Below are 218,658 nucleotides of genomic sequence, written 5' to 3' on the forward strand. Positions count from 1 at the left end.
TTAAATTAATGCTAAATTAAATATATAGTTATATATTTATTCAGTATATTAATTTGATTCTAGTATCATGAGTATGCCTTGGTTATAGTTTTACCGTACTTCAATATTCTCCATTATTCATACAGTTAACTTTAAAAGGCTTAAATATTTAAAATGCAACCAATTCTTTACAAACGTTAAACATACCATGACAAAATAAATTGTTTCTGGTTACACATGTTTACATTATTTGAATATGCCGCTTCATCTGCCATCTAGTGACGGGAAAAAATATTAAATTTTATTTTATTATTGACCAATCAGAACTTACCTTTATATTCAGTGCGTATAAACCGGAAGTCAGGCAGTCTAGCGAAATTCTTAGGCACTTGGAGGTGTAAAAACATCTTTTTCTTCGAAGGAACGGCATTGGAGCGGAACGAAACAGTACATACATTCAAAGTAAGTTATTAGTGAACGATTAATCGCGCCAAGTCTTCTGAGAAAGGCCTAAAATACCCCAAACCCGAATTTGCCTCAAAAAGAGTGTCCTACCCTTCTTTTTTTATACATACACATACTATATATTTACATTAACTTCCAGTGCCCGTGATATACCCCGACACTTACGCTGCTTGCGCACCACAAGCGTTCCCGTAAGTGACTCCGTCAACACCACACACCGGTGTATAGTCGGCCGTACACACCACGGGACGTGGACACTCACCTCTACTTGCGACTCGAACACCTCTGAAAAACAATAGAGCTGTCTGCATACATATATAAACAACCGCACATATATCTCATCTATCGGTGGTCTGCCTTGGTTTAAATAAAATATCGTATCCAGAGCATGCTCTTGAATATCGAATTACTTGTAAGATGATATCATCATATGCAGGCGATAGCGAAATATTATTACTTATAGTCTGTCCCACCAAGTTACTGTAAGCACTTTTCGCATAAAATCTCAAAATATATAAATACCTTGGCTTTCAACCCAGTTCCGATCAATAGATCATTTTTTTTCCAACCTTCCACCGTTTATCCGAACCCTCGAGGTCAACCAGTGTATACACACGGCGGCAAATTCAAAGTCTACGGAGATTTAACATTGTCAAAATGGCCACCACTTCGGAAGGGGATCATCCATTGTTCGTAATTTTCCGTACGTCGTCGTCAGTAAGGAAATGACGTCACACACGTTCGGGAGTGCTCTATGGTTATCGACGTCCGAAAAACCTATAACGCCCGAGACTTCCAAGTATATATTATACTACAAGAAATATTACTTTTTCAACAAACTTTCATACCCAGACTGAGACCCAAGGGACCAAAGATTCATAAAAGGGTTAGTCACTGCATAAAGGCAAAGAGGTATGACTCAATTCACACATAACATTTCGATAGAATAATCGAGGCTAGGCTACTGCAAATTTAGCTCAAGTAAAATTGGTTTTATAATTTATAGCCAACACGTAACATTAGAGATCAATCAAAGTAACATCACTAGGATTGAGATTTTTAAAAATTATAATTGCTGCCTTACCTTAACGTTTCACCTTAGCTTTCCTTATAAATCCAACTCCTTTACGTTTGTTAAAAAAATGTAACACACGGTCAAAATAAGTCATATTATCGTTTTTATGTCACAGTATGTGAACAAGTGATGTCCTCACATGCACATGCCACAGTATTTCTTGACTTTGTTATACTTCCAACTCTTTGAACACATAAATCCTTCGTTGATATTTTATTTTTAATCTCGGTGCAAAACAACGTTTGTTGTCTGCATCAATTAAACTACGTCACCAATGAATTTTGACCTTGCCCTTCCAAACCTTCCTGTAAATTGTAATGTATCGGTGTTAGGTAAATTCAGACCCAGGATATACATTTTTGTTTACCTTAAATATAACAGAATACCAAAATTTAAAATATTCCTATACACATAAAATTAAAATACATAACGCAAGTGTGAAGGATTATGATTTTTTAAAATATATTATAATTTTTTTCCTTTCTCTATTTCAATAAAACAATTTAACAGAAAGCCTTTTAATTTTTATGAGTTTTCAGAACAAAAATTTTCATTGCAGGAATCTGAATAGCTGCCTGGTGCAACTACAAGATAGAAAACACAAACATGTACATTATACATATTAAGCCATAAGTACCTGCAGATACATATATATTGAAGGTATGAAATAATGCAGGTTTCTTGAGTTTGATTTTTGAGTCCCAGCATTTTTTTTTTCCTTTTGTATTTGTAAATTTTCAAAGTAAGTTTATTCATTGACAGTTCCCTAGTACGCAAACATGCATATATGCCTATATCATATACCTAGTAGTGTATCAGCTCTGATACAGATGTTTTGGACTAGGTGAGACAGTGCCTTGTAAGGCCAAAAAAATAATTATCTTGTTTCCTGCTACCAGCATGAAAAAAAATTGGGTAGGTAGGCAGGAAAATTATTTTATTTTTTAATTTCTTTTTATTTTCGATATGAACTAATACAAAACCAAATTAAACATGCCATAGACCAATATATTCATTACAAATTAAAATTTGTCTTTTGATGCATGACTCAAGTGGTATGTTATGAAAGTCTATATTTAAAACATATACATGTAGTATCATAAAATATCACTTGAATATACATTATTTTTTCCAGTTTTGGGACATGAAATTACAGAAATTCCAGATTTTTTCCGAAACCTAAAAAACTTTAGGGTCAGGTGCAAGGTAACAGGAAACAAGACTATTATTTTTTTGGGCCTAAGTAGAGCTGTCTCGCCCTCGAGGCTGAGATATCTCTGTGTTCTTTTATAATCATAGAAACACCCCTTAACATTTTTCACACATGGGCTTACATACAGACCGTTACAAAACACTAACGGTAAACCATTGAGCACTAACAACAAGAGAGACTAATGTCAGCAATATCACGCGTTTTGAAATATATATATATTCTTAGCATTTGTAGACACTTCTTTCTTGTGTGTATATAAGCTAGTAAAACAACAACAGCTGCAAAAAAAAAACCCCATAGAATAAATAAACAACTTACGTTTAAAACACTGGGCCTGGCGAGCTTGCATCATCATGTCAACAGCCATTATCCACAAGTTGTACTTCGTTAGATTCGGATTATTTTCTCGTAGTTTATAATTAAATTTGTTAAATGCTGTTAAAATTTATTTTAATTCAAAGTAAATGTTAAATTATCAATAAAAGCAATTTATATTAATTCCTTTAATTTTTAACGATTTTTTGGAAATTTACTTTGCAAAGAACGACCGCTCCCTTCGAAAACTGGTTCCCGGCCCCGTAATCTAGACGCTAATGGACGAGTTTACCATGTTAAATCCCCGTAGACTTTGAATTTGCCGCCGTGTGTTTACACTGGTTGACCTCGAGGGTTCGGATAAATGGAGGAAGGTTGGAAAAAAAATGATCTATCAATCGGAACTGGGTTGAAGGCCAAGGTATTTATATATTTTGAGATACTATGCGAAAAGTGCTTACAGTAACTTGGTGGGACAGACTATAAATAAGGATAGTTGACGATAGACACTCTGATCATAATTTGTTACACAATTTAGTTCTTAGCTGGTCATTTCCTCTGAGGACAACAAAACATTTTTTTAATTATTAAACAGAAATGTTTAAAAGTTATGCCCAATTTCCATACATTTGGAAGGAATATGCTTTAAGATTAATGAATCTATAGTGGTGTGAATGTCACATCAACCCAATGTACTAGACACTGAGTTCCTTTATGAACTTTGCACGAAAAACAATTTAATATGAATTTAGTATACTAGATATTGTCTTATATGAATCTTCACTGAGGTCCATGGTTACTCTTTTTGGTAGAAACTTTCTAAGATTTTTAAACTTTTCTCCATTGTATTTAATAATCATATATAACTTATATTGTAAAAGCATCACCTCAAAGATTTGAATTTTTTGCAAATCGAACTAGATCATAAATGTAAGACTTACTTGCAAAAGGCCATACATTTGTTTCCATAAGACTTGCCATCAACGCCACAGACAGGGTTGTAGTTTTTCTTACATTTACAGCAGGAATCCGAATCAGCGGCAGCCTGGGCACCTCTGTAAGATATAGTCGATATATACCGGTATATATATTACACAAAGATATATATATTGTATATGCATGAAATCTACTGCATGGTTTGTTTTAATATTTTTTTTTCATTCATAAACATTTATATTAAAAGTAATTATTGCAATTGGCTTGTTTTGTTTTTAGATTTATTCATGAAAAAAACGATATTTTCACAAAAAAATGTTCCATGTGCGTAAAATATTTGAGCAGATTATTGCAACTATTTTATACTCTGGTGTACTGTATATATTTCCCCTAAATCCATTCAAGAATTGAAATGATCAAAAGGCATTTTAAGTTTTTAACAAGTCTGCTCCGCTATTTATATTACATATGTATTTAAAATACCTTCTTTTTTTTTTTACACTTTCAAGAGTTCTAGCACTCTCAAAACCCTCTTTCTAAAATATATTTTCAAAATTCTTTTCCTGAAATATAGTCTAATAATAGAATTATACTTACTCGCATTTCATTAAACAATCATTAGCATAGATGAAGCCATCATCACCACACACTGGGTTTAAAATCTTTGGACAGGGACAGCTAGGGGGACTCCTGGCCAGGGAGGCTACTAATACAGACGAACACACCAACAAACCAGACAGAAACATTTTCCAGGACTGAAAAAGATTATGGAGGAGAAAAAAAAATTATAGTTTAGTACACTGTCTTGATTTATTAAGAAAGACGATATGTTTCTCCTAAAGCACAGATGATTTTTTTCCCCTTCAAATTTCAAATGCCTCTCTCATTAAAGAAATGATTTTTACATCTTTAAATATATATATTGTTTGCGATGGATTTTTTTTGTTTCTAAATCGTCGATTTATCTCAAATAAAGAATAAGTACCCGAATTAGGTACTTATGTAGAATATTATCTACATTTTTCTAAATCTTCATATCTAATATTATCTACATCTACTTTTTAAAAAATAACTTTTAATATATAACATCTGCATTTTCCTAAAGCTTAATATAAATAATTAATATTAATATCATCTTATGTACAATTGTATATAAAACATATTTTATTTTTTATCATAGAGAATTTTGAAACACTACTGGGGGAGGCGGAGAAATCCACGTGAACGCTCCATTTTAGCGAGGTAAAAACCATACTCACTTTGATGTTGATAATCCTCGTCCAACGTAACTTTTTCAATATGTGAGGAAAGTTGCTATATTCAGATTTATATTGCGTTCCGATGTAAATTTATTTGTAATTGATAACCATCTAATACAACATGTGTTAATTTTAATGATCATTAGTGTATCATCCGCAATTTGACCCCAGGTAGCCAGGGGACAAACAAACAGCTGTCGTCAAGTATCTGTTTGTAAATTCTGGAACAAATATGACAAATGGATAGAATAATATTAGCAACCTTGATATATTCATTTAGTTTCAGGACTTTTAAAAAGAATAGGCTTTAACCATTTTAACTTCTAGTATAAGAAAAATTTACACTTTTTAAATTTTTTTCCCTTGCATAGAATAAACAGTAGAAATAAAATGGATAAGAATAATTCGTATTCAAGTAACATTGAAAGGATGAGCAAAACGTTTCATATTTAAAAAATAAAGATAGATTTAAAATTATTTTTGAATTGAATTTCAGTGAATATATAAAAGTAAAGATAAAAGGGAATGAAAAATAAAACCCGTAAATTGTGAAATTTCGTAATAAGTATGAATTCTAGCATTACTTAAAACCATGCATATACATGTATATGGACAAATTTCTACTACATTTTTTTTTTAGCTTTTTTTTTGTAACCCATGTCCATTTGTTCATTAGATTTACTTGCAAATTAAAGCTACATTCATCGTGTTTTAAAAAAAAGTTTTGTTCTGGTATTTATTTATCCATTGACAATTAAAAAAATATTCCTTTTTTGTCATGAAGTGTACGTTAATTTGTTTATTCTATTCGATTATTTACGTGAACCTCTGTCAAAATTTATCATTATAATGGTTCATAATTTTTTCTTCTGTTTCATGCCTGCCTGATTTTGAATTCATTTTACATCTTAAACTTCATAAATAAAAAGCGTGAAAAATTTTTTCAAGAATAATATTAATTTCTTAATAATCTTGTGTTTGGAGGGTTATTCACCGATTGAGCAGAAGTTCAAGTTCCTCAAGGTTTTATAATGAAAATGTAAATGTTCCCCCTCAAGTCAAAATTCCATAAAATATAAAAATGGTTTGAATTAACAGCTGCATTTATATTCAATTTTGTTCTTACTCTCAAATATCCAAAAAGAACTTTCCATAAAATTCATACCCTTTTCCTTTCTATAGTTTCAATAGGGTATGTTCTAGAAATAAAACGGTATTTGGTAAATTGGAGTGCCTAGACCTACAAAAATTCAATAAACTTTTTATAAATGCTAAAAATTTCCAACTTTCATTATACTTTGATTAAATAAAATTTTCTCAAGTAGGCATTATTGTTTTTAAACAAATAAGCTTATGTTTTTAAGAATATGATCCATAAACTCAAAAAAAAATTCTTTTTATGTTTTTAAGTTAACTTTATTTAAAAGTTAAAAAAAAAAAATAAAATTTATACCTTTAAATCAATGAAAATAAATATGCTTGATCCTCCTCAAGATTTTTTTTTTAAGATTTAAGAAGGTAGAGGTGTACGAAATGCGTACATTCAGGTACAAACTGTGTGCTTGCAGAAACAAATACGGAAAATTAACAACTGTTCTTGGTGAGTGTACATTTAAAGAGAAATATAAAAATTGTAGCAATTATTCATATAAAAGGATTTTTTTTAAAAAGTTCCTCCGATTACCCAGATTATCTAAAATAAATTTTTGAACACTATTCCAAGCTTTGAAGATTCGGATCTTTCGAAAAATAAAACTTTAAAAAGTATATGTCTGAATATGTTTTATTTTTCAGGAACACACTGGTATTTTGTCAGTGGAAAAGCTGCCAATACGATGCATAATATGATTCCGATGTGATTCCGACTTCAAATATAGAAAGTCGAGCGCTTATTCGTCGGATTGCTTTTTAGCCAGTCTGAATCAGAAACAAGCGCCCAGCACTCTGATACACTAGTCATTGGAATAAGTAGCTGGATTGAAAACAGACATCCACACAACAATGTTTATCAACATTTTCCAATTTTGACCACATAAATTTCACTGAAATAAAAAAAGTCATAATCTGAACTGAGTAATAGTATTTGTTTAGGCAATAATAATTTTTGTAAAATTCTTGAAAACAAAAGAACTCGATCTGAAGTGGTGTTTAAAATTTACATTCATATCACATAGAAATGCTATGGAAATGCTATATATTAAAGGTAATTTATCTTGTTTACCAAATATTGTACTTTCATTTAGAATTAAAGACTTTTTTTCATTTCTATTCAAATAAGGAAATTAAACTACGATGTTTGTCAACAATGATTAACAAGAAGTGTCGACAAGAAATCTTGAAAAATGACAGATACTCACTTCACACAGTCAGCAAGACAGAGATTCTGATAGGTTCTTCCATCACTTCCGCAGACTGGTCTGTAGTCATGAGGAGAACAAAAACATTGTCTTGGGCACTCCCCATCAGAAGCAATCCGAACATCCCTATACAAACACAATAAAATTTCGTATTAAAATGTATTTTATGAATGTATTCTTGATTAAATTTAGGTAAAACGGTTATTTTGAAAAACAATTTGAAAAAATAAATCTCATAAATTGAAACTTCGAATACTGTGAAATCACGAAATTCCAAGGGGTTTAATTTTCGTTGTTTTCGAGGCATGCATGTAAAATTTCATATATGCATCACTACTTAACATTTTCCGACCACGAAATAAAATCTCCCAAAACCAATATTTTTTCCCAAACCTCGAGAATTTGAACCAACCAAAATTTGTTATATTACAGTATTGAAATATTTCAGAAAATAAAGACGAGAAAAGTAAAAATTCTCTTACCCTGCTTTACAAAGGTTTCCATAGGTCATCCCGTCCACTCCACAAACAGGTTCGTAGACGTCTGAACATGGCGACGGAGTGGGGACACGTGGGCATTCTCCCTTCCTTACAATCCGAATACCTCTGTAAAGATATCAAATTGATTTATCTTTTATTATGATAATAAAATTCCAATTTAAGAAAATGTTATAACTTAAATGTTGAAAACCTCTTTTTTTATTTTGATAACATTTTGTTTTCAGAAATTGAAGAGAAATGACCAAATCAAAATAATACCCTTTACAAGATATTAAATCGATTGTGTTATTTTGAATTTTTTATATGTGTTAAAAGCACATATGAAAAATTGGATCAAAAATAAAAATTAACATTTTCTCCTAAATTCTTTCGGTACATCTATCGTTTTTACAATCTTGGTAAAGAAAAATATTGTTGAAAGATGAAAACGCCTATCATGAAAATGTTAAACTTACTGAATACGCGTTTGTGTCGCAAATAATCTTGTTTGAATTACATTGATACTTTGATTGGTAAGCAGTGTTATATATAAACGTCTATCTTTTTGATAATTTGTTTTTAATTTTGACTATCATTCATTAACTTTACCTGCATGTCGCCATGCATTCATTTCCATACGATCTACCATTAATACCACATACAGGATTATAATTCAAATCACATGAGCAGCAGGACAATGGATTATCTGCAGCCGTTACACCCCTGGAATATTCAACAGTTAAAATTTCAAACCTCACGAAAGCAAGAGTAGCTCATCTTACAATTTAACTTTTACTCATGTTCTTTGAAATTTTGAATTTTTTGAACGACTAAAACATTGAAATTCTTTGAAGAAAGGAAATGTAAGGGTTTCATTATTTTTGACTGGATTGAGTTACTCACGCGCATTCCATGATGCATGAATTGTTGTATGTGACGCCGTCCTCTCCACATATTGGTTCCACAGTCTCTGTACAAATGCAGGGAACATTTCTAGCCAGGATAACGGACACAACTGACGAACAAACCATCAAAAGTGTGACATCCATCATATCTGAGAACATTAAAAGAAAATACATTTTAAATATGTTTTTCCCTCTATTAGTGTAATTTGCAAAACGATTTCCGCTTCAATAGATAAGTATTTTTTAAATTCAATTTCATCTTTCGTTTCTGAGTTCTCTTAACTCTTCCACACAAATTTCTGATTTTAATGACATTTATTAGTTTACGAATGGGTTGACGTTTAATATATGTCCGTTAAAGAATGAATAGTTAAACTCACAGTTTACAAACAAACTGTAACTGAAAATTGATTTACAAAATACTTCTCCACATCACAAAAGAATTTTGTAATTTTTTTTGGATGCTCTGCTTTTATTATCTTCATGAAAAAAAATTCAGGAAAAGAGGTACACTGTACTCTAAATTGATAAATGATATTTTACTTACGGTTGCAGAAAATCTTTGACTTTCCTCCGACGTAAACCTCTTATTTTTCGTTTATATGAAGCTCAAAGAAATAACACGTAATTTATAACCGTAAAACAATTTGTCCCTCAAAAAGAAGAAATATGCATGGCACTTATTAAGTAATTCAAATTCGGTTGATGACCCCAAGAACACTACAAAAACAATCATAAAACATCGATGGAACTTCTAAATAAACTTGTTTTGGTTGCAATATACAAATTTCACATTGTTTGTGTTTCATTGCTGACAATTGTTTGCCAAAATATCAAATAAATTTAAATGAAGAATTACGCGCCTTGTTATATTAGTATTAATGTACTTATGTCTTTAAAGATGTTAGAATGCCCCTTTGGTATTTGATTGAAATAACAACATATTTCTTGTTTAGCAAACAGAAAAAAGTTAATAATGATATCATAATTAATTTAAACAATACCTCTGAATAAATTCGTTGCTAAACTACATTGCACAGAGAGTGCCAGCTGCTTCCATTCGAGGTCTTAAAACGTCATTAAACGTGCGGTATCCTTATCTTATCTGTTGTATGTACAATACACCAAATTGATATGTTTATCTGATGGAATAAATATCTATAATTTCATCATTCAAATTAAAGATGAATCATGCATAAATGTTTTCTGCCTTTGATTATAATTGTCAATGTGAATTATATGGAGGTAACGAACAGTATTCAAGCTCAAAGGACCAACAATACAAAATAGGAGCAGAGCAAACACGGACCTCCGACACATCAGAGGTGGGATTAGGTGTCATGGAGAAGTGAGCACCCCCTGCCGACCGGTCACACCCGCCGTGTGCTGCTTGTCATATGATCGAGAGAAAAAACCCGGGAAAATCCGTCGACAATTCAGTGTGTAAATAATAGTCTAACAATTATTTTTGAAATTGTTATTCGGCATTTGACTTATTGATAAATTGTATTTGCTGACAAAGTCATTCATATCGACCATAAAACGTACGAAATGATTACTTTAAACGATACTGCTGATATTCTTTTTTCATCAATTTGTTAAAAATTTACCTCATTTTAGAAATTGAACGCATATATACGCAGAGCATGCTCTTGTGTATCGAATCAACTGAGAGATATAAACCCAGTATGCAGGTGATAAAGGTTTATTGTTGCATAAGTAATGAAGATAACGGTTGAAAATTGAAAGTCATCACATTTATCATAATGCTTAGTTGTGAGATTATCATTGATTTTTTTTTTCAATTTAAATATCCAAATATGAAACAGAAGTGACAGACTCTGTGGTATCTTTTATTTCAACCTCACCGCGGAATATATCGTATCGAAATAAGAATGGAAATATAATTATTTTAACTGAAAAAAAACGTCGTCAATATAATTTTATCTAAATGTCGAGTTGAACCAAAGCAAGTGTTTTCTTCTTTTGGCTTATAAGATTTTGGACAAATTCTGCTTTATATGAATACAAAAATAGGTCTGTTAATAACTGCGCAGTTAGTGCCCTTGGGATTACAATAGATTGTTGGAAGACATGGTCTCCAAAAACCACATAAATATTGTCAATCAGAAACTCAAGCATCTTTTTAATGTCAACTTTCTAGTACTTGTGTGTACAATCAGAATGTTTTTTTTAAAAATAATTTTGCAAATGACCAATGACAAGATAAGTAAATATACGTTCCACTTTTATTGAAAAAGCAGCTAATAATGATATCAAAAGCCTGGACTTTAATTTATCGCGGGGAATGGTTGTGTATAAAGTTGAAAAGTCAAAAATTTTAAGCTATTAATTTTGGTAGAATCTTGTGATATCAAAATTTCCAGAAGTTCTTGGAATTCTTAAGTATCCATATCTGATTTACACCACTTCTCCAATAAATTGTTGCACAGAACTCTTGAAGTTTCTCCTTCACTACTGTAATATCTTACTGGGGAGTAAAAAAAAGACTTGGTTGAACATTTACTGGAATCCGCTATGTATCTTGCTTGTAGGATTTTTATGAAGTTTCGAAATTCAATATAGACATGGTCAATAAAATCAATAAAATTCTTTTTGGTAGTTTGGAATATTAAAAATATTCAAAACTGACATATGATTTTGAAGGATTTCTACCTTAGAAAGGGAACAATAAGTATAAGATGGACTTCCTTTTGTAGTATTAAATCCAAGTTTCACCAAAATACATTTTATATAATAAGCCTTACAAACAAAGACAATGTTGTTACCTGCTTTGTCAGAATACAGAAGGATGGATGATTTTCATATTGATTTTCGTATTGCCCCTCAATCTTTAATTCAGCGATTGTTGACATACATATGATACATTTGATTCATTCTAATAAAGTGTCAACGTCTTCTTTTCCATATCTGGCCCATCGAATGGTGTAATCTCCTACAGAATCCATAATATTCTCTATATTTTGACCTTTTAAAATTAGTGATCTAAGGTCCTGATTATTAAGTATATTTACATGTACTTAACCAGTAATAATTTGTCCAGCAGGACTGTTTGGTAGATTTTTGTTTGTCTTATTATGGTGTCTTAATATGGTGAAGATCTCTTCACGCAATCGTTTTGGTATAAACCAATGACAAGTAAATTTCCCACTTCCATTTTTATTAAATAAAGCAGCCGTCCATGTTATCAATAGGCACATCAAAGGTCATACGTCCATGCAGTCGTTACTCTGCGCCAAAAACAGAAAATACTTCATTTTGGTGTACTTCTCAAATATTTTAGTATTTTCATCTTCTTTACTCATGTTACTTGCAAGCCCCTCCTTTGAAAGTTGTAAAACTGAACTTCAACATTATCCTTTTGTCATGTGTTCATCTTTTTTTTACATATACATTAATCTTAATGTTCTTTCTATATGTTTCTGATGGAAATGATGTACTATGTTTAGAGCAACATTTTTAAGCCATCCACGCTTTACATCGATCTGTTTTACAATCACGGTACGCATTTTCTTTGAAAAAGAAAACAAATTAATTTAACTTAAACAAATTAGTAAAGATTAATAGTATGCTAGAACAAACTGATATTGTTATTGTATACACTTCTTATCTGTGGAAAAAAATTCAAATCAGTTTCTCTTTACAACAGAAATAGATGTGTAACAGGCTTTCTCATAAGGGTAAAAAATAATTCCTGCAGTTCAGGTTCTCATAGTTATAACAGTATCTGATGTTGAATGTAAATGTTTTAACAAAGTCCTGTTAATATCAACAAACAAAGGATAAATATTTAGAAAACAAACATATTCCATTTATCATATTATTAATGAATTTACCTACGATTTACTTTATAATTAGAATATATGATAAATATACATATATCACACATTATACTGAGTATCCAATTAACACATGAAAAAGCAAGCGTTATTTCCCTTAGGTCAACTTATTGAAAACGAGAATTTACAGGGGGAAACTACATCAAACAGAACTAAAAATGATATAATTAATCAAAAATCTGTTTACAATGAAACATATACAGAGAATTAAATACATATATATGGATGGAGATAACAAAGAATATTCAAGCTCAAAAGTCCTTAAAACAATACCAACAAGATTTGCTTGTGAAAAACTGATGCCCACGTATGGCAACATAGCGAAGGTTAAGCTTTCTCAAATGCAGATCAAATATATTGGTACCAAAAATAAGGTCTTTTCAAATGAAATACAACTGTGAAATATAAAACGCTATCTACACATGTTTAAGATTTATGACCAAGGTAAACAATTCATAAGATAGGACAAACTCTGGGTCAAGGTCAAAGGGTCAAGGTTGTTGGTTTCTAAAGAAAGGCCTTGTCGCAAAGATTACGTATGGGAAGTATGAAAGAGCTGGCCCTTACAGTTCAAAAGTTAAGGCCAAGGTTAAAGTTTGTAAAAAGTAGGTCAAACTCTAAGGTCAATGTCAAAAGGTCAAGATTCTTGATATCAAATGAATTGTCTTGTCACAAGGATTACACCACCTGTGAAATATGAAAGCTCGAGCCCCTACTGTTCAAAAGTTATGGCCAAGGTTAAAGTTTGTAAAAAGTAGGCCAATCTCCAAGGTCAAGGTCAAAATGTCAAGGTTCTTGATACCCAGATAAAGGTCTCGGCATAAGAAATACACATGTGAAATATGAATGTAATAGCTCCACTAAATCAAAAGTTATAGGCAAGGTTAAAGTTTTTGCGGACAAACAGAGAGACAGACGGACAGACAGGCGGACGGACACGACAAAAATAAAAATAGGAGCAGAGCAAACACGGACCTCCAAAACATCAGAGATGGGATCAGGATCAGAGTTAATAGAAAATGCTATAGTAGATAGCAGAAATACTTGATTGTGGATCAGGGCTCAAACAAGAGACAACCCGATCATAATAACGGATCTTTATATATAAACATAATACGACATAAAAACAATAATTATTGTGCTATAAAAATTCTGCAAAATTGTTATTTTAATAGCATACTAAAAACATAGGTAATCAAAGATTACGAAGCTCACCTCGACGAATGTTATCAGTTTAAGTAATGCAAATCCTACATCATATTTTCTTAATATTAAGTATTCATCCCAACAACAATATTCTTGCAAGTTGTGCTGAACCCTTTACATGGTATATACACATTTCTATGCGTGTAGTGTGAAAAACATGTATTGTGTAAACAAATATTCATAACTGTTAAAACTGCAGATATCAAAGACTTCAAGTTCATTCGGATTGATCTGTTCCCAAAACTTTAACCTGGTCTCTTGTATGGAAAATATAGGTCGGATCCATCATCCCAGATACATCATCTATGCAAGTTCGGTCCAAATAGGGCTCATAGTTACTTGGGAATGAAAATGTAGGTCAGATCCAGCATCCGAAGCAAGTCTGGTAGTGTCCGTCCCTAGATACATCATCCATGCAAGTTTGCTTCAGGTAGGGCTTATAGTTACTTGGGAATGAAAATGTAGGTCTGATCCAGCATCCGAAGCAAGTCTGGAAGTGTCCATCCCTAGATACATCATCCATGCAAGTTTGGTCCAAATAGAGTTCATAGTTCCTTGGGAATGAAAAATGTAGGTCAGATCCAGCATCCGAAGCAAGTCTGGTAGTGTCCATCCCTAGATACATCATCCATGCAAGTTTGCTTCAGGTAGGGCTTATAGTTACTTGGGAATGAAAATGTAGGTCAGATCCAGCATCCGAAGCAAGTCTGGTAGTGTCCATCCCTAGATGCATCATCCATGCAAGTTTGGTTCAGGTAGGGCTTATAGTTACTTGGAAATGAAAATGTAGGTCTGATCCAGCATCCGAAGCAAGTCTGGAAGTGTCCATCCCTAGATGCATCATCCATGCAAGTTTGGTTCAGGTAGGGCTTATAGTTACTTGGGAATGAAAATGTAGGTCAGATCCAGCATCCGAAGTAAGTCTGGTAGTGTCCATCCCTAGATGCATCATCCATGCAAGTTTGGTTCAGGTAGGGCTTATAGTTACTTGGGAATGAAAATGTAGGTCTGATCCAGCATCCGAAGCAAGTCTGGTAGTGTCCATCCCAAGATGCATCATCCAAGCAAGTTTGCTTCAGGTAGGGCTTATAGCTACTTGGGAATGAAAATGTAGGTCTGATCCAGCATCCGAAGCAAGTCTGGTAGTGTCCATCCCTAGATAAATCATCCATGCAAGTTTGATCCAAATAGAGCTCATAGTTCCTTGGGAATGAAAATGTAGGTCAGATCCAGCATCTGAAACTAGTCTGGTAGTGTACATCCCTAGATACATCATTCATGCAAGTTTGCTTCAGGTAGGGCTTATAGTTACTTGGGAATGAAAATGTAGGTCAGATCCAGCATCCGAAGCAAGTCTGGTAGTGTCCATCCCTAGATGCATCATCCATGCAAGTTTGGTCCACATAGGGCTTATAGTTCCTGTGGAATGGACCTGCTCCAAAAACTTTAACCTGGTCACTCATCTAGACAATGTAGGTCAGATTCAGCATCCGAAGCAAGTCTGGTATTGTACATCCCTAGATGCATCATCCATGCAAGTTTGGTTCAGGTAGGGCTTATAGTTCCTTGGGAATAGACCTGCTCCAAAAACTTTAACCTGGTCACTCATCTGGAAAATGTAGGTCAGATCCAGCATCCGAAGCAAGTCTGGTAGTGTACATTCCTAGATGCATCATCCATGCAAGTTTGGTCTGGGTAGGACTTATAATTCCTTGGGAATGGACCTGCTCCAACAACTTTAACCTGCTCCAAAAACTTTAACCTGGTCACTCATCTGGAAAATGTAGGTCAGATCCAGCATCCGAAGCAAGTCTGGTAGTGTACACCCCTAGATGCAACATCCATGCAAGTTTGGTTCAGATAGGGCTTATAGTTACTTGGGAATGGACTTGCTCCTAAAACTTTAACCTGGGACGCCGACGCTAACGCCGACGCCGACGCCAACGCCGGGGGTATAGCATAAGCTCATCTCGACTTCGTCGAGGTGAGCTAAAAATTGTACTTCAAGCTTTATTTAACAGTGATAAAGTTAATCTTTCTCATAGACAACTAGCAACAAAATTGATATTTGATATATACTGAAAGGAAAAAGAAACGCAGGGTAAACTTTTGAGTTGATTTAAATTTATTTTTCTTTCAATTTTTTTCAGTATTCCTACCTAACTTTTAAAATCATCTTTCAAAAAGATATTACAAAAATTTCATTTGATTTTGTCTAATAATTCTTGAGCTATTGAGGCTCATATGACGATACCCCCCAAAAGTGAAAATCGAAAACACTCATTATCTTTAATGTCTCTCCTGCGCATCGGTCATGGGCGTTATTTCTCATTTGCATGGAACTCATCCGAGCGATTATCTTTTAAACCCTGGCTGCATGGGGCATCTGTAACCACACCAAAAAGTTAGTCATGCAACGCGCGCATGCGCGAGTGAAAGGAACAAACAGTAAGTTGACTTGCTCAAAAAACCAAATTGCAGAATTGTTTTCTTTTATTTTTTGTGTGAATGTAATGACTGGAAGAGTCAACTGTATAAAAGTCGGTTTTTATGGTAGTAGGATTGCGAATTAAGAGGTGGCAGGACGAATAACCCGCTCGTAACATGGTTCTGTTTCGCGTTTACGTCATCGTCACGGTTGATTGAAAACCATTCCAGGCCCTCTCTGACAACGCGTAACAAGTTTTATGGGGGAGAATTTACAAGAAACTGCTTAGTTACCCATTATTGTCTTTTTCAAAAATTAGGCAATTCGAAAATCAGACCCCACTGAACTTCCGTAAACTGTGCCAAGATTGCAAGGAATTCATATCGTCTTTAAATATTGAAAAACAATGTGTATACCTCAGGTGCATCAAATGGTGCGACAAGATTTGTTTACAAACTCGTAGATATCAAATTGCACGTGTTTTGGGCTTTTTACCGTTTTCCCTTCATGACGTCATACATTTTACGGTTGAGTAATTCTGAACACTGATTTTGGTGAATAGTTACTAAATTTCTCACCTGACCAATTTTCGTAATTTTCGGTCATGCGGTCAAAAAGTTTTCAAATATTATGCTACCCTGCGTTTCTTTTTCCTTTCAGTATATGTTTCTGATATCAAGTAGTACAAAGAGAATGGCTAATCATTGCTTGCCTCGTTTTAGAACTTGTTTATACGCACAGCATGCTCAACCGAGAAATTTAACTAGAGGTACTGTGAGCAATGAGCTCACTAAATTATACCCCACCTCCCATATGAATATAATGGCAGTGTCCATGTTTTACCTTGGGAAACAAAAATATGTGTCGGATCAAAAAGTAAAATAGGACGTGCACAACGCCATATGTAATAAAGATTCTATAAAAGTTTCATCAAATTTCATTCAGTGGTATGAGAGGGGTTGCGGATAAGAGATGGGTACCCCAAAGCGTAACAGACGGACGAACGGACGGACAGGCGGACGTACAGACGGGCGGACGGACATACCGATTACTATATACCCTCCCTCTTTTCAAGCGGGAGTATAATGATACTTTCACATATTACCATTTTGCACCTCCCATTCTACTTTTTGATCGGACACATATTTTGGGGTTTTCAGAGCAAAACATTGACACTGCCATTTTTCCTATAATATTGAAGGGTACCCATCTCTTATCCGCAAATGTATAAAATCTAATGATACTTTCACAGATTCTTTATTACATAATGCCATTGTTCATCTCCTATTTTACTTTTTGATTTGACACTTATTCCGGGTCTCTAAGAGCAAAACAGAAACTTTGTCATTATAATCATATGGGAGACGGGGGTATCATTCAGTGCGATCAGTGCTCACAGAACCTCTAGTTTTTATCATTATTATAAATTATGCCGAAGTAATTTTTATATGTTTTTTTGTAAAATGATGTGTGTGCTTGTGAGAACCTTTGTTCAAACAGTAGTTTGATAAGTCATGAACTTTTTGTCAATGAACTTTACTACATATGTTTTTATATACTACATATTCAAGTTAAAATCTACATGTTGTTTTGAGTTAAATAGGTTAGTAAAGATGAATGTGATCAATTTTTCATTTTATTTACATGTTATTAATACGTACCTAAAAACTTTAAAAGTCAGACATTAAGAAGCCACTGAAGGCTTTTGCTGATTTCTGTTCGTTGTCTCTATATTTTTCATTTCACTGTTTCACGTGTTAACTGTATTACAATATAATAATCCAAATACATATTTTTTAAAGAAAAATATACATATTTTTTTTTTTTACATTAGTGAATGGGATTGGACAACAAGCGTAAAATATGATAGCCGTCTTCCTTAAACCAGGTAATTGTGAATGAAGACTAAATAAATAATATTTATTGAACTAACGTTCTAGGAAAAGAAGTAAGCTAAAATGGAGAACGCTTCAAACGCAGCAAAGTAACGGCTTGGAGAAACTGAAAAAAGGATCATAAGTGACTTATGTGAGATATTGGACTCTGTTACTGTAATAACAGCTGGCACTTCAGAATACGATTTCAGAAAAGCTTTGGTAAATGTATACATGTATACTGAAGCAAATAAAATACATGAATTAAAATGACCATAAAAAAACTGCATAATACGGAGGTAATTATATATTTCTCCTATTATGCATGTTCTTTTGTCATTTTGAGAGATAAACCTAATGGCGTTATGTAATCAGCAAAACACAAGAGAACTGTATTGATTCCAGTGTAATGAAATAAGCCTCGAGGAGAACAACAGAATTCTGAAGAAATGTTTTTTTTTACGCTAAAAGCGGGGAAAACCGTTAGGCAAAACCTGTTCAATCTTGGGAAACGAATGATCGAGAAAAACGACACTGCCTGAATGAGGAAGGAATTCTTTTTTATCTTAAACAGTCGGAAGCAGACTCTTTCAGGCTTTACAGCATTGACAGGTTGTGATACTTATTTATATGTTCGGTTAAATTCAGTTGAAAAGATGTGCAAATGAAATCCAAAATTCCTGTGACCTAACGTTAGAATTGCATGTTAGGATATTTGAATAACTCTCCCTGACATTTTCGCTAAAACTTACCGTGGAAAATATACCCATTGGGATAACACAACAGGTAAGTTTTTTTGTGTTAAAGAACTATAAATTATTTCAGAGAATGTTGGCAATGACACGATAATATTTGAGAACGTTTCTTCGTTTGAGCCCTTTTGAATTTCAGCAACGTTAACGTTGTTGTGATGAATTCGTGCGCAATGTTTTTGATGCGTAAAATTAATAGAAAAGTGAAAGAAAGTTTCATTTTATTAATTTAAAATCAAAAATTAAATGATAAGAAATGAATGTAAAATTTTTTTTTCCTTTGATCGATGTATATGAAAAATTTCATTCCAATAGCTTTTTCATCAATGCGCTACGCGCATTGATGAAGTTTTCCGTCCAAATTTTTCTTTGACACATCGATCAAAGGAAAAAATATTACATTTATTTCTTAAATCAAAAAAGTCCAACTTTAAAAAAAATATAATTGATAATTTATCATGGTTTTTTCAAGAAGTTCTGAATCATGGGAAAGTCACATTCAATATGTTTGGAAACAACATTTTGTACCTCCAAAAAAACCTGACAAGCAAAAAAAAAAAAAAAAAAAAAAAAATAAAAAAATTGCCAAAAGTCGAAAAAACTTTTTAGGGGGGGGGGGGGGGGGGGGACAAAAAGGATCATCCAGTACCAAAAATTTTCTTCCAAAGACCACTTTCCCCATTTTTAACCTATACTAAGACGTATCTGTGGAAAGTGGGGGGAGGAAAACTTACGAAGATATGTTCAATGTCTATACTAAGTATATATTTGGACCAAAAAAAAGTGGGGGGGCATAATAGCCCCCCCGGTTTACGCCTATGTATCTACTTCATAATCGGTTAGGTCATTTAACATTTTATGAATAAAAGGTTAAAAAATGTTTTTTTCTAAAGAAAATCATCCTAAGTATAATATTATTGGGAAAAGGGTACCTGTAAAGTGCGAAACGAAATAGCAAAACGAAACTTGGGAAACGAAATGAACTGAGAAAAACGAAATCTGAATGAGGAAGGAAACGAAATCTAAACACGGAAACAAACCTACCGAGGCGAAACGAAATCAAGACAGGTTGTGATACGAAATCAAAACGAAACCTTCCGAAACGAAACGAAACAAAACTTATATAAATATACATGTAGTTACATGCTGTTTATATAATGTGTAACTGGTGTATTTTTACTTCATATGAAATTTATTTAGTTCAAGCACTACAGGCAATTGTTTGGAAAATATACATAGGCGTAACGGAAGGAAATTTTTTTGTTTACCAAAAAAAGGTCAACCCCAATTTTCAATGCCTATATAATTAACATCTTTGCAAAGTGTGTGTGTGGGGGGGGGGGGAACGTTACCCTTCCCCCCCCTTTTGAATTTCAGCAACGTTAACGTTGTTATATTTTGTCGCATATGTTTTTAATTTACCTACTTAAAAATGAAAAGTTCGCTTCGAGTTTCTTTTATTAATTTAAAATCTGTTAAATCGTTTTAGAATTCTATTTTTTTCTTTATTGCAAATCACTCATTTCTTTCTCGAAAATTACCCGACAAAAACATGACGGTATGTATGTAGAAAGGATACACAAAATTCCGGTTGGAGTTACATGTATAATTGAACTATAAAACCAGACACCTCGGAATGGGATACTAAATACTGAAAGTTTCTGGTTTATCCTAGGTTTTAAGACATTCGCAATACAATTAACAGTACAATGACTTTATTTCAAGAAGTTCTGAATACATAAACGTCAGCCTTTACATGTAACAAACATTAATTTTGATAGATATATGTTGTATCTAGATAAATTAAGGATTGAAAATAAGTGTAAAATAAAAATTAGAAAAAATGCACATATTGAAATTATAATGCATAGTACGAAATCGTGCATACTTGCAGCTGGCAAACATGTAAATACATCATTAGACTGAGAAGGGAACATAATTTATCAGTAATCAAACTCCATGTTAACAAGTGCTAGAACTATATAAATTTTATTTGAAGTAAAAAAAGTCCACATGCAGTTACACATATATAATTAATTATATACATGTACCTTAATTTGAGGAAAAAAAACATTTTGATAGTTTTGTTTAAGTATATTTTGGAAAAAAAAGGTTTCGTTTTGATCCCCCCGTTTCGTTTCGGTAGGTTTGTTTCGTTTCATAGATTTCGTTTAGGTAAATTTCATTTTATGAATAAAAGGTTAAAAAATTTTTTTTCGTTTCAGAAAATCGTTTCGTTTCGTTTCGTTTCTATTTCGTTTCGCACTTTACAGGTACCCTTGGGAAAATGGTGTATTTCTTACTCTGAAAGTATATTCATAATAATATAATGAATACATATTCATAATAATAAGACGTATTCCAGTACAATAGCACTAAACACAATCTTAAGAAAAAAAATACATGAATTATAGATTAATTCGATTCAAAAAATAATTTGCAACAATGTTTTCTTGCCTGACTAAATACTCGTTACACATAATATTAAACATGACAAAACAGTCCACATGTGGCGAGATCAACTTCCGAACCTGAATTAATACTCACATAGAAGATAACACATGGAACTCGAAAAATAGCACTCATTTGATTTAGAATTTCGCAACTGACCTAAGAGATGGGTACCTCAAAACGTAACAGATGGACGGGTGTACATCCCGACCTCTATATACCCTCCCACTTTTCAAGCGGGGTATAACGAAGGTACATGACGGGTTAAAGTAAATGATCTATTAATCTTCTCTATTTTGTCTTCACTATAATATTAACAATATCGAAGGAGAAACTTCAGGTGTACTGTGAAACAATATATTCGAGAATTAGTGTAAATCCGATGAGAATACATAAAAATTCCAAGGAATTTTTCAAAAAATTTAAAATACAAATTTTACCAAAAGCAACAACATAAAATTTTACAACTTTTCAACCTTATAAACAGTCATTCCCCGCAATAAATTAAAGTCTAGGCTTTTTGACATCATTAACATCAACTTTTTCAATAAAAATGGAACTAACCTTAATTAACTTACCTTGTCATTGGTCATTTGCAAGTAATCTGAAGTTGATATAAGTTATTAAAAAAATGATTTCAAGATTGACATTATGTATGTGTATTTTGGGAGAACAACTCTTCCAACAATATATTGGAATTGACATGAGTACCAACTGCGCCCAAATATTAGCAGACTTATCTTTGTATTCATATGAAGCAGAATTAGTTCAAAAATATACGCAAAAGGAAGAAAACCATAGCTATGGCCTTTAACTCGACATTTAGATGAATCGACGACGAATTGTCAATGAACAACGTATGTTTGTTTCTCATATCGATACAATGACCTTGTCAGCAAATACAATCTTTAATTAAATCAATGCTGACTGACGTTATCAAACTAATTGTTAGGTCATTTTACACACTTAAAATTGACGACGGATTTTCCCGTTATTTATCGATCATGAAAAGGATCACACGACCGGTGTCACTCCTCCATGGGACCTGCTCCCACTAACGAAGTCTGAATGTTAGCTCCGCTCAAAAAGTTGTATTTTTAATGGACTTTTGAGCTTGAATACTGTTTGATATCTACATATATATCATCCATATATCGATATATCCAAGGGAACTCACATTTGTTTCATATTTGGATATCTAACTTACTACAGAATGCATTGTATAAGCGTTAACAACTTGTAACAACTGTATAACAAAAGAGATAGCTTCAGCTTTACCGTCCATAATTTTTCTTATTTATGTAGAAGTAATACGCTATCAATTGTATTTGGGATGCTTAATCCTCCTAAGCATCTGACCCCGCCACTGAAATTTCTAGGGCCCGTGTTTATGCCCGCTTCAAAGATCTATAATTTTTAGATTTTCGAGATCGGTCATCATAGTTCGTTATTTTCACCTTTTTCATTTACTAAATTCGAATAGTATTTTTTTCATTGCACACATATTTTACTGATCTTTTTTATATTGCACTATGAATTATATGAAATGTAAAATTTCTACGACCATTTTTTTTTCAACTATTCAGATATTTTATGAGTTGATGATATCTCCTTTTTGAACATTCGATTTTCTTCTGCGATAAATTATCTACACAATCATATATGGCATATAATTTTTTCTTTTATCTCCGGAAACAGCGTAAAAACTCCTTTCCAATTGGAAATGTCTACTTAACCCAGGAAACTGTATGTGCTACTCTCGGGCAAAGAATTTGATTGGCTAAAAATCTGTTTCGAAAATTACATCGGAAAAATGTCTAAGTGTTTTTATGGAAAATGAGACAAAATCAAAGGACAAGGTAGGGTAACGGCCAAACATCATCCCTTATTTGATGTAAAAATCAGAACACTGGTAAAATTAAGATTTTTAGTTAAGAACTCAAAATGATGCTTGCTTTAAAGCCAGCACCAATTTGGATTTAAAGCTTACATGGAAGTCACTAGAGGGTGCAGAAGTAGGACATTTTCCCAAATTTCCTCATTTCTGGTAAAATTTAATCATATTTTCAGTACTTTTCTCTTCGGAAAACATAGAGCACAAGTTTGCCTATGTGAGATTTTTACACATAATTTGCCTCTGATACTTGTTTATAAAAATTTGGTAGATAGGCGCAGGCTTGTGCTCTATGTGCTCGAAACAAAATGTGCTGTAAAATTAATGAAAAATTGAATAAAAATGAAGAAAATGACCTCTCTGTGACCTATGTGAATTTCAAAACTTAGAACCATTACTCTTTTTGTGGCAGGGATGACAATGGGTTTTTATGGATAAACAAATGCACCATTCTGAAAGACACCCAAAATCAGGGACCAAAAAGTGGTCTTACCCTATCTTATCCTTTATTTATCCAATACAATTTTTCCATTAAAAACTGGAAATGAATTTTTAAACCCTTTAATTTTTTTTCTTACCTTTTCCAAAACAAGTGCCTGTGCCTTGGACGGCAAAAATTGGCCGTTTTAAAAACTCAATCCTTGGGGATGATTAAGTTCCTAGTTTCTCTTTCCAACAAAGAATAATTCTGCATATTTATTGGGAAAGATTTAACCATATTGCGACAAAAAAGTGTATGGGGGATTCACTGAAAAGTTCCATCCTTAATTTTACTTTATATCATCCTCTATGCCATTCATTATCGCGCATTAGATAGTCATAGTTCTTTAGAAAAACTTTGAATAACTGGGAATTACTAGGCGGTTTTGAGGACCCGAAACTGTCTTAATTGTTTGTCGATAGCCTATCATGGTTTCAAAGATCTCGGAATTTGACTACAATTTCCGAAAGTAATACGATTTCACGCAGTTTATTTATAGCGCTTGAGATGAAAAATTGTAAGTTTATATCTTATTAACTAATTAGTTACTCTATTTTATCAAAGTCACTGAAGTTTTTAGTTAAAATTCTTTTTTTGAAAAATGCTGATAACATATCAAATTAATATTTTGTATAAATTTTCCTCTTTGTCATTGCTACATTAAGCGGCCTCTTCTCTTCAATTTTATGATTTCCGTGTCGAATTGACTCGCACTAGCCTCGATCTAGCCAAACTAATGAAAAAATTAATTAAAAAAAAGAAATTGCTCGATAGACAAGGAAACTTATCTGAATGAGATAAATCTATAAAATTGAAAAGTCTAATGCCCTATTCCTTGTACCAAAAAGAGAGTTAAGATAATGAATATCGCATTCTGAAATAGTTGTTTTATATCACACCATGAATGATATAATACATATACAACGCAGGCACGTAGCATCGATTTTGAGAGTGGGGGGGGGGGACAGCCACAGAATTTTTTTTTTCTACTTACCTGAAAAAGTTGACAAGCAAAAAAAAAAAAAAAAGGGAAACTGCCGAAAGTCGAAAATCCTATTTCGGGGGGGGGGGGGGGGGGGGGGGGGTGTAGAGGCAAACTTTTTTCACTACCAATTCCTTCCAATATCCATTTTTTAAGCTTACAATACTATATTTCCTTCATAATACTTTACTTTAGTATAAAGTGGGGGGCCAATCAGCCTTTCAATGAACATTTTCAATAGTAAAAGTATTGTTGGCAAAAAAAGTGGGAGGGGCCAGGCCCCCCCCTGGCCCCCCTGTTGCTACGTCCCTGCAACGATAAGAGAAGTAAATAGAAAAACAAAGTTATCAAAGCAATTTCATTTTAAATTATTACCCATTGTGTGTCACCATTAATTATTTTCAAGTTAATGCCATCTGAGGGATAACATATGAAAACGAAATTGAGCTTTAAAGTGGAAATATCAACTGGGTAGAGGGGCGCCATAAATATATCTGTCAGGTAGTTCATTAAAAAACTGAGTGGAAGTCAATTATCAGAATTTGTGTTTGTGTTCGGTTGTGGAGAGGGAGGAGTGGGTTAAACTGGCACTATAAAGCATATACCGGTACTTGTAAGGGTACCTGAAAGCAATTTTTTTTAAACGTCTACAGGGTTTTATCATTCGTGTTGATAATAAAGTCTTTTTTATTTCAGAAGAAGGGGGGGGGGGTTAATTGTTGTATACCATGTAATGGTATAAGAAGGATATGGAGATAACGAACAGTATTCAATATAAAAGTCCATAAAACAATACAAATTAGGAGCAGAGCAAACACGGACCTTCAAAACCTCAAAGGTGGGATCAGATGCAATGGAGAAGTGAGCATCCCCTGCTGACCGGTCACACCCGCCGTGTGCTCATTGTCATGATCGTGAAATAACGGAAAAATCCGTCGTCAATTCAGTGTATAAATAATGGACTAACAATTGCCCCCTTTTTATGTTGAATCAGAACACTGTTCAAATTGTGGTAGTTTGTAGTGAAGAACTGAAAATAATGCTTGTTTTAAAACCAGCACTAATTTTGATTCAACGCTTACACAGAGGTCAGAATTCTTGTGGAATTTCGTCATATTTGATATACTTTTCTTTTCAGGAATCAGACAGCACAGTCTTGCCTATCTGAGATTTTTATGCCCCCTTAATCGAAGATTAGAGGGTATATAGTTTTTGTCGTGTCCGTCCGTCTGTCTGTTTAGCTGTCTGTCTCTTTACCTGTCTGTCTGTCTGTGTGTCCACAAAACTTTAATCTTGCTTAACTTTTGATTTAGTGGAGCTATGAAATTCATATTTCACAAGTTTATTCTTTGTGACAAGACCTTTCTTTGGGTACCACCGAATTTGACCTTTTGACCTATACCTTGGAGTTTGACCATCTTTTACACAAAAATTCCATACTTTTTCTTTGGCCATAACTTTTGAACGGTAGATACTAGGACTTGCGTACTTCATATATGTATTTTTTGTAGCAAGACCTTTCAATGGATACCAAAAACTTTGACCTTTTGACCTTGATCTTGGAGATTTCGTACTTATGAAAAAACAACCTAGGCTATAACTTTTGAACGGTAAGGACTAAGGCTTTCATACTTCACATAATTATGTTATTCTTGTGAGAAGACCCTTAAAAGGATACCAAAAACTTTGAACCTTTTACCTTGACCTAAAAGTTTGATCTACTTTTCAAAACAAACCGTGAATTTTTTTGAAGATTTTGGTCTAGAGCTTTCATACTTCAAATATTTAATCCTTGTGACAAGACCTTTTATTTGATATCAAGAACTTTTGCCCTTTCACCTTGACTTTTGGAATATGACCTTCTTTTTTAAAAACTTTAACCTTGGCCATATCTTTTGAACCGTTAGGGCCAGGGCTTTCATATTTCACATATGTAATCCTTGTGACACTAGACCTTTCTTAAGAAGCCAATAACTTTGACCCTTTGACCTTCGAGTTTGACCTTACTTTCAAAAACTTAAATTTTGAACAGGTGGTGCTATGGCTTTCATATTTCACAATAGTATTTCTTGTTAGAAGAACCTACTTTGGGTACTGGTCAATATATTTAATTTGCATTTAAGAAAAGTTTAATCTTCGCTATGTTTCCATACGGGGCTATCAGTTTTTCACAAACACATCTTGTTTTATCTAGTTTATGTCCTTGCAATATTGAAATTTATAGATTACCTCAATGCTGCAAGTAAATTTGATAAAATTATGTAATTCCGACACCACCTGACAAATTTAAGAAAAAAATCTAATCGATTTTTGTTTGATATCAGTAGAGTCCTAAAAAAAATATTTTTTTTATCTGGAAAATTCGCCAAAATTTCTATTTGGCAAATTAATTTTGACTGCACAGTTTTAAGGGTAAGAAGTACCTTCAATATGCATATTTTTACTGGGGAGTTTTATTGGTAACATGGTCACATTACGCACACAATAGAAATTGTCTTTTGTAACAATCTCTTCAAGCGTAAAACTAACGAGTTAACAAAATTTAAAAAACATGCAATTTTCCGAAATCTTCCGTGTTTTAAATGCATTGTGTGAACAGATCAAAATTGCGCAGTTTCGATGCAACATTATTTATTAAACGAGACCTTCGATTTTGTGCCGTGTGCAAAAGTTGCATCCCCCACGATGCAATTTTTCGTCTATTGCAAACAGTCTTTTTTTTATATTGCAAACCCTTCAAAATTATCATCTATAAAAATTATCAAAGGGAAACATCTGAATCACTATCTGTGTATTTTAAAAAGTGCTAGGTCTTCCTACCTAGCTTGATGTACCATATTCATATCAAGGTATAATCAGGTCTAATAAAAGCATAGTACTTTCTTGAATACTACTTTTTCTGCACTTAACTATGCCTCCTTGAGACATGTTAAATTTATATTTTAATTTAAAAAGATGATATTAGTTATAGAGCCATCTGAAAGGTCTAGATATTAAAAGAAGTAATTCTATTTTTAAAGAAATGTTTTAAAATTGCAAAATTCATACAAATAAACTATGTTATGTTGTTTCAGCAGGCATGTTGTTTCATTGCACTGACTTTTACAGTTAAAGATTAAACCTGTGTCATGTACGGAGGTAAAAATTGATAATAGATAAGAAAACCTTTCTAGTGGTCATAGGTATGATGTTAATGACATTCATATGTGAAGGTCGGAAGTTGAGGGTGGCTGTCATTTTCTTCAAGGACAACTAATTTGTGCCTTGAAATAACCCGTTATCTTCTTTGAATTAAATATTAAGCTAAATATTAATACTGAGTATCGTCAAAGAGTTTCCGTCCATTGTTTCAATGTAAAAGTAAGCCGTTAACTGTTAAAGTCAGTGTTTCTCACAAACGTCCGGAACTAACTGTTTAAAAAGTTAAGTGAGTCAAACTCATAAGATCAAGGTCAAAAGCTCAAAAATATTTATGTCAGTTGAAAGATCTTTTCACAATGAATGCACATGTGAAGTATGAAAGAACTAGCACAAACTGTTCAAAAGTTATGACCATTGTTAAAGTTTTTTTTTTTTTCTGTTTTGTTTTTGTAAAATGGTAGGCCAAACTCCAAGGTCAAGAGGTCAAATACTGCGGTACCCAAAGAAAGGTCTTATGACAAGGAATACACCCTGTAAAATATGAAAGCCATATCCCCATCCAGTCAAAGGTTTTGGGCAAGGTTCAGGTTTTTGAGGACAAACAGATAAACAGAAAGACAGCCAAGGCAAAATCTATATACTCCCAAATCTTGGATTACTGTAGCATAAAACTAAAGTTTCTATTGAGGCTTCTAAAATTATCGCCTCCTCTCTAGTCTTGAAAGCTCTCTTTCAGTTCTGCAATTCTTAATCAAGTCTCCACTCAAAATTGTTCTTGATACAGAAATGATGCACCCCTTATTAGCAATTTGCCAGAAACAAAACTCAATACGACAATTGACGCTTTCCTTACCTTAATTCCAAAATAACAGCATTAACGAATAATACTTTCTTACAGTTTAAATTTTTGGAAGACAGTTTCCGTAGACAACATATACATGTATGTTGTCAATTTAGAATTTTGGTATTCTTATGATATCAACTTTTTTATTTTTATTTTCTCTCAACCAAATTAAAGGCTTCTTTGAGTAACTAGATCTCTACATTAAAGGCTTTGCTTGTACATGTAGTTGCATTTTAATTACTGCGCACAACGGGCATTTGAGGTTGATATCATGTTTCCTATAGTTACATGCCGTGTGCAAAAATGGATTGCTATTAGTGAATATTGCTTGCTGTTATTATAACGAATGCAAGTTTGTTTAAAAAATGATAATATCCCAAAACCTTGCAGATTAATGAACAAGATACAAAGAAATATTTATAAAATATGTGGAATTTAAGAAGTGTTATCTATTAAAAACCACCGGATTCCTTCAGCTGTGATCGAAGTTATCATAAGGTAGGAAAAAAGCATTGATTTGCTTAAGGAAAAGCAAAATTTGACAACATGTATATTTGCAATGAATGGAATAAAATGCATTATATCTGAAACTTGAAACTTGCAATTTAGAGACTATTAATTCAAATCATAGATAATTGTAAATGAATTTTCTTTTAAAATAAAGTATACTATTTTTAAATTTAGTTATGTACAGGATAAAAAAAATAATGAAAAAATCTGGCAGACATAGTGAATATATAAGTAAGATATAATCTTACTAAACTGGTTTGCAATTGCATTCCTTGTATTTGATCAGCAGCATATTGCTTTTGGGTAAAATTGGCCAACAATAAATCCTCATCTACAATTTCAATTTGATTACCATAATCTTACATATTCACTCAGTATGACATTTTGCATAACAAATGAAATATATGGAGGTAACAAACAGTATTAAAGCTCAGAAGTCCAATAAGCAATACAACATTGGTGCAGAGCAACCACGGACCTCCAAAAATCGTGGGTCGGATTAGGGGCCTTCGAAGAGTGAGCAAGTTCTTTCCTTCATTCACGTATAAGATTTTGAACAGATTCTGCTTTAATTGAATAAAAAATAGATTGCTTATAACAGAGCGCAAATGGTACCTATGGGACTTCCAATAGATTGTTGGTAGACCTGGTCTCCAAAAACCACATGTTATCAATCTGAAATTCAAGCATCTTTTTTAATTTATCAACTCAGAGTTCCCTTTCTAAGGAGGAAATTCTTCAAAATTATAATATTATGTCAGTTTTGAATATTTTTAATATTCCAATGAACCAAAATGAATTTGAACTGCCATATATAGATTGGATTCCAAAACTTCATAAGAATCCTTACAAAAAATTACATAGCGGGTTCCAGTGAATGTTCAACCAAGCCTCTTTCTTTACTCCTCTCTTAGATATTAACAGCAGTGAAGGAGAAGTTTCAAGAGTACTGTGCAACAAAATATTCAAGAAGTGATGTAAATCAGATGTGGATTATTAAAAATCGTAGTAAATTTACGAGTTCCATTTTTTTAAAGCAGTTGTCAATAATATAAAAAAAAAGCTTGGACTTTAATTTATCGTGAGGAATGGTAGTATACAAAGTTGAAAAGTCGTAAGTTTTTATGCTGTTGATTTTGGTAATTTTTTGTGATTTCAAATTTTCCAAATATTCCTAAGAATTCTAAAGAATGCACATCTGATTTACACCAATTTTCGAATATATTGTTGCACAGAACTTTTTTTGTTTCTTCTTCACTACTGTTAGTATCTTAATGAGGAGTAAAGAAAGAGGAACATTTGCTGGAACCTGCTATGTATCTATGTTTATAAGGATTTTAGTGAAGTTTTGGAATCCAATATAGGTGTGATTTTGCGGAATATTAAAAATATTCAAAACTGACTTATGATTTTGAAGAATTTCCTCCTTAGTTCAGTTCAATATATATACTAAGGAGTAAGCCTTATAAACAAAGACAATGTGGTTATCTGCTTTTTTCAGCAGGGACCAGTATATCTAAAATATTGTTATGGATTATTTTCTTCATATAAAACCCACTTACATTTGATTACTTTCAGATGGTACAAAACGTTTTAGTAAGACGTTATTTGGGTTACATAAATGATTATAAAAATTTGTTCCTACTACTTGTCCAGTATAATAATCGAAATCATATTCGATTGTCTACGGATTTTCCGTTTTTCCCCAGATGTCTGTGTTTGCTATGCTTCTGATTTGTTTTATAAGAAGAGCCTATGAACTTGAATTCTGTATGTTATCTCCATATTTCATCAATGAGAACCTTTTACAAGGAAAAAGGCAAATAATTTTGATTGATTGTTACGGATTCAGCAGAAAAATCCATTTTTATCTAAATATTTCTATAAAGCAGTGTGTTAGATTTGTTGTTTTTTTTTTGTTTGTTTGTTTGTTTGTTTGTTTGTATTTTTCTATTTTTGATACGTAATTTCTAAAAGTATTGAATGCTTAAAAAATGTATATAGTATTTATAGCATAATATAATTCTATGATTTATCTTTTTTTACAGATTCATGCATTGTTTTTCTCTAAGAATGGTTTTAAAATATCGGAAATGTGTCGGAAGCTGTGTATTTATTGCTGTCATTTTTGCAATGTATCGATGTATAGAATTTCGAATGATCGACACACCATGCAAACAAATAAGAAGACCCCACCATACCATTTCCATGCCCTCGACGCCATTCCCTTTAAGGTTAGACCTTAAGAAAGTGGTCCATGACTTTGATTGTCGACGGGTAATTGAAGGGGACGAAGAGTACATATCAGTAGTCAATGATACGATGTCAAAAAGAACATATACATTTTTAAAAGATAATCAAATAGGAAGTTTGGCTCAAAACTGTGAACATTTCTTTCAGGAACATAGTTATGACAATTTCCTCGTATCCCAAGATGAACTTGAGTTTCCGATTGCTTACACAATATTAACTCACAAGGATGCCACACAAACAGAAAAATTGCTTCGAACTATTTATCGACCACAGAATATTTATTGTATACACGTGGACAAGAGTTCAAATTCTTCTTTATTACATGCCTTGGAGGCCATTTCAAATTGTCTTCCCAATGTTTTCATTGCTTCAAAATTAGAGGAAGTTGTGTATGCTGGAATTTCCCGACTAAAAGCGGACTTGAATTGTATGTCTGACTTACTAAATCAAACTGATGTTAAATGGAAATATGTCATCAATTTACCATCCCAAGTTTATCCCTTGAAAACAAACGCAGAAATTGTTAAGATTTTGAAAATTTATAATGGAATGAGCAGCATCGAGAGTGTTTACGATGAGAAATCGTATTATCGATGCAACGTATCTTACACTGTACAGAAAGGGAAAATGGAGTCAACAGGGAAGAAAAAAGATCCGCCACCTTCTAATATCACTGTTGGAAAAGGGAGTGCATATGGTGTGTTTAGTTGGAGCTTTGTGAATTATTCAATAAATGATGTGAAAGCTCAGGTTATTTTAAATTGGTTAAATGACACTTATAGTCCCGACGAATTCTTTTGGGCGACACTGGCTAGCAATAAACACCTAAATGTCCCCGGTGTACTAGGTATGTTGCAGGAATATACATAACAAACATTTAAAGATGAAGAATTTGTGCAATAGAAATTTTATCATAAAATGTAGTAAAGATAATCTTTGGGAATCAGTTGAAAATATTTTTTATCTGTTTCACATTGTACCAGTTTTTTTAAAAAATAATTTTTTTTTGCTTATTTTTTTTTTATTTGAAGAATTTAAGAAAAAAAATGAAAAATATTAATTAATATTTTGTCAGTGTTTAACCATCCTAGCCCTAACTGGAATCCGAAATCATGATAAAGATGATATAGAAAACTAGAGGACACTTTGTTTGTTTAGAAATGCAGAAAAAAAATTGTATAAATAAGCATAATATATAAAATATACATAAATAAACTACGTATTTCATTTCTGCTAATACCTCTAGCGGTCCGTTTTGAAGAAAATAACGAACCATGAAAATTAAGATATTTTGCTTTTCTTTACCGTAATGCTTAATTTGATCAAGATTATTTAAAATTTTTAAAAATTTTAATTGTTATTCTTTTGCCAAGAACTTTTACTAGATACCAACAACTTTGACCCTTTGACCATGACTTTGAGTTTGACCTATTTTTTAAAAAAAACTTTAGCCTTGTTCATAACTTTCGAACGGTTAGGGCTTTCATACTTCACATATGTAATCCTTGTGACAAGATCTTTCAACTTTGACCTATGGACCTTGACCCAGGCGTTTGACCTACCTTTTAAAAACTTAACCCTTGGCTATAACTTTTGAACAAATGATGCTTGAGCTTACATAATTCACAAAAGTATTCCTTGTGAGAATGTTTTAGGTACCAACATATTTGATTTGTATTGGAGAAAGTTTAATCGTTGCTATGTTGCCATACAGGGGCATCAGTTTTTCACAAACTTTTCTTTTGGGGATTGCTACATTTTCCTGTATTCTAATTAAGTCGCTTCATGTTAGCAATAAGTTAAGCCCTTTGTCTCCATAAACTGTTTTTAAATATCTCCGTTTCGACTCTTTTATATGAATCAATCGAAAAAGATAAATTTAAGACTGTTTATATAGACAAAAGGTTCACATTATCGATAACTTGATATAACTTAACGAAAAATTAGAATTCCCAACTATGAAGGAAAAAACTGCGCCGATCCCTGATTTCAAAGAAAAATGAAAGGAGGTGGAGTCCATAGAGTCCATAAATGTCTGTGGCTAAGTCTTGATCTAAGTTTAAGTGAAAGAAGTTGAAAATATATATAAAAATGCTTATGGTGTTTTAAGTTGGATCTTTGTGAATTAGTCAAAAAATGATGTCAAAACAAGCTCAGGTTGATTTAAATTGGTTAAATGTCGCTTATAGTCCCGACGAATTCTTTTGGGCGACACTGGCTAGCAATAAACACCTAAATGTCCCCCATGTACTAGGTATGTTGCAGGAATATACATAATAATTGTATAATTGTTAGGGGAACAGCCAACATATTAAGATGAAGAATTTTTGGAATAAAACAATTTGATCATAAAATGTAGAAAAGATAATCATGGGAATCAGTTAAAAATCCTTTTTCATATGTCTCACATTGTACCAGGTTTTTTAATTGATTTTTTTGTTTTGATTTCTTTATGAAATTAAAATATTTTGCCCCTCTCTGTGCCATGTGCTTAATTTTATTTAGATCCAAAAAAAAATTGGGATAAAGACCCCCTTATCACACTTTTTCTTTACGAGATTGCCACATTTTCCCCTGTATTATAATAAATGTAAATATGTTAATAATTTAAATGCATACCCAAAGAAATATATTTTGTGGATCAAAGCCTTTCAATAGAATTTCAAATTGAGTATTTTCTTAATTAAACAATTACATGTATTCGATTTTGTACTTCTGATGTAAAAGTTTTGATCTGTTACACAATTCAAACAAATTTACAAAGAAACAGTTATTGTAGAACTTTCAACGTCAAAATTTGAAGAAAGATAAGGCACACATTTGATAAAAATATCATATTCATTTCCTTTGTAAGTATTCTTTAAAAAAAATGTAACGAAGGTGAAATGTTACGTGTCTAAGATATGTCTTTCAGTATAAATCTTCTATTCTCAGATATCCTGTTGCACACAGCATAATGTTTTGGTGTCCCTACAGATTTTAATTGACCAGTTAGACCATTGTTCTTGCTTTTAATTTTTTGAATCCATCTGAAACTATACATCGTTAAAAACTACTTTTTCAAATATAAAAAAAATCATTCATAAAGTGAACTCTTCAACGATGAATGGAAAAAAGCTGAATTTTTACATTTATGAGATACTCATTCACTAGCTCCACATCCATTGTTCACACTTCTTACCGAGTGAAAAATAATACAATTTGTCACATTCCCATCCAACACCTTAAACATTTACTTATCTTTTCCAAATTATGAAATAAACATATCACTAAGTTTTCTCTGTCAAGAAGCATTTTAATAGTGCTTTTCAACTGTGAAAAAATTAAATCAAATACTTGAACTTTTATTATGAAATACTGTATGTTTCATCATTTATAATGAATGACTCTCGTACGTATAAGATGTGTGTTACATGTAATTGATAACTTGTATATTATGTATAATAACAAGCTATCAAAGGAATAATAACAGTAATAAAATCAGGAGTCTACTGAATAAATACTCATTGTGTGCTCTCTAGTCACATCAGATGTGGATGGGATACGATAGAGGAGAAAGTATCCCATGCCGACCGGTCATACCCGTCGTGAGATCTTTACCATGATTGAATAGAAGAAAAGTGCATAGTCAATTCATATTGTTTTTGAAAACTATCAGACAATATTCACTTAAGTAGTATTAGAGAACAAGTGCAAGATTGAAACCACTATATAGAATTTCGTGAAACTTAATAGTTAATAAGGACATAATGTGAAAATATGCATATTTGGAGAAAACGATTCAATTCTATTTCTGGAGATATGTTCATTTTGAACTTAAAACTTTGACTAAGATTAATTACTCTGCCACAACAATTTGAAAGCGCAAATTCTTAAGAAACTTCTTGACGGAATTTTGTGAAATATTGTTGTTAAAACTATACATGTAGATGTGCATATTCACACGGAAACTGATATGATTTTGGGATTAAAGGGGTTGGGGAGTGGTTATTATTTGTTGTATTTAATGCTAAGCTAACCTTCTCGTTAGTTATGTGTAGCTAGCATTGTCACACAATTTGGGAGCTATTGGTATTTGAGCTTGCTAATTTTTTTCCATTATAATAGTTTAATTCTTCGCTATGTCTCCCAGGCAATCAGTTTCTCGTATCTACCCCCAATTAATTATGCATGCATTTATTAACTTATATCCATGTAATCATTGATCAGACGTTCTTAATCTTTACTGTTAAGTTGATCTTTTAAAATCTATGACTTTCTAAATAAAACGGAATATGGCAGTTTTAGACGTTACAAGCATATACATGTATACTCACTAAACTTTGTTTCCTTCTGTGTACTCTTGTTTTCTGTATTCATCAGCTGGAAAGTCATAAAATCATTACTTAAACTGAATATGTAGATTTAAACAATGTTCATGTTGGCTCAAATATATTATATAGACACTAAAACAAAACTTTATGTAAAACACTGATGGCTCTAATTCATACTTTTACAACAAAGTAAGTACTTTATCCTTAATAGTATTCTAAATATTGAAACTCTAACAAAAACCATTATAACTTTACCACTCCATATGCATTAGAAATAGTACTTCATAGTAAAATATATTGAATTAACTTAGTTGGAAAAATGGAAACTTTACTTTAGATATACATTTTACTTTAGTAAAACCTTTCAATGTTTTACTTTACTACAGAGAGTGTTATGCATGCGTGTAAATGCCATGTTAATTGATTTCTTAATAGAAAGTGCACATTTTGTAGGATTTCCAGACCGAACATTGTGGATAGCAGTTAGTGTAACTTGGCAGGGATCCGAGGATTGCCATGGAAAATACGTAAGGGACGTCTGCGTGTTTGGAATCGGTGATCTAAATAAACTTGTATCCGAAAAAGAACTATTTGCCAATAAGTTTTATCACGACTATCAGCCCCTTGCATTGCAGTGCATGGAGGAGTGGTATCTCAATAAATCCTTTAGTCCAGTGAGTCTAGAAACATACCGCTATAGGAAAATTATTAATTCGATAAAAAATATTTAATTTTGTATTCTTCACAGAGGACAGAACATTGTAATGATTTCTATGTTGTTTTAGCACATCTGAATGTATTAATGTAGGATACCAATATATATGTTTGCCATGAACCTAATGCAGTTATGCTTAAATCAATTGTAATTTTTGTATTCTTCAATTTTCATTTCAGTATTCTTACAATTTTTTGGAAATACAGGCGATATATTTTCGAAAAAGTACGATTTATAATAAAATGACTCATAAGGTATAGGTTTATAAACTTTGAGACTGAAAATAGTTCAAAATAACGTAATTTAATCGGTTGAAATATTCATTGCAAATTACATAAGAGCTATGAATAATGCATGAATCTTTTGAAGCTGAAAAATGATCCTTATCGATTTCATCTACGTTTTGAAAAAAAGAGTCTGCGTGTGGGTGATTATCTCAAAGAAATATATCGCCTCTTGATTACGTCTGGTGTAAAGACGAATAATGACCCCCATCGAATAATGACCGAGGGTTATTTTTCGACAGCGAAAATTGACCCCCGGTCAATATTCTACGGCGAAAAATGACCCCCGGTCATTATTCGACGTAGAAAAATGACTCTTTTGCCCGTAGAAAAAGTGTCACCACCCTAAAAATTTGCAGAACCCACGTGAAGAAAAATGACCCCCGTAGAAAAATGACTCCCTGTGGATTAATAAAGCTGAAATTTTTAGGGGGCAAAAAAAATTAGATAAAGAAGCATGTTGGCCAAAATGCTCATCTGAGCTTATTTGGAATAAATTGATGATATGTTGATCTCATAACATACGATTATAGTTATATTTTAAGGCCAATGCGATGATTCAGAATCTAAAGTAGTAAAGATTTCGATGGTGGAAATCATCGTACTGACAGAAAAAATCAGCACTATCATATACATGTATTATTATATCCTCCGCTTGAAAAGCGGGAGGGTAAATAGTGATCGGGATGTTCGTCCGTCCGTCTGTTACGCTTTGGTGTATCCATCTGTTATCTGCAACTCCTCTTATATATAAAAAGATGTGTTTATGAAACAGCTATGCCCCTGTATGGCAACATAGCGAAGATTAAACTTTTTAAAAATGCAATATAAATATAATGGTACCCAAAGTAGGGTCTTCTCACAAGAAATACAATTGCAAAATAGGAAAGCCCTAGCACCACTTGTTTAAAATTAATGGCTAAGGATAAGTGTTTGAAAGGTAGGTCAAACTCAAAGGTCAAAGGATCAAAGTTGATGGTTTCTTAAGAAAGGTTTAATGTAACAAGGATTACATTTGTGAAGTATGAGAGTACTAGTATCTACCGTTTAAAAGTTATAACTAAAGTAAATTAAAAATTTGGCATTTTTGTGTAAAATGGGACAAACCCCAAGGTAAAGGTCAAAAGGTCAAATTTGGTGATACCCAAAGTAAGGTCTTGTCACAAGGAATATACATATATTGAATATGAAAGGCATAGCTACAATAATTGAAAAGTTATGGTCAAGGTTAGAGTTTTTGCGGAGAAACAGACCGCCAGATAGACAGGCAGACATACAGACGGACACGATAAAACGAAAACCCGAATCTTCGATTACGGTGATATAAAAAGAAATGGTCTTCAATTAACTTTTCATATTATGATACAGTATAAAGAAGACGTTACAAAAATGAAAATGTTTGTTCTGTTTTTCATATACTCAGAACTGGGTAAAAGTGTGCCTGTGGAGTAAAACAAGAATTAAGAAATGTAATGAATACTGTGTGCTAAATTAAAAGGTTATGTCTACTTGTATAGTTTTTGCATTAGAATGTGTATTTTACACTAGCCCATAACTTTACAGAGCATATTTTTACGTATTATACCCACCCCACCCCCTTACTTATTTAGGAGGAAGTCGATTATCAACAAAAGTAACAAAAAAACTACCCTACCTTTATTTTTCTATAAGGAGGGACTAAAAATAAGCTTAAAATAACCTACTATTCTACTAATTTTCAACTGTTACTTTGCCACAAGTGATACTTTCAAGTATACCACCACCAACATTTAAAGTATGCTTTAATCATGGCAAAGTAAATTATGATATGATAGAACTTGTGTGAAGGCTTAATTTCATTTCAATATTTTATCTAGAGCCTCTTTGTATTATTGAAAGATATAGAGTTTTATTGATATTTTTGCTTTTCATTTTTTTTTTTTTGATTAAACGTATTTTGGGGGGGGGGGTTAAAAATTTCCTCCTCTTTGATTGTCAAATAGGATTTGCAAAATGTATACAAACTAAACGTTGAAATGAAGGAAAAATTAATTTTTATATTAAAGAGTATTAGAACCTGATTGTTGCATGGTTTGATTTCTAAAAACAAGTATAATATCATTCTTTAAGCAAACACTATAAGGAGGAATATCAAAAAGAAATTTTATTTACTTGACAATTAAAGAATCTCTTTTCACTTTAAAGGGGGTCATTTTTCAATGGGGGTCAATTTTTTATAGGACTAACATATAAAATAATGACCCCTAGGACACTTTTTCTACAAAAAATGAATTTTTTCTACGGGTAGGGGGTCATTTTTTGTCGTTGAAAATGACCCCCGGTCTTTATTCGATGGGGGTCATTATTCGTCTTTACACCGGCTTAGCTGTAAGGGTTCGATTGAATAGAGAGGTGGTGGAACATTGTTGTAGAACAATCTTAAAGGTGTTTGATATCTTAAGTAAAAATATCATAGATGATTTCTTGCCTCTGAATTTCAATCTTTATAATCTTGTAAAAATGTACACTACTTTTTTACCATTGCCTATTAACTGAGCTATTTTCGACATGTGATTATTAAAAGTTATGTCATGTGACTAGTCAGCATGTTTAACTAGTCAACTTGTCATATACTTTATATTCTGTGTAAAGCCCAGTCAATTAATTGTTACATGAGTCTATGTAGCTTTAGTCATTTGATAGTTTCAATAAATGTTTTTCACTAAATAGTACTTGGTATTTTTTATACAAGACGTTAAGCAGAAACAAACTGCGAATAGCAAGAATTGCCTTCTCTCATTACAAGAAAACATTTATGTATATAAATCAATATAAAACTTGCGATTTTTTTTTCATTTTGAGAGGTACAATACTAATGGTTTCTAATACTTTTTTCAAAATGTTTTTTTTTTCCTAATATACGACGGCTGTTCAATGAATAATGTCCTGAACTGTATGACATACAATACAGGTATCATATGACATTAAGCATGACTTTGTCTCATTATTGAATCTTTCATGAATTTATAACAGTTTATGTGACCACTTTTCCTCACATAGTTTCATTGTGAGAAGCTGGAAAACAAGGGCTATTCGAGACACTGCATTATAAATGAATAGCACAGAATCAGTAAACTAGAATGAAAATAAAAGCTTCATTAAAGTTGCTGTAAAACTTGTTAAAAATCCCAAAGAAATATTCACTGAAATATGTGAAATTTACAGCAACCAATGTCTGTTTTATAGACACAGGTGGATTTCAATGAACAAAACTTATATCATGGGCATCAAAAATGGGTACCGTCCTTGGCAACAAAAAATTATAACAACTTACATATATGTACTGTTTGCCAAATTTCAACAAATAATATTTGATGATGTATGACTGACTTTAAGACACATAGCAAATTTTATTGACATCATTTCAGGAGTAGTTTTGTTTTAAGAAACGTTTGACAGTAAAAAGCTTAATACTCAAAAGTCACCCTATATTTTGAAAATGAGTGAAAACAGCAGTATGTACGAATGTCTTAACAATTATTTTAGAATATCAGTAATTGTAGTTATCCACGTTTGTTTGATATTCAAACAGATAATGAAACTTAAATCTATTGCTTAAAATCCTCAAAACAAAATTTACTATAAGATGTACTAGATAAAAACAGCGAAGGTCTGAACAAGAGCAAAGAATTGCAAGAGCACAAAGACCAATTTATATGCAATTTTCTTAAATATTAGTGTTATTGTTGTTCAAATTCGTATTTGGAGAGACAGTTTAATTTCTGGAGGAGTCTAGAAAGCAATTTTTTTGCAAAATAATCGAGAGGTTTATTAGAGGAAGGACCTAGAACCAGGAATCCACTGCATCAAATTTCTTCATGACAGCGTCCAAACTTGCACGCCCTGAAGAGTAAAGGGGTTTTCGGGATAAACAGAAAGTTAATGTTTTTTCACATTAACAATATTCGCTAGATCTTTGACCTTTTGACTTGTTTCTATTTCCAAAATTGAAAAAAAAACACCTTTCAGAAGGAAGAAAAAAGCCCAGGAAATCATAGGATCTGCCATTTTCTAGTATACTAAGGGTCATACCCAAAAATGAGTTCTAAAAACAATCAGAAAATGTTACGGACATGTGTTTTAATTAAAAGAGAATAATAAGTTAAATCATAAAGACTAAATCATTGAAAAGCGTCTTTTGCGTCTTTCCGAGCACCGAGGACATTATTCATTGAACAGCACTTGTACTTATACCATAGAGGGATAGATGATCAAAATCAGAATCATTTTTTTGAAAATAATAAATCATTTAGATGGTGACCATCTGACTTCAAGAAGATTTTCTGAATCATTTCGTTGTTAGACAACATGTATTACACAGGAGTGCCAGCTGCTTCCATGTCTATGGCGAGATCTTCAGCGTCAATAAACTAGCTAGGACGCTACGTCCTAGCCAATCCCATCTGTTTAATACATGTACCTTATGATACTTATTTCAGTGCATAAAATTGATATCTTTTTATTTAAGTGCATAAAATTGATATCTTTAATTGATTAAATAAATAATTATTAGTTCAGCATTTAAATTATGAACGAATCATGCTAATATTCAACTATAACTGCATTAACGTTACAGTTTAATTGGCAAATAATGTTTCATTCGTATAGATATTATTTTTTTACACAAACGTGCATTTTTTCATTTATATTCATCTACATATATTTTAATTTTATTAACCTAATTGATTCTTGAACAACATATGTATTTTTATATACTTAAGACTTAAGATTTTTTGTCAAATCACTTTTGTAGCAATTAAATTCTTGATCAGTAATCAAGAAAAGCAAATCAAATCATACTGATTCTTTCTGATCAATATATGAGGTAATCTCAAATGTTGTGGTTTTTCTCTTGATATGAGTAAATTAAAAAAAAAACTGTTAAGAAAAAAAATGTTCAACACAATTCTAATTGGAATTTTAGTCCACACCTTGCATTATTTATATTTGAAATATATGGAGATAATGATAAGTTTTCAAGCTCAAAAATCCATTAAAACAATAAAAATCAGGAGCAGAGCTCACAAGGACCTCTAAAACATCGAAAAGTGAGATCAGCCGGCATGGAGGAGTAAGTATCCCCTGACGACCGGTCACACCCGCCATGCACTCCTTGTATTGATCGGGGTATAACGGAAAAATCCGTCGATAATTCAGTGTGTTGATTAATAATGGCCTCACAAATGTCAACTATTTGACTAATTGAAAGATTGAATTTTCCGACAAGGTCATTCTATTGAACAAAGAAGTCAGTGATTACATTAAAGGAAACTTTTGTTATTATACATTTATTAACTTGGTTTGACGACAACATGCGTTTTGTCGGTCCCAGGAATCAAACTGTTTGCATGAGGCAAATGCAGAATTCATTTTGCCCGAAAACACATACTATCAATGTTTTGTTATACTTTTTATTTTAATTTTTTGACAAGCATGTACCTTGTGCTGGCTTTTGTGATGTTAACTGATGTGAAACTCAGTCTATTCGGATACTGTCGAACACCAACGAATGCAAATAAGATTAAGCTGATTCCGCCCTCTGTGCTAGCTAAGCAGTCCAATATCTCGTCGAGAGTATATATATATATATATATATATATATATATATATATATATATATATATATATATATATATATATATATATATATATATATATATATATATATATATTATATATATATATATATATATCAATTTTCTTTATATATATATATATATATATATATATATATATATATATATATATTATATATATAGTATAGATTTATATAGGAAGAATATTTTGAAGGTATAACAATCTTGTTTCATCAACCTTTAGGTCAATAACTTACCTTGTTTTAGAATTTGTTCATACGTAGAGTATGCTCTATCGTTTCGAATCAAAAGAGAGATATAAGCTACGTATGCAGGTGATAAGGGTATTTTCGTTGTATAAGTAAGGATAGCAGACGATTAAAAATTAAAAGTCATCAGGTTTATCATAAAGCGAATCGAATTTAAACACTTTGCTGAAAGACCTGCTTTAAAAAAAACATAGATATTTTCGATCAAATCTCAAACATCTTTTGAATATCCATTTCAGCATCTTTAAACTATCAACTTCAGAGTACTAGTGTTTACAATCAGAATGTTTTTTTTAAAAAATAATTTTGCAAATGACCAATAACAAAGTTACAAGTTGGTAAATTACAATTTTTCCATTCCAATTTTCATTGATAAAGAAACAACACCCTTTACAGAATAAGGATGTTCAATGATGTAATAAAATCATTAGTTTTGCAAATATAACACCAATATTTCGACAATCCAAATCACGATGTACCAGAGTTTATTAGCTATTTTGTTCACAAGAGAACATATATCAGTTTCAGAGCTAATTATAGAATGTCAGAGACACAAACTTTTTGAGTGACCTCAGACTGTCCTCTGTAGGTACCTACTAACAGTAGGTAACACATGTATTGAGTTTTAATGCTATTAGAGATAATAGAATTAACATATCTATATTGTTTCGGGTGGACGTATGTTAATGTAGGGGTTGGGTTAAATTACGTTTAAAATTTCATTAAATACCCCTAAATACATTGTGCATTAAAAATTTGGGATATTGCTTGAACGATTTGATTATCAAAAATGTATGTAATTGCTCTAAATTGCTCTAGTTTTAGACAAAAGTCCAGTCCTGGAAAATTCCAACTTTTATTATGGGAGTTTGATATGCAGACCCCTCCCAAGGAAATCGACATAAATTTGATCTCAATTACAGCAACTGAAGCACCAAGATATTATTCAATTTACTGACATCTCAATAACTTCCGATAATTTACGCTATATTACCATTTTATAGCTTTTTCTTTAAATATTCTATTCTATGATTCTCTCACATTTAGTCTATTTTCTCTGAACAGAAAACCTATAAATTTCAAACAAGTTGATGGGAGAACAATAGCTAATGTTGGTTCGACAAATAATGTGAAATGAAATATGTGAAGGTAACGGACAGTATTCGATCTAAAAAGTCCAATAAACAATACAAAACAGGAGCGAAGCAAAACACGGACCTCCAAAACATCAGAGATGGGATCTGGCCTGCAGACCATAAACTGAAAACAGACTTGAGTCAAAATTTTGATTTTGAATAGCTTGTTATGTTAAATACCATGTTATCCAAAATTTGTAGGTTTGTATAATCTTTCAGTATAAACATATGGTAACAATTTTGTTTTGTTGCTAAAATTATTTCAAAAGTGATATTGATTTGAAATTTTGAAGTCTTTTCTCAGTCTATGGTCTCCAGGCCAGGTGCCATGAAAGAGTGAACATACCCTGTCGACCGGTTACACCCGCCGTGCACCCCATGTCATGGTCGGTAAACAACGGAAAAAATCCGTTGACAACTCAGTGTGTAAATAAAGGCCTAACAATCCATATATGAAAAAAGTCAGTCAACATTTGACTTTATGATAAATTGTACTTGCTGAAAAGGTCATTGTATAGCCCATAGAACTTACGAAATGATGACTTTAAACAAGACTGCTGATATTCTTGTTTTATCAACTTGTTTGTCAATAAATTACCTCGTTTTAGAAAATACTCATACGTAGAACATGCTCCTCCGTATCGAATCAACTAAGAAATATAAATCATGTATGCAGGTGACACTGGTATATTGCTGCATAAGCAAAAGAAGTTGACGATTGAAAAGTTTAAGCCATCACGTTTATCATAAAGCTTTATTGTTAGATAACAATTAACGTCTTTTTATAGTAAAAATATCCAAAAATGAAACATATGCATCAGGCTCTGTGATTTCTTTCATTTCAAACTCACTGGGATATATCGTGTCGACATAAGAATGGAAATTTAACAATTGTTAATTGACAATACATCGTCAATATAGCTAATTGTCGAGTTGAAGGTCACAGCAAGTGTGTTCTTTTCACGTAAAAAATTTGACAAAACTCTGCTGCAACTGAATATAAAAGTAGGTCTGCTAATAACGGGGCGAAATTACTTCCCATGGGAAAGCCAATAAATTGTTGGAAGATCTGCAGGCATGTTCACGAAGTTATCTTAGAACTACGGTGTGGCCTAAGAATGCCTAAGGAAATGTCCTAGTCTTATGTCAGTTTCTCCAAAGACCACATAGATATTGTCAATCAGAAATTCGAGCATCCTTTTAATATCAACTTCAGTGCACTGTGTGAACAATCAGAATATTTTTAACAAAGTTATTTTGCTTATGACCAATGACAGGGACAATGACAATTTTTTAATCTGTATTTTCTTTGTCATGTCAGTTTATGCATTACTATTTTGATTAAAGTATCCAAATTTTTCAATAATATATTGAACTAACGAAAAGTAATTAAATTCAAAACTTAATTGTAAAAATACAAATTTAAACTGAGCTATCACTGACCTCTACAACATCAGAAATGGGATCAGAAGCAAATTGGGATCAGTCGATCGAAAACACTTATTCTTGTCATAATCGGGTCGCCTGCGTGGTGCATTGATGATAGTGTCTGCTTCAAAGTCGCGATCGTGCAGTAAGAATCCGACCTTTACGTCGCGGGCTCGAATGTGGGAAATAAAGACCAGTCCTTCAGATGAAATCGTATAAATCGAAGTCCGGTAAGTTTTGGCAGGAAAGTATAGGTATAATATTAGCAGCCCTCCACCGGCAAGTGATGGCGTCTCCATACGAGTGAAAAATTCTCGAGAGGGACGTTAAACAAACCAACCAAAAAAACGAATAGCTGACTCGAAACGAAGTTGATAATCCTGTAGCGTCAACACATTTGTGCGTAGCTTTCCTCGGCTTAAAAAATATTAGTACTACGAGCATGCTCCTGAGTATCGAATTAATTCGGAGACATAAATACCATATGCAGGTAATAGCGGAATATTTCTACATAAATACTGAAAGTTGATGACGAAAGAGTTGAAGTCATCCCCTCTGTTATACAATATAGTCGTTACAAGTTCTTGACCCTTATCTTCTGTAGTCAGTATGGTTTCTTTTATTTCAAATTCACTGGAATATATCGAGTCGACTATTGAATGAAAAACTATACAGTTAATTGATAATATTCTGTTGGTATTATAACTAAATATTTAGTTGAAGGCAACGAAAGTATTTTCTTCTTTCTAACTAAAAGTTTGTTCAATAAATTCTTCTTCATGGAAATATACATTTAAAAGGTCAGCTAATGAAGGGGCACAATAAGTACCCGTCAGTTTGTCGTTGGACTTAGTCTCTGAAGACTTTATAAATGTCGTCAATGAAGAACCTCCGTATCCCTTATATATACGTAGGTATTTTATTTATGACCAATCACAAGATATGTAAATTTTCGAGTTCTTTTTTAAATTCAGATTGTCTAGTATTTCTTAATTTCTCGAGAGGAATTGTTATATAAGTGTGAAACGTAAGCGAGAGCAAGAGAAATTAACTCCGAAACCGTACATTTTAAATTATTTTTAAGTTTACACAAAATTAGATTGAGAAAAATTACTGAAAAATTATTGATTTAGGGAATTATTTTGGAGGTTTTAAAATTCGTTATGCAAAATTTGTTTAATTGACTCATACTGAGATGTAAAGAAACACAATTTTTCCTTCTCATTCTTGTTCAGCATGATATAAAAATGATGTTTTGGCAGGGAAAATTAGCATCCCTGCTAATTTAGCATTAGCACTAAACTTTGGAAATTCATGTATATATTTGTATTGGAGTATTAGAGTTATGGCTCTTATATTATCCACTCAATCTGTGTGTAGTCAACCTGCAGTTTGCAAGTAAAATGAGGCTTTAACTATCGATGGCATCAATTTTCAATTTCTGCATTTTAACGCTTCTGTTGTTTAAGTTAATATCGAAAAATAATATATTTCTTTTACTCTAAGACAAGATTTAATCCATCTTCACATAGGGGCCGTGTTATTTAAGCCTTTGTAGCCCTGTATTTTCTATGACGAGATTAACAGGAATCATATTAAATGTTCTTGTGTTTACCGAGGAATTTTTATCTTAAATACTTCCTCGAGGCTCATTTCATTGGTACAGTATTCTCTTGTGTTTTGATAACGTAACGCCATGAGGCTTATGTCTCAAAATGGCAATAGAACATGGATAATATGAGGAATACACTACTGTTTATTACTTTTTGTTCGCAAGAACTTTATTTTCGCGTAATCACGCGAGACAATAAGCTCGTAAAAATATCACTATCGCGTATATTAGTATTCCTAAAGATTATAAAAAGCAGTCACCTTAATGCGTGTAAATTTTGTCACACTTATAAAGTATTGAAAAATTAACAAAGATTGATGACAGATACTTTTTACATGAAAATGAACTTGAAAACTTAAAAGCACTTCGTCGACATGTAACGTTCCCAAGATGACGATATCATGCAGACCAAAGCTGTTCTGAAATTCTGTTATAAAGTACTAGATATTATAACCGTAAAAGGGTTAAATATCTAGCATTTGCTTGTTATTTTACTCAAATAATTAATCATTAATTTAGGTAAGAGTTTCCTCCTTTTCACGCACAAGATTTTGGACAAATTCTTCTTCATGTGAATACAAAAATAGAGTATGTCTGCTAATACCGGGGCGCAATTGGTACCCAAGGGAATTCCAATAGATTTTTGGAAGACCTGGTCTTCAAAAAACACATATATATTGTCAATCAGAAACTCAAGCATCTTTTTGAAGTCATCCTCAGAGTACTTGTGCTTAAAATCAGAATGCTTTTTTTTACAAAAGAATTTTACAAATGACGAATGACAAGGTTAAAAATTAAAAAAAAAACACCTAAACTTGAATTTATTGTGACGAATGTTTGTGTATTGTTTGTGTATAAAGTCAAATTTTTTAAGCTGTTGATTTTTGTTAAAATCTTGTAATTTCAAATTTTCTAAAAGTTTCTTGAAATTTTAAATTCCACATCTGATTTACACTTTTTCTCGAATATGTTGTTGCACCGTAGTCGTGACCTTACTCTTGAAGTTTCTCCTTCACTACTGTTAATATCTTAGTGATGAGTAAAGAAAGAGGCTTGGTTGAACATTGACTGGAACCCGTTATGTATTGTTGTATGTAAGTATTTCTATGAAGTTTCGGAATCCGATAAAGATATAGTAATTCAAATTCATTTTGCATTTTGGTTGTTTGGTGTATTAAAAATATTTAAGTCTGACTTAATTTTGAAGAATTTCTTCCTTAGAGAGGGAACTATGAGTAGGGGTTGGATTACCACTTGTAGAATTAAATCCACGTTATTCTAAAATACAATTTATGTAATGAGCCTTTCAAACAAAGACAATGTTGTTACCTGCTTTGTCAGCAGGCAGTACGTACTGAGGATGTTCTCTTTTCACTGCTGGATTATAGAATACATAAAGATAGGTGGTTTTCATATTGCCCCTCAACCTTTTAATATGCGATTGTAACATAGATCTGATACATTTAATCCATTCTGACGAAGAGTCAACGTCTTCTATTTCATATCTGTCCCATCACCTGACGTAATCTTACGGAAGCCCATTTAGGACCTATCAAAAAATATTTTTGAATTCGTTATAACGAATTTAATTTGTTATAACAGATTCATTGAATTCGTTATAACGAATTTAATTTGTTATAACAGATTCATTGAATTCGTTATAACGAATTTAATTTGTTATTACAGATTTATTGAATTCGTTATAAGAAGGATATGGAGATAACGAACAGTATTCAATCTCAACGTCCATCAAACAATATACAAAATAAGAGCAGAGCAAACACGGACCTCCGAAACATCAGAGGTGGGATCAGGTGCCATGGAGGAGTGAGCATCCCCTGCCAACCGGTCACACCCGCCGTGTGCTCCTTGTCATGATCAGGAAATAACGGGAAAAATCCGTCGTCAATTCAGTGTATAAATAATGGACTAACAATTGGTATGAAAAACGTCAGTCAGCATTTGACTCAATGATAAATTGTATTTGCTGACAAGGTCATTGTATCGACCATAGAATTTACGAAATGATGACTTTAAACAAGACTGTTGATATTCTTGTTTCATCAACTTGCTTGTCAATAATTTACCTCGTTTAAGAAATTTGGCTATAACGAATTCAACAAATCTGTAATAACAGATTAAATTCGTTATAACGAATTCAACAAATCTGTAATAACAGATTAAATTCGTTATAACGAATTCAACAAATCTGTAATAACAGATTAAATTCGTTATAACGAATTCAATAAATCTGTTATAACAAATTAAATTCGTTATAACGAATTCAATGAATCTGTTATAACAAAATAAATTCGTTATAACGAATTCAATAATTTGTTATAATAAATTAAATTCGTTATAACGAATTCTAAAAATCGTTATAACGAATTCAAAAATATTTTTTGATAGGTCCTAAATGGGCTTCCGTATAATCTTCTACAGAATCCATAATATTCATGAAATTCCAATGCCACTTGAAGGATCAAGGTTCCGTATATATATTAATGTCACCTGTCATAACATGTCCAGCAGGACTATAGTTATAGGGGGGAGAAGAACATGTACACGATGTGGGATTATGTTTCAGATATTCGATATCCAGGCCCCTTAAAGTTTTCTTGTAATCTAAAAGTTTGAAAGCAATAGTCGATGTATATTTTAGGAAATACAAGGTGTAGTCTTTAACTTGAAATATGGTGGAATACCAGACTGGGGGGTTAAAAACCCTATGAATGTGATGGCACTTTTTAATAATACACAGAGATGTAAGCGTAATTATGGGCGCCCGTCTTACAATGATTAAAAACTATTATAAACGATGTCTTAATTCTATTTACAAAAATTGTTCATTGATGTATTCCACCACATTTTAGATGAGGTTTACAATTTTGTATATCTTCCAAACATACGTCGGCTATTGCGTTAAAAAACTTTTGCCTAGATATCGATCATCTGGAACATATTCCTTTAAAGTCTTAATCTTTCTCTTAATCATCCTTCAACTAAAGCCTTGCTGAACATGTCATATTTGGTAACGTAAATATAATTCAATTTGTGGATCTTGTGTCTATATTGTTGGGAGGTTCCCAGCCCTTTTCAAAGTACAAAGAATCACTAGATGCAATTAAAGTTAAGTGGGTCACAACCCGAGCTGCGTGTAGTTGAAATTTCTCTTAATTTTTTTTTCAAGTTGAGGACGAATAAAATAAAGTATAGCTGCATACATCAGTGAAAGATTGTTTCAATTTATATTGAATTTGTTTTTATATACCCATTTTCGTATGCATTATACAATAAAATTTCGAAGTGAGATAACCAACTTATGAAAAGAGTTCATCCTCCATATATATTTAGAAGTTTGCACATATTCTAATTGGTTATCTCGGAAAAGGAGTTTGGGGGTTCTATGTTTTTTTCTTGTGCTGAAAAATACAACCTTCGTTTTTGAAAGTTTTCGGGGGATTAAATGTTATCAAAAATTTCTTTGACCACTATTCAAGAGACATTAGATCCTTATTGAGATTACTTTCTATAGATTGATCACATTTAGATACATACTGCATCAGTTGTCATCATCAAATAATCGACAAAATCATGATATTTTGCCAGCCTTAACGAAAAGATGAAATGTGACGTCGACATTATGTAGATACCTCAGCCACTTTAAAAGACATGTTATTGCATGTTACACCGCGAGGTTTTCTTTTTTTCACTTTTATAATTACCTTTCTCATTAGCATATTTATTACTGTTTGAATAAATTAAATGTAATAAATCTAAGGCACGTGGTCTTGACAGTTCTAGCTCATGAGGTTACACTGATGCTAATCTCACACGAATGTCCATTTTTCTTCACTCAGCTTCTTGTTTCTAAGACGGCAGCTAAAATGAAAGGTATGTGCATGTTCCAATGTTGACTTGTTCGGGTATTATCTTAATTTTAAATTTATGCACATGTTTTCATTTTTCCCATATAAAAAATAACAGTTCTTATCATTTTAAAGTTAAGATATAAAAGGAATAACTACTTATCTCGTATAATATCATAACAAATAGATGCTTGTATTTATTTTATGTTCTTTTATTATTATAATTAATGTGAGTTAATTTAAGGTTGTTTCTCAATAATATACTAACACAGAATATTTTTTAACAGTAATAGAGATTTGAAAAAAAAATAATTAACCAATCATTTAGGAACATTTATGCATATATTTCAGTTGTCGGCAAAAATTATCAATTTATTTAGATTATGTCTAAAAATAATTGTATGAACATGTCTGAAAGAGAGATTTTTACACTGTGTCAATCATCTTTTATAGAGCACTGTACAGCAATATATTCGAGGAGTAATTAAATCAGTTGTTGATATTAGAAAATTCTAAGACTATTGGAACATTTGAAATCACAAAATTTTACGAATACATGTATCAACAACACAAAAACTGAAGACTTTTTAACTTAATATGCAACTATTCCCCATGATAGATTTAAGTCCAGGCTTTCTGACTTCATTGTCAGCTGCTCTTTCAATAAAAAAATGGTACTCGTAAATTTACTAACCTAGCTTGTCATTGGTCATTTGGAAGATTAATCTGTAAAAAAAAAAAAAAAACAATTTGTACACACAAGTACTCTGAAGTTGATATTAAAAAGAGTTTCTCATTGACAATATCTGATGTTGTTTTTTGAGACCAGGTCTGCCCAACAATCTACTGGAGTTCCCATGGGTACTTATTGCGTCCGTTATTAACAGACCTATTTTTTATTCATATGAAGCAGAATTTGTCCAAAATCTTACACGCGGTTGTTGTGTTCTTCAAAGGCAACTTATTTATGCTTTGAATAGCCCGTTATTTTCATTTAATTAAATGTTGAGCTAAATATTTATATCGTAAAAGAGCTTCCATACACTTCCCTGGTGTAAAAGTAAGCCGTAAACTGTAAAAAAAAAAAAAAAAAAAAAAAAAAAGGGCCGTTTGTCGTTGCTTGACTGCAAATTTAGACCTGTACACAGGGCTTATGACTTTCAGTAGCGTTTGTATTTTTTGGTTGTAACTTGCTGGTGGCGGTTTCCAAATTTAGCCTTGCGATCGGCACTTATCACTCTAGATTAAATAAAGGACTGAAAAGATCATTTAAAGTCTATTTCTGCAACGAATTTCTCGTTTAAGAAATGAATATAACTACTTTTCTATTTAAGAAATTCTTTAATTATAACTTAATTTAAATGAAAGCTTGTAATTACCTTTTCTTTAATATAATTTAATGGATGAGGTTTATCATTATATCTTTAATAAAACATAATGAAGTAATAATCTTACAAATCATAAGTTAATGTAAAAATCTTGGCATGGTATATCAAAAATAGACATTTAGAGCAATGGAAATAATGAATCACAGATAAATATACTTTTACTGAAACCAAACTCTCTTTATTCTAATGATAACTATGTATTAAAAGAAAAATGAAACTCACAGTTGACGGACAAGACATATGGTTTTGCAGATTTGCATGCATTGTTATACACGGTCTTGTAATAACTATCATCATTGTCACTTTAGGAGTCATTTCTCCTCTTTAATCATTTTATTTATTTCTTAAGTCTTGTCAAATTAATAATGAAAGTAGATCATATAATTCAAACTGTATTCCTGTAGGAGCTATAGATGGATTACAAATCTGTTTGGTATACTACCTAATTTGGTATAATAAATCTTTGACAAGATAATGTTACAAAATAGATATGAAGTTTTAAATAGAAAATTAGAATTTAAATGTATTAAAATCAGTTAAGACATTTGCCTTTTTCACATTTGTCTTTTTCACATTTGTCCTTTTTATTAATATTTGCTTTTTTAGAGGTTTCCTTTATTTCACCAATTTAAAAGGCCTCTGACAAATGTGCGAAAAATTTCAGAAAGGATTATTCATGTCGTTAATGAAATTCCAGTCTTATTTAAAATTATTAATTGACCTGTTATTATTATCAATTCACCAATTCATAATGTGCTGCTGCATGAGTGCATCGTAATTGTGATAAAAAATATATTGAATGTACATGTATATCATTTAATTCCTTTTTTCTTTTTTCAGGTATTACTTTATGTCTGCTATGTCTCCTGTGCTCAGTGATAAGTGTTATGTCTTTCATGAAATCAGGGACTTCGCCCTCCTCGCCAAATGATGCTCTAAGAAACTGCATGAAGAACGTTGGTTATTACAGTAGAACTCCAAATCGTTACCGCAACAAATTCTCCAACTCTGTTTGGAAATGGTGCTCGTAAGTCTTTCACAAAATACCTACTAGAATATTACCCGTATAAATGCCTGGTAATTTGAAAACTGTAGGATTTATTTATAAGAGAATGAATAAGCTATGATCAAATTTCGAATTCTAAGAATTCTATTATTTTAATTAAAAAATATATATACAATGATAGGAATTTGCACTTTCATCCTGACGCGTTTAAGGGTCATGTGTCAAATATAAATTAAGATATATAGGTACTTTGTTAGGATCATGATATTTTCATTTGCCCTTGAACATTCGAAAGAATGCATGTCATTCTTGCGTCAATAAATGTGAATTCATTTCAGACATAATCGTAGAATACTTTGTCTTTTGGATATGTTTAAGGACAGATGATACAAACAAATTTTATCTTTGGAGGAGACTTAATATCATGTCACAAGTTTAGAAAAGTGGATAATTCTTAGAATTTTTTCTCCTAAGAATTGGAAAATGAAATATAGACTTGGAAAATATTAGTAATATTTCAATAGAATTCTAAAAATGGATAAAACACACTCAATAAGGGTTTACAGATGAAGATAAATTTCAAAATATGTTACCTTGGTGCTAAAAGTGTAATATAAACTTTAGAAAAATATACCAAGCCTGGTGAATTTTATGAGGAAAAGCAAAATGGTAAAAATCAGCCCATATGATATAGGATGATTTATACAATTATGCTTTTCCTAATAAAATTCACCTGGCTTGGTATACTTTTCTATAGTTTATATTATATTTTTAGTACCAAGGTAACATATTCTGAAATTTGTTTTCACCTATAAACTTTTACCGAGTGTGATTTGTCAATATTTGTTTTTTTTTTTTTTTTTTTGAAATATTAGTAATATTTTACAAGTGTATTTCATTTTCCAGTTCTTAGGAGAAAAATTCTAAGAATTATCCACTTTTCTAAACTTGTGACATGATATTTAATCTCCTCCAAAGAAAAAAAATTGTTTGTATCATCTGTCCTTAAACTTTAAAATAACAGTGTAAGAAGAAAAAACGACCTGTTAAACAAATAGCAATTAACAAATTACATATACATTAATTTACATGGTAATTTCACTTTTGTAACGTTATACACGAAAACGAAATGGAACGAATTATCATTCTAAAGGGTGTAAAATAATAAACTACATATATATAAAAAGAAAACATTTTGGTTCTGTTGATATGTACACATAAATTAACTAGGTAAACAGTTTATTGAGTCAGTCACACCAATGCATAGAAAATGTTATACAAAGTTCAACAGTTCAGAATGAAGGAATTGGAAAATGACACAATAAAACGACTAGTTTTAAACAAACCAAAAGCATATTCTCAGACAAGAAGTGGCGCAGCTGATCTGAAAATAATTTTGTAATCTGAGTGCAAAACTTCTTGATAACAGTTGACTTCAACTTTTCTTTCCTCACCTTCCCTTTTATATGTCGTAAGGTACTTTATCACCTGCATGAAATATGGGAATAACTAACAGTAACAAAGCTCGAAAGTACATTCAAACTAAACATATTAGGAGCAGAGCAAATAAATATCAAGGAGTGAGCAACTGAGCATCCCTTGCCGACCGTTCCTACGCGCCGTGTGCTCCTTGTTATGATCGCTTTAAGAAATATCCGTAGAATGTTCAGTGTGTAAATAATGGCCTAACAATTAGTACGGAAAACGTCAGTCGGCTTTTCTCTTAATGAAAGACTGTATCTGCTGATAAGGTCATTGTATCGACCAAAAACTTGACCTTAAACGAGACTGTTGATATCCTTATTTCATCAACTTGTTGATTAATAGCTTGCCTCGTTTAAAAAAAATATCGTAGGTAGAGCATGCTCTTGTGTAACGAATCAGATAGGAGACGTAAACCCTATTTGCAGTGATTAGGGTATCTTGCTACCTAAGTAAGAAAGGTTGCCGATGGAGAAGTTGGTTATCAGGTTTCTCATATTTTGTCGTTAGGTTGTCCTTAACGGCATGGAAACGTAATTCGAAGCAGATCAAACATGGACCTTAAAGCAGCAGAGGTGGGACCAGGTGTCATGATGGAGTAAGCATCTTATGGCAACCAGTCACAACTGTCGTGTGTTCCTTGTCTTAATCAGACAAACAGAAAAATGTTTTTCAAATGAAGTTTATATCTTCAGCAAGTGATTCAATACACAATATTTCACAAGTTCTGTGGTCGATACAATGACCTTGACAGCAAATACCATCTATCATTGAGACAATGCCAACTGACGTATTTTCCATGGTTATTATTAGGCCATTTTGTACACATTGGATTATCTACGGATTTTCCGTTTGCCCCATTGGGTGGTTGTGACCTCTTTACATGGGATGCTAACTCCTCCGTGACATCTGGTCCAACCTCTGATGTTTAAGAGGTTCGTGTTTGATCTTCTACTGAACTATTAGTGTTTCATTACACTTTTGGGCTAGGTTGCTGTTTTTATGATAACCGTTGTCCTTTCACATCCCTACATTTTACATGTTTATTTATGTTTTGGGTAATACTAATAAAATTTATAGGAATTTCAATCGATAAACGTGAAGAAAATGATAAGTACAAAATACACTACTTTTCCAAAGATTAATTAAAAAGGAAATAATCTGGTACTAAGTCAACGAACCTCTCCTTGAACAGTCGAAAAAATGCATGTCATTCATGCGTCAGTAAATGTCTATTCATTTCAGATGTAATGGAAATACAAAATTGCATTTGGACAATGTTTCAAATAACAGTGTTAATAAAAATGACATGTTAAACAATCAGCTTTTAACAAATTACATTAATTTACATGCTAAATTCATTTTTGTCACACTATAAATGAAAACGAAATGGAACGAATTATCAATGTAAAGGGTGCAAAATGATAAGCCAACACTAAATAAAACAATGCAATTTGGTTCTGTTGATATACAGTATATGCTTAAATTTACAAGATCAACAATTATTAGAGTTAGTTACAACAATACATACTAGAAAATCTTATACAAAGTCCAAAAGTTCGAATGTCTGAAGTTTACGCAAATCAAAAGCACCTGTGTTCTCGGACATGGAGCACGACAGCTGGTCTGAAAATGATTTTGTAACCTTACAGTAGTTTACAAATTTATGATGAACGGTGATTTCAACTTTTATATCGTTAACTTTCCATAAGAAGCAATAGACCCGTATCAATTGCATGAAATGAGTTTTTAAAAGAAAATAATACAGTGAAACCTGTCTAAACCGACATGCACGGGGGGGGGCAAATTTTGTGTCGGAATAGACAGTGTACTGGATTGCAAAGTGTAAAAATAACATTAAAATTAGTCAAATGGGAAAGAAATTTTAGGTCGGAATTTACAGTGTGATGGGTTACACAAGTGTCAGATTAGACAGTTTTCACTGTATATACAAAATGCGCTACTTTTCAATAGATTAGTATAAAAAAGGATAGGATCTGGTATAAAGTTGACGAATTTGTTAGTTACAGTGTATAAAATATTCAATTTGGGAGAATGTATTTATTGATAACATTACATCTTAATTCTAGGGTACATAGAAAAGTGTTGCCATGCGTAGAGAGGTCTTTAGAAAGTAACAGTCTGCGGAGTCCATCGGATTGGTTCTTTTCCATGACGTTTGATTCAACAATGGCGAGAAGAACATCAGTTGCCATGTGCAACAAACTAAAAAGTAATATATTTTAAAGTAGGAACTTGGTCCAAAAAATTGAAGTCGTTCTGTGTTCATTTCTGATGATCTTGCTCTTCAATGTATCATTGTTATCTTTGAAATATTCTATCAAATTACTGTTTTTTTTCTAATTGTAATTTCAATAGAATTTGGGAAGAAGTTAAAATGCATCAAGTCATCTAGCTTAAAGCGCGCCAAAAGATGTGTTAAATCTTTGACCATGCCACTCAGGCAAACATTGACGGAAATGTACTTACAAAACACGACGAATGGTCATGATGCTCGGAGGTTGGCCTGCATGTAAGTGTTAACTTTCTTTGGAAACTTTTAAAATTGTTGTTAAAGTTACTATGTTCCTCACATATTCTAGTAAATATCAACTGCCATTCGCACATTTACGATTTTACTTTCTGATTTGCAATACATGTATTTTGACATCTTATATACATGTACTAGTAGATGCATGTTATAGAAGATATTAGGTTTTAAATTAAAAGTTTTGTACCCGCTGTCATAATTTTTTTTTTTTTAAGTAACAACTTTTTAAAATTTAAACAAAATTCTAATGTCAAATTTAAAAATGCACCCACATCAATTAGTAACGTTTAGTAAACTCAAAATTGGTAAAAAAGCAACTCAGCTTCATATAAATCCCATGAACTGCAATGCACCACGAAAGAGGATTTTTTTGTTAATGAACAGTCATACTGGAACTGTGAATAAAGATGCATGTAGATACGATAGCTTAAATTTTTTGAAGTGTTTTTATTACTTCAAACCATGGAATAAGTCAAACACTCTTGTTGTTTTTATTTATTTGTATACTTTAAAAGACTTTGCTGATAATCCATTTATTGTAAATCGCACATTTTGGAGCTGGTTGATAAAATTTTTACCTTTCTTGTAGAGAAAAATATTCAGGACCACCAAAAAGTAAAAAATGTTCTGTTTTTTTTTTCTTTTAGAATATCAGCTGCAACAGCGACATGTTATAAGGAAAAGATACGTTCATGCAGGGGTTACCTCCGGGATTACATAGGTGCCTATCACGTGATTCTAGGCGGGAAATGTTTATCTGTTCTAAAGACTTCTGACGAATTTGTAGATGATTCAATCATTATGCCAAGACAAGCAGACCGAAATTGGGTGTCTATAGTCCAATCCATTCTCAAAGATGTGGGAATTGATCATTTTCCCAAAAGTCTGTTATCTGAAATCCAAACAACAAGGCATGTGTCATCACAAGAAATCCAATCAACGACAACACTATCACAAGAAATCCCGTCAATAATGACGTCATCACAAGAGATCCAATCAGCAACGTCAACACAGGAGATCCAATCAACGACAAGCACTTCATCACAAGACAGCCAACCAATGACAACTTCATCTTCAAAAGAGTCTCAACCAATGATCACATTTCCTCAAAAGATCCAATCACAGGCAACCATAATATCATCAGACATCCAATCAACATTCACCGCGTCATCAGAAGAGTTTCAATCAAATGCAAATTCTACCTCATTGCCATCTACAAACTCTTTTGAAGATGACGACATGGACTTAAGCAATAATTCAAGAGCAGATGAACAAACACCAACATATTTTAAAGAAAAAGAAAACACACAAACTACTACTGTTGCTGCAAACGGAAACAATTCTGCAGATTCAGAGCAGAAAAGTAATGCCACGGAAAGTACTACATCTAGTGATGAAATTTATGCAGACAATAGTGAGGAAAAAATTATAGTCAATGAATCTCCAAATAACACATTATCTACAGATTCCGGTGTTAATGCAGTGAATATTTCATTGACTCAAGCATCTTCATCGCTGAGATCATCGTCACCGACACTATTTCTCTCCAGTCTGTTAACAGGATCATTATTTTTGTCTGTGTTGTTTTTGTCCAGTGATTGAACTTATACCATTATTTTGTCTTTTATCCATAGATCTCATCATAATGTAAATGATGTATACATTGTCAATAAAAGTTGTGAAATAGTAATTTAAGATAGTTTGTACATATCCTAATTACACTGTATTTCTATTTTGCTTTTAGGCTTTTAGGCATTGAACTTTGCTATACACATAAATACATGTAGTATATCAAATGTACCTTGATCTGTTGCGGGAATAAAGTGGGATTTATAAAGCATAAATTTGATTATTTTTGAAATAAGAAATTTATTAAATGATACTGAACTTTGCATGAGACAAATGCAGGTGTTGCCTTTATTGTCCATCATTAAACACAATTTTAAGTTTCCTCATCAACGTCCTCCTTCATCTAGTGGTAATGTATTAAGCTGACAAGTTGAACAAGAGCAGGAATAGTGTGCAATTATAGCAGATGCATTGTTTTGTTAATTTGTATGCTGAAACTTTAAAAAGCAGATTTATAATTCCGTTAAAAATCCTGAACAGTGTCAACCATTTGTCACAATTAATGTCGGATGTTTTCTCTTTTTTTCTTTTTTTTTCCGTTAACAATATGAATTCGACAATATCTCCTTCAACACGAGCGAGATAAAGATGACAATGCTAATGAAATAACCACAGAATTTGTATTACAAATTCTTTGACACTTTACAAATTACATGTTGAAAGCTAATTAAACTTTTAAATTCGTCGCAAGTAGACCATGCCATGGCGAATTAAAATTTGTTCTCGTTTGAAATTAAATATTTGTATTATGATTGTACACATGTATGCGTTTCGATTATATTCCTAATAAGTAACTTCCGTTTTGTTATTCATTCCTTTCAATTGTTAAACAAACACCTCAAATGCGTAAGTAAAGGGCAGTGGAAGTGGTATAAAAACCTAACTATCATCTTTTTTATGAATTTGAACTACAATATATAAACTGGATTCAGAATCCGTACAAACAAAGGTACTTAACGGGTTCCAGTAAATCTTCAAACCCCAACGATAAAATAAAATCAAAACTTTTTGATATGATTGACAACTGCTTTTTCAATAAAAATGGAATTCGTAAATTAAATTACCTTGTCAATGGTCATTTGCAAAATCATTTTGTTAAAAAAAAAACATTCTGATTGTACACATAAGCACAGGCTGTTGACATCGTTCTTTAAATAAATAAAAATGCCCCCTATACTGTAACAGAGACATACTATAGATTATTATATGTAATAACAAGTTATCATTATAGTATAGGGGATGTCTTTATTTATGAAAAGAAAGATTAAAAACGTCAAGCGCCTGTGGACATAAGTACTCTGAAGTTGACATAAAAAAATTGCTTGAGTTTCTGATTGACAATATCTGTGTTATTTTTGGACAACAGTCTATTGAAATTCCCATGGGTACCAATTGAAAAGAAGAAAACACTTGCAGTGGCCTTCAACTCGACATTTAGACATCTCGACGACGTATTGTCTATTAACAATGGTAATATCCATTCTTATGTCGATACGACATATCCCGGTGAGCTTGAGATGAAAGAAACCACAGAGTCTGACACATCTGTTTCATATTTCGACATTTTACTTGAAAAAGACGTTAATGGTAATCTAACAACCAAGCTCTATGATAATCGTGATGACTTTAACTTTTCTATCGTCAACTTCCTTTACTTATGCAGCAATCTTCCTTCATCACTTGCATACGGAGTTCATTTATCTCAGTTGATTCGACAGGCAAGAGCATGCTCTACGTATGAACAATTTCTAAAACGAGGTAAATTATTGGCAAACAAATTGATGAAACAAGAATATCAGCAGTCTTGTTTAAGGTCATCATTTCGTAAGTTCTATGGTCGATACAATGACCTTGTCAGCAAATACAATTCATCATTGAGTCAAATGCTGACTGACGTTTTTCAAACTTATTGTTCATTATTTACACATTGAATTGACGACGGATTTTCCCGTTATTTCCCAATCATAACAAGGAGCACAAGGAGCGGATGTGACCGGTAAGCAGGGGATGCTCACCCCTCCATGGCACCTGATCCCACCTCTAATGTTTTGGAGTTCCGTGTTTGCATGCTCTGCTCCTATTTTGTATTGTTTTATGGACTTTTTAGCTTGAATACTTTTGTTATCTCCATATATTTCATCAGTCAGTTGTTCACGTTTCATAAAGTGAATGATTGTTGTTCTTTTTTTCATCGGCGATCCTTCATTTTGCAACGGAGTCTATCGATTCTGCAATTCAGTCTATTGAACTTATTTTAACCTGTTTGTTTTACATTTCTCTTCGGACTGTTTTTTTGCAAAATATACTTTCGTTTTGAATTAACGTTTTTATGCCCTTGCTGTCGCCCATAATAAGTTTTTCATGGCTTCAAAGATAATTCAGAACAGACAAAAAATGAAACAAGTTAATTTCATTACATATATACATTAATTTATTGCTAATAGAAACAATCCTTCTTGATGCAGATTCACCCCAAAACTAAAATTGGCCATTTCTCCTTATAAGGACAAAGGGGTGTTTCGTCTATAACTGTTTTAGTGCCCATGATGGTAACGATTCAAATTTATTTACAGTTACCGAACCGTTTGCATGAAACAATGAGCAGTTTTGTGTCTCAGGATTCAGCGTTTCTTTGCATGACCTCTTTTACACCATTCACAATCGTCACTCATCTTGGCGACTTCAGTGCTACACCAGCTCCACCTAGCGTACATTCCAAACACTCGTAGTCTCTTTTCTTCATTTCTAATTTTATCGCCTCGACAGCATCCTCAGAAACACCTAAATAAAAGATATTTAAAGGTAAAGAAGATTGTTTAATATTAATTTAACAATATTTAATACTGCAAAACGAGAAACATACACGTACAGTAAACACGTTTGCTGTTGGTGATATTTCAACTGGACTTTCGATGAACACTTTATATAGTAAATGTTATGTCTTGGAAAAATCCTTTTTCGTTTGTGTGTGTGTGTTGGGGGGGGGGGGGGGGACAAAACAACAAAAGGTGGGGGCCGGACTTTCGATGAACATTTTATATAGCCCCCAACCCCCACCCCTCCGGATGCTTCGTGCCTGTAGTAGCCTTTTTCTATGATCTAAAGGTACTAGTATTTACGTATACGTCATCTCCTTTTATGTCAGCTATAGTTGGTATTGCTCTACATTTTATTGCTACGTCATTTATGTTTTTATTTCCAGTACACAGACCGAATTCTTATATGTTAATGAATTCATTACTATTACAATTAACATGAGTACTTTAAAATTAAAACTGGAATGTTTTTTGTATACGTAAATATTTCTCAGATCTTATGATCTCGGCGTGAATTGACCAAATATTTATAAACATGTAAACTTTTAGGTTCGGTACTTCCTAACAACCGGCACAAGGTCAGGCATAAATTAACGTAAATCCAAAGTTAATAAATTTCATACATATTTGATAAACCTCGTGATTTCAGAATGAATCTAATGATTTGTTTTAATAGTCTAAAGAAACATCACGGTATCTACATGTATCAGCTATGTGGCACAAGGTCAAGGAATAATTGATAATTATAATATTCAATTTTATCGAGGCATATCAAATTTTTAATTTTTATGTTCAAAACAAACAGTAAATTATAGATTAATTTATTTCTGTATATAAAACCTTAATTTTACACGCTCATTTTTGCAATTTGCATGCACATAAATCATAGAAGAATGATAAGGGTTAACATCAAGGAAAAGTGTGAATTTAAATACCAGGATGTATGATTTCATAAAGAATAAATGTTAATGAAAATCCTTGGTGGAATTTTGACAGTTTGTTCAAAACATCAACACTTTTTTCTCATGTTTTGGTCTTATTTAATGCCGTTTCAAAGAAGTTAAGGTTATATTTATTCTGCCAAGAAATACTTTTTTTCATTTTCCTCATTATGGTATTGAAAATGAAGAGGTTTGAATAGATAAATTTTTAGCTCTATGAAGTAATACATTCATTAATTTCCTTTCAATAAAATTACCTGACCTGATGACACATTAAGTTAATTAACTAGCCAAACGAAGTATCAGTCACATTATCCAGCGATGGGATATACGACGAGAAACCGATGCGTTTTTTTTTTTTTAAAAATGGCGTGGTTGCCGACCGGACACCTATAGTTATCGGACGGTGACTGAGGCCATTTGGCGAATCAGTTTGGGGTAATCGGTAGAAAATAAGTTGTAGGCTAGTTAAAAATCAGCGATGTCTCCATCAATGCCCCACATCGCTCCTCACTGGCAACCCATCATTAACACATCTTTCAAGGATTGGCCTATGTATGGCCGAGGATCGTCAAGTGTCCGTTGATTCTACGGTCATCCGGGGGTTGAGTGGTGGGCAACAGACATCGGCCGATGATCGGTCGATGTTCGACCAAACATTGGCCCATACTGGGCCATAGTCGACCGACGTACGATGTTCACCAATCTATGAGCGATGTTATATACATCGGCCGATTACCCTGGAACATCGATTTATGATAAGCAATGCATCGCTGGGCCTTTGTAAGTCCCGTCAGCAACCACGCCATTTTTATCAAAAAACGCATTGGTTGCCCATCGTATACCCAATCGCTGAATGATGTGACTGAAACTTAAAACAGAAAGTTATTAACCTGGTCTGAAAATGCAGTTATTTACCTGGCCTGATAACACAGTAAGTTATTTACCTGGCTTGCAATTGATAACACAGTAACTTAGTTACCTGGCCTGATGACACTGTAAGTTATTTACCTGGCCTGATCACACAGTAAGTCATTTACCTGGCCTGATAAGACAGTAAGTTATTTACCTGGCCTGATAACCCAGTAAGTTAATTACCTGATCTAATAGCACAGTACGTTATTTACCTGACCTGATTACACAGTACGTTATTTAATTGGCCTGATAAAACAGTAAGTTTAAAAAAAATATTTTTACCTGGCCTGATCACACAGTAAGTTATTTACCTGGCCTGATAACACAGTAAGTTATTTACCTGGCCTGATAACACAGTAAGTTATTTACCTGGCCTGATAACCCAGTAAGTTATTTACCTGGCCTATTTACACAGTAAGTTATTTACCTGGCCTGATCACAAAGTAAGTTATTTACCTTATTTACCTTAATCCTTAATTCTGTATCTCATCATAGAGGAAATTAAAGATGAATGAATGAATGAACTAGAAAACTGACCAGTTAGCAAGGGCCCCACTATGGGTAGAATTATAAGGGTGCAGCTTATGGAATGATTCAAAAATATATGACAAATAAGAAACAGCAATTGTATTTACATAAGGCAGTAAAGAACAACTCAACACTGAATGTATATCTAAACAATAATGAAGCCTGTGTTACATAAAATGCCAGCCTTCAATGAAACAAACAGCAGTTGCAGACTAAGGTTTTCATTAATCTTAAAGAGACAGATAAAGATAAGCCTTCTAAATTTTCTGCAGCAGACTAGATAATTAATCCCAAGGGATTAATTCTCTCTTATCATTTTCTTCTGAATTTATAATAAGAACTTTTTCAGTAATGATAGAATGATGTTTTTATCCTACTACCTTAAAAATTAATAATATTCTTGAATTTACATGAAGCAAGAAAAAAAATAAATAAATAAAATATATTTTTTCTTTAATCTATTTCTTGTTTTAAGAATTCAATGAAATCAGAACACATTGTGTAGGGTATTTCAACAAAAAAACAGTAAAAACATTAATACTTCAATCCACTTAAATGGACTTAACTTCAAAACAAACTTCATTTGCAGACAGAGGTGGTAATTAATCTCAATGTGACAGATAAAGACAGATAAAGATAATGCTTTGGATTTTCTTCAGGAGGAAAGCTAATTAAACCCAAGGGACTCATTCATTGCAGTATTCAGTTTACAATGGGAACACTTTCAGAAGTTATCTCTCTTTACCAATTCATTCTTATAACATAAAGTTAAGGAATCTATGACCCACCACCCCAGCTCCAAACCAGAGGACATAGCCTGAAACAAATTTAGCATCAAAATATGTTTTTTTGCCTGATCACACAGAGTTACTACCATACCAAATCTGAACTTAATTGGGCTACCATAAAAAAGTTATTAGGAAAAAACAGAAAATTTGTGGACGGAAGAATGACAGACCACACAGAGGGACAGACATAACAACAGAGTGATTACTATAGGGCACCCGCAAATCCTTGCGGGGCCCTAATTAAGTTAATTACCCTGGCTGATAAAACAGTAAGTTATTTACCTGACCTGGTAACACAGTAAGTTATTTACCTGGCTTGATAACTCATTTAGTTATTTACCTGGCCTGTTAAAATGGTAAGATAATTACCTGGCCTGATAACACAGATAGTTATTTACCTGGCCTGATTACACAGTACATTATTTAATTGGCCTGATAAAACAGTAAGTAATTTACCTGGCTTGATAAGAGAGAGTTATTTACCTGGCCTGATGAAACAGTTATTTATTTACCTGGCCTGATAACACAGTAAGTTAATTAATTGATCTGATAACACAGTAAGTTATTTACCTGGCCTGATAACACAGTAACCTATTTATCTGGCCTGATAACATAGTAAGTTATTTACCTGGCCTGATAACATAGTAAGTTATTTACATGACCTGATAACACAGTAAGTTATTTACCAGGCCTGATAACTCATTTAGTTATTTACCTCACCTTTTAAAATGGTAAGTTAATTACTTGGCCTGATAACACAGTAAGTTATTTACCTTGCTTGATAACACAGAGAGTTAATTACCTGGCCTGATAACATAGTAACCTATTTATCTGGCCTGATGACACTGTAATTTATTTACCTGGCCTGATTACACAGTAAGTTATTTACCTGATCTGATGACACAGTAAGTTATTTACCTGGCCTGATCACACAGTAAGTAATTTACCTGGCTTGATTACTCAGTAAGGTATTTACCCGGCCTGATGACACAGTTATTTATTTACCTGGCCTGATAACACACTAAGTTATTTACATGGCTGGATGACACACTAAGTTACATGTATTTACATGGCTGGATGACACAGTAAATTAATGACCTGGCCTGATAACACAATAACTTATCTGGCCTGATAACACAGTTATTTATTCACCTGGCCTGGTAATACAGTAAGTTATTTTCCTGGCCTGATCACACAGTAAGTTATTTACCTGGTCTGATAACTCATTAAGTTAATTACCCTGGCTGATAACACAGTAAGTTATTTACCTGACCAGATAACACAGTAAGTTATTTACCTGGCCTGATAACACAGTTAGTTATTTACCTGACCAGATAACACAGTAAGTTATTTACCTGGCCTTATAACAAAGTAAGTTATTTACCTGACCAGATAACACAGTAAGTTATTTACCTGGCCTGATAACACAGTAAGCACACCCTCCTCCACCAGCCCCCGTCAGCTTGGCATGGAACCCTGACCTAAGGCAGGTCAGACAAATGTCATCTAGGGCAGGATGACTGACCCCCAGGGCCTGTAGGAGGTGCTGGTTAACATCTACAAGGCCCTACAAAAAACATGGCAACAAGATTTAAATTACTGTATACTGCTTTGTGCAGTTCTGTGTGACAGAATACCATATAAGTAGAATTTTTAGCGAGGATTTAATTTTGGCATTATTAGCGAAGGTGCCTAGATCGCTAATATTGAATATCGCTAAAAATTAATTGCAATTTATTTGTTATGACTTCTTTAACATTCATTTCAAAATCGCTTAAATAACATCTCGCTAAAAATAAATTACCAGTTTTTCAGGGCAAATCGCTAAATTTGTGTCTCGCTAAAATTTCCACTTATACGGTAATCGAAGATTTAAATAATCACATTGCTCAACCTTATTGTGCATGACTCCTTCTTCAGCTAGACAATTATATCTTTGTCAGAATGTGCTAGTATTACCTCTAAATCAGAATAAGGTAATGAGTTGAGGTTGTCCTTGCTGTTAGAAATTTCACCATAAGTCTTGATCACTGCATTTGTCAGTTCATCCATGGACTGTAGAATTGGCTCAAAGATCTCAGGATTCTGAAAAAATATAATAATGTTGTGACATTATAGCTTAAAGGAGAAAGAAGATGGTCACATGGATACTATCAAGTTTTAAACTCTATACTCATGTTTGTAACTTTCCTTACCAAATAAAAATTTCTATTAATTGAACTCACTTTTTCTTTTCTTTCTCTGACCAATCCAACTAATTTTTTTGTAGACCGAGAAATTTTTGTATTGATCAAAAGAATTCTCATATGTGGAATGCTGTAGAAACAAATTGTTGAGGAAATAAATTATCTAACCAATGCATAATATCTCTATTACACTAAAAAGTGTTTTGTGACTGCAGAATTAAAATCATGCACTGTTTAAAATTCAAATAATATTGCTAAATTTTGTACACAAAAAACAAAAATTTATGTATACTTACGACTGTAAAGGTGTAATGGTTCCTTTTTGAAAATGAATAGCCCCACCTTCAAAGAGACAACATTATGTAGTCTTGACAAATTTCTATTCAAAAGGCGATAAATGTTAATCTGTATGTAACTCACCAAATGTTGCCACAGAGTTATCTACTCCTGATGGAGTCCCATGTATAATTCTCTCTCCAAAGTAAGCCCATTTATTGATTAATTCTAAATCTTGTTTTGACCAGAATCCCATAGGTCCATTTCCTACAATTTCTGGTTTCTGTACAAATCCAAAAAGAGTTAAAAATCCAGCTGACAAACAAGCTGAAAAGCTGGCAGAAGATCCTAATCCTGCTCCAATTGGAAGATCCGAATGACCAACAATATGTACTCCAGTCTGTTTCCTGTACAGAAAATATTTCGTAATAGCGAGGTAAAAATGAAGCTGCATTTTTTCTTATATCTAATACATATAAGGAATTTGTAAGTTTCTTATACCAGTACATTATTTCCAATCTTTTTGTGTGATACATGTGTTAATATACCGGTAATTACATGTTTATAATAAAAATTTGTTAAAATTCAGATCAAACTAGTATTGGAATTGTTAAATTTCATTCATTCATCAAAATAAAGTTATCAAATTTACTTTTTAAACACAAAATTACCCCGAGATTTTCCTCAAGGAGCAAAACAAAGAAATTGTGGTAAATATTGTGAGTTGTTTCAAAGATGACTCCAATGTATCATCATTCAGCTGTAGGCATTTCAATGAACTCTTTACATCTTCAGGTGGTATTGTTGGTTCATCAACTTGTTGACCTGAATTAAACAAAAAGACAAGTACACCATAGCTTGTAACTTATCAAAAAAGATTCAATTAATCTTACTTCAAAAGAGTATGTTTGTATATAACATGTTTCTACAAAAATTATGAATCTTTTCTTTTTATCTTGGACTAGAACAACAATCTGTCATTAGAAAATGGATGTCACATGCCTCCATTTAACATTTCACTGGACAGCATGTTAGTAAACTTTGACAGTTACTAATGGCAGATGAAACAATGTAATTTCATCCATATCTACAGAAAAAATTAAGCTCACATTATTTTCACTTCAACAAAAACTTTCTACTTTGGCAATCCTACAAACAAAATTTAGAGCATTGCCCCTTTTCAGTAATTTAAGGTGAATAGTATACATCAAAATGACAAGTGAAGGAGACAAGACACAGACGATGAAATCATCTACATCCCAACAGATATTTCAACTTTATTTGTCCTTGAGAATTAAAACATATCACTTTTTAAGGTACTGTAAAAGCACAAATATTAAATTTCATTTATTTCGTTGTTAACAATTATCAACGAAATTAAATCCAACACGAAATTTTATATGACTATATATTGAATAGGGTTACTTTCAAAACAACGAAATTAAATGCCCACAAAACTATTTTTTATGACAAATCAACGAAATTTTATCCCCATGAAAATTTGTGCTTTTACAGTATGTTCCTGAATGCCTATTAAAATTTGCATAGGTGTAAAGTCTCAAGAAAGCTTAGAGCACTTTGCCAATCATCTCAAGTCACGGTCTATCTAGAGTCCGCATATAGCTCTCTCTTATCCGTGGCTGCTTGATCACAAAAAGTGTCATAATCTCAAATGTTTATGACTCTATATTGTGACATCATGTTAAGCCATTTTAAGCATATTAAGCATATTTTAATGAGCTACAAAAATTCTCTTCTCATTCAACAATGGCCAGAATGGGAGAGGATCGTACATTTTGGCTTTGGTTTACAATGATAAGCTTTGTTTCTCCTGCTATGGACTAGAATAACCCTGTACTTTATCTGGACAGTCAGTAACAAACCTAGTAAGTAATGGTGAATGAAGAAATACTTAAAGTATTGCATTGTAACTAAAAATACAAACCTGTCAAAGAGCTCTCCAATTTGTTGAGATCTGAAGAATCAATCTTCTCTTTAATGTCCAAATTAGAAAAAGCTAGAGTGACTTCATTGACATCTGAAGCTCTGAATTCGACAGTGGTACAAAGGCTTAAACTACCAGCTATGGCTTTCTAGGGAGATGGTGAAAGTACACGGTTAAAATGATTCTCTTTTTCACGGTTTGAAAGAGTCAAAGCAAGTTTCATGTTCATATACAGTATTTTATTAAAATGATTTCAAATTTCTGTAGATTTATAAATGTTCAAATCGTAAAGTAAAGCTTACACTTGAATAATAATATAGTGGCATATCTAATGAAACAGAAAACATCATAAACTTCCCGAAAAATCTAGGACTGCCTTCTGTTGTTAAATTTTGTACAATAAGGAAAATACTGAGGGAAAAAGTTACTCCACGGAACTTTGGTGTCTAAAAATAACTTGAAACAACATATATGAAATTCACCTTTCCATAAACAACAGAGTGTTCGCCGTGTAAAATAACTTTACCAGGCGCAGTGACAATCAACTCCATGCTGGATGGTGGGCGTCCACTTTTTTACCTCTTGAACGGAAGAGTTCGTTTTCTACTTTCATTTTCTATTTGACCGTTCTGCAAAAAATACAAACAACAAAGTACAATGTTTCAAGCTAAAATATTGTTGAAACTATCCGAACAATACTGCTGTCCTTCTGTTAGAATGATGAGGTAATTCTTTTTACTAACCTTATTGCTAATGCAATTTATAATATCACCTCATTGCATATGTTTATGTGACAACCAGGTCTGGTAAAATCTGACACTAGATTTAGCTACGTAGATTAAATTACCTACATAGCTTTATTCACCTACCCCTCTTGCTTTTTTTAATAAAAAAAAGAAATTTTGGTAACAAATATAAAATTTTCGAAGGGTGGCCTTTTACACGTAAATATTTATTATTTATATAAAAATACACAGGTGAAAGATGTAAACTATATCTTAGATTTCAAGGTAATAACAGTGTTACGTTCAAGGCAATTGATTTTTTTTATTTGTACGTTAAAAGGGAAAGTGATATGACATTCTAAAGGAGGAAATGAGCTGCTTTTCTGTTTTGCCTTATCTGATTGGTCAAATAATACAGATTCTAACCAATCAGATAAAATCCTTTGCAGTTCAAAGTCTTTTCCAAAGAAAATTTTTACACAAAAACTGCATATCAAACGCTAATAAAGGTAAATAAATGCCTTTTGCAAAATTATGATAGGTAACATATTACCTATGGAAAAATTACAATTTTTGTTTCCCTTGTGTATTTTTATATACCGTAGTTCTTTAAACGTGAGAAAAAGTAAAAATAACGACATATAATATTGGAGGGGGAAATTTTATATTTGAAGTATTTACACTCTTACATTTTTTTTCATTGCCAGGTACATCTTCAGGTGCCTACACAGGAGAGATAAATTACCTACATAGCTTTATTCACCTACCAGTAGTTGCTTTATTTAGCTAACAAATCAGAAATTTTGGTAACTAGGCTGTTTGACGAAGGGTGGCCTACACGTAAATATTTATTATTTTTAGACACAGGACTGAGAGATGTGCTATATCCAGGTTCCTGGGCCATGGAACATAGCCAGCTCTCTTTTTTTTTAATCAAAAAAAATTGAGATGGTCTCAAATATAAAATTTTAATCTCAGATATGTGTTATATGGCTACATTTTATGGCCCGGTATATAAAAATACACAAGGTAAGAAACAAAAATTTTAATTTTAGGTAATAACAGTGTTACCTATTTAATTTCAATTGAAATTCAACTTGGCTGGATATTTGGATTGCGTAATCGAACGATTATTAACTGTAACAAATCATGCAGTTCCAGAGCTGCTTTTCTGTTTTGCCTTATCTGATTGGTTAATTGTAATACAGTTTAAATATCTAACCAATCAGATTGGAAACAGAAAAGCAATCAAAACCTCCTTTATGTTTTCCTTCGATAATAATCCTCTCATCACAAAGGTTTAGGTTTAAGAGGTAAAAGAACATCTCCCAGAAGTGTTTGCAAAATTAAATAACATGTTATAATTTAAAGACAATTTAAAGTATTCATTGTAAATTTTTGAAAATAAGTGTATTTGTATATACATGGGATGTGTAACGGGAGAAAAAGAAATCTGCTTGCATATAACGACATATAGATGTATTGGAGGGGGAAATTTTATATTTGCGAAGTATTATACACTCTTACATTTTTTTTCATTGAAACTCCGGTCAGGTGCTATATCTTAGTTTCAACAACGTTCAAGGCAATTGATTTTTTTTATTTGTATGTTAAAAGGGAAAGTGATATGACATTCTAGGGAAATGAATTTGAATCAAATAATGATTCTTCATTTAAATCCTTTGCAGTTCAAAGTCTTTTCCAAAGATTTACACAAAAACTGGAGATAAAGGTAAATAAATGCCTTTTGCTTTATTCACATATTCTATGAAAAATTAACCCTGTAGAGTAGTTTTTGCAGAAAAGTAAAAATTTAATAAGTTTAAGTTTTCATTAGAGTTTTTTTTTTGCCAGGTGCATCTTCAACCTACACAGGAGAGAGAAGATCAAAAGATGATGTCATATTTGAAGCTTTAGGATCCACCGATGAACTAAGTTCTGCTATTGGGTAAGATTGACACTTAATGTGCTCATCCAGGTTTCTGAGCCATGGAACATAGCCAGCTCACTTTTGAGATCAAAATTAATTGAGATGGTCTCAGATTTTAATCTCAGAAGTGATCTGGCTACATTTTATGGCCCCTAAACCAGATCTAAGGGAATTTTAATTTTAGCTGAACAGGATTTATTTCAATTGAAATTCAACTTGGCTGGATATTTGGATTGCTGTCGACAACTGTAACATCATGCAGGAGAAGAGAAAATGCAGCGGAACAGAAATCCCTCTATGTTTTCCTTCATATTCCTCTCATCACAAAGGTTTAAGGGGGCAGAATTTGGTTTAAATACATGTATAATTTAAAGACAATTTAAAGTATTCATTGTAATATCTTACTGGAAAATAAGTGTGTAAGACAGATGTATAAAACAAACCATAGAAGAACCGTGACCTATCTATAGCATTATTTTCCAATTACATGTAATAGGAAACATGCTTAATGTAACTGCATATCTACAGTGAAAAGTGATAAGGTTTATCATGTTTATAGCATTCTGTATATATATATACAGTGAAAAGTGCTTGGCAAACACTTATTTTTTATGCCTGTCTAAAATGGGACGGTGAATGGGACATATTAGGTTATAGGCATTCATGTCCAGATTCTTTTTTTTTAAGGGTAGCAGCAGAATTTTGTAAGGATGAAGGTCTCATCAGTCAACTAGAACAGGTAAAAAAACTTATTTGTTTATTAGACAATATATAACATTATTTATCATGATTTATGCAGGCAAAACAAGATATGTGACTGAAAATAAAATGAACTTATCCACTGAAAAAGCCCCCCCCCCCTGCATTTCTGTTACATTGGGTGTTCCTATCTTGAGTCGTATTTACTCTTAATTTAATGTATTTACGAACTCTCTGTCAATTCTGCATTCTGTATCCACTGATTTGTCTTGATAAATTAAGCCTTACAGTTAGGAACTGGACAGTTTTTACATGTTTCTTACTGTATTAAATTTCCTTGTCTTCTGTTGCTCTTTCCTAAACTCTGATTTCTAATACAGTGTAATGAAATTGTATGAAGAAGAAAAGAAGCATTTAATTTGTCTTTTGTACATATAGGTCCAGTGTGTCCTCCAGGATATTGGGTCCTGTGTAGCCACTCCACAGTCTTCTGCAAGGGAGGTTCACTTAAGTAAGACTCCTCTCTCTCTCTCTCTCTCATATGGAACTGCATTTAATGAATGACTGTATAACCTGGACTGAGGCAGTTCATGTTCTAAAAACCATGAATCATGTTTCACCCCCACCCCCTCCCTATGTTATACAAGTATAACTTAGGTAGCTTTTTAATTAATTATTTATAATTAAATGTTCTATCATAAACTGTAAAATTAAAGATGATTTCCCTTCAAAAATGCCTTTAAATTGTACATGTGTACATCAAGGATATATTTGAAGTTAGTCATAACGAAATAAGTTACTCTGATTATATGAGATATAAAATGCTAATTTTTTTCCAATCAAATATACTGTGTTTCAGCCAAAATTAAATAATTGTTACATATTATTAATCTCTTAAAAGTTTATTTCATAATCAAATTATTCTTGCTTTCAGAAAATACACAATTTAATGCTACATTCACAACAGAATTAGAAAAATGGATTGATCAATACACAGAGGAGTTACCTCTCTTGAAGAATTTTATCTTGCCAGTGAGTATGTGAAACATATTTGCTTATCCTGTAAATAGATGCTTTGCTTGCACCTTGCAACCCACTTCTATTATACAATAGAGTGTGGGATGCAATGTAATAGGAAGAAATTATTTATGATTAGGATAACAGTTTACAAAGTACTGATTTATAATGATGAGTTGTTATTTAATTTAAGGAATGGACTTGTGTCTCCGGCATAGTTTTCTCACAATTCAGTAAATGAAGGCAGCATGATGAATTCACAGAAACTTTTGGGAAAAGGGGGTTAAAATTCATTTGAATTGAACAGTAAATTTAATTAATTGGAAAAATCATGCAGACTGCCCCCCCCCCCTCCTTTAAAGAAGACATTTCCTTGAGGATGACAAGTTGTTTATTGTTGTTTTTATTTGAATTATAAGTTGTTTTTTCTCCTTTTGTAGTCAGGAGGTCTTTGCTCAGCACACCTTCATGTTGCTAGATCAGTTTGCAGAAAGGCAGAGAGAAGGTAAAATACGAGGGGTGATCAAAAAGTTCGCGAACAAATTGAATAACTCCATAAAACAAAAAAAATTAGGTTTCAGTGTTCAATATTTTTTTTAAGTAGCCCTTTCTGGCTTTAATGCATATCTGCCTTTGTTCTGCCCATGCACGAATCATGTGATCCAGGTGGTCACGTGACATGTTCTGAAGCATTCTGTTCATAGACACAAATGTTTTCCTGAGTCTTATATTTCTTACCATGCAAGTAATTTTTCATAACGAGAACAGTCCATTTGTCAGAAATGACCAAATCTCAGGAATAGGATGGTTAGATAAGGACAACATTTCCCAGAAAGAGCATGGTGACCATTACAACCCGAGTCCTCTGTCTTAGGAACATCGTTTATCCAATATGGATATATAGTAAAGGGGCTTTCTTTTTATCATATTTACATGTAATTTCTTTAAAATCCAAAGTAAACAGTGTTTTAGGGACTTAATAATACAAATATCATTGTAAAAATATTCAACTACTTTTCTAGCTGTAACTTCACGATCTTTCCTAACAAATTGCCCAACAAAGGACACATCTCTTCCCCTAGCTTGCCCTTGCTGAGCTACAAAACAAACGTCATTTTTAATCATCTCCCTCACTTCACTTTAACAGTCAATTCAATTTATGATTGAGCATCTAGGAAGCCTAGTGTCTTTGTAAACGTTGTACAAATTATTATAAGATACTTCAAAGGAATTTCGAAGTTATATGTTAAACTTTCCAGGCTTCGTTGCTCGAGTAAAACTGACAATCATTTTTCGACACGAGTCACCTACGTATAGACGTCATTTTCACATTATGACGTCATAATGATGGAGAAAATCATTACAGTTCATATGCTATTTATAGAACATGTGCATGACTATAGGTGTGCCAAATTTCATTCTGATCTGAATCGTAGTTTTGTAAATATAGAGATAGTTCACAAACTTTTTGATCATCCCTCATATATATTTTTTGAGCAGGTAATAAATTAGAAATGTGTATCATTTTCATTTATATGTGCAGATAGCAGTATTCCAGCAAGAATGTTTCAAGACAATAATATTGATACCATAAATATACAGTGTACCATTCCATTATGCAACTTATTTATTTTACAGGGTTGTTCCAATGGTGAAAGCAAATGAAGTTTCCCAAGAACCCTTGAAATATTTAAATAGGTTAGTGCTGCTGGATTGTTTCTCATTTATTGAGAGGAGAAAAAAAAATCTGTTATTTAGAACAGCCTACTAAGCAAAAAATGAGACATTCAATTTTTAGAACACTCTTCACATACAAATCAAAACAACATTTTTTAGAGAATTGTTGCATAGCATTCTCTTTGCAAAAAAAAAAAATCAAAAATGCCTTTTTAAAAAAAAACCAAAAAAAAAACTCATTTTGTTCTTCTTTTAGACTAAGTGATTTCTTGTTTACTGCTGCAAGATTTACAGCCATGAAGGAAGGGAAGAAAGAAAAGATATACCACAGACCCATACACCAGAATGATGACAAGGATTCTACTAAATAATTCTGCATATTGTGATATATTTTTATGGCATGTTTTTTTAAGTTTATAAACTATAAATTACATTCTTTTCTTCTTTTTTCACTAAAAGTCAGAAACAGGGGGAAAGCTATATCATACATAATTAAATGATTATGAATTTCAAGTTAGTTCCCCTCAAATGAAGTTCCATGAGGTTTATTCAGGTTTTTCCCTCTAGACCAACCATAGATTTGCTTACATTTTTATCAACCATTTAAATTGAATGTTTTGAACAGAGTTGGATTCATGTTTTAATCCAGGGGCCATGAAATTCACAATTCTGAAATGTGTGCCTATGCTCATCAAAACTATACACTTCATTTGTTTACTTTATACCCAGAAGTAAAGCAGAGGATTGTCAGAAAAATAATGCATTTTCACTGTAAAATAAGTAGAGACCCTACCCTGCAGGAACCACTGACCCAGCTAGGGGCCACACATTTCTCAATTTCGGAAGAGGCACCCTTGCTCACCACAACTATGCATTTAGTTTGATTCTTTAATACAATGGACCATTAAGAATTGCGTAAAATTGTAATGCATGTTATAGCCATCATACAGTTTTTACTTTTTTTCTGTTAATGTCCGTCATTTGATTTCCTATTTTGACTCTATACTAATATCATGAAGTCAATAAATTGAATTAATTATATCAAGGTGATACTCAAAACCATAATTGAAAATCATGAGCCCAGCACATACATGTAGCATAGGGCTCACATACATAGGTCACAACTTTGGACAATGTACCATTGTTCATAACCACGAACTTTGTTATCAGCTTAATACCCCGGAGCAGAGGCAAATTTTCAAAGAATTAATGCATTTTCACTATGTGATCTATATAGCCATTTACAAGTTTGGAAGAGGCATCCTTGCTCATCATTATAACTATGCATTTAATTTGTTTGCTTAATGCCAATGATCACAATGATCATCAGAGATTTTTAAAGAAATAATGCAGTTTCACAATATATTCAACAGAGTCCTGCCCCACCATCAGAACCCCAGTCCTAGTGGCCATGAATTTCATAATTTTGGTGCAGGGTTCAATGCTTATTACAATCATACCAACAGTTTGACTTCTTCATGTGCAATAGGAAAGGTGAAGAATTTAAAAGATTCCATTGATCTTTTGGGGTGTAAGGATTAAGAAATACATGATTTTTGTTTCCCTTCAATCATCGATTCAAGCCAAAATGCCAAAATTCATTGAAATTGTTTGAGTGGTTCTATAGAAAAACAAAAAATTTTAATGCACAATTGATGAAAACAGAAAGCAATAGCTCACCCAAGTGACTCAGTTGACCTAAAAATCCAAAGAAGACTTGCTGGTACAACTGCAGAACAATATATTACTCAATTTTGAAGAAATTTATTTTTAAATTTAGACAAAATTGTCAATTTTTGCAATTTAAATTAATATTTCCACGATTTAATGATTTAATGTCTTTAACACAAATCCATAAATGCTATTTTTAAAAGTCAGATCCCGATTATAGCACTAATTAGTAAGTTCTCTGTGAATAATTCTGACGCTGATTTCTTCTGTCCTGCCAATTTTGAGAACGGTTTTGCTGGTAATTACTCTGGAAACGATCTTGTCTGTCTTGTGCTGAAAAACAAATAATGAATGTATTACTTTTATTCAAACACAATTTAATATGATACAGTGTTGCTTTGAAGTGTTCCTCAAAAATATTCAATTACAATCTGCCATCACCACACATTTACCATCAGCCGAGCCTTATTCAAACACATGGCATACATATACATTTTCTTTCATTCAGAATCAAACATATTTTGATAAACTTCCTGAAAATAAAATTTTTCATGCACAATATCTAAAATTTGTTGAAATTACAATTGGTAGGCACAATTTATTTACAGCACCTGTTTTTTAACAAAACTATCCTGTTGATAAGAATAAATTCAATGTTTCTAATTCATATACCAATAATGCACTTCTTTTTTTTTTTAAATAAATGTCTTAGTGGGAAAAAGTTTTTGGCCAACAGAAAAATATTTAAAGTCCATGAAATATAATCAGAGAGTATACTACACAAATTACAAAATTTCCAGATAATCTTAACTAAATTTAAATTTAATTTAAATAATAATTTTGAAAGTATAAAAAAAATACATATCTCTATATGGAAGCTTTTTCCATATGTAACTGAATCACAATATACCCGGTACATATTTTTAGGACAATAATCACTTTGTCTGTGATAATTGCTGCTTTATGCCTAGCAAAAAATTTCCTCTTTTCCTTTCAATAGCTGTTCAAAAAACAATTTGAAATTGATATTCATTAAATGTCTGTCTAAAACTGTGTCTGAGAAATTTTATAATCTCCTCTTTAATTGAGTAAGAAGTTTGTTATTCAGCATATAGTCAAATGCCTATCAACAAGGTTGTTTTCAAGATAAAATAGAACAGGGTATAGGCCTCAAACTTTTTTTTCCTAGAAAAAGTTCCTCATGATCAGTTTATTTTCCATGATATATTAAAAAAAAAATATCAATGTAAAAGAAAAAAAAAATCAAAACCAAAACAGAGAGAAGAATGTTCTTTGGAAAAAGAAGCCCACCTAACCTTTCATGCCAGAAAGAGTTTACTTGAAACATATTCCTTTACATTTCATTCCTTAAAATGTAAAATTTGGACAAAATATGAAGAAATCACTTTTTTATCACTATCTGTGATATAAGACATAGTACATGTATAGACAGTATAAAACAAAGTAACAGAAAAACAGGTAAATGTAAGCTATTTGGACATTTGGTATCCCAGCATGCACCACTCACCAAATGTTAACAATGTTAATGCACTCACCCATTTATATACCATGGTGTTAAATCATAGAGAGTAAGTCTACAATATTATCAGATTAATCACTACTTTTCTGTAACATGCCAGCATTTCAAAAAGCTAAAAAGGGCCTAGACTTCACTATACATGGCTGATTTACACTGACTGGTGTTTAAATTTCAATGCTTTATAAATAAGCAAATGTGAAGATGCAAACAAACATGTGTGCAAGACACTGCAAGTGTTAAAAATTCATCATCTTTTATTATCAGCTAAATCTACACATTTGAACATATAAAGCAAAAACCAAAAAAGTAGTTTTCAAGGATTTGCCACTGATACTCTGAGCATAAATATCTTGCCCTCCCTCTTCCTTCGACAATTATATCTTTATGAAAACACCCTAAGTATGCTTTGAAATTGAAAAAGCAAGTAAATTTAGTAAATCAATATCCAGTGCACATAAATCTTGATGCTAATCAGACTTACTTCCCCCTGACTTCTGGTAGAAGAGATTGCCCTGCTTGAGCTCCATGATCCTCTCGTTATTGTCTACAAGGGAGGACACCTTCTCGGAGAGCTGGAGGGCCAGGGACTGGAGGCGAGTGGGCTCGGTACGGTGCATGATGACCGTCTGAGTGGGCTCATCCAGAGAGGCCTGCAAGGGGAGTATGTAATGTAAGGTTATCTGTTTTACTCTATAAAATTAACAATGCTGGATTAATAAAATTTGCAATGAGTGATATAATAATGTTATCAAACTATAATATACAAATTTTTGGCAAAACAGTAACACTTATAACCTCAAATTACAGTATAAATAAAAAACAAATGAAATACTTATGAATTTTTTACATTGTTTGCAAAAAAATGCATCTATGATGTATAATTTACCATGAGTTCTTCATTGATGATCATTTTACTCATGATGGAGTGCACGATTCCTTTGTCCAATTCAAACATGTCTGAGAGTGTGTGTAGACAGAGGGAGTCGTACACACTGCTGTAGGTAAACAGGTACGTCCTCAGACTCTCCTCCTGTATCTTACCAGTCACCATCTCCTGTACTGTCTCACTCTTATAGAAGAGCTCCCAAACCTACAGGACGCCACACTCAAGTTAGGGGTGCAAATTTTTTAAAAAGTTTTTAAATATACCGGTAATTCATTATATTTGTAAGTTAACAAGCTAATTCAGAGAATTCGTGTCCCCCGCATAGGGAAAAAGTCGGCTCCCCCTGACTGAATTTGTAGAATCATTAAATGTATACATGTATACTGAAGCAAATAAAATACATGTATGTCAATATGCATATAAAGATTTGATTGCTTATTCTTCATTATGTGTATAGAAGATTTCTTTGTAGGGAATTTTTATCACACTGTAATGATGATTTTATAACCTCATAATTTTTCAATTTCACATGCTGAATACTATCATTTAGTTAAAAAAAAAAGTATTTAAAAAGAAAAAAAAAAAAAAAGGTTCGACCGAGATTCGATCCCGGGACCTCTCACACTGGAAGCGAGAGACATATCCACTTGACCACGGAATCGCTTGACATGTTGCGAAGTATATGCAGAAGTGAAGTCACATACATGTATATATTCATGTTTTCACAAAATTTTACACAATCCATGGTGTTTGATTTATTTAGCCTTTGTTAAACCATAAAGTCCGCCAGAACCTGTTTTATACGCAATAACTCTCCTCATGCCCCTGCGCTAAAAATCACTTGTAATACTATAAATACTAATAAAACAAAGTGTAGGGAGTTTTGCATTGCATAAGCTTTCTTGAAATATTAATAGTATTTACAGAATGTATAAATACGACCTTGAACTTTGACCTTTTGACCTCAAAATCAATAGGGGTCTTCATTAGGCCACAGGGAGTTGTTATATAAAATTTCATTGCATTAGCTCAAATGGTTCTAGAGATATCGTGTGGAAACGAAAGTGTTTTAACAGACAGAATTTGCTTATTTATGACCTTGACCTTTGACCTTTTGATCTCAAAATCAATAGGGGTCTTCTTTAGTCCACAAGGAGTTGCTATGCTAAATTTCATTGCAAAAGCTCAAAGGGTTCTCGAGATATCGTGTGGAAACGAAAGCGTTACAGACAGACAGAAAGACGGACGGACGGACGGACGGCTAGACAGACGGACGGACAAACCCAAATTAATATCCCCCACTTTTCAAGCGGGGGACAAAAATATATGCTACAGGGAATGAAAATTACTTTGCCCTAAGCATGAATTCATCATGTGTGTGTTTTGCAGTAACTACTTTAATTACATTGCAGTCCAAATAAAATAACTAGAGATTCTAAATTCTGGAAGATATATAGTTACTTTAGCATTCATTTTCTCGTTGAGGATGAAGTTCTTGCAGGCCTTCCAGTCCCCAGTCTTCATGGCTTTGGAGGCGGCCACTACATGCTCCCTCATACTCTCTGGGGGGCCGGTCAGAGCCTGGCGCTCACTCATCCTCATCACGTGGTGGAAGTTCTTACTGATCATCCTTCTTCTGGCATCCATTTCATGGGCTGAAGTTCAGAAAATTGGCATGAAATTATAAATAGTAATTGGATGACCTTAAGTCCCCCCCCCCATCCAGGCTTGCTTTCAGGCAAGTTTAGTTGATGATCTTGTCAAAATGATTAGAGCTCACACCACAGTGACCATACACACTGACTGAGACTAACATACAAAAGATAACCTTATAAACCATATAAAGCAGAAAGCAAGGATGTAATAACTGACCTGCCATGTAGGGTACTTCAATCAACATGGCTGACACAAGGTAGACACATTCCAGTAATTCCAAGTTGATGTGCATGTGGTATGGCAGGAGACGGCGTTTCTCTATCTTCTCCTGTTCTGGAGTTCTCTCGTGTTGACGTTGGAGCAAGAGACCCTACAAAAATATGTCAGTGTCTTTAAAACAAACAATAATTTAACGTAATTCTTTATATCTTCTAAGTTTATAATGAGACTTCAAAAACAATATTTATAAAAGAATATCTTTATTTCCTAACTTCTGGTTTTTTCAAGCTTTGAATTCTAGTTCATTGTGGATTTCCTCCATAAAAAAAGATTACCTGAACAACTTCCTGACTCAATCCCCCCCCCCCATCTGAAGAAATATATTTACCTGTGCTAACAGCTCCTTGGCTCGACCACCACTCTGAATGTCCACTAAAGCATTGTGAGCATCTCTGATCATTCCTTTCCTAAAAGCACACAGTCCTAATTGCACCATTGTTCTGTTGTATAGAATCTGTAAAACAAAATTCAATCAGCATTACTGAAATTAACAAAAATATCTTCTGAATTAAGCTGTAATTAAATGAAATATTCATTAATTCCACAAAACTTGTTAAATGTAAAACAATTAGGGCAATGTAAATATTTTATCAAAGAGTGGAACCATTTTTCATCATTTTTAACAATCTTTATGACTTTTATCCCACCTGAGTGGGGACATCTGAGTGTTGGATCGTGTCCTGTAGATGTGACATCAGCATTAGGTCTCGGGCCTCGTACCATCGATCGTGGAGAGCTTGGTGGTAAATCTGACACAGCATGGAACGTGTGCGGAGTCGGTCCGTCAGATCCTTAGCATAAATAAACTTACACATCTCCTCCATTTCCTGAAACGTTTTATTCTCAGCCTACAAATAAGCAAGATGTTATGTAAAAGAGAGAGGCCCTACGTTCCAAGAGGAACCAAAAAAAAAACCATGATAATGATGATGTAAAAGAGTGGTTTTCTTTGTAGTGTGAAATTTTGATGCCGTACACTAAATACTTTGGTGCAACATTTAATATCAAGATACCTACCTGTGGATTATCATATGCTTCAGGATCAAACTAAAAATAAATAAAACATCTGTTTAGTGGATGTATTAAGTTCAAGTATTACATTATAGAGAACTAGTCATACAAGAATTTTCACTGTAAATCTTTGGCAACTTGTCTAGATTAAATAACTTTATTTCCTCTATTTTGTACTCAGTGCATTTGGATAAATGAGAAGTTTGAAATAATCTGTTAAATATTTGATTTCCAGTTAAAACCTATTCACACTTAGCTACCGGGTAGTATTTTCCACTGATTTAAAACTGATGAACAAAGCTTGTTGATATGACCTCAATTCTTCTCTAAAGCCTTTTTTAAATTCTTTCTATTTGGGCACGATTCTTTAGAGGATTATTTTGTACATGTAACAGTGTTTACCTTGTAATACATGTGTTCTATTCTTCTGAGATAAACCCGACAAATTTCCTCTGTGGTACCTCTAGGTACAGTGTAGGCTTGCAGGCGATCTAGTATGTCACATACTGCTTTTTCATCTTTTAACCTGCAAATATTTTTGAAGAAACATCACATTCCACAGTCTCTGAGGAATAAAGGAGTCAATTAAAACTCCCTCAGTAAGAGATAGGATAACTGGTCAGATATTTACCTATCCACATATTCTGTGCTGTGTGCATCACAGGCTTGTAACATTTTGGTGAATTCTTCATCCATTCTCTCCACCACTGTTAAAACACAGCCCCGGATTCTGTATGGGGGAGTCTAAAAAACAAATTTTCAAAATCAATATATAAATCCTTTTACATGTATCTTTTGTATTAATATGCTGAAGACTTCTAAACACTTACTGTGACATTTTCACTTTCTTCCAGCACATTTTCTCCAATGACAATATCAGAGTTAGCTTCCACCATGTCTAGCAACTGGCTAACAGTGTTCAAACATCTGAAAAGAGCAAATCTCAGGCATAAGTAACAAATAATACACTTCTTCTTTATTTTCAGAATTTAAAGAGAACAACTGTAATACATATTTAAAGTAGATTGTACAACACAGTATTTTTGGGAAAAAATTAAACTCCTGGCTATATGGTATGGTACTCTGAATATGAAAGTACATGTATTCTAAAAGAAAATTGACCAGAAACTAATGAATCAAATTTAATTCTTGGATAGGAAATTTCATTTAACTTACTTTTCCCACATCTCAGTTCTCATACAGGTGGCAATGTTAGGGTTGTAATCATAAATGGCTGAGATAATGTGGAACATAATTTTCATTGAAATGGCTGGGCCAAGATTATTAGCATCAGCAATGCTTTGCAGTTCTTGTAACAGTGCAATCTGTTCATTTCTATCTGTCCCCTTCTTTCCTCTGGCAGAAATAATCTCATTCAATTTCTTCATGACAGCTTCATGGTTTACTTCTGTGTCCTTTGCAAACATTTTGGGTGCTTCCTGAAATCAAAATTCTAATTCTAAATGAGTATTCATGATTTTTTTTCTGAGAAATCATATAAGTGTATGATAATGTTCTATGATCAAACTAAGGTACTGTACACCTCCCTGACAATTTCTGACCTTGATCATAGGTGCCCCCTTGGTGACCTCTTCCCATTCCCCTTCTTCATCTTCCTCTTTCCTCCTCTTGACTTTCTTCTCTTTCTTTTCTTTTTTCTCTTTTTTATCCTCTCCTGGTTGCCTAGAAAATATACCAATAATCTAAATGAAAGAAATCACCAATTTCATCAAGCAACAGTGTATGTCTGAATCAACTTTTGTGTTCGGGAGAGGAATGAAACTGCTCAAACCATTTCCTCAATATGAATCTTAGATAAAAGGGTCACTGTTAAATATACTTATCAAACATACTGTATCATAACATAGGTTGTTTTAAATCAACATCTTTCTGACTTACTTCTTTAAGAACATGGCGGCTGTGTAGACAGTTGTACCTGGTCCCTCCCCACCGTCACTCTCAGAGCTGGAGCTGTCAGAACTCATGTCCCACTCACTGTCATCATCATCATCGTCGTCATCATACGCCACCTGGATCAGTGAAACATAAAAACAGAAAGGTCAATAAGTAAAGCTGGAACTGTCAGAACTCATATCCCTCTCACTGTCATAATCATCATTGTATGCCTCCTAAATCAGTAAAATGTTATAAAGATAATCGAATTCCCAAAACAAAGCTGAGTTTGCCAAGTTGATTTTCTAAATACTTGTACTGTAAAAGAGAAAACTGACAATGTGGAAATGTTGACAAAACTGTTGAATTTAGTGAAACTTGCAAAAATTTGTCCTAGTCAGTATCTTGTAGATTTGCCCCTCTTCTTCCTACCTTTTTAGCAGCCTTGGTGTCCTCTTTGGTCCTCGATTTACTGAAGTCCTCCTGGACCTCCACCTCTAAGTCCTCATCCTCAGAATCTACAATTCATGGATAAGACAATAATTATTTAAAGACGGGTAAATAAAAAAAAAAACACATTAGCCCTGAAGAGCTATTTTCTGACTTCAGGATAAACATCTCTTCAACATGAACCTTATTTTGCAAAAACAATTACAATTTGTATTTAGTGATTTTTTAGCAAGAAGAATTCAGTACATGTATCTGATAAATAAATGTAAAATTGGCACAATCAAAAAAGACGAAAGGTACTGTGTCTCACCTCCTGCTTCCTCCTCTTCTCCTTCATCTGGGTTCTGTTAAAATACATAAAACAAAACTTATTACCTTCTTCCCTTATATTAATTATATAATAAAGATTTTAATATTGTAAATCACTTTTTATTCATGAGAAATTTATTTTCATGTAATTATCTAGGACAATATGCTCGTAAAAATATCATTCTCACCTATGAAAGTATTTCTAAAGATTATATAAAGCAATAACCCCAATTCGTGAACATTTTGCCAATAAAGACTAAAAGAGTGAGTGTCTGTCTTGTGAAAATAAGGTACGTGAACATTCATTGGTCTATAGTTAATGTTGCAGGAGAAAGTCTGCGATCATCACCTCTCTGTAGGACGTAATATCAGATTCGAAGTCTCGGTTGTACTTCTTCAATTTCTGTCGGAGGGTAGTCAGACCTTTGGCGTTGTTTTTACTCATCTGTTTCCTCCCCTCCCTGTCCTCCCAACACTGGAATGAAACAACAAGAAAATTATACTAAAAACAGAGTACTACTAAAGTCAAAATATTTTATGGTAATTTTTTTAATCCTCCTAGAACATGTAGAAAACTAAGAAAATTAAAACATAGGCAGACATACCTCTGCAACAAAGTCCTCTAGTTCCACCAGACACCTCAAGAAGAAGCGTGGAATCTGGTTTTCTTTCTCTATGACTTTCTTTGCTTTCTCATATGCCTTTCCTAATTCCTCAAAGTCTTTTTTTTTTTTTACAAAAGAAATAAAATATTTTATATATGTATGAAATAGCTTTCGCTGTCAAGGAAAAATATATCTGGATGGTCTATGAGAAATAAACCTAAAACTAACCTCTTATCAGAGTTTAAAGGATTTTTATTTAATGGTTTGACCTGTGTATAAAATCTGGATGCTAATTCATCGACTTCTTTTTTCTCTGATCAAATATGGTTGTTTTACACTTTGTTTTATGTGTAACGATAGAACAAAATGATCAAACTAAAACTTTTAATTGCAATACCAGCCCAAGCTAGTCAGAAATAAACTTCTCAGATGACTTCTTTGAAACAATGCATCATCAACATTTCCTTTAAGTATGTACAATCTCAATCCTACCTGTTAGCACACTAGCCATATCTTTGATCTTCTTATGATTTCCCATTTTCTTGATTATTTCTCTTAATTCATCAAATCTGTTAAAAAAAAAACCAACACAGGTTCAGCATCTATTTGCATAGAACAATTATGTATGCATCAACCAGATCGATCTAACATCAATTCTTATTTCGTTTATGTCAGCTATGACATTTAGTCCAAAATATATTTTACCTTTTGTCTTTTGCACTCCGTACAATACGTTTAGGTTCATCTTCCTCATCGCTGAATGCATAAGCACTGTAATTTAAAATTTAAAAAACTTAGAAAATCAAAAGACAGTGTCATTAAAAATAATTAATATCTAACAAGTCAAGTGAAAGAAAATGCACAAGTTTAAATAAACCTAATTTAAATATTTCACATAACTCTGTTTAGACTTAGAACTATTTTTGAAGGATTTCAGTTGACATTATTAAGTTAAAACAGCCATTTTGGCAATACATACACAGGTCTTGCTGCAGTGGTTCCTGCACGGGGGATATTAATTTCATCCTCTGACGATGAACTCTCAGACTCAGAGTCAGAACCTTTAAAGAATCGGGACATCTTCCTCTGTGTATCTGAAAATTAATACATAGTGCAGTAAACCTAAAACTGTTTTTTCTACCTTACTCTGTCTTCCATAATTTCTTTGTCAGAGGAAGAAAAAAATTCCATTAAACAATATAAAACTTAAATAACAAGAGGAAACATAGAAATTTTGAACAGAAAAGATCAATGAAATTTATATAGAGCGCAGCGAGCGTCGCGAAGCGACGCTCGCGAAGCGAGCTCAATAGACTAACGTGTAAGAACAGAGGAAATTCGGATTGAAATCTGCATGCACATAGTGAGCCAAATTTCTCTGTGCAACAGCCAGAATTCCTGCACTACCCAATGTCCTTTATATTGCCGAATAAATAAATAAATAATAACGTAAAGCATATATCAGACTTTCAGTTTGTAGAAATCTTTCAAAGAAACAAGAAATAACTTGCTATGTTTTTACAAAAATTGATCTAGTTCATAGTTTCAAACAGATTGCTTATGTGTATAGTTGCTCCGACTAGCTTTGTGACGTCGTATGACGTCACAGCTAGTGAGAAAATGTTTTCGTATTTTTTGACGTTCGAAGTGCCTGATCTCAAGTGTTTTTGATGGTACAACTGCGCTCGCCCCAACGGTCACGCCGTAAAACATATTATAGAAGTAATAGAACCAGAATCAAAAAGTAATCTTATCCAGGGCAGATTACCTTTGCCAGATTACACCAGGGTTTGTATGACTCTGCATGCACATATGCTGCAGGCAGCCTGGCATGCATACAATATGGTTATACACTCGACTGAATAACAGAATTTACTACATACGCCTTTAATTCGCAAAATAATGCCAATTAATACATATCGATTTATTATATGCTTTATAAAGCATTGATATATGTGCACGTTTTCTTGATTGCTTATGTGTATAGTTGATCGACTGAGGAAATTCTGTCCACAATTCACCATACTGCGTGAGAAAATGTTTTCATATTTTTTGACACTTGAAATTTACTATTTGAATTCAGGTTAAGCAGATCAAACACATCTATTCCAACATGTTTACTAACGTATATAAAAGTAATCTTACCTATAAATAAGACTAAATTCAGTTAAACATGAGGAAAAAGAACCGACAATGTGGGCAGCGTGACGTCACTCCCTTACGATAAACTCAGAGGTGTGCCGATGGTATATACATTTAGATGAGTTCCGAATGCAAAAAGGCATGAAAGATGGAAAATTCAGTTGCTTCCAAAGATTCCAATGACGACAAAGAGAAATCATCGAATGTTAAAGTTGTAATTGCGAATAAAAACAAGAAAGTGTTTACAGGTAATCTTTACATTTTGAAAAACTGCTCTGAAATATCAATATCTAACGTTCATGTAATACTATTAAATCACTGTTACAATAAATTTCATGTGGAATGTAACACATTACCCTCTGCCAATATATGATGTCACTTTCCCTTTTGAGAACGTTAAATCATCAATTCACATTAAAAATTAATGGTGGCATACCCCCCCCTTTGTGAGTCAATATATTTATAGATATCAAAGTTTTTTTTCTCAGCTCCGTGAGGTTGAGATATCAAGGTTTAACTGTATTAAGAGGTGGGCCAATAACTCAAAATGTCAAGTTCTTTTCAGGCATAAAAGGTAAATTTTCACTATTTTTATGAAAGTTTAATGATAACAACACACTGATGGCCCCTATGTGTTAATTTATCAGAGTTGTACAGCAAGTTAAGTTTCCATCTACATATAAATGTCTAGTAAAAGTACATGTGATTGACTTGTTTAAGAATAAAATCATAATGATTCAATGAAATGATTATTTATATAAATCAAGAATTCTTTTACATTGCAGGAACAAAGAGAGCTGCTCATCAGATTCCTGAAGAAATTCTCAATAATCCTAAACTTCAGCATGCAGTAAAACAGGTGGCTATTTCAATTTAAAACTCAGCATGCTCAGTGAACATAATAAAATACATGTTTACATTCAGTTGCATACACTTAATTCAGGCAGTTAATATGTTTGGTCAGTGTTTTTGTTTATACTTTTAGCTTCCTGATAATTATAATTTTGAGATATACAAGACAGTATGGAAGATACAATCAACGGGTGCCAAAAGAGGTAACAGACTTGTAAACATGTCTCATTAATATTGTATTCTGTATTAGCCTTTAAATATTTTTTAAGGTCTTAAGTGACAATGACAATTACTTAATTCTCATGAAATTTATTACAGGTAGAGAATAGAGAATAATCCTGTATTTTTTTTCCACAGTTGCACTGCAGTTTCCAGAGGGATTGTTAATGTTTGCCTGCACAATAGCCGATATAATAGAAGAGTAAGTTTACTGAATGGGCATACACAGTTGAACTCTGTTATCTTGAACTTGCGTATCTCAAATACCTCGAATTGTTGAAGTTAGAAATCTCAATCCACTTTTTTTATGTATATTATATGATATTTCAAATTGCACTGGATATCTCTCGCTCTTTTGTTTTAATAGTTTTTTTTCCAGATCCAATCAAGGTTGAGAAAACAGGGTTTGACCATATGTCTTGATTTATACCATTCATTTGTGTAAACAGAATCTGCCAAATTCTTGAGATCTGTCCTTTTGGTGTATTTTAGATTTACAGAGGCCGACACAGTCATCATGGGAGATGTGACTTACGGAGCTTGTTGTGTAGACGACTTCACAGCGAGGGCTCTTGGTGCTGACTTAATGGTTCACTATGGACACAGCTGTCTTGGTATGAATTTTCATGCAAGATATTTTTATGTACAGTCAAACATTGAAGTCTCTGATAGCATGGTATACTGAAATGAGTTAGACTATCTAACCACGCTGTCAATGTGTCTTAATACCTTGAACCATCCGGTATCTCGAAGTTTGTATTCTCAGTCACATTGATTTAAAAAAAATAAAATTTGACTTCATATTACAAGATTGGCAGAACAAAAAAGATTGTTTACATGGTTTTAAATACAAATGCTTATATAAGCTTTGCTCCAATTTTTAAACACGACTCAGAAGTTGATGAGCTGGTTTGAACTACAGGTACATTTCGAGTGCAAAATTTCATGTAGTCTACAGTAATCAAGTAATTAGCAGCACAACAGTGACTTATAATGTATTAAACACTATATACCAGTACATGTATATGCAAACACTACATATAAATCTTGTGTATTTGATAGTTCCCATAGACCAAACGGGAGGAATCCTGATGTTGTATGTGTTTGTGGACATTAAGATTGATACAATGCATTTTCTGGACACAATCCGACACAACTTCCCTGCTGGCTCTTCCTTTGCATTAGTGTGTACCATACAATTTGTGGCTGCTCTTCAGGTACATATAGTTCAAAATATTTGTTCACTAATGCAAATACATTTTAGGACATGTACTTTTTCTTTCTCTCCCCCCCCCCCCCCCAGGTGTATTATTTAATAAAGGGGAATTACTTCTTTGAAATGTACTTTGTCTTTATAAAAGGGGGATAACTCAAATTAAATATTTAATGAATGTACCCTTATACCCTTGTATATGTTTTTGAAAGTTCAGTAGTGTAGAATGGTTTTATTTCTCTGTTTATCTACAGAGATTATTATTTCTGTACTTATTCAGGCTGCCAGTCGAGAACTGAAGAACCAGTATGAAGTCATTATCCCCCAGTGTAAACCCCTGTCTCCTGGTGAAATACTGGGTTGTACCTCTCCCAAACTCAAACAGGGAACCCAGGCTATCATGTGAGTATCAGAATCTGACCATAAAGTGGTTAAACTATCTTATCATAACCAAAACATTTCTTTTTTGGAAAAATTATCTCCCATTTAATGATTTCCCAATTGTTTTGAGATGGATATTAAATGTGTCTACTAGGACTACAAAATAGGGTATGTTAATGCTTAAACATGGAAAACTATTGATATAAATAAATTCACCCATGTAAAGTAAAACTCAATAACTGTATACAGGGTTATTTCTGCCCCTTGTTATTTTCGGCCTTTTGCACTTGCTAACAATTTTGCCGCATTTTAAATTTGCTCAGTCAAAGTTCTGTTTAAGAAATTATATTGTAAGTGTTCTTTGAATTTGCCCATTTTAAATTCACCCACTTGTAACAAGGGCGAAAGGGGCATAAATAAAAGGGGGGCAAAAATTTCCCTGTATACAGTAAATTGAATCATCAGATACAAATGAAATTTCTTCTTTAAATCCATAATTTGTAAGATGTGTATATAAACATATGCTATCAATTTTACTACAGATATCTTGGAGATGGAAGATTTCATCTTGAGTCAATCATGATAAGTAATCCCAGCGTGCAAGCTTATAGGTAAGATTCATTAGGCACCAATAATAAGTACATGTATATATATATCCTGGATTCTATAAAAAGAATAGTACTTTGAAACAGCAGCTTTATAATCCTTTCATCTTTAAAAAAATACTTTGCAGAATTTCGAATTTATTTAAAGCACATACTCTCTCAGACTTCTGAACAAATATTATTACAGTAAAACTCGGTTATAACGAAGTCGCTGGGACCTATGAAATTACTTCGCTATATCCGTAATTCGTTATAACCGTATAAGAAATTCATTAAATTTATATAGCTGGGGATCCAAGATGACTTCGCTATATCCGTGAATTCGCAATATCCGTGTTCGTACTAACCGAGTTTTACTGTATTTTAATCTCGGGTTTAAGTAGAAGGTCAAACGATGAAAACAGGATAACAAAAATCTAATTTCATTTCTTTCTGTTAGGTATGACCCTTACAGTAAAGTCTTTTCCAAAGAATATTATGACTTTGACAAGATGCATTCCATAAGAAGGAGTGCCATAGCAACAGCTGCCGAAGGTCAGAAGTACGGAGTGGTGCTAGGAACTCTGGGAAGACAGGGGTCAACTAAGGTTTTACAGGTAATTCATCTTAATTTTACCTCTTCTCCATCAAATGAAGCTTAATATATGTGAGTTATGGTATGTAAAACATACATGTGTGTAATTAAGTATCCGTAACTTAAAAATGTTTATCATTTCACAGATTTTCCTTTAACAGTCACTTGTATTAACAAGCATGAACTACTCTATACATGTACAGATTTTCAGCTGTATTTTGATAATTCATTTATAGGTACTAGTATTTAATCTAACTTTTTCAATTCAATTTAACAGGAATTGCTGGAGAAAATCAAAGAGTGTGGTAAAAGTAGTACATTGGTCTTATTGTCAGAAATTTTCCCAGACAAGCTAAAGTTATATCCAGATATTGATGCGTAAGTAAACATATAACAATTAGGCTTTGAAATTCATTATTTGTTTACAATAAAATTTAGGAATTTATGACATGAATGGTATATTAAAGGAATCACTGTCTAGTTTGTTGGGTATGCCAGGACATCAACAATTGTTGGAAATGTGGGATAATTTGCTTAACAGGAAGCCCATCTTGTATAAATTAATTTCCATTTCATTGTGAAATGAAATTATAAATTTAGCTTTAAAAGATGTTGTCTAATAAATTTAAATTACACTAGGTCTCCCATTTTGATTTCAATAGTCCACGCCCATTGACATCAGACACAAAGACAGGGGCACAAGATCTACCTGCATAGTAGGCCTCCTTAGCTCCTGACCTTTTACTTGACAAAATGTACACTCCAGTTGAATTATCAAGAAATCAACTCACCCAACTCTCAAAGAGTTATCTTAGAGAGAACAAGTAGAAATGGAAATATTTCTTGGTATTTTAACATACTTTGGGAACACACTTTTGTTACCATTATTTGCTGTATAGTTTCTAATTTGTTTATTTTTAGATGGGTACAGATAGCTTGCCCGAGGTTATCTATAGACTGGGGCATGGCTTTTGAGAAACCCTTGTTATCTCCTTATGAGGTAAGGACATTTTGTTGCAATTTGGAGGATTCTTGGGGTATTTACATGTGCATTTTTACAATTGTCTCAGAATTGATATGATCATTAGGTCTTATGGAGGATGTTTTCTTTCACTAGATTTATACATGCATGTATAAATTTTGTATTTATTAAAAAAATGATTGAACTTTTTGGAAGATCTTATAACATTTTTGAAAATGAAAATATTTTCTTTTCTGGGTATAATTGTGTGTTTAAGCAATACATGTATACATTTTATTTCCTTTTTTGTGTGTCAAAACTATCTATTGATATAGTAGATACATGTACTTCTATTTACTTAAAATGCAGTGGATCATTTGCTTTTCTTTGCAGATGTCAGTTGCCCTGAATATTGCCCAGTGGCAAGATGTGTATCCTATGGACTTTTATGCAAATGACAGTTTAGGTCCATGGACTGTGAATAACACTAAATACCAGCCCCCAAGAAAGAAACCACAGAGAAAAACTGTTCCTATCAAAGATGAACCCCTGACTGGTGGTTCTTGTTCAACTGATTGTGCATCATGTTCATGTTCACAAAAATCAAATATGAATAGTTCAGAATTAAAACATAAAACTTAAACATGTTTGTTTTACTATTATTTTTTTTGGGGGGGGGGGGGGGGGGTGGGGGGGGATTTTTTATTTTGTCTATGTAAATGAAAGGAAGGTCCCACACTTGGATCACTTTTTATCCATGCTCAGTCTTAAAGTGCTGTAGTCTATTAAAGTTCAAATGTAAATGAGATAACTTCAGCTTTTTCACTGTCAACAAGTTGACTTAGTATGGAAAGTTCCATCTACCTGATCAGTACATGGCTCATGGCGGGTAGAACCTGTCAACAGGGATGTTCACTCCTCCTTGGCACCTGATCCCGCCTCTGGAGTTTCCAGGGGTCTTTGTTTTATGTCCTTTTTTGTATTTGGTATTGTTTATAGATTTTTTGAGATTGATCACTGTTCATTATCTTCAGCTTCTACATTCTAATGAATTGGACCCAATGGTTCTGATCTTCTTTAATTAGATCAAAATAATTACAGCTGTATCTGGTACCACTTTAACCTGTGTTGACTTTGAAACACAAAAAATAAGAGGTCTGTATTTTTATGTACACAATTTAATGAGATGACAAAACTGATGAATTAAGCAATATTATGGTTTTGCTTTCATTATGAGATTTTGTAATGAAACTGGTATCCAGTTCAGATTTTCAAACACAAATACAACATTTCTGTCCAGGTAAATTTGAACTTTTCCAAAACGATACACTTGTTTAGCTTCTTGGGTTTTTCCAGCCACGGGCATGAATAAAAGACCATTTTCTTCAGCCTGTAAAAAAAAAATACTCATTGAACAAAAAGCAGGAAATCATTGATCTGTGAAATTTTACAATTTTCTGCCAGTGAGCAAGCACTTGTCTGAACGACCTTTTGTCAAGGTATGGCACATCCTCAGGTCACGATGTACCAAATATGAGCTTCTAATGGTTCTCCATTACAAAGTTAAACCCCTGACAAGAATTTCATACTTTTTTGCAATTGACCTTAAATGTTATAATAACCTTTGGTCCAAATCAAGATACACTCTCATTTCATATTCAATCTTTGTATCACAGTGCTGGCTCTGACTAGAATTTCATATTTTTTTCTGCCAGTGACCTTGATCTTGGTTGAAAAACCTTGTCAGTGTCAAGATCACACCCTTGGGACATAAATAATTGTTGTACCTAGTATGAACATTCAATGATCTACATTTCAAAGCTATAACCAGATTTATGAGCAGACAGACAACGTGATATCTACATTCTCCCATAAATTTTATTTGGACTGGTAAAATAATTAGGATATATTGAAACAGAATAGTTGACAAAAAGAATTGAGATTTGATATTGTTATACATCAAGACTATTTTTTCTTTCTTCATATTCAGTACATGTGACTTCAGTATTCCATGTCTTGTGTGTGAGATGTAAAAGTGAAAACTTTAACTACATGTACATGTATGTAATAATAAAGTTATTGCACATATGATGTTTTTTAAGTTAATAGAACACATATACTAAAACTTACCGCTTTCTCAATAATGTCTTTAAAGGTTGGCTGATAGTTAGAACCCACTGTAATACTCCGGGTATACTGAAACCACAAAAACAACTGTTAAAACAGATTTTAATACCAAGGTCAAGAGTGTAAGAACTAATACTGAATAAGCAGAATTTTTTGTGAGGATTTCATTTTGGCATTATTAGCAAGGGTGATGAGATCGCTAAAATTTAATATTGCTAAAAATTGTGTTTTATTTGTAATAGATTCTTAAGAGAGCATTTTAAAATTGCTAAAATTACAACTCACTAAAAATAAAATTCCAGTTTTTAAGGACAAATTGCTAAATTTGCATCTCGCTAAAATTTCCACTTATATGGTATTAGATACATGTAATTAAAATTTCAATAAAGACACTCAGTTTGAAAAGACTGCCAGTATAAAGGAAACTCACAGCTGGTTCTGGTCCAGTGGTCTGTCGGGGTGGGGATCGAGAAGTTGAGGGGATGGAGGAATCTGCCATCTGCCTACGCTCCATGTTCGCAAAATAGGCCATGTTTTCCTTGACTCCTGGCTGAATGTGACTTGAAACTGCACGGTTCATAATTTCCAAAGCTTTGCTGAAGTTATCTGTGAAGACAAATAAAAAAAAAGAATACAGGAAAATTATTCTCCAGAACATAAATACAGGAATATTAACCTGGTTATCATAAATTATAGGTGTGAATTTTAAGTTTTAAAAGGAAAATACTGTCTTAAATTCAAGAAACTCAGAAAATTTGAGGATATCTTTTATAGCTTAGAACTTGAGTATAATAACTTGGTGTACCATACCTCTGATAGAGGGCTGAGAAAGATATTCCTCTGAGAACAGTGACTTCCAGCCTAGATACCACTTGGTGATCTCGTCATAGTTTGGCATGTTACTGAGCCATGTACACAGCACGGTCCTCCACTTAGGGAAGAATGTCTTCTCAAGCATGTCCACCATGTACTTAGCAGGAATAATGTCTGACCACGACATAACCCAGTGCCAGGGGTCTGTAGAGGAAACACAGTGATCACAAATTAATACATAACCCAATGCCAGGGTTCTCTAATAAAAATATTGTATTAAGATATTAATACATAACCCAATGATCTATCGTAGAAATGTTGTATTACTGTAACATATTGTGATAATATTTTCTATAACTACTTGAAGTTTCTTGAAAAGTATCTTGAATAAGAAAGAGACTGCAGCTTCAGCAATGTGCAAAACTTGATCAGTATAAAGGCAGAATTATAGGATGAAACTAATTCTAGTATAACTAACCTAAAATCTGTTGGTGTGGATTGATGACAAACTCTTGCATACACATGGCAAGCTTGGGTAGAATATTCTTCACCAGGAAAGCCTCTAAGTGTCCAGGCTTAAATACCTTGACCCAGGGCTGGAGGATAACTTTAGCAGAGGCATCCGAAGGGTGCCAGTTTATGAGAGCATTGGCTATTTTGTGTCTTATAGGAGCATACAAAGGTTCTAATTTGTCTTTCATCAGAGGCAGCCAAGGATGAAGCCAAGCATGAATGGGCATGGTGTCTGTCAGAGGGTTCCAGTTTTCCACTTCCTGTAGTAACCGTGGTAACACCAACTGATCCTGGATGTTTTCCATGATCCAGGGAGGGAGAACTGGCAGCCATGTTTCCAGAACTTCTATCAGAGGATTACAAGCCCTTACATTCCACTTTCTACAAAGAATTAATTTGAAAAATGAATAAGAGGCAACTGTTAAGTATTTGTACATGTATAATGATAAAATGGTTTAACCAAAGTTAGTCCTTTGCACTGTACCAATTAATGTTTGTTGTGCACTAGTTTAACTTTGGGATTGTTTCAAAGCTGAAAGTTAGGGGGGAAAATACTTTGATCTAACCTTTCTGAAAACCAAGGTATTTACTCAATTTGATAGCAAAAAGTTATGAAATTGATATCTGTAACCATTTTTCTATAAATTAAATAAAACAAGAAATATTAACATAATATTCATTTTGATAGAAATTTGTTGAAAAATTACGAGCATTAGGTTAGTACATGTATATCAATGATTTGTCAGTATGATTTATTTTTGGACAGAAAACTTGACTACACTCACAGTATGGTGGTTCTGAGATAAGGTAGCCACACATCCCATAGGAGCCTCTGGAAGACATCCATATCACTGAAGTTCCCGGCATACTGATTATTGTAATCCTCTAGCAGGTCCTTCCACTGTTGAATCGTGTTCAGTCCAAATCCAGGGTCCTTTAAAGGGTCCCATGTTGAGAAATGTTTTCTCATCTAAAATTTATCTAAAAATTTTGAAGATTTTTTCATTTACTCACTTTAAATATAAATAACTCCATCTGTGTTTAACGAATTGCCATCTGATGTCAGGGAATGAAAATAAGGAGGGGCAAAAACTTCACTGCATAAAGAACATGTTATTGAATAGACAAATATAAAATGAGAACAGACCAAAGGGAAGACGAGAGCCACAGCCAGTGAGGATAGGTCATACATCTTGTACTCCTCATAGAAATCTCTCTGCAGGGACTGAAAAATGGCAGCACACTCATCTAACTCCATAGGATTGTCACATCCAGGCTGGGTTCTCTCTTCACACCTGCAAATCAAGAATATAAAGAAAGGATATAAAAACCTAGTCTTTTTAGCCAAACTCTCAAAATTTAACATGGAGGAGCTAAAAACTTTTCTATAAATTGCTTACAAAGAAGAATATGATTTATAATGAAACTACTAAATAACAGATAAATGTATATTTAAGATGTGTCTGTTGATGTTTTTGGTGGATACAATGTAAATGAAGCCATGATACTAACATTCTGACGATATCCAGGACTTTTTTCAGTTTCTGTATCTGAGCTTCCTCTTGTTCACAGATTGTATCCAGTCGTTCTTGTTCATGCTTCATGTTCACAATGTGATCCTTCTCATACCGTAACCTTTAATACAATACATTTGTAATCAGTCAATCAATAAATAAAATTCACACAATTGATATGAACTGCTTCACACATGATCTCAGTAAAATGGCAGTTCAACATTGAAACTTTTTTATGACTAGTTTTGCTCTAAATACTGTCTTTCGAACATTGAACCAGATCAGTCCTCAAACAATGTTACATGTACTTTCAGCTTGACATAATGAAATACATATTTCTGTTGAGATAAATTTTTCCTAAAAGGTAGAAGGTCTTACTTCCTATCATTGGTAATGATGTCTTCTTCTGCCATGTCCACCAGAATGTTCAGATTATGCATCAACTCTGGCATCTCAAACGCCTTTTTCTGCCCCGGCTCTGCTTCCATTAGCTCCTCTTCTTCATCAGGCCGGTTGTGTCTGGTTGCTATTGCATGATATCCTACAAGGACACATTTACTGGCATTGATTTCTGACATGGTATGTCATATAAAATTGTTTTAATCAAACAGAAATGAGGATATGACTATAGAAAGTCAATGGATTCCAATTATTTACCAGTGCATGAACTAATATAAGCAGGGGCAACTCTGATTAAATAGTGTTATTTCCTAAGTATTTAAATGGGAAGTACTTTATAAAATTAACGTGAATTTGATTTTACATTGTTTTTTATAGAATATCCATGTGTGCTCATCATACCTGACAGGACCCTCTTTTCTTTTCCAGTCATATCAATGACCTTGACTTTTGATGATTTGGAAGGGGCACTTTTCTTTTTCCCTACCCCAGACTCAATAATTTCTTGTGCTGTTTTGTAGACATACTTTGGTTTCTTCTTGCCAACCTGATAAATTAACATCAATTTGATTAGTAAAAGTCCTGATGAACAGGATTAATAAAAAAAATTTGAAGTCTTAAAACTGGACAGACTTTATCAACATTACCGTAGTATTTGTAAATCAGACTATGGAATCATTAGAAGATATGTGCTTAAAGCGTTGTATCTGCCCTTACCTCTGGTTTCTTTTTCCACTGAGAAAGTTCCTCCCTAAACTTTTTCTCTTGCTCCTCGTCAGGATCGTGTACGGGAAAATCGACCAATGACCTTTCTGACCTCTCTGTTCCATGGGCACCAATGGCTCCTTTACCTTTCCGCTTCACTGCCTCCACTGGTGTAGTGATACCTTGACCATGCTTTCCCAGCCCTTCTCCAGGTTTAAAACCCATCTACATGTACAACAACAAAATCAAATATCTTCAAATACATGTACAGTAGAGGTAAATTTTTAGAGAACCCTCAATGTAGACAAACTATGTGTACTTAGCATTTACCTTTTCGAGTAACTTCTTCCCAAAACCTTTAGTGTGCCTTTCCCATTCTCCAAATCCTCTGCAAAACAAACATTTTTAGATTCAAAATACAATGCTCATGAACACTTACACACATGTATCTGTAACTCTGAGAGAACTATCCACAAGATGAAACACACAATACATGAATTTCAAAATAAAATGATGGATCTTTAACATTTGACTACACTATCTCTGTATCATTCTGTAAATCACCATAACAAATATATGAGAGATTGAAATTTTCACAAGTAAACTGTTTTGCACTAGTATAAGAAAATAAAGTTCTCACAAGTTTAATAAAAGTGATATACTGTACTTACACTTCTCCTTTCCCAAAACCTGCAAACTGTTTCCCCTGCCTGCCTTGAGGACGGTTTGATCTGGTAGAAGATTGCTGGACTGGCATTTGTACTACTTGAATTTCTTTATCAGAGTCCTATAAAAAAAATCATCAGCTAAAGCAATCTTCTTATTCATTTATCAGACATAAAATCAGGTTAATAGATACATGTATAAATATCCTTACTGAAGAATCATCTTCTTCTCCCTCTTTCTTGATCTTTGACCCCTGCTTGATTCCTCCACTGACAAAACCTATGGGCATCGTGTAATCCTTCTTCTTCCTCCTCCCACTCCGAAATCCAGGGGCTTCTTCCTCATCATCACTGGTGGCCCACATTCCTTAGAAATTAAAAAGTGAAGATAACAAATATTGATTGATCTCAAAAAAAATATATATTTCATTTCCAAATGATCATGAATAGATATATTGAAATTCTTAAAAATATTATAGTATTACATGTGTATTTTCAAATCAATCAAAAATGTCGTTTCACATTGGAGGCATTTCAGTAAGCTCAATAAATTATATCCAATTGCCATCTTTAAAAGTATCTATAAATTTAAAGATTTTCTAAGTGAGACGAATGTCACACATCCAGAAAATGTTGGTTAGATCCAACATCTTAAGTAAGTCCGACAGTGTGCATACCCAGATATTATTATGGCATGAATTCCCACAAGATTTTATTTCAGGAATAGGGCTGGGCAATAATATCGATATTTCAATATATTGAAATACAATGACAAAAAATATCGTATCGCAATACGATTTTGTAATATCGATATATTGGCAATATTTTTAGATTAAGGAGTTTTGTCATCAAATAAAAAAATGGACTTATGAAAGTTTGTAATTAAGCCAAACACTAAGTTGTTTTGTGGGAACATTTCAGAGCATAACTTAAATGAAATTAACAAGATTTTTGTTTTTCGTCTTGGTTACTTATCATAGTTATGTACATTCTGCATGTAAATTAAAGTGAATATAGTAAGAAAATGCCATTTTTATTTTATTTCAGGAAACAACAATATACTACGAAATCTAGCCCTTTGGAAACAACACTAATATATGTACTGGTACCCTTCTTACCATAGATGGCCTGATTTTTTGTTTGTCTCCTGCCACCTCTAGGATAAAATTCATTGGCGAGGTCATCTTCTGTTATCTCAAACTTCTCCACTTCTGGGGAGGACATTCTATTAATTTGTTTTCTTCCTTTCCATTCAAATTCGATAAAATAGAAATATACATTGTACAATACTGTAAAATAAATAACACTCGTCTCATAATTTTAAGTTGCTTCTTTGACTTGACGTGTAGTGTCTCCAAATAACTTTTACACCTTGTAAAATTTTATCAAAATTAACTACTATTGCTAAATAAACTTAATTAAACATAGAGGTCCCCAAGGTTTAAAAAATAACCTCTATGATATTCAAAGCAACCCTGGTCGTTCTTCCTTTTGACCACCACTGTAAAACTAAAAGCAACTGTATTTTATGGTGTTGGGGTGATCAAAATAAATAAGGTTGTTTTAAACTTAAAAAAAGAAGACAACTAATTGATCATCACAATGTCATGTGGCAAAGCGTAGAGGGATTTACAATACTAAATATAGCTCTATTACCATATACTGAAAAGTTAATTTTGATTTCATTACCTATCTATCTGCTTGATTCATTGAATTTCATTGCGGCTTGAACGTCGAGTTTTGTAGATTCTTCGTTGAAATATATCTTCCACTGCATGTTATGAAATCTTTAAACTTAAACGTTTAAGAGACGTTAACTGTAATATTGGGTTCACACTAATATGAGAAATGAAGCTTTCAGAACTTGCTTGTTTTTGTTTTATTTTTTCTTCGATACTAATCTTTTTTATTTCTTAAATCAAAGATTTTAAAACTAAAGATCAGTGAGTTTTATGTTTAACAAGTTGATCAATGCCTCATACAATTTGACAAATAAAACCCATCAATAAAGCAACTGCGTATGAGTTAATTTTCGAACTTTCGGTTTCATTATCAGAAAAAAAAATTGGGAAAGGCATGGGATTGCGTGATGTATGATGCTTTTTTATCAAAAGAGCGTAAGAAGCACTTGTTTAATATCAAACGCTAATATATTCCCTATTCAGAGACATTAACTTCATACAGGTAAGAAACGAAGACTAAATTTGCTTTCAGTTTCAGTCTGTGTCCTTCAGTTGTTATTATTAGTTATGCAAGGATGTTTTTAATTTTCTTGTGTGTTTTTAAATTGTGGTAAAAAAGAATGCAGATTTTTTTTTGTATTTCTCACCATTGAGTATATTTATCTTCATTGATAAATCTATATCGAATCAGAAATGTGGAATATGACAGCTAAAATTATTTCGAATTTCCTCAAATTGTGAACTTAATGATTTGAAGACATCCTGTGGAGTTCCTCAACTTACAAATATATATTTGCATTATCATGATTACCAATCTTTCATTTTGAAAAAAAACAATAAAAATTGTGTTTAAATTTTCAGAAATGCATTAAAGTACCATGTCAGGAAAATTAGATAAAACATATTCAATGGATGAAACACAGAGGGGACAGGGGGACAGGAAGGACCACAGGAGTCTGGGAAATGGCAAACACGCAAGGTCCCAGTCACCGCTGAAATTTTTTGCTGAGGCCAAGAAAAGCATCAATGATGTGTTCCAAGACATTGCAGATTATGTCAGGGAATCACAAGTGTTTCTTAAAGGTATGGTCTGACGTCACATGCTGTTGTGATTTCTTCAGAGTTGATAAAAAAAAATGTTTTGTCCCACTCTTTAAAAAGTATATATACATTTGTACATGTATTGTGATACTTGTATTAAGTAAATTCATTTTGAAATGCTAGACTATTTTACTTGATGTATTTTGACATTTAATTGTACTCAAAATTCAAGCAAAGACAACTCTATACTTGTATAGGCAATGGTTTATATCAGATTATGAACGCATAACAAAAAGATGTAGAACAATTTTTTTCATTTTTTTGGCAGAGTTGCCTGAGAAATGCCAGTGTGAAAGTGCAAAACAAGTTAATGAGTTTGGAAACATGATTAACGGAATAATTGAAGTACTTACCAGGAACCACATGAAAGTGGTGTTTTTTGGAAGGTATGACATTTCAAGATACTCATAAGAAATGATCTAACTTTGATTGCTTTGTCACTTTCCGGGTTTACTAATATGAATCTGTTTTTGAAATCGTGTTTGTTAGGAATTATAATTACTAGTTATCATATTCATGCCCAGTATATACTATCTGCTTTATTTATATATGTGATAGTATTTAAAACTCTGTAATCTAATCTTTAGAACCTCCAATGGAAAGAGTACGACAATCAATGCTATGTTGAGAAACAAGATAATGCCGAGTGGGATAGGGCACACCACTCATTGTTTTATCCAGGTGGAGGGCTGCGAGTCCTCAGAGGGATTCCTGTTAACGGAGGACTCCGACCAACAAAAGAGCATCCATGTAATCATTTCATACATTTCAGATGTAGAAAAATTATTTTTGGTAAAAAGATTATTTATAAAATATGCCGTAAAGATAAGGGATTTATTGTGTTGTGCTCTTTGGATATTTTTCAGTCTTCATTATTAACAGTGTCACAGAAGATCAAAAATAAGGGGTGTGAATTGTTTCACAAATATGATTTTATTTTTAAAAACATCATGTCTTTTACAGGATATAAAACAGTTGGCCTCAGCTTTGAGTAAAGTTAAGCTGAAAGAAAACTCTTTAATTAGAATCTTGTGGCCAAAGGACAAGTGTAAATTTCTAAGAGAGGACGTTGTCTTTTTAGACAGGTAAACACAATATATTCATATATGGTTCAATGCGTAAGGTTTTCACAAAAGAATGCTTACAACAGTTAATCTTAAAATGCTGTCTTTGATCTTGACAGCCCAGGAATTGATGTGACACCTGATTTAGATGACTGGATTGATAACCATTGTTTAGATGCTGATGTGTTTGTCTTAGTGGCCAATGCTGAATCAACACTAATGCAAACAGTAAGTATTAAAATGGTCATTTGATATGAAAAATGTTTGCTTTTGTCAGACCTACCTGTACATAAGAAGTCACCAAATAAGCTTAGTCATCAAATAGATGAGTCAGAAGGCAGAAAGATTCTAGAGTATTTCTAGTTGTGTTTTTCCCCTTGTTTTATTGACTTCATTACATCAAAATCAAATATCAGTACAGTTTTGTTATAAAATTCTTGTAAAGAGTGCCATATGTATATAAACTTCAACTTTTTCCTGGTTTAATGATTACATTTTTTTCCCAACAGGAAAAGAATTTTTTCCATAAAGTGAGTTCAAGGTTGTCCAAACCCAACATATTTATTCTACAGAACAGATGGGATATTTCTGTTGGAGAAGACGATCCAGAGGAGATTGAACAGGTAAAACATAGACCTAGATTTGAAATGTCTTAAAATGCTCTAAATAGATTTTCTAAAATTCCATGTTTTTCATAATTTAGATATACTAGTGTCTATGTAAAACTCTTGTAAGATTATAAAGGGTAGCCAAATTACAATCGTTTAGTTTTTCTAAATTTAATAAATTCATTTATTTTTTATTTAAATCCCATTGAAGCAAAATTCTTCCCATACATTTCATCTTTCAATCAATGCCTTGATAATGTGTATACATGCATGTAGTAATGCTTCAGCTGAATTGAATAGGTCAAAGAGCAACATTATCAGAGAAATGTGGAGTTTCTGGCTGATCAGTTGAAGGTGGTCGACAGACAGGAAGCCAAGAACAGGATCTTCTTTGTCTCAGCAAAAGAGACGCTGATTTCTCGTCTACACGAAGACAACAAAACTCCTACACCACGTGAGTATGACTTACTCAAATTTGTGAATTTCTTGCTTCTTTGTTTTACCATTTTATTTTTTAGTTGATGATAGTTCATCTTGTTTGGAAAAACCTAAAATATAAATCTTTTTTATTTCTATTGGCAGATGGAGTACTTCAAAGAAATTACCAAGAAAGAGCATTTGCATTTGCAAATTTTGAGACTGCATTTGAGGTAAGACCAATACTTTAGTACTGAGAATTGATATATGAAATGTGTAATTTATCAAGATTATACGTGGATGTTAAAGAGGTTTAATTCTTCTTACTCATACATAGACTTATGTTTTTTTTGAAAATGTATGGTTGATATCTAATGTTTATGTTCATAGATCTGTATATCCAAGTCAGCTGTTAAGACAAAGTTTGAGCAACACTCTCAAAGAGGTAAAAACATAACATCTAGTCTGAAAAGCATCATGGAGGAAACCTACCAAAGGAGTCAACAGCAAGGGTAAAGTGTTCTCAGTACACTTACATGTAAAGACTTTGTAAGGTGCTGATGTTAAGGATTTCATATAATATAGTACTGGATAATGTTAGCTGCTGCTGCTTGTTTATTTAACTAAAAATTAAAAGTAAATAAAAAAAAAAATTGCTGAAAATTAAATATTTTTAGGTCACCTGAGTAAACTCAGGTGACCTATTGCTATCCGTTTTCGTCCGTCGTCGTGCGTCGTGCGGGTGTGCGTCGTGCGTTAACATTTGAACATTTTCAGCTTCTTCTCTGAAACCACGGAACCAATTTCAACCAAATTTTGCATAAAGTATCTATGGGTGAAGGGGAACAAAAATTGTGAATTTCATGATCCTTGCCCCCCTGGGGCCTGTGGGGTGGGGCCAAAACCACTAAAATTAGTGCAATCTTTAAAAATCTTCTTCTTTACTCCTGGACATCAAGCAGTCAAACTGTTTGCATGATTGTAGTCAGCAATGAGTCCTCTACCAAAATTGTGAAATTCATGGCCCTGGGGTCGGGGTTCTAGTGCTAGGGTGGGGCTAAATAAGTAGGTAGTGAAAATGCATGAATTTCTTTGAAAATCTTCTTCTCTGCTCCTGGATATTAAATAACCATCTAAGTACATAGTTAAGATGAGCAAGAGTGCCTCTACCAAAATTATGAATTTTATGGCCCCAGGGTCAGGGGTTCTGGTGTTAGGGTGGGGCTCTATTGATTATATAGCAAAAATACATGAATTCTTTGAAAATCTTCTTCTCTGCTCCTGGGTATTAAATAAACTTACTAAGTGCATAGTTATGATGAGCAAGAGTGCCTCTACCAAAATTGTGAATTTTATAGCCCCAGGGTCAGGGGTTCTGGTGTTAGGGCGGGGCTCTATTGATTATATAGTGAAAATACATGAATTCTTTGAAAATCTTCTTCTCTGCTCCTGGGTATTAAATAAACTAACTAAGTACATAGTTATGATGGGCAAGAGTGCCTCTACCAAAATTGTGAATTTTATAGCCCCAGGGACAGGGGTTCTGGTGTTAGGGTGGGGCTCTATTGATTACATAGTGAAAATACATGAATTCTCTGAAAATCGTCTTCTCTGCTCCTAGGTATTAAATAAACTAACTAAGTGCATAGTTATGATGAGCAAGAGTGCCTCTACCAAAATTGTGAATTTTATAGCCCCAAGGTCAGGGGTTCTGCTGTGAGGGCAGGGCTCTATTGATTATATAGTGAAAATACATGAATTCTTTGAAAATCATCTTTTCTGCTCCTGGGCATTAAATAAACTAACTAAGTGCATAGTTTTGATGGGCAAGAGTGCTTCTACCAAAATAATGAATTTTATGGCCCCAGGGTCAGGGGTTCTGGTGTTAGGGTGGGACTGTATTGATTATATAGTGAAAATACCTGAATTCTTTGAAAATCTTCTTCTCTGCTCCTAGGAAATTAATAAACTAACTAAGTATATAGTTATGATGAGCAAGAGTGCCTCTTCCATAATTGTGAATATTATAGCCCCAGGGTCAGGGGTTCTGGTGTTAGGGCGGGGCTCTATTGATTACATAGTGAAAATACATTAAATCTTTGAAAATTTTCTTCTCTGCTCCAGGGTATTAAGCAGATGAACTACCAATATAGTTATGATGGACAAGGGCCCATATCTTCCACAATTGTGAATTTCAAGGCCCCAGGGTTAGGGTACCATAGAGGGGGAGTGTACTTATATACTGAAAATGAATGGTTTGAAATCTCTCCTTGGTATTAATCAAATATCAAGGCCTAAGGGTCAGGGGTTCATGTATAATAGGGGCACTACTGATTATTGCTGAATATTACTGATTAGTTGAAATGCATTTTGTGTTCCCTTACCCTACATTTGGGATTAAGTAAACAAAGCAACTGCTAAGTGTATTGTTATGATGATCAATGGTGCCTCTTTCAAAATTGAGAATGCCATAGCATCTGGCTTAAAACATGAATCAAATTCAATCACTGGAAAGTTGTTGCATAATGCTCAGGTGACCTATAAGGCCCATGGGCCTCTTGTTTAGAAGTATGTGTAAAGACCCAGAATTTCTGTGCTATTTCTCATTAAATTAGCATATTGTGTGAGCAGTATTTGATATACCGGTAGAATCATCTAACTTCTTCCAAATTTCCATGTACATTTTGTACATGCACTATTTTCCATAAGTATGTGTTTTTCATCTATTTTAAATAGGGATAAATTACAAGAGGTTAAGGGAGAGAGATCAAGTGAGCTGGATTTTCTGGAGAAACAGACACTGATACTGACATCTGAGATGAAGGATAAAATCAAAGCAATGGTGGAAGAAGTAGAGAGAAAGGTCAGGAAAAAGTCATATTGTCTGTATTAACAAATCTCAAGGTCACAGCAGTGCTTTCTGCAAAACTGTACATGCAAACAGTGTTAGCTTATTGTAATGTGATAGATAATTTTATTATAAAAACATTCATTTTTCAAAAATATATTTAATTATACTTTCACAGGGTTTAAAATTAACGCTCGCCCACTCGCAAATTGCGAATTAAATTTGGTGTGGGCTCATAAAATTTATAACTTGCTCGCCCACATGGCGAATGAAAATTCTGCAGGGGACGAATTAATTCAACCAGTCCCCTTACTGAAAAACAGACATTTCCACAGTTTTTTTTATTCAGAACTCCCAACCAATGAAATAAATCACAGCAGCATGGTCCTATTGTTCATGAATATCCTTAATCTTTTCCATTTAACAGTACTACATGATTTGTGAAAGCCCTAAAACGATCGTTTTTTCCTAATCCGAATTTCCTCCATTCTTCTGTACATGGTTAATACGTGAAAGATATACAATTTTAATAACTCCAAATTACCTAATCATATAAATTATAAGTATTTTTACTTATTAATATTTCAGATATGTAACAGTTAAAATATTTAACATTGAAAATCTTATTTATGTACCATTGTCACTTCATCAGTTCAACTTGAAGAAGGAAATACATGTATACGTATTCCACCATGTAAAAAAAGGATAGCAAAATTGATGCTTGAATTCAATTTTATTTCCTTTGATTAAATATTCATATGACATTTGTAAACAAATGTATTTATACACAATCATATTTTATTTGAATCTACAATTTTTTTTAAATCACAGAAACTGACTGTGAGCTAACAAATTTAGCTGTGGGCTCCTAAATTTGAAATGTTAGGAGCCCACATGGCTAGTGGAAATTTCAGTTAATTTTAAACCCTGCTTTCAGGTTTCTTATGCCATGAACATGGAAATCAACCGCCTCTCTGTTTTAGTGGAGGAATTTGACAGACCATTCCATCCAGACGAAATGGTTCTAAGAGTTTATAAAAAGGTCAGATTAAGGAGAAGTTGATTTAATTAATTGAATTCTGCAAATTAGAAATTGTATAACATTTTCTGTGAAGATTTGCATTATAAAAGACAACAATTTTGATGTTCAATGCTGACAAGTCATCTTTCTAATGTGAAATATCAGAAGTTATTTTGACATATTCCACTAATGGATGCAAAGGTTATTGGAGATGAAGGGTAAAATAAAACTATGTATTTGAGTTTGCATCTTGATAAAGGTGAGAAAGTTGTATAACTTAATGAATATAGAGTGACATTTACATTTGTTTACTTGTTGCTAAGGAACTCCATGCCCATGTGGAGGAGGGCATCAAAATAAACTTGACTGGGAGGTGCACAGCAAATCTAGTTAGGGCTGTGCAAACTGTACAAATGCACATGCTTGGTAAGGGTCAACACTGACAGTTTGTAAGGGAATTATGGGATCTGATTTCAGAAAATCTCTGACCTGTACCATATTAAGTCGAAATAATTTATATGCAAAAAAGCCTGAACAAGTTTCTAGCAATGGTTTCTAATTCATTTTTAGGGGAAATTCAAATTTTCATTTTTATCAGCAACTTAATAAAAACAAAGAAATTATAAAAATGAAAAAGAAAAAAATCAGATTCCTGTTTTCCTTTACAAATAAACAAAGCTAGCATGTGCTGTATTTACTACCTTTGGTTTCTTGAATGGTTTGCATACTGTATTGTATTTATATCACATTTGGAAGTGATGGGCACAGAATAAACATGGCACTGAAAGCAGATTGCAGAGTAAAAAATTATCATTTGCACATGGATTTTACAATTCTTTACTAAGCTGCTGATCTGCTTGAGTTTTATTCTCTGCCTCTTACGTCTTGCCTTTTTTTATGGTATGAATCTTTCAAAGTCAGTAGCAATAAAGACCCTTCTAACTTTTATTGCTTTTTTGCTTTAGATTAATTGTCTCAACTTCAAAAATAATTCTTTATTGGTGAGTTGTTCTAAGTCTTATTTACCTTTTCTCAAACATGTGTGAAAGATTCATACCACAAGTTCTATCTTTAGGATTACCAGTTACATTTGTATTCTCTCTTTCAATTTGTGAGTTTCTTTTCATTTGACTCATTATCTCCCCTTGGTAGGAGTTACATGCCTTTGTAGAGGACACAATAGGTAAAAACTTACAGAATCGGTGCTCATATTTGCTGCAATCCACTTTAGAGAAAACCCAGCGCCAGATGGCAGGTAACATTTGTCAGTCAAAAATTGTTTTGAAAAATATCTCTTAAGGGAGGACAGTGATACTTATCATGTAGAAATGGTTCTATTGTGCATGATTTGTTTAGTTTTCTGCTTAGTACAGATATGGTTAGAGGGGGGGGGGGGGAAAGCAATGAATATCCCCAAAAATGTTTGAATTAAGTCGTGTACATCAACAATGTTTGCATATGAACTATTATATAATACAACTGTACATAAATTATTACTAGGTTTATACAGATATATACATGTATATACATATTATATGCATCTTTAACTATCAAATACAGATAATTATATAAAAATTATATACTTGCGTGAAGAGAGGCATCAACCTGCAAACTTGTAACTTAGTTTTCTGAAGATTAGCTCTAACAGACTAACTTTAACCTGACTTTTTAGCTCACCTGAGCCGAAGGCTCAAATGAGCTTTTCTGATCAAAATTTGTCTGTTGTCTGTCATCGTCGTCGGCGTCATAGTCGTCGTTGTTGTCGTCATAAACTTTTCGCATTTTCATCTTCTTCTCAAGAACCACTGAACCAATTTCAACCAAACTTGCCACAAAGTATCCTTAGGTGAAGGGGATTCAAATTTGTTCATATGAAGGGCCAAGCCCTCTTCTAAGGGGAGATAATTATGAATTAGTGAAAAATTAATGGCATCATTTAAAAATCTTCTCCTCAAAAACCACTGGGTCAGGAAAGATGAAACTCATGTGGAAGCATCCCCAGGTAGAGTAGATTTAATTTTGTTCAAATCATGACCCCCGGGGCTAGGGTAGGGCCAAAATGGCCGACCCAAGTTTTACATAGGAATATATAGGAAAAATCTGTAAAAATCTTCTCAAGAACCACTGGACCAGAAAAGATGAAACTCATGCGGAATCATCCTCAAGTAGTGTAGATTCTAGTTTGTTCAAATCATGAACCCCTGGGGGTTAAAATTCAAGCCCCTCCCCCACCTCAGTAAACTTTCAGTTCTGATCTATGTGCTTTTTCCTAGCCGATGTACTCAGGTGAGCGCTGTGGCCCCTGGACCTCTTGTTAACAATCTTATTGATTTAGAGGGAATGCAGTTTTTTTTATTAAGGAAATAAGAAGTTAATGTTTTCTATGTATGTAGCTTCAATTCAGTTTTTGAAATTTTGCTTGAATGCTTTTAATATTTTTTGTTTTGACATTTTTTCTTCCGTTTTGAAAGAAAATTCTTGATGATTTATTGAATCAATTAAGTTATATGGAATGAATTAAAATGATTTTCATTTAATTGAACACTAATAAAAATTTTGAAATGAATTCTTCATTTTAAGTGTATCAGACAATAAATGAGGATATGGTAATATATTTGATGTTTTTTGGTCAGATCGCCTCTCGGCCTTACTACCTGATGAGAACAGACAGAACCTCGACAATGTTCTGCCAAAGAACCAGTTTGAGATTGCCTATCGCCTGGACTGCAGAAACCTCTGTGCCGATTTCCAGGAGGACATCCAGTTCCGATTTTCCTTTGGAATCACAGCCATGATGGAGAGATTCCTGGGTCCCAAGGGAATGAGAACAGTCTTGACTGGACAGGGCAATACTGTAAGTGTCTGTTTTATAATTTGATTCGATTCCATAGTTTTCATTAGAGAATTCTCTTTGATATGGCCATTGATGAGAATTCTATTGATGATAAAATCTGGAAAATGGGGTGATGATCCATTGCCTGCTTTTGACAGATCCCCAGACCAATTCCTGGACAGTCACAGAATAACCAGCTGCTAGTGGGTGTAATTACCACAGTCGCCTCCGTTTCGTCAAGAACAACAATGGGTGCTCTTATAATAGGAGGAGTGGTGAGAATTTCTCTTTATATTTCCATTGATTTACTTTTCTTTTCAAGAAATTACCTGTTCAGGAGCCTGCCCAGAATTTATAAGTGTTACTTTAATGCTTACCAGCAGTTCTCCATTCATGCAGAACAAATAATGTGTTTATTTTTTTATATGTATGTACATGTACCAAATCTTTCTGTCAGCTATGTCATGACATTGTCTAGCTCAAAACTTACATGTAAATATAATGAGGCCTTTAATAATTAAACTTCATCAGCTGATACATCTTAGGAAAGAAGGTGTGTTAGAAATAGGTTACTTTAATGTGTCAAACCTGAAATAAAGTCAATGCTTTTAATTTTGTGGTAGGTTGCCAAGGTAGCGGGCTGGCGTATTATTGCTGTAGTGGGGGCCCTGTATGGGGTTCTTTACCTTTACGAGAGAATGACCTGGACCAACAAAGCCAAGGAGAGGGCCTTCAAAAAGCAGTACGTGGACTACGTCGCCAGTAAACTGAAGCTGATTGTAGATCTGACCAGTGCCAACTGTAGCCACCAAGTACAACAGTAAGGAATCTATCATCACTTTGTTCCCTTAGTGCTAATTAAATAAAAACTTTACCGAGTTAATTCTTAGAGAAGTGCTTACATTATACATAGGTACATATTTTCATGCCTTATCATCTGCATATATTATTTTGAAAAGCATTGAAAGTACATGTACTGATTTTGGATTGATAAAATTATTTGAAGGATTAGATTGTTGAGGGGGAAAAGGATATTGATGTGTACATGTAATCCAAATATGTTTTTGTGAGTCGTGTGTACGTGTAGAGTTATTTTGAAAGATCATTTTGAAAGTTATTAAATATTAAAATTTCCCACAGAGAGCTGACCAGTACTTTTGCCAGACTTTGTAACCAAGTGGACATATCCAAACAAGGCTTAGAGGAGGAAATAAACGACCTGGACAGGGAGATTTCACATCTACGGGATATCAGTTCTAAAGGCAAAACACTCAGGTAAACATTCAGTTACTAAAAATCAAATAATGGACGTTTTGTTAGTGAATGTTCTGACCAATTTATTTTTTTTCATTTTGTCTGCTGAGCATACTAACAATCTTTTGATGAGAAAAGCTTTTGCTTTTGAACTTTTGAAATAGCAAATTGTGTATATATATTTTTTTTCAAAAATTTTTTCAAGTCACATTGCAAATTTATATTTGTGGCACCTGTAAAATTAGATCCATTGTAAAATGATTTTCCATTGTACAGAAATAAAGCAGACTACTTGGATAAGAACTTGGACAGTTTTATTCAGAGATATCTGGGACCTATTGAATGAAAGACAAAGTTAGATATGCCATTCCATGGACAAATTGCAGCAATAATCACAACTACAGACAGAAATTCAGAGCCAGGAATAAAATCGCTTGTTATTGGTCATTTTCAGAACAGTGAAAGATATGTCATCCTAATCTTTATAAATTAAATTCTGGTGTTGATTATGTGTAAAGTATGTGTCATGAATTTTCTCAATCTGATAAGAAAAATTACATGTGTATGTGAACATATTAAATTCTTACAATTGTTTTGTAATAAGAAAAGGGAAATGTTTAGCAAATACATTTAGAGCAACAAGTATTCTGTATTTTTTATTTACTGGGAAAGTTTTTATTTATGTATTCTGTAAAATTTTCGGTAGTTCATCACTTACTTTCAGATCAACGTTTTTCCAATATCAATTTTATTTCAATTTCACTGTTAACTGAATAATTTTCAGATCAACGTTTTTCCAATATCAATTTTATTTCAATTTCACTGTTAACTGAATAATTTGCAAGTGTAGCAATCTGACCAAAGCCAGACCTTTATGATTTCGCATAGAGGATCAGATCCGCTATGTGATAGTGTAAATAGAGGTCTGGCTTTAGTCAGACTGCAAATATAGGAACCTGTAATGGAGAAGTCGAGACATTTTATAACGAATAATGTTGCTGAAATTAAAAACTATTATGTTGTACTTATTTATTTAATCATTTTGTTTTGTTATATCACATTATTTATGAAGGTAATTAAATTTAAGTCCATCTATGATGGGTTATATATAATTTGAAATATTTGTTTTCATTTACTTGATGGATTTTTCTTATTTCATTACATATTTATGAAATTATTGGAATATTTTTGCTAGCATATTTTATTTTGTTAGATTTTTTTTACTGTATCAAATTTTTAGGTCATTTCTGATTTGTTTCTCACTTAATAAGATAAAATAAAATACACATACATTATTTTATATAATCATGGTCAAGTGATTGCCTTATCAAATGTTTATTGATATAATATGATTCCGTTAATTTTGACTATGGTTAAAAACTTTGTGTATTATATATGCATGTTTTTTGAGAAAGAAATTGATATGACGGCATGTAAATTTTTCTGAATTATTAAACTCAGAATTATTGTTTGGAAGTTAATTAACATATTAGGATACAGTCTGATTACTTATTAGTATCTCAGTTTCAAAGTGCATGTTACAACAGTATGTACATGTATCTTTAACTTAATTTTGTCAAATGAAAATTTTCATATTTTGGCAAAGAGAAATATAGCTATTGTCAACAATTTATAGGCGCATAAACTAGCAGTGTTCAAAACACTCTAGTCCATATAAATATTTTAACCAAACAACATTGTGTAAGGTACATGGATTAGTAATGCATGTACATGTATACAATGAAATCTTTGATGTACATGTGTTTGAAAAAAATTTCATTTTAGCATTTCAAAATGTTACATTGATTAACAGTGTTCTTGCCTTTCTGTTATCTAATGTTGTACTATAGTCGATATCATTGTATGGTAGTTTTTTTAGCTCTACTGGTCAGAGACCATAAGAGCTTATGCAATAGTAAGGTGCCCATTGTCTGTCCGTCTGTAAACAATTTTTCAAAACGCTACTCCTCCTAGAGTTTTGGTCTGATTTTAATATAACTTGGCACACATGTAGACTATACTAAGATACATAAAATAGTGCATCGGTTTTTGATTTCGATGAACGATTGTTGCCATGGTTACTAAAATTGAATTTTCTGTGAAATTCCTTTAAAATGCTACTACTCCTACAGTTTTGATCTGATTTCAATATTGCTTGGCACACAAGTAGACACAAAGATACATAAAATAGTACATCGGTTTTTGATTTCAATGAACAGTGTCGCCATTGTTACTAAAATTAGAAATGTCTGTGAAATTCCTTTAAAACGCTACTCCTTCTACAGTATCGGTCTGATGGCAATGGTTTCTTTTCTCATCCTTTTTTAGCTCTACTGGTCAGAGACCAGAAGAGCTTATGCGATAGTAATGCGTCTGGCGTCCGTCCGTCTGTCCGTCTGTCTGTCTGTCTGTCCGTCTGTCTGTAAACAATTTTTCAAAATGCTACTCCTCCTACAGTTTTGGTCTAATTTCAATATAACTTGGCACACAAGTAGACTACACTAAGATACATAATTCTGTGTATCGGTTTTTGATTTCGATGAACGGTGTTGCCGTGGTTACTAAAAATAGAAATTTCTGTGAAATTCTTTCAAAATGCTTCTCCTCCTACAGTTTTAGTTTGATTTCAGTATAATTTGGCACACAAGTAGACTACACTAAGATACATAAATCTATGTATCGGTTTTTGATTTCGATGAACAGTGTTGCCGTGGTTACTAAAAATAGAAATTTCTGTGAAATTCTTTCAAAATGCTACTCCTCCTACAGTTTTGGTCTGATTTCAGTATAACTTGGCACACAAGTAGAATACACTAAGATACATAATTCTGTTTATCGGTTTTTGATTTCGATGTACGGTGTTGCCGTGGTTACTAAAAATAGAAATTTCTGTGAAATTCTTTCAAAATGCTACTCCTCCTACAGTTTTGGTCTGATTTCAGTATAACTTGGCACACAAGTAGAATACACTAAGATACATAATTCTGTGTATCGGTTTTTGATTTCGATGAACGGTGTTGCCGTGGTTACTAAAAATAGAAATTTCTGTGGAATTCTTTCAAAATGCTACTCCTCCTACAGTTTTGGTCTGATTTCAGTATAATTTGGCACACAAGTAGAATACACTAAGATACATAAATCTGTATATCGGTTTTTGATTTAGATGAACGGTGTTGCCTTGGTTACTAAAAATAGAAATATCTGTAAAATTGTTTCAAAATGCTACTCCTCCTACAGTTTTGGTCTGATTTCAGTATAACTTGGCACACAAGTAGAATACTATTAGTTACACAGTCAGTTAGTGACCTAATACGGAGTCATACAGGATGTGAAATGGAAATCCGTATTGGGCGAGGCGAAGCCGAGTCCCAATACGGATTTCCATTTCACACCCTGTATGACTCCGTATTAGGTCACTAACTGACTATGTAACGAATTTATCCCGCTGAAGACCTTTTTCAATAAAAAAGAAATATTTGTGCATATTATGAAAATATTAAGTTTTAATCCAATAATAATCAACATAAAATATCGTTACGGTAACAAGAAATTTAACTAAACTACCTACGTAAATTGTTTCTTAGCCGCCATTTTTATTTACATTAACAACGCTTCGAACGGAATCGCGTGCCCGATTTTAATATTACTCCTTGGACGGAGACGTAATATGGAAAATTTCAGGGCGTCACGTGATCAGCTTTTATCCAATCAGCAATCTACAAATTTGTCTGAAGCGGGATAAACTAAGATACATAATTCTGTGTATCAAATTTTAATTTTGATGAACTGTGTTGCCATGGTTACTAAAAATTGAAATGTCTGTAAAATTGTTTCAAAATGCTACTCCTCCTACAGTTTTGGTCTGATTTCAATATAACTTGGCACACAAGTAGACTACACTAAGAACATAAAGAGACTTTATCAACGATCATTATTCTATATATTGCTGTTGTAAAGTTTCAAATCCCAGCTGCTTAAGTACTCTTCTCTTCCTTCGCTATAAGTTCAAACCAGTAGAGCTTCAGTCTCGACAGAGACTTCTGGTTATTAGTACAAACCAGTAGAGCTACAGTCTCAACAGAGACTTCTGGTTTTATGTTCAGAGTTTTGACTTTTGTTTTTGCAGCAATGTATGTGCATATCTTTCATGCCAAGAATTAAGACAATAAGATGATACAGAGTAGGACACTACAATTGAAATTTTTCATCCTAAATCATTAAACGTATTTTCAACCAGGTTCTGCTGCCATCAAACTTAGATGCGCAGACTTTTGATCTCAGTCTCACTTTAACATACTATATATAAATATAGAAAATAAAGGTATATTTAAAAATAGGAAATAAAGGTATACAATGTATGTAAAGGAAAAGTGAGACTGAAATCAAAAGTGGCCTTGTTAAGTTTCATGGCCCTGAGCCAGGATCTAAAGGTACATTACATTAGTATTCAAATCAACTCTCATGTAATCATTTTATTTTACTGCGCATTGATTTAGTGTTCTCCTAAATCTTTTAATTATCATGAATTATTTCATGCTTGATAGATGGCTATTTAATTTTTTTTACTCTCTTGTCTACAATTAATCTTAATTATAACTGGCTACATACTGTAATTGTTTAGAAATATGTATGAAGACATTTTGACTGATTAGGTTTAAAATTGTGAATCAAGTCCAGTCGGGTAATACTAAAGGTTAATTCCACAATATGGCCTACCATTAAAATTTGCAAACATTAAGAGCAGTCAGCACATTATGCCATTGATGTATTTTGCTTAAAATTTCTGTTCTGCATAATAAACTTTATGTTGTAGGTAACAATATGTTTGTTTATTCTGTGTTTTATTCCAAAGTGTGATTATGCATGTATATATTGTATGTATTTTGTTTTGGTCTTAAAAGCTTTGAGCCTTTTGTGAAGTACATGTGACAATCTACACTCTGATGGAAATTTTTTTAACTGAACTAATAAATGACAAGTGTGTTAAAATTCTACCTAGACAAGATTGAATTTGTCTGAAGAATAAAATAATGGAATTTTTAATGTACTTTTCATCTATATATTTTATTGAAAGGGTGAAGGGTGCATCTATGTTTATTTTATTGTATCAGTAATTAATTTGGGGCTTACATTTTTAGCTCCTCTGAGCTGAAAGCTGTGTCCAGCATCTGCCTTTCATGTGATCTTTCATCTAAAATTTTCTACTTCTTTTCAAGAACCAATGGGCCATTTTAAACAAAACAATCTCAAAACATTCTTGGGTAAAGGGGAATTAAAGTTTTAGCAAAAGAAAAACTACAGTGCAGCCCTCCTATTTATGATGGTTGAAAACAAAATTGAAAGCATGCTTTGTTGCAGGAACTAATCAGTAAATAACACTCTACTCTTGTAAAAGAATCAATGTTTAAGTGTATAACTCGTAAGCTAGCAAATTCTTAGCAAAATAGTGTTGCTTAAAAAGGGCATTTATGTCAAAGTTTAAACTTGCTTGATGTTGCAATTAGTCATTTATAAAAATGACCATTCATTTTAAATTGATTGGAATTACAATAGAATTTCCTGCATTCAGTAGATGCCATATACAATGTATATTGAAAGGTCTTTACGCCCCTGTAAATAAAGATTTGGAGGTATATAGTTTTTGCCCTGTCCATCCATCTGTGTCTACTAAAACTTTAACCTCGCTCATACCTTTTGATTGGTCGGAGATATGGCTTTCATAATTTACAAGCTAAGTGTATTCCTTGTGACAAGACCTTTTCTTATGTACCAACATATTTGACCTATTGACCTTGGAGTAATTTTGTAAAAAAAAAAAAAAAAAAATAAAAAAAAAAATTCTATGTTTTACCGTCTGCACTTTTGAATGTTTTCATATTTCGCATTTATATTCATTTTGGCAATAAGGCTTTTCCATAGGTTTACTAGTAAATGTTAATGACCTTGACCCATTTTTAGGTCACCTGAGTCAATCAGGTGACCTATTGCTATCCGTTTTCGTCCGTCATGTATCGTGTGTTGTGTGTAAATATTTGAACATTTTCAGCTTCTTCTCTGAAACTACGAACCAATTTCAACCAAATTTGGTATACAGCACCTATGGGTGCAGGGGAACAAATTGTGAATTTCATGGTCCCCGCCCCCCTTGGGCCTGAGGGGTGGGGCCAAATCCACTAAAATTAATGAAATCTTTAAATATCTTCTTCTTTACTCCTGGACATCAAGCAGGCAAACTAGTAGCATAAATATAATGAGCATTGAGTCCTCTACCAAAATTGTGAAATTCATGGCCCCAGGGTCAGGGGTTCTAGTGCTAGGCCAGGGCTATATAGATTAAATAGTGAAAATGGATCATTTCTTTGATAATCTTCTCCTCTGCTCCTGGGTATTAAGTAAACTAACTAAGTACATAGTATGATAAGCAAGAGTGCCTCTTCCAAAATTATGAATTTCATGGCCCCAGGGTCAGGGGTTCTGGTGTTAGGGCGGGACTCTATTGATTATACATGTATAATGAAAATGCATAAATTCTTCTCTGCTCCTGGGTACTGTAAACCAACTTTTATTCGCGTGCGAGAAATTTTTGCGAAGTTCGCGAGAGCCTCGTCATCGCGAATATTTCTCGCCGCAAACCGGTCCTTATAGTATATTTGTCTATTAAAAACAAATGCAATATGGCTTTGATCACGAAAATTAATCGTCGCAAACTGGTTTATCCCTGGTAAATCGCAAAAGAAAGTCGTCGCGAATAAAAGTTGGTTTACAGTATTAAATAAACTAACTAAGTACATAGTATGATAAGCAAGAGTGCCTCTTCCAAAATTATTAATTTTATGGCCCTAGGGTCAGGGGTTCTGGTGTTAGGGAGGGGCTCTATTGATTACCGGGTATATAGTGAAAATACATGAATTCTTTGAAAATCTTCTTCTCTGCTACTGGGTATTAAATAAACTAATTTAGTACATAGTTATGATGAGCAAGAGTGCCTCTACCAAAATTATGAATTTTATGGCCCCAGGGTCAGAGGTTCTGGTGTTAGGGCGAGGCTCTATTGATTATATAGTGAAAATGCATAAATTCTTCAAAAATCTTCTCCTCTGTACCTGGGTATTAAATAAACTAAGTAAGTACATAGTAGGATGAGCAAGAGTGCATCTTCCAAAATTGTGAATTTCATGGCCCCAGGGTCAATGTTTCTGGTTTTAGGGTGGGGCTCTATTGATTACATAGTGAAAATGCATTAATTCTTCAAAAATCTTCTCCTCTGCTCCTGGGTTTTATGCCAAGAATCCAAGTATATATATTTATGATGAAGAACTGTGCATCTAGCAAAATGGTTAATTTCCTGCCTCCTGGGTCAGGAGAATAGAGGGGGGGGGGGGTTTACATAGTTTGAAAATAAATTAATGCTTTGAAATCTGCTCTTTGGTATTAATCAGCCATTTATGATGAAATAAAATTTATGATTAAATTTCCAAAATTTTAAAATATGTGGCTCCAGAGTCTGTGGTTCCTTTGGGATGGGGTGCACAACTGGTTATAAAGTGGAAGCGCATTTTCTCTTTGTTACTCTGATCTATCTCTGAGTATTAAGTAAACAGAGTAAGCATGCTAAGTTTATAATTATGATAAGCAATGGTGCCTCTTTCAAAATTGTGAATTTCATGGCCTCTGGTTTAAAAAACGAACCAAATTCAATTGTTGAAAAGTTGTTACATGATACTCATGCGACCTATAAGGCCCGTGGGCCTCTTGTTTAAAACAAGAGGCCCATGGGCCACATCACTCACCTGAGCACTGTGGCTAGGAAAAAGTAGAAATTGGTTTATTATTAAAAAGTTTAAATCTTAAAGTAGTCCCATGACCAATCATGGCTTTGCTATTCTTGAGAAGAAGATTTTTAAAGAATTTTCCTATATATTTCTATGTAAAACTTTGGTTGGCCGTTTTGCCCCCCCACCCCCCTACCCCGGGACATGATTTCAACAAACTTGAATCTTCACTATCTGAGGATGCTTCCATATAAATATGATCAATTATAGCTTTTTATTTTGGAAAAGAAGATTTTTTGAAGAATTCTATCTATGTAAAACTTTAGTCGTCCACTGTGGCCCCGCCCTACCCCCGGGGGTCATGATTTGAAGAAACATGAATCTAAACAACCCGAGGATGCTTCCATATAAATATGAACAATTATGGCTTGGCTATTCTTGAGAAGAAGATTTTTAAAGTATTTTCCTATACGTGTATATTTTTATGTAAAACTTTGGTTGGCCATTGTGGCCCCGCCCTACCCCCGGGGGTCATGATTTGAACAAACTTGAATCTACACTACCTGAGAATGCTTCCATATAAGTTTCATCTTTCCTGGCACAGTGGTTCTTGAGAAGAAGATTTTTGAAGAATTTTCCTATGTATTTCTATGTAAAACTTTGGTCGGCCATTGTGGCCCCGCCCTATCCCGGGGGTCATGATTTGAATAAACTTGAATCTACACTACCTGAGGATGCTTCCATATAAGTTTCATCTTTCCTGGCACAGTGGTTCTTGAGAAGAAGGTTTTTAAAGAATTTTCCTATATATTTCTATGTAAAACTTTGGTCGGCCATTCTGGCCCCGCCCTACCCCTGGGGGTCATGATTTGAACAAACTTGAATCTACACTACCTGAGGATGCTTCCATATAAGTTTCATCTTTCCTGGCACAGTGGTTCTTGAGAAGAAAAAACATGCCACCAAATTTTTATTAATTCCCAATTATCTCCCCTTGAATGAGGACGTGGCCCTTCATTTGAACAATCTTGAATCCCCTTCACCCAGGGATGCTTTGTGGCAAGTTTGGTTGAAATTGGCCCAGCGGTTCTTGAGAAGAAGTCGAAAATGTGAAAAGTTTACAGACAGACAGACGGACGGACAGCTAGACAGACGGACTACAGACAAAATGTGATCAGAAAAGCTCACTTGAGCCTTCGGCTCAGGTGAGCTAAAAATGTTTACCATGGCCTTTTCTATTGAACTTTTAGTATTAGGGCTTATATAATTCACAGTTGCAAGGCCTTCCTTTGGATACCAACAATATTGACCTTTAATGTTTAACCTGCTTCTGACAAACTTTAACCTTTGCCATAATTTTTGTACAGTTGGTTTGTTTCACGAATGAATTTCTTTTGACAAGGAGTTTCCCTTGATACCATTAATGTTGACCTTGACCTAGCAGTTTGACCCACTTTTTAAAAACTTTCAACTTGGGTGAAACTTTTGAATAGGTGGAGCTTGGACTTTTGTATTTCACAAGTACATTCATTGACAGAAGTCCTCTCTTTGGGTTACAACGTTTCATCTTAATTTGACCTTGGAGTTTGCCATGCATTTTATAATCATTTACCTTTGCCATAAGCTGCTATATAGAGGCACCAGTGTTTCACAATCACATTTTATTTTACACTTTAAAAAGGTCCATTTCAATCTTTCTATGAACCTCCATCTTAAAGAGGTTTTTTTTTCTCTCTTTGTTAAAATATAACTGATAAATTTTATATGATAGCTTTTTATTTACAAAAATGATTAACACTACATGCCATATTCACTGTGTGGCCAAATTGTCAAAATTTTCCAACATTTACGCTTAAAAGAAATTCCTCAATAAAGACAAGTTTGTGTCTAGTTTTCCTTTGGATTTATGCAGTTTAAAAAAGGCTCAAATAGCAAATGATGATAAACCTATGTATAATAGTACATACAGTATAAATCAAAGGAACATGGTGGCAGCAAAGTTCATGCCATTAAAAGAAATTTGAAAAGCAGATATAATAAGTCTAAAATGCCCATAATCATAAACTTACATCTAAAGTGCAATTTAAAATACTGTATTATGCAAAAAATTACATATTTTATTGCTGAAAACTTTTAAATTAACTACATGTAGTCTGTTCATGGAATGAAGATATCTCTTACTACTGTATATACATCTGATAAAATTAATTGTCAATGAATGTCTGTGTGGAATGAAATGATTAAAAACAGTAAAAATTATGGAATGGACAAAATTCTTTTAAAATATTTAAATATTCTGATTTCACGATTACATCCAAGAATTACGTAAAAAAAACAAAAAAAAAAAAAACTTTTCATTTACTGGACACTGGTATAGAATATCATTAAACATAAACATGTATCATTCAACAATCTCAGTGTTGGTTGTACATACATGTACATGTATATATATGCAATTTAAAAAAACTTTCCTATAAGGATGTCTCAACAGTGTTACACATTAGGGGATTAGGTGTGTTTTTGAGAATAAGTCTGTATTGATATGAGAAATATGTTGAGATTGCTTAGCTACAGACACAAAAATCACATACATTGATAATCACAACACATAATGTAAGCCCTGAAATATCATAATTCCTCTAAAAAGTAAATACTGAGCCCATGATTTTAGAAAACAAACAGATGAAAAGTGTAAACATGTACATCATTTTAACTGACTAAATAAATGGAATGTTATAAAAAGTGCTTTTAAAATAAATCAAAATTTAAAAAAATAATTATAATAAAGATTATACAACCTTTGCTAAAATATTCACATCAACGTTTACATTACATTTATTAATTCTATATATACAAATATCAGATTCACAACACGTGAATGATAAAGATAGATTTCTTTTAAAAAATGGAAAGGTAAAACTTGATAAGAATTCTTGGGGAATAAACTGAATGCAAAAAAAAAGAGGAAGTAAATATAATAATTATGTAGTACGTATGTGTACCTTTGACTGTCAGAAGTAAATGTCATCCACAAAACTTCACCTGCAGTTTTAAAATTAAACCCTTGAAAAAAAAATACTCTTCGAGTAACAGCACCATACATAATAAAACAAACACAACATAATGACAGAATGTGGACATTAAAGCATCATGATCACCATGGCAACCCTACAGAACGTGAATGTCATTGATATGATATTCTTAGGTACAAGTCTTAACAATAACAGCTCAATCAACAATTGTACTTGCTTGTATGAATAAGTTGTGCACAATTGTGCTGTGATTTTTGAAAAAGAAATGTATGTATAATAAAACTTCAAATATTAAACATTTCTCACTTTGACATACTCCTTCTTACTAATTTTTCAAGTAAGTAATAGAAAAAAAAATCACAAATCTTAACTCGGTGGGATTTACACCAAATGTAAGTTTTTAAAAAGTTGAAATCAAAAAATTTATTCGAAATTCTTTGCACTGAAGTGTTTGATTTCTATTTTTCCTCACAGTTCATTGTCCCATTCTAACTCTTTTTTGGGGACGGTTTCCTCGTCTGAGGAATCCTCCTCATCCTCATGATAACTACTGCAGTCATCCTCAGAGTCACTGTCGTCCCTCATAGACTTCCCCACACCCTCATCATAATCAAACACCTACAACACAGGGAGAAAGTTATGTTTAACATTGCCCTATCCAAAGTCCCATTTCCTTTTTACAGTTACCGGTAATTCTACAAAATTTTTCATGGCAACAACTGTCTGATATTTCAGTTTTAGAGGAAAATTATTTCAAATATATATGCTCTAAAATGAACACCACAAAACTGAATCAAATGAAGAGATAAGTCTAAACATAAATTCTGCACAGTCATTAATGACATCTTTATCTAGCGTCATTCATTCGTTATAAGGCTTTATAAAGGTATGATGTGAAAACTTACATGGAGTGGGTGTGTCTCCTCATCCATGGGATTGACAATGAGGTTCATTTCGTTGTCCCACTCCATCTCTGGCTCCACCTGCACCACCTGGGTCCTTCTGTGGGCCGCCCGGATTCTGATGACCCCAAGAATAATCATAAATAGGAGGAAGCCCACACAAACCACAATAATGGCCACCATACCCACATCTGATCAAGGAAAAGACAAAGCTAGTTTTACACACAGTAAAAGATAAAAAAAGAACATGTAACTTTAACTTGCTTTTTGCAAGATTATATACATGTATGGTTATATAAGTATATTCAACAACACAATTTTGCTTTCACCTGAGGCCTGTTCAACAAAGCAAGCACTCCTGGACATTTCTGTTGGAGGTATAGGGAATTTTAGTGAGTGCTCGCGAACGTTCACTCTGTTGAACAGACGTATGATCCTATGGCATACTTACTGGGAGAGGCTGCCCCGACAGCCATATTGCCTGTACCACTAACAGAAGGAAGCTGGATGTGCTGAACAGCCTGCTGGGCTCTCAACGGCAGGATCACATTGTTTTCTTCTTGAACCTTCATTATCTAGAATAAAAGAATAATGGCTTGTACTACATGTACTGTAAATGTTATTTTATTCCATGAGGTCTAATTCTGTGCAATAATTTCTGTCCAATCCATGAGTAGAAAGCTATGCAGACATCTTGGATTGTCATTATCAAGATGTCATTACCATATTCAAATAACAATTTGTAACCGACCAGTTTTTGTTTCTCTATGTATAATGTGCATGTAAGTCTTGCTTATATATAGTGAAATAATACCTTGATGTCCATGGTATTGCTGATAAAGCGACCATTCTGTGAAGAACATGACAAATGGAAGCTACGTCCTGTAAAGGGTTTATCTTTTTCATGGACGTAAAGAATTCCTCTCAGCACCAAGATATAATCCTCGATGTTATCTGCATCTAAAATAATGTCAACCTCATAATGAATGCTTTGAAGTATAACCAATTTGCTGCAAGATTGGATCTAATTTCAGTATCAAAACAGACACATGTATCATAGGAAAAGCTGAACTGTCTAAAGTGTATGCGTAAAAGGTGAAGGAAAAAATCCACTTACTCGAAATGACCAGGCCCTCACTAGTTTGTGTGCCCTCAATTTTCATGTTGAACTCATTCATAATGGATGTGGGCAGTTCAAGCCTTTCATGGTAAAGATCTAGAGGGGGATCTGCCTTAACAGTGCACATATCTAGCAGGATCAACTGGGCATCTGAAACCTTGCTAGTGGTGTCTTCTGTTGACAAAATAATAATCATTTCATTGAATTGCATGAAAACATAACTACCATTACTTTATGTATTTAAAAAATGAGCACATTAGGACTTGTCTTTGTGCCTTTTTGTAAAACAATGTACATGCATAATTTAACAACACTCTTTATACCATCATAATATAATGAAATATAATTTATTTTTTTAATCTTTTATATCTGTAAAGGCTTCAAGGTACACTAAAACTCGTTTAGTACTAACACAGATATTGCAAATTCAAAGACATAGTGAAGTTATCTTGGATCCCCAATTATATTAATTTAACGAATTTAGTATATGGATATAATGAATTACGGATATAGCTAAGTAATTCCATAGGTCCCAGTGACTTCATTATAACCGAGTTTTACTGTAATAAGTTTATACTTACGTTTTGCCTTCTTCCTCTCCAATTTGAGCTGTAATTTCTCCTCCTTGCCCAGTTCTATGTCAGAATTACCATCTCTAACTTCATCTTTTCCCAGAATGTGGTTCACTTTTCCTCCAGTTCTCTCCACAGCAAAATCTACAGATATATTGATGTCCTCAAATATCCTCAGCCCGGCCTTGAGTCTGTCCTCGTTGGCACTGAGGGAGGGGTGACCTCGCAGGGTGATGGAGGGGGTGGCTGCTGGTCTGACCAGGATATAGCTGTCTACTTTAGGGAGGAAGGTTTCCACTGACCCACAACTGAAAATAATTAGTACAGTTTTGTTTATAATAAACACATCCTCATCAAATATCAAACCAATGCTTGATATCTAGTTTGTAAAATGAATAATTTGAAAGTACAAAAAATGCCACCTACACAATTAGTCTATCTTTACCTATGTCCAATGTAATTGTGACCATTCAGAATTAAAAACTAGAACTGTCCAAACGGGACAAAATACCCCCCGCTGGGTTTTTCAGAAGTAAGTTTTTCCATAAGAAAGAAATGGACCAGACACGAATTATGATATTTTTTTTCCAGTGACCTTGAACTTCCACAAATGACCTTGGGTCAAGGTCATGACACACCCTTGGGTCATGGGCAATCTTTGTGTGAAATGACAACCTACCAAGTTTATCCATAGGAAAGATATGGACTGGACACGAATTATGAATTTTTTCTTCCAGTGACCTTGAACTTCCCCAAATGACCTTGGGTAAAGGTCATGACACACCCTTGGGTCATGGGTAATCTTTGTGTGAAATGAAACTTACCAAGTTTGTCCATAAGAAAGATATGGACCGGACACAAATTATGAATTTTACTTCCAATGACCTTGAACTTCCCAAAATGACCTTGGGTCAAGGTGATGACACACCCTTGGGTCATGGGCAATCTTTGTGTGAAATGAGAACCTACCAAGTTTATTCATAAGAAAGATATGGACCGGACACGAATTATGAAATTTTTCTTCCAGTGACCTTGAACTTCCCCAAATGACCTTGGGTCAAGGTCATGACACACCCTTAGGTCATGGGCAATCTTTGTGTGGAGTAGTAGATTCTAATGTCCCTCTGTAAGAAAGATATGGACCGGACACGATTGCACAGACAGACGGACAGCTAGACAGACAGACGGACAAGGTGATTCCTATATACCCCCCCAAACTTCGTTTGCGGGGGGTATAACAAGTGCCAATACTGTTGTCATAATTTATGAAAATGCATCTTTATTTAGGCACCCTATATGAAATAGTTCATCAAGAACTTACTGAATAGCTGTGGACACTGTGAGGTTTCGCCTGCCTGGAGTGGGGAATTTCCTGCTGTTGATGTAGTGGACTTCTCTCAATAAAGCCTGTACTTCAGATATATTCTTACTCTGAATTCTAAAGTCTGTCATCTCCCTATTAAAGCTCACAGTCTGCAAAAACAGGAAAATAATATATGCTGTGATCTTTTCTATACACATGTACATACTACTTCTCTAACTGATTTTGATTATGCTTGCAAAAATGAGCATTAAGGTTACAACTCTAAGGGTACAATAAACGAAAGATCAGAAATTCTCTCACAAAACCCACAGACAAGATAACATAATACAGATTCTTACTGTTCCACTGTGCATGGCACTGAGAGCACTAAAGTCCAAGTTTTCCTGGCAGTTGTTCAGACATCGAATGACCCTCTCACTTTCTGTCTTGCCCTTTAAGATTGACAAACCAGCCAAATAACCACGGAAATAGTGGTTAAATTTATGATGACCACCTGAAAATACAATGTATTTTACTGGTCAATGTTTTAGAGTCCTGCTACATTGTGTATTGCTACATTTTTTAAACTCTGAATAAAATGAACCCAAAACAACTGAAAAAAGTGGAGGTTACACTTGTCCTACTGTATATGCTCTCCAAGGGCAACATCTTCTTAATATAGAAGCTGTTCAAAAAGTCAGAAACCTTGTATTAGAATATACCTTCCCAGCATGCTCCAACAATGAGTTTGGTGTCATGAACTTTGTTTGACTTGTGAAGTGGCCAATCATCAACCACTTCTGAATTGTCATCACTGGGTATTACCAGGTTCCCATCAACAAACAACTGAACCTAGAGGCAGGAAAAATATATGTCAAAATTAGAAGAACTCGGACAAAAAAATAACCGAATTGTATAATAAAAATTTAAATTTTATGAAATATTTAATCAAAAAGATCCCAAAATACCCTGGTACTTCATGACAACATAAACCTCATATACAGGACAACATTTAGACAAATTTTGAGATCATAATAGCCTTTCATTCATGTAGTATTTAAAACACTGTACTTACATGAGGGAAATTCATGCTGATGGCATAGTGGTGCCACTCATCTCTTTGGTTGATCTCTGAAATTTTCCACCGCCATTCTGCGGGTCTAAAGACCTCCATGTCGGAGGCATCAGATGCCTCTCTACGGACTAGGAGAACCAGTTTATCTCCATGTACAAACAAGGAGTAGTGGTGACGATTCATATCTAAAACAAACAAGCATTTCTTAAGTTTAAACTGCTTCCCAAAATGTTTGACATTCAATATTTTTTTATGAATTCTAAATGTTTTCTGAATACTGATTTCTGTTTATGAAAAAGTTTAAAACTTACTATCCCCGTCAGACATGCAGAGGATGTGCTCCTTGGGGTACTTTTTATCCTTGATTTCAGAATGTTCATGCTTCATCCACATCATAATGGAGAAGTGCTTATGCAGGGTGTGGTTGAAGACATTTTCTGGCACCTCCACGGCATTGTTTTCACCATCAAAGTAAAACACCTGGTCACTCTCCTTCCCGTCATCAGTGGGCAGGAAGCGTGTCCAGGAAGACGTCAGGCTAGGGGATGGCAGCAAGTCTATACCGTGATCATTAGCACCTAAAAAATTAATTCAGTGTAAGTTTCAAAGAAATCAAGCATATCTTCTAGCAACATCACATTCAAATATCTAAGTATGCCAGTTTTAAACATAAGACGGAGTAATGAAAACAGGGAACCTTATATATTATTAAAGAATTTCCAAGAAAAAAATATCTTTTCTCCATTAATTACATTGTGGACATCAATGTGTGTTCACCTTTCCGGTTCCATCCTCGACTTCTTTATTAACAAATGACAACAGATGATCAATGTCCGGGCGGTCAAGAAGCCATTCATTTAGCGTATTGATTTTGTTCGTCTAACTTACCACACAATTTTCTCTGTGAGGAGATGGAGTATGTGTCGCGGTCGCAGCCCTTGCCGATGTGACTGGTTGCCAGCTTCATTTGGAGGGTCACCTGGTCTGGGGTGCAGGTGTCATCACACCATCTCAGGATGGCTTTGGGGGCCACCCTCTGTTTTCCACTGCCAGCCAGGTACTGGAGGTGGTCTGGGAAATCTAGTGAGAGAAATATTAGATTAAGAATGAGGATCATATAGATCAAATGATGCTTATTTTAAAATGATTCTTCTATCTAAATCATAACAATAATGAAATCATGTTTAGAACTTATCTGGAGATGACTGAAAATTGATAAAATATTCAACAAAGAATAATAAAAAGATTTAAATAATGGTATTTTTTCAATTCCAAAGTTCTACAATAGAATTAAAATTTTGATTTAATGCCAATGTCTTGACCTTCTAGTCAATATCTTATTTTAACTTCATGTTTTTACAAAATACCTGAAAAAGTGCTAAAGTTATCAAAATAATCTACAGGGAAATTCCTTATCTGTAAAAAAAACTACTCAACAGATTATCTTGTCAGAACTTAATCAACATATTAACAGCTGGTGAATCCTGTCTGAACAAACACAGCATGTTTGCATTGCAACAGATTTATAGAAAAGCTTCCTATGATACAAAGTTATCTGTGATATCCCCTTACTTGTCCATTGTGGCTTGCATTTTTCCCGGACTATGACGTTGATAAATACCGCCTTAGACTGCCTTCCTCCACAGTCTCTGGCGATGATTTTCAAAATAAAGTTATGTCTATCTTGGTAGTAGACTTTCTGTGTGTTACGAATGTTTCCTGAAACAAAGATGAAATATAGTTGTAAACTAAAATAGTTTGTTTCTTTTTATAATGAAAACAAAGATCTTATGCAATACCGGTATATTGTCAACTTTTGGGATCTATAATCATCAAATGCAATAAGATGCCACATAGAGTATCATTTCTTCATTACCCTTCTTCAATCAAAATTTTTAAAAACATTTTTATGAAATATTCATGATCATATTTTTAAATATTTTTATTCCTATGAAATGATTAAGCAACCGAAGCACAGACAAAGAATACAAGTATTCAGTAAAAAAATACAAAATTTTATATCAGTTTGCCCAGATTTTTTCTGGCTTAAACACATAATTATCCACATCACATACAGAGATTTTACTTGCCCTGCATGATTAGACACGACTGGAAAACTATAATTGTTGATCTCTGTAAAAATGCATACTAGACATATGCTTTATGACAACTCACCATTCCTATCTACAGAGAATGGAACATTCGGGGTTTCCAGTTCATATTCACAGATCTGTTTGAACTCTTTTGTCCTGTCTTTGTCGTGGGCGTGTAGCGTGAACAAGGGGTCATATAACCTGTCCTCCTCCAGATCCACCACATAGTCAGGCTTATCAAAAGTGGGGGCAAAACGGTCCACATCCTCCACCCGAACGAAAATTACAGCTCTGGAAACAAAGGTCATTTTATCATAAAATTATTTCAAATAAAGACATTATCATTGATATGAACTACCAATATAATTAATTATCAAAAAAAAAAGTAACGGGTATATCATATACGTAACTGGTACTGTGTATTTAGATATAAAGTATTTTATTATTCTGATCTGGAGAGGGGGGAGGGGGAAATAATAATCAACTTGTTACTCCTACACTGAGTTTGAGGAAAATGAGAGATATTTGCAGATGATTTGACCAGTTATGCCATATCGTTTAATAAGGAACTGTTTGTAAAAACAATAACTTAAGTCTATGGCATTCTTTTCTGTTTTAAATTTATTTGATTTTTTTTTCCAGGTATTAAAATTTCAACAATATACAAATTTTCTATAACTTCAATTGATAGTTACCACAAAAAAATTTCTTTTTTTTTTTTTTTGCCTAGATATTCTATTAACACATCAAACGAATTCTGGACATTCCTGGCTATTTATCTGTTGACGAGGAACTTGACGCTTCTAACTCATTTTCACCTAATTTAATCTCTCATCACCCTATAATACTGTCTGTCTATCGTCCCCTTCTCATTTTCTCCTGTCTAAAGTGTAACTGACTCTATTGACTGGGGGTCTATCTCCAACAAATTTTACTGGGCTTCTATCTTCCTGTCAGAAAAATCAATAGAAGACCAATAGCAGACACTTATTTCACACCAAGAATATGCAACAAATTATAATTTGTGAGAAAACTAACTGTACTACTTAGGTTGTTAAACGTTTCTTCCAATAACCATGATAACTGGGTAATAATGTTACTCTTTGTTAAATGTGTATTTTGACATGAATACATCCTCAATTTCATCAAATTCTGCTTCAGATGTTATTTACCAAGGAAATAAACTTTATCAGTTCATGGTATTACAAACACCAGTCTACATGTATTATCCAGTTTTTAGTCATATTCTGAACCACAAAAAATGGCTGCTGTAGAGAAAGCTATTTTCAACATGTTCAATAGGGCAATTAAAATTTCTATTAGTTGTAAAAAATCAATTTTTCTTACATTCAGAATGTGATTTCCTGACTAAAAAGCTATTAAAAATTCATCTTAGTCAAATAGATCGTTAATAGTTTCTCTGCTCATTTGAACATAACTCAGCATTTCCATCAATCAAATGATATGTGTATATTATATTATTTTTCAACAGAGGAAATTTACCCAACAAGTATCTCTTGTACCTAGTCCCCATCAAGGCAACTCAGTGGTATTCACCAAGCTCCAAAATATTAATAACAAGATTTAATCGAGTCTGAAATTAAATGAAGCTGCAGGAAATTTAGGCCCCCTTTTCTCCCCCATTGGTACCTTCATTCTGAGTGGTTAGCTATTACTTAAGATTATAATTATTAAAATAATCTCTAAAAGGTTAAAAATCAATTGCTCCCTTGGAGTATTAAATGATTTTAAGCAGAAAAACTCCACGCTACCACTACTTGAATAAAACTGTATTTCTTTTCTATGTCTTTATACAAAGCATTTTGCGGACGTCTAACTCTAAATTGTTGAAGGCATACATGTCTGTCAATTACTGAATTAGTATAAGTTTTGTTCCCATGCAAAAATGTCTCCGCAGATAATGCAATTTACCTAAACAATTTTTTTAATTAAAAGGTCTTCTGTCAAACTTTTTTTTGTTAATACATAGATTCTTCAAATTCAAAAGGCTGGATGGCTGATAGTCATGTTTGAAAAGGGTTATTTACATTATGCATATTCATTCTAAAAACAGACAAAATGAATCAAGTTAATTTGATCAATGAGAGGAAATCTGACTTGAAAAGGGCAGAATTGTACAATTGTTCACTTAATTACACATAGGGAGCCCAGCAAAACTCAATCAATGGGATCTATACAGTACCACTGCCTAGTTGGTCATTCAATGTCTCCAATGGAAATTGACCCTGATTAAATATTTATCTACCAAACAAATTGTTTTCAAAACATCTGAGATGTGGTCTCCTACCATGCAGATATAAATTAATGTGCATTCATGTGCAAATACTGAATATGTTGAAAATTTAGGTTAATGCACTACTTGTACCTCAGCTTTTCTTGCTAACTTAATGCATATTTTACATAAACTGCAAATTTTTTTTAAATTTTGTTCATTTTTTTTTTGCATGCATGCTTATACACATAATTCACATTAACTGCTTGCTACCTGAAATTTTATTAAGTTTGTCAGGCACCAGATGGTTCCCTGCACAGAATAAGAAATTTATCTTGGAGTGGTCTAATGTACATTGTCAAGCTTTCTCTTTTTTTTTCAACGTTTTAAATTACCTGTTTGATTCACGTGCTGGTTGCCCACAATCATAAGCTATCACGGAGAACTTGTACCGTTTCCGCTTTTCAAATGAGACCTTTCGGCCATCAGCTACTTTCAATTGGGCTTCTCCTGTGGTTCTGTCCAATAGTTCCACAGTAAAGGGAATGTTCTTACGAGGGGAGATAAGTCTATATCCACATATAAACCCTGAAAGTGGAAAACAGTTAGATGTATTAACTATCACATGAAATCATTTAATAATATGGAATATTGTGAAAAATAATTATACAGCTTTTTAAAGTTATGTCTTTTAAATCTCAAAAATTCATAAATGGAAACCTTTTAATTAACTATGTACAGGTAGTATTTGAGCACTGAGTGGTGCAGGTAGTTAATTAATAAATAGAAATCTCATAAGTTTCCTGACTTCTGACAAAATTATGCTATGAGCTGCCAATACTCATTAAATAGAAATAATACGTAACCTAATTTAAATGCAGCGACACAGATTTTGATTTAGAGGAATTCTGAGAATCTTAATTTAAGGTCGTAACATCAATCTGACATGCTTATAATTGCACTGAACTAATTCAACTCTTAGTATATCTCATTTATCTTATCATTCAGGTTGTGAGTACAAATTACATATTAACCAGACAGTCTCATTGTCTAGTGTCCAATAGGCAATGTTCTCTAAGTTCTAGACCACTTCAAAGAATTTTAAGCAGCATTATTCAAGAGAATAAATTATAAGCAATTATATGGAATTTAATCAATACACTGTTGCTATTAGAAATTTTTGTTTCTACAATGAATAACTTTAGCTTTCAAATATGTAGTTCTTTCAATCCGATATCATGGCTTTTTCATAAAACATAGGTATAAAGGTTTATAAACACAAGATTTTATAAATAATATTATCATTATATATGTACATATTTCAGTTCTTCTGCCAAAATTGATTCAGAAAATCAAGTTAGACAATATCAGATATATATCTAAATTGACCTAGCATTATGATAAAGCTGCCAAAATCTGGTAGGTCTACATGATAAGTACAATTTTTGTTTCGTAAAACGTTAAATCAATACTGCTTTATTGGACTATTCTCCTGGTACATTCATGTAGAAACAAATTCAGTTTTGCTCACAAAATTGGGATCATTAGTTTACACTGCATAAAAGCCCCAGTGACATTTACTGATGAGAGTACAAGTATTTGTCTGAAGTTAAATCATGCTGCAATAAGTGAATGTTCACAGGCAATAAACATGGTTGAAATACCATTGAAATTCAAACAAAAACAACAACAAACAGAGTGTTTTACACTAGAGAACTTTTTTTTTTATTTTTAACATTCATTGAAAACATGTACGGAGCCAAGGGTATTTTTCTAATTTTGAACATCTAATACATCTACTAATAATCTGTAAAGGAAAAGGTCGAGGTGTCTGTCACTTACTTGCCCCGCCCACAGTGTCCTCATCTGTGGCTTTGAGTGGCTGATCAAGCTGAACTACCCGACTTCCTTCTGTAATGTTCCCATGAAAAACGGGAAATCCCCTACCATTTTTGAACTTTGAGTTTATTACTGGATCATGTGCATTGGTCTCTGAAAGGAAAAAAATATTGAACTTTATGAATACATAGAAAATTTCCTAATCTGAAAATTTAAGACAAAAAAAGATATTTTTGGATCAATCTGAATGAATAAAAAATAAAATATTAAAGATTTCCTGATTATAATTTGTTTTTCTTGTCAGTAAAGGAAAAGAACACAGGTTAATTATAGATCAAAATTTATCAAACAATTCCCTCCCATTCAAATTTCTAGCATCAACTAAAATATATTATCTATATTATAGTAACCTTCACTAGATCTAATTACAGTTAGTTAGACCCCTATGTTTGAAGTTATCTAATAAGCTGATTATCAAGAAATTCAATTCCAATCCAAAGAACACGCAAAGCTGAAATTTCAGTTTTTAAATAAAAAAGTTATACATCAAATATCCTCAGCTTTTCATATAAATTGTGACTCAAAAAAAATTACAGGACATTAGGAAGCTTTAAGGCATATGAAAAAGACATTACAGCATTAAAGAGAATTCAATACTCTTGAATCATGCAGCGGCTATGCCATTTTTTAAAAAAGCTTTAGGATTATTTAAATTTTATCTCTTGATTTTTTAAAGTGAGGCTACAGAAAAGAAATGATAAATTTGACAAGAAATCTCCTTGACAACATTTATTCTGTCCCTGACAAATAAAAAAAATCAAGATTTAATTCGGAAATAAATTCCAAATGAAGACAGGTTTTTGGGATTGTAATCATGTTTAATGTTCTTGCTGAATGCAGTTAGACTGACATATGTCTCTTAATATTAAGTGCTAATCACATAAAACTTATCAACATTTGTTAAAATATACTCATTTTTTAGCCACTGGAATATAAAAAATGAACTTTCTGAATATCAAAGACTATTGTAAGTGAACTAAACTTTCTCAAGGTAATGAAGGTATAGCATTAGCCATTTTCATCTTTATTAATATCACTGATGTTTCCATGATGGTTTATCTACAATGATACCTGAGAAAATGACAAACACAATATATTCTACTAATTAATCACTGTGTTAACTTCCATGAAACATGACAAGACAATTCAGTCACTCCTGTTTTAAACAAGTGTTAAATGAGCAAGTAACCATATCTGTGTATTCATCATAGAATGAAAAGTCTCTCGGGCATTGGCCTATTACAAACTTGTACAAAATGCAACTCTGTCAAACACCTGTATGACAGGGAGCCATTTTCATTCATAAGCCTTGTCTGTCCCTTCCCCAAGGCCCAGAGCCTTTTATGTGGACTAAAACTGCAAACCAGTTAAATAACAAGAAAATTAACAACACCTACACTAATTTTCAATATCTGACTCAGAATAAAGGTGTAGCAGAAAATTCTCTTCATGTCTGATTTATCACATTTTTTAATTATGAAATTTTCCGTGAAAATAACAATAAGATATTATATAAACAAAGACGTTAATCTTATTTACAGCAGGTGTGCATTTCTGTTTAATCCTGCCATCTGACAGGCAAATAATAAACGTTAGCATACAAGTTTTTGTCTTTTAAATCCAAGACAAAATAATTTTTAAAAAACAAAAACCAGCAGAATATGTGCAGGGAATAAATATTGTGTTCTCTAAAGGCTAAAGCCAGGAGACATACAAAGAGTCTCATATCGACAAATCCATCTATAAATCAAAGAATACGACTTCCTTTGTCATTTACATTAAATCAACCTCAAAGAATGCATCTAATATTTTGATATCTAACTATGACAGTATGGTTAATTTAATAATTAATATATGGAATATTGATTTCCAATGTCTCAAAAGAGAAGGGAAAGAATTTCTCAGATCTACACAAAAAGAATCTTTACAGAGTAGCCAAGGCACATAGAGCACCTGAACACTATAAATTCCCAAGATATTAAGCCAATGATCATAAAACACATGGAATCTATAAGAACCAGCACCTCTGATTGCCACACAATGGGGGATAATAATAAGAATCCTCTTCCCTTTGATGTCTGATAAGGCTGCAGCTGGTTGTGTACATCATCAACTGTCAGGTTTGATTTACCTGAATACTAACCAGACCAATCACAGGGTCAAAAGGTTAATGATTAACATTCAAGAAGTACCACCCCACAAACTACACATTCTATAGAAGAAAAAGGAAATCGCAAATTCTGTACTATAAAAAAAAAGAAAACTTATTTCAGTCTATGATATTGAAAATAAGTTAATTATGAACTCCACAGGTATTCTGGGCATAGTGATTATTAATTTCATTAAAATGCACTAGATATGAAAAGAAGAGATTTAAAGAAAAATTTTATTATTAATATAAAGTAGTTTTTTGGATCATGGTCACTGATCCAGCAACGCTTACCATGCTTACTGAGGATAGATTTATATATGGTCATTCCAGCTCATGAAGTCTTTATTAACAAGATTGTAATACATGTAAACATTGGATTATTTAATATCTCAGTTTTAATATTTTTAATGGCCCAAAATTACAATTATTAAAGTTATTCTCAATAGAAGTTAACACAGTTATTCTGGCCTTTGTAGTGTATCATGAATTTCAAAATTAAATATGCACTTTTTTGAAAAGAAATCCCCTAAATCAGTAATTCACAACAATTTTTTTGTAAAAATCAAGGTTTCTTTTAATTTTACTTCTTTGATCATATGCATTGATATTACAAGTTTTGCCTGTTATTGACATGCTTATGGAAATTACAAGACAGCTAGTCTTTGTATAAAACTATCAATTTACCACAGCAATAAAATAAAATCAAAATTCTGAAGTTTGAAACATCAAAGTTAGACCAAATTAATCTATGCTCCTTGAAATACCAAATATTTTAAAATATTATATATAACCAGTATATTAATAGTATATATTTTAATGGCCCAAAATTACAATTATTAAAGTTTTATACTCAATAAATTTTACCACAATTTGCTTTTTGTTGTTTTACAGACATTAATTGAACATAATAAACATATATTTTAAATAAAATGTGTATGTGCTCTTTATTTTAGAAGTTATTTTTATTTTTGATTTCAGCAGTTTATTTCAAAGCCCCAAAATCAGTAACTCACAATTTATTATTTTTTTTGTAAAAATCAAGGTAATGCTAATTTAATTTTTGATAAATAAAATCTTTGATATGCAAAATTAATCATTCTGTTAATAAACATTAAAAGCATTGAATCATGACATGCTTTATGAAAATTGCAAGACAAATATTTTACAAAAACAATATTATTTTATAATACTGTTTAATAAAGTGTATATACATAAATGAACAGTTCTAATTATATTAAAAGTTAAACCAAATTAATCTATGCTCCTTGAAATATCAATCATTTTAAAATGTTAAATAATAATTAACCTAATTATTCTTGTATGTGATGAATCTATCAATATTTCTATCTAAAAAGAAAGTTGGCAGGGTCCTTTACTTGTGTTGGTGTAGTTAACTTTGTTTTTGTTTCTTTTTATTTCAAATGAAATAAAACTCAATAACTTAACAAATAAGGACAGACTAAGTTTCTCAAAATTGTCAATTTTTGGACTAGGTCGATAATTAATTTAAAGATCAAAACAACTTTTGGAAAAGATCTTAATGTGATGGAGTGTCAATAAAAGGGCATTTCATTCAGGAAAAAAAACTATTCATGATCATTCTGGGTCCTTATTCCTTGATGATGATCACAGGTCCCTTTTTGAATGTGGAAGTTTTCCAAATTAAAATAGAATAAATTTTATTATTAATTTCTCTGTTGTACATAATATCAACGATTTTATATCCTCTTTTGTTATAAAATTTCATCTAAGAGAACAAATTGATATTTGTTGCCATACACGAGTCTAACATGCACATGTAAATACAGTGAGCTACTGTCAGTACAAGCCAGTGCAGGGGGTTCTCGCACCTGTCTAAGTCTCCACCTTGATAATCACTTACCTGACATTCCAGAAATAAAATCCATTAAAACAAGGGTCGCCCCTATAACCCATATTGCCTTCATTGTTTGAAATCTCGTAAAAACGAGAAAGTATCACTTTGTTGTCTTCAGTCGACTTTTGTTGTGGCCTTCTATCGTAGAAAATGGCTGACAATTGATTCCATTATGCTAATGGTGACGTCATGGTAAACACTTCCGGTTTCAATTCCAAAAATAACCATAGAAAACCGGGAAAATCCGAACAGCGAATTTAGGTAGCCTGCTAATGGTGGAAAACACATTTCGATTTATTTATATCTAGTCATTTTACAATGGATTATAAACCGAAGTCCAAATGACTGGCCAGTCTGGGCAGGCCCACGGTCCACCCGACGTAAAGCCCACTAAAGGTGGACCACTTCCTGATTGGGGCTTAACTTTTATTTTAGACTCCTGAACTTAATGAAAATTACGCGAACTTTTAGTATCGTAGACCTAAATTATGTATCCGTCACCTGATATTATTGTTCCCCGCTTTCGCGAGAACGAGGAGACATTAAATCTCATTCATCTATAAGTCTGCCGGTCTGTATGTATAGCTGTCCGTCCGTCACAAAAACTTGAATCCTTCTTATATTTTTTGAATGAGAAGAGATAGGACTTTCATATTACACATGTTTATTATATGTCGATAAGACCTTTCTAAATACAGTATGATTTTTGACCGCGTGACCTTGACCTTGAACTTTGACCTACTTTAAAAATAATTAAATTTTACTTTACATATAAAGTACATAACTTATAAATGAGAAGAGATACAAGTAGGGCTTTCATGTTAACGATGAATATATATATCGCATATGACAGGACCTTTTTAAGTACACTATGACTTTTCATCTTGAGATCTTGACCTTGAAGTTTGAGCAACATATATTTTTCAAATATGTCAATTTTTCCTTCCTTGAGAAGAGATATATAGCTTTCATATTGCACCACATGTGACAAGATATTTCCGAACACGCTATGATTTCTGACCCCTTGACCGTGACCTTCACCATTGACTTAATTAAAAAAAAACAAAAGAGCTCCATTAAAACGGGAGATGAGCTATGAAAGAACAAAAATAGGGTCGGGTCATTGAAAAAAATCTTCTTACGCAGAGTGAATACGGCGCGGATCTAAGGAGTTTGATTTTAATATTAGATTGTGTATCATGTGTATGTAAATTCTAAATAAATGCTACAAAAGTAAACCAGAGTTTTGTCCCCCGCTTTCGCGAAAGGAAGGGGACATTAAATCTCATTCTTCTGTCCGTCCCTCACAAAAACTTTAACCTCGCCCCATCTTCACAAGCCAAGGGTTTTCGGTCCGCTTCACTTACCACAAAGGGAGTGAAGCGGACCAAAAAAACCCTTGGCTTGCGAAGATGACCTTGTCCATAACTTTCGAGTAACTGGAGCTATGACTTTCATATTTCACATGTGTATTCCTTGTGACAAGACCTTTCTTTGGGTACCACCAAATTTGATCTTTTGACTTTGACCTTGGAGATGGCCCACTTTGACACAAAAATTCCAATAGTTCACTTTGGCATAACTTTTGAACGGTAGATACTAGGACTTTCATATTTCACATAATATGTATTTTTTGTGGCAAGACCTTTCATTGAATACCAACAATTTTGACCTTTACACCTTGATCTTGGAGATTTGCGTACTTATGAAAAAAAAACTTTAACCTTAATAACTTTTGAACGGTAAGAGATAGGGCTTTGATACTTCACATACATAATCCTTGTGAGAGGACCTTTCATTGGATACTAAGAACATTGACATTTTGACTTGACCTATGAGTTTGACCTACTTTTGAAAAACAAGCCTTGACCCGGCATAACTTTTGATGGTTTAGGTCTAGGGCTTTCATACTTCAAATATTTAATCCTTGTGACAAGACCTTTCATTTGATATGAAGAACTTTGACCCTTTGACCTTGGAGTTTGACCTACTTTTTAAAAACTTTAACCTTGGCCATAACTTTTGAACGGTTAGGGCTAGGGCTTTTATACCCGTGACAAGACCTTTCTTAAGAAACCAACAACTTTGCCCCTTTGACCTTGGAGTTTGTCCTACCTTTCAAAAACTTGGCCATTACTTTTGAACATGTGGTGCTGGGGCTTTCATATTTCACAATCGTATTTCTTGTGAGAAGAACCTACTTTGGGTACTAATATTTTAAATTTGCATTTGAGAAAAGTTAAATCTTCGCTATGTTGCTGTACGGGATCATCAGTGTTTCACAAACATATCTTTTATATTACCTGTGACAAGATATTTCCTACCATGCTATGATTTCTGACCCCTTGACCTTCACGATTGACCTTATTTAAAAAAAATTCAACTTCTATGATAATTTTAAAATGACATATGATAGGGCATTAATATTTGACACAATATGTCATAAAATTGACATCTCACCCACAAAGACACCGAAAGCGGGGGACCACAATTCTTTGAATTTGCTTGTTCATTTAAATATAAAGGACAAAATCTTATTCTCAAGAACAACTGGGCCAAAAGATCTGAAACTTATATGGAAGCTCACTTAGGTAGTGGAGATTCTAAATACAGGCGCGGATCCGGAATTTATTTTCCAAGGGGGGTGGGGTGGTGATTCCACCCAGTCAGAAAATAAATCCAATTCGGATATTTCTAAACAAGCAACGAAATAACCAAAACCAAAAAGAAGCAAATTCAAAGAATTATGGTCCCCTGCTTTCAGTGTATTTCTAGGTGAAATGTCATTTTTTATGGCATATTGTGTCAGATATGAACACCCTTTCATATGTCATTCAAAAGTTATCCCCGAAGTTTATTTTTTTTTTAAATAAGGTCAGTCGTGAAGGTCAAGGGGTCAGAAATCATAGGATGCTCAGAAATACATGTGTATCTTGTCACAGGAAATGCACACGTTAAATATAAAAACCTTATTTCTTCTCAATCAAAAGATATAAGGAAAAATTGATGTTTTGGGGAAATTAGGTCAAACTTCAGGGACAAGGTCACAAGATCAAAAATCAAAGTGTATTTAAAAAGGTCTTTTCACAAGCAATGCACATATTTAATATGAAAGCCCCATGTCTTCTCATTCAAAAGTCATTAGCACTTCTCATTCAAAAGTTATGGCCAAGGTTAAAGTTTTTGTGACAGACGGACAGACGAACGAGATTCAATGTCCCCTCGAAAGCGGGGGACAAAAAAAGGGGGGGGGAGAAAGAAAAAAAAATTAACTTCTTCCATAACGTAGTCGTTCTGTTCTAAAGCTTCGTGTCTCTGATCTTCCAAACCAACTTAACAAAATATCTGCGTTTTCGAAGGATTGGGGGGTGGGGGGGGGTGGGGGTTAGTATATGCATTTCATAACGCTTCACATTCCGGGGGGGGGGGTTGAACCCACCACCCCTGTGTACAACCCCTCTAGATCTGTGCATTTAAATTATTCGAATAATTATGGCCCGAGGGTAGTTGGGAACCAATATGGAATCCAAGTTTTTTTTACATTGATATAGATATTAAGAAAAATCTCTAAAATTCTTCTTCTCAAATACCATTGGACCAGAAAAGCTGAAACTTATGTGGAAGCTTTCTGAGATAGTGCAGATTATAAATTTTTCAAATCATTACCCCAGATTTGGTGGTACCCGAAGAAAGGTCTTGTCACTTGAAATATACCTGTGAAATATGAAAGTCATAGCCTTACCCAATCAAAAGGTATGGACAAGTTTAAAGTTTTCCGGATAAACAGACAGACGGACGGACAAAGTACATGACAAATTCTACATGTATATACATTTACCCTCGAATCTTTGATAACGGGGGCCTCGAATCTTTGATAACGGGGGCATAAAAATAAATTTTTCATATATTTTTAGGGTCTTGACCATCGTAACGGTCTCCTGTGATTATTTGTGGCCCACGTGTCCTTAATGGAACTGACAAAAACTTAAATATTTTTATGCCCCCGTAAGCGAAGACTCGGTGATACATGTATATAGTTTTTGCCCTGTTCGTCCGTTTGTCTGTCTTTCATTTTTCTGTTTGACCACAAAAGGTTAAACATTGCCTCTATCTTCTGATTGGTTGGAGCCTTGGTTTTAAAATTCATGTGTATTTCTTGCTACAAGACCCATTTTAAGGTATAACTACATTTGACAATTTAACCATGAGCTTGGAGTTTGACCCATCTTTAATTTTTTTTTTTTCAAATTTTAACCATGGTCATAACTTTTATATAGTTGGTGCTATTGCTTTCATACTTCACATGTGTATATTTTGTGAGAAGGACTTTCTTTTGATGAAAATATTCTGACCTTGACCTAAAAGTCTGACCCACTTCTAAAAACTTAAACATAGGTCATAACTTTTAAACAGTTAGCACTATAGGCCTTTTATATTTCAGAGGTGTATTCTTTGCGACAAGACATTTCTTTGGATAGCAACAATTTTGACTTTTTTTACCTTGACCTTGAAGTTTAACCTATTTAAATAAAAACTCTAATCTTGACAATATCTTCTAAATAAATTGTGTTAAGGTGTTTTATTTACATGTATATTAGTCCTTTTCCCTGGACATTACTGATTTTGACCCTTTGACCTTGGAGTTTGACCCAATTTTAAACTTTAACCTTGGTCATAACTTTTGAACGACAGGTTCCTTGGCTTTCATATTTCACAGAGTTTTCATTGTTTCAAGTCTCTTTGGAAAGCAACAATTTTAATCTCTTAAACTGATCTTGACCTTGGGGATAAACTTGCATTTGAGAAACTTTAACCTTTGCCGTAGGCTGCCATTCGGGGGTGTCAGTGTTTCATAAACCTATTTTGTATTAGATATGTATTAATAGTATTGTTGAAAATTACTTACTGACCAATAGCAAATACTTCTAAGGTACCAACCAGCTTAGCTTCGCAACAATGTGGTCAGTGTACTTGATAACAACTCCAGTCCACTGTACCCCTAGGTCCGGTTCGGAGAGAAATAAAACGCCTTATCTGACCCATGTAGGTCAAAGAGTCTGTGGAAATCAGTGAAAAGTTCCACAAAAATTAAACAGACCATCTTCAGAATGATTTTCATCTCAGTTTACTTAACTTTTCTCTATTTTTTACGATGTTCTTGCGCCTTTTCTCGCGACAGTATGGCTGTAAATGGTAAGTTCTTTTATTTCCTCTTTCCCCCAAGTCAGAATCATGTTTTAGAACAGAAATTTTAATTTAAGTGACCTATCTCATAAGTGTCCTACCTCATTCTCAAATGATAAAATTAATTATTCTTTTTAATTCTCATTAAAATCAAAATTAAAATCGGGGGTGGGGGTTTACAATGATATGTTCATACGATATGTGCAAAAAACTTTTTAACCCTTTTTTGTATTTTAGGAGTGAAATATTAATATCACAGCGATTTTTTTTTGTTGTTGTAAATTTCATGCACTGATTTGAAGTAGAAATGTGGATTAAATTGATAATTCGCGAGAAGTAGAAAATATTTTTTGCTTTCATTTCTATCGATAATGTTATGAAATTTTGATCTTAGATTGCCAGGATGATCCAACGTTAAAGTGCTGGTATTACGATGATTCTCAGTGTAAGGGAGTTTACGAACCTTTCGCCAGGTTACATTGTCCTCTGAGATGTGGATACTGCCCAGGTATAACGAATTAAACCCGCTACCTGAAATTATCTATATAGGTTTTATATTTAAGTTTGACCATGTAATACTACATATATTTTACAATGAAGATGTAGAAAACGAAAACTATTGGCTTGTCATATGTTCTAAATGTTGGAATTTACTTCTTCGAGTGAATACGATTAATGTTAAAAAAAAATTTGTAAGCAGTAAATTCAAAATGACAACTTGTGTGTTTTTTTTAAAATCTTATTACACAAGGGCCAAGGGGTGTTCAAATTCGTAATTAATGGAGATTTTAGATGCATCTATTTAGGAAAAACCCCTCCATGTGTGGACAATATTCCTGACTGTGCTGATTATGGGAAAGCGATTTGTGGGAATGGGAACTTCCAGGGATTCCTTCGGGAAAACTGTCGTAAATTCTGTGGCTACTGCACTGGTAAGTTCTTATTTACTCATCAATACAAAAGGCTTGACATCCAAGTGAATACAAAATTACAAATCAACCGTTCGCCTTTGTTATTTAAATGAAATGAACATTTCATCGTTATCTATGTACAGTGTAGTATCATTTGTCAAAGTTCATGTAATTGGTTTTCGGTCCTATATCGGGATGATTGGAGCAAATCGGATCGAACACCCTCTACGGGTGACAACAAATATAATTAGAAGAAATTCCCACAAACCATAATATATTCATGTTCTTGCAGTTTCTAGTACTACCCAAACAACAAAAACTACAACAACAACCACCAGGATAACCTCGACCACAACAAAAACTGGTACAACACCGGCACCAGCTACAACCAAAGCTGTTGTCTCCGGGACGTCCACAACACAGATGATGTTGTCCACAGGCACAGGTAAGGCAATTTTCTGACCACGGAAGTCCCAATAAATGCATAGTTTTGTGCAATATGTTTGGAATGATTTTTAAAATTATAGACGGTAAACTTAGTCAGTTGTAGTGTTCTATGATTCAATATTCCTGTAGATTGTCGAGACGTACGCAGTGATTGTCAGCAACATCATCACGCCTGTGTCGGGGTGTTCCAAAGATGGGCCTTGAAAAAGTGTGCGGACACTTGCGGATATTGTTCAAGTATGCACTATGCACCAGCTTATGACACAGTACATCTATTGACTTGTAATTTGGTTTGAGTTTTAATTTGATTTATAGAGGCGATCTTTCAATTATGGTTGAAAGGAGTATTTGCTCAGAAAGTTTGAATACATCGTCACCGACAAAAATTCGATGGTGAGGAAAGTCACAAATGTTGAGTACAAATAATGGTAGAGAATTCTGATTGTATCTTTGACAGACTCTCCACTGTGTGAGGATACCGTAGACTGTACTCATCTCCCCGCAAGTCTCTGCATGGAAACAAGTCTGCGAGACTTCGCCATGACGTCGTGCAGAAAGTACTGTGGATTTTGTACGTAACTTCATACATCAATGAATGCAGTTGAATGCATTTGAACGATTCAACTTTCTAATGCTTTTCATTTTACAATTTTTTTGTTTGAAGGTACAAATAAAATAACACAGGCAGCAAACATGACAACACAAGGAGTTCCTATGACAACCCCTCCTACGTCAATGACATCAACAGGTCCCATGAAAATTCCAACGAAAATTGTCAAAACTACATTTCCAGTTACAGGTCCTTCCCATTTTGTCTTTCATTTATTATTTGATCTCTAAAGTATAAAAATAACACTCTGTTTCTTAAAAAAAACCCTGAAATTTAAAAAAGAAAAATTTGTCTAGTACTTGTCACATTTGCTTTGCTTTACTTTCTCTTTACTTCCCTGTATTTGTAAATTTTCTTATCTACATCTGGATTTCTTATACTGCATTTGAAAATTGGATCTGGTTTACCGATTTCATCTGACAATTTTTATTGCAACTATCAGGGTAACTATGAAATATAAAAGATATGTCAATATGCAGTCTGTGTACTTTATAGATGGATGTCCAACATGCAGCAATGAGAAAAACCTTACAGTTTGCTTAGAAAATGTCACAAAATGTGGATCAATGGATGAGGTATAGTCTTCTTGAAACTAAATTTTTGTCTCAAATATCAGCAGTGACTAATGATTATAGAGGTTTCAGGCACATAGCATCGTTTTTGAAAGTGGGGAGGGGGGGAACCTCGAAAATCCTATTTCGTAGGGGGGGGGGGGGGGGTAGTGCCCAACTTTTCCAAGGCCAACTTCTTTTTCCTTCCAATTTTTTTGGATACAATACTACATTTCCTTCATATCACTATACTGTGGTAAGAAGTGGGGGGGGGGGGGGCAACCAACCTTTCAATGGACATTTTCAATAGTAAGGGTAATGTTGGGAAAAAATGGGGGGGGGGGCAGCCCCCCCCCCCCCCCCCCCCCCCCCCTGTTGCTACGTCCCTGGGTTTTATATTTATCCTTTATTATTGCAGGGTTGTAGCCTAAATCTGCAATCAGGAACAATAACTGCTGGCTGCACAGCTAACATGTGGGCAAGTGGAAAAAATGGATATATTTTAAAAATTATATTTTAAAATGAAGTTAAAAAACTCTGTATATTGAGAGCATGACGATGTCCAATTAATCAGTATTTTAAAAAAATCAATCTCTTTTTTCAGGCATGTTTAAAACTAGAAATGATGAATGAACGAGAATGTAACATAACCCAAGGATCCATTCCTAGCTCCAATAAAAATTACACTTGTCACTTCTGCTGTCAGGGATCAATAAACTGTCCAGCCATATACACATTCCAATCAGGTATCACAGTTACACGAAAAACATCAAACATTTCTCATCATGAACAATTCAAACAATTTTTGAGTATTTGTTTAAATAATATTATTTTATTTTTTAGATCTTCCTGCTGAAAAGGTTGGATAGCAAGGAACATTTGAATTAAGTTTATTTAGCATATACAATGTAACAATGTAATGTACATGTAATATATCATGGAGCATTGTATATATCTTAGTTTCATGTGCCATGTATATATCTTAGTTTCATGTGCCATTTGGTATTCTGATGCATCAACAAAAAATACATTCTCAAGATTTACAAAAAAAGTAAAAAAAGTATACAAAAATTTGTATCATTTTAATAAAAGTACCGGTATCACAAATCCAATATTCAATTTTGTTTTGATGTTTCCAGCAGGTATTTTTTTTCTAGTTCAATCCAAAAATCTTTCTTTTGCATACACACAAAGAAAAAACAATAACATTTTCATGTTTCATTTCAATACCGTATGATTCTGCAACAGGTATTGTGATGCTTGAAGCACATGCAGCAAAAATAAAATATAATCTCAAGACTCATAAATATCAGAATTTGTATTCATTGCTACAAAACTTACAAATATATAGTATTTCCATCTAATGTAGATGTTTGATACAAAAACAAAACAATAATTTAAAATTGAACTACAGAGGTAATATATTAATTCAGGTGAGATTTTGGCAAACAACTTGAATTTTAAGACATAGGAATTGGGATAAAAAAAATAAATAAATGTATCAATCTCATTTAGCAAACAATAAAAAAAATATCAATCAAAAGGAAATCTTGTTCATGACACTTTTGATAAAAAAAAAATCTAACACAAAGGTATTATGCAAATCGTGGTTAACACTGAAAATGTTCCAAGCATTTTTATTACAAAACATAATTTCACAAAATGTGAATTGCAGAATTCTGTATAATGAACATATTTTTTTTATGCACTGAACTATTAAACTCACTATTCAAAAGATGTATTCTGAGATGGAAATTCATGTATCTGAGAGCTATAAATAATGCACCTTCATAAATACTGTAAATTTCTATAAATTAAGAGGTAGAAGAAAGATATGAAAAAATCTACATTTTACTGTAACTTTCGCCTCCTAAAATTATATTTTAGCACTATATCAAAAGCAATCATAATCTATATCAAAAATAATCTAATAACTAACAAAAATGAAAACAAATAAAAATGAAAACCACTCTTTCTTGAGCAAATGCCATGCTATTTACATGTTTTAAATGCATAATACACATTCATAAAATTACAAACCAGGTTAAAAACTCCCAACATTATATGTGGATTTCAACAAAGAAAAAAATAATATTGATCAACAAAAGTATCAATGAAAATTGACAGCGAGTATCAAGCAGTTTGTATTGTACTGGTTCATATCATTATAACTTTGAGATTCTGATATCAATACCCATTTAGTTTTACACTCACATTTTTTTCAGATCATTTTAAATTCACATGCTTTGAGCATCAATTGATCTTGAACTTCACCTTACAAGCAACAGATAATGACACCCCCAATAAAAGTGGACATAAATGCTAATATGAATTTTATAGGAGTAACGAGTTGTACACCTAAATTATGATATGTGTTTATATACCGGATAAATGTTACATTACATGCTGATCACTGATACAACATTACATCTGTTTGGAAACTCTGGAGAGTCTTTCATATGTTTTCATATGAAGATTTACTTCATAGAGGGCAGCATCCAAGTTTCAAGGGGGACCTTTGATTCTTTCACACACTGCATCGACACAAACCTGGTCAGATAATAGGGGCCACCTGCCTTGTCATTGGTTCCTGTCAAATAAACAATTATTTATGTTACAAAATTCTTCATCTCAGATAAAGATCTGACAGCCAGAGCTCTCAACTGAGTCTCAATGCTGTTACTTTGTACATCAAACACATTGTTTGAGGTAGATTTTAATGCTTATAGTAGTCAGTGTTCTGTTTTTCCTTTAAGTTTGCTACAAGTTCTCCCTAGATGCAAAGTCTCTGTCTTTTGATAAAGATTAACATTTTCAAAAAACACATAGAGAAAATTACAAGGATAAAGAATGTTTGATATAAACTAGGGGTGTCAAATCGGTCAATTTTAAGTACTCGGTTACTCGGACGTTTTTCCGATAGAGTACCCGGGTACTCGGTAAAAGTGTAAATATATATGAACAAATAACATTGATAACTGTAAAACATTGTAAACTCTTGTGCATGTAGAAATAAAACCACATGCTCCGAGGGGATTACCCGTAAATCTGATGTAATAATTATGAGCACTTCATGCCCGACAAAAATTTATATAACATTTTTTAAAGTTCAATTTATTTAGCAGATAAACACAAGGAATAAAATCATGCACGGTTCACAGTGTTTTTTTTTTAATAAATAATTATCAGCTCCGCAATTGTAATCATGGTAATGTAACTCTTTAGTTGCTTTTGACGTCCAAGTGATCAGTCGTCAGAGCTACAGTATCAACTTGATCAAGTTCTCCTACAACAGAGCGGATTTACGATCTTCGTACATTTCTCTATCCTATATTTTATAGTATTACGGGACTGTGTGCTGTAGTTTGATGCAACGATGGACATCGGTTTTTTAAAGCCGTTGCCTTCAATTATTTGAATTAATTGGCATGTAATCAAACACAACCATATCAACAATTTCTTCGCACGTGTTATATCATCTGTCTCTTTTCCTGAGAATTTACGGATTCTTGGAGAATTGACAAAATTATCTAATTTATTTAAACATAATAGAATGATGAACAGTGAAAACAAATAATTAAAGCAAACAAGAAATAAGGGTAGAAAACAGCCGAAGGTGAGAAAAGCCAGGTACATTTACCAGGTGCTTGGTCTCGATAATTACTGAATAAACGGTCATTTAGAGGTGTAGAAAACCTTTAATTACTCTATGTACAAATACAATGAACATTTTACGTTTTAAAAGCGATGTTTTAATGCATTAATAAATGAGCTTAGAAACATTCAAAAATATACATCCGAGTAACCGAGTACCATTTTTAGCATTCGATACTCGGACGTTCGAACGAGTACCCGGTTAACCGGGTACTCGTTGCCATCCCTAATATAAACAATTTGAAAGACATGAGAAATACAAGTTGTTACCAGATATGCTTGTTGAATGCTCTTCAACTTTTTGAATTACTTTTTTTGAAAAGGGGGGTGGGGTGTGTGTAGTTAAATATTTGACCCACCTGACAAGCGATCTCCACCAAATGGTTGCTGGCCCACTACAGATCCTGTTGATTTGTCATTAATGTAAAAGTTTCCTGCCACGTCTTGGAAGGCATCCACTAATTCCTCCCTTGCTTTACTGTGGGATAAAGAGGTATTACATATTAAATAGACATTTTAAAAAAATAATGAAGTGTGTTCTCTCTTTACTCTATGTATCTACTTTGCAAATGATTTTGACAAAGTTTTAATGGAAGGTGCCAAGAAAGGACAAGTATACTTTGATTCTGAGAAGTGACATACATGCAATTTTTTTTTTTTACAAAATGTATCTGCTATAAATAGGTCATGATTTCAACAAACTTGAATCTACATTATCTGTAGATGCTTCTGTATATGCATGTAATTATGATTACATATATGATTACATATGATTACATATTACAAATTATGATTACATATATGATTACATAAATATGATTAATTATGGCTTTTCTACTCTCGAGAAGAAAGTTTAATATATGTATTTCTATAAGATAAATATACTGTTCTCCTATGTAAAAATTTCACTGCCAATTGTGGATTGATCCTACCACCTGAGGGTCATAATTCGAAGTTGAAGAACAAACCTGAATGAACCTAGATTATCTGAGGATGCTTCCATGTAAATATGACTTATCATGGCTTTTGAAAAAGCTTATTGAATGAACATGTTAAACAAGTACTTACGGCTCCTTTGCAAAAACAGCCCCTGTCAAAGCATATGGAGAGGTCTTGGTAGCCAGTTCTGCGTACTTCATGTATTCATCATCAGGGTATGGAAACACAGTCAACACTGGGCCAAAGATTTCCTGAATAATGGAGGACAGAAAGATGACTCACTTTGAAACAATCTGAACAATAGCTGCGATAATGTAGCCCTCCCCCCTTTTTTCTTTTTTGGGGGGGGGGGGGGGGGGGGGGGGGGGGGGGGGGGGGGGGGGGGGGGGGGGGCATCAGATTAAAAAGAATCGGAGAGGACTACATTACCGCAGCTATCTGAACAAGTATTAAATCATCATCAACTTGAAAAAATAAAACACAGTGAGACTAATTGCTCAGTGCTGAGATCCATGTATGCATACATCTATGTCACACCTTTGCCCTTTCATTAAGAATCACTTGAATTTTCCTTACCTCCTGCATAATTCTATCTTGTGGGTCCGTTGTCTCAATTAGGGTGGGTTCTACGAAATAACCTTGACTGAAAAAAAGAGAGACCCATGGGTTACAAAGCTCATCAGAGTAATTATGGTGCAACTTTTCTTCAGCAGCAGAATTTTGTATTCCTATGTAGAACTTTGTCTATTGTGGTCCTACCCCAGGGATCATGATTGGAACAAACTTTAATATGCACAACCTGATAACATTTTCTTAATACAATTTGACAAATTATTGTTTTGCTATTCTTAAAATTACTTTTCCAATATACAAAAAACTGTGATACCCTATTGTGGCCCTATTCTCATGAGTCCTAATTTTTTAGCAAATCTGAACCCATCCTACGTTGTACATGTAATGATTTTCCTGAAGATACTTCTACATTAAATTTAGTATCTAGACTTAACTGCTAAAAAGAAGATTTTTAAAGAATACTTTATATACATTCCAATGTAAAACTTTGATTGCCTACTGTGCCCCAAGGGACATGATTTGAACAAAAATGAATCTAATTAAAGCTCCAATTTGTTTTATCTTTTCTGCAACATGTGGTTCTAGAGAAGTTTTTCAAGATGCAATTATATTTTCAGTAATTTTTAACTATCTCCATATAAAAGAGAGCATGGCTCTTTTTGACTGGTTTGGTTAAAACTGGCCCTGGCCAGTAGGTCTTGAAAAGAAGTCAAAAATATGAAAAGCTTGCAATGACCAAGAGGACTGACAATGGACATATTTGACCAGAAAAGCTCATTAGGGACTTTGACTCAGGTGAGCTACAAAATGGATCAACATAGAAATTCACCCTTCAACCAAACTGCAACATTTTAAAATTTAAAGTTGTCATACATTTAAATGTGTTTTTTAGCCTAATAAAAAAGACTTTATTAAACAAAAACAGAAAGTAATGCACCATCCAGATGGATATGATATTAATTAAGCACATATTCCTTACCTATCATCACACTGACCTCCCGCTATCACAGTCAGGTTGGGGGAGTCCTTTGCATAGTCGATATATGATTTGATTCTTTTAAATGCCTGTTCATGATAAAATATGAACCCTGGATTACATTTACAATGTGTTCTTCCAAGAATTTCATTCATAAAAGCTAAAATTATGTTGAGCATTTAATTTTCACAACACCTCACTTTTTTTGCTAGATAGTAATTTAGTACATGTATTTATAAGAAGGATAATTTTTCTAAATTTTAGGTTATTGTATTATATTATTTTTGATAAAATATGAGAATGAAATATTCATGTTTAGAAGCTCTTGCATTTATACACCTGTCTTGTCACAGGTAATATACATGTTATTGTAAAATGTGAAAGCCCTAACTTTTCCAAATCAAAAGTCATGACCAGGTTACAGTTTTTGAAAAGTACATGTAAGTCAAACTTCAAGATCAAAGTCATGAAGTCAAAAATCATAGTGTATTTAGAAAGGTTTTGTCACAGGTAATATAAATGTGTAATATGAAAGCACTATCTCTTCTCTTTCAAAAAATATGACCAAGGTTTAAGTTTTTGCGACAAACGGACTGACAGATGAATGACATTTAATGTCCTCTCTCTTTTGTGAAAGCGGAGGACAAAAACTGTAAACTTTCAAAGACTTTGTCAGAGATAACTGTGTACCAACCTTGTCATCAATAACAGCTGATAGGAAGACTGTGTTGTCTAAAGCAGACCCTAGTTTGATTTGACTGAGGATATCCAGCATTTTCCGCTTCACCTCTGGCCACATGGATTGTGGAATGTACATCCGTGAGCATGCTGAACATTTTTGTCCTCCATACTCAAATGCTGACCGTATCGTACCAACAACTACTGATGTAACATCTGCCGATTTGTGGATGAAATGGAAATTTTTTCCTCCACATTCTGAAATAAATACCATAATTTTCCAATGAGACTGTAGCTCTACTGATTTGCACTGCAATTTTTCATGAATAATTTTATTGGTATTTACCTCCGATCAACTTTGGGTATGAAATGTAGCTGTCTAAGTTTTGGGCAACTGATTTCCATATAGTTTTAAATGTTCTAAAATATAAAATGAAGTTATTAAACACAAGATCGGAACAAACAAAATAAATGTAAAATAAACAAATTGCAATAAACGATCTGAAAATTTTATTTATACATTTATATTAAAAAAAAGTACTTTACTAAAAATAAATTACTTCACCTAACACTGCCAGTGAAATTGACACCTGCTAAATTAGGAGATTTTGTGATGACATCACCAAACACGGGTCCATCTGCTGGCACAAAGTTAATAATACCCGGAGGGAGGCCGGCTTCTCTGTAGATTTTGTAAACTGTGTAGTTAGACAGCATAGCAGTGTCGGAAGGCTTCCACAGACAAACATTACCCTGTAAAGAGTTTTATATAGTGTTGGATTTTGTTTGCATAAGGTTATGCAACTTGCTAAAATGAGTATTTTAACTCTTATTTAATTTGTTCCTTGAAACTTAGATCCACCCCTTATATGTAGATCCCCTTCACATTGTTCTTATGCATCTAATATAACTTACTTCATATTGAATAAATAATATCCTTGACTAGAGTTTACATTAACTTAATTGAATTGACAATAAATATCTGCGATAATAAATCAAAAGAATTATAGATCTATAAATGTTGTTTCAGAACAAAATTCCTTTACTTACCATCAAAGCAGGAGCAGAACAAAGATGGCCACCAATGGCTGTAAAGTTGAATGGAGTGATGGCTGCCCAGAAACCCTGCATAAAAAAATATTCTGTATGTTTACATACATCACAAAGTCATTTTAAATCATAATTTTTCTTAATAATAAAAACCTAAATGCTAGCGTGTTATTAATGAAACCATAAATGGTTATCTTGTATGAAAATGATGATCCATATGATACTATTAAGGTTCATTGATACTCTGATAAGAGAGGTAACTCTTAATTATAAATGTCTATAATTCCTTTATCATGTTGAAATGACATTTTTGTTTAATTTTGCCCTGCAAGCTATGAAAATATTGTTTGTATTTTACTTCTAAAATATATTTCTTAAGAAAAGCATAAAAGTTCAAGCTACATTTTGTTTGAGTAAGCAGAGGGTTTCTGAACCTTAAATGTTAACTCGAGGTCCATCCAACCAATGGTGAAAACATTGGTAACCAAATAAGGTCTTTACAAGGAATTTAAAAGTGACACATCAAAGCCTTAGCACCAATGTTCAAAAACTATGGCAAGGATAAACAAATAGAATTACAGACAGATGAACAGACAAAATTATACTGGTAATATTACAAACCCCAAATTTTATGATTATAGGGGCATAAAAACTATTTTAAAGGATTAAAAATTGTGTAGGAAAAATATTTTGTAGCAATTACTGGGCCCAGGTTTTTCTGAAATCTACCTCTACAAAACATACAGAGGATTCAAAACGTGATGGCCATAGCATTTAGACACCGTTTCATGCACAAAGAAGAGCCATTTACAGCATTAATACCTCACAACCTCTGTAGACAGCAGAATTCTGGACAGTGTCTATTTCAGGGCTCAATGGCTGATAGGAAGTCATATCCTGAAGAAAACATTAAAATAATAATCAATGCAAAAATTACTAAATAAAATCATTTTTGATTTCATCTCTAAATTGAAATGCAAAATTCATTTGCTTACTCTTGCAAACTGACAGTTAAATTTTAGGAAATCAACCAGCTCTGCTGCAGCATCTATTTCTGCCTGCCATATGTTCTTAGCCTGATCAGTGAAAAAAAAAATACATTTTGTTTACATATGATACACAAATTACAAAGTCATCTTATATAGAACATTTGAAATTGATAAAATTTCAATATACCACTTCAAAATTCAGAAAGAATATTAAAATCTGACATTGCCAGCATCGACCTTGCCTCCCTTATTTTTTCTTCATGATTGAATGGGTCATTACCATTTAAAATAGTACTCTTTAACTGTAATAGTATAAAACAAGAGATGTTTGTAAAACACTTATGCCCCACTCCCCCAAATTGGAATTATTATAAGTCCAAGGGGCATAACTCTGACAAAAATGAAGCGATCATATCCAAAACAATTCTTGACCTAGATATTCAGCTGTTAAATCTGCATACCAAATTTCATTTCAATGTGTGCAACCTCTGCGAAGAAAATGAATAGAAACTGCAAATAATTGGAATTTTTCTAATCTGCATACCAAATTTCATTTCAATGTGTGCAACCTCTGCGAAGAAAATGAATAGAAACTGCAAATAATTGGAATTTTTCTAAGTCCAAGGGGCGTAACTCTGACAAAAATTGTGCAATTGTACCCAAAACATAAGCTGACCTAGATATTCAGCTGATAAATCTGTATATGAAATTTCATTTCAATATGTGCAACCTCTGCGAAGAAAATGAACGGAAACAGCAAATAATTGGAATATTTCTAAGTCCAAGGGGCATAACTCTGACAAAAAATGCTGCAATTGTATCCAAAACAAAACATGACCTAGATATTCAGCTGATAAATTTGTATTTTAAATTTCATTTCAATATGTTCAACCCCTGCGAAGAAAATGAATGGAAACTGCAAATAATTAGAATTTTTCTAAGTCCAAGGGGCATAACTCTGACAGAAATGGTGCGATTGTACCCAAAACAGAACTTGACCTAGATATTTAGTTGACAAATCTGTATACCAAATTTCATTTCAGTACCGGTAATTGATAAATCTGTATACCAAATTTCATTTCAGTATGTGCAATGGTTGTGAAGAAAATGAACGGAAACAAAATAGAACGACAGACTGACCAACAGATCGACCGACCGAAAGACAGCATCAAAGAAATATGTCCTCCCTTCTTCGAGGGGGCATAAAAATAAAGAAAATATTAATTTCATTATACCCCATAGGATAAAAAGATGATATGATTTCATTTCTATTATTATCACCTGGCCAATCATCGTGGTTGCCAATAAATCCATTCTCTTCTCTTTACTTATCATCTCGGCTGCTGTCATAAAAATCTCAGCTCTCTTCTCTATTGGAGTTTTCGCCCATTGTTTTCTGGCCTTTAAGCTATTGTCAATAGCTTTTTGGATAATTTCCTGATAAAAATAGGAACAGAAAATGCAAATCACACAACATGTTTTAACAAAGGCAAACAATTTTAACATTCAGCTGCCATGATACCAAAGTCGAATTTGTCTGAAACATAAGATTGGTACTACAGTACATGGATTGGCTCATTTCAACATATTTGATGGTTGAGATGCCAAAGTTCAAATGTATAAGACTATATGTCCTTTTTAAATACTTGATTTGAAAAATTACATCTCAAATATTACTTACTGGAGTTGCATAATAAAATTTAGCTGCTTTCTTCTGATGATCAAATGGCTAAAAGAAAAGAAAAAAGATACACCATATAAACTATTTTCCCCCCTTATTTCATGTAAAGAATAACTGCTTCATACTGAGACATAAAAATTACTTGAAAGATACAGGTCAATATCAACCAAATTGGTTAATGCATTAAGACATTACCATAACATGATACCGCACATCCTTGGTTCTAAACTCTTCATCTCCTATAACTATAGGAATATCTTCTGTTTTATTCCGATATTTATCTAGGACTTCCTCCAGCTGCTTTCTTTCTTTTGAGTCTGGTCCGTAGTTATACATGGGTTCATTAGCAGCTATGTATGTATTGTAGTCATAGTTTGTCGCAGAGCTTGCACATCTCACCTGCTGACACCTATAGTAGAAAAATAACTTCATCAAAAATGTTGAAGTAAGCTAGGTCTAATTTTGTTGCTAAAAAGTGGGTTTATGTCATAGTTGAGCATTAAGAACTAAGAACTATACATACTAAGAACAATTCTTGGAATAGTCTCAAGAAGTCTTTCGTATATTCTTATAATAAATGACTGATAGGTGAAAACTTAAAATCCATGGAGTGGGGTAGGGTGATTTAATTCTCTTCTCATTTTTTACATGTATATAAATCAAAGACTAAGTACTCAGAAGTACAGAGAGCCGGGCTCATTTACAGAGTAGAATGGATTTCTTACATGAATCACAATTATATTCTGATGAAAAAATTATTTTAAAACTATCAATATAAATGATAAGACAATGACAGTGAGTTTTTCAATCCAAATGCCACGGTCCGATTTTGTCAGAATCAGAATTAATCTGGTACCGCAGCTGAATATAAACAAACAGGCCAGTCTGGTTCCCTCTCCTGCTTTACCTCGTATGATGTGTAGAGAACTACGGTAACACTGATTATAAAAAATCCTTACGCTAATGAACTATGTTCTTTGACTAATGAAGTTTTCATAGTCATTACTACTAATGTTTATTTTATAAAGATAAAACTTCGTTTTATTTTGTTGCTTTATTTAGCGTTTGTATTATCTCAAAAGCGGTTGAGAGTAAGAACTATATTTTTGCACGTAACTTTAAAATGGCGACTATGGGGTCAACATCCTGCCTTGAACAGGATCACATAAGCCGGCAATTGCTCTTTGAGCAATGAGCCCGGCTAAAAATCACTTTACTGAAAGTGACAAGGTTTATTATCGGGGTGTATTTTAGTTCTCAGGCACTTTATATCTTTTCATCCTTGCAAGCCAGGGTTTCTGAGTCAACACGTTGCCATTGGACCCCTGGCATATTTCATTCAATATTTGTGGGCTGACTGAAGTGACGTCTTTTATAGTCTCGTTCAACCAGACCCTCGGCTGTCTCCGTAAATCTCCAACCACCCAGAGGGTCTGGTAAAGAATCACGTTAGCGCTTGTAACCGTCAGAGGAAGCTATCTTGTTTTCACTTTGACGATCCTTTTTGAAAACAAATGTTATATGTGTTTCTTCTTTTGGGTTGTGATTTTATATTAATAAACTAATCTTTATTTTGGGACATCAAACGAGAAATTACAATATCAATCGAAGGAATGTGTATTTCGCTGGGCTACACTACTTTCACTTTTGCTTTCGTACAGAATATTTGCAAGACATAATAAAACACACTTACCTATAACTGGTGGGCATTACCGTAAATAATTCCTATGTAACAGCTTTAACTTTTAGACATATAACTTTTACATCTTTATGTTATTTTTCTGCAGATTTATCATGTATTTATTTAAATCGTGTAGGTGTGTTCTTTTCAGCCAATCAAAAACTTTACCAGAATTTTGGTAAGCCTCGTTTTGGCGTTACAAACGATATTACGTATCTTTACCAGACCCTCTGGGTGGTCGGAGATTTACGGAGACAGCCGAGGGTCTGGTTGAACGAGACTACGTCTTTTAGAAAAATTACAAATCTTGATTGGTTTTATCTCTCAACCAATCACATTGAGCCATTCTATGATAAACATGCAACTTGTAACACATGAAGAGTAACTGAATCCTTTTGTTTACATTATTATCTTACTGCTTTTGAAAGCTTTAATCTCATCGGTGCTTCTCAATCAGAGAATCAAGCCCTAAAATGTATGTCTAATAAAATATGCCAGGGGTCCAGCGGCAATGTGTTGACTCACGTCTTGCGAGGAGGAGATCTTTGTAGCAAGAATAAGACTGCAATATTCATTTGATGAAGAGAGCTATTTATGTGGTAGCACAAACAAATAGCATGCAGATGCATTTCTATAAATACATATAAAAAGTTGCATATTACAATACATGTAATGCATATGATCAACTAGATATGTATTTAAGTTGTTGCAATGTTTGCATGCCTGAAGAAAAAGTCTGAAATTATGTAGAGGTTGACATGTCTATAAATACAAGGCAAAAAACATAGGGCCATTACTTTTAAAACTTACTGGCAATGAAAAATACATTGAAAAACCCTGCAAAGTAACTTGACACTGCAATATACAGCCCTACTTATCGTGCCCTGTGTTCCAATATCATATACATTCTTGCCAGTGACAGACTAGACCAAGTATATGAAAACAAACCCTAAAAAGAAATGTCAATGTAAACAGAGCCTAAAGTTGATGGCCCTAAAGTATCATATGGCTGAGTAATCTACTGCTTCTTCTCTTTCCATTAGGATCTCTCCTGGAGGGTACAAGGTTAACCAGGCTATATTTCAAAAGCCTTGTAACTTCACTTAACAAATTCTATCATGTGTGACAGTCAAGGAAACCATATGTATGACAAACATTTTTCTACATTTTAACAGTAGAGGCCCATTGGCCATGATGCTCACCAAAATCACTAAACAAGGCTCTGCTGATGCTGTTCTGCATCAGATTTTATTTCAATCCTATGATAAATATTGACTGTTTTTTGTAGTCCAAGTCTTGGCTCACACAAAAATAAAGCTATACAGTACCAGAGATTGCTTCCACATACTTTAAAATTTCTATGATTCAACATGGCTTAAGCCTTTCCTGAATCACTAAACAAGGCTCTGCTGACGCTGTTCTGCATCAGATTTTATTTCAATCCTATGATAAATATTGATTGTCTTTTGTAGTCCAAGTCTTGGCTCACACAAAAATAAAGCTAAACAGTACCAGAGAATGCTTCCACATACTTTAAAATTTCTATGATTCAACATGGCTTAAGCTTTTCCTTTTTAGTGAAGAGGAGATGTAAAGATTTTCCCCCTTTAAAATCTGTTATGCCCCCCCCCCCCCAATCCCAACATATGATGTGAACAATTTACATTCTTCATTAGATCAGAAAAAAAAAGTTTTTGTCTAATTTTCAGCTTTTTTGGCACAGTGGTTCTTGAGAAGTAGATTTCTAAAGATTTTTCATATATTTCACTACAAAAAATTTTACTTTTGTGGTTCCTACACTACCCCCTGGGGGCCATGATTTGAACAATTTAAATTCTACAAAAACTAGCACAGAAAGCTTCCAAATAAGTTTCAGCTTTCATAGTCAAGTGCTCCCTGAGAAGACTTTTTAATTACCCTCTTCTATTTTTGTCCCTTTTTCATTACCTCCCTTTAAAAGGGGACTTGACCCTTCATTTTAACAATTTAGAATCCCCTTTACCCAGGGACGCTTTGTTTTTATGTTTGCCCTGTGGTTCTCAAGAATTAAGGAGTTGATAATTAGAAAAATTTACAGAGAGATGGACAGACAACAGACAATCGATGACCTGAAAAGCTCACTTGAGCTTTCAGCTCAGGTGAGCTGAAAATTAAAACTGCGGATTCAGTGATTGTTTAAGATTGATCTCTAAATTATTTTAAAATGTTATCAAATTAACGATGGTTTGAAAAAAGATATCCATTTCAAATAAACTGCTCAGTCTTCTTGCAGGTAGATATCTTTACCTTTTGGGAAAAAAATTCATGCAGTTTTGGAGTTTCAAGGGGCATAACTCTTCTGTCCTACACAATCGTGTCAAACACAGACACACTTTGAAATGCAATTTATGAACCTTGTTGAAGAAAAATAAGAGGAACTATGCCATGAATGAGAAGTGACTGAAATTTGTACAAAAACACACACGTCCTTGAACATGAACAGTAAGAGGTTGCTCATGTTTTCGTGTTCAAGACAAAATTGTCAAGCCTTAACTACATAACAGCAAGTTCAATACAAAAGATTTCCCTCATAAACGTCATATAAACATACAAACCGAAGAGAGGGTCGCAAAAATTTCTGCAAATATCGCACACTCCTCATCTTTCCTGCGATTCTGTTCACTTTAGTCTTCGGCTCAAGTATTGCCTGTTTACTCGTGTTGTTGATGAAACCTCTATAAAAAGTAAATCCTATCGTTTTTGAAAGAATTATTTTTGAGTTCTTTTCGTTTTATTCAAATCCAATTCAATGTTTTTCATAGTTCATTTTACTCTTTTGGCGGTTTTTGTGTGTAGAAGCGATCCATATTTATTAATTTTCAACTGTTTTTAACTTGAAGTATTCATACACAGCAAACGTAGGCTTGTCCTTGTCATCCAATCAAAATTTTAGGAATAAATGACCTTGAACTTTTATATTCCTAACCCATTTATGCATGAATGAATGTGTCACAATGTGAAAACAGAGCCCAAAGAAAGTAAGAAAATATTTATTTTATGTATCATATGTCAGGAAAAATAACTGGTACTGAGTATCTGTCTATGCTTAAATGGAAAGCAAACATTGTTTGTAGAGATGTATGCGACACACATGAAAAGAGTGTGTCTCTACACGTATCATAGGCGGATTCATTCAAAACCATGGGTGTAGGGTAGGTTTCAACCCCTTCTAAGAAAACAAAACTTTTAATTATAATGACTGGTGATAACCAGAACATTGCTTTTCATGTAGAGGACCAAATATTATTTGGTATTTGCAAACAAATTTACCAGTTGATTCGGACACAGGGGCTTGCTCCCGGCGTGTTACATAATTATTTTTTTTTTAAAAAATCATATACTAATATACTGTAATTTTATTATTACGGTATATGATTTTTTAAAAATAAATAATCATTACACGCTGGGAACAAGCCCCTGTGATTCAGAGATTGAAAATGCCTCACTAGATTGATACATTACAATCATAAAATCTCTAGCATGTCTATAAGTCCACTAATTCTAATTAAATTACAAACTGAGTATATTAACTTTTACAGGCTAATCTCTTCATATATTATATAGTGTGGTGGTTTTTACATGTATGTTATTAAATTTGTATGTAATTACAGTGTATTTATGTATATGTGCCTTATTTTATTCATATTTCCCTCTATTTGTCATTACTTGTTGTTTAGAGTTATTCCTCTTTGTTTATAACCCGTTCGGGTTGGGCGCGCCCGGGTCTATAGTACCCGGCCGGGGTTTACTATTATTATATGCTATGTATATTGTGTAATCAGAAGAGTCTACATTATCATTAATTACTGATCAGACGTATTTTTGGGGACTGGGGCTAAATTTCTACAATGGTAATTATTGCATTCTTGGATTTTATATGATATTGTTTCATATCTTTTACGTTTGTTTGTAAATTGTAAATATTGCAACAGAATATAGTTATAATTCTTTAAACACTGAAATTCTTGTCATTCTTTTATCCTTTGAACTCGGACTATATGTACGGGACTAACCCCTAGACAGTCCCGTTACATAGATATTTTTGGGGGCTCGTTCCGAGGATAAAAGAATATTTTGGTGTTTTATCTTGGATTTTTACGCGTCGATTGACGCTGTATATTTATTTACATACAATGTCTTTTTGGGGAGGGTTTCTCGCAATTTTGCGATTTTTCATTCCAAGTTTTCTTCGTGTAACTTGTAAATCGGATGAACAATCCTCTAAATCTGGAGGAAATTCTAAAATAGGAGGCAATGAAACTGCTAAAGTTTCCGACAATGCGAAAGTGAAAAATGTTAGATCCACGCACTTACTTGACGAAGATTCTGCATACGACACGCTTGTTTCATCTTTTTCTCCGTCATTGTCGCTGGAACATGGATATAAATCAGATAATTCTGATTCCAAAATAAACACTGATACCGAGTGTCCCCGAAATTCATCGTATTTCTCACCTAATCAATCAGAAAACAGATGTTTTTCGCCGATGTATAGACAAAATACAGACGAATCCATAGATCACGTGACGTCGTACACAAAGAGTATGGAGAGCCATTCCGATGCTAACTTTATGCGATCGAAAGCTAGCACACCGTGTGATTCTTACGCAAATAAATATGGCATAGACAAACTTAATGTTTGTAAAACACCTCATGTTAATTTTAAGAAAGAAGAAAGTCTTTATAATAATTATGGAAACCGGTCTGAATCTAAAAGCAATCGTTTTAGAAAATACAAAGAACCGGACGTGTACAACGCAGAGAATACAGAATGGCCCGATTATTTATGTCATTTCGAGCAAGTTGCAATGTGGAACGAGTGGACAGATGCCGAGAAAGCTACTCAGTTAGCTATGAGTTTGAGAGGTCGAGCGCAAAGAGTTCTTAGTGAGCTCTCGTATAGGGAACTAGGCAGCTATGTCGAGTTAAAATGCGCACTAACTCAGCGATTTTCTCCACCCGAGCGTGAAACGGCATACAGGTGCGAGTTTCGTACTAGAAAACGGAAACCAGGTGAAACTGTGTCCGAATATGGATACTCGTTAAGGCGACTAGCTAGTCGCGCTTTCCCAACATTTCCTTCAGATATGCGAGAAAGTCTTACTGTTGAACAGTTTGTCACTGGTTTAGGTTGCCACGAACTAAAACGCTACGTGCAGTTTTCTCATCCTAAAACGCTAGATCGCGCTATTTCTCTGGCACTCGAATTTGAGTCATTTGAAGGGTCTCAGGACACCCCACGGAAACCGCGGGACATTGAGAAACCACATGTTGGTTATGCACGCGCTGTTCTTCCACCCACGGATAAAAATGACAATAGTCATGTAAATCTTGAAAAACTAGAAGAATCTATTCAACACATGATTCAGAAAACACTGAAGTCTTTGAAATTTAAAGGGCATAATGGTCCTTACGAGAAAAGACCTAATGGTCATAGTGGGCCTCACGAAATAGTTTGTTACGCTTGTAATGAAACTGGCCATATTAGTTCTAAATGCCCAAAGAAAAACTCAAAGCAAAAAATTAAAAAGGGAACCCATAATGACTCTAGTCATTTAAACGAAAATGGGCTGAGCCCACGGCCGTAAGCCCAGCCCCTGAAAAACCCAGTCATGAAAATAGGCCAAAACAAGACACGAAAGCTCGTTTGTACAGTATTTCAAAAAGTTGTTGGTTTGTCAAAGCAAAACTTTGTAATAAAGAAATTTATTTTCTTGTTGATATGGGGTCCAGTTGGAGTCTAATATCAAATGAAATTTTTGATTCATTGATTGGAAACAAAGATCTAGTTGATCTTCACACTACATTGACTACGGCCGATGGGGATTTGCTCTCAGTGAAGGGTAAAACCGATGTAGACTTATGGATTAATGGGAAGGAATTTTTGACAACTGTTGTTGTTGCTCAACTTGGAGATTTGTCCGGTATACTCGGACTTGATTTTCTTTCAAAATATGAGGCTATAATGGACATGAACCTAGGACGACTACATTCACCATTCTTTGGTGAGATCGGTTTAGTAAAAGAGGACAAATTACAAAGTACATGCGCACGCATTTATGTGACAGAGACAATTAGCATACCAGCTAAATGCGAGATGTTTTTGAAAGGAAACACGGACTGTGGATTTCCACATGGTGTGGAAGGATTGATAGAACCACTTTCCGATGATAAACGAATTTTGTTACCAAAATCTGTTGTTAATGTACACAAAAAACAAAGTGTTTTCTCTGTCTTAAATCCGACAACAAAGACAGTGATACTTAAGAAAAATGCTACCGTGGCGTCCGTACAAACAATTGAATCTGTAACTGAATTTGACAGCAAAAAAGTCACAGAAAGCCCTCCAGTGGAGACAAGCTTACCAAGCTTACCCGACTATTTGCAGTCCCTGGTCGACAATAGCTCGAGTAGCTTAACTGAACAGCAACGCCAGCTGTTAAGCGACACATTAGCACGTAATGCTGACGTTTTTATGGGACCAAATACCCCATTAGGGCGTACAGATCTTGTGAAACACACAATAAATACTGACAGCGCTAAGCCAATCAAGTTACCACCAAGGCGTCTCCCTATGCACCAAAAAGCCGTAGCAGATCAAGAAATAGACAAAATGCTTGAAGCTGATATAATAGAACCAAGCAGTTCACCTTGGGCTGCGCCAATAGTTCTAGTGAAGAAACGGGATGGAACTACACAATTCTGTGTAGATTATCGAAAGCTAAATAACGTAACGATTAAGGATGCCTATCCCCTGCCACGAATCAATGAATCACTAGACACACTCTCCGGTGCTAAATTCTTCTGTACTCTCGATCTTGCTAGTGGCTATTGGCAAGTCGCTATGGACGAATCTGATAAAACAAAGACAGCGTTCGCAACCCACAGGGGTCTATTTCAGTTTAAAGTGTTACCGTTTGGTTTATCTAATAGCCCTGCGACATTTGAACGCTTAATGGAAGCCGTTCTATCTGGCCTACAATGGGAGAAATGTCTAGTTTATCTAGACGACATCATAACATTTGGTGCCACATTCGAAGAAACTCTGGAGAACCTGACTGTCATCTTTGACAGACTTCGTACAGCGAATCTTAAACTAAAACCGAAGAAATGCGCCTTGTTTCAAGAACAAGTAGAATTTCTGGGTCATACTGTATCCCAAGAAGGTATTAGATGTAACCCCGACAAGATATCAGCTGTAAGGAATTGGCCCGTACCAACTTCCGTTTCAGAAGTACGCAGCTTTATAGGACTCGCATCCTATTATCGCAGGTTTATAAACAATTTTTCGAATGTCGCATACCCGCTAACCCGCTTGACACAAAAGAACAGAAAGTTTGAATGGTCAGAGGAATGTGAAAATGCTTTTGATACCTTAAAGCATCTCCTTACAACTGCACCAGTATTATCGTACCCATCACCAACAGACGAATTTATATTGGATACTGATGCTAGCGCATATGGAGTCGGAGCTGTGCTCTCACAGATGCAAAATGGCGAGGAAGTAGTAATTGCTTATGGTAGCAAGACACTATCCAGATCCCAAATGGGATATTGCACTACATATCGAGAGCTACTAGCAGTCGTAACCTTTGTCAAACAATTCCGACACTATCTATATGGAAGACCCTTTTTATTAAGAACAGACCATTCTTCGTTGATCTGGTTGAAGAATTTTAAGGAGCCAGAAGGTTTACTTGCACGCTGGATATCTCTCTTGGAAACCTATGACTTCAAAATTGAACACAGAAAAGGAAGTCTTCATGGCAATGCAGATGGCTTGTCTAGGAAACCAAGGAAACGTTGCAAAAGAGAAGGATGCAACCAATGTTCATCCGGAGAATGCTCAGTCAATGCTTTGAGCTCAGCAGCTACTCAAGATTCAGACATTACCAAGACTAACAGACCTGAATCCAATTGGGTAGAACAATGGAGTCCTCAGTACTTACAAGAACAACAGGACAAAGACATGGCAATAACAAAGGTTAAGCAACTTATCATTCATCACAAAGAACGACCGAAATTAAATGATCCTTTGCCAACAGTTAACACCTTGCTTCGCCAGTGGCAGCGACTCAAAGTGGAAAACGATATACTCTACAGAGTATGGGAAGAAAATGAAAACGAAAGTCATCTCCAGTTAGTTGCCCCAAAGTCTATTAGGAGAGAAATTATGCAACATTTGCATAACAGTAAGACGTCGGGACATCTTGGACGCGAGAGAACTCTGCATTCTATCAGAAATCGTTTTTATTGGCCGGGAATGACTGATGATGTTGCCCGCTGGTGTCAAACTTGTCAACCTTGTTCAAAGAAAAAGCCAGGCCCTGGACAAGGAAAGTCCCCAATGCAACACCTTGAAGTATTTGGTCCTATGGAATGTATTGCCATCGACATCTTAGGTCCCTTACCATTAACTAGAGAAGGAAAACAATACATTATGGTTGTTGGAGATTATTTTTCCAAATGGAAAGAGGCATTTGCATTGGAGGATCATACAGCACAGACGGTTGCAGATAAACTTGTAACGGAAGTAATATGCCGCTTAGGCATACCATTTAGAATTCATACCGACCAAGGCCGTGAATTCGAATCGGCACTGTTTGCTGAGTTGTGTTCTCTCTTGGAGATAATAAAATCTCGTACCACGCCATACCACCCTCAATCCGACGGTATGGTAGAGAGATTCAACCGCACACTCCAGCAAATGTTATCCATCTTTGTCAATGAGAACAGATCTAATTGGGATGACCACTTGCCATATTTGATGATGGCCTACCGTGCCACGGTTCACGAGAGTACAAAATGTACTCCCAATCTGGTCATGTTAGGGAGAGAAATCAATCTGCCCATAGATGTTATAGCTGGTACAACTCCTACAAATACACCAGAGATTGGCTGCTATCATTCTTACGTAGAATGGATTCGCAATACCATGGAAATGACATATGGAATTGTTCATGAAAACTTGCGATCAAGTTTTAAGAAACAAAAACGATACCATGATGTTAGACTGAAGCCACGGGAGTTTGCAATAGACGATCTAGTATGGAGATGGTACCCACCAAAAGCAAACCAAAAATTAGGATCCGGTTGGACAGGACCCTACAGGGTTGTTTGGAAATTCTCAGACATAACCTATGAGATAAAACATGAAACAACAGGAAAAACAGTTGTGGTCCATGTTGATCACCTGAAGCAACTGCACGGTGACGGAATTGCAGAGAATCAATATGATTCTGACAATGACCAAGACGAATCTTGTCTGTACGATGAAAATTCAGATTCCGAATATGTTACTATGAGCGATCAGGAGGAAATTGAGCCTTTGGCTTACAAATCGCCAGATCTGGATGCGGTTCAATCGAGACGCGCTGATGCTTTCTCGCGGAAAGGAAGGCTCATAAAACCCGTTTCTCGATATTCTCCTTAGAAAAATAAATAAGATAAATATATTTCTTGGGGGTGGTGTTTATGTTATTTGTTTGTTTTAATGAAGTATAATCCTATGGAAGACCCAATTTTATGTCTGTTGAGGACATGATGACATGTAGTACATGGTATAAATTCCTACGGTTGGAATTGGGTAGATTTGTTTTGTATACACCATGGGTTTAGCTTTCGGTGTCTTATCTACCAGGTGTTATTTCCCATGAGAGAATAGTGATTCTCTGAGTGATGGGATGTGTACTTGTTGTGTCGGAGAAATGACAGTTGTCATTGTTGTATAATTGGGTGGGGATAGGTTATACACCCATGGAAAAGTGAACTGCCTATATAGGCAGTTACTAGGCAGTTCTTTAGCAGTTTTACTAATTTTTAGCAGTTTTCAAACAGTTTCATGCAGTTTGATTTTTACTGCTCCCTAGTAACTGCTAGGACCTTGGGAGTAAACAGTTTTCCTTAGCAGTTTTTAAGCAGTAATCAGTGTCCCTAACAGTTATATCTTAGCTGCATATGCTTGAGGACAAGACAGTTTTCCTAAACAGTTTTGTAAGCAGTATATAAGCAGTTTCCTTGTATAATTTGATTGGGTTCAAGAGAAATTTAAGCTCAATGTTCCAACAAATATAACAAAAAGCCAACAACTGACCGCCAAAATTGAATTCTGGGTGCCAATTTGTATAGTTGGACAAAGGCTATATAAACCAATGAAGAGGGAGCCTGCTGGCCATAAGCTGCATTTAGATTTAATGAAGAAATGATGTAGTCATTTAACAATTGGTAAGTAATTACTACAATATATATGTGGCCTTTAATAAAGAGATAAATTGAATACATATGTTCTGTTCTAATTTTTTGTTTGAATTAAGGACATATATTAATAATTGCAATCTGTTTCATGATTAATTCCTTTCCATTTACAGACTTTTAGAAGAGGAGTGGGACAATATTCTCGTTGGCATACACAAATTTTTGTGTCTCTTTCTACTGAGATCAATGGATGATCTATAAACCTAGCTGAGCAATAAATTATTATGATTACCAAAAGAGTGCCAATTGAAATACTTTTGTGGTTTACATAAGGATAGAAAAACCAAACAATGTACTGGCCTTTAGTGCAATAGGACTTCTGTATAATCAGGACTTAATGCGGGATGAAGTGGATATATATTTATTGCTGTTACTTAATTTTGACATTTTAATCATACCTTCAGTGTTGAATCTTGTTGAGCATCATATGCCCTGGGATATATAAGTTTTCTAAAAAGTCAGTGAGTATAACTGCATGGTTGTTTGTGTTAATAAGATACATGTAAAATTACAGATGCATAAAACAGTACTAGTGTTTAATTTTTTTTTAAACATTCATCATAGCAAATTCTGATTGCTTGATTGTGTAGTTAATCAATTGTACAAAATACAATAAATTAAAATGTAACAATTGATCTATTATTGTCATGTATTACAATTTTGATACGAGAAAACCTCTTCGTGACTCATTAATATTTATGTGATAAAAGGGAAATAGATAAGCAGTATACTGTAAGTCCACAAGCAGTTAGCAAAAACTGCTAAAGTAACTGCCTATGAACTGCTTAAGTAACTGTCTATGAACTGCTAAGAAACTGCCTATGAACTGCAAAGAAACTGGTAAGGCTAAGAAAACTGCTTATAAATTGCAAAAGGTTTGTTCATCCATCAGCAATCTGGGGAAGGTTAAGTAACTGCTCTAGGACTGCTTAAATGTTTAAACTGTTAAGGCTAAGAAACTGCTTAATAACTGCCTTCCACTTTGCCATGGGCAGTTTATTTATTTTCCTTTCCAACTCTTTGCTGTTATAATGCAAGGTTTATTAGTAAAAAGAAAATCTTCATACAGTTCTTTAATGGTAAGCAAATTCTATTTCAGGCTACAGATTTTCTTGAATTATTCGCGGACATGAGTGAAGTCAATGCTGTCCTTGGACAGTGCCAGACCGACTTTATTGAAATCCTCTACGATCCGTCAGGAATGGTCTGCCCCGTGCTTGGATGTAAAGGGACAAAGTTTCCCTCCAAATCAAAATTCTCCCGACACTGGGAGGAGAGACACAAACTGTATGTCACCAAATTTATATGTTCCGTTAATGGGTGTAGCGCGGAGTGTAGGCGGAAATCAGACATGAGGACCCACATTCGCCGAGCACATGAGAGCAATCAGGACAGAGTGGAATTCATACTCACTAAGTGTGATGTGATCCAGAGGGAGAACAAGGGTTATTTAGACCCAGGTCTATATATATTTAAAGGAGGATGCCTGAGAGAAACTACTGACCCAGTAGTGACCCAGGAACAGGAGGAGTCCACTACAGATGATGGAATAACGCCGGTGGATGTGGAGAGTAGATGTTCTACTCAGACTGAGCCCACTGCACCAACAACCGACCTCAAGGAAGAAGAGCTGGAGACCAGCAGCAAGAAGAGAAGGCTTACTCTACAGGAGTACAGAGACAGGGAGGTCCCAGATCACCGGTCTACAGGGACCCAAACAACGTGGGTGAACCTACCCAGCCTCGACCTACCAAACCTCCCAGAGGCAGGCAATTCAGAGGAACTGCAGTCGTGCCTCATGTGGCTGTGCAACAGCATGGACGTAGTAGGACGAGCGAGAGCATTGGTGAAAAAGAGGATAGAGGACGGTGAGCGAACGGAACTGGAGCGAGAGAGGGAAATGAGGCGTCAACTGGAGAAGAAGAACCGGGAATTAGAGGGCGAGATCAGGAAGTTGCGAGCGATGGACACACTGTTTGAGGAGTGAATGCGACCAATTGTGATTAACTGTGTAAATATGTGAAAGTTGTGGAATTGTTTATTTATTGTTTAAAAAGTGTGTTTATTACCGTACATGTAATTGATTGAATGTCTGCTATCTTAAAGTTTCTGAATGTTGATACATGTGTATTCTAATTTTATAATAATTGAATTTTAATGTATGTTACTTTGAAGTAATACTTGTATTTATTAGATATACATGTGATTTTATTTGGACTAATGTGTATTTTCATCCACATTAGATCTTAAGGAAGGGGGAGTGTGGTGGTTTTTACATGTATTTAATTAAAATTGTATGTAATTACAGTGTATTTATGTATATGTGCCTTATTTTATTCATATTTCCCTCTATTTGTCATTACTTGTTGTTTAGAGTTATTCCCCTTTGTTTATAACCCGTTCGGGTTGGGCGCGCCCGGGTCTATAGTACCCGGCCGGGGTTTACTATTATTATATGCTATGTATATTGTGTAATCAGAAGAGTCTACATTATCATTAATTACTGATCAGACGTATTTTTGGGGACTGGGGCTAAATTTCTACAATGGTAATTATTGCATTCTTGGATTTTATATGATATTGTTTCATATCTTTTACGTTTGTTTGTAAATTGTAAATATTGCAACAGAATATAGTAATTCTTTAAACACTGAAATTCTTGTTATTCTTTTATCCTTTGAACTCGGACTATATGTACGGGACTAACCCCTAGACAGTCCCGTTACAATATAAATCTGTATATTACCTATAACCAGATAAAATTTCAAGGAGATATCGAGTTTTGTTAGTTTTCAATTGGTAATTATTTTTGACTGCAAAATAACATTACAAAAAAGGCCAGAAAAGATCAGCATTTAAAGTCCGCTCAGCATATCCTATTTGGAAAAATTCATGTTTTAACAATCTTTCCTTTTTTTCAATTATTGTTCTAGACCTGAGGTAAAGTGAAGAAATATTTGTAGAGGATGGAGGGTAGTACAAGGGACCGATTTAAATCCCTGCCAGATGGAGAGGTCCTTCCTCCATATTTCCTCACCCCACAATCTGCCCCAGGAGGAATTCATCTTAAGAAAGTTGTCTTTCTTGGATATACTGACATGGCTGCAGCTGGAAGGTTTTTCTTGGACAAATTTCAAGAATTTTAGTTCACTCTTTATCTGAGTTATATATTTTGCTTTTTAACTTTTTAGCTTTGAATGAAGATTTTCAAATAACTTAAAACCTCTACAATGCTTACTAAAATCAGTCTTTGAAAACAGCATCAAGAGTTATGCCCCTTTATACATTGGGATTACTTTGTTCATGGGAACTTGATCGAAAAGGTTTTACTGACTTTTATTAATACTACTGTAGATTCCTTATTTTTTGTGATTACTTATTATCGCGAATGGGCTCATCAACGTCAAATCTCAAAAGTAATAATTAGCGAATGAATAATTGGTCAAGAGATTTTACATAGATTTCAGCACCATAAAAATGAAGGCGAGTAATTTTATTTCGTGTGTGGTGCATAGTGTGGTGTGCTGAAATAACACGATAATTAATTCCACATGTATATTTAGTAATCTACAGTATCAAGTGGAGCCATATCTTTAGGGGGGAAAAAATTCATCAAATCACCTTGCTCCCTCCCCCTCCAAAATCAATCTAAAAGACATGCATACAACAGACATTTTTAATGGAGATGTGCAATGGTAATGGATTCTAAAAGGTAATAGCTTTACAAATATAGTCTCTTTAGCCTAATTCGTCCTGTTGCTTTGGTTTCCCGTCAAGTTGTCCTAATAAATGAAGCATCGATCTGATATCTGAAATCTATTATAAAGCCTAATTGATTGATCAGTCTGGAGCTATGAACCAAAATACAATGTAATAATGCATTTTGTGGTTTAAAAAAAAGGCTTTATGGATAGGTAACACAGAATTCTGGATAAATTGATTAAATGAGCCAAAATAATGCTTAAAAACTGTTCCCAACAAAAAAAAAACATCTGGAAGGTGAAGCATCTGGATATCTGAAGGTCGAATGTATAATATGTACTATATTCTATTTGCTAGCACTAAGCCCTAAAATTTTGCCACTTGTCGTACTTTTTGGCAGTCGAGCATTATTTGGTCTGAGTATGGGTAAGGAGTATGAGACAGTAAAGATCCATGGACTGGAATCCGTGGAAATTGTGTGTAGGAGGGCGGAGCCTGAGGGGGCCACAGAGAGGAAGTTAGAGGCTATCCAAATCCTCCACTGTAAATATGAAGAGGTAATGAGGAAGGTGTGGGATTATGTGCAGAAAATATATGATACTTAAATCAAAATATTTGGCACTAATGAAAATATGTCACACTAATTTAAATGAGGAATGTTGACAAACCTGCTCAGGGGAAAAAAAATACATGTAGCAATATTCTTTTCTATGGTAGAATTTCAAAACTGCTGGAATGGACTTCTGTTGCATTTGTTAACCTAGTCACTAATGAAATGCACAAATACAAACATATTAATTAGAATAAACCATTGAGACAGTAATAATTTTACCTTCATGAACAGAATTGAAATGAGATTATTAAATATTAGCTCACCTCGACGAAGTCGAGATGAGCTTATATGCTATACCCCTGTTAAAGTCGAAGCCATACTTTAACCAAATAAGTATTGGTGTATCTACTGATGGAAACTTCCAGACTAGCTTAAGTCCTAATAGAACCAAAATTGCATGGCTATTGATCTCTGGATGCACTCACTTACTAAAAAAAAAATTGCCTTGCTAATAGACAACATTCATCAAAGCTGAGCTTTGTAATCTTTGATTTCCTATGTTTATATGTTATGTAATATAGTCATCTGTCCACAAGTTGTCTTAAAAAGTTGTGAACAGATTTTGATAAAATCTGAGGAAACAGTTTCCTTCTTGGAATGATCAAGATTCCAAGGCTAAAGATATTATAAATGTATTTTTTTTTTTCCATTTTTCCTATCTTCAACAAATGTAGGAATATATCTCAAAAAGTTATCAATGACAATTAATTTGGAGGAAAAAACCAAGGGTTTTTAAAACTCTACATTTGGGAAACCTATAGTACTTACAGTAACATATAAAGGGATATAACTTTATGAACTGAGAAGTTAACACTTTCCGACTGCCTTTAACAGTTTTTTTAAGAGGATTAGAATATCAATGTTTTTAAAACCAATAATGTGACCAAACACTTAAATGTCCCACACTGCTTTTGCATTTCTATTACAAAGACTGGTATATATTCCATTAAATAATAAAGAGTGAATTTTAATGGATAAGTTGAAGTACACTTACTTGCAGTATGCAATCTGTTGTTTGTGTTGTGTTCTAAATGTTGTCTTTGTAGTGCAGATGAGCCCAGCACACGTTTGGTGTGATCCTTTGGTGTCACCTCAATGCATTCCTATACATTCATGTCAACTAACAAACTCTTATATTTCACACAAGTATGAGAGGTAAGAATCACCTTTATCTTTCAGTGTCAATCTCAAAGTGTACTCATATTTTCCAGTGAATTTTGTGAGGTAAAATATTTATTGTTGATGATTTGTTATTCATAAAATTATGTTAGATCAACTCAAAATTTAAATTAGGTATTTTCTAATCATTTTATTTTCACTTGTAACAACCCTACAGATATTATTGATTACATTGATAAAAACTAAAGAAGTTAACTCATAAATATTAAATACATATATGTATTCCAATGTGTGTTATCTGTTTTTACAGTTCACTTTGCTGGTTTTCAACTGTTTGATCCCTGCCTCTGTTTGCCATCACGTAGCAGACAAGATTCTAAGTCTCTGTGTAGAAAGGTCTGTATAGCACATTTATCACCCCTTATATTATATGTTCTGATACAATGCACTTTGATGGTATGTGTATAATTTTAATGTCACCCTTGTAGTAATGTGAAAAAGTTGGTAATTTTGACAACACAGAAAATCTTACAACTTGATGAATTTGATGATGAAGTGAAGCCTATTTATGAGAATGCCTACAATACTGATCCTGGTGAGACTGATATTAATAATAATACATGCACAGTAATGCACGCTTATTATGAAGTGCCGGGGACAGACAATTTTGCTTTGTTATAAACATTTTTCGTTTTATCCATTAATTATTCCCTTTATTTCAAAGTGAATAGGAATGAAAAATCACTTCACTATAAGCGTCAATTCCTTATAAGCACATTTGTTATAAGTGTGTTATGTGTGCATGCATAAATAGGTGTTTTTCTTTTGTAATTTTTACTGAATACTGTAAACCATTGTTATTTGCAACATCTTTTATTTACGATAAATTAATTTGAGATATATGCATAATACATATACTTAGTTAAATGATACTATGCAAAAACAAAATAATATGTAATGGTTTGCTGTGAGAATTATTTGTGAGTCAAAGAAGATCGCATCACTAGTAAATATCTCTCAGATGTGAACAATACATTGTAGTTGGTTTAAAGTAAAAGAAGTTTATTAAAGTTTTATGAAAAAAAACTGCATTTCAGTGACAAAACACCTGCCATTCCCAAAGGATACAAAAATTATGGATCCTTTCTTGTCATCATTAATACAGATGATTCAGGTATGTATTTCAGTAAATTAAGATTTTTAGCTCACCTCAACGAAGTTGGGGGGAGCTTACATATATTGCTTTGTTAATAAGTTTTTTGGAGCAGTTTTCTTTTCAAGTACTTCTATGTCCTATATTGATTAAACATGCATGGAAGATGTTTCTAATGTGTTTCATTGTACCAGTCAAAGTTTCAGATGCTGCAATTTCAGCAAAGGAATGACCAGGTGAATGTTTTTGGTGCAGGTTAACATTTTTGGTGCAGTTTTTGGTGTAAAGATAACTATAAGCCCTATGTTGACCAAACTTACATGGATGGTACATCAAATACCAGACTTGCTTCGGATGCTGAATCTGACCTACATTTTCCCGTTGAGTGAACAGGTTAAAGTTTTTGGTGCAGGTTTCATTTCCAAGTTACTATGAGACATATAATGACCAAACTTGCATGGATGGTACATCTTAGGATGTAGACTTGCTTCGGATGCTGAATCTGGCCTACATTTTTTTGAGTGAACAGGTTAAAGTTTTTGATGCAGGTTTCATTTCCAAGTTTCTATGAGACATATACTGACCAAACTTGCATGGATGGTACATCTTAGGATGCATACTACCAGTCTTGCTTTTATATATTTTCCGGTTGAGTGAACAGGTTAAAGTTTTTGGTGCAGGTTTCATTTCCAATATATGAGACATATAATGACCAAACTTGCATGGATGGTACTTAGGATGCATATTACAAGAATGCTGAATCTGACCTACATTTTCCGGTTGAGTGAACAGGTTAAAAAGGTTTCATTTCCAAAATGAACCCTATAATGACTAAACTTGCCTGGATGGTACATCTTGCTACCAGACTTGCTTCGGATGCTGAATCTGACCTACATTTTCTGGATGAGTAAACAGGTTAAAATTTATGGTGCAGGATTCATTTCCAAGTAACTTTGAGCCCTATAATGACCAAACTTGCATGGATGGTACATCTCTAGGCTGGCTTCAGAAGCTGAAACACATTTTACATTAGTGAAAATGTTAGTTTTTTTATACAGGTTTCATTTCCAAGTAACTCTGAGCTCTATGTTGAACAAACTTGCATGGATGATACATCTTAGGATGCATACTAATGGACTTGCTTCAGATGCTGAATTCGAATACACAGATAATACCTAAAAGTTATGGGTGCAGGTCTATCACCAAGAAACTATAAGGCTTATATAAACCAAAGTTGCACAAATGATGCATCAAGGGATGAAAACTCTCAATCTTGCTTCAGATGCTGGATTTTAATTACATTTTCATGATGAAGAACTAGTTTAAGTTTTTATATAGGTATATTCCAAAGTATCAAAATTGCATAAATTTTGCATTTTTGGATGTATACTTTTTGTTGGTTAATTGTGTGACTTAATTTGCCTTACTTAAAGACAACATTCGTTGAGGTGAGCTCTGTAATCTCTGATTACCTATGTTTGTTCCATATTACTAGTACTCCAAAAATTTCTCTATGATGAAAAAAATACATGTTGATTTGAAAACATATATGAACATTTTTTTTTTAAAGTTAATTAGACCTTTGCATACATCTGTCATCACTGAAACTTTAAAGAAGCTTATACACAGATTTAAAATTACTATTTTCTAATATTATAGATATAATATCATGGCATAGATGTTGTTTGACCATTTCATGCCAAAAAACATGAAATATACCGGTAATAGAAAGCAGTTTTAGAAACTTCTTTTATAGGGAGATTATTATAACTACCAATTTCAGGAAATTTTTGATTGACATATAGCCTAAAATTTTAAATTGAAAACAATGAAACTCTGTCCAAGCCCCTCTAAGAAACTTTTCTCAGTTTGAAGATTTGCTATGTAAATGTCTTGTAATTTTGACAGTTTGAGGAAATGCCCTGTCACATTTTTACCTGCCCTGGCCATAAGGCAGTTCCTGGACCAGCCAATGACTACGATGGATCTTTTCAGGTATTCACAAGGGGGATAACTCTGTCAAATTTCTCAAAATACTCTTTCAGGTAGGAGGAAAATGTTTTTCCAGTGCATTTATTATTTAATAGTAATTTCTGTATATATTTGTAGGCAATCACTCATTTTCATGCTGTGTTAAAGAAGTGGTCTAGACTCCATTTTGATGAAGAATTCAGTCAGTCTCTGGTAAATGAAAGATGTACAAGAGTTCTAACATACTGTTTATTTGCATTACAGATAAAGACATTTCTTTTAAAAAAAAATGTATAAATTCTCAAGCATGAAGGATAAGGTGTTAAAAAAATTACCATATGATTATACATTGTATTTTACTATTGATATCAGTGTTTAAGCACTTTTCTTTTTCTCTATCTCTTATTACAACTACTATCAACCCATTCTTTATAATTTCAGACATATCGAGACCCTGGATCAGATTCAGATTTGATGTATGTTTAGTGTATGATGTTTTATCTCCTCAATAAATTTTAATACCATTATCTGTACAAGTAATATTATTCTTGAAGTATTTTATGTAGTATTTTTTGTACCTTTAAAGAAATTGACCTAAAATTTTTGCTTTGTATGACAAAAATACATATTCTTAGCTAAATGCAGAATTTTTGTTAAAAATCAAATGAAGGAGTTTCATAGTGTAAATTTTATTCAAAAGTACTCCTACAAAATATATACATAAAAACATTTCACAAAGAATTCAGGGATGATTTAAATGTATGTGAATGAGTGAATGACTGTCAATAGTTTGCAGTATGTTGAACTGAGATTTATCCTGTCCTCACAATAAAATCTGTGTTGTGCAGAGTGGATTTTTTTTTCATGAAAGTGTTGATGATGAGAATTTTCAGCTCCTTTGCTACCTCTTACTCTGAAAAAAAAATACAGGCTTGTAAAATATACATAGGTATACATGTATGCATATAAAAACAATTATATATTTAAAAAAAAAATATTTCTAATTCTATTACTGAATTCAAATGAAGACTTTGATAACAAGATGTTTGTAAAACGCATGCCGCCCTCCTCCTAATAATTGGAATTTTTCTAAGTCCAAGGGGCATAATTCTATCCAAAACGATCATATCCAAACCCAAACTTGACCTAGGTATTCTTATGCTAAATCTGTATACCAAATTTCATTTCAATATGTGCAACCTTTGCAAAGAAAATGAACAGAAACTGCAAATAATTGGAATTTTTCTAAGTTCAAGGGGCATTACTTTGTTTAAAATTGCGTCGTACCCAAAACCAAACTTGACTTGGATATTTGTATGATAAATCTGTATACCAAATTTCAGGAATCACTTCAGGAATGATGAAGCTTATTTCAACTTTTGTTATACGATATAACATTACTTTGGGCAGTTTATGCTTTATAAACCATGAAGCGGTTTATAAATAAGCGTAAACTGGTCCAAGTTATATTATTTCGTATAACATAAGTTGAAATAAGCTTCATTCCTTATAATTTAATTTCAGTGTAGACAATGAGACCATTTTTCCTTTAGAAAAAGGCTTCAGATTGAACATACATGTATTTTAAAAGTAACGTCAAGCGGAGTAATATGGTTTCGACGTAACTGATTGTGATGTAGGCAACTTTTGTTATACGAGACAGATTAAATCTTTTACCCAATCAAATGGGGTGTGTTATAACTTAAATTATTTCAATATGTGCAACCTCTGTCAAGGAAATGAATGGAAACTGCAAATAATTGGAATTTTTTCTAAGTCCAAGGGGCATAACTCTGTCGAAGAAACTGAGTATAAAAATGATGGTGCTATAAATATGACAAACCGACCGACAGACAGCAAAGCAATATGCCCTCCCTTCTTTAAAGGGGGGGGGGGGCATAAAAATAAAGGTAGCAGAAATTTTATTGTAAATATTTCCCCAAAGAAAGTTTTTATACATACTGTAAAATCACATATTTTCGTGAGGTCAAATTTTCGTGGTTTGAGGAAAAACTCATGGTTCATGGGGATTGATTTCGTGGATGGAGAATTGTTATGTTATGCATGTAATATTTTACATATTGTGGTAGACATAATTTGTGGGTCTCTTCATACCTCGAAAACAACGAAAATTAAACCCCCATGAAAATTTGTGATTTCACAGTATTTTTATGCTACATGACCACATACATATAAATTTATGATAAACTTAGCATTAAAAAAAAAGCATGCTTTGTACCTTGGCTTTTTTCTGTTCAAGGATTGTCACTTCTTTCTCCAGTTCCACACAAGCTCTTTCTATCTCATAGTTTTTACTGACAAGACCTACCCAACTGAAAATACAAACAACAGTTCAATACATTTGGCAGCAATTTGCCTTTATCAGCATTGTAAAAATCTGATGGAACGGGGAATCTTTCCCCCTAATCCTGGGGATCAGGCTTTGAACAATTTAGAACCTACATTATATAAAGAAGCTTTCATTTCAGTTCAACATTTCAGGTCCAGTGGTTCTTGTGAATATTCTTGCCTTATCTTGTTTATCTCATCTTAGAAGGAGGCTTGGCCCTTCATTTGAATAAATTGAAATCCTTTCACCTACAGCTACTTTGTGCCAATTTTGGTTTAAATTGGTTCTATAGTTTTCAAGAAGTCAAAAATATGAAAAGTTTACAGACATATAGAGAGATGGTGAAATAAACCGACTGACTAACTCATTTTAGCTATAATAACCTTTCTGCAGACATACAGCTAAACAGATAGACACCAGACAATGGGTGATTAGAGAAGTTAATAATGACCTTTCTTCTAGATCCTTCAGTTTATTTCCAGCCTCAGTCTGTTCACTCTTTCTTCTCCAATTTATTTCTTGAATTTGTTTCCTGAAATAATATAGAGATTAAAATTAAGACTTGGTGCATTTGAAAGCTGAAAGTTGTTCCAAAAAAAAATCCATCTTCCATTATGCTGTGAAATCATGCATGTAAGTTTTTAAATGTCCTCTATTTTAGGAGTATTGAGAAACACCATGAAAATAATTTTATTCTTGAAAATCAGCTCTACAAGCTTGAGTGCATAGTTTAAAAAAATGTACATGTCCTTTGTAAATCTCAGCAAGGTCAAGATCAATATACATGTATTACACACCTGAGATCTTGAAGGTGTTTTTGAGCACTTTCCATCATTTGGACCAGAATTGTGTTGTATTCCTTCCAGGCATTTGAACCATTGTCAGACATAAGCTCCAAATTCAGTATTCTACAAGAAAAGTATACTGTCTTGTAAACATGTTGAGTTACAGCTGCAAAGTTGAACCTTAGTATTTCAATCACAGATGTCTTGAATACTATGGATATGTTGAAGTGATTTGGAAGTCCCCAGTTCCTTCTCTTTAAGCATTTTACCCTCAATATCTCCAATCCTCAGATGTCTCAAAGTTTTATTCTTGGTCCCATCAAGTTTGAGATTATGAGGTTTGACTGTGGTTTATTTTTTAAAAATCACAAAGTTTTCTTTGAATGCTAAATCAAACCTAAAAATTCAAAAAGGTAGCCACGTCTAATATCTGACTACTTTAAGAAGTTCATTTGAAGTAATGTATAGAAATTACTGTTGGCAAGGATGTCTAACATAAACTGCATTCAGATACAATATTGATTCAAGAAGAATTCTTAAAATATTCTCTGGAAATGAAGCATCAATACTCAAAACAAACCGTTTAATGTAAATGCATTCAAATTTATTTTTACAAAAATAAGAATTGCTGAAGCTGTCATACCTCAGAGCCTGATGTTCCAGCTGAGCTTGGGAGTTATCCACACATTCTGTCCAGGCTGAAATATCGGTCATCTTACCAGCTGAGGGCTGCGGCAACTCATACCTTTATAAATAAATACATTGCTCTTCATATTAAAAAGAAAGAAAATTTTCACTATTATACTTGTATTTCAATTTTTCATTTATATCAAATACCATGCTAAATTTTCACAAGTATTAGTAGTTTGGCTGTCCAAGTGTCTAAATAATATCCACTCATCTCCTGATGAGATGAAAGAATAAGAATCAGGCACCACTTGATTAACCTTATAGATGATCAGCTAGACATACCTTTTCATACTCAACATATCCATCGGCAAACGAGCCTGCATTCTTTCATATTCATTTTTCATTATTTCAGTCTGCAAATAATGTCAAAGTGATAAATACATTGCAAGGCATATTACATTTTTAAATGATCTGCAAAATTGTGCATGCTGGGAAACATATGATTTCTACTGAATTTTAAAGAAAAGTGATTTTGTGTAATGGTACATTAAGGTGGCTCATTACATCCACAGTTTATTTTAGATTTCAATACAGCACCACTTATAATGTAGATGTCAAATATCCAGATGGGGGTATTGATATCATAAATATTTTTTATAGAATTTTTTAGTTTTTGTTTTATTTTAGTGAAATGTTTTATTTCAGGTTTATTATTTACAGAATTTCTGAACTTTCAGTGCCAAATGATGGGCATCTTCTTAAGACAAGTACACACAGTGAAAATACCTCATAATATCTAATAATAATTTTATTAGAAAAAGTAATTTTCTCCTAAAAAAGAATTAATGTCATTATCTTTTTAATCTATGCACAAAACATTTTAAAAATGTGTTCTGAAGAGACAAGGAATGTATTTTAATGAATTACATGTGTCAAATTGAATGAAAAAAGTTTAAACGAAATGAAAAATCCAATTTAAAAAATATTTGGTATAAAACGTCCACTTTCAAGAGTTATCTTTCCTAAATAGCCAAGACTCAAAACACTATGGAACGTTTGACATTACATCTAAAATTCAGAATAAAGCTTTAAATTGCCAGAGTATACATTTAAATCAATAAAACAAATATATGAATTAACATCAAAACAGTAAATAGCGCAATTAAATAAAATTTTAATTTCAACAAGGTTGTAGATTTTAACTCGAATTTCCTCCATACATACATGTCAGTGATTGATAGAGTTCACTGCATGCATGGCTATGAAATTGACATTACTTGTTTGGCGAAGATTTGACTGTTGCTTTCTTTTGTTTCTGCCTAAAAGCAATTCTTCTTGGTTTATGCATAATGAATCCGTTACTTTGTTTTCACTGTTTACAACACCGCATGTTTCATCTATTTTTAAAGCGTTTTAAAGGTCAGGGTCATATTATAGAGGTATCTATATAACTCGTCCCCTGAGCAAACCGGTCGACACAATGGAGGTTTATTTTTTTGTGTAGTACGTCATCAAAAAGTGGTGTAATGAGCCTCCTTAAGTAAGGAACAACTTGATACCTCAAAAGCATTGTAATTTGGGGCCGGTAAATATTCCAGGTAATTTTTGGTGGGTCTGTATCTTCTTGTTTCTTCCTCCACAAGTGAAAGAGCCTGTAATTATAACCATGAATTCAAAGTTCCTTTTTTCAAATGAAAAAAAACTATGACATAAATTATGAGGTAATCAACTGGTTCAAATTCAAATAATTTATACATTTACAATGAAGAATGGAAAACTAAATTTGAAAATAAGAATTTAAAATTTCAAAATGCATCATTAGGCAAGATATTCTTGGAAGTTTTAGACATGTTAGAGGTTCCACTTAGTGATATTTAGAGAACAGTTTACAATTATTTTATCAATTTAATCATAAGAAGTCTTACAATCATTTGGCCATTTCCAAATAATTATTAATTTAAGAGCTGATAATTAATACATTCAAAGGTGTAAAAAATAAATTGATACCTATGGTAAGAAGGTTTATTTATGAGTGTTTGAATTATGCGAAGTTTTGATTTTTTGCCATCAGTTTGGTTTCGTTATCGTACTTGAAAGAGTCGACATACTTTTACAATTCAACAAATCTGAATCACCGCGACACTTAAGTCTGCAGAAAAACCTCTGTAGAGACACAAATTTTTCACATAAAACAACATTCCAGGTATTAAAGGTAAGTCTGATATGTACTTTAACAAATACTAAAAACTTGTCTAAAATAAATATTTTGAACACTGGAAGATATCGGAATATTTTCGTATTGTCATTTTACTAGTTCCGAATACCCATTTTAAACACTATTATAAATTCATTCTTCGTTGTTTTCTTCATTTTCAAAATGACTTATTATACTCCGCTTGAAAAGCAGGGGGAAGGGGTATATAGTGATGGGATATTTGTCCATCCATCCGTCTGTATGTCCATCCGTCTGATATGTTTGGGGTACCCATTTCTTATCCACAACTGCTCTTCTACCACTGAATGAAATTTAATGAGGCCTCACAGAATTAAATGAGGTTTTCACAGAATCTTTGTCAAATAGTGCCAAAGTACACCATCTATTTTATTTTTTGATCTGGCACATGATTTGGGCTCCCTTAGTATTACATGGATTCTGCCATTCTTTCTAATATTGAAGGGTATATCCATCTCTTATCCCCAATTCCTCCATTCCAATGAATAGAATTTAATGATACATGTACTTTCATAGATTCTTTATTACATTGTGCCATTGTACATGTGACCTCTATTTACTTTTTGATCTGACACTTATTTCGGGTCTCCCACAGCAGAACATGAACTTTGTCATAATAATCATATAGGAAGTGTGGGGTATCATTAAAGTGACCTCTGTGTTCACAGTACCCCTAGTATCTCTTTATCCTTTTGAAAAACAACAACTTATTGGTAAGAAATTACTGTAGATGTATTTTATTCCACGTGGTCATATTAACTCATGATTCCGCAGAATCTTAATTTCTGTTTTATCTGCGGGTAGATAATTACGCGGATTTCTTAGACTGTCATTATATGCCTTACATTTACATTAAGTACAAATTCCATGGAAAATTTGTGACCGCATATATAGCGTAAATTAATACCACACGGAAAAAAGAACTATAGAAATTTAACTTTTCTTAGGCATGCCAATGGATAATGTGTGGGATGTATATTTTTTAATTTAGGGTTGAAATCCAGAATTGAATGGGTACCACTAGGGTATTCGGAACTCGTCGGCTTATTCGTAACTGGTAAAATGGACACCTATGTTAACTTGCGAAATAATTGTTTTGGGGGGAAGGCTGAACTTTTATGAAACAATGTTTAATTCCACAAGTCATTGAACTACCTTGACAAAAAACTTAGATTTTGAAATAATGCCTCGTATATTTATAGCACCGCCGAATCAATTTCTTATGCGGAACTGGTCAAATAACTGTACTGTATGAAAAAAATGATTGAAAAGCTTAACATGTTTTGTCCATATTAGGTATTGGAATATGTATAATATTATTTAATATCTGGATATATCTGCATATTTTTTGTTCAAAAATATGGCTGTCTCAGAAAGTTTGACCAACAGTGCCTAAATAAATTATTAGCTCAGGTGGTACAGCATCTTGCTAGTGAATAAAGGGGGGTTGATTCGAATCCTAGCTGGTTTGGTAAGTCACATTTTTTTCTCATTGACAGCTAGATTTGATCCCAAGTCATGTCCTGAAATGAAAGATCTGCCAGGGAAGGGCTTGGGTTTGTGTTTTTTTTTTTTTTTTTTTTTTGGGGGGGGGGGGGGTGATGATCTTTCAGAGGAGATTAATGTAGCAGTCAGGTGAGTTCAATCTCCAGATAGTTCAGCTGGTAGAGTACCTGACTAGTAATTCAGAAATCAGATGACCTCATTTTAAATCCTTGTCTTGTCTACTGATTTTACATTTGTCCAAGATTAGACAAATGGAAGAACAGTTGTTGAATAGTATTGGTGTCTTTGAGATAAAAACCTTAAAAGGGACTAGAATGATTAGAATGTATCGATCAGGGAGGGGGTTACATATCATATGGCCATACTAGGCGGTAGCAGAACATTCCAATGGCTGACTAGTGATTTGGGGGGGGGGGGTTGAATACTAGTTTAGAGCTTTGCATTTATCTCTCAACAGTTAGTTACAGAGTCGTAATCTTAAGCTATTCTTTATTGGGAAGTTGATGGTATGTTTTAATAGCACCCCCCCCCAATAATGTTAACTTCAGTCTAAATAGGTCTTTTAAAATTATCACTAAACCAAAATAGTGCAAATCGCTGTTAATATAGTAGTACCAGAAAAATCAATATGTTTGCAGATTAGCAATTACCTTTTTATACGTAAATCTTTTTTTCTTTCATTTTTATTTTCTTTAAAGATGTATATTGCGTTAGAATTTCCTCAGGAGATATAATTTGATTATGATAATTACTTCTTAAAAACATAAAATGACTTAAACTACTGATGTGAATAAGTTTTTATAACATTTCTCTAGTTTTCATAAAAATACCTACTGCTTCTCTCACACCTGGCTCGTCGTAACCGCGATCATAATACGGAAGAGCATCGACGACAACTTCTCCTGCCATTTTGTTTTTTGCTGACACAAGGAAATAGCTCATTCGTAAAATAATTCGTAACCTCCTCTCCTTAATTAAGGATACCTGCAAATGAATAATGTTTTAAAACGAATTCATGTTGTGTTCTTACTTTAAATAATAAATTGAAACTTTAAATAAGGGAAAATGAGCATACACACATACACACCAAAAAAGTCAATTCACATATTTACGTTTGCAACTGTACTATATAAATTATATAATTCATATATTTTCGGTTTTCACAAGAGATCTAGAAGTACAAATTTTGCAATATTGTTTGAATTAGGAAGATTCCACCTGCATTATAATATTGTCAGATTGTTAATTAAAAGTTGGTATAGATTTGAAAAAATGTCCATAGAATTTCTTTTACTTGATGAATGTAGTAAAAAGCTTTATGTGAATGGCAACCCGTTGTTTGCAGTTGTGAATACAGAAATTAAGAAAAATACTATGAATATTAAAGATTGAGTAATTTGTTATGGGAAACATAAATTTAAGTCAATCTGGGATAAAACCTTATTAGATTATTATGTAAAAAAAAAAAAAAATGATATTCAAGTCAATAAAGTACTATGCTGATGCATGCAAATTAACCATGCACATAATTATGTGAAACTCAAACAAAATTTTGGTTATGGGAATTACTTATCAGTTGTTAAAAAATTTCATCACAAAAAACCTTGTTATGATTATGTGTTATGAGGGTTTTTAAATGACAAATCATTAATTATCAATCTATTTCTATATCAATGTTCTATTAATTTTCGGTCTTGTTTGACATCTGTAGTTGAAGGTTAATTGTTTTCATTTGATGTTTAGAAAAGGGCATTTTTGCACATGGTAGCAATATCTAATTCTTGACATCTCTTTCCTGTCTCACAATATCAATGCCATTTACTCGTACTTGTTATCAACTTTATGGTTAGATCTTAGGATTGTGTTCTTTGAATTTATTATGCCTAGCTCTACCTAATTTCAGTGTTATAAAATAATGTCATACAGATCCCCCTATTCATGCAACAGTGCTTTCTATCCTAAATTTATTTGTATGAACAGTACGAAAGTGGGTGGAGTTGTAGAAGATTAGCTGTGAGTGAGTTTGTAAATGAGTCAATCTAAGAAAATTCTTTGTAAAATTCAGTTTGCTCCATCTACGAAATTTCAGAGTGTTCTAAATTGTATTTGTGAAATTTATATTTTTTACTTACAATAAATTCTGAACTTTAAAACTGTTTTATCAGTTGACACCAATATTACATGGTGGAGTTCGAATCTATTATTTTTTTGGGTGGGGGGGGGCTATATCCCTTATAACAACTTTGAACATTTAGTTGGATTTTTTTCACCTTATTAGAAGACTATTACTGAAAATGTCAGCAGACTTTGAACATAAACCAACTCAACATCACTCACCATCTTCACTGGATTATTTGATTGTCGAATGTTTTTACCAATTTATAGTGCAGAAATTAATGGAAAAAATTTAAAATTCAGTGGGACAGAAGAGCAACGATCTGCAGTGCTGAACTTCTGTGTCCATTTTTGTACTTGTTGTTTTAACAAACAAAGAGATAATTAGATAACCTTCCCATACTAATTTTTATCAGCAATACATGTATTTTTTCTTTCTGAAAAAAACAAAAATGCGGGAATATTTCCGCCAATGATCAAGTTAATGAAAATTGAACGCATCCTCTAGAAACCGGAAGCTGATGTTATTGGGAAAGAGGTTTATTGTAAAAATTCATACGCTGAAAAGGTATTATTTTGATAAAATGTTGTTTTTAGTTTTTCGTTGATTTGAAAATAATTCTGTATGTTTGTCTTACAAGATTTATTCATATTTTATAATAATTTGGCAAGTTTATGGCGAGCAAGTTTGTAAATTTTAACTTGTGAGAAAACGGAAGTTGGAAGGACACTAACATTGTGGCTGTGTTGTTAGACCTTGTAAGTTGACATATTTCAGGTGCCCGGACAAGTAAAATTGGATGCAAAAATCTATTCCTTTTCACGTTATATTTGATAAGTAATGCTTCTTTGATATATTCATATGCTCCTGACTATTCCAGATTCTTTCTTATCCCGTCACATTAAAGACGTTTGAAATGGCGCGGTTGGTAGCCGTGTGCAGAGCAGATGACTACCAGTTTGATAGGAGACAGCTACCACTAGTCGTTGATGACAACTTGAAGGTTGTGCTTTTACAGTTTTAATAATTGATATGCGAATTTCTTTCCTTTGCAATATCTCACTATCAGATTTAAATGTGATTTTTTGATATTTTTTTTTAAGTTCTCAGACTTGGAATACTTGATATAGTATGATCAAGGAATGGGAAATCACAATGATTGTTTTGTTTACCTTTGATTAAACACATCATGCATATTTACAGTGATGATTAATTTGATGCATCTAAAGTTAATACAACTTATCCAGTATGTCTTTGCACAAAGAAGGTCAATTGCAAAATACCTTGAAAAATATACTGTGGCAGCCAAACGGGTTTGATCGCTGGTGCCTGGATAGCACAGTTAATAGAGCATTTGACTGGAGATTCATGGTCTTGGGTTGAATCCCAGTTTGATCCACTAATTTTATTCTTTTCCTACTTATCAAAAGCTTTTTCGTTACAATATTTAATTAGTAGTAAAATTTAATACTCACACTGCTGCTTTTGAAGTGGGTAATCCAATCAGTATAAGATTAGTGTGTCTAACAGTGTGACTGTTAGAGAGAGAAAAAATGTATTTGATATGTTTTACAATGTGAAAGTTTGCATGAGCACTGATTTACAGAGCTAATACTTCATGTTCATTACCACTCTCTACCATCAGCTCATACATTCACCTCTGTCGTTGGCTCGCGTATATCACAGTGATAAACACGAAAAATAGTGCGTTTGTTTTAATTCATTATAATTCAATTTCTATGCTTATATCTGAGTTTTAAGATAAATATTTACTAAATCAATCCACAACTATTAATTTAAATTGAAAAAAAAAATTGTGAATATTACGTTTTATATGTTATGTCAAAAATCTTGACGTGAGCCCATTGCCGAGGTGTCTGAGAGAGGAACGAACGACAACTCTGTATGGGAGATTGGTTCATTACTTGTTTGATCTGACTTTTTAACTTCAAACTGCATGAGACACAGTGTAAACTGTGATGTCACTAGAATAAGTAACTTCAATAGTTGATTATCAACAATATTTTTGTGTTTCAGATGGTTGTACAGTTCAGTGACAATTGTGTTGACTGTGAAAATGTTCGAGGAATTAAGAGAAAAGAACTGGAACATTTTGTCCAGCGATTTAGTATGCTGTCCAAGGATGAGATAGCTATGCAGATGATGGTCACAAGTCAAGACATTATGAACATGTTATCACACATGGTGCCCTGTGTGGGGTGTAGACGAAGGTTTGTCATTAAAGAAACTACTCTAGTGTACCTATGAAATATATAGGTGAAAATGATTAGATTAGTATGTGATGTAGAAGTTTACGATGAAAATTTTGCCACAACTGCATTTTGTAAGATTTCCTCTGTATAAAATATGTACTAAAATAGTGAGTTTGTATTTAACATGTTGAATTTGTTTATCTGTTCAGATAAGCAGATTTCTCGAATTCTGTACTGTTTATAACATTTGCAGGTTTTTTATGACACTTGTATACACATGACATTTGCTTTCATTGCCAGTGTGGAAAGGTTATTTAACCAGCTAGTGGAAGGTCAACATTCTGCATTAGAACCTCTCATCATTACACGGAAAGGTGTTATGTCTGTTAACAGAGAGTTTCTGTGTGATCCCAAGGCATTATATGCATTATTTTATATTCATGGGTAAGACGGCATTTTTATAAGGGAACAAAACATTTAACATATTGAAATATGAATTTTTGTAGATAAATACAAAAGTCGGAATTATCAGGTAGAACTATATTTTGTTATTACCTTGAATATTCAATTTAAAAAAAAAAACAAAATACATAATGAATGTCTTTAATTTTAGTGCAAAGCTTAATTCCATGATGGATTCCATTCCGAAGAGCAAGAAAAACAAGCGTTGTAATCTCCACTCTTTGGAAACCCACAAGAATCGAACAACAGGGTAATTTTTGTAATCCAAATATTATGAAAATTTTTATGACACTTTTAGCTCACCTATTTGCCACAACTTTTTGACTGCTTCAGTACCCAACAATTCATTATGTTCAGTAAACTCTTTGCTTTATCCCTGTCTGTACTTGACAAGTTTGTTTTTTTTAAAAAAAATGCTTTTGTAAAAAAAATTTCTAACATAATATGTGATAAATATCTTTATGTGATAAAGTAGATAGAGAGTTTTATTACAATAGTAAACAGAAGATTTTTTTCTGCAGGAGCTGGATTGATATCTGGGATTTATTAGCTCAGGAATGTCGTGAGGAGGTCGTTCTAGTGGATGCTGAGAGCCTATTGGAGACTTTGGAAAACTATCTGAGAAAACATAGGTAAATTCTGATAATTATGACAAAGTTTTACTTTGTTCTAAGAAAAGGCGACAAAGAAGGGAAGAAATATGACTAAGTTTAACCAGATATTGGAAATATTTGTATTTAATTAAAAAAAATTGTTTAAAAACTAATAAAACTTTTAAAAGTATTTTGGCTAGAGAATTGTCATTCACATTTACAGGTTTTGTTCTGAGTGTAAGGCCAAAGTTCTCCGTGCCTACAGTATTTTAGTTGGGGACCTGGACTGTAACTCAGAGAAGGGTTACTGCGCCGTTCTGTATGAGGGCCTGCGATGCTGTCCCCAGGAGAGACACATCCATATGCAGTGTGATACCGATTTTATTGCTCATCTCATCGGCCGAGCCGAGCCAGAACTAGCAGGAGGGTAAGTTAAAGGATTAAAAGGAAAAAAGATCTTCACAGTATTCTTTTGATTATTATTATTAGCTGTTACAGTTAGGTATTCAAGACTGGTAATTATGTGTAAATTATTTTGGTAATAGTCAAATGACCTTTCTTTACCATAATATTTCATCTCTCGGAGTTTTACCTACATTTGAAAAACTGTAGCCTTGATCGTAAGCTCACATACAGAGGCATTAGGGTTTCATAGACACATTTGTTATTTTAAATGACCAGTCATGAATGCATGAAAGTGAATGCTTACAGATTTTCAAAAAGTTTGAAATGAGTAAATTAGAATTTCAATTTTTTATTGCAAAATATTAAAGGAGTAATATTTTGTTACATCATGAAAAATTGTCACATAAAAGCATGTTTTTTTAGGAGTAGACGAGACAGGCATGCGAAGACCCTGGACATAGCTCAGGAGGAAGTCCTGACGTGTTTAGGAATCCACATTTACGAGAGGCTTCATCGTATCTGGCAGAAATTGAAGGCAGAGGAGCAAACTTGGCAGATCTTGTTTTATCTTGGTGTTGATGCACTGAAGAAAAGTTTTGAGGTAAAATATGTATTTAAGTTAACAAAGAACGCTTACTCATTGTAAACTTTTTAGCTCACTTGAGGTAAATTATAGATTCATGGATAATTTTATGGATAATTTTGAGCTGATCACCCCTTGTCCGTCCGTCCATCTGTAAACCTTTTACATTTTAAATTTCTTCTCAAGAACCACTGATCAATTTTAACTTAACTTGGTAAACTGCAATCTTTTAGTTGGAATGTTTAAATAAAGGGTCCCCATACAAGGGGAGATAATCCAGAACAGAGACAAAAATAGGGTTGGGTCATTAAAAATCTTCTTTTTAAGAACTAGTGGGCCAGAAAAGCAGAACCTTATGTGGAAATATCCTGGGGTAGTGTATTCTAAATTGTTCAAATCATGGCCCCTGGTTATAGGGTGGGGACACACTAGGGAATCAAAGTTTTACACTAAAATATATTAGAAAAATCTTCTCAAGAACCACTGGGCAAGAAAAGCCGAAACTTATATGGAAACAATATTTGCATCCAGATTTTAAACACATCTGGATGAGAACAAACACATTACTACAGCTGGAGAAGATACTGTAGGCGTACTTTTTTCCACGGGGTCATAATTCCGTGGAATCTCAATTTCTGTTTAATCTGCAGGTAGAAAATTAAGCGGATCTTCTAGACTGTCGCTATATGCCTTACATTTATACTTGCACAAATTTCCGTGGAAAATTTGTGACCGCACACATAGCGAAAATTAATACCACATGTAAGAAAGTATTTCTGCAGTAATCAAGACTGAAGAATATATGTCTGGCCAGTCTAATGTTTCAATGATCTGGTTTTTGACTATTTATTACTTACAGGTTTTTTTTCACTCAATGAATATCAATTTGAAAATGTTACTGTTTTAAATCTAGATGGCGATGGAGAGGAAGCAGGGAATCTCCAACCTGGAGCTGATCTGTGAGGAGCTGTTAGAGGAGGAGCGAGCCAAGGAACAGAAAAGAGAGCAGAAACGGCAGAAAAGGAAGAAAAAGAAGGCCAAGTCCTCCCAGATTGTGGACCCGGGGGAGACCCAGAGTGAGGAGCCCCCAGTCCTGTGTGAGGTAAATAAGGGTGTCAGTAGCTATAGTACAAAATGTGGTCACTTTGTCCACTCCAGTTTGTGGGTCTCAAACTAAACACATTAAATACACTTGTCCTGTGAAAGTTATGTTCTCTGAAACGCAGCTTTCTAGCTAACTTAGGAAGGATGTATTTTTGAGTGATGTTTATGTAACTAGTAACTGTAAGGCATTTAAGGTGTTAAAGGCACTTTTCATTTTGATATGTAAATGAAGAAAAGGATTGTTGGATTGAACAATGTGAAAGCCCACATGATTGTGATGAGTGTATGTACCATTAACATTTGGGGGAATGAAGTCTATGTTTCAGATGCAACATTAAGGTCTTATAATTAGCAGATGAAAATACAATAAACTTTTCTTAAACCTTGTAGTGTGATAAAAATCAGTCCATCAGTAATGAGAAAGGGGCGCACAAGTCCTGCTCAGAGAAGTGTGGGGTTTATGGTGATCAAAATTCCAATACGACACTGGCTTCCATGGAAAGCTGTAGAACTGCAGTGACGCCCGAGAGGCAGATGAAGAACGGGAGTATGAACAGTGATTGCGGGTATTCCTCGGACGTTGAGGGCTGCGAGTGTAGCATGCCTAGTTCTAACGAGGGCTCAGATATTCTCTGTGATGGCAGGTGCAGTAGTCATGATGGTGAGCTCTCATTCACATTATCTGTCATTCATCTGAACGGGACTACCTTTTTAGTGCATATTTGATTAATAATTTTTTTTAAAAGTCCAAATGGAAAAAAAAATCTGATTAATTGAATACAGAGCTGAGTAGAACATGGTAACAAACTGCCAGGGAAAGAAATTTTGCTTGTAAATGTAATTTGTTATATCCATTAGTATGGTAAATATAGATTTTATTCCTCTAGATCATACCTATAATCCTAAATGATGAATACATTTGTAGGTGGAGACAGTGTCTGCGAGTCCTTGATTGACAGTCACTGTTGTTCCAATTCTGTGTGTCACGGTCCTCCAAAGAAAGAAGACCATAGTCACTGTACACACAAACCTAAAGTAAGTTCTAAGTTTAAAACTCTGTTTTAATGTAAGTAAATATTTCAATTGTAGAAAATCAACATCTATGATTACAATTTTTCATATCATTCAAAAAACAGCATGCTTGCTTCATTCACTGTATACATGAAATGCATTACTGTATACAGGGTTATTTTCGCCCTTTCACATTTGAAAGCAATTTGGCCCCATTCTAATTTGCCCAGTTACAGTTTCGTTTAAGAAATTATATTGTGTTCTTTAAATTCACTCCGTTTTAAATTTGCCCACATGTAAGTAAGGCGAAAAGGGCGAAAATAAAACTGACACAAAAATTTTCCTATATACAGCATATGTTTTCTATCCATTCAAGAAAATCTTGGAAATTTCAGTAATTTGAGATATTTTTTCCTCAGTAATTTGTTTAAAGATACAGTTTTTGATTGCAAATATGTCCTGGTGTTTTGAATGGAAAATAAGTTGTTAATATAATGTTGTTTATTATAGAATGATTCATCAGCTCTCAGCGTGAAATGTAAATGTGCCAACGATAGTCCTTCCTTTGTCAAGATGAGTCTCCAGGACATGTTAGAGGTAGGATACTGCCGTTCTGGTCAACAATCTTAGCCTTAAATAAAAGATCACCCTTTCTTTGTGTACACTATTTATATATCTGTATGATGCAGATAGGTTGCAGAGTTGTCATTCATGAATTGGTCTGCCATGAGCTTGCATGAAATACTGTAAATGTATTACATTTGGCTGTGTCTTTCTTTTAGCGCTTTGGGGGAAAGGAACTTCTTCTAATTCAAGTACAACGCTAAATGTCTTGCATATACAGTACAAGCCGTTTATTATCATAGCTTATTTGTCAGGCCAAAACTTTATAATAACCGACTATGATTATAACCATAGACAGCTGAAATTCATCTCCGAGGTCTGACATGAACATGACTTGATCAATAACATTCCTGCCGTTTTTACACTACATTAAATAAGTATTATAGTATTAATTTCATATTTTTAGGTTTATTTTGAAAAACAAGTTAGCTAACATATCATTTTACTTTTTTTACTTACTGTTTCAACATTTTGTATAAATAAATTCACTTTCCTAAAGCTTAATAATCTCCGAACTCAATCTTCTAGATGTCTTGGCATCCATCTTGTTAACTTTCATTTTGATCTACTTTCGTTTTTAGGTTCTATGATCAATTCAATCTATTAATAATTCGTTTGTTTTTTTTACGTTGCAGTTTTAATGAAACACAAAACAAAAAGAGAAAATATCTATAAAAAGTATATAAAAACGTACAAACGAAAAAAACATTTAGTTACAAAAATGTTAGTTCAACATTTCAGCATAACACAACTTGCTTACAAACTACACAATATTTACGGTATCAAAATTATGTTACAACATAACAGAACATGAATTAAAATTGTTTAATTCTTTCTCATTCTTTTTCAACCTTCAAGCTATTAAGTGTCAGGGAAAATTCATCTAAAACACAAGCCCAATTATTTTCTTCCTTGCACCCAAGCGCTAATTTCACTTAATGGTGCCGTTTAATTGAAATTAAATTAATTGATACACTGATGTAAATCAAAGCCGCTTGGACAGGCTGGTTAAAAAGTTAATTTCACATCACTTCTGAATAAATTGGACAATTTATGTGATTAATTATGACCATTGATCAGGCAACAAGCGTAAGATAGCTTGGGTAAATTGACACTTAATTTAGATTCAACACATTTTGGTAAAACACATTTATTGTCAATGTACAATTAAACAATTAAACAAAAGAAGAAAATAAGATTGCGGATGGCTTCCTGTTGTTGTGTAATGTACTTTGTGAAATAAACAAACTTCCAGTCATCGCTCAGGTAAATGCGCTGGAGTGTGACTAATCCCCCTCAGTCAAGCCATTGTGTATAGATAAGCGACAGTGCATGGGCCACAGGTGTTGACAGGTGTTATCTTTTGTTTTGTTAATTGTCTCCAGAGTGAAAAAGGTGTGAAAAAAATATTACGGACGAAATTTTTCTATGATAGTAACCGAAGTACACACTTTTACCTATGATAATAACGTAAGAAATTAACATTGAATTATTAAGAAATGGTTTTGTGTTTTAAATATCTATGATAAAAAACGGCCTATGATATAAAACAGGTATTAAATTAAACGGCTTGTACTGTATATACATAAATAAGAACATTGAGAAATGCGCTAAATCAATTCTATGCTAACTCGTTCAAAAATCAATTTCCACCAAATATCATACACAGGAGAAGGACAAGTACCACTAAATATAATACATTTACAGTATTTTGATGTAAAGTAAAAATCGGTACACGCTAAATATAATACATTTACAGTATTTTGACGTAAAGTAAAAATCAGTACATTTATGTTGCAAGGATTAATAAAAAATGTTTTTCAAGAAAATATGCTAGATATTTTCATCAAATTTCTTACACATGTAACATTACTAATTAAGCCTGAACAGGGCTATGGACATTTTTATAGGTTGTATCAACTATGATTTATTGTAATTTTTAGGCTCCATGTACCTCTGATGACGAAGATTTTATTTCTGAGGAAGAAATTCAGCTGTTCAAGGCCAATCAGTCTAACCTCCTACTGAAACGGCAAGAACTGCGAGAAACATTGCGGAAACGATTCGACACACTCCAACAGCAGAGATCACCAGACATGTCTAGTCTTGATAACGTCATGCAGAAAATGTGTAACCTCTAGAACAACAGCATTGTCAGGCAAAGTCTGTGATCAGCTTTAAGGCTTTCCCATATGTTTGATTTTTATTCCTGAGTTTTTTTCAAGAACACATGCATTAAGAGCTATTTCTGAAAGTACTCTATCACATTTTCCTTTCTTTTATCTTGATTCCTACAAATTGTCAGGATTTTTCTTCTGTACAATGCAAGTACATCTGTGCTTTGTTTTAAAGCTATGCTATGAGAAAACACTTTGTAAAACGGGCTAAGCTTTTTAACAGTGTATTACACATTTTCATATTCCAGCTCTGTTTTTTACTATTACCAATTGCTCTCTAACTAAATACCTAGATCAGTGTAGTTCATTACATAGATCTTGATTTTAAAAGGTCTGTTTCAAAAGAACTACACTCTTTGTTATCTATGGGTATGAAGCAGTCAATTAATTAGAATATTTTAGAAAGAAAGAGTCATTCCTAGGAATTCTTGACAAAACCATTGCACAAATGTTAATTCCTTGTTTGAAGTGCTTTGACATATTAGGTCCAAGTGAATTGTGGGACAGTTTGGAGCCAATTCAAAGATTACGTATTGGTTCAAAAGGATGGGGTTTTCATTCTGTGATAAAAACTTGGTACATGTAGAATGCAATTATACAATGTAGATATTATTTATTTAATAGTATATTTAAATAATCCATTGGATTTGAAAATTTTTGAAGAAAACAAAACTGACAAATTTTTTTTTCTTCTAAAAGCTGTATTATATTGTGAACCACTTGTGTTGCTGGTTTAAATCTGTGTTTTTCGTGAGATTGGGATAAACCTTACCTTGTCTTCAAGGGTTGCTTTGAAAAACTTTTAAGAGATACAGAACGATGTTGAACGTTTTCATGAATCAGCGAAACCTGTGGATTTATGATTTTTTTTTCTCCCACAGCAATAATTATGATTATTTTTTTTTTGCTTGTCAATAACATAAAACTACAAGTTAAGCCTGACAGTGGAATGCATGTAAATGATGAAATACATGCATGTATATTTATCCAACTTTTATTGTCTGGTTGAATTGTGTTTATTTTTGGACACTGCTGCATGATTAGAATAGAATTTTTGAATATGAATTCTGTTTTAAACAGTTATTATATGACTTGGGTTATCTTAATTTGTTGCTCTGTTTCACTGTATCATTGATTTCAGATTAAAGGTGAGAGATGAGCACAAGTGGGTTCACATTTTTGTAAAGGATATATAATAAAGAAATATGTACATGTACTAAAAAAAACAGCAATAAAATGGGCAATTAAATGACATGCACAGATGAACTGTTAGACATGTATATGTTAATGTAGACCGGGCTGATTGTTGACGGCAGGAGTTGATAAAATTAACATACCTTATTACTGTAATGGTTTGTTTGAACTGTGAGAGGATCATTTTGTTGAAATAAAATTTTTTTATTTGCATATAAAATAGTTGTTATCCTTGTGATGAGAATATTGCAAAATTATATAACAGGTTTCTTATCTTATACTATTTTTTTTACTTTCACATTGAAAAATACCATGTCCATTTTATAATGTCAGAGAATAGAACTTCATCAAACCATTGAATTAATGAAAGTGGGTAAGCTTCTTGGATATTATGCCTTTATTGTCAAAAGGGAGAGAGCCTATTTTAAAATTCACCTACCATCATTACCAGGAGTCTGAGTAAATTTGAATGTCAGGTTATAATTCCACATTTCCCATGGTCTTTGCCAAATATTAATATACCAGTATCAGGGAATACAAATCCTGGGTTCATACAATTTAGATGAGGTCAGTAAGCCAAGTCTCGCATCTGATATGACTAACTTTCACCACAGTTTATTTCCTTGGTAAAAAATGACACCAAGATCTAAATGAGCTTGTCTAGGTTTTATGGCCCTGGAGTAAGGAGGAGCAAATGGCACAAGATAAAATTAACGATAAAAATGGAGAACCATCCGATCATTCCTAATAGGGGCATCAAGTTTAAATTAAATTAAAATAAATTAACTGCAGAACTTTACTCAACACTTGACAGCATTACAGTTTATCTTCCACAAAAGAAATCATTTCAAACAAGAACTCAAGGTTTGTCAGCTGTGCAAGACATTACAAGTTTTCCCGAATAAACAAAGCAGAAATATTCAGAGTACAATTTATCAATTTTAATCTCAAAGCACAAAAAAAATCAACACAACAGTATAATAAATGTCTAAATCTAATCTCCAGTAACACTGTTTTTATAGGGTGTGTGAATGTAGCCCATGCATGATTGTTTGATATCTTTGACAACATTGTAGAACCTTAATAATTTGAAAACTGCATTTTATGCACCAAAATGATGGAGAATGCTAGGGTGAAAAATGTCAGCACAAATGCATGGAAATTGGATCAGTGCAATAATATGCATGGAAAGATGAGATTCAAAAAGATTCTACATTGAAGATGGTATTGTCAACTTGCTGTTGAATTGTTGCAAAAATATGTAACACATTGTATCTTATTTATCACACAGTATGATCGTACAACTAAAAAACCTTAAAACAACAGCAAAAGAGATATTTGTTTCCATGTTTACACACCTGTTGTAGATGAGATTCTAGATCATGTGACCGATTCTCAAAAATACAACATTTGTCTATAATATCGTAAATATTAATCACACAATGGGCTACCAATGACTTATATTTATTTTCGCAATTTTGTAAATTTTTATATTACCCTTTATGTAAATCAACAGTCATTTAGGAATCCTGAAAATTCTTGTATTTTTAATGTAAGCCTGCTCTTTCTTGCTTAACAAGTACATGTACAAGAAAAAACAACCTTACTCTCAGTTCCAATTTAAACTTAAGATTTACAAAAAGGGCAATAAAACAAGACAAACATATGTCTTGCTAAAAACAGCGCTACACTGGAAGTGTCTACAACAAATGTACACAAATCTTTACATATGAACATATATGTAAAACTATTTTTAACCCATATCAACCATACAACATATTTCAACATTACAATATTTGGCAGTCCAAAACAAGATGTTACAATAAATACAAAAAAGTTTGTTTAAAATTAGTGACTCACTCCAGACAAAGAATTTTATGATTGTTAACTTATAAGATATATGTTATTTAATAAAACGTGTATATCAATATAAAAAAAAATCACACCTAATTGACAAAAATAACTTAAAGCTGCACAAAGTTAAGATCTTGGTAATACTAGTATCATGAGATTCAAAAAATAACCTGGGTGATTCTTTTTTTTTTTTTTTTTTTTTTTACACATTTTGTTCTTTATGGTGTGTCATTAGATCATCCCGATCCCCATCACCATGGAGACCAACATCAGTGTTGTCTGTTCTGTTTGGATCCTCTACTTCCAATATGGTGTCAGGCAGCTTGGTTCCCATGGTTTCTGGCAGCAGCAGCAAAAGAAAACTAGCAACAAGGGTGATAACTCCGATTATGATCACAGAAATAGACTTGTGGCTGAGGTCCCCCTGAATGAAGGAAAATAAACCGTAAGAAAAAATAATCTACTTAATACTGAACTTTATACTAGATATCTTTCCAATGTGAGTGTTATAAACTTTGACTTGTGGTACAGCCCCAATATATACAGGCGTCCTTACCAGGGCTAGGATCTGTGGTGCTACCACTCCCCCAACTCTGGCCCAGAATGCACAGCTTCCCATTCCAATGTTTCTGAAAAATTAAACAAAATGTTTATAAAATGCTACATCTATATCATTAAACTTAAATTTTGTGCACAAGGAAACGCTAAATGACAGATCAGTAATATTTTGAAATTTCTTGTGTGTGTGTGTGTTTTCAATTTCTGCAGATCAAGTTTACAGAGCTTAATCTCAAATAGTTATATCTCCAGAAAATAAGCATGTAGCAAGTAAATAAAAAAATTTAAGACATATTGACACTTAAAAATTCAAAATGATTACCTAATAACAGTTGGATACAATTCAGAAGTATAGAGGAAGATCAAGCTAAAAACTCCACTGGCTCCAAATTTGCCAACTATGGCAAATCCAGTAATAGTCATCTGTCTACGAGCCTTCTCATCCACTGCAAAGGAAAATCAATTAATCAAAATACAGTTAATATTTGGTATCTCAAAAACCAATATCTCGAATACCATGGTGAGTTGGAAGTTCCAACTACATATTCTTTAAGGATTTTTCCCTTGGTATCTTGAATCTTCGGCTATTTCTGTTTTTTTCAGTACGTTCCATGGAGTTTGAAATAACAAGATTGGAATCTAGTGGAATCTAGTAATGCTCTATGCAAATATATGTCCAACCCTTGCCTTTTAAAAAGATCCCAGAAACTTACTGTTTGCAACCTTCCAGATAAATGGAATGACTCCTGCAGTGATACAGGCCAATCCACCAATAACGAAGAAGATCAGCATCGGAATTCTTCTGGGGTACCTAAACAAGCAAATATGGCACATATAAAAAATAATTTCACCTTATACATTCGTTCAAGAAGAAAAATTACATGTACACATGTTCTCTCATCTTTTGAAATGATGGAGTGAATCACTTACTTCCGGGCAATAAAGACAACTGCAATGAAAGCCACCATGTCTACTACTGCACTTATAAAGAAATTCAGGTATCGGTTTCCATCCAGACTGGTCATGTTTAGAAGTAAGGCATAGTAAGTCACAGCAACAGCAAACCTGAAATAGGTAGTACAGATAAAAACAGGCATAACGATCTAATCAATCCATAGAAAACATTTTAGTTGTTGGGAATTTTTGCCTCTTTTAAGAAAAGAAATCATACAAATTGTTGAAAAGAAAAATCCCCAGAACACAGCATATGCTTACACAAATTCATAATACGGTTGAACTTAGCTATCTTGAATACTATGGATATGTCAAAATGATTACGACGTCCCAACCCTTTAATTTGTAAGTTTTTTACCACTGATATTTTGAATCTTCCAGTTACTGTATAAATGTACTTTTTTCCACGGGGTCATAATCCGCGGAATCTCAATTTCTGTTTAATCCGCAGGTAGAAAATTATGCGGATTTTCTAGATTGTCACTATATGCCTTACATTTATTTTAAGTACTCTTGGACAAATTTCCGCGGAAAATTTGTGACCGCGTACATAGCGTAAATAATTACCACGCAGAAAAAAGTACTTATACAGTATCTCAAAGTCTTTTTCTCCGTCCAACTGACCTCGCAATAACAAGGTTTAACTATACTTTGAGACTCTGTAATTATTACCACAAGTAGAAGAGCACCAGACTCCTCTTCCTCATCTCTCTAGTCTGCAGCAGGTCAAAGAAGGAAAACTGTCTGGCTTTCTCTGACGTGATTTTATCATGAGAGATGATGGCATCCATTGGTTCTGAGGGGTAGGGGAGGCCATTAAATTTGGTTATCTTCTGCACCAGTTCCTTCACAGGCTCCATCTTCTTCTGAATAACCAGCCATCTCAAAGACTCTGGGATCAGCCTTAAAATTATATTATATTACATACACTTTGGTTAGTTATGAATGTTGTGTTCATATTTTAGAGCGATTATTTTCACATTGTGTTAATAATCTATACATGAATAAACAATGAATGCTTTATACCTGTAAACTGTTAATAATAATCACTAAACAATAAACACGCTAATAGCGAAGTGCCAGGGACAAAAACTTATGAATCATGTAATTCATTATATCCCTTAAGATTACAACTACACTGTAATGCATTTTAAAACCAGGGAGACTAAAAATCATTCTGCTGTAAGTGTTAATTCATTATAAGCGTGTTTGCTATAACCATGTTATACTGTATTTCTTTTTTATGTAACTGGCTGAACATGAGGCAGTTATTGGTTAATATAATCACCATATGTATCCAATGGCTAGTATGCTTGGTAGGGAAATAGCTAGCTGGATATATCTCCAGTTCTGGATTAGGTAAGCAATAGGGGCCACCAGCATCACTGCGATACCCCAGAAAACTTCCAACATGGCACCAGCTACACCACGATAACATGGCAGAAACATCTCCATCACAAGCACATAGCTGCTGGTTTGAAGGCCCTGTCACAAGGAAGATGGACAAGGAAATAGAAAATAGGAAAAAATAATAAGGAAATTGATCATTTCTACATCCTTTGTTCACTTTTTAAGATTTTTTCTAATCTGTGAATCACAAACGCTTGTTGAAATTGAGAACATTTTTTTAATTGAGTTTTGTCACACTCAATGGCATGACAAACCTCAGTCATCCTACATATCTTTGTGTTAGTACACTGGTTTAATTTACCTAGTCTTTTATCACTGATATATTTCAAAACACACCCACACATGCATGCATAAAAATAAATCTTTTTTTTTTAGATTTTTCTTAATGATTCTATACACAAATATACAAAAATAATGATGAAAGTTTGAAAATAATGTGTCTCAAAAAGGTTTAGTGATATGTACATAATTTTTAGACAAATGGGTAAACATATTTATATACATGTACTTCTGGGTCATTTAAACAGCTGCACAGTGCTATTCATAATCATTCAAAGGCCACTATCAATAAGTACAGTGTACATAATACAATTATTCATTAAAAGCATGACGTTTTCAATTTGATGGTAAAATAGGAAAGCATTTTCTCCTTCAAGTAATTGCAAATGATTTTTTGACATAAATAGTTTCTTTTATCCTGCATATTTTATTTTCCCCTGTCTGTACTAATTTTAAGGGACATTGACATGCAATGGATAAATGGATTTATTATTACAAATTAAACTGCATCATATAAGTTAGACTACTAACTATGGCTATAAAATGCTTGACATGACAGATCCAGTACTTACACTATAAGGTTTATAGTGGTACCTTACCCACTTCTAATTTAGATCTACTATAAGGTTTATTGAAGTATCTTACATACTCGTAATTTAGATTGACTATCAGGCTTATAAAGTACCTTTCTTATTCCTGGTTTATTAATATTTAATCCAGATTAGTATTTCCTAGTCTACTTTTTAAATGAACTTGCAATTAATGTTGTTACAGTAATATATTTCACCAATTTCAACATTATTCTCTGGGTACCACAGATCATTGAACCTACTCAAGTCAGACTTTGAAAAGTCATATATGTGCATGGAAATGTCTGATATGCAGATTGTTTCTTATTTTTTATTGACCAGCATTTAAATCTTTTCATATATACTTATTAAGTTAAATTGGAAAGAAGAACAAGAGTTTAGATCCAATGTTATCCCAAAAGAGCTACCATATTAACTTTTTGAATAACTTGGAAGAAGTTTTAATCTATGCAATTATGATGCACATTATGTACAGGGAAAAGACTTATAATTGATGTCATTTACTGACACAAAAATCAATATCAAATCAATTAGTGTTAAGTGCTTTTAACTCTTCTTTCAATATACCTGTATTCAGGAGTAATTTGACGCAATCCATGGAGTAAAATCAGATATAATAGGAATGGGTCAAAAGAACAAAATAATCAGAAAATCAATAGATAGGCTAGAAATCTCACCTGCAAAAACATCCCCATAAAAAATCTCAGAATCACAAACAGGTAATAATTGTTGGAGAATGCGATTCCTAGTCCAATCAGTATCGGGCAGTAAAGAGTCACCAGCATTGCAGGCTTGCGGCCATATTTGTCAGCCACGTAACCGAAAAGTAAACCGCCCACCATCACACCGCAAAAATAAAGCGTGGTGGCCAGCTTGGAAAGATATCTAGATTCACAGACCAAACTCCACTGGAAATATAAATAAAATATGTTTCTTAAAATGTTAAATAAACAAAAGATATGACTTTCATTTAAAATTGCCATTTATATTAATAACTGCTTGTATTCTGTTAGGTTTTTAAAAAGTGCAATATATTATAAGCTACATGATTCAAAAGTTTTAATCTACAAATATAATATTCAGTTTATAATGCAATCCCTTCACTTGAAAACAAAATATATAAAGTATCAATTTGTAAAATAATCATGAGCAAGATGAAACTGAAAGGGAAATGAGCCATGGTTGTTACGGTAGCTATTTTTTATCTCTAACTAAAAATTCACGCCACTCCCCAAACGTGTCCATTACCCCCTTCCCCACCCTCCTCCTCTACCCCCCGAAAATATTCTATGGTCCTGAAGGTACACTTACAGTAGCATTTCATAATAACAAATAACATACCTCTGACACAATAGTGGCTTCCGTTTCACCAGTTTGAAACTCCCAGTAGCTGTCTGGGTCATCAGAACAACTGGCAGTCTTATTGACCCCTCCAGCCACATAGTAGGTACTAACACACTCTCCAAGTACTGGCCTCAGTGAACTGTTCACAGTACTACTGTCATTCATTCTGACATTGCTGATGCTGTATTTGTTGGAAACACATGAATGTTTTGGGGTAAAACCAAAGAAAGCCATAATGACAATGTTGAATACTACTGGGAAATAGTTGCATGCTAGAAGGAAAAATATCCCCAGCTGGTATTTCCCAGGCTTTCCCAGAGTCTCTATTAATGTGTCCAACTGGAACTTCATGGTTATTTTTAAAGCTGTAAGTAAAAGACATAATCATCAACCTTTATTGCTTACAAAAAAAGGTATAAGTAAATGTGCATACAGAATATACAGTCAAACCTTGTTAGCTCCTCTACCCTCATTTCTTCCAACTTGAAAATGTTCATTGACCCCCCCCCCCCCCCTCCCAAACTCCCCCAACTTGATGCTGCATCGTAAAACCGTGATAATTTGGTAATGTATTAATAAAATTTGGTTGTGAAGGAAGTTTGAATCTACACCCACCCAAGAAATAAGATTTTTATGTTTGTACAATTCCCTTTTTTAAAATTGTTTTGTTTTTATTTACAGGTCATTTAATTTCTTCATGATACCTATTATTACATGTAAGTTTTTATAATTAATAAATAATCAAAGTTTCAAGTAAATGAAGGGCACTGGTCTTGATATAGGCCAATTTTTTAAATTTATATTTGACAGTGTGAACATGATTATAAAGTATTCATTGAACTATGCTCTGCTATTTTGAAATTGAGTAAATCGCAGGCAGAAAATATCACATCTTCTAAATCAAACAAAAAAAAATCAATGTTACTGGTTAACTAATTAACATTGTATTGACATTTGTTACCCGAACATGATTATGATGCTGTTGTTGGAAAAGTAAACACTTTTCTCAAACTTTTAAATAAAGCAATTTTTAAAAAAATCATAATATCAACAATATTTACTTTAAGATGGATAGTATTGGTATTTCATTACACTCAAAGTCCTGTGTTTAACGTTACAGTTTACTACTCTCGCTACACGTGTATCAGCTGTTATGGCGAAAATGAAAGCGAAAGTACACTGTAAGCATTTTGTTTCCCATCTCATTCTTGTCTTGTCATTTCCTTACGAAAAGGTCATCACAATCGATTTGATATAATTAATTCTTTTACGTCTCTGTGAATTATAATTAATCAATATTACCATGACCACAACACTAAATAATTATAACCTCTAAATCTAGAAAAGAAAAATTCCGAAACCGGGGGACAAATAAGCACATTAATCTGATAATATAAATAAACTAAATAATTGTATAAATGTAAGTTTTATAGAATGATGTAAAATCTTTCTCATCTTACCTTAAAAAACGAGATAAATAACCTCCGAAAAACGTTTCATGAGTTTAAATATAGCTCAACCCCTTCTTTGCAGTTCACGGTCTGAGCACACGCTGTCAATGTGAACACACGACGAGACCGGGAAACTTGTTTTGTTGATCCGCGATTGGGTATTTTTAATAGCTAGATTCGCTCAGTCAATATAAATAAACCAAATACAGGTACAGATTAAAAATATCTTCGATTTTGGATTTTTGCCAGTCTAATTTATTTCTCGTACGTCATGAATGTATTTATTTGCGCAGAGAGAGAGAGAGAGAGAGAGAGAGAGAGAGTTTGAATCCACTTATCTTATTTTTTTTACATATCAAAAGAGTGCTAATTAAATTTCGTTAAATCATATTCTGGTAAATTTATGATTTCGGAAAATTCTAGAAAATATATCAATTAATTGATTTTTTTCATAGCTGTCGCATAGATCAGCTGTTAATTTGTATCTTTTCTTTCCTGTCACTCTTAAAAAAGTTTTACTTAGTAGTCATTTTTTACTTGAAATAACAAAGATAAGTAATAGATAATTACTAAGCATTTACTTAAAATTTTAAATCAATTACTGAAATATATGTCATTTACTAGATTCAAATGTTTTACTTGATTTTTGTATTTTAAAGAATTGTTTTACTTACACACTAAAAAGTTTTACTTAGTAATTTATATTTACTTAAATTTGTGTATATAAGTAATAACATTACTTGGAGTAAACAAAGTTTCGGGCGTATATAGTTTTTGTCGTGTCCGTCTGTCTGTCTAGCTGTCTGTCTAAAGCTGTCTCTCTGTTTGTCTGTTTATCCACAGAAACTTTTACCTAGCCCATAACTTTTGATTTAGCGGAGCTATGACTTTCATATTTCACACGTGTATTCCTTGTGACAAGACCTTTCTTTGAGTATCACCAAATTTGACCTTGACCTTGAAGTTTGACTCACTTATACACAAAAAATCCAAACTTATTCTTTATCCAAATCTTTTGAACAGTAAATACCAGGACATGTATACTTCACATATATATTTTTTGTTGAAAGAACTTTCATTGAATACCAACAACTATGAAATTTTGACCTTGACCATGGGGATTTCCATCCTTGTGAAAAAAACTTTAACCTTGGCCATAACGTTTGAACGGTAAGGAATAGTGCTTTCATACTTACATATATGTAATCATTTTGAGAAGACCATTCATAGGATACCAAGAAACCCTTTGACCTTGACCTTGGAGTTTGACCCACTTTTAAAAGCAAACCTTGACTCTAACTTTAAAAGGATTAGGGTTAGTGCATTCATACTTTACATAGTTCATCCTTGTGACAAGACCATTTTTGGGTACCACCAAATCTGTCCCTTTGTCTTTGACCTTGGCGTTTGACCTACATTTCAAAATTGGTAACCTTGACCATAACTTCTGAAGGGTTAAGGCAAGTGTTTCCATATTTCACATATGTATTTTTTTTGGCAAGACCTTTCATTAGATACCAATAACCTTGACCTTTTGACCTTGGAGATATCAAGAAATCCCAATAATTTAAATTTGCATTTAAGAAAAGTTTAACCTTTGAAATGTTGCCATACAGGGGCATAGGTGTTTCACAAACACATCTCGTTTGAATTGTATTTAATTGATTTACTTAAAACAAAAATTTATTTACTAAATCTAGAATTCAGATCAGTAATTACTTAAATATGGTAGTCTAATCACTAATTGTCTGTGAGGAGGAGTTATCTTTCTTCTAAATATTCCTTCATGTGAAAAAAAAGTCACACTAATAAAAATGCGACATTAAGTACTTGAAATGTTTAACCATTTTTAAAATGGTCCTTAAAAAGATACAACTTATCAATTTTTAAGGCTTTCGAAGTTGGAATTAAATGTTTTATTGTTATATATAATAAAACAATTACAAAGAAATTGGCAAAAGAAATAGAAAGTATAATTGTTTCCATCATGAGTAGATTTCTTCTATTAAACTATTCAAGGGCCCAGTTAGGGAACTCTTAGTACTCACATGTCAGAGGGTCGGTACCTTGCAGTGTTTCTAGTAAATAATGTCGATTTTAGTAAATATGATAAGTATTTCATTTACTTAGTATTCTTTTGAGTAATAATATTCTAGATTTTAATTAATTTCAGAATTACATTTACTTAGTAATAATTCATAAAATTTAGTAAATAGAAAGCATATTATCTCTAAATTAAGTAATAATAATTTAACAAAAATGAGTAGTTCATTTACTAACTTTAAGTAATACAATTCCTATAATTTAAGTAATTCTATTGATACTTAGTAAATCATTTTGCCAGAGAGAGAGAGAGAGAGAGAGAGAGAAGTAAATGAATTCATCCTTATTACTAATTATGTTTACAATTACTAACCATGATAGTCATTTACTTGCTATTCTGACTAAATGGATTACTAATAATTACTAGTTTTTCTTAATCTAATATCTTATTTTAAAAACAACAAGTAAAACTTTTTTTAGAGTGGTGGCACAGACGTTCAAAAGTTATGGCCAAGGTTAAAGTTTTCAAAAGTAGGTGAATCTCCAAGGTCAAGGTCAAAAGCTCAATTTTATTGGTATCCAATGGAAGGTATTGTCACAAAGAATACATATGTAAAGTATGAAAGTCTTAGGTAGCATTAATCGTTCAAAAGTTATGCCAAAGTAAAATTTTAGAATTTTGGTGTAAAAGTATGTCAAACTGCAAGGTGGAGGTCAAGAGGTCAAAATTTGGTACCCAAAGAAAGGTCTTGTCACAAAAAATATACCTGTAAAATATGAAAGCCATAGTCCCGCCTAGTCAAAATTTAAGTGGAAGATTAAACTTTTTGCGGACAAACAGACAGTCAGATAGACAGACATGCAGACGGACGGACACGACAAAAACTTTATACCCCTGAATCTTCGATTACGGGGGCATAAAAAGACCAAAATTTAATATGCTGCTTGACAATTATAATATGTTGCTTGACAATTATAAAATCAAAAATTCGTTTGTACGACTTTCAAAATTGTTTGAACGGATTAAAAAAAAATCGTTTGTACGATATAAAGAAAATGGTTCTTACGATTTCGAAAATTGTAGAAAGTCGTCTGTACACTATACATAATTTGCTTTAAGGATTTTTATGCCACCACAAACGAAGTTTCCGTCGACTATCCGTCTGTTTGTCTGTTTGTCCGCAAAACTTGAACCTTGCTTATAACTTTCGAGTGGGTGGAGGCTCCGAGCTATGGCTTTAATATTTCATTGGTGAACCCGATTTTTTATTTTAAATTTGCGTTAAATATGAGTTCCTTGAAGTATCCACATCTATTTTACAATTCTCAAATGTATTGTTTTACATGATTCTCCTCTGCTATTTATATTGAAGTGAAACGTTTGTTCATACACAATAATGTTGCGATGCTGTAAAATATGAAACATTATCATTTCTGAAGAAGTTCGATTTTTCAACTCTTTTTCATCTTTCGATCTTGTGAACAATTAAAATAAAAAGTTGTATGTTTGGTTTCACCTTTTGAAATCTTATTTCAAAAAGTCATACATTTCGTTTACACTTTTTTGAATATTGAAATTGTAAAACAAATCAAATATGACGCTGGTTTAATTTCGCAACTTCTTCTATTCATAAAAGTTCTTAAAAGCTGATTTTATGCGTATTTTTATTTGAATAAAATTCCGGTTTACTAAATCGAAAGTGAAAATGCGCATTATTTGGAACATACTTCTAAAATTAAGTTCTAGTAATCGGAATTTCAAAAACTGAAATTTGGCATTGTGCGTTTAAAAGTACGTTGTGCGAATTTAATGAAAACTACCTGTAGTAAATCACAGTTTTATCTGCTACAACAGAGATAACAGATTTTTTGAAAAAAAAGAAGTCATATATTTTACTATGCAAATTGTAATAAAAACGAAAAATGTAATACCAGTAAACCGGGATTATTGCATTTTTTCGCTCAAGACGAGTACTGTATACAGGGTTATTTTCGCCCTTTCACATTAAGAAATAAGTTTGCCCCATTTTAAATTCGCCCAGAAAGATTTTTGTTTAAGATATTATACTATTTACGTTGAATTCACTCCATTTTGAATTCGCACACCTCCGACGAAGGCGAAATGGGCGAAAATTTTCCAATATACAGTATATTTGGCATCGATATTAACGCAAAATGTAATAAACTTATTGTGTAAGAATATACTTTTTAGGATAAAACATAAAAGGAGAGATCAAAGGAAAATATAATATGGCAAAATGTAATAACACGATATTTGGATTATTACATTTTGTGTTGTTACATTTTGCGTCAAGATTAAGCAAAATGCAACAACGCAAAATGTAATCAAACAACTTATTTTTGGTCAGACAGGTTGAGAATGATTTTCTATCAAGCAATGGATAAAGAAAATTCTGTGAACGGAAAGGAAATAAAACAAAAGGGAAACTAAATATAGTATAAGGTTAATTATTACATTTCATATCATCATAGATTTCATTAGCCCTTTAAAGTCAGTTAATATTTATTTCAAAGGTGTTGTAAATTAGAAACATGCGTGCACACGTGTGTGTGGTGGGGAAGAAAGGTCATTCCGTTGATCAGTATCAGTTTTCTTTTGATTATTTGATAGGCACATGCATGAAATTTAGAAAAGAATGTTTTTTTACTGGCAGGTGTAAATATAGCGGCAAGGGGTTTCTTGACAATTATGATTTCATACTGTTTTACAAATCGTATGCACCGCAGACCAGAAAATTAAAACAATTGAAATGCTCTCATTCTTCAATAATAAAATGGATAGTTTCTGCATGTGCATAAAAATGCAATAATCGACACGCCAAGTATAACCCATACCCCCCCCCCCCTCCCGCGCTTCTCCTCGCCAGGCACACATACATGCAATTCTTATTGGCTAACCTATGTACACATGCATACCAAGAGCTTTTCATGGACCATGGTCAATCTTAAAATAATGACAATAAAGAATATATGATACAGGCTGATATATAAATACTCAGTAGATATGTCAATCAAAGTGAAGTTTATGTTTTGTAGGTATTTTTTAAAAATAAAAAATGGAAAAAAGAGTTTAAAAAATGTCGTTATATTAAGTACCCGGTAATATCCGTTAAACCGTATCGTTTGTCGCATAGTCATGTGTTTCTGTCTATTTAGTTAAGCGAGTTTCCCCATTGTTATATATGTTAAAATCAATTTTGTGATATTTTTAAACACAGTACAATACACTGTGTATAAATATAGCCCTTTGATGAGGTCGATTCATAGTTATATCGGCTTCACAGAAATGCATATCGACCGAGCACGAAGTGCTAGGTCGATATGCATTTCTGTGAAGTCGATATATCTAGAGATTGACCTCATCAAAGGGCTACATTTGTTATATAATTTTTTTTGACAGAGATTGACAAAATCACCTCAAATTTTCTCTCTTGTTTTTTTTTAACACTGAGGGACTAGAGATTAAACAAAATCTTAAAATTATCTTCAAAATAAATCAGTTGTCTTATCTTCACTGGCATAATAATACATAATCACACCCAAGTTAACAAGGCCCATGGACCAAAACTCTCGCCTGAATTGTGGTTCGTAAGATTTAGACCTGTAAACATTTTTTACTCAACATTGGTACCCCTTTAAGAGCCAAAAATCCATTGAACTTAAATAACAAAATACGCAAAATACTAGTAATATGCATTAATACATTAGTATTTATTATGAGAGAAAGAATGCATTGCTTTTCTGGAGAAAAGGAACATTTAAATTCTTTTTCCAGCATAAAGGTATTATTTTAAGCAAATGATCTTTGAACATGAACCAGACACGACATTATCATGCTTGACATGCATAGTTAGAAAATCAAATTGAAACACAATGAGAATTTTTGATGCCGCGACACAGTCGAGTATGAAAATGTAACAGAAACAACTTTATACGCCTCTGCTGGGGATAGAACCCGGGGCCTCTGTGCTCCACCAATTGAGCTAAAGGGTTAACCCACTAGCCCAAGGTAGTAGGATGCCATGTATCTTACACTACTGCGTTGTCCCCCTCCAGAGAATGAGATGTCCTCATCTCTTTTGGAATGCCGACACATGTGGGGCGAAGTTCTAGGTGCAATCACTCTCTGACAGAGAACATGGGCGCCAAATGTAACAGAAACTATTTTATGTCTCTGCTGGAGATTGAACCCAGGGCCTCTGGCTTGCCAGTCCAGTCTCTACCAATTGAGCTAAAGGGTTCAGACACTAGCCCAAGCTAGTAGGATATTTTACACTACTACATAAATTTCATTGATGATTGCTCTGTGCCATAATTTGAGCAAAAACAACACAAGAACTTCTGAGTGCTACACTACTATAGACCTAAATAATAAAACTACTAGCATTTGAATATTTTTGCAATAAGAGTCTTAAATAGTTTTTAATACAGTTATATTACCATTCAAAGTTATACACAAGCACTCTGTTCAGATATCCACAGAAAATATGATTTTCAGAATCTAAACACAGACCCTGACAATTTAAGTTCCCTGAAGGCGCGAGTGTAATTACGTAACCTTTAAGCCGCCCTTTTCTGTTCAGTAAATGAACACGACGTTCAGCACCGTCCATAACTAAAATGTTACCGTTTTTGTCACAGGAAATTCCCCCTGGACAAAACAACGCCTGTGAAGTTCCAGTATAAGAAAACCGCCTTTTCCCATTTTTCTTGACCACTACCAATGCTCCTGTAACTGGAGAACTCCAGTCAGAAACACAGATGTCCCCATTTCCTCTCTCTGTAATATATCGAGGATCGTGAAAGATGGGCTGCTTTTTACTGTCAAACTGGATATTCTGAATTTCCTCCCCCTTTGTCGTGTAACGGGAAATTCTAGCTTCCTCATCTAATTTCTCTCCAATTAGAAAATCTTCACCTATTCCAGAGTAATATATGCAACACGGTGTCCAGTCATTTGTGTTAAACACAGTTTCCCGTACACTGCTTCTCTCCGGTTTGAGTTCTTCTACAGATTTGCTTCTCATATCTATAAATACTAGGATGCTGTTTTCTCTAACTGTATGGATGCCATATTCTCCATTAGTTTTTATCTGCTTTAATTCATTTCCGTCATTGTCGATAAAGAATATTTTTCCAAACTGATTGCTGACCCAAAATGACCCAGAGGGGAGACAAGAAATATGGCGGCTTCTGCCAGCACTCATCACAGACAAGTCTTTTTCTTGTTGTGCAATGGGTATTCGTTTATCTTTCTTTGGCTGTGAATCCCTTTTCTCCTCATTGGGTTCCTCAATTCCATGGTATGAATTTCCTTTGCATCGAAAACAAACAACGCCAGTGGCATTTTTGACATTTTCTTGCAAATTTTCTTGAAAATCAATACCCGGCTCTTCTATTCCAACATCTGAATTGAATTGAAGACAATATTTACATACGAATTTGTTACATATCTCACAAGAATATCCAGAATCCTTCTGGCAATATGCACACTGAATGGGACACTGAGCTCCCGAAGAGGACGTAGCCATATCGAGATAAATAACTGGGAATTGTCCAATTTTTTTTTCAAGAATGCATATGGAACGCCATCACTGCCTTATAGCATACAACTATGCATTTATTATGTCAATTTATCATTACGTGATGTGAACATATCTTTACGTTATGTCCATTTTTCATGATCTGATGTAAATATATCTTAACATCATGTCCGTGCTGCATTACATGAAGTAAATACATCCTTTCATTATGTCAGCACTTCATAACTTGAAGTAAAAAATTCATTATGTGAAGTGATAATGTGTTTACATTGTGTTAAAACTTTATTACGTGAAATGAATGTTTCTTTACATCATTTCATTTCTTTAATATGTGAGGTCAAAATTGCATTACGTCAAGTAAATTGTGTTTTATAATTAAACTTATCCTTACATGAAGTCAAAAGCCCATTCCTTTTTGAGAGAGTATATTTCTATTATATAAAAGCATTATTACGTGATATGGATTTATCTTTATTTTACGGCGAGGGTATCATGATGTGAGGTGAACACATCTTACCTTTATGTCAGTGCTTTATTACGTGGTGTAAAAAGTTTATAACATAATGTTATCATATGTTAATATTATATCAACACTTTATTACATTATGTCAAAACTCCATTCCGTGATGTGGATACATATTTACGTTATGTCTACTCTTTCTTATGTGATTTAAAAATATCTTTATATTGTGTTAACTCTTTATCATGTTGATTCCAAAAGTTCATTACCTGATGTTAAAATACATTTACATTATCTCAAAGCTGTATATCTAGTATATAATGAATGTTGACGACCGTGTTTTAATGACTGGTAAGAAGGGGGGTCCTGATTGATTTCAGGCACATAATACCCCCCCCCCCCCGGTATCACCCCCCCCCCCTCTTTTCCCAGACATAACTTAACTATTGAAAATGTAATGTTCATTGAAAGTACAGCCCCCCTCCCCACTTTTTGTTGAAGTATAGTCTAAGGGTAATGTTGTATATCTGGAAAAAAATAGGACTGATCGAAGTTGGACCCGCTTCCCCGAAATAGGATTTTCGTGCTTGGACATTTTTTTCTTGGCTTGTCAAGTTTTTTCGGGCAATTTTTTTTTCTGGCAGACCTCCTCTTTCAAAAAAAAAATGCTACGTCACTGGTATTAGTAATTTTTTAAACCATTCCAGGGCAAGAATTCTATTATAAAAATCTACCAGTCACTCATCTAAATCTATTGAATATGCCTTAGTAAGCATGCATGGGCACATATCAGTGACGGATATGGGAATCTTGACCAAGGAAGGGGGCGGTATATGGTTGGAGACCAAGGGCGGAAAGCGGAGAAGCTCTCAGGCTTTATAGTTTTATATATAGAAAAAAGTTTTCAACTTAATTCTGCTAAACTTAATGTGAAAGTAATGCAATGTCCTACAAAGTTTAAGACTTTTATAAAAAACAAAAACAAACAAACAAACAATTCAAAATAAAAAGAAAAAAAATGCTGCACGACTCATAATACCGGTATTTGATTTATTTAATTATCAGATTAAAGTAAACACCATTGAATTTCGACGTGACTTTAATTCACAGTCGCAGTGTTAAGGGTTTGCACGTTTCAAGATAGTCAATCATTTGTCGCTTAAAGTTTTCATTTAAAGATGTCATTCCCAAATCCCCGAGAATCTCTTTTACAACAGTTTTCTCTCCCGCCATTTTTAGTGCTTGCGGAACGCGGAAAATACGGTATGCTCATATAAAGACCGAGGATACCCGTGTTCGCATAACGTAATAGTGAATCGACATAATGTAGAACAGTGCGCACAGTATGACATGAGCTTTTCACATCAGATAATAAAAACTTAGATGTCATGAAAAGTAAACATAACGAAATGCAATTTGACGAAATGTAATTGTAGTGTGTGTAAATGTCATAAAGAGTTGACATAATGTAAAGGAAAGTTAACACGATGCAATAGTAGTGTGGGTAAATGTCATAAAGAGTTGACATAACGTAAAGGAAAGTTAACTCAATGTAAGAGTAGAGTGAGTTAATGTCATAAAGAGTTGACATAATGTAATGGCAGGTTCACACGATGCAATAGTAGTGTGGGTTGATATCATAAAGAGTACACATAATGTAAAGGAAAGTTCACACGATGCAATTGTGGCGTGAGTAAATGTCATAAAGAATTGACATAATGTAAAGGAAAATCCCCACGATGCAATAGTAGTGTGAGTAAATGTCATAGAGTTTACATAATGTAAAGGAAAATTAAGACGATGGCATAGTAGTGTGGTATAATGTCATAAAGAGTTGACATAATGTAAAAGAAAGTTCACACGATGCAATAGTAGTGTGGTCTAATGTCATATAGAGTTGAGTCAGTTGACATAATGTAATGCAAGGTTGACACAATGCAATAGTAGTGTGAGTAAATGTCATAAAGAGTTGACATAATGTAGTGTAAAGTTGACGCAATGCAGTTGTTGTGTTCTGCTATAAGGCAGTGACGGCGTTCCATAAATGCACCTTTTACAAATATTCAAGTTCAAACATATACTGTAATGCTGCACAATGTGAAAAACCTTATTGATAAACTCGTCTCGACATTTTTTGCAACAGCTTGAAAAATATTGTTTATGGACGAATTTTTTTTTCATATCGTCAAAGTCTGCAATCCGATCTCTTTAAAACGGCTCCTTTGAAATTTTTTTTCAATGAAATAAAATTCATAAGCATTTTAAATCACATGATCCAATTCATTATAGCACTTTTATAGGGTAGTGTTAAACTTTTACTTTAAAAAAATAGAAGACGAATCTTTTTTTTTTTTTATTCATTCGCCCAATTTCAAACGACTTCAATTGTTCAATGTCTTTTTCTTGTGCTATTACTATTTGTGCCTTCCACAAAAGGTAGACATGTTGGTTTGCCATATATATACACTTTCTGTCGGTCTGTCACAAAACATTGAGAGACAAGATTATACTGTAGGTGAGTTAACCATCATAAATAGAGAATAATACATACCCTTTTCCATATCACATCCTGTATCAGCCCGAGACACCAATCACTTTGAACCATGATGTGGAAAAGGGGTTTTATTATATTTATTACATACTTAGTAATAAAATACAGTTGAGAAGAAAATAAGTAAATAATCATGCATGGACTTCTTACATACATGTACATAGTCTAATGTCTCATAAGATTTGGGTTTGTTTCTATTTCTATTTCAATGCACTTGATCCGTAATTTGAAAATATTCTATAGTATATACATGTATTTGTAAATTAAGATTAACTTTAATTTCAAAAAGTTAAAATTAAGAGAATATGAACCCATCAAAAATTGTGTATGAGTACAAGTACTGTTATTGTGGTTTTATTTACTAAGGGTGTGATATTGACGTCACAATAGCCGTATCAGCCCTGCAGGATTGATACGGCTATTGTGACGTCAGCCATATCGCATATGCAAAAAACCTGTATTTATTACTAAGTGTGTAATAAAACAGTATATATATGTATCACCTTGAACCATTTGGTTTAAATTGTAAAATCGATTAATGCCCAGTGCTGCACTCAGTGGCGGTTGTTAGTGGTGTTGTTGGAGGGTGTGTGTGAAATATATGGAGATAATGGAGATAACAGTGTTCAAGCTCAAAAGTCCATTAAACAATGCAAAATAGGAGCAGAGCAAAAACATCAGAGGTGGGATAAGCTTAAGTGCCATGGAGGAGCTAAAACGAACTAAACTGTCTGCCTTCGGTCTAACGGCCTCAGGCAGACAGTTTGGTTCTTGGGTTCGACAAAACGCATGTTGCCCTCGAACTCGGTCAATAAATGTATATTGGTTCATGAGTAAGGGAAGTTGACGATTGAAAAGTTAAAGTCATCTCGTTTGTCATAAAGTTTGGTTTTTAGAATAGCATTGACGCATTTCTCAAGTAAAATATCTAAATATGAAACAGATGTGTCAGACTTTGTGGTATCTTTTATGTCAAACTCACTGGGATAACATAAGAATGAAAATACCCATTCATGTAAATTCAATACGTCGTCAATATAGTAGTGTCTACACTCTAAAAAAAGTTTTACTTGTTGTTTTTAAAATAAGATATTAGATTAAGAAAAACTAGTAATTATTAGTAATCCATTTAGTCAGAATAGCAAGTAAATGACTATCATGGTTAGTAATTGTAAACATAATTAGTAATAAGGATGAATTCATTTACTTATAAAATGATTTACTAAGTATCAATAGAATTACTTAAATTATAGGAATTGTATTACTTAAAGTTAGTAAATGAACTACTCATTTTTGTTAAATTATTATTACTTAATTTAGAGATAATATGCTTTCTATTTACTAAATTTTATGAATTATTACTAAGTAAATGTAATTCTGAAATTAATTAAAATCTAGAATATTATTACTCAAAAGAATACTAAGTAAATGAAATACTTATCATATTTACTAAAATCGACATTATTTACTAGAAACACTGCAAGGTACCGACCCTCTGACATGTGAGTACTACTCACAGATTTCTTTATCAGAGTTCCCTAACTGGGCCCTCTGAATAGTTTAATAGAAGAAATCTACTCATGATGGAAACAATTATACTTTCTATTTCTTTTGCCAATTTCTTTGTAATTGTTTTATTATATATAACAATAAAACATTTAATTCCAACTTCGAAAGCCTTAAAAATTGATAAGTTGTATCTTTTTAAGGACCATTTTAAAAATGGTTAAACATTTCAAGTACTTAATGTCGCATTTTTATTAGTGTGACTTTTTTTTCACATGAAGGAATATTTAGAAGAAAGATAACTCCTCCTCACAGACAATTAGTGATTAGACTACCATATTTAAGTAATTACTGATCTGAATTCTAGATTTAGTAAATAAATTTTTGTTTTAAGTAAATCAATTAAATACAATTCAAACGAGATGTGTTTGTGAAACACCTATGCCCCTGTATGGCAACATTTCAAAGGTTAAACTTTTCTTAAATGCAAATTTAAATTATTGGGATTTCTTGATATCTCCAAGGTCAAAAGGTCAAGGTTATTGGTATCTAATGAAAGGTCTTGCCAAAAAAAATACATATGTGAAATATGGAAACACTTGCCTTAACCCTTCAGAAGTTATGGTCAAGGTTACCAATTTTGAAATGTAGGTCAAACGCCAAGGTCAAAGACAAAGGGACAGATTTGGTGGTACCCAAAGAATGGTCTTGTCACAAGGATGAACTATGTAAAGTATGAATGCACTAACCCTAATCCTTTTAAAGTTAGAGTCAAGGTTTGCTTTTAAAAGTGGGTCAAACTCCAAGGTCAAGGTCAAAGGGTCAAAGTTCTTGGTATCCTATGAATGGTCTTCTCAAAATGATTACATATATGTAAGTATGAAAGCACTATTCCTTACCGTTCAAACGTTATGGCCAAGGTTAAAGTTTTTTTCACAAGGATGGAAATCCCCATGGTCAAGGTCAAAATTTCATAGTTGTTGGTATTCAATGAAAGTTCTTTCAACAAAAAATATATATGTGAAGTATACATGTCCTGGTATTTACTGTTCAAAGGATTTGGATAAAGAATAAGTTTGGATTTTTTGTGTATA

General features: G+C 33.4%; 17 protein-coding genes across 25 annotated transcripts; 8 read left to right on the forward strand and 9 right to left on the reverse strand.

Moving 5' to 3' along the window:
* Window positions 1-609: 609 nt before the first annotated feature.
* Window positions 610-5,399, reverse strand: LOC134264283 (serine protease inhibitor dipetalogastin-like; the record flags this gene model as incomplete). The annotated part of the gene is made up of 4 exons (XM_062746586.1): window positions 5,243-5,399; window positions 4,581-4,738; window positions 3,989-4,102; window positions 610-729 (listed from the first exon to the last, which is right to left on the reverse strand). Coding segments are annotated over exons 2-4 (383 nt in total), but the record flags the coding sequence as incomplete, so codon positions are not given.
* A 1,619-nt stretch (window positions 5,400-7,018) lies between these two features.
* On the reverse strand, window positions 7,019-10,775 carry LOC134264265 (serine protease inhibitor dipetalogastin-like). Of its 2 annotated transcripts, XM_062746560.1 has the most exons (6): window positions 9,531-10,775; window positions 8,982-9,132; window positions 8,688-8,801; window positions 8,082-8,204; window positions 7,600-7,725; window positions 7,019-7,284 (listed from the first exon to the last, which is right to left on the reverse strand). In XM_062746560.1, the coding sequence occupies exons 2-6, from the start codon at window positions 9,128-9,130 to the stop codon at window positions 7,251-7,253; spliced, it is 546 nt and encodes a 181-aa protein (XP_062602544.1). In that variant the 5' UTR covers window positions 9,131-9,132; window positions 9,531-10,775; the 3' UTR covers window positions 7,019-7,250. The 2 variants fall into 2 exon arrangements, with proteins under 2 accessions (XP_062602544.1, XP_062602543.1); XM_062746559.1 differs by having other exon boundaries at window positions 8,982-10,775.
* Window positions 10,776-23,259: 12,484 nt separating this feature from the next.
* On the forward strand, window positions 23,260-37,429 carry LOC134264268 (beta-1,3-galactosyl-O-glycosyl-glycoprotein beta-1,6-N-acetylglucosaminyltransferase 3-like). Of its 4 annotated transcripts, none has more exons than XM_062746567.1 (3): window positions 23,260-23,413; window positions 31,455-32,356; window positions 36,426-37,429. In XM_062746567.1, exons 1-3 carry the CDS (start codon window positions 23,391-23,393, stop codon window positions 36,701-36,703), a joined length of 1,203 nt encoding a protein of 400 aa, XP_062602551.1. In that variant the 5' UTR covers window positions 23,260-23,390; the 3' UTR covers window positions 36,704-37,429. The 4 variants fall into 4 exon arrangements, with proteins under 4 accessions (XP_062602551.1, XP_062602548.1, XP_062602550.1 ...); XM_062746564.1 differs by having other exon boundaries at window positions 23,262-23,413; window positions 31,455-32,506; XM_062746566.1 differs by lacking the exon at window positions 23,260-23,413 and adding an exon at window positions 23,519-23,601 and having other exon boundaries at window positions 31,455-32,506.
* A 13,393-nt stretch (window positions 37,430-50,822) lies between these two features.
* On the forward strand, window positions 50,823-59,147 carry LOC134264271 (serine-rich adhesin for platelets-like). Its single transcript, XM_062746570.1, has 5 exons — window positions 50,823-50,925; window positions 53,129-53,315; window positions 56,867-57,009; window positions 57,156-57,309; window positions 57,975-59,147. Exons 1-5 carry the CDS (start codon window positions 50,853-50,855, stop codon window positions 58,927-58,929), a joined length of 1,512 nt encoding a protein of 503 aa, XP_062602554.1. The 5' UTR covers window positions 50,823-50,852; the 3' UTR covers window positions 58,930-59,147.
* A 2,279-nt stretch (window positions 59,148-61,426) lies between these two features.
* LOC134264269 (eukaryotic translation initiation factor 3 subunit C-like) lies at window positions 61,427-87,932 on the reverse strand. Of its 2 annotated transcripts, XM_062746569.1 has the most exons (30): window positions 87,845-87,932; window positions 86,679-86,793; window positions 86,405-86,470; window positions 86,192-86,268; window positions 85,700-85,815; window positions 85,444-85,569; window positions 85,096-85,129; window positions 84,768-84,853; window positions 84,342-84,472; window positions 84,005-84,125; window positions 83,619-83,881; window positions 83,273-83,369; window positions 83,074-83,186; window positions 82,845-82,968; window positions 82,449-82,478; window positions 82,079-82,279; window positions 81,760-81,885; window positions 81,369-81,522; window positions 80,958-81,151; window positions 79,497-79,700; window positions 79,092-79,260; window positions 77,310-77,393; window positions 69,352-69,501; window positions 68,078-68,231; window positions 67,551-67,813; window positions 67,427-67,472; window positions 67,170-67,260; window positions 66,904-67,029; window positions 66,358-66,511; window positions 61,427-61,737 (listed from the first exon to the last, which is right to left on the reverse strand). In XM_062746569.1, the coding sequence occupies exons 2-30, from the start codon at window positions 86,777-86,779 to the stop codon at window positions 61,625-61,627; spliced, it is 3,714 nt and encodes a 1,237-aa protein (XP_062602553.1). In that variant the 5' UTR covers window positions 86,780-86,793; window positions 87,845-87,932; the 3' UTR covers window positions 61,427-61,624. The 2 variants fall into 2 exon arrangements, with proteins under 2 accessions (XP_062602553.1, XP_062602552.1); XM_062746568.1 differs by lacking the exons at window positions 61,427-61,737; window positions 66,358-66,511; window positions 66,904-67,029; ... (3 more) ...; window positions 68,078-68,231; window positions 69,352-69,501 and having other exon boundaries at window positions 77,259-77,403.
* Window positions 69,933-75,832, forward strand: LOC134264273 (corrinoid adenosyltransferase MMAB-like). Its single transcript, XM_062746573.1, has 9 exons — window positions 69,933-70,076; window positions 71,765-71,808; window positions 71,931-72,024; window positions 72,694-72,745; window positions 73,144-73,216; window positions 73,640-73,737; window positions 74,163-74,227; window positions 75,361-75,420; window positions 75,656-75,832. The coding sequence occupies exons 1-9, from the start codon at window positions 70,009-70,011 to the stop codon at window positions 75,768-75,770; spliced, it is 669 nt and encodes a 222-aa protein (XP_062602557.1). The 5' UTR covers window positions 69,933-70,008; the 3' UTR covers window positions 75,771-75,832.
* LOC134264272 (2-(3-amino-3-carboxypropyl)histidine synthase subunit 1-like) lies at window positions 87,909-93,289 on the forward strand. The gene is made up of 12 exons (XM_062746571.1): window positions 87,909-88,089; window positions 88,627-88,700; window positions 88,827-88,896; window positions 89,051-89,114; window positions 89,405-89,526; window positions 89,975-90,129; window positions 90,406-90,527; window positions 91,049-91,117; window positions 91,551-91,707; window positions 91,963-92,063; window positions 92,607-92,685; window positions 93,040-93,289. Exons 1-12 carry the CDS (start codon window positions 87,990-87,992, stop codon window positions 93,286-93,288), a joined length of 1,362 nt encoding a protein of 453 aa, XP_062602555.1. The 5' UTR covers window positions 87,909-87,989; the 3' UTR covers window position 93,289.
* A 520-nt stretch (window positions 93,290-93,809) lies between these two features.
* LOC134264274 (tuftelin-interacting protein 11-like) lies at window positions 93,810-100,632 on the reverse strand. Its single transcript, XM_062746574.1, has 15 exons — window positions 100,501-100,632; window positions 99,595-99,749; window positions 99,389-99,504; window positions 99,048-99,105; window positions 98,730-98,942; window positions 98,415-98,559; window positions 97,992-98,154; window positions 97,612-97,734; window positions 97,247-97,394; window positions 96,885-97,069; window positions 96,065-96,480; window positions 95,584-95,790; window positions 95,204-95,379; window positions 94,777-94,842; window positions 93,810-94,036 (listed from the first exon to the last, which is right to left on the reverse strand). The coding sequence occupies exons 1-15, from the start codon at window positions 100,604-100,606 to the stop codon at window positions 93,860-93,862; spliced, it is 2,454 nt and encodes an 817-aa protein (XP_062602558.1). The 5' UTR covers window positions 100,607-100,632; the 3' UTR covers window positions 93,810-93,859.
* An 829-nt stretch (window positions 100,633-101,461) lies between these two features.
* On the forward strand, window positions 101,462-113,080 carry LOC134264275 (mitofusin-2-like). Of its 2 annotated transcripts, none has more exons than XM_062746576.1 (19): window positions 101,462-101,566; window positions 101,926-102,147; window positions 102,434-102,551; window positions 102,753-102,915; window positions 103,129-103,250; window positions 103,349-103,457; window positions 103,739-103,852; window positions 104,138-104,291; window positions 104,420-104,487; window positions 104,645-104,766; window positions 106,991-107,117; window positions 108,040-108,144; window positions 108,447-108,549; window positions 110,757-110,977; window positions 111,115-111,231; window positions 111,580-111,776; window positions 112,097-112,231; window positions 112,487-113,000; window positions 113,061-113,080. In XM_062746576.1, exons 2-18 carry the CDS (start codon window positions 101,943-101,945, stop codon window positions 112,554-112,556), a joined length of 2,250 nt encoding a protein of 749 aa, XP_062602560.1. In that variant the 5' UTR covers window positions 101,462-101,566; window positions 101,926-101,942; the 3' UTR covers window positions 112,557-113,000; window positions 113,061-113,080. The 2 variants fall into 2 exon arrangements, with proteins under 2 accessions (XP_062602560.1, XP_062602559.1); XM_062746575.1 differs by lacking the exon at window positions 108,447-108,549 and adding an exon at window positions 109,276-109,378.
* An 8,660-nt stretch (window positions 113,081-121,740) lies between these two features.
* On the reverse strand, window positions 121,741-138,419 carry LOC134264276 (calsyntenin-1-like). Its single transcript, XM_062746577.1, has 17 exons — window positions 138,246-138,419; window positions 134,155-134,304; window positions 132,708-132,900; window positions 130,162-130,370; window positions 129,559-129,705; window positions 128,875-129,066; window positions 128,298-128,564; window positions 127,987-128,171; window positions 127,634-127,763; window positions 127,271-127,425; window positions 126,930-127,081; window positions 125,618-125,916; window positions 125,034-125,210; window positions 124,731-124,876; window positions 124,368-124,491; window positions 123,920-124,107; window positions 121,741-123,632 (listed from the first exon to the last, which is right to left on the reverse strand). The coding sequence occupies exons 1-17, from the start codon at window positions 138,307-138,309 to the stop codon at window positions 123,483-123,485; spliced, it is 2,928 nt and encodes a 975-aa protein (XP_062602561.1). The 5' UTR covers window positions 138,310-138,419; the 3' UTR covers window positions 121,741-123,482.
* Window positions 138,420-143,419: 5,000 nt separating this feature from the next.
* LOC134264266 (integumentary mucin C.1-like) lies at window positions 143,420-146,519 on the forward strand. Its single transcript, XM_062746562.1, has 9 exons — window positions 143,420-143,432; window positions 143,818-143,931; window positions 144,230-144,355; window positions 144,627-144,779; window positions 144,911-145,018; window positions 145,239-145,352; window positions 145,446-145,580; window positions 145,887-145,966; window positions 146,361-146,519. Exons 1-9 carry the CDS (start codon window positions 143,420-143,422, stop codon window positions 146,460-146,462), a joined length of 945 nt encoding a protein of 314 aa, XP_062602546.1. The 3' UTR covers window positions 146,463-146,519.
* Window positions 146,520-147,183: 664 nt separating this feature from the next.
* On the reverse strand, window positions 147,184-160,913 carry LOC134264277 (delta-1-pyrroline-5-carboxylate dehydrogenase, mitochondrial-like). The gene is made up of 15 exons (XM_062746578.1): window positions 160,758-160,913; window positions 156,678-156,891; window positions 156,483-156,530; window positions 156,083-156,238; window positions 154,808-154,888; window positions 154,635-154,709; window positions 153,813-153,887; window positions 153,328-153,515; window positions 153,109-153,182; window positions 152,779-153,020; window positions 152,088-152,173; window positions 151,112-151,178; window positions 150,665-150,786; window positions 149,956-150,074; window positions 147,184-148,532 (listed from the first exon to the last, which is right to left on the reverse strand). The coding sequence occupies exons 1-15, from the start codon at window positions 160,802-160,804 to the stop codon at window positions 148,420-148,422; spliced, it is 1,707 nt and encodes a 568-aa protein (XP_062602562.1). The 5' UTR covers window positions 160,805-160,913; the 3' UTR covers window positions 147,184-148,419.
* Window positions 160,914-161,106: 193 nt separating this feature from the next.
* Window positions 161,107-177,541, forward strand: LOC134264278 (uncharacterized). Of its 2 annotated transcripts, none has more exons than XM_062746579.1 (9): window positions 161,107-161,180; window positions 171,390-171,571; window positions 172,559-172,715; window positions 174,201-174,286; window positions 174,379-174,485; window positions 174,988-175,064; window positions 176,952-177,038; window positions 177,153-177,227; window positions 177,456-177,541. In XM_062746579.1, the coding sequence occupies exons 2-9, from the start codon at window positions 171,423-171,425 to the stop codon at window positions 177,498-177,500; spliced, it is 783 nt and encodes a 260-aa protein (XP_062602563.1). In that variant the 5' UTR covers window positions 161,107-161,180; window positions 171,390-171,422; the 3' UTR covers window positions 177,501-177,541. The 2 variants fall into 2 exon arrangements, with proteins under 2 accessions (XP_062602563.1, XP_062602564.1); XM_062746580.1 differs by lacking the exon at window positions 161,107-161,180 and adding an exon at window positions 172,020-172,168 and having other exon boundaries at window positions 171,449-171,571.
* A 141-nt stretch (window positions 177,542-177,682) lies between these two features.
* LOC134264280 (pre-mRNA-splicing factor SPF27-like) lies at window positions 177,683-185,457 on the reverse strand. Its single transcript, XM_062746581.1, has 8 exons — window positions 185,353-185,457; window positions 182,339-182,431; window positions 181,122-181,192; window positions 180,793-180,894; window positions 180,162-180,272; window positions 179,816-179,896; window positions 179,254-179,347; window positions 177,683-177,927 (listed from the first exon to the last, which is right to left on the reverse strand). The coding sequence occupies exons 1-8, from the start codon at window positions 185,425-185,427 to the stop codon at window positions 177,916-177,918; spliced, it is 639 nt and encodes a 212-aa protein (XP_062602565.1). The 5' UTR covers window positions 185,428-185,457; the 3' UTR covers window positions 177,683-177,915.
* Window positions 185,458-187,300: 1,843 nt separating this feature from the next.
* Window positions 187,301-197,032, forward strand: LOC134264281 (gametogenetin-binding protein 2-like). 2 transcript variants are annotated; one of them, XM_062746583.1, is made up of 13 exons: window positions 187,301-187,392; window positions 187,515-187,637; window positions 188,672-188,865; window positions 189,148-189,291; window positions 189,461-189,559; window positions 189,831-189,941; window positions 190,126-190,329; window positions 190,731-190,908; window positions 191,804-191,992; window positions 192,385-192,655; window positions 192,920-193,029; window positions 193,516-193,602; window positions 195,573-197,032. In XM_062746583.1, the coding sequence occupies exons 2-13, from the start codon at window positions 187,551-187,553 to the stop codon at window positions 195,768-195,770; spliced, it is 1,872 nt and encodes a 623-aa protein (XP_062602567.1). In that variant the 5' UTR covers window positions 187,301-187,392; window positions 187,515-187,550; the 3' UTR covers window positions 195,771-197,032. The 2 variants fall into 2 exon arrangements, with proteins under 2 accessions (XP_062602567.1, XP_062602566.1); XM_062746582.1 differs by lacking the exon at window positions 187,301-187,392 and having other exon boundaries at window positions 187,401-187,637.
* An 894-nt stretch (window positions 197,033-197,926) lies between these two features.
* On the reverse strand, window positions 197,927-205,596 carry LOC134264282 (solute carrier family 22 member 7-like). The gene is made up of 10 exons (XM_062746585.1): window positions 205,450-205,596; window positions 203,987-204,354; window positions 203,323-203,553; window positions 201,655-201,851; window positions 201,039-201,269; window positions 200,343-200,477; window positions 200,126-200,223; window positions 199,735-199,858; window positions 199,411-199,483; window positions 197,927-199,278 (listed from the first exon to the last, which is right to left on the reverse strand). The coding sequence occupies exons 2-10, from the start codon at window positions 204,338-204,340 to the stop codon at window positions 199,057-199,059; spliced, it is 1,665 nt and encodes a 554-aa protein (XP_062602569.1). The 5' UTR covers window positions 204,341-204,354; window positions 205,450-205,596; the 3' UTR covers window positions 197,927-199,056.
* Window positions 205,597-211,495: 5,899 nt separating this feature from the next.
* Window positions 211,496-213,035, reverse strand: LOC134264267 (uncharacterized). Its single transcript, XM_062746563.1, has 2 exons — window positions 212,058-213,035; window positions 211,496-211,723 (listed from the first exon to the last, which is right to left on the reverse strand). Exons 1-2 carry the CDS (start codon window positions 213,033-213,035, stop codon window positions 211,496-211,498), a joined length of 1,206 nt encoding a protein of 401 aa, XP_062602547.1.
* Between the last annotated feature and the right edge of the window lie 5,623 nt (window positions 213,036-218,658).

This window comes from Saccostrea cucullata, unplaced genomic scaffold, assembly GCF_032062105.1.
Source record: "Saccostrea cucullata isolate Sc308-1 unplaced genomic scaffold, CSIRO_AGI_Scuc_v1 ctg1197, whole genome shotgun sequence".
Lineage (NCBI taxonomy): Eukaryota > Metazoa > Mollusca > Bivalvia > Ostreida > Ostreidae > Saccostrea > Saccostrea cuccullata.

Bases quoted from the DNA above. Each gene is read 5' to 3' on its own strand.
- LOC134264274 (XM_062746574.1), bottom strand. From the start codon at position 100,606: ATGTCCTCCCCAGAAGTGGAGAAGTTTGAGATAACAGAAGATGACCTC. The intron at 98,943-99,047 runs GTAAATGCTAAG...TTGTACATGTAG, and splicing joins GGAAGAAGTTACTCGAAAAG to ATGGGTTTTAAACCTGGAGA. The intron at 97,735-97,991 runs GTAAGACCTTCT...ATTGTATTAAAG, and splicing joins ATCATTACCAATGATAGGAA to GTTACGGTATGAGAAGGATC.
- LOC134264278 (XM_062746579.1), top strand. From the start codon at position 171,423: ATGGAGGGTAGTACAAGGGACCGATTTAAATCCCTGCCAGATGGAGAG. The intron at 174,287-174,378 runs GTCTGTATAGCA...TCACCCTTGTAG, and splicing joins CTAAGTCTCTGTGTAGAAAG to TAATGTGAAAAAGTTGGTAA. The intron at 177,228-177,455 runs GTAAATGAAAGA...TTATAATTTCAG, and splicing joins AAGAATTCAGTCAGTCTCTG to ACATATCGAGACCCTGGATC.
- LOC134264282 (XM_062746585.1), bottom strand. From the start codon at position 204,340: ATGAAGTTCCAGTTGGACACATTAATAGAGACTCTGGGAAAGCCTGGG. The intron at 201,852-203,322 runs GTGAGATTTCTA...TCCTTGTGACAG, and splicing joins TTATGGGGATGTTTTTGCAG to GGCCTTCAAACCAGCAGCTA. The intron at 201,270-201,654 runs GTGATTATATTA...TATAATTTTAAG, and splicing joins CTAGCCATTGGATACATATG to GCTGATCCCAGAGTCTTTGA.
- LOC134264277 (XM_062746578.1), bottom strand. From the start codon at position 160,804: ATGAGGAGTGTGCGATATTTGCAGAAATTTTTGCGACCCTCTCTTCG. The intron at 156,239-156,482 runs GTAAGTAATATT...TATTTTTATCAG, and splicing joins AATTTTATTATGCAACTCCA to GAAATTATCCAAAAAGCTAT. The intron at 154,889-156,082 runs GTGATAATAATA...TTCACTGATCAG, and splicing joins CAACCACGATGATTGGCCAG to GCTAAGAACATATGGCAGGC.
- LOC134264276 (XM_062746577.1), bottom strand. From the start codon at position 138,309: ATGAAGGCAATATGGGTTATAGGGGCGACCCTTGTTTTAATGGATTTT. The intron at 129,706-130,161 runs GTGAGTTGTCAT...TCTTTGTTTCAG, and splicing joins ATTCTCTGTAGATAGGAATG to GAAACATTCGTAACACACAG. The intron at 128,172-128,297 runs GTAAGTTTTAAA...TGTTTGTTTTAG, and splicing joins CTGCATGTCTGACGGGGATA to ATATGAATCGTCACCACTAC.
- LOC134264281 (XM_062746583.1), top strand. From the start codon at position 187,551: ATGGCGCGGTTGGTAGCCGTGTGCAGAGCAGATGACTACCAGTTTGAT. The intron at 190,330-190,730 runs GTAAGTTAAAGG...ATGTTTTTTTAG, and splicing joins GAGCCAGAACTAGCAGGAGG to GAGTAGACGAGACAGGCATG. The intron at 191,993-192,384 runs GTAAATAAGGGT...TAAACCTTGTAG, and splicing joins AGCCCCCAGTCCTGTGTGAG to TGTGATAAAAATCAGTCCAT.
- LOC134264265 (XM_062746559.1), bottom strand. From the start codon at position 9,157: ATGTATTTTCTTTTAATGTTCTCAGATATGATGGATGTCACACTTTTG. The intron at 8,205-8,687 runs GTAAAGTTAATG...ATATCTTTACAG, and splicing joins GAATGCATGGCGACATGCAG to AGGTATTCGGATTGTAAGGA. The intron at 7,726-8,081 runs GTAAGAGAATTT...GTGTTTGTATAG, and splicing joins GGAAACCTTTGTAAAGCAGG to GGATGTTCGGATTGCTTCTG.
- LOC134264272 (XM_062746571.1), top strand. From the start codon at position 87,990: ATGGAAAATTCAGTTGCTTCCAAAGATTCCAATGACGACAAAGAGAAA. The intron at 88,090-88,626 runs GTAATCTTTACA...TTTACATTGCAG, and splicing joins AAACAAGAAAGTGTTTACAG to GAACAAAGAGAGCTGCTCAT. The intron at 89,527-89,974 runs GTATGAATTTTC...TGTATTTGATAG, and splicing joins CTATGGACACAGCTGTCTTG to TTCCCATAGACCAAACGGGA.
- LOC134264275 (XM_062746576.1), top strand. From the start codon at position 101,943: ATGTCAGGAAAATTAGATAAAACATATTCAATGGATGAAACACAGAGG. The intron at 110,978-111,114 runs GTAAGTGTCTGT...TGCTTTTGACAG, and splicing joins TGACTGGACAGGGCAATACT to ATCCCCAGACCAATTCCTGG. The intron at 111,777-112,096 runs GTAAGGAATCTA...AATTTCCCACAG, and splicing joins TGTAGCCACCAAGTACAACA to AGAGCTGACCAGTACTTTTG.
- LOC134264269 (XM_062746569.1), bottom strand. From the start codon at position 86,779: ATGTCCCGATTCTTTAAAGGTTCTGACTCTGAGTCTGAGAGTTCATCG. The intron at 85,570-85,699 runs GTATGTCTGCCT...GTTTCATTCCAG, and splicing joins TAGAGGACTTTGTTGCAGAG to TGTTGGGAGGACAGGGAGGG. The intron at 79,261-79,496 runs GTAAATTATACA...CTCCCCTTGCAG, and splicing joins TCATCAATGAAGAACTCATG to GCCTCTCTGGATGAGCCCAC.
- LOC134264266 (XM_062746562.1), top strand. The intron at 144,356-144,626 runs GTAAGTTCTTAT...ATGTTCTTGCAG, and splicing joins ATTCTGTGGCTACTGCACTG to TTTCTAGTACTACCCAAACA. The intron at 145,353-145,445 runs GTACGTAACTTC...TTTTGTTTGAAG, and splicing joins CAGAAAGTACTGTGGATTTT to GTACAAATAAAATAACACAG.
- LOC134264268 (XM_062746564.1), top strand. From the start codon at position 23,391: ATGAGACAAAATCAAAGGACAAG. The intron at 23,414-31,454 runs GTAGGGTAACGG...CTTTTTTTACAG, and splicing joins AGACAAAATCAAAGGACAAG to ATTCATGCATTGTTTTTCTC. The intron at 32,507-36,425 runs GTATGTTGCAGG...CACATTTTGTAG, and splicing joins AAATGTCCCCGGTGTACTAG to GATTTCCAGACCGAACATTG.
- LOC134264267 (XM_062746563.1), bottom strand. From the start codon at position 213,035: ATGGCTACGTCCTCTTCGGGAGCTCAGTGTCCCATTCAGTGTGCATAT. The intron at 211,724-212,057 runs GTAATTACACTC...CTCAATTGGTAG, and splicing joins AAGGGCGGCTTAAAGGTTAC to AGACTGGACTGGCAAGCCAG.
- LOC134264273 (XM_062746573.1), top strand. From the start codon at position 70,009: ATGTTTCAAGCTAAAATATTGTTGAAACTATCCGAACAATACTGCTGT. The intron at 73,738-74,162 runs GTGAGTATGTGA...CTCCTTTTGTAG, and splicing joins TGAAGAATTTTATCTTGCCA to TCAGGAGGTCTTTGCTCAGC. The intron at 75,421-75,655 runs GTTAGTGCTGCT...TTCTTCTTTTAG, and splicing joins CCCTTGAAATATTTAAATAG to ACTAAGTGATTTCTTGTTTA.
- LOC134264280 (XM_062746581.1), bottom strand. From the start codon at position 185,427: ATGGCAGGAGAAGTTGTCGTCGATGCTCTTCCGTATTATGATCGCGGT. The intron at 180,895-181,121 runs GTATGTCTAGCT...TTATTTATAAAG, and splicing joins GATATGTTGAGTATGAAAAG to GTATGAGTTGCCGCAGCCCT. The intron at 180,273-180,792 runs GTATGACAGCTT...CTTTTCTTGTAG, and splicing joins CTGGAACATCAGGCTCTGAG to AATACTGAATTTGGAGCTTA.
- LOC134264271 (XM_062746570.1), top strand. From the start codon at position 50,853: ATGCTAATCTCACACGAATGTCCATTTTTCTTCACTCAGCTTCTTGTT. The intron at 50,926-53,128 runs GTATGTGCATGT...TTCTTTTTTCAG, and splicing joins GACGGCAGCTAAAATGAAAG to GTATTACTTTATGTCTGCTA. The intron at 57,010-57,155 runs GTAATATATTTT...TAATTTCAATAG, and splicing joins CATGTGCAACAAACTAAAAA to AATTTGGGAAGAAGTTAAAA.